Source organism: Pangasianodon hypophthalmus, chromosome 17, assembly GCF_027358585.1.
Source record: "Pangasianodon hypophthalmus isolate fPanHyp1 chromosome 17, fPanHyp1.pri, whole genome shotgun sequence".
Classification (NCBI taxonomy): Eukaryota; Metazoa; Chordata; class Actinopteri; order Siluriformes; family Pangasiidae; genus Pangasianodon; species Pangasianodon hypophthalmus.
The window spans coordinates 12,389,851-12,614,280 of NC_069726.1; the positions used below are offsets into that span (position 1 = coordinate 12,389,851).

A 224,430-nucleotide genomic window follows, 5' to 3' on the forward strand; every position below is an offset into this window, starting at 1 on the left:
GGGGTCGATAGGGAGACAAGACAACATGAGTTAGGGCCATGAAGTGCAAACGTTTTTAAACAATTTTTAAAAGCTGCAATATTTAAGACCACAGTTTATTTTCTAGAAACAAAGGAATACAGCAAACAAAGAAACATAAGATTCATGCTCATAAACTGCCCTTTGGCTTCTGCCAGATGTGATGTTAGCTTCATAACGCATTAGAATGCATTGGAATATGATCTTTAGCTCTGTCAAACAGCAAACGTCAAAACGGATTTTGAGAACATACACATTAGCCACATGCTACACATGGTACAACCGGGGTCCGAAATTTACCTTTTTTGCTCTACTGCCAAAGGACTAGTAGATAGTAAAAATCCACCTTCCAATTTTTTTTACCCTTCAAAACCAGCATTGGTTCTAGACATGTGTTAATTTCAGATCGTGGTTACAAATATGACAGAATTGGGATAATTCGTTTACATGAACCAATGACCTTGCCTGTCCAGGATCTTATAGCAATGTTTCTTCAAGTCTCTACCTACTATTCGGTTGAACTCAGCAAAAACCTAGAAAAAACACATATAGAGATACAAACATTTTAAGCACAGAGAAAGCCACAATAAAAAGTAGTAACATGCAGAGAAATAAATCTAAAAGAAGTACACTTACTACTAAAATACATTCTCTTAGGGTGAGATGATGCATAAGAGGGTTAAAGAACAACAACAACAACAAAAAGTCTTGCTAAAACATACTTGATTTTCAGTCAAGAGTGCAGGCCAATGATGTACAGTTTCAGCCACAGCAAGTTCAGTCTCCAACACTTCTTTCCTTCTTAATGCAAATGTTTTATCCATCTTTTCCTTGACAATTTGAACATTTGGATGCCTTTTCTTCATTTCCTCAACTAAATCATTTCGGATGGCCTCAAGACTACATTGATCATCTCCTTCATTTAAGAATTTGTGCTCTTTTTCACAACTAAAAGTGCAATATTTACATTTCTACTGCATTTTACCAGCACATCTTATTACCAACGTCATACAAGAGACAACATACAGTATAAGATGTAAAATCAACCATTACAATTGCATAACATTTACTCTGAATGCTTTAAACACAAATTGCCTTGTAATGCCAATAAAACCAAAAATTGCAAAAGAATATATAAGGACCAGCTGGTAATTAGGTTGATTTTAAATTTGGACATGGAGAATAAGGCTTAATTATGATTTATGGAATAAATGAAATTTGTCAAAAATATGAGCATTGTATTACTCATTGACTTCAATGAGTAAACTGCTTAATTCAAGCAAAGCCATGGCATTTCTGTAATAGACCAATGCCTTAATGTCAGTCAGCCAAGTTACATTTTTCTTGCTAAACTTTTTAATACCTGTGTTTTTCATGACAAATGATTGTAAAATATAGATACTAAATTATAAATTATGTACAACATCTAACCTTAAAAGTGACCCCAGAGCAGCATTAGCTAAATGTCTCTGTAAATTAGCACAAATACATAGCACTAGTTTTGCTAATATTTAATCAACTTAGCTGTCTGATATTAGTATATAATTAAGCAATATCAGTTATACTGAACAATAGTTATACTGAATATCATCACGGCTGTGATTAGGCATATACAAAGTGTTGTTTATACAACAGTTACACAAACAAGAAATTAATAGTGAGTAAGTGACAAAGGGAGTGATACACAGTGAAATGTCCCAGTGTGGTTATAATAAACGTAACCGTGCTAGGAATGCTTTTATCATCCAAATTTAGAAGGACTTCCTAGCATGATATGAAACTAAAAGGCCAGACGATGCTCAAACATTGTGCTGAGAGTTACTAATAATGCTAAGATGCCACATATTAATAATAATCTATAATGTTATGATTTTTTTTTTTTATGGTCTGAATCAGGCAGAGAAACCTCATTGCTAAACTTGACATTGAAGGACAAATTGCACAACTTGGCTAGCTATTAACCAACTAGATAAAAAAAATCTGGGCTAGAAAAATAATGTCCTATAAATAATTAAAAATTTTGACCAAACATTGAAAGGATACTGAAATCATACAATCTAAAAATGTAAATCTAATTAAATCTAATTTACTCCAAACTTGGGTAATAAAAATTAATTAAACAATACACCCAGGTTAAGCATGAGGGCGAATAAGATATTTTTAAAAATGCCTTATAGATAAAAAAGAATGCTTTTAAACAAGGCATTTTATTTGGCATGTGTGTCTGTAGGTGTAATGCTCTGCCCTGGAGCATTATACAAGGGTAGCTTATTAAGTTTTAGATTCATCATGTAGAAGTCTTTTGCTACACATATTATCTCAGCAACATACAAACTGAAGTGATATGAATAAGTCCTTCTAACGAATAAAAAACAATACTATAAATTATTGTTTTGACAAAAACTGGACTGTTGAACGTTGGAAAAACTTTGCCTCGTCTTTATCTTCAACTGCCTACTTTTGGTGAGCCTGTGTCTGCACTGTAGCCTTAGATTCACGTTCTTTGCTGACAGGAGTGGAACCTGATGTGGTCCTCTGCTGTTGTAGACCATCTACATCAAGGTTCAACGTGTTGTGCACTCTGAGATACTCACCATGGTTATAAAGAGAGGTCACTTGATTTCCTGTCAGCTCGACAAGTCTGGCCATTCTCCTTTCACCTCTCATCAACAAGGAATTTTTGTCTGCAGAAATGTTGCTCACTGGATGTTTTTTGGTTTTTTTGTACCATTCTGTGTAAACTCTAGAAACCCCTGTGTGTGAAAATCCCAGGAGATCAACAGTTTCTGAAATACTTAAACCAACCCCTCTGGCACCAACAATCATGCCACGGTCAAGTCACTGAGATCACACTTTTCTCTATTCTGATGTTTGATGTGAAAATTACCTGAAGCTGTTGACCTGTACCTGCATGGTTTTATGCATTGTGTTGCCACCACATGATTGGATAATTGCATGAATAAGCATGTGTACTAATAATGTACTAATAAAGTGGCCAGTGCATGTACCCTTAATATGTTTTTCCTTGTTAGTTCCTTTATGGTGGGTCTGGTGCATTGTGGAATGGGTGGCAGTTGAAGGCAGAGGCTTTGGTGGACTGATCCCTGGCTACCAAAAGTGGCTTTAGGAACATGGAACATGACCTCTCTGGTGCTGGAGCTGGAGTTGGAGTATATAGTTGGGCTCACCTCAACGCACAGCACGCGCTCTGGAACCAAACTTCTGGAGAGGGGCGTACTCATAATCCCCCAGTTCGGTGCTAGTATGTTGGAATTTACCCCAGTGAACGAGAGGGTCTCTTCTCTTTGGCTTCATGTCAGGGGACAGACTCTAACTGTTGTTTTGCTTATGCACCGAACATCAGTTCAGAGTATTCAGCCTTCTTGGAGTCTTTGGGTAGGGTGCTGGAAGGTGCCACCACAGGAGACTACATAGTTTTACTGGGGGACTCTAACACTCACATGTAACAACAGTGAAACCTGGAGGTGAGTGAGTGAGCTTGGTTAGCTTGTGGGACTGCAGAAGCAGCTGACAGATACCGGCAGGCCTAGCAGACTGTGGCAATGACAGTGACGGAAGCAAAAACTCAGGTATGGGAATTCAGTGAGTCCATGGAAAATGACTTTCATTATAGCCATGAAGAGGTTCTGGCAAACGAAGAGATTGGCAACTCAGGAGGGGAAGCACGGCCTTGCCCATGCTGTTTACAGTGGGGATGGAGAACTGTTGACCTCAACTGCGGACATAGTCAGATGGTAGAAGGAGTACTTTGAGGACCTCCTGAATCCCATTGACACACCTTCCATCGAGAAAGTAGAGTTGGTGGACTCAGAGGAGGACTTTCCCAGTACTAGGGCTGAGTTAAACAACTCCTTAGTGGCAGGGCTCTTGGTGTGGTTGAGATTCACCCTGAGTTTCTGAAGTCTCTTGATGTTGTTGGGATGTCCTTGCTTACATGCCTTTTCAACATTGCGTGTAGGTCGGGGACAGTACCCCTGGATTGGCAGATTGGGGTGGTCATCCCTATCTTTAAGAAGGGGGACTGGAGTGTGTGTTCCAACTTTAGGGGGATCACGCTCCTCAGCCTCCCTGGGAAAGTCTATGCCAGGGTACTGGCATAACCTTGGATTCAGGAGAAGCAATACGGATTCCTTCCAGGTCATGGAACAATGGACTAGCTCTTTACCCTCAAAAAGATCATGGAGGGCTCGTGGTAGTTTGCCAACCAGTCTAAATGTGTTTTGTGGACTTGGAAAAGGCATATGACCGTGTTCCTCGTGGGATCCTGTGGAGGGTGCCTCGGGTGTATGGGGTGTCAGACTTGTTATTACGGGCCATTAGGTACCTGTATAACCACTGCGGGAGTCTGTTCTGTATCACCAACGTCAGGTCAGACTTGTTCCCGGTGCACATTGGGCTCCACCGGGCCTGCCCTTTGTCACCAATTCTGTTCATGATTTTCCTGGAGAGAATCTCTAGGTGCAGCCAAGGGGCGGAGGGGGTCCAGTTTGGTGAACTTAGGATCACATCTTTGTTATGTGCAGATGATGTGGTCCTGTTGGATTCATCGAGCAGTAACCTTCAGCATGCTCTACGGCAGTCTGTAGCTGAGTGCGAAGTGGCTGGGATGAGGGTCAGCACCTCCAAATCTGAGACCATTGTTCTCAGCTGGAAAAGGGTGGGTTGTTCCCTTCAGTTTGGGAATGAGATACTGCCTCAAGCAGAGGAGTTTAAGTGTCTCGGGGTCTTGTTCACGAGTGAGGGTAGATTGGAGCAAGATTGACAGATGGATCGGTGCAGCAGTTACAGTATGCAGACATTGTAATGGTCTGTCGTGTAGGAACTCAGAGATCATCAAACTGAAGAAATGGACTGTCTCTCCAACCACACACAGGACAAACAAAGACATTCGTTTACAACAAACAGACCTAAGATGGCTCCAGCCCGTCTAGGATAAATGACCGATTGTCAAACATTAAGGGATGCTAATGGTCATCAGAATGCAGGAACACCCCAATAAAAGGGTGTAAATTACCCCTCAGTGGAGCTGACCTCGAGTTGACCAACACTTAAAAGGGCCTTTTGTTTGGATTAAGTGTCTGGCTGAACTTATTCCACTCTACACCACGCTACATTCTGCTGAGTTTGGAATGAACTTTGTTCTCAACTGTGTCAGCAAAAAGAACTCCATACCCAATGCTTCTCAACTGTAAAAGTGTTCCTTCTTTCTTTGTGTTCTGTTTTCTCCTATTTCAATGTCGTCCCTGGTTTGTGTGTAAAGTTTATATAGGGAACGTGCCTTCACTACATGGTGTATCAAACAGGAGGGCAAGGATCTAAGGTTAACGTACAACTCAGTTACGGCAACTTATCCCATAGTGAGAAGCCTGGAACTACCTCTGAAATCATGTATTCGAATCGACATTGTAATGCAACCTTAATGTTAAAGAAATATTATAATATTAGACCTGTGTTACTCTGTAAACACACCATTGTATCCAGAAGCTAATGGTCACACTTATGTATGTCGTGTTTGGTGTCTGCATGTTTGTTTTCATGTACTGAAACTGTTGATGGTTTGCAAATCTCAGTATCTCATATCACATAGTTATTATAAGTATTAAAGACAAATAAGGTCAAGTTACAATGAACATTAAGAAGGATGTGACCCAGGAGGGTCACATGCAAATTAGCCCAAAGCCCAGGCAAACAGAATGCAGCTGGAACAGGAACAGAGCGGAACTGAAGAGAACCTGCACCAGAAGATCCCAAGGCTTTCATCGCCGAACATCGCTTGACTCGACCCTTCACCCAGCCGACCAGACTCCATCCTCCCTCTCCGGCGATGATCAGCAACTTCAACTCCAGTCCAACTAGAACCTGCTGACCACCAACAACTACTTCCATTCACTACCCAAGCAAAGCAAGTATTGATACCTCCCAACTTCCTTAAGCTGGTGCAGTAACATGAAGAACTCTCTAACCAATTCACAAGTTAATGCCGACATATTGATGGTTCACTCAGGTCAGGGTCTAGTGACTTCTCATACTTTTGTCTAAGAACTCAACCTTCTGATTGTTATCAATGGTTCTTCTCATGCCATATTCCTACATGTATGAGTGTGAATGTCTGTGTGTGTGTTGGTTGTGTGTAGTAGTTTAGTCTATGTGTATGGTAGCTTAGTGTAATAAAGTCTCGTCAGTGTTCAAGGTGATGTTGTGCTGTTTCCCTGCTCACCATCTAAGTTCCTAAGGTGCCTGATCTTGGTACCGTGCCCTAGAAAGCTCATCCTCAGAGGAAGTTATTACTGTCGATGGCCGCGATAGTAATGACTTGCCAGAGTTAATAGATGGGACAAAAAGTTTTGCGGGACAAAATGAGCAGTTAATGGTCTAAACTAATTCTGATAAAATTTCCCCAAGATAATCAATATTACTGTTTGCATTAATGACCTTTACTTCTATAATAACTGGAAGATTAAACTAAGTCAATATCCAAATGAGCTAAATTCCTTACAGTTGTGATGAAGAGAGAGTTGAGTTGAAAGGCGAAGCTATCAATTTACCGGTCAATCTACTTCCCAACCCTCATCTATGGTCACAAGTTTTGGGTAGGGACGGAAAGAATGAGGTTGCGAATACAAGTGGCAGAAATGAGCTTCCTTTGCAGGGTGGCTGGGCTCAGTCTTAGAGATAGGGTGTGGAGCTTGTACATTTGGGGGGAGCTCAAAGTAGAGTCACTGCTCCCTGCATTGCAAGGAGCCAGTTGAGGTGGTTCAGGCATCTAGCTAGGATGCCTCCTGGTCGTCCCCCTGGGGAGGTGTTCCGGGCATGTCAACGGGGGGGGAGAAGACCCCGAGGCAGACCAAGGATTAGATAGAGAGATTATCTCGTCTGGTCTGGGAGCGCCTGGGTGTCCCCATGGAGGAGCTGGAGGAGGTGGCTAGGGAGAGAGAGGACTAGGCATCCTTGCTTAGACTGCTGCCCCCGCGACCCAGTCCTGAATAAGCGGAAGATAGATGGATGGAGTTCCTTTATGGTAGAGAATATGTGCATATCAGGCAAACCAATCGCATAACAAATTTGACAGTTGAGTCTGTCACTTGTGCAGATTCTTATAAATTTGCAGTTGTAACAGCAGCTCTAGATATAGATGCTTATATACTGATGAGGTTAGGACAACATATTAACAAACTTCATTAATTAAAATCCAAGTCTGTCACATGATACACCTAAATTTAGAAGCCATCAACAATGATCCTCTTTTTATGATGTCCCTTATAAGTCCCAATTAATCAGAAGTGGACAGAAGTTTTGTAGCTACTCTATCATAAAGACAAGAGTGTAAATGTTGCGACCTGAGTTTTTTTTTATTATGCCATTTGGAGCATATATTAGTGTGGTAAATGACTGTCATTTACAGTTTTTTTCAGCTCTTTATCTATTACCCTGTCTGAAGCTTTCTCTGTGACCTCATTCTTTTTCCATCTGTGTCAAAGTCCTGTGGTGTTTGCTGACAATTATTTACCTCATTGTTCTGACTTAAATGCCAGCCCACTTAGTTACTTTCTTAATGCCATCTGGTTTTTTTTACTCTCCTCACATGGTCAAGCTTCAGAGATGTTTACATGGCCAAATTTCTGAGATTTTTATGCACTGTTTGGTCTGTTAACCATTGCCCATTGAAATGAGTCGCATGACAGCATCACCATTATGGAAAATGAACACTTATACTTCACAAGAGGCCTGCCTTCCAGCACACCCTTTCAAGCTACCACTCATGCAGCATCATCATGCTCAGAGTAGAATGCTATTGGTTTGTGTCTGTCACAGATCCACACAGCACTTAGTGACAGGGTAGGAAAGACTATACCATCCTGCTCTGCACCAATGCAGAAATGGTTAACTGGGTTTCTTGAGAAAAAAAATACAGCACAACTATAAGCCTAACGCCAAGGCTTACAACTGCTAATCAGTGCCTGTATTGAGTAACGTTAGAAAGAGTATAATCTAGTAATGTTATGAAACTGAAAAATCATTACAGTACTTGCAAAAATGTTTTTCATTTGCTGTGACAGGAGCAACAGCTCATTTTCTAATTATTCTGTGTTTATATGCTTTTCCTTCTTTGCTAATGAGAATAGCCTCAATGTGTGTGAACTAGCAGCCTCATTAGCGCCCCATACTGTAAACACATCTGATTTCTGAAAACAGTCTACACGTTATAGGCTTCAGTTTGACATTTTGAAAGTTATGATGAGGAATAATGATAAGGAAAGTGATCCATCTTATCCTCAGAGGAGCTTGGGTAAAAAGGGAGAGGGTGAGACAAAACAAGAAGGGGGAGGAGAGTGGATGGAGTTGGAAAATGAGAGTTAGAAAGTCTGCATTAGCATTACAATTTGAGCTCCTAATGAGCAAGCCTGGGAGAGAAGGATGCTCCAAGTCCCAGTGGGCTACACTACACTCAGCCTCATGACCCAGTGTACATCCCCCGCAACACACACACACTCCCACCCTGGAATATATTACCATAGCCTACACACACAAACACACACACACTGCATGGCAGGATATATATATTTACATGGTTAATAATAATTAAAAAAAAGAGTGTATTTTTCTTTTCAAACAACCCAAGTGAGAAACAGAGTCTTGGGAAATTACAATTGTGCAACCTCCCCTGCAGTTCCTCAATAAGAGTATGCTACTTCATTAACCTCTCTTCAACTCAAGTTTTCACAGTAAACACAAAAGTTAGCCTAGTCAGCTTATGATGGAGCTGAACACAATTAAATACAGGCTGATTAATATTCATTGGCATGACTAATAGCATTACATTTATTAAAGAGCAGGTTACGGAGTTAAAGACAGCTTTAATAAACACTATAAAAAGATAGCTTACAGGTAGAGTCTGTAATCAACATTACTGTGATTACGTAGTAATTATATAATCAGTGAATTAGTTGAGGAAGTGCAAGCCTGTTATATGCTGAAACAGGAAGTGTGCAGCTGTGAGTTTTAGTGCTGACAGGGCAACATGCCTAGACTAGGAATATTTATTTAGTGCAGCTAGAGGCTTATTTCTCAGAAGCTGGGGAAAACTTAGAGGTCTGCAAATATTACCAGGTTGTACTGGTCATGTGACATGACACAAGTTAGATTGCAGTGCCAAAGTGTCTGGGTCAAAACTGTTGTGTGTGTGTGTGTGTGTGTTTTGGACATAGACAAAGGCAGAATTAGTCACAGTGGAGCCCTATGCAATATTAATAAGATTTAAATTGAAGGAGTACCTTCCGCCTTCTCTCTCTCTCTCTCTCTCTCTCTCTCTCATACTCTTGCTTTCCCTCCCCACACACACTCACACAATGATGCATTGATCCATCATATTAGAGCAGATGCATTAATCACTGACAGAGTACAGTGTGGCAGGATGATGGAGTTAGGGATTGGGCCAGTCTTATAGTGTGTGTGTGTGTGTGTGTGTGTGTGTGTGTGCGCGAGCGAGAGAGAGAGAGAACATTTTAGGGGTGTCACTAACAAGTACAGAGCTGGTTTCATTGAAAGCAGGACTCCAAAACACATTAGCCTTTAAGGAAAGCTTGTTGAAACTGTGTGTGTGTGTGTGTGTATATATATATATATATATATATATATATATATATATAGCTGTGTGTTTGTATTCTCTTGAAGAGTGGTGCCAGCTCTACAGGCTGCATCATGATGTTAAGCATATCACATCATTAAAGCAATGCAGCACACAGAGAACCCATCTGTCTTGCCATAAGACAGTTAAACATGTGGTTCTGAGTAAGCTGCTGGACAGAGGATCTCTCTCTCTCTCTGTCTCTCTCTCTCTCTCTCTCTCTCCTGAGATAATAATGATCTTCGCTTCCTTGAATATGTGTGTGTGTGTCTGTGCGTTTGAGAACTTGCCATGTGTGATGCTAACCGTCTCTCTCTCTCTTTCTTTCTCTCCCTCTCTTCCTCTCTCTCTCTCAGTTTGTTCTGCAGTGTATTTATCATTCATTATCACCTCCACATTCAATTACTCTCACACCAGGAAGCTCTCTGCAGAGTTACTATGGAAGCAGAGACAGGACCAATAAAAAAAAATCTGTAATGGGCTAACAATAGCCCGAGTCCACATCAAAGAATAAACTTTTTACTGAGGAATGAGAAATTGAGATCATGTATGCATGATCTCATCATGTAATTTTATGATGATGTTGTGATTTTGATTACAAATTAAATTAGAAACTACAGAGGTGTTCATTTGACATGGACATTCTCCCAATCTTGAAGCTTGGGTCTCAGTGTGGGCGTGTGAACATCTTTTTTTTCAAGCTGTGAGGCCATTTATGTATCTTCAGTCTTCAGACCTTTTGTTATAGATACAAGTTTAGTTTCCTTCTCTCTGCTTTTGTTTCACTCTCTTAACCAGTTCCACTTAATATACTTTGTGTGCTGACCATCAAGAAGGAAACCAGGTCCCATAGTAGCAATCAGAAAGACTGTGCAAATAGCAAACAGTTTAGCACCACAGTACAACACAGCAGTAAGAATTCCCCACAAAGTCAAATTGAACTCCACTCTTCGTTCTTCTTAATAAGAGCAGCACATGCTGAGAATTTAGAGCTGCTGGAGTAGTCCGATGCCAGATGAGAAGGAGGGGCAGCAGGCAATATACTAATAAAATAATGAAATAGGAGTTTGTATAAATCATTTTCTTTTACTGCTGTCATTTAGAGATTTCTTCTTTAGAGCTGACACTCATGGGTTCTTTCAATCTGTTACTTGATAATCAGAATGGAAGTAGTACTGTGCATGACAGCTGAACATGAAGTTTAGGGCTGCTGAGATTAAACTGACAGGCTCAGTTTCAAATCGGCATACACGTGTATGTGTATGTAGTCATGTATGTAATTCCGTCATTTGTCATATACAATAATGACATCTCTGGAACGTAGACCAGATGTCCAGACTGCCCAACTGAAACTCCAAGCTGTTACTGCCACTGCCAAACTGCTTGAAGTGCTTTGCTTGATCAACCATCCTTTCTGGCAGCATGTGAGCAGAAAAGCACTGAAACTCCTGCCTGGACTAATGGACTTTTTGATGATGCAAGATATGAGTCCAGTGATGTTGTGTTGCTGGAGGTTTGCTGATATATACAGGGTATCCCAAAAGTCTCCATACACAGGGAAAATTAACACTTTTTAGCAAAATGTCCTCCAAAATTTTTCATATTTAGTTTATATTATGTATTTTTTTTTTCAGATAGCCTTTAAGAATGCCTTTGACAAAACAAGAACGCATTGAAATTATTCTCATGGCTGGATCGGGAAGCTGTCACAAGGTTGCAATGGACTTTAAAAGGAAACATGGCAAGCACATCACACATGACACTGTTGCCAAACTTATTAACAATTTCAAAAAGACTGGAAGTGTTGAGGACAAACCAAGAAGTGGACGTCCATGAACATCCACTGATGAAGGCACAACTGACGTGGTGCTGGCATACATAGTCCCCTATATATGGAGACTTTTGGCTTATCTCCTCAAAAGTAATCCCAGTACTCCCTGCTGTCGCTGCCTGTTATTTCCATGCTATATATATCAGTACTATTGGGGCCCCTCATCAGCAATAGAAAATAATCTCCCATGGCTTTTGACTGCTGTAGAAAAGAAATTGACTGCTGTAGAAATCTGACTTAGTCTGACTGAGTCTTTTGTTTGCATCCATAAAAAGTATAAGTTTTAAATAAAAAGGGTTTTCCTGAATTACACAACATGTATTTGTAGTATGATATTATTTATTATTTGTATTATGATAATACAGATAATATATTTATATTATTCATAAATAAATGTTTAAAAATGACTGGCCATTAATATGTAACAAAAGGGTGAATTTATTCCCAGTCACATTTACCTCCATCACACCACATGATATCTGATGTCAAGGATGTTGTGTTTTTGTTTAATTATATGGTAACTTTCTCATACTCAAGGTTGCTTTATTATAATAATAAAAACAAATACACAGATAGCTACAAATAACAATAAATACAGTCATAAGTGGTAATCACTAGGGTCCAAGCACCATAGTGCACTCAATGGTCACTCATGACAATAGCTCATTGCTAAACCTAGCAAATTGCTGAAAGTCGAATGGCTGATGGCATTCATGTTTTCCAATGAATCAAATGATCATTAGAAATCTAGTTAAAGGTTACAAACAATATTTTGTTAAGTATTGACTACCGGAAAAGTGTTGCCTTAATGAAGTTAGATTTAAGTGCAGCCTTCGATACTTTAGATCATGTGATTTTAATAGAACGCCTTAGAGATTATGTTGGGATTAAGGGTGTAGCCCTTAAGTGGTTTTCCTCCTATCTGCAGGACAGGACATGCTCAGTTAAAATTGGGGTCAATTTTTAGGCAATACAATATTAATTATCACTTGTATGCTGATGATCTACAAACAACAAACTACCTGGAAATGACCTGATTGAAAGTTATGGACTGTCGTCCAATAATAGTTATGTGAAGAATCTTGAAGTAATTTTCGATTCTGAAATCCGCTTTGATCATCAAGTTAACAGCGTTGTGAAAACATCTTTTTTTCAGTTAAGAAAATTGTCTAAACTGAAACCTATCCTTTCAAACAAGGACTTGGAGACTGTTTTGCATGCCTTTATTTCCACACGGTTGGATTATTGTAATGCTCTTTATCTAGGCATAAGTGAATCCCTGGTTGCTCGTCTTCAGTACGTCCAAAATGCTGCTGCAAGAATTCTGAACACCAGAAAACGAGATCATATAACACCTGTATTGATATCTCTTCACTGGTTACCTGTAAAATACAGGATACAATACAAGGTGTTAATGTTTGTCTATAAAGCATTGCACAATCAGGCTCCTGAGTATATAAAGGACATGTTAATCTCTTACCAGTCTCAACGTCATCTGCGTTCCTCTCAAACTATGCTCCTAACTGTCCCACAGTCTCCGTTGAGGCATAGTGGAGACCACGCTTTTTCTGTTGCGGCTCCTGCACTCTGGAATGTCTTGTTGTTATTTTATGTTTTCATGAATTTTAGTATTTTTATTATCTATGGACAGCACTTTGGTCCATTTTAATGGTTTTGAAAGTGCTTTATAAATAAAAGTTGAGTTGAGTTGAGTAGTTATAGATTATGACAGTGATGCAACATGGAACTGAGAGTTCCTGCAAAACAGTTATTATGTGTTAATATTAGTCATAGTGTTACAGTGTTATAGTGCCTGTACTGATGAATACATCTCAACCTTTGCACACCTCCCAGAATCTTTCATGTGAATCAATGAAAGAAATCATGAGTTATAGCTGTTTGAGTAAACCAAGCCAGAGCTAAATGGTCCAAATTGCAGATTTGTACCCAAGGAATCAGAAGAACAAAGAATTTTGATATTTGATGAGATGTGCACCAAAACATAAAACACTGTGCCATAGTGCTACCATCAGGCCAGTTGGGCTTATCACCCTAAACTGATTGGTAGACCTTCATGGAGGATCAAGGCCAGAAAATTTTTAATTTAAAACTTAGACCTGGTGGAACTCTGCCACTAGTGAACTCAACCAATGACCAACAACCAAAGAACAAGAAAACAACATAAAAAAGGCAGATCCAAAAAAGGTATGGTAAGAAGAGACAGCAAAAACATGTAGAGTGTACACAGAATTAACATTTTAAAAAGGGCATCCTAAAATATGGCACATTAAATGCTAGGTAGTAAGAAAAAATATGAGTAATTAAAACATAACATATCTTAGATATGTGATATTAAACATTAGTTATTAATTCATAGGTAGTACGTGTGCCTTATGTAGTGAATATAACCATTATCTGGCAGCATGGGAACCTTATTAGTGCTTATTAGTGTTTTTATGTTTTTACCACATATTTTAAGTGTTATCGCCTTAATACATACTGTCTGGAAATATGCTGGTTAATGAATGATTAGTTAAATGAATGTAATGCTCTAATTATGCTCTTAATCCACTGTCTTAACACATATTAAGATATTATTATTCCACCTAAATGGCTGTTATTAATTTGTTCATTACTGAGCTCTGTTTTAGACTGCAAATTCAAAGTACTGAGTAGCTTTATCAGATAAAAAAAATGATAAAAAATGTGTAGTCAGAATATTCAGATTTTTATCTCAAAGGAGTATTAATACCAGATGAAAAGAATGTTTTTAAAAGACAGCATTTCCTTTCAGACTCCTTTGAGAGAGTATGAAATGTTATATGCTCTGGAGCATTACACTACTGCAACTTATTAAGCATTACATTCACCATCTAGAAACATACAAACACAAAGTCTCTTGATTCACATGCTGCAGTATCTTAGCAACAAGTTAACTGAAGTGAACAAGACCTACTATGATGACCATATTAGATGAACTTTATGCATCAGTCTTGTTCCAAACTCACAATTTGCTCAGTATAAGGGGACTATATCAGCTACACTCTCTGGATGCTGAGTTCTGGGAAACTGACATTAGGATTAAGCCATGTTTTATTTAGGCACAAATCCAGATTCCATTATCATCCATTCTCACTACACTGCAAAATCACCAAAATGAAGCAAAAAAAAAAAAAAAACCTATGCATTCTGAACTCTAAATGTATAATACAGCATTTCAACAAAGCTTAGTACCCATTCAAACAGCAATTAATTGATAACTTCCTCAACTATTTTGCATATTATACAAAAAATCCTATTTTGACAGAGCAGCTGCAGCCCTCCACAGAAATGATCCTGTACAATAAACATTCAACTCTGGAACAAACTCCTACGCTGCTTACATTAAAGCAAACAGCTCACAAATAAGAGCACGAATAAGTTCATGTATCACACAAACATCAGGTGATCACTCACATATTTGATGACAACCACACATATAATAAAAGTGCAGGTTGAAATGTGGCCTTGGGTTCATAACTTTTTCCCTGTTTACTGGATTAATGACTTAATGTGTTCTTCAGTAATTTGTTTCTTGCATGATAGGACAAAACTTGTTATTGTGCTTAAGCCTTGCACCTTCATGTATGTAAATTTATGATAATGGATCTATGGGTTGATCTCTTTTTCTGACATGCTCTCTTTTACACTCTCAAGCACAAGATCTTCAACAAACTAGACTTCATGTTAAAACTATAACGAATTTCCTGGTTACACAATTCCACTTTTTGACAATATAGTACACAGTTATAGAAGAGAATTATTTATAATCACACCATCTGGTTTCACCCAGATGAGGATGTGTTCCCTTTTGAGTCTGGTTCCTCTCAAGGTTTCTTCCTCATTTCATTTCAGAGAGTTTTGCCTCGCCACTGTCGCCTCAGGCTTGTTCATTAGGGGTAAATTTAGAGAAAAATTTATCAATTTAAAAGTTATATCCTGAGTTTATATATTTCTGTAAAGCTGCTTTGTGACAATGTCCATTGTTAAAAGCACTATACAAATAAAATTTAATTGAATTGAAGATCTGCAGTATATGTGAAAATGAGTTTGTCATACCAGAATATTAGCAAATTGTGGGTGCCTTAAAAAAAGTTTCTCTTCAGTGCTGTCACTTTCTAAATGTGTTAAAGTTTACACACAGTAGCACACAGATTAATATGGAAAATCCTTAGACTGAATAAAAATACAAAAGTGATCCCCCATGAAGCTAAATGCATACAATGCCACTAAATACATACAATAGAGGTATTCACGTCCTTGAACTTTTTTATTCTTCACATTTTGTAGTTACAACCTGGAATTGAAATTAAATTGGGATTATATGCAGAAGTAGATGGATATTTGAAATTTGTCTGTTTCTATTGTTGAATTCCAAAAAAAAGGAAATAGCATGTACATTCTTCATTTAAATGTGGCTTGATTGAATGTGACCCCCAGTAACATCTCAAAATCCATTTTCATAGTTAGAGTGATATTTCTAATATTAATTTGTAAAATAATTTGATAAAACATAAAAAGGGAGACTGTGAGTTTCTCTCGTGACCCTATTTGTAAATCAAGACCCCTAGTTTGGGAACACCTGAATTAAAGCATCATGCGATCTCAATATTGTTAGAGAACATATCTAAGAAAAATAGGACCAAGGAGCTGGAAAAGGTTTAAAATCAGGGTTGGTTATAAATTAATCCCATAGAGCAGCATTAAATCCATTGCTTAAAAAAGAATAGAAAGAATGGTTTGCTCTATGTATTACACACAGGTGCACACACCCTAGAGCAAACTTTTACTTTTATTACTTTTATTAAAATGCATTCATTTGTCTCTCTGACTCTCACTATACCATAGTCTAGTGCAATTCCCATTTCTTTATAAAATAGGTGACTTCAGATCAATACATATCACACTGCTGGGGCTTTTATTGTTCCACTGCACGCTCAGCTTGCATCCACTTGTGAATTGTGCCTTCAATAGTAGAGCAGTGCACTGAGGCCTATAGACAATAATGCTTGTTAAAGCTTAAAGCTTACAGACACACACATATACTATCACATGCTGTCCAGCAGAGAGCCCTTATTATTGTGTGTTAGCTGAATGCTTGTATCCCTAGAACAGCCAAGTGTGTCAGTCTGTCAGCAGATCATAGGTCTATGTGGAACAGGGAACAAGTTATACCTGCAGGTGTTGCCATTCTGTCTGCTGATTTGGATGAGGTGGCGAACATGATCTTCACGTTACCCTCTATGTAATTTACAGTACAACAACAAAGATGCAGTTTGCCTGGCAGATTTCGACATAGACATGGGCTCTCACTCCAAATTTCACACGTTAATCCCCAGCGCCTGTCTCACTGAAGCCAATCTTGGAAATTTCCACATGCAAAATGAGTGAAAGGAAGAAGGCAATGCCAATGTTGCACCGTCTGTAATGACATTCCAACAGACAGTATGACAAAACAGTGGTGAGAGCAGTGGAGAGACATCCAGCTTCATAAGCAGGTATCACGTGAAATGTGCTGTGGACACATCACGTATATGCTCATCTCCTGTTGGCAGCCTGCCCTGAGTTCTTTCATTAGAGCCACCACACCGTGATGATCTGTTTCCATATATAGAGTAAACATTGGCAGCTTGTAGTGTGTGACCTAAGAAGACACAGAGGTGTGAATTTTACCAGTGACAAGATGCCAACACTTCCTCCTTCCCTCTGCCTTGTTCTGGCATTTGTGAATCTGTCCAAGCAGATTATATGAATATATATATATATATATATATATATATATATATATATATATATATATATATATATATATATTCCAACACCTGTTGAATGTATGTGTTTGTGTGTGTGTATGAGAGGGAGTGAGAGAGAGACATTTCACTCAGGTAGGGTTGAAATAGGCCTGTGCCAATTAGCAACTTGCTTACCCAACCCTAACTACATTCATCAGGGACACCATTAGTGATAGAGGGCGAGAGTGACAAAACTTCGAAGCAGCCAAACATGGTACTATAAGGTGTATGTGACACAGAAGTGATGTTCGTTTGTGCTCCATTCACCATTTAACATGAGGAAAACATTGCAGTCACAAGTGCCAAGCCATGGGGCTCATCAGAATTCTGTACTCACAGACAGCAAATCATATAACAACATATAACAACAGCCAATTATACAGTATAATTGTTTCTATGTGAAGTCTGTGAGGTAATAATGCATAACAACTTAAAAACTTATAAACAGCAATATATCCTGAGGATACACTATATGTATAGTGGCTCCTTCAAGGTACATTGAAGCATGGAAAGTAAGCTGCCATTTGAAAAGATAGTAATTATGCTCTTTGATAAGAGAGGGCTGAATATAAAGGCTACAGAGCTCACTAATTATACACTGCTTTATTCACTTACACACTCTTTGTAATAAAAGCACAGAAATGGAAATGGATCTCTTTCTCTCTCTGTCACTCACTTTTCTGCTATTTGATAGAAGCTCTTTCTCTAAGAATACAGGTAAATGATGTACAATATATGTAATACAGGCAATTATGTTGTGCCCGTCAGTTATACTCTATACCCTGATTACTCCTGATTGGCTAACACTGGCTCTACCTCCATCCTAGCACTCACTACTTATTAAAAGCTACACTGTTCCAGGTTCAGGACTATTAAGAACTCACATATGAGTCACAACCTGTGTCAAAGCACCACATTCATACCCTATGTACAGAACATGTGTATATAATGCCTGGATTTCTATAGGGTACTGTAATCTCAAATTGCATTAAAACATTTTGCACTGAATAAAAAGGGCACATTAACATGCAGTACCTCACCGTTAAACCATTTGCTCCTAATTTGCTTAATGTGTAATGGTCTGCACTTCATTCAACAGTTTTACTACATTATCTGAGTGTTAATAGTACATTTCCACTGTGAACACTACTCACATTAAAAGCATGCCATTTGAGATGCATCTATATTTATTTGACTCATTTTTATAAAGCACTTCCACGTTTCCTTTTATTTTATACCTTGAGGGCTTGAGGAAAGGATGTAACAAAACACAACTGCAAAATAGACAGCCTAGATCACAGAAGTGTCACTTTAAAAAGACATCACTTTAACAATAAAAGTTGCACAGCTTTGGAAACAGAGTTCAAGGGTTCTTTGGATAATTAAGTGTTCTTAGCTTCCTGATTGGATTCTTCTTGAATGTAACTCTTATCTAAATTGAACCTTTAAGGATTTCTGTAGATAACATTGACAGTTTCTAGATTTTCTGGAGTTTAACTACTATTTATTTATATATTCATTTATTTATTTATTTTAATGCAATTTTATTCATTTGTTTGTGGAAGTAGAAAATACAATAAGCTTATGGCACTACAATGGAAAAAAAGAATTGCTCTTAAGAATCTGTGTATCCTCAGGAAGCATCCTGTCATTTCTCTCCTCTTTCTTTAATTCCTCTTAGCAAGTTTATATATATGGTAGATCTTTAATGATGGCTGTCTTTAATAGATTTCCGGGTCACTGGCTAAGATCAAGAAGTAAAGGCTGCTTTTATTAAAATATTGAGAGTCACCCACAGAATTTACTTCAGGTCCTGGTTACTGTGTTTAGCTCTTTGCCACTGGATGCCATGGCAGAGCTTTACCCACAGTCGTCCTCGTTATTTCCACCGCCAAGCGAACAGTGCTGTATTCAAATATCCATGCTGAATTTGGTTACCCTTTTTGCCAAGGTACTATGCAAGAAGATCCAGGACATATGAGTGGAGCTAAAAATAATGCAGACCATCAGTTGATCTGTGCAGTTGCACAGACATGCTGAATCAGGTCTCTTGCAGAACTGCTTTTCTACAGCCGCAAAAATCTTCAGTAGTAGGTTAGCATGGTGTCTGCCAAAGTTTCTCTGTACTATTTACTGTTTAGTCATTCTGATTCATCTTTATTTAATTACTCACAGTAACATTTTCATAATTTCATGTAGCCTAATGGCTTCCTAATCATTTGTTTGTGCCCTACATAGGATATAATATAATGAACCTGAATGCCCTACCTAGTGTCCTCATGAATAGTGTAGAAAGACATTTGAAATTTGTGTGTGTGTCTGTGTGTGTTTGTGTGTGTTGTTTGGGAGTGTGGGCAACCATTAAGTGCAAGTTTGCTCCTCTTTTATTTTCCTCTTCTCTTTTTTATTCTTTAATTTGCGAGTTGCCATTAAAACAAACTCGCTGTGTTTACTTTCGCTCTAGAAGAGCACCACCACAACAATTAACCATTAAATGCGGTTTCATTTTAAAATTATTAATTTGAATTTTGAGTACTATTTTACTACTCATGTATATCAAGTTATCACCCAATAACCTCCAGGGAAACTCCTACATTCACAGGTAGATTTAAGTGATGGGAAAACAACACATGCCCTTGGCTAGGATACGAATAGTCCTGAGTTTGCATTAGTTGTCAAGCTGTGGCGTGCACTGTTCAGTGGAGAAGAGCTATTTGTGTATATCGACCTTGCCAACCTGTTCTTGTGTTTACAATAATGGATTGTTGGCCTGCGATTACTCTCCTGATGTTTTCAACATATCTGCTTATGTAGAGTGCAGCTAATGGAAAACTCCCATAACATGTAAATGCTATTCACACAGCCTGCAGCTACACTGACAGGTTCTTCACTTTACATTTCTCATTACACACTGCCAATTCCTGAGTGTTGCTGATAGTAGTGACTAACAGAGCACAAAAAGAAACAAAAAACCCAGGGCTAGAGCTGCCTGGCAAGGCAGCACTAAGAGCCACAGCAGTATATAATGACTTATTGGTTAAAGTATCCTTAGTGTTCTAAGAAAGGCTTGCTGATGGACATTTAAAGCTACAGTGAATAAGATTTTTAGTTAAAGTTAAAATAAACAAAAATATGATTAATGAATTATGGAAGATAGAAAATACTCTATAATCTGTTCCTGAGCTACAGTGAGTCACCCTGACAATCCTGCAATAGTAATTCACACTCAGTGCTGTGTCAGTGGTGTCAGTCAGAATTGGTGGGAAATTTGTATGCAACGTTGTGCATCTGCTAAGATACATCAGACATCATCATGCACCCAGCTGAAAGAAGTCCAACTACATGGTGACTGGCAGGAGTCACAGCCAATCGAGAGAGAGAGAGAGAGAGAGAGAGAGAGAGAGAAAGAGAGCATATGAGATTGTAAAGAAATTAAACTAAATCCAAAGGAGTGAGAGAGTGAAAGACTATTATATGAGATAAAAATGAATTCAGAGTTGATGGAGTTTTGGCTTTTATCTTGTTGTTTTCTAATTTAGTGGAAAGCTAGTGAATGATAGTCAGCCACTTTGTTCTTGTTGGGACATTTGTATCTTTAGACAGTTGTTTTAGGTAGTTGGCTGGTGGCTAACCAAGTGCAGTTGATGAGCTATATACTTTTTTTTGCATTTCAAACTCAGTCAAATTGGTGAGAGCAAGTTGATAGATACTTCTGTTCATTCTGTTACTTCTGTGCTACTATAGGCAGGCTAGTGGCTAACAGGAGTTTTTGGTGTGTTTGTCTGTACTTTTTTTTTCATTTAAACTCATTTATATCAGGTGAGTCATTCATGGCTTCTTCTTTCTTTATTATATCTACTATGTTGACAGATCTTGAAATGACTTGTTCTGCATTCACGTAATGATGCTAAAGTGTTTTGAATAGACACTTTCATTTCTGCTTCTCTCACTTCTTACTTTTCTTTGTATGTAGGCTGGGTGTACTGTGAAATATACGTCAGTAGTTTTCCCTGTATAAATGAACACATCTACAGTACACTGGGGAAAAAAAACATTGACAAGGGATGACTTTAGTGTGGTGTAAATTAAAGAAATAATCTGTCTGAAAAAGTACTTTACAACTTTCCCCTTACCTCAATCAATAAGACAAGATAGGTTTGCTGTCTGAAATGTGCTTTAGTTTAATGTTGCACCAGATCTACTGTTACGGCCTGTGCCTTGAGTGTGTATTCTCCTTCATGTGACGTCATGTCTCTCCTAATCTTTCTCTCTGAGTCTGATTGTTTAGGTCCACCTTTGTGCACCTGCGTCTCATGGCATGAGTGCTGATTAACTATATTAAGGATGCTGAAGTGGAGCATGTGAGAGAGAAGGACATCCACCAGCAAACAAGTTTTATTACCCTTATTTTTCTTTTTTAATTTTGGTTGATTAATCTTTGTTGTCCTTATATTTTGGAGTTGTTCCGTGGTTTGGTTGTGGTTAGCATCTTTCGAACGTTCTTTTAGGAACATTTTTGTTTTCCTTTTTTTGTCTTGATACGTGTTTCCTTTGTGTTATTTTTAGTTTTGTTGTTTAAATAAATGTTTTTTGCATGATATCTAGGATTCACGCGTCCTTCTTTGTGTTGCGTTCCCCTTTCCGGCTAATTTAAATGGGGGTTCGTAACATCTATGAGGCTAAAAAGTAAGATAATTGCATATTGCATAGATAAAAAAAACAGTACTTGCAGACACCTTGAGTCTAGAAAAGCTGTACCTGTGGCTCACACTTTCATACTTTTAGTGAGAGTAATGTGTTCACGCTTGTGAGATATAGTACAATATTAATACTTGGGTGGTGTACTAAAACCTAAAAAAAATAATGTGGGTCCTTCTTGTGGCCTGTTCTACAAAGTGGAAACGAGGAGCCAACAGAGGGCACTGTAGGTTATATTTCACTGAAAAGCAATGCAAATGAGGGACAAAATTTTTAAACCAGAAGTTTTGTATTTAAATGCTCCCTTGTTGTTTCTTCTGTGTGCATTGTGGTTTAATGTCTTGAGGCAACAAGTGGTAGCATTAGTGTGTTATTTGAGAGATTACAACCTTACAAATGTCTATATACTATATACCATGCACAGTGTACTACACACTCAGGTACATAGTGTATTGTATATAGCGTATAGTGCAGAGTGTGCCGTTTGAGAAACAGGTCTGCTTTCTCAGCAAATAGCATGGTGTCACTCTAGTCTCCATTAGGAGATGTGGCTTTTATATTTCTGAAGTTTGTAGAGGTAATTATACATTATAAATGATAAGCTGGGGTTTACAAATTGCTATCCAGGGAGCCTGGGAAAAGCAGATTATGTATCAGAGCTATTAGTTTTTCATTCACAGTCAACCAGTGGACAAACAGTTTCTGTAGGCTGTTGATATAATTTTTTTCTTTTTTTTTTATGTCACTCATTCAACAACCTGAGAACAAAAAATCTCAACAATGGTTCTCAACCCAAGTGGTTCTCAAATGTCTTACTGGAGCAAAGTATCTTGATACTGTGGCATAAGACTATAGCTACATCCTCTCAGAGATTCAAATACTTGCTTATTTTCCATAGTATTAATGCACATGATTAGCTTGTCTTTTCACCCTAGTTAATTGGGCCTCTGGGCAAGCATTACACGGGACTGGGTAAGCACCATGAGCACCTGTCTGGTATATACAGTAGCTATCAAATTTATGATTTGTCCACCCCTAGATAAGAGTTGAAAATATATATATATTTGAGGCAAGTTTGAGGCAAGTGTTATGATCTAGTCCTGTAGTGCTAAACTGGAGGTTATAAGCTCCTGCTGATTGTTGCAACATTTGCCTTGTGGCTTCAGTGCAAAACTAAATAAGCAAGCTTTGTATAATATGTTCAGCGTAATTTAGGATATGAAATTGTGTAAAATGTGTGTAAAAAGTGTAAATCATCTTCATAGATGGATTGATGGTTTGTTAATTTCTGCATAAAGGTTAAGTTTAAGGCATCAGATTGGCTCAACATCACTATCAGTCTTCTAATAGTGTGGCCAATAACTTTTGAAATTTAATTTTGAAATATGACAGCAGGCATATGTGGGCGATGTGGAAAATTATACTCTAATTTTCTCTGAAATATTGCTTTCTTTTAGCTTGTGTGTTTATGAAGACCTTTTTTCATTTTGGTATGTGCAGTAACAACTACTGTTGGAAATACAGCAAATGCGACAAAGCACGGAGATTTATTTGACTTTAAATGTTGCTCATGATTTTGTAGCTACCCGGATGAAAGACAAATGAAGTGGAAAACTTTTCTGAACAGGTTGTAGGTTGTATAATAGCTGGGTATATGAACTGACCAAGGAAACTCATTATCAAGGCTGGGAGATCTCAGACAGCAGATGGACAGAAAAAGGTTATTGATGTTGTTTCCCACAGAAGTAATGAATATTGCCTGTAAGCAATCTCACATCTGTCCACAGTTAACTTACAGCAAGGGGATTGCACTGAATGGTGCCATTTTTCCTCAATTAATTGGCCAGCTAATTAAATCACTGCAGTAATGAGTGCAGCCTCACTGAAGCAACAACAGACAGGGAACAGAATAAATTTTATTATATCGGACACTTTAATTGGATTTCCCTGCAGGTTGAATGATGCAGAATACAATACGTTGTTATTTTATTTTATCATTACATCGTCATTGATTCAACTGGATTTGAGCATTCTGTGTGTTGGAAGATGAGCTGCTATCAGTCTGACTTTCTGCCTATTATTAGTCTTCATCACTCCTCAGGTAACAGCCAAGGGGCACGTGTAATTGACAGCTACAAATGATATCTTAAGATATGACAGCAAACATAATGCTGGTTCCTTTTCTTTGGAAAATCAATAACACTCCCTCGAGACAGAGAAAATGGAACAGAAAATCCATTCAGCGAGGGTTTCTGTTGTCTTCTTAAGCCCACACACTCAGCATACACTGGAGAGAATTAAAGAAACATCAAGTGTCGTTTAACAGTTATATAATATGCTGACAGCTTGGTCACTTTGTATGGGTGCAGGGCTCAATGTAGTGCTCACCCTGCTAATGGTCCATAAACTGTTCTGTGGAAATCGGAGAGTTTGATCAGTTACATGCACTCCAGAGTTCCAGTCCCAGTGGGATGATCTAATGCTTTTCTCTATCTCACTTTCTGCTATTGGTGTCTTCTTATCTCATATGGCACATCCCTCATTTGATCTCTGAAGATCTCCTCGAATTTCTGCTTCTATAACTCAGCCATTATGGACCCTCTCCTGGCTCAACTGACAACATGCACAGTGGCACAAATTCTGCTGCTGTTCTGCTTAGGAAGATTAGTTTCAGTGAGCTATGCGTGTGTACGTGTCTGTCTTTCTTTGTGCCATTGCTCGATTGGATTGCTGTATGCTCTGTCAAGCTGAGGTGGAGAAGGCTTAGTCATGCATGCAAGTGGCAGCATTCATTTTCTGCAGCTCCCTTGTGCTCTCTTATTTAGAGGCATGAGACGGCCGCTTAACTGCCGCATCGGTGACGGTCTCAATCCCCAGAGCAGTCCTCCATCATATCAGTCAAAGAGAGGAAGAAGCTTCAGGGATGCGGACTTTAAAAAATGTACCATCAGTCAGTTTAGGATGACAATACCAGCTTTTTTATTATTATTTTCCTCTCTCTCTCCCCCTCTCTCTCTCTTTCTGTCTATCTTACTCGCACTCACTCTCTTTAGTGTATCTCAGGGTAAGATGATGAAAAGAAATTCTATTTATTGGAAATACACCAGCCTGTCTGTGATGACTATAATAGCTCTTCTTTTACTGACAGGATAAACTCAATTCAATTTAAAATGGCAGCTAGGTAGGGATTACTAATTGGTGATCATAAGGAGTGCTGGGAGTTGCTAAGAACACATCTCTTGAGAAGGAAATGAATATGTGATTGTGTTTATAGTTGAATCGACATGGTGTGATTGAGTCAGTGGGAGTATACCCTAGGTAGTGCATGTGAATAAGTGAATCAATAACATTGTATTTTCAGTATATTGTATGCATCTGTGTGTCTGTGTGTGTGGTGAGTCAGAGGTGTGCGTGTACTCTTTATGCATTCTATAGAGAAGTCAGGAAGTCTGCTTAGAACTGGAGAGGAAATAAGATCTCTATATGTTCCTGCTCTGCTTCTAATAGTATCTCTTTGCTCAAATGTACGGAACGGTAGTTACATGATAGATTTGTTAGCCACTGAATCTTTATTTCTCATTTCTACTTTCATTTTCTGTAACCACATTATCCTGGTCACAGTCGCAATGGATCTGCAGCCTATCTCAGGAAGACAAGGCACAAGACATGAACATCATATACATCCTGTGAAACACACATGTGAACTTCACATAGAGTAACCAAAGTTCAGGATTTTGGAGTTGTGAGGCATCAACACTACCTGCTGCATCACCCTAATTCACCTCTAATACACAGTCTATACATGTATATTGCTTTAATTGTTCAATAAAATCTTACCTCTGCATAATAATATAGCATTATATAGGGCATTCTGTTAACACTTTAACACTTAAATAAATGTGAAAAAACAGTTAGGTGGTACATATTTGCTTTCTCATGTGCAGTAAGAATTCTTGTAATTTTATTGGGCTGCTTAACTTTCATTATTAGAATTCAGAATCTGGTGATTCTTATTTTTTATATTCTGATATTCTTCCAAAAATACTTCCAAAAATACACTACACCACATCATTATAACAAGCAGCAGTGCAATCTCACTCTCATACTACCTCAGTCACACAGAAACACACGTCTTATCTTTCTCACTGGAACTGCCACTGAATCAGTATGCTGCACCAAACACCTCAGGTGCTGATAAGATTCACTAGATGCTCTTCAGTCATGGTTGCACTGTATGTGATCAAAGGCATTAGAAAACCTTGAATACAGAATACTGATGAAATTTCAGCAGACGGATATATTACGGCTCTTTAGATATGCATGTCGGCTCCCAACTCTCACCTAAAAGAGCCTGCTCAAAGTTGATTCATTTGGGAATGACATCACTAGCGCACAATGATTTTGACATAGTACATAAAAAACAGACAAGACGTAGGAGCGAGTCTCAGTCTGAGCTGCTAACATGGCTACAGAACTCTTTTTCTTTGTCTTTCTCTTTTGCCTGGCTTTCTGTCATACCCTATAATGTATCTTTCTTCTTCATGCTTCAGACTTACAAGACCTGACTCAATTTTTTCACTTCAGCACTTATTTTTTTTAAACGCAGTCTCCCAGAGTCCACTAAACATTGGACACACACTATTTCACTTCAAATGGTCAGCCACTTTAACTTACTCTGCCAGTCAAACATTTTTGAACAGTTTAATCATTATTATCACAAACCAAGCAAAATGACACAGAATAGCAATTAAATAAGGAAGGCTAAATCTTTGTGGAACATATTAACTGCTCACTTTCAGATCCTAATTGGACACTAAATGAGTGCTTTATTAAAGGCAGGCACACTTGGAGAGGAATCCTGTTAAGCCTATAGAAAAGACCTCGTAGATGGTGATAGTATTAACTGTACCTCTGTAACTGTATCTCTCAATTCACTAAAACATTTCTCAATTCACTTATACCTATTCCTTAGTTAGACAAATTTCAATAAATGCAGTTGCAGTTGGCTTGAAGTTGGCCATGATGAAAAATACACAAGTCTAATATACAAATAAATAAACAATCATTAAATTCACAATGTGAAAAAAAAACAGCAAAAAATGTACCGGTGGCCAGAAGCTGCATTCATACTAAGAGTTGAAAATTTTTGTGTTTTCAGAGTTTAAGTGCAAAGGCATCATATCCTATACAGATCACCAAGTACAGACATGTTCCTTCCTTCCCTTTTTACAAATGGCACCTGCTTCGAGATCTATGGTGCAGTCATAGTGATGCTGAGGGGGAGGGATACTGAGGGGGAAGGCCACTTGTTTCAGCCTTGCTAAAAGCTTCTTGAAGTCCTGGTACTCGGGGGGTTTCCACCTTGGAGTTGGTTTCAGGGCTTTAAACTGATGTGCATGCTGCAAGGAGAGCAGGGGCTTAGAGACAGTGAGTGTGACAAGATGAAGAATGATTTCCCTCTCAGCTCTGAAGATCTGTGGGTCATGAGTATACATCCAGGGGAACCCCAGCACAACTGAAAACTTGGTCAAGACCATGATGAGCAGTGAAATGTACTCTTGGTGCAAGGCAAAGATGTGAAGAGTGAGAGGTTCAGTACAGTGGGTTATTTACCCTCCTCCTATGGGTCCACTATCCAGAGCTTGGATGTGGGTGTTGGAGCAGGTATGTAAGTTTTGAGGAGAGAGGAATCTGGAAGGACTCACCGTGTGGGAGTGAGGGGGGGAGCTTGCTCTGGGGTCTGCTGTGGAACTTTGGGTGGTGGTCTAGAGGAGCACTGTGCCACTAGCACTGTGGAGCTGCCACAATAGAAGCAGAGTCTCTCCTTCTGATGCCTTCGGTGTTCCACAGAGTTCAGTTTGGCTTGACTGAGTTGCATGAGCTCTGAAACATTGGGTTCACGAAGTGGATTAAGCTTAGCCTTATGTTCCCCTTAGTTCTTCAGCAGGTGGTCTAGGCGAATCAACAGGTTGATGAGTAAATCTAGGGATATGTGATCATCATGACATGCCAGCTCTGTGAGGATGTCCTGGTTTAATCCCTGACGATAAGCTGCCTTGAGGGCTGGTTCATTCCAGCCGCTTCCAGTGGCTAGGGTGCGGAAGGTGAGTGCAAACTCAGTGGCACTCTGACAACCATGTTGAAAGGACAGGAGTCACTCACCAATCTCTTTGACCTCTGAAAATTGGTCGAGCACACGTTAAAACAGAAGTGGTCATAGGAGGTTGCATGCTCCCCTCCTTGCACCCAAACCATAAGCCAAGGTTAGTGCTTTGTCGGTCAGCAGGTTAATGAATTGAGTGAACTCCTTCTTGGCTTGAGAAACACAATGAACACTGCAGCATTAATCCGTTGCACATGGCTGGATAACCTGAATAATTGTCAGGGCAAGTGATGAGCAGAGGAACAGATTGGGAGTGTGTTACTGGTGGAGCTAGCAGTTGTTTCAGTGTGGTGGTTGGCTGAGCTAGTCTAACATACCTGCTGCCTCCATGTGATGGCAAAGTATTCTCTTAGGCAGCAGAGAGTGCAGCAGTTGCAGGTAGAATGCTTTATTTAAAAACTGGCAAACAAATCCAAAACGTAAGGCAAGGTTATAGTCACAAAAATGGCAAGGGTCAGGTGATGTACAAACAGACTGAATCAAGCAAGGTACAAGAATCAACTTGTGACCAGATCAATAACCAGGATCAAAACCGGGATCAAAAACTGGTTTTGATCAAAATTGAGTTTTTCTGCCAATAAAACACATCTTTACTTTAAGAAAACTAATATGTTTTACTAAACTGATGTGGAAATGTTTTTATTTAGATTACTTTCTAAACTTGCCTTGATATTAGCCTGCAAAGAATACATTCAAACTCAGTAGTAAATGCAGTCAGTCTGTCTTGCTAGCTAAGTGTGATTTCCCCACAGTTTGATCACAGCTTTTGATACTTACACTTTAATTGTGAAATGGACATAAGACTAATAAGTTTTTAATCAGATACCAGCTGTCAAAATGTCAGCAATGCTCCTGCACCATCACAACAGAGCAAAGTGCTTACACACAGTTGACAGCGTACAATGTTTTTAAATGTTTAAATGACCTAAAAAAAGACATTTAAAAAAAGAAATTCAGGCAACAGATCAGAACTGTTTTAATCAGCAATTATTTCCCCAATGATGTTATCATTACCACTGATCAGTCGAGTGAAGAGACGATGATGAGGCTTGTGTTTAAATGCACAAGTGACTTTTACCTCAGGTGATGAGACAGAAACTGATGTGGATGATGCTGATATTTCCAGTGATTCCCATTGTAAGCTTATATTTGTTATGTAAGTAATAGTAAAATTTGGAAGTAATGATAAGTAAAAGTAAATAGATTAGAGGTGGATGGGGTATTGAAATGGAATCTTTAAATGCAATTTTCTCCTTTTTCACTTTTGGGGGTTACCAGACTTTAGCTTTTTAATTTCACGAAAGTCTGTTGTTTATAGACCTATATACCTATAGTAGAAAATGTCAAAAATTGCCCATGTGAAGGGTTTTCTTCAATAATATTTCATATTTAAGTATCAACTGTACAGCAGCGCCTGCATACTGTGCAATCTGGATGCCTATCTGCATCATGCTAAATTACCCTATATGAAGAAGTTTTGTATGAATTCAGAATGCATGTTGGTTCATTAACCGCATTTGAGATCAATGGAAATTCCTGTTCATTATTTTTACAACTGACAGTGATCCCCAGCATTTTTCTATAACCTTTAGCCCAGCCCAGCAAGTTAAGCCTTTAAATGTCACAGAAATCTTTTCACGGGAAGTAAATGCTTTGCACACTACAAAATGCTCTGTTTGATTGATGACTTCAATTTCCCTTCAAGCTAGAAAATACAATATATCCACAACCCAGATACACTATTTATCCCTCTTCTCAAATCTCTCTCATCACAGTACCTCTCTCCTTATCTTTCTCTATTCTGTTTTTTTCTCCAAAGTGCATGTAAGTTTGAGCTGAAATGACTCCTGTGTTTAAGATTTTAGGTCAGCCCTTATATTGTTCTGAATACGCTTACGGTTTAATATTGTTTCCTCAGGATGTGTTCCTGTGTCATCTGCAGTGGTGGAAAGAGTACAAAACTGACTTGAGTAAAAGTAGTGCTATTGTAGAAATAATTCACATAAATAAAAGCATTCATCAAGAAAATTACTTAAGTAAGAGCAGCTAATTTGCCTACTGAAAAACTACATGAGTAAATATATGTATATAAGTATGTAAATAAATATAAGTACATGTTAACTAACCAACTGAGCTATGCTGAAGTGAGCACCACTTTGTTTACCACAGTATATAAAGAAAGTTCAAATTAGCTGGCTAGCTAACTTAGCTGATAGGGTTGTTAGCTAGCTCATGCTAATTCATTACTGCTCTAGCTACAAAGTTTGCTATCTAGAAAATACGCCCTTTACACATTATCCTGAGCATTACCTGTAGGCTGGAACAGCACTTAGATATATTTAAGACAACAGGTAATCGCTAAAGAACATTGAAGTGAAATCTTTAGTTTAATACTGAGCTTTCATAATGTAAAACATCAAAAGATCTGGCTAGTTAGTCTAGCTTACACAGCTAGCTAATGACTTACCTGTACATGTTTCTGCAGTTTGGATGCTGAGCTGTGAAATGACAATATTTCTACGGGTTTTGTATTGGTAGATCATTATCACACCGTTTTCTTTGAAGCATTTAAAACTGATACCTGATAAATTGGACCAGGGATGCTCATCTGCCTCCACTGTCTCAGACATTGCTGCTGCTGACTAATCATTTGGCACCGGAAGTTTAGACATTCGTTAGGAAAATTTGATTTGGTCTTGAGATTGAATTATTTAAAATGTGCACATAATGTCTTTTAATAGGCTTACAGTCTTCCATGGTTAAATGCATTATTATTATTATTATTATTATTTAACAGAAAAAAAGTACTGTTACAGTGAACTATGTACTCAAGTACCATAATGAGAGTTACATTTTAGTGCATATGACCTGAAGCTATGTTAAAAGCTATTAGTAATACATAAATGTCATTTGTTTTACAACACTACAATTTAGTGAATTGTACACTACAATTCCATAAAGCATCTTAGGCGTGTCAGATGTGTACCACCACATTATACAGTGTGAAATGCCGATTTACATGTGTGTGTATATGTCTGTGTGTGGGTGATAGCACATCGTCCTTATTTGCTTCTGTTTACCATAAAAATGTTTCTCTGTGACATGCTTTGAAAGGCCAATTTGACAACCATCCAGGAACACAGGATTCCGGACTGGCTGATGAACAGACTGCATTTCTATCAGACCCCTTTTACATTTTTACATAATGTTTATGCCTATCTGTGTGTGTATTTATGTGTATATGTTTGAATATATTAAAGGAAAGAAAGACATAAATATACCTTACTGTATATTGTAAATTTTGCTTTTTTTTCCTATAGTTTTATAATCATATGAGTTTTATAATCATATGCATAACACATAATAATTTAGATGCTTATGTGTCATTAGCTCATCAAATATTGCCATACATGAGAACAATTTCTTAGTACACAGGTTTGAGATGGAGACAGACTGAGAGGGCCATCTTATAACATTGCCATCTGTGCTACACATACTTTTGTTTTGAGTGACTCAGATATATTATTTATTTTTCTCATTTAGCTGTTATTATATATATATATATATATATATATATATATATATATATATATATATATATATATATGTATGTATAATTTCTTAGTACACAGAAAGGGACAATATATAATAATAGTCTGTTGCAGAGACAATAGTGTGCATAGAAGTTATTCCTTTCAGTGGTCAGTCAATTCCAAAATTATTGACACCCTTCAAAAGAATGGCCCTAAATGATTGTTTAAAATAAATATTAGACATGATTCAAATTTTAAATCTATGTATTTCAGTCTTGAGGAACTAAAGTAAGCTAGCTGCTAGCTCAGTTAATGAGCTTATGGCTTCAATTCAATTCAATTTTATTTGTATAGTGCTTTTAACCGTAGATCTTATCAAAAGAAGCTTTACAGAAATCGATATAGATTTATCACTAATGAGCAAGCCAGAAGTGACAGTGGCAAGAAACATTTCTGAGATGACATGAGGAAGAAAGCTTGAGAGGAACCAGACTCAAAATGGAACACATGCTCTTGTAACATAAATCATTACAGTGTACAGATGTAGAAGAGTAAAGGTAAACAGTGGTAAGTGTGTTGAAAGGATATTTAGTATGAGGACATTGTGTATTCTGGGATTACCTGTGTTTGTGATTACAGCAGCAGTTCTTTGAAGGTACAAATCAAAAGTGTCCAGGTGATTATTCACTGAAGCAAAGGTAGGTCTAGACATAAACTAGGCATTTTCAGTCTCCTGGAACTCTATTGTTGCCTTTCCTATAATCTCAGGATTTTACCAAATGGTATTTGATTCAGGAGGTTTGATGGCTAAAGTGTTGCTTGTCTGCTATTATAATTTCATAACCATTGACAGCTAAAATTCACCAATTTCTGAAAGGGCACTTTACATCCATTTGTCCATAATGAAACAGAATCTTGCACTGAATTGCTGAGACTGTCTATTTCACACCATAATGCCTGTATAAACAGTACTGGATAAAGACCCATACAATATGTATTCTTGTCTGAGTTTGCACACAGTAATTGTTTGCTGTTCCTCAGTTGGACAATTGCATGTGCAAAATTACACTACTTAAGTAAACCTTTTATCTGTGTAATCATTGTGTGTTAAAATAAAACTATACAGCATCTCCATCTGCTTAATCTCAGAATAAGCTTATGTCTGTTTCCTTATTTTCATGAAGTTTAAGAGTTGTCTGTATTTACTGCACATTTTATATTTTCATGTGACATTTTGATTCATAGCAGCTTACAGGCAAGGTAGAACACACTCCAAACATATAGCTAATATATTGAGGGTTACGGGCCTTGCTTAAGGGCACAACAGTTTATTTTTTAGTTTGAACTCACAGATTTCTGGTGTCTAGCACAGAATCACTGAGCTTCACGTGCCAGCCACTAAAATGGAATTAACCATCCTTCGTCTAAGTGGAATCGGCCATCCTTCATTGTGTGTAAGCTTTTTTTTCATAATTTTTTCCCCAGGTTTTTTTATTTGTAGTCACCTGGCAGACACCTGGCTGACGGTAAAACAATTTTAACTAGGTAGATTAATTAGAATGCTTGGATGACATGGATGCTTCTCAAAATCAGAAACTGACAAAATTGAATGAATGAATGAATGAAAGTCTTTATTGTCATTATATATCTCTGTATACAACGAAATTAGGAACAAAATGAAGCTGTAATAAAACTCTTCTGCTTACTACATGCAGACATTTCATGGCTAAACATATTAAGAGAAAATATAGATGTTAACTAGACTCAAATCTTTTACCTGTAAAGCAAGGACAGAACATTACATTTAATAGCCAAAGCATTTAGGCCCAATGACTTGCTGACTATTTTTGGAGGGCAAAAGTGGCATATTCTATGTTAGATTCTTTTTAATGAACAGTATAATAATTAGCTTCACAGAGTTTTCCACAGGAATTCATATACCCCTTCACTTCCCTTAGTCTGTATTAATGTGCTTAACTAGATGTAGCTCGCCATATGTCATTACATTACGTTTGCACTTTTTTTTTTTTTTAGCTTAGTCAGTGAGGTTTCTGGGCAATTAAACATGGGACAGGGCAGCACACTGGAGTTTTTATTTGCTTGAACGGCTTGCTAATGAATTTATAATTTGTCTACCCCTGTATAAACATCAACATTTGAGGCTCTGACCTACCCAGTGAAACTATTCTGGGTCTAGATTCTGTTGTGGACGCCAATAATTCCTGACTGGCACCGAGCATCTGATTGGAAAGTTGTGAGTTCAAATCATCACCTATCTGCTACTGTTGGCTCCTTCATTGTTGAAGTTCACCTGTTTGGGTGTATCCTGTATCAATTACCTTTTACCCTTTGGATAAAGGCATTGACCACATGGGTTAAATGTAAATTTAATTTACAAAGATTGTTGTCCCCATTATTTCCTCTGTTAAATACTTTGTCAGGTCTAGTGCTGTTATTTTTTCCCCTCATACCAGCACTGCACTGTAATTTCTGGATATCAAATGCTAGATTTGGTATAATGGAACACAGCGTGTGTTTAGAGATAAATGCCTGAGCTGAAGCACAAACACGTACTAGTCAGATATCAAACTGTGCTCCTTGATATTTGCATGGCATAAGTAAATTGTTTTGAAAAAACACTTTAACAATTTTTTAATTTAGCTTATCATATGGCAATGATATCATTTCTGAAATGTATTCTTTACTTTAGTCGCTTAAGTAAAATTTGACTCCTCCTCAATGCCACAGTTGGTCTATGTACTTTGGATCGAGCATGCATGGCTGGAGATATCTGTGCAACAGTATTTCGGTTATTCATCTTCAGTAACCACTTTATCCTGGTCGGGGACACTGGATGCAAGGCTAGAATACACCCTGGATGGGACACTAGTCCATCACAGGGCACCATGCACACATACATTCACACCTAGGGGCAATTTGAGATAGCCAATCTATGGAGAACATCCACAGACAGTGACCTGACCTCAGGATCAAAGCCAGTACCCTGTGCACCTTTAAATTACAAAAAAAACATAATAATAATAAGAAAGAACCTCATCTGATGAGCCACTTCTGCCACTTGACAAATTAGTATAGGCTTGTTTATAGATGCAGTATACCTTTAAATCATTGAAGAATTTTCTGTTTTTATGCACTTTCATGGCACGGCTCTGCTCTTTAATTATATTTTTCTTGCCATCTATATTCAGAGACTCGACGGGTGGAATTGATTTGGGACAGCTCCAGACGGAAATGCCATTATGCGTAGAAATTGGATTTACTCAGTGTTGACCACTCATTGCCCATTTGAGTGACTTTCCACTCACTGCCAAGCCTGAGAGGGAGCATTCAAGACGTGGTTCGGATAAAAACACACCATGTGTGCAATCAGACAGTGGAGTATGCATGTGTGTGTGTGTGTGTGTGTGTATCATTGACTGATTTTTTTTTTTGGTCCTACCTTCCATTTAAAAGGTTTATGGTCAATAAACTCACTGCATGCATGTTCTTTGTGTTTTTAATCTAATTTAGAGCCATATAAAATTGTTGATTTACGGCATGTAATTCACTTAACAGCGAGACACATGGGACACGTCTGAAACCTCACAACCCTGATTTACTCAAGGGTTCTTTCTTTGATAATACCTAGGGGAAGATGGGAAGGGCTGCGGCCTTGTGGCTTCTTCTTTTGTTAGACATGTCTTCACATCTAATTCTCTCAGCATAAATAATTTACCTCTTCTGAATTTCAAATGAGCTGTGGCAGAGGTGACAGTCTGGCCTTGCCACCACTCCTCTGAGTGGGCTTGGATGATATCACCCCTCAATGTCAGCAGCTCTTCAGACAACAAGAATACACTCTGGAGCAGATCGTTGGCTGACAAAGTGTTTGTATTAGTGCAAGCATTATTCACAAGGAGAACTGGACAAGGGCACCAGGAAAAACAATGTGAGGGAGAGAGCACAGCTGAGAAGCAGCATTTCAGACAGAGTGAATAAAAGTGTGTTAATTTACTGAGGAGTCACCTTGGTAATAGTGCACAATAAAGCTTTGAATGCTGGATTCATGAGTTTAGCATGTGTATTTTTCGTGTAAGTTTATTGAAAAAAAATCACTGTGCTTTGAAAATGCTTTCTTTATTTTCCTGTAGATTGAAAAAAAGCCCTAAGGAATATGTGTTGCTGAAGAAATGTGGCCATTGTTGTTTTTTAAAATAATTTTCAAACAAGATTTTCAGTGCGTTGTGGGGAAATGGCTTCCTGCTTTCTCTGAATCAGACCTGATAGGGAAATGCCTACAGGTTTGAACTTATTTACTGTGTCTGACTGCACTCTTTCACAAAGACCTTTTTTTGCAGCTTGAAAAAAGGAATTAAAACCTTATCCTGAACATTTTGCCAAATAACTTTTTTGTGCTGTCCATGGCTTTGATCAAGAATGGTCATGGTTAATATCTGCCATGAGTAAATGAAGCACATTGAAAAAACAACAATTGTGTTATTCTAATTATGGCACAGGCATTTGGAATTAGTGTGGTTAATACTTAAAGCTTTGTTGACATCCTGAGAGCTCTCTTTCTCTCTCCTGCTCTTGCTCACTCTAATCCCAGCAGACTGACATCTCCTCTCTTTGCATTAACCTATATAAACACACACATGCAGCCTAGCCCTAGCATACAAGATAGATTTTTGTTCTTTAAATGTCAATGCAATTAGATTTGAGAAAGGTTTCAGGTCAGAGGAAGAGAAAACTTTCTACCAAGAGTACTACTGAATGGCTTCAACAAAGTCTCTGTCCACCAAATAGCATCTAACAACTCAGATTTATTGAACAACAGATTTATTTGTCTCTATGGATAAATGTAGTACAGTAACATAACACAGTGTTGTTGTGGTAGCTTTCTGTTATTGTACTCGATCAGGTTGGAAGGGATGACATTTGTTAAAATGACTGCGGCAATAAAATGCCCCCAGTACCCTTAGGAGAAATCTCTTCCTTCACTGTCCTCTCAGTTGTGAGCCTACTCCTCTCCCTCTTTCCTCTTCGCTTCCATGCCTGAGTACTTGAGCAAATTACCAATTAAAACTGTTATCCCAGACTGCTTATTACACTGCCAGTGGTAAACAGAGAAGTATGTGATAGGTAAATGACTTTATGTGGCCCGCTGGCAGAGATTAATGGGGTGAGTATAAAGGGCCCAGGGCCTTCCAGCCGAGTTCCTGTGGATATGACAGTACAGAGAACAGTGAGGGAGCAGTGGCACTGCGCACACATTGCACAGCTCCACTGTGTTTATTAAAGCTACAGTTATTCACAGACAATTACCCTTTCACTCCGAACAGGTGAAAGTGCTATCCAGGAGTTTCACTCACTCACACACACACACACACATTTGTGTCATTTCTATCCTTGTGAGGACCATCCACTGACATAATTATTTTTTTTGCCTAATTAATGCTATATCTGCACCTAACCAACATCAGTAATCAAAAGAACCTTTTGGCTTTTTAAATTTTTTTAATAAAAGCTGAATTTTTCACTAAAAAAGCTAATTTCCTTATGAGGACCTGCCAAATGTCCCCACCAGGTCAAAACTGTCATATATTCCTATCTTTACAGGGAAATTTGGTCCTCACCAAGATATAAAAAACATGCTCATACACACAGACAGACACACACACACACAATTTGTCCAAAGATCCAGTGATAAGGTGAATAGAATGTGAATGTGACTTCCTATCATTTCCTTCGAGTTGAACTTTGACTCATTTGAACTTGAGACAGATTTTCATTTGAAATTTCTTTGGCACACGCACACACTGTTTTCTGGGCAAAATCATTAAAAGATTTGATTTAATATAATCTTCCAACGGAGGTTGAGAGAGCATCAAGTATAGGAGTATTTTCTTCTCATGGGAATGTAATTCTATTCTCAGTATACGCAGTGCTTATTGTTTTTTTATTATTATTGCAGATACGTTATATAGAAGCGTAATAATCTTGAATCTCTGGAGCATGATGGAGCATGATGTTGCCTTTACACTCTTTGCTACTGTAGCATCTCAGCTGCATAGCAACTATTGCGTTTGATGACGAGCTGGAGGTTAGTTGTTAATGTGCTAACTGTCAGTGTGTTACTGTCAGCTGTACTCTGCTGTAATCTGCCAAAAAGGGGCTTAATTTTCAGAAGTCCATTGCATAAATACAGTTGGAAATGACTTCTAATTATATGTGGGGTTTGTGTATTGAGCTTTTTTACTGAAGAGATTATACAGTACCCGAACTTGTACTAATTATGCATCAACTATTAGCATGTGATTCATCTCTCCTTCTGTCTCTCTCCATCAATTTCTCAGCATCCCACCTTCTTCTGTCATTACATCCCCAGCATTAACCCCCTCTGGCAGTACTGCAGTAGTTCATGACTGGCTCCTACTGGTGAAACAGCAGAACTATTGTAGTAGTTATCAAAAGTCCTTTATTTCAGCCTTTCACTGGCCTTATTCAAGGCCACAAAGATACGTTATTTACATTTTCTCTGTTTGGAAGCCTGCTTGTATCTAACTAAATGAAACATGTTTGGAATAAAATATTTCAGGATGCACTGTTATAGGAAAGAAATCAATGACGAATTTGTGTGAATACCAGCCCGAAGTAGATTATTTTCCAGTAACTTGTCATTGTAAAGTATCTTTGATTTGAATTACAGCTGCCGCTGCTGTCAGAGCTGTACTGTTATAAAAAATGAATCAACACCTTCTGATCAATGAGAATTGAGAATTCAAACATGCCGAAGTATAAATTTTAATAATACATTTTCGTCTGACTTTCACTTAGCACTGATTAATGGTGATGGCTGGAGCTAGCTGCTTTGAAACTCAAAATCCAAGAAAATATTGTACATCCTTTCAAAATCATGCTCCCATAAACAGTGATTACATTGGAACACCTGAGTGAGACAGTTGAGTAGAGACGCCTTGTTGTCCTGATTGCTTGGATGTTAGTGAGCCAGGTAATTTAATTTTATTCTCATTTGCAGACACTGGAGAGCCACAGAGACCGGAGTTTATCCTAGAATGTGGAAAATTTACAAAATGTGTTACAAAAAGTCCCTGGCCCTACACTGAGGTGGAGACTTTGATTCTATATGGTTATAGGATGAAATATACTTTAATTGTCTTCACCTTCAAGCATTTACTGATACACGGATGCCTTTAGAGCGGAATTTCAGAAATACCGCAGGAGATATGTGTATGGTATCATTTTTATAGGAGAGGGAGAGATGTCAAGACAAAGTGCAGGACATAATACTGACCAAGTGTTGTAATAAACTCTCTCACTCACTCTTTCTCTTCAGGTAGAACCCATCTTCTCACACCAAGATTTCTATCCATCCTGCTCTCTGACAAAACTAAATTCCTCTCACGTATGTTCTCTCACTCTGTCTCTCCCTCTCCCTCTTTCTGTTTTTCAACCACACTAGATCTGGGTTGATGAAGCTTTTATTTTCACAATAGACTGACCACAGTGATAAAGCTTCCACCTAGATAAAGAAGTTCCACCTAGAGTAATATCAAACTACCTTTTATTCATTTCCCCTCTCTCTCTCTCTCTCTCTCTCTCTCTTTCTCTCTAATTAATGTAGTGTTTTAGGAAAATTACTATTTATTACTGTTACTCTGAAAAGAATACACTGAAAGCTGGCTAGCTGGCTGGCTACACTGCTGATGTTTATTACATATTGCAGTTCTGCTAAAAGGTCTAGAAAGTCATATTGTGTTACTGAAGAGCCCTTCATGATGCTCAGTGAGTCACCTGTAAAAATGGCCAGCTTTGATGCTTTTACTAGCTTTTACCCTTTATTAGTAATGCTTGCAGTAGTGTTTTTGAGTGAAGTGGCTTTGATCCATCTAAATCAGATTTTTTTGCTCATTGGTGTCACAGACCTTTACAAACATGTGCATGGGGAGGTGGGGGGAGGGGTGTGAGTTAGTGGGTGGTTGGGGTTAAGTGTGTTGTCAGTATTTCCAGACTTTGATTGCCTAATTGGCATGGTTCTGCTTGACACAATGCTGAATCTTCTTTTTAATGAGTAATATGTTTACATATCTCATTATTCAAAATCAAAGTTCTCCTCTTTGAAGCCGCTGGTCACCAAGTGGTGATAAGAGGTAATTACTGCCTTGTGTATTTTCAGCTGAATTCTCAGGGCAACAGCAAATACTGTATGATCTCTGTGACATTATGCTCTCAGTTTAATTACTGTTAAAATAGCTAATTTTTTAATTGAATTTTTATCTGTAGTTAGAACAATGGCCAGTACTTAATGCATTTTTGAGGGCTATCACGAAGACACTGGTAAAATAAATTCTTTTTTGCAATCTCATTGGGTTTATTGCCAGTGAAGAGTTCTACGGGTCTACAGTTCTGATGGGCTCAATTCATTCACTGATCTTCAACTGCTTTATCTTGGTCAGTGTCACAGTGGATCCAGAGCCTATCCCCAGGAACTGGGATGGGATGCAAGTCCATCGCATGGTACCATTCAAATTCACACCTAGGGCCAGTTTAGTGTAACCCATCCACCTACTGTGGATATAAAATGTCTAATAATCCTATAATCCTGTTAAAATGGCCTGTTTTTGTGATGTAAAAAAAATGAAACCAAGATAAATTGTGTCAGAACCATTTCTACCTTTATTGTGAAATTGTAACCTATAAATTAAAGTGAAAAACAATAAGAATCATTTTAGGGGAAAAAAACTGAAAAATAAAAAATGTACAAAAACCTGGTGGCATAAGTGTGCACACCCCCTAACTAATATTTAGTTGAAGTACCTTGTCATGATTATGTCGAAATTGGCACTGAACTACATATCTATCAGCCCCAGCATGTCACATGACCATGTTAAACGTCCCACTGATCACTCAAACCTGTTCTGTGTTACCCCTAATAAGCATCCCTATTTAAGTTCTGGTTTCTATGTGTTTCTTTGTCAAGCTTTTGTCGTTATTGTGTGTATGTGACATTGTGTGTTCCACAGCCTTGATTATAGTCTGCCTGTTTTTGCCTTGAAGCCATTGTTTATGTTTATCATTCTTGTTTTCGCTGTTTTGGTTGTTTGTGTTGCACCTTCTACAATAAAATCTGTACTTGCATCTGCTGCTTCTACATAATTTTGACACGTCTTTAGATTTTATAATTGCATTCAATCTTTTTGGGTAAGAGTCAATCATTTTGGCACATTTTGACTTAGCAATATTTTTCCATTCTTCCTTGCAAAAGCATTCTAACTCTGTTAAATTGGCTGGGCATCACCTGTGCACAACTCTCTTCAGGTCACCCCTCAGATTTTTCTTTGGATTCAGGTCTAGGCTCTGCCTTGACATTCAAAAACATTGTCATTGTCGTGCTGAAAGGTGAAATTCCTATTCATCTTCAGCTTACTAGCAGACACCTGAAGGTTTTGCACTAAAATCGACTGGTATTTGTAGCTATTTATTATTCCTTCCACCTTGATAAAAGCCCCAGTTCCAGCTGAAGAATAGCAACCCTAAAGCATGATGCTGCCACCACCATGCTTCACCATAGGTATGGTGTTCTTTTGGTGATGTGCTTTTTTGTGCTAAACATACCTTTTGGTATTATGGAACTATTATACCTTTGGAATTGGTCTCGTCAGACCATAACACATTTTGCCACATGGTTTGGGATGATTTAGTTGGGCTTGGATGCTTTTTGTGAGGAAGCCCAGACATGTGAAGAATACGAGAGATTGTTGTCACATGCACAAGCACTTGTCAGATATTCCTGCAACACTTTTAATGTTGCTGTAGGTCTCTTGGCAGTCTCCCTGGTAAGTTTTTTTCTTGTCCTTTTGTAAATTTTGGGGGGCGTCCTGTTCTTGGTGAAGTCACTGTAGTTAGTGTAGGGGTGTGTAGAAGCCACACTCCTGAGAGTCAAACTTCAAATTTTATAAATAATTCACAAGCCTGTCTTTTTCTAAATTAAATATTTAGTTGAACCCACCACTTGCTCCTAGACAAATCAAAAGCATTTCAGGAAGCAACCATTTTTATTTTTAGGATTACTGCTTAGGATTAGTGCTATTAAAACATAACTTGTGCTTGGAAAGTGTTTAATAAAGCCTGGGAGAAAAGGTAACACTAAATCCGGCAGGCTGACAAATATTAAGCTGTCCCTGAAGAATTTTGGCCACTGTGATTTTTTTAAACCTTATTTTTAAACGTTTTTGAAATGCAAAAAAAAATGGGGAAAAAAAAGACTTTATTCTTTCTTTGCAATAGACCTGAGAGGGACATGCCTGCAGGGTTGAACTTATTTACTACGTCTGACTGCACTCAAATAAAGAACTCTTTTTTTCACAGTTACAAATGTTCGCTTGAAAAAAGGAATTAAAACCTTATCCTGAGTACTTGTACCAATTGGCTTTTTGTGCTGTGCATGGTTTCTCTCAAGAATGATCATGGTTAATCTCTGCCAGGAGCAAAAGAAACACATGGAGAAACCAACAATAGTGTTATTGTAATGATGACACAGACATTTGAAAATTGAGCACTTTTAGTTTTCATTTTGCAAGCATTATTTGTACATGTTTTGTTTTGCTTGGGGACATCATTACAGTTCTACCTGATTCTCTCTCTTTCTTGCTCTCTCTCTCCTTTCTCTCTCTTGCTCTCTCTCCCACTCTCTCGCTCTCTCTCCCACTCTCTCGCTCTCTCTCCATCACCCTCAGTGGCCTTTTGAATAAGCTTTTCTGGTGCCCTAACTAGGAAATTCCATCCTGTTGTCTTGACCGTCAGGGACACAGTGGCAGAGATTAAAGTATCAAGACTAATGAACTGTATATGTGACCTGCAGTCAGGATAAAGTTACTAACCTGGCCAAGCTCCCAGTCCCATACAGCAGTACAACTCCTCTACTGTATGTGGAATTATTAGGCAGAATTATGTTGCATGGTGCTTTTTAAAAAAAAATTTTTTGTTATATTTAGGCTTTTGGCCAAGTCACTCATGTGTAGTATGTAGATTCGTAGTTTAATAATCAAGTAATTTCACAGGCAACTGTGATGCAAAATGCCACCATACATGTGTTATATGAAATACTGACATACAGGTGTTGCTAGTTTCTCTCACAGTTCAAATTGTAAACATATGTAGTTCTATATGTTTTCTGAGCATACATAACTGTCTAAGGCCTCAATCGTATCTGCAAAGAGCTAATGTCGCTGCAGGTTTTCTTCCCACCCAAATATAAGACAAAACTAATAGTAGTTTAAAGACCAGACCAACTAAACAAGTGGAATCATTCTCGTTCATTTGAAATGAAAACTGGCAGCCACTCCGTCTTTGTGTAGATAAGATTGAGAATCCTGGCTCTAAGGCAATAACAATGAGAAATATGAAAATATGTATTACAGTAAAACAACCTATTTGATGGACAAATGGAAGTGGAATTCAGTGGCCACTTTTTGTGTGAACCTGTCGTATCATGCATCACAAAACAGAAGAGGAGGGACTACCAATGATATTGATAGAGAAGTTGTCTGTAATCTACAATAACCCTATATAAAATTTCTTTGCTCACTGACTGTATGTCAATCAAACAGTCTGAGCCTTATTTGTGCATTCATTGATTTCATCTTCAGTAAGTGCTTGATCAGGTCATGGTGAATCCTGAGCATATCCTGGGATGCCAGTCTATTTGAAAGACACCATGAATACAAAAATTTGCTCAATCACACACATCTAGGGGCAATTTAACATCATCAGTCCACTTCCCACAGACCCGAGTTCAGGATTGAACCGGAGACCCTGGAGCTGTGATGCGGCAACATTACTCGCTGCACAGCTGTGCCACTGGCTGTACTTTGTATAATAGCAAGAAATTTGTTAAATTGGAATTACCATTTAAATTATTCCTCAGTCCAGATGAGTTCTAGTCCTCCTTGCCTGAAGTGAACAGAAGCTGGACTCATTTTTTTATCACTATTATTACTGATATTATTACTACTATTATTAAAATTATTTTTAAGACACAGAAAGAGACTAGTCCTACATATTTAAATCTACATTCAAGTAATGGGTAAAAAAATGGGCTAATACTTTCCTCATTCAGTGTCCAATAAACATGTTCGAGTTTGTATTGCCTAAAGTTAAGTGAGAGTCATTTGAGATCAGACTTTGCCAATAATATGCCAGTACTTTATCAGTGCGCAGCTGAAATCATTAATCTATACTAGCATATGATGTGTCAAACATAGCCTGAAGTCTCTGGCTTAGAGTGAATTTTTTTGGTTTTCAGGGTGACTTGCAGATATTCAGAAACACCTTGTACACACCACAGCAGAAAACCATCTATAAACTGTCAACAACATGTCGATAAACTGTCATCAAACAAACTATCAAAAATGTTAAGTTAATCGCTGTTGATGTTTAGTTTATAATCAACACACACAACAGTGTGTCCAAAATAGATACAAATACAGATACCAATAGGAGGCTTTTGGTCTATCATCAGTAATTTGCTCCAGTAGCCTGACCTAAGCACTGCCTTACTGAGCTCCAAAATTAAACCATATTTATACCATATTTATATACCTATACCATTTGGCCCCAAATTCACAAAAGAAATATGCTTGTATTTATTTATTTTAGACTGCACATTTACTTTAGAGTGCACAGGGCAACAAATCTCTGCTTGTGTCTCCAAAAAGTAATGTTAAAAAATAACTTGCTTTTAATTAATAATTTTAAATGATTGTGCTCCATCACTTTTAAAGGAAAATCATGCAGGAATTAATAGAAATGCTTCCTGAAAATATTATAATGAAAATATTATGAGGTGGCTATTGTTGTGGACTATAATTAATAGATCCCTGATTTGTGAAAGAGATTGTAGTTTTGAAAGATAGTTCCTAGTTTACTCAATCACATTAGATAGAAAGCTTGGCAGAAATGTGTACAGGTTGAGAGCAATGGCTACTTGCACAAACACTTTGGCTTTATAACCAAATGGCACTTCTGCCCATCTATGCCATGTTGCACCCTCCATCTGACAAAATGAATTTTCTAATAAAAAGAAAAAAATGTGCGTTTTGCATTTGTGTTTACATTTGAGATTATACAGATAAAATCTGTTTTGGTGCATAATTTCATTGTGATTTAGCAGCCTAATTTAGACGGAAGACCGTCAAATATCAAATCTCGCAAATAACTACAAGATTAAGGATGACCCACAAGGTTAAAGGTTAAGAGTGCTGCACATAGAATTTTGGGAGCTAGCATTAGCTAGTAATGTATGGTGATGAATGATGGATAAAAGAAAGTGGCTTAATGTTAAATGAAATGCAGCAGACAAAAATAAAGAGACGTCGAGCTTGGAATCGAAAGAAAGACAGGTCGTGGGAGGAGGAGGACAAAGGGACGAAATCACAACAGAAGGCCAAGCTAACATTAACATTAGCCCTTTCTCAGTATTGAGAAACATTGTCACTATTTAGGAAGTCCTAAATACTGACCACCATTGGTCCATGCAGCATGCACATAAGGCGCAGCTGGTTCAGCTGGCCTTCAAAAGAGCCTCACGCGCAAATGCCTGAGTGAATGGAAGGACAAGGTCCTCAGGAGATTCCACATCAAGACACAGCACCTGCAGCTCTTTTAACAGTGAGTTAAAAAACTGTTCACTCTGACTCAAACTGAAAATGTTTGTACTATGATGTGATGTGCTCTGTGTGCTGTGCTCTGTTAAGGTTGGAGTGTGTGATTAGACTTTGTAATGTGTTTTTGTATCAAAGCATGAGTTGTTAAGCATCTTAATACTCATGTGTTATCAGCAATCTACGTTTTCATATATAGTGGCATTTTTACCCTGTAAAAGTATATAGTACGTTTCCAACCATGTTTAAAGTCCAGACCTACTGTGTAAACTGAATGCCCCCTTGTTCAAATTGTTCTGGCTACAGGGCTGGAAATACGACATAGCCCTGAGTACCCATTCACTCAAGTGATTTAGCTGAGGAACTCTAAAAGTTCAGGAGCTGAATAAACATATGTTCTGCAGATTTGCTATTTGCTGTTGTATTTTATGAATGGAAAATATCTTCTTTTTTTTCAGCGTTTTCCAGTGTTTCTGGTAAAGACCACACCCAAATCCAGTTCAGATCTTAATACAGATACAGATACAGGTAAAGATATTCGTAATGTGTTACACCCCTAATACACATACTAGGCTATACACTATTGACTTGTTCTTTTTTTCTTTCACTGTGTTTGGATGGTCCAGTTTATATTATCTTGATGTTTAGTAGTTAATCTACAGACTATCAGCTTGTCCATTTTGCTTTCACATTATTTTGATAGTCCAGTTTATAAATCTTGCAGTTTGATAAATAATCTATAGACACCCAGATCTGGACCAAAAGCAAGTCTTCTCTGGCATCAAACCAACTTCCAACATATGTTTCCAGTTAAATTAAAATTATGTAGAACCTGTTAAAAAGGGGTAATGTATCGAATACTGACCTACCATCAAGACCTACTGCAGTGTATAATTTCATTAGAGTATGACTGCAGAGCATAAACCCACTCATATAAACAGACAAATATCCTATGGTTAGCTATAGGAATAAAAACAACAGAGAGAGTATAAGAGAGGAGGAAATAGTACTGAAAAGCAGAGGTATGTCTGACAGTACTCAGTTTTAAATAAAAAAAAAAAACTTTTGAGCACTGGTAGCTTTTAAAATAAATTGTATTTGTAAGGGATTTAATATGGATTAATTTTTAATCTTACTTGATTAAGTATGTAAAAACATAAATATATTTTTGCTACATAACTTTTGGCAATGTTCTTCTACCACATTTGTCTTTGACTGAATATCAAATTGCATGTAATCTACATTCTGTGAACAAGGCAATTGTTATATTCTAGATTCTAGGCAGTGAGCAAGATTTCAATCAGACTAATAATATCCCACAGGATGTTGGTATATGTTTTAAATACATTTTTATTACACATTAACACATTAAACATAGCATATAGAAACAGTATGGTTTTGTTTTTCTATGAAGCAAAGTGCTGTGAAATAGGACCAAGCTTGATGACTCACAATTCTGTATCATGCAGTGCACCATAATGGCCTATATTACATACAACATAGCTCTATGCTCAGAGAAATGTGTTACATGCATGACTCATTCTTCATAATGGAAGAAAGATGGTGCTTGATATGTTTCACTTCCAATGAGGTGACAGCCATCCACATTTCTATGCATCTTCATCCACAAATGCACATGGCAGTGTGGAGAATCGAAGCAGAGAATTGAATATGAATGGTGTTCATTCATCATGTACATCACATCAGTGTGTTATGCACAGCTTGTCAGATATCCTCTGTCCAATCCATCATGGAAAAGAACTACACACTGCTGACCAGATATGATTTGCATTGGTAGTTTGCATGAGGTTTTAAACACTATGTGAACTTACTGGCCACTTTATTAGGCACACCTGTCTGTTGGTACACTTTGTACAGTTCTAGTTCCAGTTATTTATCTTGTAGCCCTTCATCAGTGTCAGTTTTGTATCACAGGACTGCTGTTATCTGGGTATGTTTGTCGACCAAGCACTGGCACCGAGGTAACCGATACACTTGTATCACCACAACACACCCACATCCACTGCTGCACTAAGAATGGTCTACCAACCAAATATTATCTGGTCAGCAGTGGTCCTATGGTGTTCCTTTATACCACATTAAATGGCTAATTAGTGAAAGAACAAAGTAGATGTGCATAATAAAGTGATCATTAAGTGTAAATGTATATATTGCACCTTCAATAAAATATAATAAATGTTGAATCTTATATGTGAGTGAGTGTTTCTTTTATACACATTGCAAGAAAACTGATTGTTGCCTTAAATAATTAGAGTGAATTATAGTGAGTTGGAGGCATAACACTAGGTACTGCAGCACAATGTAGCTAATTTGAAATTTTGTTCATGTTTCAGAATTCAGCATTTGTAAACACAAGATTATGAAGAACATGTTGGAATAAAAGCAAGACTCACTTTAAAAGAAATTATATTATAACCCATATATTAGAGCCATATTGGGTGGTTAGATAAATGCCAAACCCCTTGCTGATCTCAAACAATGGATAATAAGGAATTTACATCCTTAGAAAAATAGAAGAATGACCAGTTCAAGAAATTATTTTGAATGAACTGACATGGGAAATACACACAATGCTGCTGATGTGAAATAGTCTCAATATAAATCCTGCATTGTGGAATAATAATTAAAAAAGTCTACTTCTGTCCTCCTGTCCAAATATTTCACCAAAAGGCAGAAATAATAGTATACTTGGTTGTGTAATTAGCAATTAGCTGACTGATAGCAGCAGTTGTAGTAGTGCAAACAAAGGGAAGCTGAAGGAACATTTTCCAGCTCTTGGCTGAGCTCTGATCTGTGCATAAGAGTAAGACACTAAGTCAGCATACAATTCAGTTACCACTGCAAAATTCATAAGCATCCAAAAAAAAATCTTATATTAATAGTCAGATCCTGAGTACAAACACACATTAAATATAAAAACATCCTTTATGTTTGGCTTTTTTCATGCTTACTACTTTTTCTTTCTTTTGTATGCTACTTTTGTAAGTGTACGTTGAGCACTGTTACAAAGATGTCCTTCAATAGGACTAGAAAAATAGCATCATTCCATGTTTTAGTGTTGCTTTTCTGTCCAGCATCTCATAATAACCCTTTGAAGGCAAAGAATATGGTGTTTTTCTAAATGCACTCAAAAACTTCACCTCTATCTTTGGGTAATGTTTGTCAATACATTTCCAGACAATCCATAAATAGATTCCTATTTAATCTCTTCATAATCTTTTAATGTGCTTTAAATGGACCACCTTTTACTATACACCATCAGACAGTAAATCCTCTCTCTCTCTCTCTCTCTGTCTGATATACAGTACATTACAGTACATTACTGTTATTATTGTCAGACCTTATTAGCTCTTTTCGCAGCATAGTAATACTTCAGAATAATTTCAGCAAATTTATTTCAGCAAATAAGTACAGAATTATGGATATTTTTAACATTATGTAAGCAATGAAAACTACAGAAATTATTCTTATTTTCTTTATTTTTATGCATGCACCAACAGTTGAAAGGACAGGCAGACAGGGGTGTGTCTGGAGACATCATGAAAAGGCTGTAATTTAAAGGCTGTCAGACAGGGAAAATCAATCAGTTCTGTCACTAAGAACTATTCTATCATTTTGAGAAGGCATTTGAAAGCTATATAGAAGCACAAAGAGAATGACTCTAGGCAGCAGCGTATGTGTATTTGTATGTGCTACTATAGCAGTCAAGAGGTAAGGCACAAGTCTCAAGTAGCTACTTGATGTAGGCACATACCATACATACACTACACCTGATAGAAATTTAGCAGAATTTAGTAGAAGGCCAAAGTCAGGCAAAAGTATCAAGGTACTCAGTTGTTTAAATTTATTTTGTAACCCACCAGCTCAAACAAGTTAGGCATTGCTGCCTGAGAGCTCCAGGGTCTCCGGTCTGATCCTGAGCTCATGTTCAAATGTGGGTTTCCACTGAATTTTCCAGTTCCCTCCCAAAAATATACGAGTAGGTGGACTGGCTACAGTACATTTCCCCCAGGAAATGTATCTGGGTGTATTTCCTCTATGTTTTACTCATAATTCGAAAATTTAACCACAAAATCTCCTGACTTTGCTAATGATCTTAGGTGAATTGGTTAATGATATATAGCCATTATATATATGTTTGTTTGCTTTGTTACTAAGCCTATTTTGTGTTGATTTTTTTTTCTTGAGTATTTTTCATGTTATAACCTTTCTAGTGAACATTACTCAAAGCTGCTGGCCCATATCTGCATGATGGCTGATTATATAATCGCAGGAATTGATAGGTGTACAGGTGTTACTAATAAAGTGAGTGTGTGTGTGTATATATGTATATATATAACCCAAAACCAAGCCAGCACTACTCCCCAGCACCCCACTTACCCTTCCCACACATATCAATAAAAGACACTTGAGCACCTTACCTTCCTCTCCTGTGGTTCATGCTCAGCCATCCGCAAAGCATTACTATAATATATATATATATATATATATATATATGTGTGTGTGTGTGTGTGTGTGTGTGTGTGTGTGTGTGTATAGTTGTACAGTTGTAAGAAGTTCACTAACCTTTTACACCGTAAAACTGTAAAATGTATAAACTGCCAATTACTTAATTCATCTTTAGTAACCCCTTTATCCCAGCCACTAAACCTACTGGCATGTTTTTGGAAGGTGGGAGGAAACCGGAGAAACTGGACTAAACCCAGGTAGGCATGGAGAGAAAATTGCACAAAAACTCCACACAGGTGTAACCCAAGTTCAGGCTCAAACCAAGGAGCATGGACCTGTGTCACAGCAACACTACCTGCTGTAGTCCTTTCTTGCTGCTTCCTTTCCTAAAAATGCTTTTCTAGCATTTCATATGCACATTTTAGTGAAGTAGTTTACATGTGATGTAGTTTACATGATTAGTAGTAGTTAGTTATTTTCTTAAGCTGCAGATGAAACTAACAAAGTGACTGGACTAAAACAAGCTAATCATTTATGACAGTTTTTACCTAGTGCTGTAAAGGGAAGGCCTCCAGTTCATTACTCTATACCTGTGCATTTAAGTGAGTAAGATAGAAGGCAGTAAATGTCCCCAAAGCAATAATTGTGTTGCTTCTGCCCTGTTGCATTATAATGTTAATCACAATAATTTACTATTATATTGTGATCTTTAGTATCACAAATATATTTTAACACTGAAGCCATCCTGACAGCACAATTGAGTCTGTGATTCTTCTTATAATGGGTAGTAGCTTAAAGAAATGCTGAAATTAGCATAGTATTTGTAGTCAGTTGGTAGTATTTTAGAGTCTGGCACTTCTGAAATGAAACATGGCTACGGAATGAAATATGGCTATGACACTGAAGTGCAGATTGTCAACTTTAATTTTGTTATCTGTCCATTGATGCATCCATCCACAATTCTCGGTAGCGCATTATCTCAAGAACAAGTGGTTGAATGTTTTCTAGGATTTATGTGAAATTATCATTGTAACCAGCAGATGAACTGATCAGATTGTGGATCTGATGGTTAAATGTCTGAAATTATTTTTCTTCCATAGCTTCCTTCCTATTTGTCATAGAGATGTTACTTACGTGTTGACATTCAAGGCCTATTTTCAAGCTATCTATAATTGTTGCCATTGGTCTGTAATTCTGTCCATTTGTATGTCTGTCCAAGATTCTCAATAGTGCAATATCTCAAGATCAAGTAGTTTTATGTTTGTAAGGCTTACAGTCATGGGAAAAAAGTACACCCTCCTTCAATTCTATGTTTTTATTTATCAGGGCCTAAATAACAATAGTGAAATAATTGTTCCTCAATAGCTTCCTTCATGTTTGAAGTATACAATCAGGCCCGGAAGTATCTGGACAGTGACAGAGTTTTTGTGATTTTGCCTTTATACACCACCACAATGGATTTGAAATAAAACAATCAAGATGTGATTAAAGTGTAGACTTTCAGCTTAATTTTAAGACGTTCCACAAAAATATGGCATTTACCATTTAGGAATTACAGCCATTTTCAACAAAGTACCTCCATTTTCAGGGGCTCAAAGGTATTTGGACAAAGTGACATAATTGTAAATATAACCATAATTTTAACACTTGGATGAAAATCCTCTGCCTGAAGTCTGGAGCCCATGTTCTCAAAACTCAAATTCTGATTTTCCTCTCTGGAGATGCTTTGCCAGGCCTTTGCTGCAGCCACCTTCAGTTGCTGCTTGTTTGTGGGTCTTTCTGCCTTCAGTCTTGTCTTCAGTAAGTGAAAAGCATGCTCTATTGGGTTGAGATCAGGCGACTGACTTGGCCATTGAAGAAGATTCCATTACTTTGCCTTCAAAAAGTCTTGAGTTGCTTTCCCAGTATGTTTAGGGTCGTTATCCACCTGCACTGTGAAGTGGCATCCAATCAGTTTTGTAGCATTTGGCTGAATGTGAGCAGAGAGTATAGCCCTATACACCTCAGAATTCATCTTGCTACTTCTGTCAGCAGTCACATCATCAATAAACACCAGTGAGCCCGTTCCATTGGCAGCCATACATGCCCATGCCATAACACTGCCTCCACCATGTTTGACACATAATGTGGTATACTTTGGATCATGAGCTTTTCCTTTCTTTCGCCATACTTTTCTCTTCCCATCATTCTGGTACAAGTTAATCTTGGTTTCATCAGTCCAAAGAATCTTATTCCAGAACATGGGAGGCTTTTTTAAATGTTTTCTGGCAAAGTCTAATCTGGCTTTCCTGTTCTTGAATGTTACCAGTGGTTTGCACCTTGTTGTAAACCATCTTTATTTACATTCATGAAGGCGTCTCTTGATTGTAGATTTTGACAATGATACGCCTACCTTCTCCAGAGTATTCTTGATTTCTGTTGATGTTGTGAAGGGGTTGTTCTTCACCAAGGAAAGGATTCTGCGATCATCCACTTTAGTTGTATCCGTGGTCTTCCAGGCCTTTTGATGTTGTTGAGCTCACCAGTGCTGTCTTTCTTTTTAAGAACATACCCAACCGTTGATTTGGCCACACCTAAGGTTTTTGCTACCTCTCTTATAGATTTATGTTGCTTTTTCAGCCTAATGATGGCCTCCATCACTTGCATTGAGTTCTCCTTGGACTTCATATTGGTAGCTCCAGTCGAACAGCTGCCAAATGCCAACTCAATACCTGATATCGACTCCAGACCTTTTATTTACTTCATTTTTGAAGTAACGAGGGAATGGACTGCACATGGTCAATTAACTTCTTGTCAGTCAATTGTCCAAATACCTTTGAGCCCCTGAAAATGGAAGTACTTTGCTTAAAATGGCTGTAATTCCTAAATGGTAAATGCCATATTTTTGTGGAATCTCTTAAAATAAAGCTGAAAGTCTACACTTCGATCACATCTTGATTGTTTTATTTCAAATTCATTGTGGTGGTCCTAATACTTCTGGATTTAACTGTATTTAAGGGCATAGCTAAACTATGCATACACACAGTTGATAAATGAGAATGCAGAATCTGAAGCATTTGCTGTTTTATACCAACACAAAGACAGAAACACTACAAACATTAGTTACAAGTTTTAACCTTGTATTAAACCTGATAGTCTGCACTTTCACATTATAGTCATTGATTCATTTCATTCATGTTCTGGAGGACAGATACAAAAACAACAACAACGACAAAAAAAAAAGCCCAGCTGCTTACAGACTGCACTAATCTGTACATCTAGCTCATAATTGTTGAACTGTTTTTAGTGCATACAAAATTCAGTACAAAATGAGTTGCTTTAGATCATCTTTATTCATGTTGCATGCATCAATTAATGAATCACATATATACATTAACAATTAAGACAACAATGTATAATTAGAAACATAATAAAGATCCTTTACAATGTGCATGTGTATTTTATATAATAAGCCAGAAAAAATAATTCTTTTTGGAAAAAATAAAAAAAATCCCCTCACATAGCTTTGATTTACAATTATATGTGAGTGTTATAATGTGCTGTTTTATATTAGGTATGGTCCATACTTTTTTGAAAATGGATTTGTTTCAATAAATAACACAATTTGTATAACTTGCAATGACTTCTAACTTAGTGTTATGCCACATTACATCCATTGTGCAGACTTATTCTTCTTTTCTCAAAATCTCAAAAAAATGAATGAAAGTCATATTATAGAAACCAAAGACATTTTTGCCCATGTAAGTGTGAGTATGAATAACAGAAGCTACACTTATCATTCTGGAGGATGGTCACTTCAGTCCATTTAACGAAGGATTTTGGAGGCGCCAGAAATAATGAGCTTCTTGTAGAATATAGCACCTATAACAATAATTCCAACACAGGCAAACGCCAGTATGCCCACTGCCACACCCAGGCCTACAGAGGAGTCTGAAGCAGCCTTACTGGTTGAAACAGCTAAGAGAGATGACATACAGAGTATGTTTGTGAAAGTTATTCTGGCAGCTAGAACACGTATTACAAAGAAATATAATTAGAAAAGCATCTTCTTTTATAAAATACAAGCCTTTATCTGATATTTATTATATTCAGCAATGTATGGCTAAATACAGCAGCAGTAGTTGTATGAAATATAAGCAAAGAATCCTGTCTGTTCAATTCATATTGTTGTTCATACAGATGTAGATTACCTTGCTCTTTTGTTCCTGAAGCTGTGCCTGCAAGGAAACAATGAGAAGTTAGATTAATAATCAGATTTTATCAAATAGGTTCGTATTATACGGGCATCTTGTTCCGTTAATGTGTGTGTGTGTGTGTGTGTGTGTGTGTGTGGATATAATTTGAAGTTCATACTGATGTCAGATCTGGTAATGATGAGGGGTGAGGTGAGAGTAGTGGAGTCTGTGATTCCTTCTTCAGGTAAAACGGTAGGCAGCACCTCTCTTTTCCTTCTGCCTGCAGAACATGTCTGATGGAAATAAAAGAAAAAGAAACATAAGGCTATATGTAGACAAGTTTTTGTACACAACTCCCTGTCCAGATCCAAGGACAGCAGTTCTCAAGTTTCCTTTGTGAGTATTGCTGGCCTTCACAAACAGTACATGGATCCATTCTGGCTACTATTTTTAAACACATATCATTCACATATCATATTTTGTCAAAGCAGATTTAATACATTGACAAAACAGACACAACTTCTGCAGCCACACTGACACCCTCTTACAGACCCCCCATTTTTACCTTTGATTGTGAAGTGAAGTGAAGTGACTTGTGGCCAAGTATGGTGACCCATACTCGGAATTTGTGCTCTGCATTTAACCCATCCAAGTGCACACACACAATAGTGAACACACTTACACACACACCCGGAGCAGTGGGCAGCCTTTTTTGCTGCGGCGCCCGGGGAGCAGTTGGGGTTCGGTGCCTTGCTCAAGGGTCTCACCTCAGTCGTGGTATTGAGGGTGGGAGAGAGCGCTGGTCATTCACACCCCCCACCTACAATCCCTGCCGGACCTGAGACTCGAACCCACAACCTTCAGGTTCACCTTCGGGTTGCAAGTCTGACTCGCTATCCATTAGGCCATGCCACGACTGCCCCCCCCCCCCCCCACCCCCCCCCCCCCCCCACCCCCCATGCCACGACTGCCCCCCCCCATGCCACGACTGCCCCCATTGTTTGCATATGCTATTAATAAATACTGCCTGTACTCCCATTTTTTAGTGCTCTCATAAATATTTTATTTATAATTTTAATTTAAGTAATTTATTTGTAATTTATGTCTTATTTACTATAATGTTAAAGCAAGTGTTAGCTAACTTCCTTTTCTTAATAGTATAGGTTGACCAGTATATATGCATGCATATTTGGGCGTGTATTGTTTATGTAAGTTGATACTCACCCTAAAGGTAGCGCAGGCAGAGCTCTCACACAGCCGTGTGATGCAGTGCAGGTAGTAGCTGGAGATAGTTTGGTTTTGTTGCTCTGTAAATCGGAAGGCCGGGAAGGAAAAGCGAGCAGTCTTACTCACACCGTTCTCAGTGATGTTGGTCATCTGATCCCTGACACACCTGGTGAACATTAAGAGTATGTTAATGCAAAATAATGGCTGAAATTACTAATGTCCTCACATTCAAAACTAAATAGCTTACATTACGATTATAGATTACATACTATAGATTGTATGAAATTGCATTTTATGAACGTGCTAATCAGTTTTGGTTATTCATACCCTTACTAATTTAAGAATTAGCTTTGATTACTGTGAGTAATTTAGAGTAATTACCAGGATTACTCCACATTATATGATCATAAATCTATAACAAAATAGAACTAATAAGAGGTGTCAGTATGTTTGTTCATGCTACATTCAGGTATTTGTACAGAGATTTTAGGGTTTTTTTTTTTTGTTTTAGTTTTTAGTCTAGTTTTTAGTTTTAATTTTAGTTCAAAGCTCATCTCTCAGTTTTCCAAAAATGATCAAAGAATGTATTTTAAAACACATTTTAGTAATTCAATAAATACATAAATACTGCAGTTTTACTTTACATCACACAACACAGTAAGCAGCCTAGTTTGCAGCTTTTCTTAAAGCTCTGGGGTCTGTTCTATTTTAATATTGTACATGAGAAATATACAGTGCCTTGCATAATTATTCACACCCTTGAACTTTTCCACATTTTGTAGTGTGGAATCAAAATTAAATGGGATTATATATCATGAATCTACACAAAATAGCCCATAATATCAAAGTATGTCTCTTGGTTACTTCTGTGAATATAATAAATTTCATAAACAAACTCTGATTGATATTTTTCCAGAAATTTGTTCTGAACAGTGTACTCCATTCAACTAATTATGTTACTCCTGACGATAACTGGTTGCATCAGAACTTATTTAGTGAATGCAACTTTGAGTTTTTTATTCGTAAATAATTTATTTGCAAACTATACTGATGCCTCACATACATTATATATATTCATGATACATAATCTCAATTTTATTTCCAGGTTGTAACACTACAAAATGTGGAAAAATTCAAGAGGGTGCATACTTATGCAAGGCAATGCAAAAGATTCTATTCATATTTTGAATTTTGTTGATATATCACAATATATAGAAATCTATTCAAGGACAATACCTACCAAATATAAGGAGAAGTATTTATGCCTAATTGTCAAATTGGTAGAACCTACCCAACAAATAGATTAAAGAAGGTAGAACCGGATGGGTAAGGGGACACAGAAGCATAGCACCTGTCCAGCAGAACGTAGTACCTGTAGTCAAACAGAATCATCTTCACTACTAAATCCTCTGATAACAATAAGGCAACACAAGAGGAGTCAGGAGCAATAGCCAATAGACAAAATGGTTAAAAAAATTCTCTTACTGAATAGTGAGGTTGGTGGCTTGGACCTGAACATACACATCTGACTTTAGTTGAATCCCCTGAGTGGGAATTACAAGAGGTGTGGTGTAGTTTGCATCCTAAAAGAAAAAGAAGATTGTCCGTATTTAAAGTTTTCATAGTTTTATAAATAACCAACAAAGGTTTTGTATATAGAGGTAGGTCACTGTAATGCATTCATTAATTTTCAGCTCTATGTAGCAAACTTGCTGATGTGCAAGATACAGTGTTGCTGAAATGCCTTACGCTGTACAGCCTGAGGCTGAGTGTGCTGATGAAGGTGCCATTTCTGTCTTTCACTGCAATGACAGAAGATGACCTGTGTGTGGAGAGGGTTTGTATTTTATTAGCAAATAAAGATTAAGGCTTAATTAATATACTGACTATAATAATTTGGTGAAGTAGTTTCAGTAGCATTTCAGTATTTTATATCTAAAACAGGTGAGAGGAGGATACTCAGAGATCACCACTATAGCAGTGTTATCTTACAGGAGACATTTATCAGTGTGCCTGTTGTATACTGTATACTAATCTCATAATAGAAGCATTAATACTCAAACCATGTTGCTGTATCTATTAACTATGGGAAATACCTACACATCAAGTCGTGTGTTGTTGATCAGGTACTCCAGAGGATAGGTACAAGAGTAAAAGTACTTCAGGTCAGTGTTGTAGGTTACCACACTCACTGAGGTGTCAATTGATCGCACCAGGCCACTGATGTTTAGTGACTGAATGTTGGAAAAGTCTGAGAATATTCCGGTGCCTGGAGCGCTAGTGGTCTGGGGAGCAGAGCAGATCCACAAACTATAGACATGCTGTAACTTATTAACAATGACTGGTGATATTCTTTGTTAGTATTATTGTAAAATATAAAATACAATAGCAATTTGATTGTTAGTGATTGAAGTGATTACATTGAGCAGGGTAACTCTGTTGTCTCATCTATATCTGTTATCTCATCTATACACGGGGCCACATTACAGAAAATTCCACATTGCAGAAAATGTCCTAAGTCAAGACCTGGTAAGTGCAAGGTTTTTTCATGAATTCATATTACAGAAGGAAATCATATCTTAAGTTTGGAATAGTACCTTTTTTTACACATTAGCGGTATAACTCAATCAGTGTCTGTTAAGCAGTCCAAATAGCAATTCAACAAAAATATTAGTGAAAACTAATAGAAGGTATCTGTACATTTTGTTCATGCCATATAATGTAGTGGAAGGCCCATCTCTCAGTTTCCTAACAATAACCAAAGAATGTATTTTAAGGCACATTTTAATTATTCAGTAACAGTGGCAGCTCATGCATAGGGGCAGATATTGTATCTGTATCTTTGTTCAGATTTAAGCCCAAAGTAGGTATGGCCTAAACTGGGAAGGGAATTTTTTATTTTTACTATTATTATTATTATTATTATTATTTAATGGAGATGTGTGCAGGGCTGATCATGCAGTTATTATTTTTATCTGTATTTGTCTCTGTTTAGAACACATCCAAATAATGTATAACCTGACATTATATCTCAGGTTATGAAATACTAAACTACCAGATAATCAACTGTCATATTGTTACCTAGCAACCAATTATGCATGCACAGCCACAAATTTAAGTTGTGGTTAATCTGAAATGGCTCCTCATTTGCTGTATAGTCCACTATGAATGACATCAAAGCCACTATTTCTCCAGCTGTAATGACTCAGGGAAGCCAGTATCACATAATTTCACATAGGTTTAGTGAGCAATTACAAATTTATGCCTATTTTGTGTGTCTTCTTTACAGCTTGCAATATATATAAATATAACAGCATTATGCTAGTTGATAAGAAAGCTAATGTTGCCTAAGCAAAGAAAACACAATGTCTTCTGCGAAAAGCCACCATTAGGACACTTTTTATCAGATTTTAGCAAGTTTATGTTTATAGTGACAAAATTTTTTTATAAAAATTATATTAAGATTATTAGCTGTTGTGTGTTTTTGCATGATTCATTTATTGATATAGTAAATAAGACATTACACCATATAAAAGCTGTAACTGATGCACTTTTTGTATATTGTGCTGTAGTGCCATATGAAAGAGCCATTTTCTTACATTGAGGTTGCTTCCACAGCTGTTGCTTGTACCAATGGGAAAGTTGAAGCGTAGCACAGGAGGAACGACGGTATTATCCACAGTGCCTTTGCAGTTTGGGTCATTAGTAATGCCATTGACAAAAAGTGACAACTCGTTGTAGCCGGCATAGATAGCAGGGCAGATCTGAATGGCTAGACTAATGTTGTACGTGCCACATTCAACAGAGATGTCATTGTAGTCTAAGGGAGGAAGAGAAGTATGGTTACAAAATGCTGCTACCAGTTTTGCTTACGTTGTCTGAATACTATTGATGTAAAGTCTCTAAAGCAGCTAATTTAAAAAAGAATATGAGTTTGGTACTGTGGTAGAAGTGACAATTTTACAAAGCATTACACATATTCTAAAGCTGTGGATCAAAAATATTGGATAATGTTAATCAAAAAAAAAAGAATGAAAATCAAAAGGAACTTAATTGTAGTGCATTTCATTAAAGAGTACCTGGTAATCTGAGGAAGCCTGCACAATTCAGTATTGTCTGACTGCTAACAGCAGTGACAGCAATGGAGATGAGGTAAACCTGGAGGAACATTTTTCACTTCTTGGTTGCGCTCAAACCTGTGCATAAGGAACACACATTCAAGTCAGACACTGCAACGTCCAGAAGTTTAGTTTAAGCATCCTGAAGAAGATACATCCCAAAATGACAGATCCAGAGCACAAGTACGCACCTTGTATCAGATACTTCAGCTCTGCCCTTTGGTTGGATATTCTCTGGCTTAATGCTTAAATGGGCTTAATGCTGCATTTTTATAAGGCATGTTCTACAGCTGGATTGGCCCAAAATAAGGTCACAGCAATTTTGTGTGTCCCTTGTGTCCAGCATAAGAGAATAGCCTTTATGTGAATCCTTGGAATCATGGAACCTTCTCTGAGTGAAATGACACACCTAAAACTTTCAAAGATACACAACTCTCAATGACCTGTTTCCTTTGTGTGCCTTTTTAGATACAGAATCCCTTCACACAGCAATAGGAAAGTTCATGAAATATGTCGTGAGCCCCCAGGTACTGAAGACAATGCTTTGAAGGGCCTTTTCAGGATAAGTTAACATTGAACAATATGTCAAGAGCCTTTATGTTGACTGATAGAAGATCCTTAGAACACACAATGTACTAATCCAAAAGCTAAAGCACCACAAGAAGTAACATCATCCTTGAGATTAAAAAAAAAAAAAGCCAAAAAAAAAAAAAAAGCCAAAAAAAAGCCAAAAAAGGGTAGCCTGGACATAAGTGATATATTTGCAATAATCATCTTCCACCTGATATCTGCATCATGTGGTTTCCCATGAAACAATAAAAAACCCATTACAAAGGCATTAAAAACAGTCTGTGCAATATGTTCAGAAAAAAATATCAGGTGAACAATACGTCCTGTTTAAATGCTGTATTTTGTTTGTTATTTCTAAGGCAACGAGTTCACACAACATTTCAGATGTTTGAAGGCTAAATTAATTTGCTCATATTTGCTCATATATTTTATGACACTTCTACAAAGTCAAGTTTCATCTTTAAATTACATGAAAATTTATACACCAATTTACCCCAATTATTGGATTCCTTTCTTTTTATCCTCAGGCCTACCACTAGTAAATGATAATTAGTAAATGATATTTCCTCTTGACATACATTCCTCAGTGAGCCTGTTGTGGTAAAAATAAATACAAGTAGAACATTCACTCTCTATATAACTCTCTCTGTATATTATTAAACTCCATTAATGCACTGCTTCAAGCAGGGAACTACTGTAATAAACGTAGGTAACACTTTTTCTTTGTTGAAGCCAAAATTAGATACTTCTATTCATAAAAACTTGTATTGGTTCATAATTGGAGATCTGTTATTTACAAATGACTAATATTTGTAATAATATAATACTAATGTTATTTACGAATGGCAAATGCTTTATTAGTTGTGATAGTAAGCAATTGCTGGTTTAAGACCTTGTCATTTAAACTATTGAGCATGAAAGATTCATCAAAATTCACTGCTTATTACTGCATAATTTGCCGCACATATAAATATAATGAATACTCCGTTTACAAGTATCCATATATACACACACACACACATATAGAACATTCTTCAGTTACAACAGAATTCAATTACATTATATTAAGTTTATAAAAATTTTATATTTCTTATTCTATACTGTTACGTTTTATTTCCTACTGGTCATTATAATATTTATTTTACTACAATCAAGTGTTACCAAATAGATTTACGTACCAGTGTGTGTTATTTCTTACTATTTATAATGATAAAATAAATTAAGAATATTTTGACATCATATTAATAACACCTTGTTCTTCATCATATAAAGACTCCAGAGCAGCAGGTTTCATTGCATCTTTACCAATGACAATACATTTGCACTGTTCAAATGCCTGGCCTGTATCCTCCTGGGGATTATCTTGTCCTTGTTAGAAATATTGTGTATAGAGACTGATGTCAGAGGACTGAGGTTTGTGTAATCTCATAGGAGGGAAGCCCATAGGCGTGGCCCATTCTACAATTTTTACATAAGACACATGAGACTGTGTCTCTAGTAGCAACAGCAAATATTTAGGGTCAGCCCAGGTTTCAATATGTTAGTGTTTCCACAGAAATAAAATAGTCACAATTAACTTACAACAATTGCAATAACTCACTGTTCCTTATTATCAACTGCTTTCCTCTCTGCTAATTATTCACCATCGAATTAATCTTTTATTGTGATGCAAGGGTCGGTAAAAGACAAAATGGCAACATGATCTATGAGCTTTATTTAAGCTAGCAATTTAGTCTATTTTTGATAAATGAGATTTGTTTCTCTTTTTTTTAATCTAAGAACTAAATCCCAGACTCACAGGCTCCATTCTGGCTCAGGTGAATAAACATCGGTATAGGGCTAGTTGTTTCTGACAGTTTCTGTGTGTGGATGCAATGAAGCAACAAAGAATAGCACATCACAGTCAGTCACACTATGATCAATATCTCTTCAGTTCACACAGGGCCATGAAAGCTTCTTCTATAGGCAAATTACAGTGCATTTACTGTCACCCTCCATGATGATATGAAAGATCACCGTAATTATAACAATGCAATACTAATTACTCAGCAGTTCAGGAGCAGGAGACAGATAAGAGCCAGTTCAGAGTAGCTGCCTAAAGATGGATTTTGATGTGATGGCAGGCTGTGGTAAACCTTAGACATTCACTCAGTGGTGTGCATGAGGACTGGAATTTCAACAAAGTGTTGAGTGGAAAAAACATAACATCTAGTTAATAATTAGCAGTTGGTCTATTAATTGCAGTATTCCCATGTCTCTTAGTAGTAACTGTACTTTCCTTGTCAGTAAGGTGGTACCTCAAGGGTGTACCTTTAGTTTGTATTTTTTACATACATATGTATAGTGTACCTTTAAAGTAAAGATACAATATTGATTTTTAAGGGTAAATTATGTATCCCAAATCTTTTTTTTCATCAATAATTTTCATTTGTTGTATTTTTCCACTTTCCCCTTCTGCTGCATTTTCATTTGTCTAAAGACTGCAAGCGGAGGCCATATACGTCAGATCCATCTAAAATAATATCAACTAATCTTCGAGTAAGGTACGTTAAAAACTCAACATGGCAAACATTCAACTTGTTCAGTGTGTTCAGTCATTCTTCCTCTGTCGTTAGTAATAGCTTTATTTGTGATAAATATGTATTAGTTAGGTCTCTGATGGAGAAGATTGCAGCATTAGAGGTGCACATCCAGACTCTAGAGAGGGTTAGTGAGAGTGAGAGCAGCGTAGTTTCTGTAGGGGAAAGTCTGGATGCCTTAGGTGGAGTCAGCAATCCCCCAACTCCTGCATTACAGCCCTCACAGCAGGCGAATAGGTGACAATTCGGCAGCATAATCACAAAGCCAAAGCTAACACTAAGGCTAGCTAGGCCTTTAGGGGCACCATCAGCACTAGTCATGTGTATACCAGGTGCCAGGGGGCCGGACAGATTATCTTAGGTTCTTAGGTAAGCATAGGTTTTCAAAGGTAGTTTTTCATGTAGGAGCTAATGATATATGCCTTCATCAGTGAGATGGTTACTAAGAATATGCAATAGTATGCTCTGGCCCCATCCCAATGTGGCGTGGCAATGTAGCTTACAGCAAGTTATGGTCACTGAACTGCTAGATGTCCAGGTGGTGCTCCAAATACAATGTGGGCTTTATAGATAATTGAAGTAGTTTTGAGGGCAAGGCTGGCCTGTTAGGGCCAGATGGTGTCCATCCCACCCAGGAAGGTGCTGCTCTCATTTCTTATAACATAGCACATAGTCTCAGAAAAGGCTTAGTTAATCAGTAACAACACAGGGCCAAAGCCAGGGAGCAGACAAGCAGGCTAAACCGACCGCCTACTAGCTGAGTCATCAGGCAGATTCCAACATATTCAGACTGTGTCTGTTCCCCGAGCTAAACAAAAATGTAGAAATACTCAGAAAGTTTGTTTTAGTAACCTAACTAAGATAAAATTAAATCATACCAAATGCACAGCCAGCACCTTTGATCTGAAGCTAGGGCTGTTAAATATTAAATCTCTTACATCTAAAGCACTTATTGTTAATGAAACTATTACTGATCAGGAATTTAATACACTGTGTTTAACAGAAACATGGAATAAACCAAATGAATATGTAGAATTAAATTAAGCTAGCTAACTGGCAGAGGAGTAGGTGTAACAGTTATTTATAATGATAATCTAGGCATCATTCATAAACCTAGTCATACATTCAATGTGTTTGAAGTTCTTCATACTAAAATAACACGCATAGCCACAAAAAATAAGTCTAACCAAAAGATTTTACTAATTATTATTTACAGACCCCCAGGGCCATATTCTGAAATCCTTTGTGAATTTGTGGATTTCATCTCAAACCTGGTTGTTTCTTTAGACAAAGCATTAATTGTTGGAGACTTTAATATTCATTTTGAGAACATTGGTTTTGTACATTCTAGATTCAGTAGGGGTTAATCAGAACATAATAGGACCCACTCATAATGGTGGTCACACTCTTGATCTAATACTAACATTCAAATTAAATATAGAAAATATAGTCTCATTTCCACAGTCTGAAGCTATCTCAGATCATTATCACATCTCATTTAAAATTTGTCTTAGTCATAATATATGCTACAGCTACTGCACAGTGTTTTATCAGTAATCTCCCAGAGTTATCAACTATGATTGATCACTGTCTGCTCCCAAAGAACTTGATCAGGCAACTGAGTGCTTAGAGTCAACATTCCACTGCACTCTAGATAATGTAGCTCCATTTAAAAGAAAAATAATTAGAGAGAAAAAAAAATAGCACCCTGGGATCGTATAAAAAAAACTAGCACCCTGGGAAATTAGAATGTAAATGGCATCAAACTAAGTTGGTAGTACTTCAAACAGCATGGAAGGAGAGCGTCTTGAGCAATAGAAAATCTCTTAGTGATGCTTGATCAATGTATCTCTCCACCCTAATAGAAGATAACAAAAATAATCCTAGATTCTTATTTAATAATGTAGCAAAATTAACTAGGAATAAGACCACCACAGAAACATGCACACCATCAAAATATCAGGCAAAAAATTCAGACTATAAATTTAAAACCAGACAGTGTGATAACTATCCTGTAAATAATAATATAACCATATCAGATCAGTGATTAGAATGTTTTACTAGATCCCTTACCTACATGTTTCTTCAAAATTTTTATTTTAAAAATAATCAATTCTTCCCTTAGCACTGGCTATGTACCTAAATCTTTTAAACTAGCAGTTATCAAACCCCTGATTAAAAAAACTTGACCCTGACCCCTGTCAGTCGTCCAACTATAGGCCAATATCAAACCTCCTCTTTATCTCCAAGATCCTAAAAAATGCTGTAGCACAGCAGTTATGCTCATACCTACATAGGAGTAACATTCATGAAATGTATCAGTCAAGATTTAGGCCTCATTGTAACCCAGAGACAGCACTGGTTAAAGTGGTAAATGACCTACTACTGGCCTCTGAACAGGGCTGTGTCTCATTGCTTGTGTTGCTTGACCTTAGTGCAGCTTTTGATACCATATTCTCCTTGATAGACTAGAAAATGTTGTTGGTGTTAAGGGAATGGCCCTCTCCTGGCTCAGGTCTTATTTGACTATCATTATAAGTTTGTAGATGGTGAATTCTTTACAGATACTAAGGTAAATTTTGGTGTTCTGCAATGTTAGATTGTATATACTAGTATTTGTTTTAGATTAAATATACATAGAGACATATTAGCTTGTTAAATCTATAACATTGATTATAAAGTTTGCTGTTTTGAGGAGGTAAATATCTCATCACTCATCACAGTTAGCTGGTTAGATTACTGCTAACAAAAACAGCCATGTTTTTTCCCCCACTTTGTAGCTTGAGGTCGAAAATGACATAATTGCTGAAAATGACATAAACATTTTAATGCTGCATTCAAGTCACCTTGTAATTGGTAATTTCGCAGGTGGGAATGACATTATTTTCAACCTTGGAGTATTTGACACACAAAGTGGAAAGAAAAACATCCATATTTGTCTTTTGGTAGCAACAATCTAGCTAACTGTGATGAGTGATGTATATTTCCTCCACAAATAGCAATCTCTGTAGTCATTGTTATAGATTTAACAAGTGAATATGTCTGTTTGTTGATTGATATTTGCATATACAGTATAACTCATTTAATGATAAGCCTTGTTGATTTGACATCAGTGTGTAAACTGGGAAGGAACCCGTAGACTACCACAAGTTGACAAGCAGGAATTTCAAGTTGACGGGGCATTTTCTTTGGCTTTTCTTGTTTGGAGGTTGGGAATTACAAGTTGCGACCTCAGTTTGAATGCAGCACACACAGCATAATTCCAGTGACTCCAAGACCAATGGCTGCTGTCCAGGGTACTGAAATTACACCCTCAGCCCCACTTCAGCTCCCGTACACATGGCTGAAACTGGGGGAAAAGTAGTTCCCATGTCACAAATGGGAAGGGATGTTGCACTCTAACATCTCTTTCTTGCTCACCGATACACCCCCCCACACACACCTACACACACCTACACACACACACACACACACACACATATATATATATATATATATATATATATATGCTTTTGTATATGCTGAAACTACACCCTCAGCTCCACTTCAGTTCCTGAAACTGGCTGAAACTAGGGAAAAAAACAGTCCCCATGTCGCAAATAGCAAGTGAGTGGTAGATTACCTCTTACACTAGCTCTTACACCTCTACTCTGTGCACATTGCTCCTCTAGCACTCAATTAAAAAACTTTCATGGTAGCACTACTTGTATTGTTCTCTGCTTGATATATCGCTTTGCTTGTATTTCCTCGTTTGTAAGTCACTTTGGATAAAAGCGTCTCCTAAATGAACGAATGTAAACGTAATCATTTAACATCAATTCAATGTCATTTTATACATCATGGGATCACTTAATCATGATCCCATGATGTATACGTGGCTGTCCTTTGTTCACTTATAATGTACACATATCTGTTTTTCTGGGTCACAGTGTTTTTGTCCCTGCTTTTGTTTTTATGCAAGTTAACCTTAACCCTAAACCTGTCTGCACAATATAAAATCTCTTTGACTATACCCTGGGTCTCATTCTTCAGTCATCTTATGCCTGGTGAAACTGCTGTATTTTTGACCATCCAGAATGATTTACGACAGATGTTCCATTCTTTCGTACTTACTGATACATCAACTGAGGTCCAGCTCAGATTATCATTAAAATTACCATCACCAAATAGAGCCTCCACTGAAAATTAGTGACTTTTTATGCTTACCATATATATTATGAAAAATATTTCTTCTTAATCACATACAACAAAAACACACAAGTCCTGACCTGGCACACAGCATGTTCCAAGAAGATTAAACCCTTCTGTTTTTTCTATATTTCTCATTATGATAGGTAAGGATATTTTTCATTCTGAAATGGGAACGCATTAATTTATCACACTACCTTACAGGAGCTCACTGTAGAAAAGTCAACCTAGGTGCCATGACTAAGCAAAATGTAGTTTGTAGTCTGTAATAAAATGCACAAAATCTGTGTCAGTGTGGTATTGCGCAAAAATTTGCTGAGAGCATTAATGCATAAACATTAAATGACCTTTGCTATTTATGTATGCAGTAATATTATAATGTCTGCTTTCACCAAACAGCTTCTTTTTCAGCTTCACTGCAGTGCAACATTCATTGCTGTCCCTGACTTATTACCTATTATTATCTTACTTTAATAATCAGAAAGACAAGGCTTTAGGACTGCTCAAGGTGCAAGGAAATTGCTTTTTTGCCATCTGTCATAGAAGTGCAATCATTTTGTTTCCTTGAAAATTCTGAACATGTGCTTGAACAATCATTATTCATGCATGATTTGAATTAGATGTCACATTGTCCATAGATGAATATGGTAATATTTATGCATTTGCATATATTTTTACTCAAACATTGACTGAGATTTTCATTGTGTTCTATACACCTTTCCCTAACTTTCAACTTTACTGTGGGATAAGCAAATTCTAGACATTTATTGTTTGTAGTTGAAATGCATTAAAAAAAAAAAAAATTCAAATGAACATAGTTTATTGTAACATTGTAGAACCATACATTATAAAACTGATAACAGAAGGGAAGGTGAAAGTGAGAAACATGTTTGTCATTCATTGGCATACAAATAGTAATAAAAGTTCTAGGCACTAAAATTAGAAATGAAACAAAGATAATTATAAAATAAACAGAAAGGTACTAATAAATAAGGAAAGGTACAATTTAATAAAACTATATAGTTATATATAGTAACATTGTTATTCATGGCAACCACATCAATTAGGCTGCAAGTCTCCTTCTGACTTCATAATGTGTTATACTCAGTCTCTCTTTCCCTCTTCCACATATCTTACACCTTGACTTTATTTCAGCCTAATTGTTGTGCTACAATGTGATAACTGAAGTGTACAATAAACTTGTGTCTATGCACGTAAATGTAATAGATCCTACACCCTGCAATCAGATGGTGAGAGACTGAGGTATTGACTTTAAGTTAAGATTCACTCTCACAGATTTGGATCCACGCTGTTACTTAAATACATGTATAAACAGAGCTGTAGGTTTGCTTACTGATTTAAACAAATCTACAACAAATATGTTACGTATTATTCAAATCTATTCTCTAGTTCAGAATGTGTTAAACAATAGAATATGACTAGTTTTATCAATAGAATCCAGGAAGTAAGTGCAGTGTACATTGCTTGCACAGCTGATGAAGGACATTTGTCTGAAATGTCCTGTTTCACTGGAATCTTTGTGTACTATGCTTACATTTTTTACTATATCCACTAGTTTTATAGGTAGATATGTATCCTAATAGTGGTGTAGATATCTCACCTGGAGAGGTATTAGGATTGGATTGCTCTGAGGGTTGAAATTCTGTCAAACTGAATGCATTTGTAGATACCATATGTGACTGTTCAAAGTGCATTGTTTATGTTGGTTCTATATTATATATTCTGTATAATCTCTGTATAATGTTTATGATTGTAGGTAGTGTCAGTTACCTAACAAAAGCCTGACAAGTTTATTTTATTCAAAAATCACGATAGCTATCATGACAAATTTCCATATAAGACTCTTGTTTAATAATATTAACCGAAATGTATCATATTTACCAACTTAAATGCAACATTTCTACATAATGCACCAGTAAGCTGGTGTTGGATGTGAGTGTTTAGCTGAAAGCCGGATTGTGAGCCCCAGACAGCGGCGTTGGAGGTGGACGTTTCCCCTTCAGGAGCGTCAGAGAGAAGATGAAGAAGCACATGCTCATTACAGCCAGAATGATGATGCCAGATATGAGAGCACTCGTTACTGAGGTCATCTTGAATGGACCACTGTTTAGTGGAGCTGAAACACACACACACACACACACACACACACCACTTCTACGATTCTGCCGTTCCTTTCATGCAGACTCTTTCGTTATTAACTTTTATTTTGTTCACTTTATAAAAGACACTTCATATTTCTCATAGGTGCTTCTTAGAACCTCTCATTTACACAGAGAGTGAGTAAAACTAAGCTTATCCTTCATCAGTGCTGTATCTGAGTTAAAAGAGAGATTTAAAAAAAGAGCTTACCCAGCTGAGAGTTGTTGGTTGGAGTTTCATCTAGAGGAGGGAAAGAAAGGATTATATGAGGTGAGAGAAAAGCCATCACAGAGCCCTTTAGGCCTAATGAACATTAGCAATCTATAGTATCTATAGTATTGTCTTTGATGCCTTATTTATATATGCTATATAAAAAACTACTTTCCATAAAGACCCACTTTCTTTGCTCATTACATTTATCTGATTATCTGAATGTGTATAAAAAGGTGTGGTGAGGATTTCTTACCACTCCTAGTGATGATGGGTCCTGCAGTTATAACAGCATTCCCAGATACTGCATGAGACTCCGTACTCTCTGACACATCGCGTTTCTTACGCATTCCACAAATCTGTTTCAGAGCAAGATGTTAATTATTCATCCCTGCACACTTCCAGCTGACATTATATAATACTCTCTTTCATTTCAATTGACTGCAGTTGTTACATTTTAAGGTGATTAGCACATATTGTGCCGAACTAAAAAGTGTCACCGGCACAAGCATGGGACAGTCATCCGCGCGGCACAGCTTGGTCACGCAGTGAAGGAAGACAGTGGACATCTTCTGATTCTTGTGCTTGACGAAGCGGAACACCTCAAAAGAGAAACGACCCATCTGACTCTTTCCGTTTTCAAACACTGTCGTCTGTGGGTCCTTGTCACACCTTCCCCAGAGGACAAGAAGCAGGATACAAGATGTTCGGCTTCAGCTTACATAGACACAAAACCACAAGTACAAATGCTAACAAGCACACTACTGTTCATGAGATGACACATAAGTACACATAAGTACCCAACAAAAAGATCATATCGGAGCTTGTCATTAGGATTCCCAGATGGAGTGGTGTAACAGTAATCCATCAGCACATTCCACCTGTATAGGGTAGTAAGCATGAGATATATTCATTAACACACAAAACTCCATCTTACAGAAGTTAAAAAAAGAAAGACCTGGACATGGAAAGTGACTTTATTTTTAATGAAGAGGCCAATCTTCTCTTTTCAGAGCCAACTTCCCATTTCCAAGAAAAGCCAGTACTAAATCATTTCATATGATTGTCTTCTATTTTTATATGGCTCAGGTATGATAAGAATCAGAACAAAGGCTTAGACATTACACATGTGATATCCAGCTGGCACATACATTGTACCTGTGTACCTGTTATTTTACTCGGCTGAGACAAATGGAGGTTGAAAGGATGAAGGTAGAAAACAAGGTGAATTGATGAGCCCAAAGAAATGCTAGAAAAGATTAGGAAAAAAGGAAAAACAAGGGAGAATGTGAGATGCTATCTTATTGATGGAAAAGTAGAGAAGAAGGAAGAGAGAGAAGAAATCTATCCAAGGTAAAAGAGAATAGAAAAAAGACAACAGATAAAGAGGGGGGAGGAAGAGAGAATTTGAAAGTAATACCTGTAATTCGGTGTTGAAAACTATGCCAATAAGACTTTTGTTGAGAATATTTGAAAATTGTATTTTATTCTGTATTTTTATGAAGTCTGTTTAATTAACCTCCTGTCCAAGTTTGTGGCTTTGACGGCAGCAAACACACGAGTTTTCAGAGTGAGGCCTGCCATTGGGATGGCCAGATGCTGGATGTATGTGGAGTCCTACAGAGCAAAAAAAAAGTGGCTATTCCCATCCATGACTATTTACAAAGCACAAAATAAATTGCTTTTATGGGGCTACCACTTTTATTTAATTCCTTATTCTGAACCTTAGAGACAGTCTATTGTTTATTGTCTATAACATTTTAATAAAGCATATTCAGAAACAGATATTCTACACCAGGAGTCACCAATCTCCACAAAGAGCTGGCACGGCTACAGGTTTTCTTTCTACGCAAGCCGAAGCTACACCTGATTCCACTTCTTTCATCAATTGATCTTCATCTTTAAACAACTATTAGGTGTGGCTCCTATCTGGCTGGAATGAAAACCTGCAGCCACACCGACCCTTTGTGGATAAGGATAGTAACCCCCATTCTAAAGAAACTGCAAAGCTTCAGATCAACACGTTTTGTCAAAAAAAAAGAAAGAAAGAAAAGAAAAGGCAAACAAACAAACAAACTACAAAAAAACCCTATACCTATTTCCTCAAAGTTAAATCACAGCATGAGACAGAGTGGATGGAGCTACTTACATTGTACAGCAGTAAGTTCAGTGTGCTTACAAATGTACCATTGCTGTCCTTTACTGAAATTGCTGCAGCAGACCTTTAACAAAAAAAAATTGCCAGATTTATAATAGCCATAATGGGAACACCCAAAATAGAAATCATTATACTCCTGGTACTCCTGATAACTATTTCCTCTGACTGCCTTATAAAGCCTCTGCTTTACTTCACACAATCTTCTCTCTGCATGTGTAATTGTTTATCGTTTGTCTTGTCAAAATGTTAATCTTTAAAATCTGATAGTTTTACATAATCAGAGGCATCTCAAAAACCACACAAAAGACCTGAAACTGGCCCAAAAATTTCAGGAAAAGCATTATTATACCCAAGCTGGATAAGGATTTTTCTTCTTTTTCTCAGTCATTGAATGGGAAACAAGGTCACTGTGGTTTGCACACATTTCTGCAGTATCTGCAATATGCTTTTATATCATCACCTGGTACAGCCATTGTCCATTCCATAATCCTCCATAAAGGCTCTGTATATTGTAGATACACAGTCTGCTCTTATACTTTATGTTTGTTTACCTACCTTTGTGGAAACTCATTAAATTTAATTCAAATTATTTGCTATAAAACAAGATCATGGTAGCCACTGATTTAAAAAAGCCACCAAAAAATAAAATGGCACCAGTTAACATGCTTTTTCACCTGCAACCTTGCTGCAGAACTAGCCCCATTTGGCATATAAACTGCGACCTGAAGGATGGCCTCCAGGCAGATCAATGAAAAGAAAATACATCAAAAAAGTAAATAAATAATGAGGAGAGAGGGTGGATGGGGAGTATCTGCAGTGTTTAGAATTGACTCTGCACATAATTATCTAGGATTTGCTCAATGTTCATTTGTTCCTTATCATGCTGTGATCAAGGCATGGTGATGTCTAACTGGAAAGATACACAAAGTTAACCATTAGACATATTGACTTTTTTAAGCTGTCTGGATGCTTTAGAAAACTGATCCTCTGGGCCTTTTTTAGTTTAAAAATATATTGGCACCTATATGAAGGCTTGCCAGGACATTATAGGCCACAATGCTGTATCAGAATGTAGTACAAAGACTGTACGAGTAGTTGGTAAAAAGAAACACTTACGACGCCAGCTGCGTGTTGTTCACCAGGTACTCCAGTGGATAGCTGCAGCTGAACTTATAGAGCAGTCCAGGCAGGTAGCTGATGACAGTAGGAGGATCAGGCGTGTCAATGTACCCTGATATATTCCCAATCTGCACCAATGAAAGGTTCCCATATGCATTGGGCCCCTGAGCTGTGGACACCTGCAAACACACACACACACACACACACATCAGCAGCATGCCTTGCTAGCTGATGCTGTGTCCTGATAACATCAGCTTCCCACCTCCTCAGTGGAGCTTTTACACCACACAGCACTAATCTCTGAATCAGAGCTTTTATCAAACATGAGTGTTACTTATCACTTAACTGAGTGCAAAGCAAATCTTCTGGTGCAATGATGTAACCTCAACAGCATTTGTATGGATGCTTTGGTGTCTATTATAAGAACTATGAGACATTTTTGGCAATGTTTAGCAATATATCCAAGCATATTTATGCCTATATGTTCTGTATAGCTTTCATTTCAACCAAAGAACATACATATTTTTATGATTTTCAGTAGATAACCAAAAGCTAGTTGACTCTTACTGTGTTGGCAATGAGAATCAGTTCTGATAAGAACATTATATTCTGCTGTTTACACCATGAGTATTTCCATCAATGTTCTCTAAATCCTCACCCATGCTATCATTTTTGAGAAGCATGTTCAGATCTTGCACACTGACTAAACCTGATCAACACTCCCACACTCTTGCTTCAGTATATCACTATTAGGGAGCATGCACAAGGTTGCTTTTTCTAAGTCAGTAGTCAAAGGAGAGACTAGCAGATTTAGCAGATTCAGACTAGCAGATTCGTATTTGCTGCTGTTGCAAGACCAATGTCCTACCACTAGCAAGTTGCCGCAGGCCTCCAATGTGCTAAGGCTGATGCTGAACAACACCACTGTAGGGAAGGTGTTGTTGTTAATGAAGCCTCGGCAGTGGGCATCACCATGGCGCCCATTCAGGGCCAGGTCAGTGTCAGTGTAGCCAGAAAAAAGCACCGGGCAGAAATTAATCTTCAGAGTGATGGTTTGTACTCCACAGTACACGCTGATGTCCCGCTCAGCTACAGAAAAGAAAAAAAAAAACATGTTCGGTTAATTTCAGTGCAGGTTCATTTCAAGTGTAATTTATTTGTGGGTCAGTGGACTTCATAGAGCAAGATGCAATACATCCTTTAATTATAATATACTTGTGATTCACATATTCAATAACAAAGAGAAATGTTTATGAAAAATGTAACAGTCTGGTGAGCTCATATTTATTTCTTTGACATACTCACCAGGAAAACGGCTATGAAAGTTGGCATCACAGTTGTATCCATTGAACTGTGCATTAACTATTAATAATTTATATAACAGCAAAAGAATCAAACATATACGTTCCATGTCAGCACCTGAGAAAAACAACTTGTTAGCAATTCCTTTTAACTCTCAGAAAACAAAAGACAAGAACAACAAAAGAATATCTTTAACTCCCAAAAGGTATTTCATTATCTCATATTTGTATCAAATTGCGTTTCTGGATTTTGTGAAAAAATATACATGCCAAGAATTCTTATGTTCTCCCTTCAGTCAATCTACCTTATAATAAATAATGTTCATGGAATAAGTGAACCAAATCATTTTTACAGCATTCACAGTCTGTAACTGCATGAAATATGCAGGTATTAAAAGCAGCCTCGCTATTGCCTCATTATTGCAATGCTTAGTATTCTGTTAATTTAAAGAGATATAGTTTGTTTAAAAATATCAACCAGTTTGGTTTAAACCTTCATGGCGGTGCAAGTCCCCCCTGCACTCACCCGATTCCCTGGCAGCCGAGGAGTCAGCGGTACTCCATGTGCTCCCACCTGCTGCATGAAACTGACTGACCTCACAAGGGCCAGCATTGCTGCAAAACAAGCTCACACGTAGCTTTTACTTTTGCAAAAAAAAAAAAGATTAAACATAAGAGAAACTTTATTCGAACACATCCACAAAAAGGGCTGTCCAGGGAAACATGGGAAAGTCCATCAAAAAGTGAATGTGTTATACAAATCCTTTCATGGACCCAGAAATATGAGCGGGTTTTGAAGTTTCCCACTCATATCCTTTCTGCTTGATCTCTCTCTGCCGGGGTTCGCAAACGGGCCCCAGCATTGCATGAGGTCTGCGCGGGGGGAATTATCTTTTCATCGATTGAGTGGACCGCTGACTGAGATGGCCTTTTTGTGTGCCACTATGAGCCAACCCAAGTCCAGGATCGTCTGGCCACTTTGGAGGCTTTGTTTCAGGCTGCCTCAGTCAGCACTTCCCCAGCCACCTCACATGATGGCTGCCGAGGCCGTTATCCCACCTGTTTGTCCATGCCCTCCCACTCTCCCTATTCACCTTCTCCCAGTTCTGCACACCAGCTGAAGGCTTCATGCCAAGCAGACATATGTGCCCTACTCTATTTTAAAGGCCATTATGAAAATAGACCAGATAAAAGATAGATTCAGTGTCTCACATCATCCCTATTTTTAACTAACATATGCACTGCACTGCAAGATCCTCTTTTAAGACAAGGCTGCACTTGCTCCAGGTTTATTTTCCTCCTCTTTCTCTAATATTTTTGCTTAGCAGAATCACCTCTGTCTATAAGAGCACAAAGAAAACATTACTGTTCAATATTTCTTTACTTTTATTGCATTTCAGTTAAGTATGAGTGATGAAGCTTTCAGAGATTTGAACATGACTGCCTGAATGAGTTTATGAAGCAAAAGTAGACAAAAAGTGACTCAGTGACTAAATGAATTAATTAATAAAGGCTGAAAGGTAGAAAAGAAGGAAATTATAATCACATTTTACCTGGAAAATCAATTATATTATATGTTCTGTGAAGCTAGTTCTTGGGCTGAGCTCAAGCCTTAATATTTTCTTTCATAAATTGCAACAATGTGTGAAATATACAGATATCCAAAAGTTCACAGCATGTTATAGGCACTGGCCTCCTTAAATCCTTAATCCATCCCCATTTTAGCTTAGTCACGGAGGACAGATTAGGCTCTATTTCCCTCTGCTTGGACTTAGCTGGTCTTTTCTAGGAGATAACCATCTCCATTTATGCACCTCTAGCAAATGTCATCTTTCATTTTTCACACATTTATCGCACCTAACATTAGGCCACATGTATCATGCTATATGCTTGATGTGCTTTTTATCAGTGCAAAGCAATCATTTTCAACCATGCTATACTAAAGGGCAAGGCCTAGACTCTATTCTGGAGGTCCCCTCAATTTGCCAACCACAAAATACCTTGAGCAGAATTTACAACAAATTGAAAACAGTTTTTCCTGTTGATATTCTGAAATAAATGTATAGAAGTAAACAAAAATTGAAAACTAGATAAACAACAACAAAAATGCTTCTTTCAGGAGACTCGTCTACATCCACACCTACAAATAAGAAATAGGTGTTCATTATTACATAAATAAATTGAATTATTAATAAAGAATGCCTATCAATATTTATTCCTTTTTACACACAATCTCATAGCAAATACAATAACACTAACTAAGCATAAAATAGATGTTGCTAATACTGTATGTGTATATGTTTGCATTAATGTAAATGATTATTGGCTTGCCTCTTATGGTATATAAGCAAAGTTTATTGTTAAAGAAATAACCTGATTTATCAATAACATTCATATCAGATAGTAATGCTGGTTCCAAAGTATCTGTTCCCAGATGAATTTACATTTATGGCATTTTGGCAGACTCCCTTATCCAGAGCAACTTACATACTATATATCTCATTTATACAAATGAACATGTGAGGGTTGAGTCTTGCTCATGGGCCCAGGGGTGGCAGCTTGGAGGTGCTGAGATTTAAACTCATGACCCTCTGATTAGTGGTCCAACACCTTAAATACTGAGCTACCACTACCACTTTAACCTAGAAGAAAGCTGGAACTGCCAGCACTGATTCTACTGACTAATAATAATTATATTTATTAGGCCAATTTAATAGGAACACCTATAGGCTTGCTCATTGGAATCACAAATTGGAATAAAATTGCCTGGTATTTTTCCAATCTTCAGCTGTCCAGGTTTGGTGAGATTGTGCACACTGCAGCTTCAGATTCCTGTTCTTGGCTGACCGGATTGGAACCTGATGTAGTATTCTGCTGTTGTAGCCCATCTGCCAATGTTCGATGTGTTTCCCCTGGCTGTTTGAACAGCTGAGTCACTACTTGACTTCAGATGAAGACTAAAGACCTACCTCTTCACCAAGCACTTAAATTAGCACTTTGTTTTTTTGGAGTTTTTTTTTTAAATCCTTGTCTTGTTTTTTTTCATACGGTACTAACCTCCCTAATAGGGTTTTTAGACTGATGGTATTCTTAGTCCCTAACCTAGTGAATTAGCATGAGGATTATTTTTTTTTTTTGATAAAAGCCATCAAAGCACTTCATGCAAGTCATTCTGGATTCTTCTGTAAGTCGTTCTGCCAAATGCCATAAATTTAAATGTAAATTCTGTGATGCTTTTCTGCCCACATTAGTTGGAAACAGTGGTTATTTGAGTTACTGTAGCCTTCCTGTAAGCTTGAATCAGCCAGGAGGTCATTCTCTTCCAATACATATTGACAAGGGCCAAATTGTGATGGCTAGACGACTGGGTCAGAGCATCTCCAAAACGGCAGATCTTGTGTGATGTTCCTGGTATGCAGTGGTTATTACCTACCAAATGTGGTCCAAAGAAGGACAACCGGTGAACCGGTCATGAGCACCCAAGGCTCAGTGATGCGTGGGGGGGGGAGCGAAGGAACCTCTTAAAATAAAGCTGAAAGTCTACACTTCAATTACATCTTGATTGTTTTATTTCAAATCCATTGTGGTGGTGTATAAAGGCAAAAATCACAAAAACTCTGTCATTGTCCAAATACTTCCAGACCTGACTGTGTGTGTGTGTGTGTGTATACATATATATATATATATATATATATATATATACACATGCTGTCTGCAGAAATGTATCAGCAAATGGCAAGTAGGCACTTCTAAGAGCTAGGTGTATGCGACCAATAATGTAGGCGTTGGATCTCGTAATATTTAAAAGCTTCATAATGTAACCCACACTGCTAAAATCAAATATAGAAAGAGGTGAACTAGGCAGCATGAGGAGAGAGAGAGTTCTTCAGAGAGAAACACTGAATCTAATAACGCTGTGTTCTCAATTCTGCTCACAAAATAATTAAAAAACATATTGCACTGTTCAAGTAATGTGAAAAAAGATCATATGAATGCATTATTACTTGTTCTCAAGCTCAACCTTTTGAAGTCAATACTCAATCTAAAACATCTAGTTACTGAAAGCTTATTTAACCCCAGAAATGCTGAATAACATTAATCCAAATATTTCTCGTACCCTAATAAAATGTCAAGAGAATGCCATTATATTGTATTTGTAACCATGAGATTTGGAAGGAAATAATTAGCACAAGTTTTGAAATTGCTAAGGAAATTCATAAGCTATTTTTAGTCTCCAAGGATAGGTAAACAGGTTGCATAAAGACATATGTGGTGAAATGGACTGATTTCTAATCCCTTTTCCAAGATATGTTATTTGTAATGAGGTAACACTGTCTTGTTACCAGGGAAGCGGTGATGTTGCCTTTCTCTTTCTGGTTCCATGTGCCATAGTTTATTACCTTATCTATTCCTGGGTCTGTAGGCAGACCTACATGTAAAAATTAAAAGAACAACACTGGATGATTGTAGTGTACAATTAGTCATTTTCACATATTTTGTAAATCTCTTATGATATCACCTGATAGAAGATGCAGTACCAGTGAAATGAGAAAGAAAGAAGCACGTTTGCATGATACAATATAATCAGTTGTACTGTAATTAAAGTCCATTCGTGGGTATGTACATAATACTTGACTATTTAAAACTAACAGCTAAGATGCTGCAAAAAAAAAAGTATTTTTAAACTAAATGTGTATTGCTAAATTTGATACTGCATTATTTCCATATTTAACTGTAGGCAATTGAAAGCATTTGTGTGATATGTCAATTAAGCAGAGGTGCCCTAATTGTACTTGTCGCTTGAACTGTACTTGGGGCTACTTCCATTTTTTTTGTTGTGTGCAATCATGCTGAAACCTGTGGTTATGAGACCGCCAAAAGATGGGGAGGGCAGGCCAGTAAAGGTTTCTACCATTTTTTTTTTCTTTTTCTTTTCTTTTCTTTTTGTGTATAATTTAACAATGATAAAATACACCAAGGTTAATAAAGCTATTTTATTTTTTTTTAAATAGTAGAAAGAGGATGTTGGGCTTTAGTAACTTATTAATCATGGAAAACAGGGCTCTAGAGTTACCATAGACATCTTTAATCATTTCAGAACAGTAACACGATCTTAGCTTGACAGTATTATCCATTCTAATGTTGCACATAGAACTGTGCATGAACAATGCAACCTTTTTTATAATGCCCTTAAGGTCTGCAACCTTTTGGTTTACAAAGACAGACATCTTTTGTGGTTATGGAGATTATTTTGAACAGATCACATCATGTTGCTCAATAGAGGCAATCTGATCCAAAGGGCAAGGTTATATTTCTATACTATATAGTACAATTGATGAAGAAGCAAGACACAATACAGTAATGAATTAATACAGGCCATTTCTTAACATTTGGGGGCCCCCCACCCACAACCCAACCAATGATAGTAGTTATATGCAAGAATGAACAGAATGAACTTCATCTTGGATCAGGGGAAAACAGTTTAATAAACAATAAACAGAAATAACAATAAAACGATAAAAAGAAAAATAACTATTACAAATAATCAGCTTATTCTAGCACTAAAATACTTGTTAGCAGTTAACCTTAACTACTTTAAACATGACTGGAGGAAATTATTAGTTATAAAATAATTAAGTTGAATTTGTTCAGCTTAAAAAAAAAAAAAATTTCAGTTGGTTGTAATGCTGAAGACACCCCAAAATATTTCATTATAGACCCTGAAAAATGACCATTAAACCATTAGTCTGCTTAGCATGGTGAAAGTTTTTAAACTCAGGAAAATCATTTCTTTATTGCTTGTGATTGTCTGAGTTGTTAAAGTTCTGAAAAGAACTGTAGGCGACTGACGTTTCAACCACCTGAGCGGTGATTATATTTAATAGGCTAATGTTGGCATAGCTAGTAGCAATGAACTAGCAACTTAACATGTGGGAGCCTAACACTTCTTATTCTATATACTAGCTAGTTAGGCACTAAGGTTTTCCATTTTAAATACATCAACAAATGGAATCAAGAAAACAGACAAATTGACTAAATCCAATTCATTAGGATGAATTTCTTACCTATGTTTTGGGTTTTGGGGTTTCTCCCCTTCTGCTTTTTTCTTTTGGCATTTTTCCAGACCAGACAGATAGGAACCACTTCTTTATGATCTTCCAAAATTAGTTATGCCAGTTATCTAATTTAGTTGAGTAAACTGCGGTTTCTATTCTTTTACAACACAAAGAGGTGCCTGCGACTACCCGATACCAAAACCTTACCCTCAAACGATGTGCTTTTTTGCAAATCTATTTAAAGAATCATGGGGTCCTAAGCATGAGGCTTATACCACTTATAGCAAGAAACAGCCCTGGCAAAAGAGCTTGATTTTGTGTTAAAAGATAAATAAATTTGTCTTAAATAAGTATGTAGAAGTTTTAAAAATGTGTTCTTTTTGTTTTTTTGGAAAAGGTAACGAGTTGGACAAAATCAAAACTGAAACATGTACAGTACTATGCAAAAATCTTAGATACCTCATTTAAAAATAAATAAATAAATAAATAAATAAACAATAAAATAAAATAAAATAAAATAAAAATTTACTCTTAGATGTTTATTTTATGACTTCTGCATTATTGGGTCAGGGGAAAAAAAATTACATTTCCAAACATAATACTCCAAACAGTTAATAAGTTAATAACACAGTCTCTAAATAGAACATGACAGTTAAAATGGAAAATTAAAATGGAAAGACAAAATAACATTTTTCTCAATTTTTTTAATATGAATTGTCTAGCCAGGTTCTAAATACAGATTTAGATTGTGTTCATTATGACATTGTTAGTGAGGATATGTTTGATATATTGAGATTAAATGTAGAATGTAGAAAAGACTGAGAGACTGATAGAGGATAGAGACTGATAGAGAAAAGAGCTCTTTAAATGCCACATCACTGATAGTAGTCAGGACATTTCCCCCATGTCAGAATAAGTAAATGAAGACTTCATTCTAAACTTGGTTTAAGTTTACTACACTGGCAGATGTGAATAACAGTATTACAGCTCATACATCTTTTTCTTCATCCTAAATTTCATAATCTGAAGTTTATTTGCTTCTGTCACTACACTGTTAAAAACGTCATAGACTGTGCTCTGCTATTTCACTTTCTTTATATTCCAAAGGTTAACAAAAATCAAAAAATTCAATAAGGAAAGTAATCCATGGAAGTTATTATGGGCTGTTACAGTAGCATGCCAAGAAACCACAATAGGAGTGAATAGGGTACAGTAATAACAACAGTGTTAGACTTTCATTGATTCCCATATTAGTATAATCCCAGGCAACAATAACTCAGTCACACACTTTTTGTCAGCCAGCTGCTATCACGTATCCAAGATAAAATCAGTCTCGATCTAAAGCTCACAGTACAAACGTGTCTCCTTCGAGAATTTTGTTTGGTTAGTATGGCTAAAAACAGAACAGGACGGTCAAGTGAGGACAGACAAAATTATAATGATGCCTTGCCTCTCTATTTCTCTAGGCAGGGCTTATATATGTGGGTCCTTCTACATTTCTCTCTTTTTCTTCCACTCAGTTGTCCTTGAAATGTATAGAAAGTATGCTGGTGATATTGAATTATAATTTCCTATTAAGCAGAGCAACAGAGAGAGAGAGAGAGAGAGAGAGAGAGAGAGAGACAGCACATTTTATTGTGAGTAAAACCACAGGTTTATTTATTTATGATGATACAGTATATACATCATGTAAGGATAAACAGGTTAAAACACAGTTTGTCTAAGAACCAGAGCATTTACAAGATAGAATTTTCTCCTTCACCTTTATTGACTTATTTATTTTCAGTGCCCAACCTCCAAATGTAATACTTTAATGATATTAGGGGGAATAAAAAGCTCGTTCACGCGAGCATACATCAAGCACGTGTTTCATCATTATTTAGTTCATCCAAAAAATATGAATGTGTGGTTAAAAAATGTGTTGAGTTTGTTATTGGGCAATATTAATGACTATTAGCTTAATCAAAGCCAAACCATTATGTTTTCATGTAATTTACTGCATTGCATTATATGTTTAAACATTATTAGCAACATTGTTATGATTAATGAGGCTCCAACATAACGTGAGCGAGCCTTTGAATACGGATAGGGTTTGTTGAACGTCTCAGTTGTTCTGAGAAGAGTGCTATTGTCTGTGTGTGAGAGAAAGTTCTCAGTCTGAGCTGACAGTGAAGCTGCACTCAACTCCCAAGTGGCAGAAATCAACAGGATGCCTTATTGTTTAAATATGAAACACAAACCACGTGTATTCAGACCACAGGAATACCTCTCTCACACACACACACACACACACACACACACACCACACACACACACACAGCACCCAGTGATCTCTATAATACACAGTTAGGCTTGCAGCAAGTTTTGTATGCAGTCGAGAGCATTATACAGAGAGAATTTGAGTGACATATATTAAATAGGTATTCATGCTATTCATTTTTTATTCATGAACTTCAGTGTCTGAAAATTAAATATGGACAGAGATTCAATTTATTAGAATTCAGTGGACCTGTGGACCTGGCTTTTATCTGATTTGATTAATATTTACCTTCGCCTTTCCTGCATTGCTAAGCAACTCAGCCAAGAATAGTCAATGTCTTTAACTGTCTGACTCACTTCATACTGTTAAAATGTCCATTTTTATTTTCAACCATTTAATAAATATATGAAAAATTGTGTGTGTGTGTATATGTAGGTATATATGTATATACAAACAGATGTGGACAAATTGGTTGGTACCCTTCCACGAAAAAAGGAGAACCCACAATAACTGAAATAACTTGAAACTGACAAAAGTACTTGGCATCCATCATTGTTTATTACATATTTAATAAAAATCAGACTTTGATTTTGGTTTTTGATTTAACAGAGTATTTTAAATAATAAAACAAATGAAAATGGCATGGACAAAAATGATGGGACCCTTAAACTAATATCTTGTTGCACAACCTTTAGAGTATCTGTAGCTCTCAGTGAGAATTCTGCACCTGTCAACAGGTAGTTTGTGCCACTCTTCCTGAGCAAACTGCTCTAGCTGTCTCAGGTTAGAAGTGTGCCTTCTCCAGACTGCATGTTTCAACTCCATAGATTCCATAGATTTTCGATAGGATTCAGATCAGGGCTCATAGAAGGCCACTTCAGATTAGTTCAAAGTTTTGTTCTTAGCCATTCTTGGATGCTTTTAGCTGTGGGTTTTGGCCAGAATACCTTGAGATTCTTGAGATTTCATTGTGCCCTACACAGATTCGAGGCACCCGGTGCTAGACATAGCAAAGTAGATCTAAAACATAACTGAGCCTCCTCCATGTTTCATAGTAGGCATGATGTTCTTTTCTTTGAAAGCTTCATTTTTTGTCTATGAACAAAGAGCTGTGGTGACTTGCCAAAAACATCCAGTTCTGTCTCTTCTGTCCAAAGGACATTCTCCCAGAAGCATTGTGGCTTGTCAAAATAAAATTCCAGTCTGGCTTTTTTATGTTTTTCTTGCAACAGTAGAGTCCTCTTGGGTCTTCTTCTATTGAGCCCACTGTCACTCAAAAAGTGACGGATGGTGCGATCAGACACTGATGTACCTTGACCTTGGAGTTCAGCTTGGCTCTTTGTCTACCTTTTGCAATATCCTTCTGTTTAATCTGGGGATGATTTTCCTCTTGCGGCCATGTCCAGGGACGTTGGCTACAGTCCCACAGACCTTAACCTTCTTAATAATATTTGTAACTGTAGTCACAGGAACATCAAGCTGCTTGGAGATGGTCTTATAGCCTATGCCTTTAACATGCTTGTCTAGAATTTTCTTTCTGATCTCCTCAGACAACAGTCTCCTTTGCTTTCTCTGGTCCATGTTCAGTTTGCACATGATGATACCAAAGAGCAGAGTGACTACTGTTCTCCATTTAAATAGGCTGAATGACTGATTACATTGTTTCAATGCGCTGAAAGGGTACCAACAAATTTCTCCATGTCTGTATGTATATATATATGTATGTATATATATATATATATATATATATATATATATGTACATATATATCATCAGAATGGGGAAAAGTGTTGAGGTCTGGAAAAAGACTTGGTAATTTTTTTTTTCTAATCTTCAGCTGTCCATTTAGGGTGAGCCAGTGCCCATGATAGCCTCAGATTCCTGTTCTTGGCTGAGTGAAACCTGACGCATTCTGAGATGCTTTTCTGCTCAACACAGTTGTAAAGAGTGATTATTTGTGTTACTATAGATTTCCTGTCAGCTTAGACCAGTCTGGTCATTCTCCTCTGATCTCTCTCATCAATAAGGTGTTTCCCACCACAGAACTGTCACTCACTCAATGTTTTTTTGTTTTTCGCAACATTGTGTGTAAATTCTAGAGACTGCATGTGAAAATCCCAAGAGATCAGTAGTTTCTGAAATACTCAAACTTGTCTACCTGGCACCAACAACCATGCCACAGTTAAAGTCACAGAGATCACATCTTTTCCCCATTCTGATGTTTGATGTGAATATTAACTGAAGCCCTTCACCTGTAGCTGCATGATTTTATGCATTGTGCTGCTGCCACATGATTGGATGATTAGAAAACTGCATAAATGTGCAGGTGTATGGGTGTTCCTATTAAAGTGGACAGTGAGTGTATATATATATATATTATATTGTTTATGCTTAGGAATACATACATTTTTGTTTATATTTATAAGTACAATATTAAAAATAAATATGTCTGTTGGATGAAGTGGATGCACATACAGGAACTGTATTAAATAACAAAGTGTCCAAATACTTATTTCCCCTCATAGTATATAACTATAATGATTATAAGTGTTAAATGACCTTTAAAATGGTTTCACTTATAACAGTTCAGACAGCTTTATTTGTATGAAAGTTAAGGGTGTTTTGCACTAATTTCTCTTGAGATCAGGCTACTGCATCAGGAGCAAACGACAAAGCTGTACTATTATTTCAGCACTGATTACAACAAAACATGATATTCTAGTCCATTAATCACAGAAGTCTAATGCATCAAAGTGCATTATGGGTACTCTGTATTCCGTAAGGTACATTATTTGGAAACTAACCCACAGTCCGTTGCATTGCACTGTTCTATTGCATGGGCTCAATGGACATTTTCCACCATGGAATTGGCTCCAAAATGTCAAAACTCCCAAAATAGTTCACAGTAAATAGACGTAGTGTTTCTGACACAGTAGGCACAGACGAAAATAATGATACAGTAGGTTAGTTTTTGTTTTGTTTTGTTTTTTAATTTGGTTTTTGCATGACATTTAGAGGTAGCTATAACTGATACTCTTTGGGGAAATTATCATTGCCTAGTCTGAAAGCAACTACTTTTTTTCACTCTTTAAGAAACTTTATGAAATGAGATATTAGCAAATTTATTTGTCGTTTATTTGTCATTAGCATGATAGTCAGCAACCTAGCAAGGAATTAACATTGAAAATTTCTGAAAAGTAACACACAAACATGAGTCAAATGTTACCATCATGCTAATTTTGAAACAGACACATTTGCTTTATGAATCCGGACAGAATTCAGCTAAGGATTTTGAAAGTGGCTCAGTGGTAAGCTCGATACCACATACTCTATGTGTGAGAGATGGAGATCTGTAATCTCACAGCCAGATGAGTTCATTATTGTCTTTGTTCAGGAGTATGTAGGCGTTATGTATGTTAAAGATAGCACTGATAACCTTGTCTTATTAGTTATTGTAAACATGTAAACTATTATCTCCTTGCTGCCGTTTGTCAGTATTCTCTGATATATGCTAACAGTGCTCTCTAAGCCACCAAGACACAGTATCCAACCAACACCCAAAAAATTACATATTATATTATATATATTATTACATTATAATTAATTATAATTATTGCAATTTATATAATAATAATAATAATAATAATAATAACAACAACAATAATCCATCTATCTATCTATCTATCTATCTACATAATATGGCCAGAAGTACGTGGACACCTGACATACATAAGTGGATCTTCTCCAAAGTTGAAAACACATAATTGTCTAGAATGTCTTTGCATGCTGTAGCTTTTAGATTTCCCTCTACTGGAATTAGCCCTGACCTCAACCTCACTGAACACCTTTGGGATAAATTAGAACGCTGACTGTGCACCAGGTCTTCTGGCCCAACATCAGTGCCCAACCATCCCTACTGCTCTTCTGGCTGAGTGTGCAGAAATTCCCACAGCCATGCTCCAGAATCTAGTGGAAAGCCTTCCCAAAAGAGTGTGTGTGTATGATTTCAGTATGTGCCTAGGATGCCCTTCATACAAAAATCTAGTAGGGTTGTTGCCTTGTCAGTTGTAGGCATCTATCTATCTATCTATCTATCTATCTATCTATCTATCTATCTATCTATCTATCTAGGGTATCTACTTTATTTCCATCATGTACTTTCCATTCCATTTCACTTCAAAATAATAGCTAAGAGATTTATTTCAGCTTTTATTTACTATATCAGATTCTCCGTGGGTCAGAATTTTACATACATTTTGTTATTATTTGGTGGCATTGCCTTTTAATTGGTAGCCTTCCACAAGCTTCTTACAATACTTTTACTGGTGTAACTCAATCAGGTTTGTGAGCCTCCTTGCTCAAATGTGCTTTTTCAGTTCAGTCCTATGAGGTTCCTTTATGATGGCTACTACCAATACTTTCAGGTTGTTGTCTTTAAGCCATTTTGTTAAAACTTTGGAAGTATGCTTAGGATTATTGTCCTGCTTGTCCTTCTGGCTGATGTCTTCAGGTTTTGCTTCAGTATTTCTAGTTAATGCTCTACCTTTTAAAGTGCACCAGTCCCTGTTGCAGCAAATGGTCCCGACACATGGTGCTGCCACCCCCATGCTTCACAGTTCGGACGGTGTTCATCAATTATGACAATTGGTCAACCAGAAGCTTTGAAAAGTCATTACATCAATTTCTGGAATCTTCTAAACAGTTTAAGGAGACAGTCAACTTAGTGTATATAAATCTTTGACCCACTGAAATATATAGTGATATAGTGATTTATGAATTCTGATATAGTGAATTAAAGCTGAAATAAATCTGTCTCTAAATGATTGATTTAAAATTACTTCTGATGTGAACAAAGCAGATGCCCTAATTGACTTGCCAAAAGGATTGTATGGTAACATTAAATGTGTGAAGTTTTGAAAACCTGAGAGAAAATATCTTTAGCATAGGTGGAAGTAAATGCTTTAAAATACATGTATTATTACATTAGTAATAAATAAATAATAATAATAATAATAATAATTATTATTATTATTATTATTATTATTACTTGCTTTTCAGTCTGGCTTATGTGTCTTTTCTGTTTTATTTATTATTGCTATTTTTATTATTAGCATTATTATTTGTATGTTTATTTTTACTTCAACTGTATTTTATTTTGTCTGCTTTTAAAATTTTAGCATCCTTAGAACTAGCTACCTCTGTAAAGGCACTTTGATCAATGAAAGTTGTCTTTAAATGTGCTGTATAAATACATTTGACTCGACTATTAATCAATTACTGCATTTTTAAGCGGTGATTCTGCATTCTGTGGTTTAGAAAGTTTCTCAAAATACCTAAGAACTCTAACTAGATACAGCAAAACCCTCAGCATCAGCCTGTTCCTTAGTCTCATGTTGATATGTATACAAATGAATGGTCTTCCATTATGCCAGCTGTTCGTAAAGCCTTAGTGATATGTGATGGTGGCATATTGCCCCCCAGTGGAGATGTTTAATGTGGCTTTACTCTTTTCTGGAAGTAATCACTCTGCATTGTGCTTTAGTCTCTTACCTCTTCTACTTATGCACTGGTTTTTCCTTCCTGTCATTCTCAGTTACAAAACAAGGTGCCATTGTCGGTGCTCTGTCTCAGCTTGGGTTCTAGCAAATTATGACTTTTTTTAGGTTTACTAGTCTACTTCCTTGATGCTAGCTAGTTAATGTTACAGAAAAGCACTGAATATTCTGTTGCCCTCAGATCAGTCTAATCAAATTACATATGACATGCTGAAATGATCATAAATCAGTAGATAGCCTAAATCATGTCAGAACTTTTTCCACCCTCATTGTGAAATTACAACGTATAAAAATTAAGTGAAAAACAATCAGAAACATTTTAGGGAAAAATAAGAAAAATAAAAAGGTTACAATAACCTGGTTGCATAAGTGTGCTCACCCTTTTATAACTGGGGCTGTGGCTGTGTTCAGAATGAACCAATCACATTCAGTCTCATGTTCAAAAGTAATTATCATACAGCTGTTATCAGTGAAATTATTCTGATTAACCCCAAATAAAGACCAGCTATTTCTGTAGGATTTTCTTGACATCTTGGCTTCATCTGACTGCTGAAGCCATGGTCTGCAAAGAGCTTACAAAGCCTGTACGGTATCTCACTTGTCAAAAGATATCGACCAGGAGAGGGGTATAAAAGAATTTCCAAAATATTAGATGTACCATGGAACACTGTGAACGCCATCATCAACAAGTGGAGAAAATTGTGCACCACAGTGACATCACCAAGAACAGGACGTCCCTCCAACATTTAAGAAAGGACAAGACAAAACCTTACCAGGGAGGCTGCCAAGAGACCTACGGCAACATTAAAGGAGCTGCAGGAATATCTGACAAGTACTGGTTACTCTCTGCATGTGACAACAATCTTTCATATTATTCACATGTCTGAGCTATAGGGTAGGGCGGCTAGATGGAAGCCCTTTCTCACAAAAATACATCCAAGCTCAACTAAATCATCCCAAACTATTTGGCAGAATGTGTTATTATCTGATGAGACCAATTCCAACAGGTATAATAATTCCATAATTCCAAAAGGTATGTTTGGCGCATAAAAAGCGCATCACCAGAAGAACACCAAACCTATGGTGAAGCATGGTGGTGGCAGCATCATGATTTAAGACATGATTTTAGTGCAAAACCTTCAGGTGTCTGCTAGTAAGCTGAAGATGTAAAGGAATTTCCCCTTTTAGCATGACAATGACATAAAGCATACATCCAAATCAACAAAGGAATGGCTTAATAAAAAGAAGATCACTGTTTTTGAGTGGTCTAGCCAGAGCCCAGACCTGAATCCGGCTGAAAATCTGTGGGGTGACCTGAAGTGGGCTGTGCACAGGAGATGCCCTCACAATCTGTCGGATCTAGAATGTTTTTGCAAGAAAGAGGGGGGAAATGTTTCCAAGCCAAGATGTGCCACGCTGATAGACTTTTAACCAAAAAGACTGAGTGGTGTAGTATAATCAAAAGGTGCTTCAACAAAGTATTAGTTTCGGGGTCTGCACAATTATGCAATTAGGTTATTGTAAGTTTTCTTTAATTAAAAAAAAAGTTTCTGATTGTTTTTTTGGTTTTTTTTTACTTTATTTTCAATTTCACATTAAAGGTGTTAAAAGACATGATTTATTTACTGTCATTCCTTTACTTCACAAAAAACTGCCATTTTAACAGGGATGTGTAGACTTTTTATATCCACTGTACAAAAATCCTAAAACATGTAATGTCTCATTAATAATTATATATCATTAGTGTTTCCAAGAAGTGGATGACTAACGACAAATAAATTTTAAATAAGAGTGTAGGTCTGTCATTAGTAAATAAATAATGATTTGTGATTTAAGTTGCACTAACTTTAAACATAGGGTTTATAGTGTAGCTCTCAAGAAATGTCAGGTTTCATCATTGCTTTACAAATTACAGCTGCTCATCTAATGTTTATGTATAACAGTATAGATCAGTGTGTGCAGTTGTCTTTGTCAAGAAATAAGGGTTATGAAAATAAATATTAAAGCTCACACCTGCTATTGAGATAGTGTAATTGTACATCCTGGACAGCAGCCTTCTTGCATGGCTGTTGAATGTACTTCATGTGGTTACCCCAGTGCAGAGGTTCTAAAATTAAGGACCACAAGGGGGCGCCAAAGGACCGCATAAAAATCTCCAAAATTGTCTCTGCTTAGTTAATTTTAATTTCTTAAATCAGGTTGGCCAAATATAAAAGAATGGTATGTTGATATAAATAAATAAATAAATAAATAAATAAATATGCTTTAATTAATATTAAATAATATAATATTTCAATTAATATTTAATATTCTCATGTTATTAAACATTAGCCTATTAAAATTATACACAGTAACCTGTAAAATAATAAGAATGGCATCAGCTGTGCAAAATGGGCTTCAGACTAAAAACATTTAATAACCGCTGCTCTGATGCTGTGCCTGTGATGTGTCATGTAAAGTTTTGTACAAAATGTATCATAAGCCACTAAAGCATGTTTAGTACAAAATAAAATTCAACAGGTAAAGGCTAAATTTTAATGTGCATAGGAAACTCAAATTTCCCTTTAGTTTGATAGCATTTTGTCATGTGGCTTGACGTTTCCTCCTTATTAACATTAAAGTACACTAGGGTGTAGATGTCATTATTTCATACACTAACTGTATTGTGTTGTTGTACTGTATTCATTAATCTAGATTTGAGGAGGTGCATGCAGGGATAGTTAGTTTGAATTATAGAATAAATTCAGCTCACATCATAACCATAAAAGCTGAACTTGACAGATACAGTTCTAATTATAATTATAATATATACTATAATAAAATATGAAGTATAATAAAACTTTTATTTTTCTATTATTCAATCACAGTGTAAAACTACAGTACTATTTTGGCAAACTGAGGATAAATATCTTTGTTTAATCATATTTTATTGAATACCAGCTGCTGTAATGAGAAATATGATTAGCCAATTGGGATGATGTATTTTTTCTGTTTCTGTTTGAAAGCTACTGGCCAGATATCTACACCATAAGCACAGAGATGTGGAGATGAGAGCTGGAGAAGCAGCCTGCTGCAACTGTCATAAATGTATTTTATGGCAATGTTACTAATATGGAAAGATTGTTTGATGGTTGATTTTGCCTTAAATCTAAGGCAATAACAAATTTGTGTCATCACCGCTCCGACTGCTGCCTGAAATCCGCTTGAAATGCATCACACTAACCAATTCAACTGTTCAGATCAGGAAAACAATTGTTTATTTTTTATTTTGTATATTTCCTCATCCCACCAAAATTAATTTCTGGTTACACCACTGGCAGCACAACACACGGCAGGCTTCTGAATCAATTTTAGATGCGAGTGTGACTTACATCAAGTGCAGCACACACATGCACAGCAGTTTGTGGTAACTGCCCTTCAGATGGCTACCCTACAGATCTGCTGTGAACTCTGGATAGTGTGAAAATGGAGAAAATAGAGCAGTAGTATATTATGGGCTGTCTTTTTTTTTTCTTCAAGTTCATGTGGGCCAAATGAAACAAGGGCCTTGTGTGCTTCTTACTGCTTAGCTTAACTTTTTGGACTATTAGGTAAGCAACCTTCAAAACAGTTAGGTTCCATCCTCTGTACCACTGATCCTACACAGGGTTATGGGGTAGCCTGGAGCCTATCCCAGGGGGACTTGGGTGCCTTGGACAGGGTGCCAGCAGTTTGGAAATGCTAATCAGCCTACACATGTCTTTGGACCGGAGGAGAAAACCAGAGCAAAGGAGGAGAACGTGCAAATTCTGTGAAAACAGGGCAGAGGCAGGATTTGAACCCCAATGTGCAAGGCAACAGTGCTAACCACTAAGCCACCGTGCCCCCTAGCAGTTAGGGTCCCATTTGCAAACTTCATGCTCTGTGTGCTACTGCCACTGGTGCTGCCACCTACTGTTTGAGAAAAGGTAGAGCTCATAATGAATACTGAACAGAAATATTGTGATGCACGATATGAGCATCAAATTCATCTCGCCAGTATATGTACTGACTAATCTACGACATCTAGTAATGACCTTGTGTCAAAGTGCATGAACTATACAGTCTAGACTATGCATGTATCATGCATCACTGACAATCGTGATCAACATGATCAACAATGTATATTAACTTGCTAAATGCATCACAGACAAGCCAGTGCTGCATCTAGGTGTTTATACTTATAGGAGATGTGATATGGCAAGAATTGAGCTTGAATTGAGTTGCTAGCTGGATAGCAAACTTTGTTGGTGTAAGTCATACCTTAGTGTAGCGGAGCTGGTTAACATCTAGCACAATCCTACAGGGAGGTGGAAGAGTATGTGCTCTTGCCATAGAGGCTCTTGCACATCACTGGCTCTTGCAAAAATAAAAAAATAAAAAATAGCCCACTCTCCCTATTTACCACCACTCAAGCCCTGTTTAGAGATCCCTGAAATTTATATATGACTTATATGACTTATAACTGATGTTAACTTGGTTGGTAAATAAAATAATAGATTGCTTATATCAAGCAAAATGACGGACCACAAGAACTGGGTTTTTAAAACTGATGCTAGTCAAGCTCAGGCATACAAATTGTAGCATTTATTAAACCATTTTAATGGAGTGGCAGACCCAAGATGTCTACTCTGTTAGGGACATGTGCATAACTTCTTGAAAAACTTAATATGTGTAACATTGGCATTATCTAAGGGCTAATATGGCCCTTTTCTACTTTTTTTTGGTTTTTGCCTATTATTTATTTTGTACAGATATCATATGAATTGTGTGTCTGATATCTCACAGCACATCATTTCATATTTTTCTTTTCAGATAAAATGCATGTGAGTATTATTTAGATTTTGTTTTATGGAGAGTTGGCTCTACTTTATGTAATACTTTACATCAAAAATATTAAAAATTTGTACTGTAGCAATCTAGATGTGATTGAAGTGTAGACTTTCAGCTTTAATTCAAGGAGTTTAACCAAAATATTGCATTAACCATTCAGGAATTACAGCTATTTATTACATAGTCCCTCCATTTTCACAGGCTCAAAAGTAATAGGACAACTGACTGATCGTGATTGCTTCATTTCAGATCCAGTGTGGTCGTGTAAAGAGGCAAAATTACAAAAATTGTGTCACTGTACAAATACTTATGGACCTGACTGTAATGCACATCCCTAGGAACATGGAAAAACCTCTAGAGTCTGATGAATAAAAATGTATAAAATGAATTTTTTTGGTAGACTGCATTATGTTTAACATTTAAAAAGTGTTTATTATTTTTATAAGGCTTTTAAAATGCATATTGCTAAACATTTTGTTCGTGCATAACTTTGGACTGGATTATATAAATGGAGAATGTCTACAGACTGGCCAGTTTAAAATCCATATAAATAGTTATATTAGGAATTAGGAATCTACAATCGGAATTTGTTATCCGTATCTTTGCATGTAAACAGCACAGTGTTCACACATCTTGCGTCAAACGACGCCTGTTAAAGAAGAAATATGGTTGGCTGGCTCTTCTTTCATCCTGTGGAACACGATAGGATCTTGTGTCTATAACACAATGAGTGTGAGTTTGGTTCCAGCTCTCCACCACACCTCAGGTACAAGCAGAAACCTTGAATTTATACCATCTCTGAGTTAAGAAGGATTCTGGCTACTAATCATTCTGGCCCACTTTAACCCATGGGTATGAGTAAGCATATGGTGTTTATTAGCTAAATATTTGGATAAACAGTCAAACTATTGAAGAGTATGTGATAAGTTGCTGGGTGGACACAACAGACCATCTGATATGACATCACAGCAGTCTAATTGCTCTATTCTGATGTCACCATTCTACAACTTATGATGTCACAGTTGTACTGTTCCATTGTAATACTGATTTAACATACACCTCACAGGTTGGTACATTCTGCAATGTTATCATTACAGGTGAGGTGATTTACTGGTAGCACCTTTTTACAATTCGAAAAGTATGTGGTGTTTGTTAGTCAAAAATGTGTTAGCTAGTAATAAGTACGGGGCAAGGAGTTATTTTTTAATATTTAATTGATATATGTATATATGGAGTAAGTAATTCTTTTTAAATAAGTATGGAGTAAGTAGTTTTATGGTAAGTAAGTAGTACTTTTGATTATGTAAGTAGATAGCCAGTGTTAAATAAGTAGGTATGCAACAAAATTTGGCATTTATTGTCTAAATGTGGAATTAGTGAATTGACATTGATATGAACCGAAAGCAGGATGGCGACAACAAACAAGATATATTAAAAATGTACGATGTGTATGCTGAGAGAATTAAACAGTGTAGCATTTGTCAACACTGGATAAGTATGGATAAGTATCTAGAGTTTTAATATCTACATGTGTTTTTGTGTAAGTCACAGGTAGTAATATATATATATATATATATATATATATATATATATATATATATATATATATATATATATGGTGTTAAATATCTACATGTTTTTCTAATTACACTGCAGATAGTAGCAGGCAGGAATGTGGTAAGTAACTGGTGTTTATTGGGTAGGTATTGGTAAGTACCTGGTGTTTAATGAGTAAGTAACTGTAAATATCTTATGTTTAATATCTACATGGTTACCTCTGTAAACTGCAGGTAGCTGCAGGGACGTGGTAAGTAACTGGCGTTTAATGGGTAAGCATAGGTAAATATCTGCTGTGTAATAACTATGTGTTTTTGTTTGCAAACCACAGGTAGTAGCAAGTAAATATATGCTTTTTTAATAAGTATGGAGTAAGTAGTTTTATGGTAAGTAAGTAGTACTTTTGATTATGTAAGTAGATAGCCAGTGTTAAATAAGTAGGTCTGCAACAATATCTGGCATTTATTGTCTAAATGTGGAATTAGTGAATCGATATTAATATGAACCGAAAGCAGGATGGCGACATGATGACTCAACACACAAGATATATTACAAATATACGTTGTGTATGCTGAGAGAATTAAACAGTGTAGCATTTGTCAACACTGGATAAGTATGGATAAGTATCTAGAGTTTTAATATCTACATGTGTTTTTGTGTAAGTCACAGGTAGTAACAGGGGAGTGTATGGGAAGTAGCTGGTGTTCAGTGCGTAAGTATGGGTATATATATATATATATATATATATATATATATATATATATATATATATATATATATATATGGTGTTAAATATCTACATGTTTTTCTAATTACACTGCAGATAGTAGCAGGCAGGAGTGTGGTAAGTAACTGGTGTTTATTGGGTAGGTATTGGTAAGTACCTGGAGTTTAATGAGTAAGTAACTGTAAATATCTTATGTTTAATATCTACATGGTTACCTCTGTAAACTGCTGCAGGGACGTGGTAAGTAACTGGCGTTTAATGGGTAAGCATAGGTAAATATCTGCTGTGTAATAACTATGTGTTTTTGTTTGCAAACCACAGGTAGTAGCAAGTAAATATATGCTTTTTTAATAAGTATGGAGTAAGTAGTTTTATGGTAAGTAAGTAGTACTTATGATTATGTAAGTAGATAGCCAGTGTTAAATAAGTAGGTATGCAACAATATCTGGCATTTATTGTCTAAATGTGAAATTAGCGAATTGACATCGATAGGAACCGAAAGCAGGATGGCGACATGATGACTCAACACACAAGATATATTACAAATATACGTTGTGTATGCTGAGAGAATTAAACAGTGTAGCATTTGTCAACACTGGATAAGTATGGTTAATATCTAGAGTTTTAATATCTACATGTGTTTTTGTGTAAGTCACAGGTAGTAACAGGGGAGTGTATGGTAAGTAGCTGGTGTTCAGTGCGTAAGTATGGGTATATATATATATATATATATATATATATATATATATATATATATATATATATGGTGTTAAATATCTACATGTTTTTCTAATTACACTGCAGATAGTAGCAGGGAGGAGTGTGGTAAGTAACTGGTGTTTATTGGGTAGGTATGGGTAAGTACCTGGTGTTTAATGAGTAAGTAACTGTAAATATCTTATGTTTAATATCTACATGGTTACCTCTGTAAACTGCAGGTAGCTGCAGGGACGTGGTAAGTAACTGGCGTTTAATGGGTAAGCATAGGTAAATATCTGCTGTGTAATAACTATGTGTTTTTGTTTGCAAACCACAGGTAGTAGCAAGTAAATATATGCTTTTTTAATAAGTATGGAGTAAGTAGTTTTATGGTAAGTAAGTAGTACTTTTGATTATGTAAGTAGATAGCCAGTGTTAAATAAGTAGGTATGCAACAATATCTGGCATTTATTGTCTAAATGTGGAATTAGTGAATCGACATTGATATGAACCGAAAGCAGGATGGCGACAACAAACAAGATATATTAAAAATGTACGATGTGTATGCTGAGAGAATTAAACAGTGTAGCATTTGTCAACACTGGATAAGTATGGATAAGTATCTAGAGTTTTAATATCTACATGTGTTTTTGTGTAAGTCACAGGTAGTAATATATATATATATATATATATATATATATATATATATATATATATATATATATATATATATATATGGTGTTAAATATCTACATGTTTTTCTAATTACACTGCAGATAGTAGCAGGCAGGAATGTGGTAAGTAACTGGTGTTTATTGGGTAGGTATTGGTAAGTACCTGGTGTTTAATGAGTAAGTAACTGTAAATATCTTATGTTTAATATCTACATGGTTACCTCTGTAAACTGCAGGTAGCTGCAGGGACGTGGTAAGTAACTGGCGTTTAATGGGTAAGCATAGGTAAATATCTGCTGTGTAATAACTATGTGTTTTTGTTTGCAAACCACAGGTAGTAGCAAGTAAATATATGCTTTTTTAATAAGTATGGAGTAAGTAGTTTTATGGTAAGTAAGTAGTACTTTTGATTATGTAAGTAGATAGCCAGTGTTAAATAAGTAGGTATGCAACAATATCTGGCATTTATTGTCTAAATGTGGAATTAGTGAATCGATATTAATATGAACCGAAAGCAGGTTGGCGACATGATGACTCAACACACAAGATATATTACAAATATACGTTGTGTATGCTGAGAGAATTAAACAGTGTAGCATTTGTCAACACTGGATAAGTATGGATAAGTATCTAGAGTTTTAATATCTACATGTATTTTTGTGTAAGTCACAGGTAGTAACAGGGGAGTGTATGGGAAGTAGCTGGTGTTCAGTGCGTAAGTATGGGTATATATATATATATATATATATATATATATATATATATATATATATATATATATGGTGTTAAATATCTACATGTTTTTCTAATTACACTGCAGATAGTAGCAGGCAGGAATGTGGTAAGTAACTGGTGTTTATTGGGTAGGTATGGGTAAGTACCTGGTGTTTAATGAGTAAGTAAGTGTAAATATCTTATGTTTAATATCTACATGGTTACCTCTGTAAACTGCAGGTAGCTGCAGGGACGTGGTAAGTAACTGGCGTTTAATGGGTAAGCATAGGTAAATATCTGGTGTGTAATAACTACGTGTTTTTGTTTGCAAACCACAGGTAGTAGCAAGGAGGTTTGTGGTGAGTATCTGGGTAGGTATGCTTAAAATATAAGGTGTTTAATATCTGCAAGTGTTTGCATGCAAACTGCAGGTAGAATCAGGGATGCTTGTGGTAAGTAGCTGGTGTCTAATGGGTGAGTATGGGTAAATATCTGGTGTTTAATATCTCGCTTTTTTCTATTTAAACTGTAGGTAGTAGCAGGAAGGCGTGTGGTAAGTAGTCGGTATTTAATGGGTGAGTATGGGTATGTATCTGGTGTATAACATCTAAATTTTTTCTGTGTAAACTGCAGGTAGTAGAAGGGACACATGTCATAAGTAGCTGGTGTTATTGGGTATGAACTGGTAAGTAGCTGGTGTTTATTGTGTAGGTATGGTTAAATATCTGGTGTTTAATATCTGCATGTGTTTGGTGTAAACCACAGGTATGAGCAGGGAAGTGTGGTGAGTACCTGGTGTTTATTGGGTAGGAATTGGTAAGTACCTGGTGTTTATTGTGTAGGTATGGGTAAATATCTGGTGTTTACTATCTACATGTTTTTCTGTGTAAACCACATGTAGTAGCAGTGAAGCGTGTGGTACAGTAAGTAGCTGGTGTTTATTGGGGAGGTATGCGTAAGTATCTGGTGTGTAATTTCTTAAATTGTGTGCATGTGTTTGTGTAAACCTCATGTAGTAGCAGAGAAGTGTGTGGTAAGTAGCTGGTGTTTATTGTGAAGGTATGAGTAAATATCAGGTGTTTTAATATCTATATGTTTTTGTGTGTAAACCTCAGGTATTAACAGAGATGTGTGTTGTATGTAGATGGTGTTTAATGGAGAGGTATGGGTAAGTGTCTGTTGTTTAATGGGTATGATTAAATGTCTGGTGTTTAATATGTACACTCACCATCCACTTTATTAGGAACACCTGCACATTCATGCAGTTATCTTTTCAGCCAATCACGTGGCAGCAGCACAATACATAAAATCATGCAGATGCAGGTAATGTTCACATCAAACATCAGAATGAAGAAAAAGTGTGATCTCGGTGGCTTTAACTGTGGAATGGTTGTTGGTGCCAGGTGAGCTGGTTTGAGTATTTCAGAAACTGCTGATCTCCTCGGATTTTCACACACAGCAGTTTCTAGATTTTCACGTTACACTTTTCCCCTTTCTGATGTTTGATGTGAACATTAACTGAAGCTCTTGACTTGTATCTGCAGCATGATTTTTTGCATTGCGCTGCTGCCACGATTGGCATGCCACATGATGATAACTGCATGAATGTGCAGGTGTACGTCAGGTGTTCCTAATAAAGTGGATGGTGAGTGTGTGTATATAATTTCTTGGGCCTTCTACATGCCGCCTAAGAAATTCACTCCTGGTCACTCCTGGGTGTCTGGAAAAGCTTGGGTGTCTGGAAGCATGCCCCCACTCCAAGACCTGCTGGCCTGCCGTGGTGGGAACATATAACTTGCCCAGGGGGCCACCTACCTCTGTAAACCATACATAGTAGTAGCAGGGGCACATGTGGCAAGTATCTGGTGTTTAATGGGTGAGAAAGACTGTGTAAAAAAACTACCAACCATCATGTATCACATTGCATTTTTATGTATGGTGGAGGAACTGTAACACACTGTAAATCTTTGTAAAAACTAAGGAGCTCAGTGTGTAGTCTGTTTCAGATTTTAATCACTGCTCTGTCATCTATTTCCATACAATAAATGAGGGGAAAAAAAAGAAATTGTTGTTGTAACTTTGTATTGTTGTATTGTATTGTTGTTCTAACTCTGTATTTTTGTAAATGCACTGCAGAGCAAGTCCAGATCAAACATACATTTTTCTGTCATTCAAAACACAACGTACAACTGCAGTACCATTTGTGTGTTAACATTAGGCATGAGACAGAATGTCATTGTCTCAAATATCCCAGTGCAAAATACTGGCAAGACAAATTTTGCTGCTCATATCATGTATCACAATATTTCGGTTTAATATTCATTATACAACAGTTAGTTCCGGTCCACTAATTTGGTTGGACGAGCTGTGTTCCAAGACTGCTTATATTTGCTATAACCACGCTGGGATGTTGCACTGTATGTGTCACTCCGCTTAGACCAAATGGCTCAACTTTAGTCTCATCAGACCACAAAAAATTTTTCAAAATTTCTCAGATTTTCTAAAATGCCCTTTCTCAGAAGTGGCTTCCTTATGGCCATTCTCCCACAGAGACTGGATGTGTGAAGAGCTGATGATGTTGTTGAAGGCTGGACAAGCGCTCCTATTTCAGCCAGTGAGCTCTCTAACCCCTTCAGTGTTGGACCTGGACTCCTGGACACTTCTCTGACAACTGCCCTTCTTGCCCAAGCACTCAGTCTTGGTTGTGTTGGGCTTGTGCCATATTTTTTCCACTTTGTTATAATGGATTTCACAGTGTTCCTAGGAAGGTTCAAAGCTTTGCTGACCTTGCTTTAACCTTCTTCAGGACTGATCAGGACTGATCTGATCTACCATTTGGGACCTCCCAAAGTCAGAGATATTTAAGGTGCAAGCATACAACTTTTAGGTGAAACATACATTATCCATTTCATTCATTTATTTTATTATTGATTTAAATTTTATATCACTTCCACAAAAAACTCTAGCTGCCCTGAAAGTTTTAAAATAGTAGACTCTTATTTTGACTAGCCGGGATACAGAAATATAAGAGCTTGTACAGGTTGACCAATGAGGAGAAATCAGCATTTAAGCCCCACCCACCAATAAACGTCCAAACCAATCATCAATCCGTATGGTTGATTTATTCCTAATAATTAGTAGGTGGCGTTTTGGGTAGAAAACACGTTTCTTCCGCTATAGGCAAAAAACGAGTCGTTTTCCGGTTTTTGTAAGTTTCAGTGTAATGCAAGAAACAAATGGTTAAAATGTACACGGACACCTCTATCGGATTATTATTATTATTATTATTATTATTATTCTCATTACAGCAGCTGGTATCCAGTAAAAAGTGATTAAACAAAGGAAACCTTTTAATATAATCAGTATAATAAATGTTATTACCTAATAAGGCATACACTTTAATAGTTTCAGTTAGCTCTGCTTTTGATTACTCCTGTAGATTATTGATGTTAGTCAATAGGACACACACACACACACACACACACACACACACACACATATATATATATATATATATATATATATATATATATATATATATATATATATATATATATATATATATATATGTATGGCTCGGGCAGAATTTGAGTTTACTCCCCTGTTGTATTGATATTGTAGTGGCTTGATTTGTTAACATTACAGAATAAATGTATTACTATTTAAAATGTAATGTTTTGTGTCAATATCGTCTCGTGAAGCCTGCACAGCGATATGTCTGGTATCGTGGCTTTAGAGTATCGTCTCAGACCTCGTTAACAGAGTAACAGTGCCGGAGGTTTCAGCGCCTAATACCGCCACAAGATGGCGGATCTCACTCAGCCATTGACGTGTTCCGTAAACTCGAGCTAAATACGGAATGCGGCATCTAGGTATTTATATCTATGGTTACATCAAGCATACAAGCCTTGGGATGATCCAGTGAGAAGAGGAAATAGGCCCGCCATTTTCCTGCGAGCCTCCAGTCCTTTTAAAAGCCAGCGAGGGGAGGCGAGGAGAAGAGGAGCCAGTCAGAGAGAGGAAAAGGGGGAAGTTATAAAGAGAGAGGGAGAGAAAGAGAGAGGGAGAGAGAGGGTACATGAGCAGGGGGTTGTGGAGAGGACGGGTTTTTTGTAATAGAAGAGGAAACCTTTGGTATGTAGCTAAGTTCCTATCTCTTGCTCATTTGACTTGTGAAGAACATACAGAACGAGCTACCATTTAAAGCGGTTCAAGCTGTAAGCAGCTACCAGAACGCTTTAGCTAGTTAGCTAGCTACAATTTTTTCCTCAGCCGTCATTCTTTTCTACTTTCCTCTGCTCGTTTTTTATTAGTGAGGTGGAGGAAGAGGGAACACATCCAGGGACGAGAGCATCACCGGTGGATAAAATTAGTCGTTTTGGGTGCTTTTTTTGTATACAACTGCTAAAATGTCTGGCCAAAGCATAACGGACAGGATAACCGCAGCGCAGCACAGTGTCACCGGCTCAGCAGTGTCCAAAACGGTGTGCAAAGCGACCACACATGAAGTCATGGGGCCCAAAAAGAAACACTTGGACTGTAAGTATTACCCTCAAACAGCACACAACCTTACAGTAAGACCGGTGTAGAGGAGTGTGTGTCAGTGTCAGTGTGGTTATAATTGGGGTTTCAGGACCGAGGCCTGATAATCATTGAGCTAACGTTACAGTAATGTCTAAGTAGCTAGCGCTTCTCTGTGTCTAACTTTCCCTTGTCTGTCTCCATGCTAATCCGTGTTTAATGTCCTCCATCTTTGCTCAAAGTTTACGATAAGAGATGACACGTGAACACACGATTAGCCCAGACTCCTGTAAGGACTGTACTTCTCTACAAATAATTAACCACACTCAGATAGAGATCTTCTTCACACACTGCTGCACACACTGAAGACCTGCTTAGGAGAGTTTTCTAGCTAAGAGCCATCAAGCATTACAGTACAGATGACAAGGAGTGGAACTGGTCTATCATCAGAGTACTGGAATGACATGGGGCAGATTATTTCTCCATAAAGCTGTTCAGAGAAGAACAATGCCTATTTTCTAACACCTATTTTATTAGGTTTCCCAGATGGTTTTTCATTATTACAAACATACTCAAATATAGAGTGCTTTAAAGATCGTAATCATTAAATCAAACTGATATCACTTCAGGACTTCTCTCACAGTCTTTCTCTGACTGTGATCTAAGCAAGGAATTAAACATGACAGCCTGTGCAGTTGTAGGAAAATAATCAACGGTAGGTTGGTGGTTGCCGACTAAGTACTCTGTGAGCACTTCTGCAATGCCCGGTCATGTAGCATGCACGGTTCAGCGCTGCAGTTTTCTCAGACTGCGGGCAGACTCAGATATTTTCAAGCTTGTTTAATATTCTCTATGACGAATCACATTAATGTTGCTTTAACACATTATTATTATTATGAACCCCTCTAAAACCCCTCAAGTACAGTGCTGAGGAAATTCCTCTGCTTTCATGCGCAGCAGATCCCTGAATCCAGTTCAGACATGCATTTATTTGTGTAGGAGTGCGAGAGTCAAATGTAAACATACTAATAATGCTTCCATAAGAACTTACTTGGCATGTTATACCTAAATGGTTGTTAGGAACAGCAAAGATAAAATCAAGCATGAGATGATTCCTTTCAGTGCACTGTATAAAAATTGCTACCGCTTTTTGCATTGTACCTCTGATTCTCTTTGCAGAACAGTCAGTCATTGCTGCCTGGTTCTCCTCAACCAATCCTTCCTCCACATTTTTCTCTTAACTTTATTTTTTTGTTTCCAGACAAAATAGTGACAAAGCCACAAAGTCAAATGATAGACAGCTCATATGTTTATTTTCGTGAGAAAGTGGGATTTGGGATGAGGTGAGCCTGGATCTCTCCAGGTGAAAGGTGGTGTAGTGTGTGAGCCTTGTCTTCAAGCACTTGTATAGTGTGCACTTCTCTGCAACACCAAACAACTGACCTCAAGCGATTCAACATGTGTAGCGTGAGTGGATCAGAGATTCTGAACCCAAAAAACATGCAAAGCCCCCCAGCCTGAAGACTTTCCCGTGTCAGAAAACTTAGTTTCAACTTTACCTCTGACTGTTACGAAGTGCTGACGCTGCAGACCAGAAATTCTAAATAAACCTCTTTCTTCCTAATTTAGTCATGGCCAATTCTCACCCATTAGGCAGCTCTCCTCTATCACACGGCAGCTACAAACCAGGGCTGGCAAAGGCTGTCATGTGCTTCCTCCGAGGCATGTGAAGCCAGCCGACTGCATCTTTTCATCAGGGGCAGCATAACACACTCGGAGGAAAGTGCTATCCACCCACTTCCGCATGCATGAGCTCACAGGCGCCCATGATTGGCTAGTGTCATGGAGATTGATAGGAGAGAGAGAGTTTTCACCCCTCCCTCCCTGAGAGCACTTCCAGTTTTGCTCTCTTGGACTCCCGGATATGGATGGCTGTGGCTTCATCCTCTGAATGATAGGGCGAACGCTTTTTGCCACTCGGGAGCTACCAGATCCCCCTCTTATCACAGAAACCTTCACCATTTCAAAGATTACATGTTTGTAATTCGGTTATGTCTGCCATACAAGCCCTGATTAGAAATGATAATATGTTAGAATAAGAATATTAATAAACCTGCAGCCAGAAATACTGTCATGTGCTCTGGAAATGAATAGGAAGTTACTGAACCCCCTCTGACCAATCAGAATCGAGAAGTCGACAGTGATGTAAATATTCTGTAATAACCTGTGCCCCCCAATATCATATTAATGACGATTTAGGTCTACTTTTATGAATATGTAGCGAAATACTCAACATCTACGCTCAGTGAGTGTTTCTAGTGCTTTTAATAGTCTGAGTAGTGTAAGGCACATAAATGGAGCGCTTTACATCTGTGTTATAGTAAAGCTGCCAAGAATAAATGCCTACAGCTATTTAACTACTATCTGTTGTCAGGGATGCTGTATTCACCTTAATTTTCTCTTTAAAGCTTTGGCTTTAGCATTGTCCACTGTCTCTTGTAGTTATTTCATATGTGCTGTCTTTAAAGAGGCTCCCACGCACTCAGGAGTTGTATGAACTGATGTGGGAGGAAATGTGAGGGTTAAGATAGCATAATCCCCCTGTTAAACACACATTAATGTTTGGCTGTTCTTACTCCTGTGTGGTCGGCTGAGTGATTAATTACTGATAATGATTGTTTTCTCTATCTCAGTTTTAAACCTTGCAGGCGAGACACTGAGGATATGTAGGTTGTGTAGGATTGCGTTTGTCGCTACTGTAGCCTGTTTGCAATTTTTGTGCTTGTGAGCAGATATTTGTGGACTCTTGTTGATCTTGTGTCACTCTGGAATGGTTGGGTTACAAGGGTTGTGGTTTTTTTTTTTTTTTATGGGTAATTATAATACCAGCATCAGTGCTTGTGGGCGTTGATTTAATTTCATATGTTGAGGCGCTTCTTTTTGAAGCAGGAAGGCCTCGAACGATTTCCACAATAGCGTATGACACACAGTAAACATCTTACCAAATCTGGACGAACTTAACAGTGGGTTAAATAATGCAGTCAAAAGTTTAAAGAGCGCTTATACCACAGCGTGGTTGAAGTCTCGGACAGTAGTTCCTGCTGTAACGTGAACTAAAGTTTTATTGCACTCGTTCTAATACGTTACTGTTTCTATAGTAACAGTTCATTCACATTTTATGTGTTGTTTTACAAAGAAAAACATATAATTGTTGATGTGGTGAAGTTTTTTTGAGTTAGGTGACATTTATTTAACATTAAAGGAAGGAGTCTCGAGTGTCTGTGCTTTGCAAGAGTTACGGTGCTTTGCAAAGTTTCCCAGCACAGGAAAGTCTTCAGGACAGAGGAGTTTGCACTTCCAGTTTCTCAGTGAAATGACAAGCTGCATTTTTTTGGGGGTTATTTTGAGAGAGAGTAGGTGATACTAGTGAGGGAAGGCCAATTAATCATTGCTATAACATAAGCAATAAAAGGAACTAAGTTGTCTCATGGATTGTCCACAACATTAAATCTAACTGTAAACCATTGCACAAAGTGTGATTCATTAATAAATTCTGTAAACACTGTAAGCGCTGGCAAATTGCTGTATTATAAGCAGAATAACACACTCCAGACTGTGTGGTTGTATGAAAATAATCCACTTCGGGGTGGTCACTTCACGCAACGCCGTGTCACAGCACCTTGACGTGACTTGTTTTCGTATAACCGCACAGTCTGCTTTGTGTTATTTCTTATTTGTATGAACTGTGTAGGATTTCTCACTGTCAGTTTACCTGTTGCCACTTTGTTGTGTTCAGTATCCTAGAGCAGAGACCTGGAGCACAGTTTAGTGATTTTTCTGTTAAACCGGATAATTGCCTGATGAGTTAAATTTAGACAGAGAACTCACCAAACTGTCCTGAACTCTGGCCCTTGCATGGAAATATTGTTTATTTACATCCAGCCTCCTGTTTCAGAGGCTCTGGAGATATGATGTTAAATTGTTGGGCAGAGATTATTTGAGGCCTTTGCCCCATAGTAAGATATGGTATGTATGGTGATTGACTATCATCGAGTATTATGTGCTTCTTAGCTGATAAAGTAAGTGGACTGCATACCAGACGTCCCTGTAGGACTGAACAAACCTTTATATCTCAAGTTAAAGTTCTGTTTCCAGCATGAACTCTATGACCTCCTGATACCAAAAGGCAAACCTGAGTTGTTTCTTAAATCTTATTTTTAGACAAATAGTCCACGTTGCAAATTACAAGTAACCAGCAAAAGCTTTTCTCTCTCTTTTTTTCTGTTGTTTTTTTTTTTTTTCCTTTGTTACACCACCAGTGATTTTAAACAGGTTTTGGACCGCAAGCAGAAGTAACTTGAATCTGATGTATTTTTGTTTTTTTGTTTTGTTATTACTACAGAAAATCCTTCCTTGCTTAAAATTGACATGCCGAAAATCATATTTGACCTGCTTGAACAATTTCAACATTCTTGAATTCCCATGTTCTTTAATCAGCAAACTTTCTAAACAATGCCTGAGCCACACTACTCAGATATACGCCCGTGTTACTATGACAACCAGCATGGATATGCATGTAAACGTGACTACAGTCCAAACAGACAAATCGGATTTGGTTACTTGTAATTTGCAATGCCGACACTCAGTCTAAAAATCAAATTTAAGAAATAAATCAGAAATAAATTACTGCTGTCTGTCTGAACATAGTCAAAGAGGCCAGGTCATGATGGAGGGTTCTGAGAAGCCATATGCTCCTGTGAGTTACTGGTGGTGTTGCAGGAAGGTGACAAGGCACGTAAGTATTTCAAGCGGCTTGTTCTATGCTGGAGTTTCCTTTGGGACAGAAATAGCAATGTGTCTCGCCCCTTCCCTGGTTGATTTGTATGTTAGATATGGCTCTGTCTCCCTCCCCTGGCCCTTTTGATTTGGGTTGGGTTTCCGGGGTAGAAAGAACATTCCTCTCAACTTACCCTTATTCCCTAAATGACTGCACAAAAATGCCCAACAGTTGTTTTGTACTGAAACTCTGTTGCCATTCACGTTATCGTCTCTGCCGTCACCACACAATCTTAGACCGTAAACCTTTATTTAACATGAGCAGCACTTTTTGTTACTTCTGTTAATCACTTCACATAATCGTCTACTACGCTCACTGCCTTTCATTACACATTTAATTAATGAGCTAGGTGAGTCAGTTGAACCAACCGAGACTTCGGACATGATCAGCTGATTTTCCCCCAAAGATTATGTCACTCAGAGGTTGTTCAAGGTGCACCATACATTGGGTGTTGCTAAATTTCATACTGCCCTCACAAGGAATGAGTCCTTTTCTGGTCTAATCTCTGATGCAATTAAATCATATACCTGCTGTTTACTTTTATAATCCGGAAGGCGGTTGGCCTCGTATGCTGTGCACCTATAAATCCTTCCCTTCGTCCACTAATGCGACTGCAAGTGGCAAGTTTACATGCACGCTGACGTTTCAGTAGGGAATAAAGTCCACATGAGCGTCACAGTGGGCTGAAACACAAGACATAGAGTGTATGGCTTTATCTCAGTTCGCTGCAACACCCAAATTTTTCCACAGTGCAATTCTTTGTCCCTTGGTCTGTCCTCTCATCAGATAGGTGGTGTCTGTTTTCAGGAATGTAAGGAATTTTGACAGGGGCTTCACCTGAACAATGACATGAATGTAAATATTTGCTGGATATTATTAGAATGTAATTTTATGGAAAGCCCTCTCAGTTCATCAAAGGAGAGGTAGTTGGTATTCTCTAGGCTTGGTTGGTATTAAAATTTATGCTTTCCTACCTTCCATGAATGTTACCTGGGGATATTATTCATAGCAAATTTTTCTTTCTTTAATGCAATTTGAAATCTGAGTGCCCCGATTATTTGTATAATAATAATCGGGGCACTAATGCAAGAAAAAGACTAAATTGGTTCAATTTGTAAGAGCACCTTGTGTCACTATCACAACAAAATAGAAGTATGTGTATGATGGTTTACTGCTTGTTTGTGACTTGCATTTGCAGCCAGTTGCACATTTCAAACTAAATATAGGCGCACAATCTTTTCAGTTTATCGCACTGAATAAGCTTTATCTAACAGTTTAATATTGACATGACAAACATTTCTCTCATAATCGCAGAAAAAGATAAAATAATATTACAGTATAAATAAAAGTGGCCTGGGTGTGTACGTTTTTATTGTAAGTATACGTTTAATATTATACTGTAATAGTAAATCACAATCAGGAATGTTGGGCCAGAGCTGCGGAGAAAATTTGTAAACATGCTTCATAGGCCAGCTCAGATACGTCAAACATGACCAAACTCCCAGCTTCAGGCACAAAAGAAGTTCAACTGCATGGTGACAGACAGGTACCAGCAACGAGGAGCGGAAGAGTAAGAGAGTATAAGTGTCCAATCAGAGGAGAGAAAGAGAAAGTGTGTGAGAGTGTAAATAAAGAAGATTGGAGTGAGTGTCTGTTATACTGTACAGTGAGATGGAGTGTATGGAGCTTTTTTCTTGCTGAACCGGATGCTCGTATATTATAGTCAGCCTATTTTGCTTCATTGTGGAATTTGTATTGTTAGCCAGTTGGGCAATTGTTAGCTGAAGAACTCCTGATGCCTGTCTAACGTCTAACAGCGTGTGTTTCATGAGTTATGTTTATTTTGGCAATTTGGCAACACACTCTTGGAGTGTGTAATTTTGACAGATCTGTGTCTAATTATACTCTGATCTGTTTTAGCTACAATGCTAACTAGGCCAGTTAGGGACTAATGGGTGGTTTGGTGTGTTTTCCCATACATAAAATTTTGGGTGACAGTAAGATGATGAGAAAGTATAGATCTGTGTCTTTTAAATGCCTAACAAATGTCTTAAAATGGATTATTTTGGAACAGCACCACCCGTGGTCATAAGACAGATACACAGAATGATATGAAAAGATGCGGGGGGATAAATCTTCAAAGTCCACCACAGGAGATTTATGCAGCCTGTCAGTGACAGTCATGTTGGGTGAAGACACTGAGTGACACTCCTCGTAAATTTTTCAGCCCACTTCCCAGACACAGCACGTAGCAGATAATTATATCTGTAGAGCTGTAAATACTTGGGGAGGCTGTGGTTTAGGAGGTATATTAGTTGCAGTTGTCAGATTAAGCCGCATGGTGGACGGCCTAAACCACTTTACAAAAAAGTTTCTTCCATAAGTAGCTCGCAGCAGTGTTTTACGACCAGAGAGGAAGTTTAGTTCCAAAATCCAACTAGCTTTGAAGTAAACTGTAAAGCAAAGTCAGGTTTTAGTTAGCATAATGCAAAAAATTCATTTAATTCATAATGAGATTTGCTTTATCTTAATGGAGAAAATGTACTGCTTCTTGTGGCTTTTTAATGCACAGTAAAGCAAATTCACTACCGGTATGTCCAGATAGTCCAGTATGCAGTATTTCTGCTATATCACCCCAGCCCTATTCTGGGAAACAGAATTAAGTTGAAAAATATCTTCGGCAATGCCTAGTCCTGAAATTCCCTCCCGTAAATTGCTCAAAGTTATTATTGTATCTTTCTTGGCCTTAAAAATGCTCTAGATTACACTGATGTTCCACAGGAGCTGTCAAAGTGGTGATCACAGATCACATGTAATGCTGTGTAAGCAGGCTCTCAGTGGCTAATTGAAGTCTCAGTCACACTGCTCAGTTCTGATGCATGATGGACACTGTTTAGCATTTGCCTGCGCTGATATTAATTTTTCATGTTACAATAATTGCATGATTTACAGTTTCACAATATAGTGTTTATACTGCCTGACAGGTTGCATTACATGAGCTAACAATGTTTAATCATGGGACTTCTGGTAGCCATCACCCATCTGGTATTTTGAGGCATATGAAAAGAAGATTGTGTGTTGATTGTATGTTGTAAAATTGCACCACTGGGACACGCCTAGTTGAGACTAAAACAGGGAAGTCTTGGTGCTGGGCAGTCATGGCTGTTTTCCTAAGAATTCTATATAGTCAACTCTTTGTGCTTCCTGTTAGGTCATTCTGCATGTTACAATTATCATTCATTTGCATGTTCTTTCTGATATTAACAGGAAGGCTGATGTTTGAAGCCTTTGCTTGTTGTGTAGTTTGTGCAAAGCTGCAGTGAGTGGCAGCTTTTCTGAACCACAGATTTGAATAATTCAAACCAGGCAAGAGACTTCAGGCACGGCTGTATGTTTAGTTTTTTTTACATGGTTATACTGGTGCCAGTAGTTGGAGAACATTTACTCGTATAAAAGAAAATTTATTAGCAAACAGGAGTACAATTGAAGCAAATTAAATATTTTATTATTATACAAGGGAAAAATTTATTTTGTCCCAACCCATGTCTGTTATAATTGTGGTCAACTGAAATACAGCTGAACGTTTCTAACACTCACGATTGTCCAATTTTCGTCTCAAAATCCAACATCTCAGTGAGATGGCTTTATAAGTTTTATATACCCTTCACTACAGCTTTATTTAATGAACATAAAGCTTCTTTAAAATGAGTACAGTAATATTTTGAGTATTTATTTGAGACATAGAACTTTATATTCAAACAGATGATATCTGTGTAAACTGTAAAGACTGCTTTGTGTGAAAATCCCAAGAGATCAGCAGTTTCTGAAATACTCAGACAAGTACGTCTGGCACCAATCACCATGCCACAGTCGAAGTCCCTGAGATCACATTTTTTCCCCCATTCTGATGTTTGATGTGAACATTAACAGATTAAGCTCTTGGCCTTTATCTGCATAATTTTCATGCGTTGAGCTGCTGCCACATGATTGGCTGATTAGATCATTGCATGTGCAGGTGTACAGGTGTTCCTGACAACATGGCCGGTGAGTGTATACAGTTTGTCTGTTGTCAGCTCTGCTGTACCTCCACTACTGTGTCAACCAAACAGGGCTGCGTTGGAGAAGTGAAATTTGTTTAGCTCTGCAAATGCATACTGCTGGTAGATTTAACCACCTGTAGAGCAGGATAGTCCCACTTTGTGTGCTTCTCCATGCTCAGTTGCCTGCGCTGCATCTCGTGATCATACTACACTGTGTTTCTCAGTGAGTTTGCTTTCCCGATAATCCTGTGTTACACAGCACAGCTCCTAGTGAGATTTGTATTTTGCCTTCTTAACACAGAGTGATCTCTAGACAACTGTGCTGATCACACAGACTTGAAAAACTGCAGAGATATAAGGTTATGCTGTCCTACTTAACTGCCTCTGCCCAGTGATAACGCTGAGAAATAGGCCATAAATGTGAAGCTATCAACTCATTAGGAGTTGCTCCATGCTTGTGAGAGATCTGCTTAAAGAACGGAGGCAGGCAGACAGAGAGGAAGAAAGCGGAGACCTTGAGCACATGGCACTCATTATATTGGGGGGAAAAAAAAAAGATTTGAGTGTGAACATCTAGCTGAACCTGACTTGTGATTACTATGAAGAACAGGGGTTTAAGGTCACACTTTTTAAAACACGTCTGAGTACAACTGACAATTAGTGATCACCTCCCTCCTATTTACTCTAGCCCTAAAGCATGCTCATTAGGATATGAGGAGTGACTACTCCTTCCTAGATTAGCAGTCTTAGCACTTCTGCTATAAAGTAAAGAACAGAAAATGGGAGTTTGGGATGAACCCAGTGAGTCTGACCAAAAAAAAAAAAGTGCTTCCTGCATTCTTTTATGTTGTCAGCTATTCTAAATGTAAACACCCAAAAGGAAGTTATTACTTAAAACGGGGAAAAAAATGTCGGGACATGATTAAACATGAGATAGTAGTGATTATAGGATGCAGTGTCATTAAGATCAGTCTAGAGCAGGAAAAATCTGCTGTCGGTCTTTAAAATGCAAGCTGTGCCATGCAACATAGTTTTTGCAGGAAACAGAGGAAATGGCAAAGAAATGCCTTAATAAGGAAATGTCCACATGGCTAGGTATTGAATTGTGGTGCGTCACTGATGTGTATGTTTAAACTGGGATAAAAATGGTACAGTAAAAATAATACAGCTAGCATCATTTAGTCATTTACAGCTGCTACAACTGATGCTGAGTTCTGTCCAGACCACCAATCACTGTTTTCTGTCACTGAGAAAATTTGAAGGAAAAAAAAAAGTACTTACTCAAGGGTGGTCTGACGATTTTCTCATCACACATCTGGGAGGACGTCGGTGAATTTACAAGCAGATGTTGCCTCTTGTGCAGGGTACTGCTTCACACCATACTTAGTGTCGCATGTGGAAAATCACGAAATGAATGCTTTAGAAAAGTCTCTCGCATCACTTTGTCTCCTTAGTGTCTGTTAAATTAGCCTATTAAATTCAAAAGAAAATTAAGCCACACAGATGAGTGTGAATCTGCAGTTACATGAGCCATGCAAATATTTTGTACATTTGAGTTCATTCTGGAATCAATCCTATCATTGTGTGTGAGACAAACATTCGAGTTCATAAGAAAACAAACCTGCTAGGTCACTTTAGTTCATAGACATGACGTTGGCAGGCTAATGGAGAATACATCTATTGTGTTCATCTTTTCCTGGGGAAAGAGGCGATGAGAGGTGTTGTGTGGTGGATGAAGGGATGGAGTGGATGTGAGTTTGTGTTTTTATTCGATCAGTCTAATACTTCCATCCAAACACAAACACTACACTGTTTCATTTTCTTAACATATTCTACATGATTTTGAACTGGTGGATAAACTGCATGTAACAAATGAAACAGAGCTTGTCTCTGCTACTCGATTATAAAATCAGTTTAATAAGTCAGTCAGTTGGAGCCACTTTTCTCCTTCAAGTCTACTCTTCGGGGGTCTGTTCATATGTGGAATCAGATGGGCTTTATAATTAGTTTGGCCGTTCAAGTTTAAATTGTAATATGGGACAAGTTGAAGAAGAGTCAAACAAGTGTTCGGCGTTATTCAAACTTTATTCAAAAAAAATCTCAAAAATCTCAAATCATGCTGTCATAAATGTTAATGTAAATGTTTTCCATTAGATGATACACATTCCCAAGAGGCAATCACACTTTCAGCATGCGGAATTTCTTCTGAGACCACTGTGAATATGGGCGGATTCTCTATTTTATTTATTTTTTTTTTTAGCTTTTTTTTTTTTTTTTTTTTTTTTAAACACATCATGGATTCCATCCTGCTTCTCTTTTCATATTGATTTTATATTCTTTTGAAGCTGTGTTGTATAAAATGGTGCGACACTGCTATAATCAGTCCTTCCTCCATCTTGGATTTTCTGAAGAGGTCACGCTGTGACATGTCGATCTTCTATTGGTCACACATCTTCATGTGATAAGAATTCGCAGGTCAGAGTCCACCAAACTTGAACTTTGGAACGCAGCGAACTGCGAAACAACTTCTCACTGAGCTTGCCTTTACAGGCTCCAGCATTCGCGTGCGTATGAATGGAAGTCAATGGAACTGAAAAGTCTAGTGTGACTGCCGCTTCAGATGAGGCACAGCAAAACTGGCAACACCCTGATCTCACTCAATACAGCGTGATGTTTTATTTGAACACAAAATTATTCATGCACTTTGACATATTGTGCGTTGTTATTTATTGCACATTCCGATGTTTAATGGACTGCTGACGTCCTCTGTATGTTCTGAAAGCTCTCTGATGTGTATTTTTGTTGGCTCTCACAAGTAGTTCTGATGAAGTATAAGGATCCCCTTAGTCTTTGACATTGGGCCCCTTTCATCTTGCTAGTAATAAAATTCATTGTGTTTAAAATAATATTGTGCAGAATGTGCTTTAATGTTTATTGAGTTTCCATGGGCAAATTAAAAGGCGACTTCTATAGCAACACACTATTAGCCTGCTGATCTTTGTATATTAAGACAGCTTGTTAACTCTCTGCATTGCCTGAGCACAGCTTTGTTGGTGTAATATTTACAAGTACTACAAAAACATACCTTGGATTCACAAACCATGGCCCAGCAGTTTTTTTTTATTGCATTGAAGCATTTTTAATTCTTTGTGAATCACTGGGAGTCCAGTTGAGACATATAGCTGAGCAATAGGCGCTTATTTATACTCATTGTTTCTTTGGAAAGTTCCTGATTCATTCTGCATTCTAACTCAAATATGCACTCTTCCTGTGGCCTTTTTTGGCAGTATGAATTGCATTTTACCCTATTTTTTCATTACAAGCTTGTATATTTATAGCTTTTCCACCTTACGTCATTGCGCCAGACAGTCACATATTACCCTACACTGAGCCCGAGGTTTAGATCTTGATCGGAAGAATAGTACTCAAATGGGAAAATCATGACTTTTGTCTAGGCTGTATTAAAACAAACATATCCACCACTATCTGCATGACTAGTCTCTTGCTGTTGACCTATTAACGTTCTGCTGACGTTTTGCTGAGGTTAGTTGAGAGTTTTCCTCGTTATCCTCTTTCATCCTCCATGATCTCACTTAGCTCAGGGGATGCATGGGAGTTTTCTCCTTCTCCTTCTAATACTATACTTTTTTTATTTGCCCTCAATAAAAAGCCTACTGCCCAGATTTTCAGGAGGGAGGCTGAAATGCACTGCTGATGCCTGGCACTGACCATCTTTCCATGTCTGCGTAGTACTAAATTTCTCATATAATAGTGCCGCATGGACATCTCACTTTAGGTGGCAACACTCCTCCCTCTTGACTATGATTGGAATATTCTCAGTATGAAACTTTTTGACACTTCAGCCCATGAGCTAAATAAATAAATAAATGCTACCTCCTTTTGCCTGTGACATATGAGCATTTCCTATGTAAAGCCATAAACACTGAGCACAATTTTAGCACCTAAAACATTTTATTTTTTATTTTTTGAATATGTTGAAAACCTCATCAGACAACATTACCAAGATTTTTATTCATGTGGTCATGATAAATGGCGACTAAAAAAAATGCCAGCTGAAACTGAAGGCTTGTGTGTGTAATAATATATAAGCTTATAAGTATAGCTTATAGACAAACAGCACTGCTTAGGGTTGATAGGCTAACAGTAATCCGTCTCTTGTATTTTCAGGGATGTGGGATGTACTTGTATTAGTTTAGGAAATGGCTGTACCCAGACTAACTGTCTTTTTTTTTTTTTTTTTTTTTTTTTTTCTCTTCTTTTTTTCCCCTTTCCTCCTTCATTTGTTTGTTTAGAAGGAGAATGCCAAACAGACTTAGTCACTGTGGTTTCTTTCTTTTTTTTGGTTGCACTACCCTTTTAAACTTATGCTTAAATTTAAAAAAATATGCTTTGGACTCTGTGTGAAGGGTTGTAATACTAAAAGACTACTTGCAAAGATTTCCTGGGGTAATGGAGGCATTAACAGGGTAACAAGCAAAACATTTTGATTGCGAAATATTATATCTGTGTGCAAGCGGAACACATCATGCATGAAAAACATTTCTTGCAATGTTGAAATATATTTGAAAGCAAAGTAACACTGTAACATGAATAATTCATACTGTAGACTATATACATATTGTCTATAATTTCTTATAGATTTGTACAGTAGCTTACTAATGTGAATACAGTGTGTTTCTCACTCTGTCTGTATTCCCTCTGGAGGCATATAACCCAACTCTTCTTATTTTCTATCTCCTTTTTCCAGTTTTTATTTTTATGGACTGTTTTCAGTTTTTATGGACTAATTCAGTTTCCTGTCATGAGCTATAGGAAGCTCGATATTTTCTCTTACTGATGCAGTTTTTTTTTTTCCCCTGCCTTTAATAACAAGGCCTGCAAGAGCACCGCCAAATATGTGTCGTTCCATTTCCTTATAAGTGGCTTTGACAGACCTTTGATCCTGCTCCTGTTCTGGCTTCTCCTTGAAAGAGAGACAAACAGTAATGGTAACAAAAAGCTTATGCTATATTCTGATCCCCTGCCAAAACAGTCTCATAATCAGTTCGGCCTCACCTGCACGTATCACCTCTATTTGTGAGATCAAAGTCAGGGACACAGCGGGAACAGACTAGTAAACCGTGTCTAATGAAGAGCACTGTGCTGTTTTACCCTCGTGCATGTAGTCAGATATACACTGCCAAAGAAATGGGTTCAGGTTTAATACTCTAGAATTAGAAAATCCAAGTAAGGAGAAAATTTTATATATATATATATATATGTATGTATATATGTATATATGTATCCGTACATATATATATATATATATATATATATATGTGTGTGTGTGTGTGTGTGTGTGTGTGTGTGTGTGTGTGTGTGTGTGTGTGTGTGTGTGTGTGTGTGTGTATAATGCTACATCTGTAATCTCTTTTTCTTTCCCAACTGCCATTTCCTAGGCTTGTGCAAGTGATAAATGGAATAATGCCTTAGTAATGATTTAAGAATGGATTTTAGGCTTGTGTGATCTCTACTGATGAAGCCGTGTTGATTCAGTGAAAGTTTACTAAACATTTCATTTGGTTTATCTTTTTTTTCTGGTCAATGGAGAATGGCCAGACTGGTTCAAGCTGACAGAAAGGCTACAATAACTCAGATAACCCCTCTTGTGGTCAGCAGAAAAGCATCTCAGAATGCACAACACGTTGAACCTAGAAGCGGATGGGCTACAACAGTCCGTGTCAGGGTTCCACTTCTGTCAGCCAGGAGCAGAAAGCTGAGGCTGCAGTGGGCACAGGCTCACAAAAACTGGACAGTTGAAGACTGGAAAAACATAGCCTGGTCTGATAAATCTCGATTTCTGCGGAGTCGCACAGATGGTAGAGTCAGAATTTGGTGCCAACAGCATTAATCCATGGGCCCAACCTGCCTCAACAGTCCAGGCTGGTGGAGGTAGTGCAATGGTGTGGGGAATGTTTTCTTGGCACACTTTGGGCCAGTTAATACCAATCAATCATTTCTTGAATGCAACAGCCTATTTGAGTATTGTTGCTGACCATGTGAATCCCTTCATGACCGCAATTTACCCATCTTCTAATGGCCACTTCCAGCATGATAATGCCCCATGTCACAAAGCAATGTCACAATCATCTCAAAATGGTTTTATGAACATGACAGTGAGTTCAGTGTTCTTCAGTGGCCTTCCAAGTCACCGGCTCTGAATCCAATAGAACACCTTTGGGATGGCTAAAGGCCCATTTTTTTCCGGCTAGCTGTGTTTTTTCCGTCAGTCCATGAGTCTAAAGAGTGGGCGAATGTTTGTCAGATTTATGTGGCATTACCATTGTAACCAGCAGATCTCTTAAACTATCCCATGATATTAACTCTTAAACTATCCCATGATATTGCCCACTACTACTCCAGTCTGGTGTTAGATGGTAGACTATAGACCAGCTCTGCAATGATCTGAAGGTCTTTAACATTATAAACATTGATGTTGTGTCTGTGTGCTATAACATCCTTTATGTAGACACATAACAGTTTTTTAAAAATGTAGCCTAGCATCTTTTTGCAATGGACAGGAAAGAATAAAAGAATGAATAACGGGAAAGGTATGCTGTCTGTCTACTGCACTAATGGAGAATTTGGATTCGCCGGGACTGAGAAGTCGATCAATGAAGTCATGTCTCTTGGCTCTGCCAAGTAGTGGGGCTGGTCACCTGACTCAGAAGCAAGCTTAGTCATGTGATGATCACATGGGCAAGCACAGACTGTGTGGCCACTAGATTTCAGTGACCTTAGCGTTGTACATTATGGTCAGGCGGAATATCAGCGCACATCAGATGGATGTGCTAGCATTTCCTACAAGTTTAATCAGCAAACAGGAACATTAGATACACCAGTTTATCATTTCTATTCCTTGTTCTGTAGTAAGTTGTTTGCACATATTAGTACTTTTTTGGAGAAATGGACCCAATGTGAGTGTCTTCAGTCAATTTATTGATTGATTGACAGCCCTCCTTCTAGCTATGGATGCAATTTCTCTCTGTTTTAGACTTTCTTGGTCCTTCCTTGCTTTGATCTATAGTAGAAGTCTGTGGATTTGTGCGTGCTGTGCAGGAGGATCCTGTTGGCTCTCAAAGGCCTTTTGTTTTCATATAGTTACTGCTTTGTGCAGCTTTAAATAGTGAATGTGGCTTATGAAGGAAAAGGTGCTCTATGGCCCACCCTTATCCTCCCATACCAAATAAACACAAATACACTGTTCAGTCACTTGTAAAGGAACTAAACAAACCATTATTGCTAAGCCATCACAGCTCTACTGTAATTATTTTTTGAAATACTTGTTATGGTTTCTAACACTTTGTAAGAACCTCCCCAAAATAGATGCCCTGTGGTGGGAAAGCGCTTTCGCATAGTACAAGTGAATGAAGGATCTGTGGAGGGTGCTGAGCAGGATGAAATTTTCCAGTGCAGGAAAGTGCTGCTCCTAGTGCTGGGCAATTTTTCAAGATTAATTCAGTTAATTCGAATTAATATTTTAACAGGATTTTCAAAATTTCTATTCAAGATTGTGTGTGTGTGTGTGTGTGTGTGTGTATATATGTACATATATAAATATGTATATTTTATATATATAAATATATATTATATATAATATTTTATATATATCTTTATATTTCTGTGTGTGTGTGTATATATGTATGTATATATATATATATGTATATATATATATATATATATATATATATATATATATATATATATATATATATATATATATATAAAATATACATATTTAAATGTTTAATTAAAACATCCATAAATGCTATTTAAAAGTTTAAACCAGTACGAAGGACAAACGCAGCCTTCTTAACCTGATAAATGCCTTCTAGAGCCTGCTACGTTACATCCTAAGCAGTAGTTTGCCTGTTGGAATGACACCCCCGTTTTCGTATTTTGTTAGCAACAAACCAGGCAGCTAACTCGGATGAGTGAAGTATATTTTCTTTCTCAAACAGCAAACTGTATAGTCAGTTAAAGGTAAGAAGTTTTACTTTGTTTATTTCTGAGGTCATGCACAGCCATGTTGATTTGACGTCACTCTGTAAACAGTGAAGGAACTTAGATTTGAGAGGAATACCCCAAGTTGACTTCTCAGTTGTGGTGGCATTTCATGTCATGAAAGACATGGTCCCCATTTACTCTGTCAAGAAAGAAGGGTTCACTAAGCTGTGCAAAAATAGTAACAGTCCCGTCTGTAGCAAATAGTGCAAACAATGTTTTTTTTTTTTTTTAAATATCCTTCCTTTAAATATGCTTTATTTAAAAGAACCATTGTTTGCACTATTTGCTATAGATGGTGCTGTTACTATTACTATGCTGTTACTACATCTACATTTTCCAAAGTCCATTCTAATAAATAAAAAACTTTGAAAAATGATGAAGCTTATTTATAAATACGAACAAAAAAAATTTGAAATCGTATTCGAGAATAGTTCATAAAGTTGAAGTTTTTTTTGGGCAATATCGCCCAGCCCTGGCACCTCCATGTCACTTTTTCACTTTAGTCATGACACAAAGACACACAAAGTCCAACCCAGCACACATCAATCTCTGTCCATCCATCACAAAGGGAGTTTGCAAAATATTTTACAAAAGTAGTTTTGCATGCAAATTCTCATATTAATAAATAAAACAATCTGAATACATCAGTATTTATTCACTCTTAGCTATGAAGCCAAGCCAAATGGTTCTTAAAGCACGGCACATTGCCGTCTCTCTCACAAGCTCGACACAGCACCTCTTTCTCAATGTACACACTAAAAAGCCAGTTACTTCTAACAAATAATCACTTAGAGCTGTCGCTTTCCTTTTCGTATATTGGCTATAGCTTGTCACTGATTATACAAATTGCAGACATCATTGAACTCACAAAGGCTAAGAATTGTCAGTACTTGCTTTCAAGTTGCTTTCAGGGAATTTTTCCCAGAACATGGACTTGTATCTACTTGAGTAAATTCAAATAACCCCTTGCAGTTTTTCCCACAGCTTACAAATAACATCTCTCTCTCTCTCGCTCTCTCTCTCGCTTGCTCTCTCTCTTCTCACTCCTCTCTCTCATCAATTGTATTCCTAGAACTGACAATACCACTGTGGTATTTAGTAAGGTTTGTCTAGCACATAGTCCACAGAGCACAAGCAGAAATCATATAAGCCTCCAAACCATGTTACTATCTACGTGATACTCTAAATCTCTCTCTCTTACGGATGTAAAACTGTTGATAGAAGCAGAAATGAAATTGTATCAATAACTTTTTTTAGAACATGTATTCAACTCCTGATAAAGAAGAGTGTGAGCCACACTCGTTCAAGTGCAGCTCAGTTATAAACAGTCTGAGTCTTAAGAGCGTTCTTAGAGCTTTCAAGAGTGTTGCCATACATCATTGATGACAAGAAATTGATACTTTTTTTGAATGACTTTAATAAAAAATCTATCGGTTACATTTTCCCAGCTTGACAATGAGCTGCATGACTCATAAAGATATACATACAGAGTATAAAGATTACTCTGAGTGGTTGAATGGGGAGCAGGATGCGTTATGTGCAAGATAAATGTGAAGTAGTGAGGCTAAATAGTCAGCAATTATTTTCACACATCAGTTCAGTAGATAAGTCCGTGTAAATTTTTTTTTAAGCAACATTACTGTATTACAGCAGACTGTCTTGTGATGGACATGTGTTGTAGTCACAAAGTACACAGAATACGAGAGCTGAACATGACTGAGTGGAACCGCGCTGTGATCAGATTCTTGACATTGGCAAGTTATAAGCTAGAAGTCACGGGGTAATTAACATCCAACAGTCCAGCTCTGCTGCTGCTGCTCTGCCCTTCCCCTCCTCTCTCTTTCTCTCTCATAGGACAGATTATTATTATTTTTTTTTTTGTAGGACAAAATGTATTTGGGTGCTCATCAATATACCTGGACACCCCTCATATGATTGAGAAACATTGCCTTGAACCTTTACAGTTGTTGCTGTTGTGGACATATGACATACTTGTAAATAAGCAAATCCACTTTTTGACATGTCAGTGTCTTTCTCCTCAGATCTGATTCAGTGCACGAATGAGATGAATGTGAACATCCCTCAACTGGCGGACACGCTGTTCGAACGCACCACCAACACCAGCTGGGTGGTCGTGTTCAAATCCCTCATCACCACACACCACCTCATGGTCTATGGCAACGAGGTCAGTTATATACACACATGCCCTTTATACTCCAGGATATGATCAGTAGGAAAGTTTCAGCATGTACAGCTTTTATAACAGAATTTTGCTTTGCAGCTTCATTCAGTTTTGTTCACTAGTATATGCTGGTATGAATTTACTATTTGGACATTGTTTGTGATGGAAGTCTCTAGAATTTCAGTTGATATTAAAAGGTTACACACTCCTGTTAAAATGGGAGGTTTTTGTGAAGTAAAAGAATGAAGAAGATAAATCATATCAGATCTTTTCCCACCTTTAATGTGAAATTGCAAAGTATACAAATAAAGTGAAAAACTATCAGAAAAATTTTTTAGGAGGGAAAAAAAGGAAAAATGAAAAACTTACAATAACCTAATTGCATAAGTGTGCATATCCCTAAATTAATACTTTGTTGAAGCACATTTTGATTATATTACACCACTCAGTCTTTTTGGGTCTTTTTGGCTTTTGCACTAAAATCGTCTGGTATTTGTAGCTTTGTAGCAATTCATAATTCCCTCCACCTTGATAAAAGCCCCAAGAAAAGCAGCCCTAAAGCATGATGCTGCCACTATCATGCCTCACCGTGGGTATGTTTTTTTTTTTTTTTTTTTTTTTTTTTTTTTTTTTTGCACCAAATCTACCTTTTGGAATTATAAAATTATTATACCTTTTGGAATTGGTCTCATCAGACCATAACACATTTTGCCACATGGTTTGGGGTGATTTAGTTGAGCTTGGATGTTTTTTGTGAGAAAGGGCCTCTGTCTAGCCACCCTACCTCATACCCCAGACGTGCAGAGAGTAATCAACACTTGTCAGATATTCCTGCAGCTCCTTTAATATTGCAGTAGGTCTCTTGGCAGCCCCCCTTTTAAGCTTTTGTCTTTTTGGAGGGATGACCTGTTCTTGGTAATGTCACTGTGGTGCTCCATTTTCTCCAATCTTGTTGATGGCATTTACAGTGTTCCATGGTACATCTAATGTTTCGGAAATTCTTTTATATCCCCCTCCTGATTGATATCTTTCAACAAGTGAAATACCATGCATTTTGGTATTTCACTTGTTGAAAGCTCTTTGCAGACCATGGCTTCAGCAGTCAGATGAAGCCAAGATGTCAAGAAAATCCTACAGAAATAGCTGGTCTTTATTTGGGGTTAATCAGAATAATTTCACTGATAACAGCTGTATGATGACTTTTGAACATGAGGTTGAATGTGATTGGTTCATTCTGAACACAGCCACAGCCCCAGTTATAAAAGGGTGTGCACACTTACGCAACCAGGTTATTGTAACTTTTTTATTTTTCCTATTTTTCCCTAAAATGTTTCTGATTGTTTTTCACTTAATTTTTATATGTTGTAATTTCAACATATGGTGGAAAAAGTTCTGATATGATTTATCTTGGTTTCATTTTTTCATCAAAAAAAACCTGCCATTTTCACAGGAGTGTGTAGACTTTTTATATCCATTGAAGATTAGCTCACAGAATTACAGTAAAAGCTATTTCTTTCCATGTTGGCTGATTCCATAATGTACTGCATTTTTGCCCTTTTAAATAATTTAAATGGCTGTACTTCAGGTCTACTCATACTTCATTTTGAATGCAATTGCCTTTTGTACAATGTATATGACCTTTTTAAAGAATGAATAACTAATTTCTTTCACTTTTATATACACAGAGATTTATTCAGTACCTGGCTTCCAGGAATACATTATTCAACCTCAGTAATTTTTTGGACAAAAGTGGCTTACAGGGTAGGTGCTTCCAAGCTCAGTGTGTGGATCAATAGTGGAGTTTACATCTTATTTTTTTTTAATGCAAATTTGGTATTTGTGCATATGATAACCTCAATCTAAACACTGGAAATTCAGAAAAAATAAAGACTAAAACTAAAGTTAACGAGCAAATGCAACAGAGTGAGATAAACCTGATTTTCTCAGCATGTAGTGAGTGTGTTCCAGAGACAGAAACTGTGGAAATGTGGAAATGCCCAGTGATTGAAACACATTAAATTTTTGCCCATTTTAAAAAGTTTGTGCAAAAAAAAAAAATGGCTGTAAATATGCCTAGTAATGCATTAAGGCAAAGACTGCAGTTTAGTGAAGTAAAGCTAAAGCCACCATGTGCAGTGGTGTGATCTGTTACTATTCTCACTCTGTCACTCTCTCTCTTGCTCTCCCACACTCTTCCTACTTTCTCACTCCATTACGTGGCATGTTGAGCAGCATTGCTGAATTTGAGCTTAAATAAAGCACTCATGGATTTATTTACCCAAGGCTTTTCCCATGTTACTGTGCATCAGCACTCATTCAGGGTGAAAGCTCTAGAGCAGTTCTGGTTCCGCCGTGCATAAATGTCTTGCTTTATGGCTTTAGATGTCATAAAAATGACTGATATACCATCAAAATTAGTTCTAGTAGTAGACTAATAGCCTAGAAATTGATCAGTATATTTGGTGCCTTTTTTGCCTATGCTTGTACTAAGGGTTGTAACTCTTGGGTTCAGTGGGATCACCCTTAAACATTGTCATTGTTTCATTCCTCTCTCTACAGGCTATGACATGTCCACTTTCATCCGACGGTATAGCCGTTATCTTAATGAAAAGGCTGTGTCCTACAGACAGGTTGCTTTTGACTTCACTAAAGTGAAGAGGGGGTAAGTGCATTTTCCCTTTACACCTACATCTAAGCAATAAACTTTTGGATTGTGAAACCCTTGAGCAAGGCCCTGAACCCCCAACTGCTCCCCGGGCGCCGCAGCCAAAAAAAAAAAAAGGCTGCCCACTGCTCCGGGTGTGTGTTCACGGTGTGTGTGTGTGTGTGTGTGTGTGTGTGTGTGTGTGTGTGTGTGTGTGTTCACGGTGTGTGTGTTCACTACTGTGTGTGTGCACTTGGATGGGTTAAATTCAGAGCACAAATTCCGAGTATGGGTCACCATACTTGGCCACAAGTCACTTCACTTCACATTTAAGGAAGCTACCATAATGTTGTCAATATCAGTATATAATGTCAATATCAGAATATAATTCAGGTGATATGTGGATGCTACTGGTGTGTCCTTATGGTATGGAATATTGTGTGTTTATTCACTCCTAGGGCAGATGGTGTTATGAGAACCATGAATACAGAGAAGCTGCTGAAGACCCTCCCCATCGTCCAGAATCAGATGGACTCACTTCTTGACTTCAATGTGAGTTTTTTTTTGTTCGTTTGTTTTTTTAATAGAAATTGAAACATCAGGATTTGGTTTAATAAAGTTTGATGCAAACTGTATGTCCTTCAACAGGTAAATGCAAACGAACTCACAAATGGAGTCATTAATGCCGCCTTCATGCTCTTGTTTAAAGACGCCATCCGGCTATTTGCTGCATACAACGAAGGGATCATCAACTTGCTCGGTGAGCTGTTTCTGCCCTAAAGGAACTTGCGTGTATTGTGCTGGCCTCTGCTTCATGTTGACTTTGCCCTGTTTGCCTGTTTCGTTGTTTCCTGGTAAAGAAACCTTTGAGCTCTGCGTTGACCTGCTCTGGTGCGTCGCAGCCAGTTCATTCGAGCAGTGCACTCTGAGTCATCATACTACTTTGGAGCCTGCGGCAAAGGCATCAGAAAGGCTCCACTTTATGGCAACCACCCATAATTATGCCTCTCTTGAGAGGCATTCACATAATAACAGTTATAACCCTGGGTTATTTAAATAATCTGCAATTACATTACTTTATGGAGTTTTGGATTAGGTATTAATTTTGCGTGAAGCACGTACAGGGTTATAATGCATTAGGAAAATACTTTACAAAGCTTGAGAATTTGGTAGTGTCAACAGCTCTGTCATTTTTGGAGATGTAAGAGCATGTTTATGTTGGCTGAGTAAGACGGGATTACAGAGTGTTTGCTATAAATGAATGTGAATACGTTGGTAGTTTGTGGAGGATAGCAGACGGGTGAGACATGCTTTGGATCGTGGCCAAATGACAAATGTCACAAAATACCTGGGTTGTGTGAAAAACTTGTAGTAGGGGTTATGTCTTCTTAATAGTGTGTATTGCTGCTGTGTGGTTTTCAAACCATAAATAACTTTTATCCACATCCATTTTTCTATATTACACAGAGAAGTACTTTGATATGAAGAAAGCCCAGTGTAAAGAAGGACTTGACATCTACAAGAAATTCCTCACCCGTATGACGAGAATCTCAGAGTTCCTCAAAGTTGCTGAGGTAAGTGTACAGTTTCTATATTCAGAGCTTTATCTAAGATCATGGCAAATTTGGGCTAGTTGATTATTCACCATTGTTTTTTTTTAACTACTAAAATGTGTGTCACTGCTGTTAGTCTTGCTACAGGGAGCTTTTGTACTTGTTCCATCTCTGATACATGCAGAAATTCAGAACACATAATATCTGTTTGGTTGTACCATGCCAACTGCTGACCATGACAAATGCCTCTCTCCCTCTGATCTCAACACACAGCAAGTGGGCATTGATCGAGGCGATATACCAGACTTGTCTCAGGTAAGATTGTCAACACTGCCAACTCTAAACATAGTGATACTGACCTGTTTGTGCTGCCTGTGGTCTTGATTGCAGTATGAGCTCTTGAACCTCCCCATGCTGTCTAAACCAAACACACAACCCTGCTCTCCTCATTCATGCCTGTTAGCCAAACTTTATCAGTCTCTGCATGGCTAAATCATTCATTCATCCACAGTATTATTCTAGTCGTAGAGACTTCAGATTCAATAAATGACTCAAATTAAAATGCAAAGATTTAAAAGTGCCAGAATTACAGTGTGGTTATGAGGCACAACATTAAAAAAGATGCACACTCCCTTATCCCAGCATGGCCCAGCCTCAGCCCGGTGCGTGCAGTGCCTTCTGCATGTTCCTGATGGCAAAATGCCTCGTGCTGTTTGCTCTCTTTCTCCTTTTTTTCCAGCACTATGCAGCCATAAAGGTGTTTTGTTGTTGTAAAAGCAGGGTATATTTTCCACAGCTAACCTGCCTCATTATTTCCCCAAAAACGTTTCTATTTTGAAAGTGTGAAATTCACATAGTTAAAATTCAAAATAACTTCCAGTTCAAGAACACACAGGTCCTGGTGCAGTCTCTACACGAACAGAGAAATGAATGAGCCCAGTGAACATGAGTAGAACCCCTTTTGCAATTTGGTTTGGGTGACTAATTTAGCTTCTCTCAACAGCCATACACATGCAGAGTTACGTTTATATGGTCCAAATTAAGTTTATTGGTTGGTTTAAATAATTTCAATGTCTGCGTCCTCAGTCTATTTTCTGAAATGCATTAAAATACTGTCAAACTACCACCTTTATATTCTGTATCTTTCCTTATCTTTCCGTTTTCAGTTTACGGTCTGCGTAAGTATCTGCACCTCCCTCTATTTTTCCTCTGTGATTGATGCTATCTTGTTCCCTGTGTGGTGATTAAGTATTATGCATGCTCACTGAGGAGTGTGTGTGTGAGAGAGAGTGATGGTATGTACATATTTGAGAGAGAGTATCACTAAAATAATTAATCTTCCTCTTTCCAGGCCCCTAGTAGTCTCCTGGATGCACTGGAGCAGCACTTGGCATCACTAGAGGGAAAAAAGGTGAAGGACTCTACAGCAGCCAGCAGGTACAGTGACCTACATGAGTAACTTTGCGTTTCAGTTCCCCACCAGCCTGTTGTGCCCAGATACCAAATTTAGCATGTGTGTGTGAGATTTTCTGGATTGATGTGGGTGGTGTCAGGGTGGCTAGGAGAGCTTTGAGCCTGGCACAGAGCCAGGTTTTATCGAACTGTTGAATGAGTTCAGATGTAGAAAGCAGATGTCCCTGGTGTGTTTTGGGGCAACTGATAGCCCTCAGTGGTTTTGCATGCTCACACAGAGCAGACTGTCCTATACTGAACTAGGTCACTGCAAAAAAAAAAAAAAAAAAAGGATGGATTTCCGACCTTTTTCTCTGCAAATGACGTCCTCAAAGGTGGAATCTGATGAGTTGCAGTTTGTGCAACAGAATAAACTGTCTAGCTTTGCTAGCTCTGACATTTTGGAGGAAAACTTGGGTCAGAGTTCACTGCTGTGGAGGGAAGCCATTAAAACCTTATCTGCTTATGTGCTATGGGCCAAGGAAGACCATTTCCATAAACACAGCATCTGACACTGATATCTTTCCTAGAATGTTTTCTCACCCTGCCATTGTTTTTTTTTTTTTTTTTTTCTTCTTCTTCTTTTTCTTCTCTGTCACTTTTTATAGGGCCAGCACACTGTCCAACGCCGTGTCCTCTCTGGCAAACACGGGCATATCTTTCACCAAAGTGGATGAGAGGGAAAAACAGGCAGCCCTAGAGGAGGAACAAGCTCGTTTAAGAACACTTAAGGTGGATTATGTCACTTCTGATAGCTGTTCATAACAACTGTTATACTCACAAAGAAATAATACAAGTGCACTCATACACCTAGTGGTAAACTGTTGAAATATACACCTTGTTTGTTTCTTCAGGCCTGGAATTATTTGTGCATGCTGAGAGTGAAGCTTTGTGTTAGGAAGTTTTAACAAGGCTTTTGGCATCATAAAACACATTTGTCTTTGTTTTGTTGTGGGTGTGTTTTTGGGCAGTTACCAAAATTCCCATGTGAAACCAACTTTATTCTCCCTGCAGGAGCAGCGCCTGAAAGAACTCTCCAAAAAGCCTTCCACATCCTCAACCACAGCTGCCTCTCCAGTATCCACAGCATCTGGCAGCATCAGCACCGCTCCAGCAATCGACCTGTTCTCCACACCCAGCTCCACCAACGGGTGAGGGAAATGAAGGGAGTTGTGTTCCATTCCTCCACAGCTCTGCTTAAGAGTTATTTTTTTAAAAAGCATGCATACATAAAGCTTCTTTCACATGTGAGGATTTTTAGCTTATTAGCTCCTTTAGATTTGAAAGTATTAGATGGCTAGCTCAGTAAAATATGCATGCTAGAGGAAGGATAATGTGATGTACACTGTAAGTGCTGTTCAGCATGGCTGTGGTAAGCAGTTCGTTTGGGACAGTGCCAAATTATTTTCGGCAGTGTGTGTGAACAAATATATTGTGTCTGTCTTGGTTTAACTGTAGGGATTGTGGCTTTGTGTAGAATGACATGTTCACCAAATCCAAATAAGTCTGACCTGTATGTAGCATCCTACCATCTGATCTTCCATTATGTCTTCACTTCCACTTACTTCTGCCCACAGCTCATTGAGCAGCATTCACTGCACATGCTAATGAAGGCATTTAGGCAGTAATTATACTATTAAGATTGTTGTGTTGAGAGGCTAAATAAAACTACAGAGCACAGGAAATGCTCACTCGCACTCTTCTAACTTTGAAAACCATTCTGGCTGTGGTATTGTTGCATGACTACCCTCCTAAAAGAGGACTCTCTCCCTGCGTTCTTCCAGCAACAAGGAATTGTGCATGTGACCCTGCTGCATTCTTTGGTCTGAGGCCTGTGCATCTTGAATCAACCTGCAGTGTTTAGATTTGCATGTGCGTGAGAGATACTGGACCTTCCCAGTTGTTAATTTTGTTTTTCTTTACCCTAGTGCTGCAAAGGTGCCAAATGATCTGCTGGATCTCCAGCCAGCATTCCAGCCATCTCTAGCTCTCCCCACTGCTCTGCCTGTAGCTAACACATGGGGAGGTGAGTGCTGACCATATGAGCGTCTGTCACACCAAATACATTTCATTATCACCTGCACATGGATTAGTCATATCCAAGCGAGCATAAAAAAAGATGATGATGCTAATTTTGTTTTTGTAATTGTGTGTACATATGTATATGCTACACTCACATAATGTACTAACATTGCTGAATTTTATTTCAGGTATAATGTTGGCTTAGATGCAATATTTAAATGTTATTTAATATTTGACAAGCAAGAAGCTGTGAATTGGCCATCAGCCTTATAAAAATGGACAGTAGATAACATGGTTATTAGATAGTCCAAAATGCAGACCAGGGCTCATTTTGATTGCGCAGTTGTGCATTTTTATTTGTGAGGTTTATTAATTAAGAAACAAGTGCTATACCAGAGTAACAGAGGTCAGTGCCACTTTTGTGCAAAGTCATTCTTAAACTGTGAATATATGGAAAAGATATAATAATACTTTAGTCTTTGGGCACAGAAAATAATAGTGTTTTTAACTAGGACTTGTTATGAATTACGGGTTGCACATTCACTAAATATACTAGTCAACCAGTTCAACTATTTGGTTTGCAAAAAAATTGTTTCGGGGCATAGCTATTTTAGCCTGTCATACTGTTATTTGTGCAGCAAAGTACACATCAAACAACAGACTACAAATGAAATTTCCAGCTTCTGTGCTTTTTTGTTAGTCTACGGTGTTAATGACGAAAGTACTGTGCAATAAATGTTCAAAAAATAATAAATATGTACATCAAATTACACAATTTCAGGACATACAAAGTCATAAAATGCACTCGTGGACAAACTGGCAGTTCAGCTGAAATCATTGATTTTGAAAATGAAAGCATGCAGCACGGAAGCTCCTTATAGCTTAATGGTGGATGGATGGAGGATGTGATGTCCAAAGCAGTGTCTGCAATGTATTTCTGCCATGTTCAACTCCAGTTTCAGTAGCATCCTAAAACAGCTGATACTGTACAACTGATATGACTGTAAACTAGCTAAGTGGGATTGAATAGTGATATGCAACCCGTGGCTCCAAAAGCTCTCTTTCACACAGCACTGGTCACAGTGGAATTCACTATGCAACAATACAAAATTTTTATTAAAAAATTTATTTAGCTAGGATGAAAAAAAAACTACAGGAGGAATTCCTTTCAGAGTGGGTGAGAGTTTCTCTCAGCAGACTGTAAAGTTGGTTTCATCTAGTCTAAAATATTTTCTGACCACCAAAGTACATTTAGCGGCTGGCTTTACCATCTGCCAGCATCATCTTACTGTCTGCCTCACTGTATTTTTTCCACTGCCCCGACTAGTCGGCAGCTCCTCAAATGCCGGCTTCTGAATCTATTAGTCAACCTGTCTGTGCAATCCCTAACATGAATATCAACCCAGTGAGACTAACAATGTAGATTTTATTTAAGAATGGCTGAAAGAGGTTTAACTTGAACTTGTGTTATAACATTGGTATTACTTAAATGTCTCCATTTCTTCTTTTTATGCAACTGTTTTACATATGTAGAAGGTACAGTCTTATTTTCTAAGTTTTAACACAATATTTTTGCTGTTTCTGCATATATTACAGTGGAGGTACAGTATTAGCTATTCATTACACATTTTATGGTCCTCTACGATACAGTTGATATTGTTTTTTTTTGTTTTTTTTTTTTTTTTTTTTCCTCTTTTTTTTGTTTTGGTGGGGCGTGTACATTATTTTTCTGTCTAAGAATTTAAAGATTGTTGGCCCATGGCAAGTTTCCAGGACTTTAAAATTTAATGTTACTCTGTTTGTTACTATATCTGTATTGACCTTTTCTTCTTATTTTGTATTTAATTGCTGTTCAGGTAAGCGTTACAAAAATTCTACAGAAATACTCCAGGCTATTTAAGAGCCCCATTGCTTCAAAGGAACCCTTATTGCTTCAGAGGTTTAGTACACATTACATGCGAAGTACTTCATATCTGCCATGGTTCATCCTCATTACAACCCACCACTAGATTTCACAATCTTGTTCAATATGAATGTGATTTCAAATGGGACATCTAAGACTATTTTTGGACCCACCAGCTTATGTGGTGTTTGTGGTTTCCTCATTTTTTTTTTTTTTTTTTTTTTTTTTTTTTTTTTTTGTGCACCTGAATCTGCATGCTGTTTCCCATGGTTTCTCTAACATTTCTTTTTGGTGTCTTGTTTTCTGTTTCTGACGGCTGTGTAGATCCTTTCACTTCTTCAGAGAGTGTCGATGACTCCATTCCAAACTTAAATCCTTTCCTTTCCAAACCTGTCGATGCTGTTCCTCCACCTCCTCTGTCTTCAGATGCTGTTAGTTTTCCTTCTAGGACTCCCAGTCATGAAATGTTTAGTGGTAAACGGATTTTATTTTGCCCTTCTCAGCATCACATTTTGTTTGCATTTTGTATGCTGCTCTTTGTGATTTTTTTTCTGCATTGCCTACTTTATGCATGTTCCATTACCCATTATCCTCAACCATTTCACTGTCTAGAACAAAATAGATAGGTACGATTCAGGTGTGTGTGTGTGTGTGTGTGTGTGTGTGTGTGTGTGTGTGTGTGTGTGTGTGTGTGAGAGAGGAAACAAGAAAGAGCATAGCCTCAGTGAGCTGATACTGTAGAGTCTTTCCTTATTGTTGTACAACTGTAACAGAAAGTATTTGCTGAACAGTAACAGACAGATGTTTTTTGCGCTTAAATATGTGCGTGTATTTGCAGCTGTAATGTAGCGAAACTGCTGTGCTACGTTTTGCTCGTTATCCTGGCCAGCCTGCTCTATTTGCATCTAACTGGGGCTGGAACAGGCTGCAGCTTATTTAGGTTCCACTACTGTTGGTTTTCTGCACACCTAATACTCCGACTTAAACTAAGCTGTATACTTAAGTGGAAAAAAACAATATTACAGAGGAATCACTCTAACCCTAACCTTAAAGGAAATGTCTACCCTGAAACAAATTAAATATAATGATATATTAATATATTAACATAAAGTTCATTTTGAGATATTTGCGGTAATTTTAAGGGACATTCATGGTGCACTTACAATGGCATTTATTAGCAGAAAAGTTTCAGCAAAATCAGACATGGGATTAGACGTGGTAATGCTCAGGTTTTAATGTTAGCTCCTAAAAATCAAGCAAGATTTTTTTTTTTTTTTTTTAAAAGCAAGGTTTACCATCATATTAATAAGAAATCAAACTTAGTATAGACAGCAAAAGTTCCAGAATGCAATGCACCTATATAACACAGTTGTGCCAAGTTAGAGGGTGTGGTTGGCAACCAACTCCTACTTAGCGATGTGTGAAACATCAAATACAATGGATTTGATGGAGGACTTGGCCAATTAAAGCCAACACTGATTTTTTGTAACTATATTTTAATCTTAAGCACATGATTTTATACATATCACGCTCTCCATATCAGATACAGTTTGCTTGAACAATGTATTAAGTGGTTCGTTTAAACACTGTAATATTACAGTATAAACTATAATATTAATAGTATATGCTGAAGTCGTTTGTCCTCATTTTGCTTAGGCTCCATACCCCTTACTTTAAGTCTCTAAGTTTTACAGAATTTAAATCTGTATGTTTTGGTTCTCCAGATCATTACAATCCCTTTCTTGATTCAAGCTCTTCTGTTGCCTGCACTCTTGAGCCCTGTACGCGGATAGAGGGCTTTCTCTCAGGTACAGATGCACGTGTGATTTGTTTTCTGGGTTCAGAAAACATGGCTCCACACCACAGGGCCCTGTGTGCTGTTTTTTTTTTTTTTTTGCAGGCTTTGAGCTTCCTGTAGCAACCCTCCTTCCTCTTGGATTAATTTGGTTCCTTGGCTTGCTGTTTGTTGTAAAATAGCTCTTAATTCTGTTCTTGTTGCTTAAAATAGTAACTAAGACTTTTTCAATTCTTTTTGTTTTCTTCTTTACAAGTTGGTTTTCTGGATACAGATATTGAATCAGACCGTCAGTGTTGTTTAAATCCCACTGAAAATTCTCTAAAACGAGATATCTGTGTCTCAGGAAGCCAGTTCTTTTTCTTTCTTTTTGTGTGTTACTTTACTAATATTTCACCTCTGGCTTTCCTTTTCTGCACTCCTCTTGCTGTGGCAGACTCGTTCTGTTCTCCAGCCCCCTACTCTAACACCCCACTGTTCCACTCCGAGCCTTCCGCTGTAGCTGGACTATTTGGAGGTAGGTGATGATTCCTGCTTCCCTTTCCCCAAACCTCTTCTGGTAATTCTCGTTCGTTGTTTTTCCTGTGTCTTAATTTTTTCCTCTTTCAGATCTGGTCTGTATTTTTATGCTCTGTCCTCTTTTAAACAGCAGTTAGAGATGAAATGGAGTGCGTTGGCCATACGTCTAGGTGTCCTATAAGTAGCAGGGCCAAATGAGTTATCATAGATTACAGTGAAATGGTGACTTTTGTGCTTTACTGAGTGGAGTAAGGGTGTGGTTGAAGTCCCAGGAGCTCCTAGAATTAAGGATTATCTAATGCCCCCCAGTCCCACTGAATTTAACACCTATGTTTCTCGGGAAGTGAGAGAAATGGAAGTGAACTGATCCGTTCATGTTAAGAGAACACGACAAACTGTACACAATGATGGATCATGGTTTGATGGCAGATTTACCCCCTGGCTTCAACATCTAACCAGGTCACCTTCTCATTTGTGCTCTTCAGGGTTTACAGCATCTCCCATCCCTCAGCCAGCAAGCTCCTCTGGCCTTAACGTTGACTTTGACTCTGTGTTTGGCAATAAATCCACTGCTAACAGCACAGACGCTGCTGGTAAGAATGTTTATTTCTCTTTCACTACGCTCGTCTTTCACATCCCTCGTGCTTATTGTGATGGTTGCTAGGAAAGCGAGCCTCTCTTGCTTCCCCACTCACAGTTGAAAAATGAGGGCACGGAGTTGCACTGCTGTACCTGATGTCCCATACATGTCTCTGAAAGTGTGAAATGGGGATTTTCAGCATGAATGGTTGTGCTTTTTGCATTTGATTTCAGTGCTTCCCTAGACAAAGCACGAGTAAGTGAGGCACTGTATGCACTCTTCTGCATCCAGTCAGTATGGCAATAAAGTACAGCTTCTAGCATTGCACTGCTCATTTTTGCATACATGCAGGAAATACAGAGACATCACACTAGATTTCCTGACACAACACTTTCTCCACTCTTTGTACATCTGAGGAGTTATTTTAAAGTCAATTTGTGGTATACTCCATCCATGCTAATTTAATCAAGTGTAAAGTGTGTTGGAATGTTATACTGATAGTATGCCCTTTTTCTGTCTCCTCCTGTGCTGTGTGGGTAAACTCTGGGCCTTGGCTTTGCATGGCATGCATGACTTTGGTGAGTTGATGCTGACTGTTGAAGGAGGAAGAAATTGCACTTCTCCAGTTTATTTACATTTTAATAAAGTTTCTCTCCATCTACAATAAATATTGCTTGTCTTGTATCTTCTGCTCTTTACTATCCCCCTCTTTTGCTCTCATTCTTCTCTCTTTCTTTATCCTTGCATTCTTGCAAAGATGATGTTTTAGGTGGTATCCTGAAACCCACAGTAGCTTCTCCGAGCCAGAGCATGCCACCCAGTGCCCAACAGCCTGGTAAACTGGTGTCTGATGACCTGGACTCCTCTCTGGCCAACCTTGTAGGCAGTATGTGTCTGCCATTTGTGTATATCTGAAAAAGTATCACACATTCTGCATGGTACACTATAGAGCCAAAAGTATGTGGACACCTGACCATCACACCCATAAGTGGGCTTTCTCCAAACATTTGCCATGAAGTTGGACACACAGTTGTATAAGATGTCTTTGTATGCTGTAGCATTAAGATTTCCCTTCACTGGAACTAACGGGCCCAAACCTGTTTCATCATGACAGTACCCCTGCGCACAAAGCGAGGTCTATGAAGACTTGCTTTGTCAAAGCAGGTTTGGAAGAACTCAAGAGGCCTGTACAGAGCCCTGATCTCAAACCCACTGAACACCTTTGAAATGAACTGGATCGCTGAATGCGTACCAAGCCTTCTCACTTGACATCACTGTCCGACCTCACTAATGCTCTTGTGGATAAATGAGCACAAATCCCCACAGCCATGTTCCAAAATCTAGTGGAAAGCCTTCCCAGAAGAGTGGAGGTTATTATAACAGCAAAACCAACTCCCTGTTAATTCCCATAGTTTTGGAATGGGCACATATGGATGTGATGAGCAGTTGTCCATATACTTCTGACCATGCAGCTAGTATTGCATTGGATATTGTGATTTGGTTCTAAAGCATTAAATTTAATTTGCATATTCTGTTCTTTGCAGATCTGGGTATTGGAAATGGCACAACAAAAAAGTAAGTCCACATATGAAGTACGTACACAAAGCAGCTTTGAAGTCTGTGCTAACATGAAGTTTGTGCTGACATCTTGGTTTGTTCAAAGTGACATCCACTGGAGTCAGCCTGGTGAGAAGAAGCTAACTGGTGGAACCAACTGGCAACCAAAGACGGCTCCGACCACAACATGGAACCCTGCCAGTATGGTGAGAAGAGATTTTTCAAGTTTTTCAGTCCTTTGCACAATAAGACACATTAAGGCACATCTCTGAGCAAAAAGATACCCTCAGTAAACAGTCCTGTAGTATGCATTTAAAATATTCTTATTGTTTGAGCTACAGTGTCATTTGTATCTTTGTGTCCTCTAACTGTCTGTTGCATTGTGAAATTTTCGTCTGGGGGAATAAACAGAATGGCATGCATTTCCCACAATACGTAAGTCCAATGATTGAACTGTTTTGAGACGCATGAGTATTATTAACCTCACAGCTTCTACTGTGGTCACAGTACCGCGTGTGTGTGTGTGTGTGTGTGTGTGTGTGTGTGTGTGTGTGTGTGTGTGTGTGTGTGTGTGTGTGTGTGTGTGTGTGTGAGAGGGTGTGCGTGCATGTTTGAGCATACTTTATCAGAGTGGGTGTTTGCATACCAATGCACACACAGTGACCAGAGTCACACTGAAGCCTCTGTACTCATTGTGACCAGCTGAACTAACCGAGAGCTTCTCCAGCATGACTGTCACCTATAATATCTCCTACGATTTCCCTTCTTTCTTTTTTTAGTTTGCTGCAATCATGTGACTCAATCAATTTAACCAAGTATGGTGTGATTCCATCGAAATATTTGGCTAATGTGAGACGGGGCTGGTGAATAGATACAAATATATACATATGCTTTAGACTTATTTAGGATTGAGCAACTAGCACAAAACCTTACAAATACATAAGGCTGTCTTTTTTTGTGGATCCTCACTGCAGCAAAATATCGTGATATATAGCACTCTGCATTTAATTATTGTTGTAGTTAATTTAATTATATTAAAAAAAGAGTTTTCAACTATTAAATCCTAAATGGGAATGTGCAGCCATTTGCAATGTATTCTTTTTCTATATATTTTCCCTTTGAACCCCATCCTGTCAGTAAAATGAATAGCCTGATAACGATTAGCTGAGAAGGCCCTTTCACACATTTGAATGGTCCGTAAGTAAAAACAAAAGTGTTTCTGTCATGAGCTCAGCCTCTTTGAGAATCTCACGGCTCTCTCACAAAGAACTCCTCTTTGAACCAAGATCTGCACCTGCTACTAGCCACACTACCATTGAGGACGCGTTTGCTCAAGCACACACAAACGCACACACTCACACACAGACTGACTCTCTCTCAGATATACATGTACTACTTTCTCTATCTGTCTCTCTCTGGTTATACTGCCATTCAGATGCACTGGACAACATTTGCAGTGACTTTAGATTAATAGCTGTTAAATGTTTACCAGGGGTTTAAAGAAAGATCTGCAATCTGTCCATCTGCACAAAGTTTTTATTATGAACTGAAGCGTACGCATGTGTGCGCCTGCACGTGTGTGTAAAGGTGGGAGGTGAAAGACTTGTTGTGGTCTTGGCGTGCTCCTTTGAGTGGAATTTCTGATGCTGGAGGTGTTGAGCTGAATGGTACTCTGTCAGCTTTCCGAGTAGTGCATTCTGTACTGCCAACATTTCTAACTCTTGACTGTGTTCCTCCCAGGCACCGTCCGTCATGGCTTTCCCTGCCACGACACCCACAGGCATGATGGGATATGCAATGGTGAGTGGCATCAAGCATCTTGGACGTAAACAGAATTATATACATGATTTTGATCACTTAATTTATAGTACTGTTCTCCTTTATATTCTCCTTGTTTGCATATAGCGACTACCTAGGATGGAGTATTGCTTACAAAACCGAAAGTTCTGCAAGTGCCATTATGTTCTTTTAGAATGGTGTTTAACCTTGAGGAAACTGGCCATGCTGCTGCCTAATGTAATGGTGGTTTTGGCAAAAGGATCTCTTATAAATGAGAATCCTTGCAAATAACATGTCCTAGAGACTGTAAATAACCTTGTTCTCACTCTCCTTTAATGACTGTTGGTATTGTGCAGTAGGACAGCAACCTACTACAATGTGAAATAAGTAGCTAAATATAAATGGTTAATTAATTAAAAGCATTGCTGGATAATTGCATTGCTCTTCTGCCTGCATATTGATGAGCTGCCGTTCTGCCCTCAGTCCCAGCTATGGCAGCGCGGAGGCATGAAAGGTGCAGAAAACGCTCCGAAACTAAAGCACCTCTTCATACTGACACTCCATCTACTGTTCATACATTTCAGCTTTTGTTCTTAGATTCATTAAACATTAAAAGGTTCCCACTTTCCTTGCAACTCGCTTGTTTGCAATGTTTTCTAGAATGAATTGAATAGGAGTGTGTGGGTGTTTGTGGGAGTCCAATTTGAAGTCAAGAGCCTTGCATTTTGCAAGGTGACATGATGCCATTTTCTCATTCTTGTGTAATTGTACAGTGTTTCTCAGTAAAGATTAAAGATTGAAAGGATTAAAGTTCTGAGTTTTCCAGTATGAGCCACATGTTAAAGCTAATGTTTAACAGAGAGAGTAACGTTGGCAACATGCTGATTTGTGGCTCTGCTTCTTCACTTATGTAACCTCAGCTCTGTGATTCGTTTCTCCATTTTGCACACACACACACACACACACACACACACACACTAATTGTTTAAGGGTCAGTTGTGTTTCTAGTGTCTTCTATTCGTGGCAGGCCAATTCAGTGTTCCTGTTCTTAAAGGAACATTTTTGTATGTTCCTTAGGGGTTTTTCAAGGGGATGGATGGGGTTCTTAGTTTTGTAAATAGTTCTACTTTCTACTAAGCCTTTCTAAAAGAGAAACCCTCTGTTTAAGGGTGCTACATAGAACCTTTTAGGGTTTTCCCCCAGAGGTCAAAAGTGAAGAACCTTAATCTAACATTTTATTTTCTAAGAGTGTAGACTGGTATACAAAGAAGGATGTTTACACAGAAAAGAAACTAATTCTGACCATAAAGTATGGTGGAAAATCTGTGATGGTGTAAGTTGTTTTTCTGCCAAATGCCCTGAGAACCTTGTTGCTATCACAGACTACATGAAGTGCCAAGAGATTTTAAATGAATATCTATCTGGCTGCTTCTGCCAAAAAGCTACAGCTGGGTCATGGTGGGTTCTTCCAGCAGGACAATGATCCAAAACATATGTCCAATCACACAAAAAATGATTCAATAACCATAGAAACAAGCTTTTGACATGACATTTAAACCCCTTTGAAAACATACGCAGTGAGCTACAGAGGTGAGTCCTCAAGAGAGGACCTGGGGCACTAGAGGATCTGGAGATATTCTGTATTGAGGAGTGCTCTCACATAATTTGCTCTATATTTTCTAAATGGAGGCTACACAAAGGCACTACATGCAGGGGTGCCAATAAATGTGACACATTTTCTTAGAATCAGTTTAGTTCAATTAAACGTTATGTTTCTTATATTTTCCAGTGTTAGATAAAGCTAATTAGACACACAGACCGTTTTCATAAACCTTTGCCCTATATCTTTACCATGGGTGTTAATAATTATGGTGCTGGCTATATGTAAAATGCTGACTATCTGATTTTCATCAGTTTCATTGAGTAGATAGGAATCTGTTTTAATTGATGATAAGACTTGGTGCTGATGTAATGGACTGTTTAAGTGGAGAGTTCGGTGATGCCCTTTTGCTTTCTGCACCTGTGTGAGCTGTTTTGAGTGGCACTTAACTAATAACTGGAGGAACATGAAAGCAGAACATTCAACTTCCATGAAACATCTGTTTCTTTTAGCACATACAGGGTAGTGTATGTGAGCATGACGGATGTCGTGTGTTGTAAATGGTGGTTTATATTTGACCCAAGATATGGGGTTTGAGCCAGGGGTGTCTTGTTTAATTATAAAAATAAAAGTTTTATTTCTAATTTCTTTCACATTATAATTCAACAAGTAGGACCAATAACAGAATACAAGTACCCAAGCTCTAGAATGATAATGAGCATCTATACACACTGTATATAGGGGTTATGTCAACCATATGAACATAAAATTTAATAAAACTAGTGAAGTGTTTTGGGAGCAGTTAGCAGGACTTTGGTTTAAGCTGTGTTAGAAAAATAGGAAATGTATTTATTTTCTTCTTGTTTGTTGGTCTAGCCAGCACAGATGGTTCCCGTGACCATGATGACACAACCTACCATGATGTACACGCAGCCTGTGATGAGGCCGGCTAACCCTTTCGGCCCAATCTCAGGAGCACAGGTAGGAACATATGACCTCTTTTGGACTTGCTGCCAAGCTGATAACCATTGCACTATGCCACAGATGTGATGGTAAAATCTTGATATGGTTTCCCAGAGTAGACAGTAGAAATCCAATCATTCACTGTATTTCTCCAGTCGACTCTAGGAAACGTGAGCACACTGTGCTTCTCCTGGATCTCCCTGAAGAAATGCTGCTGTCTGATTAATGGAATTCTGTTCCTTGAGCAAAAGCAGCTCGGAACATTTGAAGCTCTGTTCAGAAAGCTCTTGAATGAATCTCATGCATCTCCATGTTCCATTACAGGGCTTTCCTGAACAAGCCTAGCATGGATGCATTGAAATATGGCTACAGATATACATTCCATTTCAATCTGTAAAAACAAAACAATGCTTATCCTGCTTCTATCACACCACCTTGTCATCTCTGTAGTATGCTAGCTTGCATACTTAAAGAAGCAGACCTTTCTCTGATCTTAAGACTTACAACATCATTTTCTAGCCACTCTAGCACTGTGGTTTTTCTCCTCTGTGTGTGTGTGGCCTCCTTCACACTTTCTCGTTCTCTCTGAACTAGCCCTCGGCTGCCTCTAGTCCCTCCAGTCAGAGTCCTCTCAGACCTCCAGGACAGGACCCCTTTGCACAGCTTTCTCTCAAGGAATTCCTTTAGGGACACTTTTAGGTACAGCATGCCTGGGCCATGTGTGTATGTGCTGCATGTTAATAGCACTGGGTCTGCTTCTATTTACAGCCGCCTTGTCTACACCCTGTTTACTTTTACTTTACAGTTTAAAAACATATAATTTCTGAATATCTCACTTTTTTGTTGCGTTCTATGTTGCTGCTAATTTCATTTTGTTGTGCTTAATTTCACCCCATGTGATTCACTGCATTAGCCATTGCCTACCTTGATGCAAGCATTGTTTTCAACACTTCATGACTGTGGTGTTTGGTGGTCAATTAAATGAAATGTGGCAATCTTATTACCATTATTATTTTTATATTATTATTACCATTAGCTTACACCATTATCATGACTATTGACACATCAGACCAATTTTCCACATTTTGTAGTGTTACAAGCTAGAATGGAAATGGACTTAATTGGATTTTTACTGTTTGTTTTCCCCAGTATGTCCAACATTTGAAGGTGCTTATTTTTATTGTGACTCTCTCACTCACTCACTCTCACAAACCACTTTGTTCTGGTTAAGGTCATACTGAATCCTCAGTACACACTAGATGGGATGCTAGTGCATTACACACATACATTGTCACATACACACACATTCACACCTAGGGGCAATTTATCTTAGCCAGTCCACCTATTGCCATATTTTTGGGAGGTGTGGGGAAACCAGACAGTACAGACCACTACAGATACGTCAAGACAGTAACCATAGCTCAGGACCTGGGATCCTGGAGGCCGTCATTTGGCTTGATCAGCACTTTCCCCTTGTGTAGCCAAAAACAGCTCTTACCATCGACACATGGACTCCACAAGACCTGTGAAGGAGTGCTGTTCCAATTTTTGCAATGTGGCAGGGCACATTATCCTGCTGAAAGAGGCCACTGCCTTTAGGGAATACTGTTGCCATAAAGGGGTGTACTTGGTCTGCAACAATGTTTAGGTAGGTGGTACGTGTCAAAGTAACATCCATATGAATGCCAAGACCTAAAGTTTCCCAGTAGGTTTCCCATTACTCAGAGCATCACACTGCCTCTGCTGGTTTGCCTGGGATTGGGCCAGACGGGCTAGCCTTTGCTCCCCATACGCAGCAATGAGCCTTTGGTGCCCATGACTCTGTCGCCGGTTCACCGGTTGTCCTTCCTTGGTATACCTATACTGCATACTGGGAACACCTCACAAGACCTGCCGTTTTGGAGATGCTCTGACCCAGTCGTCTAGTCATCACAATTTGGCTCTTGTCAAAGTCTCTCAGATCCTTACACTTGCCCATTTTTCCTGATTCCAACACATCTATTTTGTGAACTGACTATTGACTTGCTGTCTAACATATCCCACCCCTTGACCCCTTCAGTTCACCTGTCAGCTGTCAGTGGTTTTAATGTTATGGCTGATCGAGGTGTGTGTGTCTGTGTGTATAGATTCATGACTTATAATCAAAGTTAAGTCCATTTCCAGGATGTAACACTACAAAATGTATGAAAGTTCAATGGGATGAATACTTACACAAGGCGCTGTGAATGTGAGCTGTTTTTTTTTTTTTTTTTGGGGTGCTGTGGTGCTCCACTCAGATTTGGGTAGCCCTGAGCTGAAACTGTAGTAATGCGAGTCTGTCCTGTTCCAGATGCAGTTCATGTGAAGCCGCAGCGAGTGTTGGATGCCTGAGGACGGATCACGCAGTCCCCAATCTCAAACCTTTAATCTGTCCCCAGTTCACTGTTTGACTCTGCGCTAAGCGCGTGGCCCCAGTACTGGCCCGGACAGGAAGCAGGGTGGGTGGGTGGGTTTTGTGGTAAAGGGGTGGCGTATGATAAGAGACATTAGGCAGTCTAGCAAGTCTTTTGTAATTTGTCTAACAGTAACAGCTGCAGGTGTTTTTCCCCTGGACCAGACTGTTCCTGACTGACTAGCATCTGTAAAGCCACACGGGTAATTTCAAGGTAGGGAAGAGGGTGTAAAGAAATAGTGGGAACATTAAACATTTCTAACTTGAATAAGAGACCAGGGTGGGGCTGGCATTATTATTATTATTATTTTTTCTGATCAGCCATCATGATTTCCCTAATTTAACCATCATCCTTTAGAAATGGTGACTTCTGTTTCTAGTATGATTTTTTTTATTCTTTTTTTTTTCCTCCATGTTATTACATTTGCAGTAGACATTCCTTGTGTATTGTTTGTATTTATTTATGATCTACCCACTGAAGACATGACAGAAAAATGATGACCTTATCAATCTCTTCCTTAATGGGAAGTGTGTAGGAATGAATATGCTTTCATGTGTATGATTGAAGAATTAGATTTTGAAAGTGAGTGTGGTAAAGAAATATGGTAAAGAAATGAGAAAAAAAAAAATCAAACCACCTGTAAACTGAATCACAGAGCACTAAGTATTCTTTGAACCCCGTTCCTTCTCTAGTGCAATTATTTGAAGTACACAAACTCACCCCCTGCATTTTGTAAGGGAAATGGGAGGAGAATACACAATTTATTAATTCACATGGTTAATTCTGTGCCTAGGGTATTTTTTTGTTGTTTTTTTTTTCTTCCAAGGGAACATTTATCAGACTGGTATCACTACATTTGTGATTCTGCAGCATTGCGTAGGGGAGGAGCTGTTTTGCTTTATGCTTGGCATGTCATTATTTTACATTGGCAGTTACACAGCTGCCTTTCCAACTTGAATGTGCAAAGTAGCCTTCATGCTTGGGCCATCTTTCTTCCACTGGCACTAGGGGCAGCCTTCACTGACGTAAGAGAACAGGGAAATGGGTGTATATGTCACAGGTTGCCATCATCAGGGTGGGGTTGTTAGTGTCTTTGTAAATTAACAGTAGGAGCAGTAGAACATGGGAAAGAAAAGCGCTGTTGATCGGTGCTTTGTGTAAATAAACCCAAACCCTGTCCAATAGGGGAGGGTGTGAAAGATGGTCCCAATATGAAGTGATTCTTTCCATTGATTTAGCATACTTGCTGCATTGTCCCTGCAGATTCTATTTTTGTTTATAACTATATAAAATGTATGTGAGCAGAACTTGGTTGATTTTCAAATAAAAGAGCAGCTTCCACAAGAGCCGTGAGTTTTATTTACAACACTCTTACATTGGAATATGGGTGTTATTCATTTGCGATTCATACAGTTATAATTGTATGCAGGTATTGTTTTATGTTACAGATTAGGGGAGGAAAATCATAAACCTATTAGCTAGCCCACCAGGCATGTGAGAGCTCTTGTGTGCTCCCCAGGCCCATGATTTATTTTCCTGAATACTTAACTGACTAGGCTAAAAATGGCAAGTGCCATAAGGTGTATAGTGAGACGAATATATAAAGTCCTGGGTAAGGGAAGACTTAGTCTAACCATAATCCTTATCCTCTTTTTTTTTTTATCCTTTTTTTTAAATAGAATTTTATTATGTAGTCATGTTTGTGCCCTTATAACAAAAAATCAGCAAGCCATTGGCCAATATTTTGCACATAAACAATAACATCCAATATTATTGTTTGAATAAAATTAAGTTTGGCCAGCATCTTTAATTTATTTACATCAGCAGCTTGTGATGATTGACATCCAGCCCCACCAAAATCAATCATTAATAACGACATAGCCTCAAACAAAATTAAGTCAAGAGCTTATCATACCTGACTTATGCTATAGGCTGCTATCTAGTGAATTTTCAGAGTACCCTTGCAATAGACAGTTGAGAGTCACTGACATACAATCATCCAGCATACGGTATCATTTTTGTTCAAGTCTGTTTGAGCTAATATCATTAACCAGGGTTGACAGGTTTCAGCAAAATCTCCAGCCCAACTACATCTCAAAAACCATACAAAAAACCTTAAAGTAGCCCAGAAACATTTGGGCATTACAAAAGGGGGAAATTTTTTCTTCTTTTTCTCAGCCTTTGCGAACAAGTATATGCATTTTCTGATGTTTGGACATTACCCACTCTGTAATTCTCTCCTAATTTTTGCAACATATCTTACAATAGAAATGGTTCTGTACATCATAGACACACTGTATGCACTTTCACATTGCCTTTTTTTTTTTTCATAGCAGAAATTTATTCGATTTAATTACATTGAATTGCTGTAAATCTGGTGGCCTCAGAGTATTTTAAACTAGCCCAATCTGGCATCCCCGTCGTTAACTTTCTTCTTCTTATAATAATAATAATAATAATAATAATAATAATAACATAAATAGCATTTTTTTTTAAAATTTGTTTAGATTTGTTGAATGGCTGGTGTAAATGGTCGGGCTTTGCACCACCTGCCCCTATGGACATGGAACCACTGCACATAGCCATGTTTCTGATCTGTGCAATCTTATTAATCCAACTTGTCAGAGTTCTACTGAGAAGCAGATCACACCTCAGCCAGTATGTATAGTGCAACAGGCAGTGGGGTTCAGAACAAGTTGTGATTTGCTACATTTACAGCAACTGAGTTTAAAAGTATATAACATAAAATACTTTCTCTGGTTGCTGAATGAGGGAAAAAAATGCTGGCGATCACTAGTCCTCTGAGCCTACTTGTCCACCAGGCCTAAAACCTAATAGCTCAGGCTGCTGATTTGTCCACCCCTGCAGGTGTATATGCTTTCATAGAGTAAAACCACTTTAAGTCTTAATCTTCAGCATTCAGTCATAGAAATGAAAGATTTTGTTGTCTTTTGTAGCCAAAAATGAAAAGCAGAGTTTAGAGTACAACTGTGTCTTTACTGGAACTTATTGCGAATGATGTTCGTTGTGAGAGTCCCATCTTGTGCCTGAAACAGGCCTAAGTGTGTTAAAGTGTCCAAATCCTCAGGGTCACATGGCAAAGGATAAAGGGGCATGGCCTGGCCAACCACACTCAGCAGCTTCTGCTCCAAAGGGCCCAGGTGCAGCGGTTCCTACACACACACACAAGCACTCACTTTCTGGTCACAGGAACAAGGCGAGTCAGTGTGTCTGAGCAATGCCAGACCCATCTATATTCCTGCCAGGCAATGGGGAAAATTCAGAGTTTCCACACTTCACCTACACATCACACTCTGGGCCACAATGAAGATATGAAGTGTATTAGTACATTTAAGATTTTGCATATATTTGACTAAAGTCAGAATTTCAATTTAATTTCTCAGAATTTTCCAAAAGGTAAAGAATATAATGCGTACAGTGATCTGTTATTCATTAAGCTGCTGAGATCATGTCAGCAGTAGGTCTTGTGAGATCTATAAAACTGATTCTCTAATTAAATAATAAATCTTTGCAAAGAAAATCTTTTGATCATCTGTTCAATCTTTGAGACTCTTATTATAGGTTTCATAAAAGTAATTGCCCTCTTTGTATGTGCAGTAATTGTAGAGGATGTCTGTTAATATATGGTGAACTCATTAAAGTAGTAACCAGACTCCAGCAACCTCTGTTTCTGAAAAGTGCTGTACCTACAAAGCGAATGGTTTAAATTTTACCTGGAAAAAAAAAACAAGCTTCAAGGTAAGAAAGCCTGTTTTCTTATGCAAAAATATTCCTGTTTCAAATGTCTTATATTTAGAAAGGCAAAGAACTCACCCTGAGGTCGCACTGGCTGCCATACAGCAGTGTGCTGAGATGGTGAGTAGGGGAGGAGGGCTTGCAGCTGTGATCCGTTTCATCTTTCTCCAACTCCCCAGACTGCTGGTGCTGTTCCCTCCCAATTTCCGCTGTGTTGTTGGGGAGAGAAAAGAAGTGGGGGGAAAAAAAACATGAACACGGATTGAAGGAGGGGATATTGGTAGAAGATTCCACAATGATGCTTATCCACACTAGGAAGGGTCCAGCGACAACATGCCCAATAATGTCGGCATTCACTGACTCTGTTTCACTGATAAAGTCATTTATCTTAAGCGGAACTGAGTTAGGGGATGTCACTCAGACCTTATCCAAAGAACTGGTCTGACGGCTGTTTCGCTAACTGTACATTCATCTGTAAATTAATACAGTTCCATTAAAAACAGCTCCTGGTAACACATTTCTGGTGCAAGTGTCTTGATCAGCTTGATTCTATTTCACAGGAGTTCCTATAGGGTCTTCAGTAATTATAATTAAGTATCTATAGGTAAGTATATCTGTTGAATAATAGTTGGAATTGCCTGAACACACAAAATAAATTCAAATAAAAGATTTGTGGGTGACAGCCAAAAAATTATGAAAATCAGATTTTGATCAAAATTTAGTTTTGATTAAAAAATATATACACCGATCAGCCATAACATTAAAACCACTGACAGGTAAAGTGAATAACATTGATTAGATTTGGGTTATTCATTCATTACAATGGAACATGTCAAGGGGTGGGATATATTAGGCAGCAAGTGAACAGTCAGTTCTTGAAGTTGATGTGTTTGAAGCAGGAAAAATGGGCAAGCGTAAGGATCTGAGCGACTTTGACAAGGCCAAATTGTGATGGATAGACGACTGGATCAGAGTATTTCCAAAACGGCAGGTCTTGTGGGATGTTCCTGGTATGAAGTGGTTACTACCTACCAAAAGTAGTCAAAGGAAGGACAACCGGTGAATCGGCGACAGGGTCATGGGCACCAAAGGCTCACTGATACGTGTGGGTAGCGAAGGCTAGCCCGTCTGGTCCGATCCCACAGAAGAGCTACTGTAGCACATATTGCTGAAAAAGTTAATGCTGGCTATGATAGAAAGGTGTCAGTGCATCACAGCTTGCTGCGTATGGGGCTGCGTAGCCGCAGACCGGTCAGAGTGCCCCTGCTGACCCTGTCCACCACCGAAAGTGCCTATAATGGGCATGTGAGCATCAGAACTGGACTATGGAGCAATGGAAGAAAGTGGCCTGGTCTGATGAATCACGTTTTCTTTTACAGCATGTGGACACCTGGGTGCGTGTACATCACTTAAATGGAGAAGAGATGGCACCAGGACACATTATGAGAAGAAGGCATGCCAGCGGAGCAGTGTGATGCTCTGGGCAATGTTCTCTTGGGAAACTTTGGAGCCCGCCATTCATATGGATGTTACTTTGACACGTACCACCTACCTAAACACTGTTGCAGACCAAGTACACCCCTTTATGGCAACGGTATTCCCTAAAGGCAGTGGCCCCTTTCAGCAGGATAATGCGCCCTTCCACACTGCAAAAAATTGGAATGGTTTGAGGAACAGGACAAAGAGTTCAAGGTGTTGACTTGGCCTCCAAATTCCCCAGATCTCAATCCGATTGAGCATCTGTGGGATGTGCTGGACAAACAAATCCGATCCATGGAGGCCCCACCCCGTAATTTACAGGACATAAAGAATCCATAAAGGATCTGCTGCTAACATCTTGATGCCAGATACCACAGCACACCTTCAGGGATCTAATGGAGTCCATGCCTCGATGGGTCAGGGCTGTTTCGACAGCACAAGGGGAGCCTACACAATATTAGGCAGGTGGTTTTAATGTTATGGCTGATCAGTGTATATTTAACCAAAACAACATGGAAATAATTTATTTAGGTCATTTTCTTGCCTTGGCTGTCTGCCTGTAGGGATCACCTCAGTTAAGGAACCACTCTGTACAGATGACAGAGGACAAAGTTTTTAATAGTTTAAATGCCCTAATAAAATACAGTACATTAAAAAAAATAAAACACAGTGAACACAACTACACTTACTGAATTAACAGATTATTTCAACAACTTCCTCTTTTCTCACTTTTGGCGGTAACTAGACTTTAAAATGCTGTAACTTTACTTGTGATTGAGATGAAGATAAGGCACAAATTTCAGGTCAGGGAAGCCTGTAATTTTCAGACCTATACATAGTTGAAAATGTCAAGATTTCATCATGTGAATGGATTTTTCCAGGCTGCCACACATCTAGTAGACTTTTAGACTAATGGAGCCATATTTGTTTTGTCAGCTGAATATTCCTTTTAATGAGAACAATAATAATGTTAGTTAAAACAAAGTTTATTTCTCCTGCTAGAATCTGACATGCATTTGTCAAAAAGACTTTTACATTGAAGTGTCAGGCCTTGCTCAGTTATTATACTCTTAGCACCCTCTTGTGGTCTGTAAAGTGTAACACTAGGAAAAGCTATGGGAGATCATATGGAAGGATCACCTGCTCTTTCATCAGGAAGGCTGAGTTTCTGCTCCAAGTCTTCAGCCTGAGTCAGTAACGCATTGCTGTAACAAAATTAGGATGGATTAGAGATCAGACCAGTTTAGTCAGGGCAGTCATTTCCAATCACAATCCTGGGAACCTGATGCTATACACAATCTTCTTCTTTAATACACCTTCTTCTTCCTCTTTAATACACCTGATTCTGTTCATCTATGAACAGAACATTGTGTGAAATGGGTCAGTAGTAAACACTGGGACACTAAGGGGAATATCAATGGCCTAGATCAGCGGTTCCCAAAGTGGGGACCAGCTACACCCAGAGGTCCGTGTGTGTGTGTGTGTGTGTGTGTGTGTGTTTTTTTTTTTTTTTTGTTACAGTGGAAGTCCCAATCCACCATTATCAAAGTAACTAGATTTGTTAATGCATTCTTATAGTTATTAACCTGTTTAATCCAAACCTCAATAACTCAAAACAAGTAGGTCTAATGTGGACATGGCCATAATGTATTCTGTCGATTCAGGAATAAAAGTTCAGGAATAAAAATCTTTATAGCTCAAAAAAAGCAAAATATTATTGTACACATTTGCATGATGCTACTAAAATCAGCACGTCTGTGCTGAGGGGGTCAGTGAAATTTATTTTAAAAGGATCCCTGGCCTAGAAACTATTTCAGAAGGCTTAAACGACCATGATTACAGTCAACAGCACCTAGAGATTTGTACATCACTGAGGCGATGGTCAAACAGTTGCCTCATGTGCTCCAAGTTCTCCTCCTCTAAGTTCTTCACGGCTTCTTCCAGTACTGAGACTTCCTCAAGATAGACAGCAAGCTGGCATGGGAAATCATTGCACACACACGTTAAACATCTGTCACATCTCTATGTCCTATAGAAAATAAAAGCATTTCAAAAGGCCAGAAAGTTTGTCATATGTTTATGTATTTAGACTGAATGATTAGTGCACTAGCAATGCATGAGCACTCTGAAGTGAATTATATAAAAGTCTTACCTCTTTCTTAAGCCAGTCGTTCTTTTTGATCTTCTGAAGACTGTGTTTGTCAACCTGTTTTAATGCCCTCTAAAATAATAGAGGGTGTGAGTGCTGTGGCAATATGCACTCTTATTTAATATACACAAAGCTACGGCTTATATGTTTCTACCTCTCTAGCTAGCAGCTTCTCTCCTTCAATCAGCTGTGAGGTATTCTTGTCAATCTTACAAATGGTTGCTTTCAGAGAGTACTCAATATTTTCTGGGAAAAACAGACTTCCATTTTAACTAGTCAACATTACAGTTTGTCTAATCAAAAAAAAAAAAAAAAAAAAAGGCAGCAATATACACATCATTTCTATGTAGTAGTTCTGAAGCTATGTAGTAGTTATGTTCCCTATGAGAAAAAAAAATGAAACTGTTAATGAATATAGCTCACCTGACATTGCTTGGAAGTTCTTCTGCAAAGAGTTGAGTTCTGACTGTAGTTTTTGGATATGCTGTTGATGCGCAACACTCTCCACGTTCTTATATAGCTGCCAAGTTTGCCTGTGCACCTGCAGCTCCACAGCCTGGGCCTGTACACTCGCCAGCTGCCTGTGCAACTCTTACATACACATACTCATACTCCAGTATCTGAATAAGCTGTTCTCTTTCTAAATAAACACACAGCTTCTGGGGTCAGGAACTGTAGAGCTCCTGCAGCTACTGGCAGACATTTTACATGCATCCATATTACACCCAAGCAATTTAACTTTTTGACAGTATAAAACTCACTAACTCATCACAGATTGATATGATTTGAAGCCAATTAATCAAGGCTTTCATTAGTTAGTCTTTTTATGCATAAATTTACACACACTCGAGATCACTAGTAGGATGCAACCTTTTTTTTTTAATTACGGGAATTTTCATTAATACCAAATTTCTTGTGTAGATGCTCATACAAATGATTCACAAATAACTCCATTCATATCCAGCTGCATAAATGAGGCCCAGTGTGTGAGTACCTGCCAGCTCTTCCTCGTGGATATGTACGAGCTCTAGATTGTGCCGGACAGCCTGTTCTACTTGTGCTTTACTGCCCACTTCTTTCTCCTCGAGCTTCTTCTCCTGCTCCTTTGCTTGCTTGCGTAGCACACTGAGGTGTCCCTGTTGCTCCTCTCGCAGCTGATCTCGCTGGAACATACCATCATTATTATCATCTTCAGCAACATGTGAGTCATTTAATCACCATGACATTAATGATCCTAAGTAAGCAGAATGGCTTCAACACAGGTAGATTACACAGAAGAGCTGTTTTAAATGTTTGGCTGGAGTCTTACCAGTTCAACAAGCTTTTGGTTCTTGGCTTCCAGTTGCTTTATTTCTTCCTTAAATTCTTCAATCTCTTTACTTTTAACTTCAATTCTGAGGGAAGATTTCCAAGCTCAGGTTACTGGTTATGAACTATTAAAGCTTTCTAAAGGTTTCTTTTTGGAGTTAACTTACTGGAACTTGATGAAAGACTCTGCCAGTGTAGCTTTCTTTTCTCCAGTCTTCTTGCCCATTGCGAATTGGCAATTTATTTTTTTTTTTTATTTTGTTTACACGTCAGTTGTGTTAAAGTACAAATAAAAATCAATCAGTATTGTACATAAAAGTGAAACTGCCTCAAACAGCTACTTGGCTCACCTACACACTGATGCTAAATCGTTGTTTGTGCTACCTGGAGGAGTGTTGATTACTTTGTTGTCATGGAAACCACTGTTCACTGAACTCTATGAGTCGGCTCTATGAATCGGTTCTTTTAGGTGAACTCTGAGAGCCAGTGTAAACGAAATGCCTCTGGTAAAACTTTATGAATCTTCAGATAAATGTAGTATAAAGTGAATTGTAGTTGGAGTGAATTCAGGAATATTTAGATATCTGATAAATTAGGACAGTTTAAATTAGTAGCAATTTATTTTCTGGCCTGATAAGTGAAAGTAAAAACGTATGTTACTAATTCCTTCTTCTTCTTTCTTTTTTTTTTTTGCTTTATTTATTCAATGCCACAAGAACAAGAGATATTACATATTCACATGATCATTTAACATTAGCTGCCAGAGAAAAAAGAAAAGAGAAAAAAGAAAGGAAGAAAATTACATAAATTTCAGTGCTTTTTTGTTTTTTGTTTGTTCCAAGAGATTTACATATAATTTAAAGTCATTTATAAAATGTGAAAAATTTGGTTTACACTGAGCCCCCTTCTTCTTATGTATATGGAATTTTCCTAACAAAATAAACAAATGTATAGTATGTTCTTCTTTACAACTCAAATTTTCATTTTCCGTATAAAAAAGTACATCAAATATACAAATTTCTATCATACACTCCATTTTTCTGTTAATATAGAATTCCAAATCCTTCCAAAATAATCTTGAGTAAATACAATGAAAAAAAAGATGCAAAATAGTTTCTTTTTCTTGACCACAAAATTCACAGGTATACGAAATATTAAGCTTAAATCTTTCCAAAACATGCTTAGCAGGATAAATTCTATGAAGTATTTTGTAAGACACTTCCTTAATTTTGTTATTGATACAATAACAGTTAATAAGCAGTTTCCATGCTTTAACCCAAGAGATATTACCAAATAAAGAAGACCAAAAAAATCTTGCTGCAGGTAAAGACACAGAACAAAGAGCACTCCTTATAATCTTATTGCTACACTGTTGTTTTAAAACATCAACATTTTCAATGAAAATGTTTCCACAAGGATTAACCATGCTGATTTCTTCGTATGTTACTAATCCCTTCCTGTGACAGAACTGACAGCGTGTGACGTCATATAAGGGGGTGTGGTCAGCATCAAACCGGAAGTTGACCCTAACAATTTTTGGAAAAATTAGGTATTACGTATTTTTTTTAATATTATTTTTTCATAAGGTGAGAAAACTGACCAATATATATTACGTTTATGATGATTATGAAAGTCTGTCTGAAAAAAAAAAAAAAATTGTCAATTTTGTCATAACAGCAATAACAAAAGCCTGAAAGAAAGCTTTAAAAAAAAAAAGGCTTCATTGCTTTTTAATATGTCTGGAAATAGTAATTTGATAAGATTAGATTAGAAGTATTCTCAAGAGCAGGCTTGTTCAAACATAAAATTATATTGAGCATTTAGAAGTGTTAGAGAAATCCAGAAATTGTGCAGTTTTATTACTAAAAATATCACACAGTTACAGGGGCATGGTGGCTTAGTGGTTAGCACATTTGCACCGCTGGGGTTGGGGGTTCGAATCCTACATCTGCCCCGTGTGTGTGTGTGGAGTTTGCTGTCCTCCCCGTGCTTTGGGGGTTTCCTACCCCAGTCCAAAGACATGTGTTGTAGGCTGATTGGTGTCTCTAAACTGTCTGTAGTGTGTGTTTGTGTGTGTGTGTGATTGTGATTGTGCCCTGTGATGGGTTGGCACCCCCACCTTGTGCACCGAGTCCCCCTGGGATAGGCTCCAGGCTCCCTGTGATACTGTGTAGGATAAGTGGTACAGAACATGGATGGATGGATCACACACTTACTAAATGGAAGTCATTGCTTTGTGAGTGCTTGAATTAATTTTTAAAATCTGCACTCTGGTATATGGCAAAAGTGCCTATGATTTGAACAAGCAGCTTGTACTTTGAGTTACTCTGTTATTTACATTTGTAATTTAAGTGTTAGTATGATGATGTGATAGTGCCATCTCGACCTATTGGCACCCTATCAGAAAAATGATCATATAAAATAAACACTACGCACTCACTCACTTTCAGTAACCGCTTTATCTTGGTCAGGGTCATGGTGGATCTTGAAACCTATCCTGGAAACCCTAGACGTAAATACACCCAGACGAAATACACCCAAAACAACAATTCAAATTTTACACACAAACAATAGGTTAAACAGTCTCTCTTTTTTCTGGCAAAAAAGAAAAAAAAAACTTAATAGAACTACTTTTTTTAATAATTTTATTTTCTCTCAAAAATATGCGATAAATTTTTGATACCTCTAATGTACAGTATATTAAACAAATGCAGACAAATTATCATTCTTGGAAAAACTTTTTTTTTTTTTAATTTCGTTTGCTCCTGAGAACCCTGTTGTTATCTTTAACATTGTCCTGTTTGCCTCTGCCAAGAAATTGATCCAGGAGCCAACTTATTGGTATATTCTAATGTATTTTAATAAAGAAAAATAAATTCACAGAAATAATAACTTCTAAAAAAGCATACATGATCACAATTTATTTATTATTTTATTTACCATTATTTTACCAGGAAGTCCCATTGAGATAAAAGATCTCTTTTACAAGAGAGACCTGGCCAAGGTAGCAGTCATACAAACTTACAGCAGAATTAAATTCCAGCATGTACAACATGATATGCATCCAGAATTAAATAAAAATTTAAAAATAAAAAAACAGCTAATTAAACACAGAGGACTCTCATGAAAAACAATCACACACCACATTCTTAATGATGCAGTGATGCTCTTAAATTCATCAACAGATATAAATGTGTCTAATTTTAAATTGTTCTGGAAATTATTCCATGTTCAAGGTGCATAATAGGAAAATGCAGTTTTCCCCAGATCTGTCAAAACCCAGGGTACATTAAAAAACAGCCACTTGGAGGAGCGCAACTGGTAACTACCAGAGCTGTATAGATAAAGAACCTTTATAGATAAAAATACACCAGTGCTGTTTTCTGCGAGTGCTCAATGATATCCAAACCACCAAATCATAAAGTATGTAATGGTGAGTAAGAGACTTTACATTTATAATAAAACAAACGGATGCATGGTAGTCGTGGCCTAATGGTTAGAGTCTCGGACTTGTAACCTGAAGGTTGTGGGTTTGAATCTCAGGTCTGGCGGGGATTGTAGGTGGGGGGAGTGAATGACCAGCGCTCTCTCCCACCCTCAATACCACGACTGAGGTGAGACCCTTGAGCAAGGCACCGAACCCCCAACTGCTCCCCGGGCGCCGCAGCAAAAAAAAAAAAAAAAAAGGCTACTGTGTGTGTGCACTTGGATGGGTTAAATGCAGAGCACAAATTCCGCGTATGGGTCACCATACTTGGCCACACATCACTTCACTCACACTGAATCATGGTATGCTGAATCACCCTTTCAATGGATTTACCATTAGACGTGAAAATACTACCATGAAGCACCTGTGAGTGAGCTTTTGAGAAGACCATGAACTTTTTCTAAACTTTTTCAATTTTCTAACTAAAATTGGTTTTCTGAGCATTCAAAACCAATTTTAAATTCAACAGGGCAGTTTGTAATGAGTTAAATGCAATCTGAAGCTAACTGCTTGTACTATGGGAGAGTGTATGTTTAAATAACAGTGTCATCTGCATACAGGTGTAATTTTGCTTGAATGTTATTACGCAAGTCATTTATAAAAATAGAAAACAAAATAGGTCCAAAAATGTAACCCTGTGGGACACCTTGAGTTATCTCGAGAAAATCAGATTTGTGACTCTCTGCATAGACACACTGCGTTCGATCTATAAAATAATTTTTGAACCATTTAACAGCCTTAGGACTGAGACCAGCATTCCTAAGTTTGTTCAGCAGCAGTTCATGGTCCACTGAATCAAAGGCCTTAGACAAAACCACAAATAAAGCAGCGCATTGCTGTTTTCTGTCCAAGGCACCAATGAGATCATTTATCACAACCATAGCAGCAGTAATGGCACTGTGACCAGTTCTAAAAACAGACTGAAAATCACTTAAAAATATTATTATCAAGTAAAAACTGTTTTAACTGCAAATTTACCTGAGATTCAAGGATTTTAATTTCCAGAATTCTGAGGGGTTATTTAGAGTCACTGTAACTGACTTGAGATAAAACTGATTTGGAATTTCTGATCATTAAGGTACACTTATTTCTTAAAATTCTAAACGTAGTCCAAAAATCAGAAGAATTTGAAAATCTAGCTTGGGCACGTGATTTATTTCTTAAACGAATTAGCTCTGAAAGACTGTCCGAGAACCAAGGATTGTCCCTACCACTGATCCTAAACTTGTTAATGGGAAAGTTTATTAGAGATAGATAAAAAGATTGAATGAGAATATTCTCATGCCAGTTCAACATCCAGAATCAGAGTAACTCTGATAAGCTCACTGTTGCACAAATCATGCAAAAAAAAGCCTGCCCTTCAAAGCTTTAAAAAAATATCTTTTAAAAATGAAAGAGGGCTTTACATTGGGGATTTCTGTATTCCTGACACAGTTGCATAATGATCACTAACATCGTCGCAAAATATGCCAGTTGAAGTGTATTTATGAGATGTATTCATTATAATTAAATCAAGCAAGGTAGATTTATTTTGTACATTAATATTTGGCCTTGTTGGTGCATTGATGAGTTGAACAAGGTTTAAGGAGTCACACAGTTCTTTAAAATAATCTGAGGTCCCTGAAAGCCAATCCCCCAATTTAGATCATCCATCAGGATGAATTCAGTCATTTAATTCATGTAAAATGTCTGAAATAGATTTGAAAGAATCTTTCGAGGCAGACGGGGGTCTATATCTATATAACCACAGTGATATGAGAATCCTTTCATACACCCACTTTGACGGCCAAGACCCCAAACTGTTTATCTTTAGTGATTGACAGAGTTACAAAACTAATAAACTTGGATTTAAAATACATGGCAACCCCGCCTCCTTTACCAACCCGATCAGTTCTATAGACTTTCTAAAATCAATAAAAATTAAGTCATCAGTTACTGATTTCTTTAGCCAAGTTTTGGATAAAACCATTATAGTGTTTGTTGTATTTGCCAAGATCTTGATCATATCCATTATAGGGACAAGACTTTAACATTTAAATGTATAAAACCAAGTCCTGTTCTACTTTTTCTGAGGGGATAAACATTGCATACAGGTAGTAGGCCCAGGATTGGGCTGAACATTTTCAGACAGCGTCAATAAAAACGTAAGCATACGTCACAATTTTGGTTTGAAAATGATTCATCGTTGGTCAGAAAATGATTTATCAGAACTGCCATCACCTGCAAACTGCGAGAAAGAGTCCTCTGAGACGGTAATATAGCCATTTAACGGCATTAGATTCTGAAGATACAGGATCTCGTTGACTTGCACTTGAGCGTGGTAAATCTTCAACTGATGAATGGACTGATAATATAATGATATAACTCAATAATTTTTATCTGAGAAGTTGAGAGAGGTCAGGAGTATAACAAGGTGAATTCACTCTCCCTGTTGTGCCCATTAAATTCATTTAATCCAGGAATGCACTGAATAAGCGTCAAGAATATAAAAAATGCATGTCATCGTAAATGCCATTTTGTTAAGGACAGACCAGGAAGCAATGTAGAAGTCTTACACTAAGCAGTGGAGATGGTTAAATCTGCAGATCAGGAGAAACATCCAGGTCATCCAGCTCATCCAGGGTCTACAGCTAATTCACAGCCAGTATGCTACAAGGTCGTACTCCAAAAGCAAAAGGGAGTACTTAATTCAGGTTTAAAATAGAGTGGATAAATCTCTAAGGGTGGAATCTGCACAAAAATAGCAGAATAGTGAAAGTCTGGTAACCACTGTACCATGTAGAGGCTCCATGAATTGCTGCTTTATCGCTTCTAGGTAGACCTAGATTTAGAGTTCTGTGCTAATCCAATAACATCTGATAAAAATATATCATCCAGAGATCCTGGACTGAAGGAAAGATATTGTCTTTAGGAGATAAAACCATAACTCAGACCTCAGATACTGACACACACAAACAGTGAGCTGACTTGGCTGCCATCTTGGAAAACAAGACATGACGATGTGGTCTTAAAGGGCTTAAAATGTCTTTCTCTACTGTTAGGCATTTTTACTAGTTATTTAAGAGATTAAGAGATTGCTTGATGAAAAACAGTCAGATAAAATCTTATCAACCAAACAGTATTCCATCTTACAGAATAATGAAGTTCAAACTGTTTGACTGCTGTTTGAAACTTTTACAGTGCTTTCTACATGTCCCAGGATTTGGATAATGTAAATTTGATGGAACCTTGTAACACTGTGTACAAAAACAACACAAAACTCAGGACACCTGAGGTCAAGAGAGAAATCTGTTCTTGTTTAGGCTAAAACACATTGAAGTGTGTTCAATAAGGTTTTAATAAAGAAATGTACATTTAAGAAATGAGATGCCCGCAAATGTATACCCTTTGAAAACTTTTCGAATGTATAAACTTGCATCTCTCATCTAACAGCTCAGTTTGTGTGCTGATGATCAATACAAAAAAATCACAAAACCCAAAATGACTTACTGCTGCTTTCACTGGTTCTCAGAGTGGCATCTGTGAAGCATAGCCAGGGGTCAATGATTGAATTTTTTCACAACACACCATTATCAAAGATATTATATTTACTGTTTATATAAGACTATTTGACCGGGCACTTGAACTGAATTTATTCCAGACCTCAATAACTCATAAATAAATAAATAAATAAATAAATAAATAAATAAGTCATATATCAATACCATACCATCAATACATCAGTATGTCAGTAATGCCTATAATAATGTCAATCTGGTCCTAATGAAAGGTTGCTGTAGTTGTTGTTTTCTTTTTTTTTTTATTAATGAGACTAATATGTCAATAATTTGAATTATATTATAATTCATAAGAATATCATATAAATATGTGGAATTTATTTTATATAGTTTGAGAACAGCTGTATAGCCTTAACCACAAAAGACTTTTATTGAGAAAACAATCACTTCCGGTGGAGCGTATTGTCAGTTTCCTAACGTTCCTCTTTTCACCCTGTTTGTAGCAGCAAAATCTGGTGCTGAGTTGTTGATAGTGCTGCTTAGGCTATATGAGACTATAACTGCGTTAATTATTATCATTTATTTGAAAATTAGTTGGTTAGAAACCTCCATGCTGTCAGAGAGTAAGAGTAAAGAGTAAGAGAAAGAGTAAACACTGAGAGAGAGAGAGAGAGAGAGAGAGAGTGAGAGAAGGTGTTCAGTCGTCAGGACGCGCTGTCTCGATGCGGAGTTGGATCAGGTGTTAATATCGAAACATTTTTCCATCCCCACGGTGCCGGAATGAGCTTTTTCGGTTTTGGTCAAAGTGCTGAAATCGACATAGTTTTGAATGACGCTGAAACGCGGAAGAAAGTGGAACACAAGACAGAAGATGGGAAAAAAGACAAGTACTTCTTATTCTACGACGGCGAGACGGTTTCTGGCAAAGTCAACATCACGCTTAAAAACCCGGGGAAGAGACTGGAACATCAGGGCATTAAGATCGAATTTATCGGGCAGATCGGTGAGCAACACTTCCTAACATTTCTCCTTTCTAAACCCTGGCATACAACAGCAACACAGGCTTTACCCGGGCTGAGACCGCGCTCGAGTCTGGCTGCATGTGCACGGGAGATGACTTGCTCAGTACATGAGCTCTGTGGGGTCTGATGTGTTTGCAGGTGGATTAAAGATGGAGGTTTGCTGAATTCAGTTAGATGTTGTTAAGATGCCTGCTGCTGTCTCGTGACATGTGACATCCGGGGAAAAGAAAGAGCGCGCTATGATTACTCGGCCTTTGGCCTGTGTCACGTGACGACTGGCTTCTTCCTCAGTGTAACAGCATTTCGGCTAATAAATACACCTCACTTGGTAACAGTTAAAAATACATTATATATAATGATATATAATATTAAACACTATAAAATGTGTTTAATATTATAGAGCAAAGTCTTTTAAGTCGAATTACCGTGTGTATTCTACATTTTTTGTATGTAAAGGACACTACTGTTTACTGGAGATAGACTGATAGATATCACATATAGTCATATTTTTATTAGATAAAAACAGCTGTAGCTACACTCATTGGTCTTTTTTTTATCCTAAACTATCCTATAGACACACTGTGTAGGTAGATTTTTATACATTTAGTCACTGTAGCCCAAACATCACAGTCAGAGAACCACCACAGGGCCACCTTCTTCTTCTTCTTCTGGCTGTTCCTGTTAGGGGTCTCCACAGCAGATCAGTAGTCCACATATTTGATTTGGCAGAGTTTATACCCCGGATGCCCTTCCTGACACACCCGTCCCGACACACCCGTCCCCAATTTTATCCAGCCTTGGGACCAGCACTGGGAGTGCACTGTTGTGCAACCCCAGTAGCTGGGCTTGGTTCTCTGACCGGGAATCGAACCCGGTCCATGGTGATGAGAGCGCCGAGGCCTAACCACTAGTCTTCCAGGGACCGACCGCAGGGCCACCTCTGACTAGATAATAACAGGGTGAGGTATCTTCTTCTGCTCAGCAGTGAAAGTGTTGGTATGAGTGTATAAGACATAGCAGTGTTCCTCGGATTTTTTTAAACGCCCCAATATCACTGCCAATTTGCTAATTCCAGCCAACGGCGTCCTCCAATCAGAAACTGACACACTGCATATGGAGAAAGATGAGTGTAGTCTTCAACTGTATGCTAACAGGGAAGGTGTGTGGAATAAAGAGGCTGTAGGTGTGCACAGTGTGTATAAAAGCCTAACAAAGCTGCTTCATCTAACACACGTATACCAGCGCAGCACTCTACCCAAATAATGTCTTAATAAGCCATGGTGTTATGATTGTTTCCACTGATGGTTGACAAAAAGAGGGCTGTCAAATTTAAGAGCCACGTATGGGATACAGTCAGTAATTGTATACCTACAAAGTGTAAGTTAGGTGTACTAATAAAGTGGCCAGTGACTTTGTGTGTCTTTGGAAAGATATAGGGCCAGTGTACACAAAGAATCTTAACTTACCAGGCCCTAAAGTGGCAGTAAAAGTTTTAAAAGAGGAAGAATTCCTAAAATAAGGGCAAGGGCGGGGTCGACCCCATTGCTACGGACAATGGCGTGTTTAATGAATGAATATTTACATTTATTGGCTGATGTGTTAAGGGTCTGTGTGGTCTTCCTAAACCATATCCCAATGCATGTTATAAATAAATACAATTCATACAAAATTTCATATTTGCAGTTTATCTTCGTAGCATTATTTTCATGCTGCTCAAGTAGTGGAGAGTTGTGTAAAATCTGAGCAGTTCTGCATTACTTAATAGAGGTGACTGCCCTTATGACTCCATTGACATATTCCTGCAATCTACACGATAGGTTTTTTCAAGCTTGTTGTCATTAAAAATATCAAACACATAGACTATAGACACTTTATTACTTCATTAAATCGCTTTTAGGGTTGACTGTCATTTTGAGACTTCTGGGAGTACTTCTAAGCTTTGACAGGCTTGTAACCTGCTTTCAGTGTTAATTACACTTAATTAAATTAGGAGGTTTAAGTTTAACAACAAATTCTTAAGAGTTTCTCCTAACTCGGCCAGTTAGGAGGTAGATTTAGCCTTAGCCTAGTATTCTGTGTGGATACAGCTCACTTGGGAGAAGCTTGTCCCTCGTACAACCTCCTTTGAAAAGACAACACATGCATAATTCATTAATTAGTAGTCACACATTTTCCCTTTTTCTCTTGCTCCCTATTTTGTGTTTTCAGAGTTGTACTATGACAGAGGGAACCATCATGAGTTTGTGTCTCTGGTGAAGGACCTGGCTCGGCCGGGTGAGATGAGCCAGTCTCAGACATTTGACTTTGAGTTCACGCATGTGGAGAAACCGTACGAGTCTTACACGGGCCAGAACGTCAAACTCCGGTATGCATCTGCAGTAGTATTTATAGTATAGTATAATTTATAAACACCAGATTCATAAAGGGTTAGTCATGTTGAAGTATTTGCATAGAGTTTAAGTTATGAGATTTCTATCTAACTCTTCAATCTATCATTCTATACTTCAGCTGATTTTTTTTTTTTTTTTTCTTCAAAGCTATTTTCTAAGAGCGACTGTCAGCAGAAGGCTAAATGACATCACTAAAGAGATGGACATCGTTGTGCACACACTCAGCACATATCCAGAGCTGAACTCCTCTATTAAGATGGAAGTTGGGATTGAGGACTGCCTACACATTGAGTTTGAGTACAACAAATCCAAGTAAGTTTCTAAATTTGTGAATCATGGAATCAGAAAAAAGTGGCCTATATACTATTCGGGGAAACAACTTCTCTGTAATATGATCTGATGCAAACGAGTTAGCTTGCTCTGTAGCTGTCACTTACTGTTCCTCAGATGTGGCTTCCCTTAAAGCTAGAGTGAGCCAGTAATTTAAAGGGGCCACGGTACCATCACAACATCTACAGTTTAGCCGCGGCGTTTATGATTTTGGACCCCTTGCTACAGCAGATACATGAAAACTACTTTTCTGCTTAGATCATATGTGAATAAAATTCACCAGAAAGCCAATTTACTGAAGAGGAAATGACACGAGCACTCACGTTACTTAATGTGCTTATTAAATATGTAATGTCTTTAAACTGATCTACAAAAAGACAGTTAATCAACAGTAAATATCTAGACAGTTTATTCTCATATGCAACATTTTTTGTAACAATTGTAAAAAGCAAGGTTGTCAAACTCATTTTAGGGCAACTCTGTGTTAATCAATAACACATCAACAGCTCCTCTTAAATATGTTCATTTATTGCCATTTATCTGAAAGGTACATTCTGAATGCACAACCAGAATAAGCATACATAACTAGCAAAACATAATAGCACACTGGAATTCATTACCTAAAGCCCCTACCAAATATATACAATACCTTGCATAAGTATTCACCCCCCTTTCCCGCATTTTACAGTGATACAGCCTGGAACTGAAATATACTTAATTGGATTTATGTCGTATTCCATGAATCTTAATAAAAATGGACCATAATAATAGAAAAGTGTGTGTGTGTGGTGGGGGGGATCAAGACATTTAGTAAAATCATTAATAAATTAAAAAGTTATGAATGCATAGGGTATTTACCCTCACTGCTGTGAAATCCCTAAATTGGATCTTTTTGGAAAGTGACACAGTTACAGTAAGTTTATGGCCCTGAGTTTATTGCTCTACTTTGCCCCCTAGTGGAATAAGAGAGACTAGCTCTTTTTCAAATATGTATATTCAATTATGTCAACAAGACATAACAAGTTTTAATTTACAGCTCAGTTTCCTAATTCAGTTGATGGTGGGTCAGATTAAAACCATTATCATGCTGTATGTTTAACACCCCTGGTATAATGTAAGCTTATATACTCACGTGTTTGCTTATAAATCCGAAACAATCTGCAGATTACAGTTGAATATCAATCCCAATACATGTTTCATCATTTATGTTCGCAATGTTGCCAGCTCTGCAGTACGATTCGATTCCAGATTATTGGCACAAATCTAGGTATCAGATCGACAGGTGTGATGTCTACACTCGAATATTTACTACTCCTCATTTATGTTATGAAAAGATGAACAGTATGTAAGTAATTACACATGTTCTGAGTAATTATACACATACCCACTTGTCTTTTAGATACCATCTCAAAGATGTGATAGTTGGAAAAATCTACTTCCTTCTGGTTCGGATTAAAATCAAACATATGGAGATAGACATCATTAAGAGGGAGACGACAGGAACTGGGCCCAACGTTTACCATGAAAATGACACCATTGCAAAATACGAAATCATGGATGGAGCACCAGTCAGAGGTACAGAGCAGCGGACGAAGCTGAATCCTTCTCAGATTTAAGAAAAGAAATATTTGTTGCCACTATTGCAGTTGCATTTAATGTTAGAGTAATGTTTTGCGCTTAATGAAGATGTGCGTAATATTTTATTACTTTTCTTAGCTGCATGGGTAGCTGATTGCATGTATTTATTGTTTATATAGTTTCCATATTGCCAACGTACAAATTCTAACTCCTAGTCTTGCTTCAATCATTGAGCAATATGTCAGGTTGTGAGATGATGGACAGCTGGACAGAAAATAATTACAAATCAAAATAATACGAAGGGCTGCATCTGATACTGTCTTGTAACTTATATAAAATAATGTGATAGGTTTATCATATAACATCAGTGTATTTGAATAAACATACCAGTTTGGAATTTAATGCATCAGTATTTGCAACAGTACAGTACTTACACCTTAAAAGTATCTGGCAGGTTCTCTTTCTCACCCTTCCATCTTTTTATGTTCAGGTGAATCAATCCCGATCCGACTCTTCTTGGCTGGCTATGAAATGACTCCCACAATGAGAGACATCAACAAAAAGTTCTCTGTTCGCTATTACCTCAATCTGGTGCTCATTGATGAAGAGGAGAGACGTTACTTCAAACAACAGGTGCAGTTTGTGTTTAAATTTGCACAGTAATTTAAGGAAGGTGGCTTCCAGTATAAAGCTTGATAATTGCCTAAACTTTTCACAATATCACAATATTGTTTTACAAACCAAGGCTTGCTTGGACTAAATAAAATAAATTCTCAGGTACTGAATTCGAAACACTCTCCACTCTCCACCACTTGGAGACAAATCTAGAGCTGCGTCTTAAATGGCTTTGTGTTTTGTATCATTTTAGTGTTTAGTTTGTTCTAATGCACTAAAAATTAAATATAGAATCTTGGACACTTTCTGCACTAAATGTCCCCAGCTTCCTCTACATAGTGGAAGGGGCAGAGAGACAACACACACACGCACACACACACACGCACGCACACAAGAATGACGCTACGTGATATTTTGTCATGTCTATTAGGTGCAAAACATGACTGTTTGATTTTACCGCAGTAAAAAATATGCATACTGCATACTCAAGTTCATGGTGTATATTATTATATTGTGTGTTTATACCACAGTGCTGCTGAGTCGCTAATTCTGATTGGTCAGAATTCTAATAGTAAACTGATATATACTGATTTATTCTAATATATACTCGTTGATATGGTGAAGTTTTCTGTGAGGAGACATTCGTTTATCATTTATGAAAGGAGTCTCCAGTGTCAGCTTAAAGCTTTTGCTTTACGTTTATCATCACTGAAAAGGATGGCGCGACAATGCCCACTGCGATTTATTGGTAACATGACGAACTGCATTTTTTTTTTTGGGCTTATTTTGTCTTAACTTAAAGAGAGATTAAAGAGAGAGGGGCAAAAAAAGAGAGACTGGTGAGTTTATGACTGTTTATAGCTGCTATAATGTAAACATTAACAGGAAGTACCTTGCTCTATAGATGTTCTACAACAGTAAATATAACTATAAACTGGTAAAAAAAAAAATGATGTCATTCTTTAATTTCTAAATGAAAAAGTAGTAAGTTTAGCTGTCGTTAAGCAGTAATAAAATCCTTGGGTATGTGTTCTTACTGGAAAATAATAAACTTCAGGCCACATCACACCACCCTGTTAATTATTTTCCTACAGCAGCACTCGGCATCGTGTTTTATTCCTTATATACACCATAGTAAACAATTTGAGATGCAGTGCGAGCATTTTAAATGTATCCTAGAGCCACTAACACATACACTGCCCATCACGTGATCTTCCTCCTCCTGTATGAAATGCAGGGGTAGTGATGATATTTTGAAGCAGCCAAGATGACAATATTGCATTTTGATCATATAATTAATTATGCACTCATGCCAATAACATCATATGTGTGACATGTGCCACGTAATGGCAGTGCTGTAAAAATCCCATGTGTTGCATTGGCCTTTCACTGAGCATCAATTGTGGTGTAAATTAAACGAATTGATACTGATGAAGTTGATTCCAGACTGGTTAATAAAAAAAATTAATTTACCATGTTTGTACTTGGTTTGACTGTTCACTGATGGATGAAACTGACGTTTACGGTTCTTGTCTTCTGTCTTGGTTGTGCAGGAGATCACGTTATGGAGGAAGGGGGACATTGTGAGGAAGAGCATGTCTCATCAAGCTGCCATCGCCTCGCAGCGCTTTGAGGGCTCTGCTAGTGCAGAGAAGGCCATCGCCCAGTCCAAGGAGGACAACGACTAATAACCTGCAAAAGAAGTCTCTTCTCTGAGTGTAAAATTGTAGGGTTATGGCTGTCTGAGTGACTGTGACCGTGTGTGTGTGCGCGTGTGTGTGTGTTTTCGAACACACCTGTTTTGAATGTATACATGTGGGGGTGCAGCTATGGCATGATGGTCTTTTCCATTCCTAAACATTACATTCTGTGATCGAAAAAAAAGCTTGAAAATAGCATTTTAAGAAGCAGTGTAAATGAGGAAAAGTTAAATGTTTATTCACAGTTACAGAGTCTCATTTGCCAATATATTATCAACATTTTTCATCATTCATTTGAATTTCATTCCACTTCATTTGATCCGGCATTCCAGTCTCTTTTCATTTTACTTTTTGTTTTTATGTTTTGATTTTACATATCATGATATCTCCTATTTAGCAACTGTCCCAGATAAAATATCTTTTAACATTTAATTTTCATAAGATTTTCATGCAATTCGGTCTTTTTTTTAATGTCAGTCAGTCAAGTCCTGTCAGTTGTGTGCTCCTGTAAGGGTTAATGTAGCCATGAGCAGGACCAAACTGAATTTAATAGTGACTTTAGAACATGAGTGCTGGCACATTGAGGCTGCACGTTCAGTGTTGAATTCACCCGAGACGCTCATGATATCCTGAGGATGTTCTTGTTAGACGCCATTATTAGAGCCAGTTTTGTAGACATGCCTCGTCGTCATTCAGTGTTTCATATCGTGCTGTAAATTTGATGCCAGAATTTGTGAGGCTTTAATGGAATCATGTCTTGATTTTTGTGCCTAATTTTTTGATTATACTGATTTTCATTTTCTGCAGTACTGGGAAATATGAGCTCTCTTTACTTAACAAACTCGTAACTGTTGACTAACTCTTAGAGAAATATTTGACTATAACAAGTATAACTTAATGAGCTGTTTAAAATAAAAGGTTATTCAAGTGTTAGTGTGCACAATAGATTAGTATTTCCATTTGAAGACAGTTACGAAATAGTATGGACTTCTTTCCAGTGTAGTACTGTAACTGTTAACATCTTCAACCTTTATAATCATTCCTTAATGTGACACTTTGCAAGCATTTTGAAACAGCAGGGATAACTTACATGTCCCAGGTGTGACAGTCGAGACAGTCTTTTGGTCCCGTATTTCCCTTGTTTTCCGGAAAAAAGGAACTTCGTGTTGAGTATTAGATAATTTACAAGACTAATTGGCGATGTGTGAGTGTGTATGTTTAAATCTATGTGTGCTGTTGCCTTAAAAGAAGTGACATTGGTGTACTTGTTGGCAAAAATGTTTCAACTGAAGTTCCCAAATGCCATCGAAAGCAGTGCTTACTTAAGGTTTTGTGGAAGCTATGATTTGGTAAGCCAGCCATCTACCAGCTGCAGATGATTATTATTGTTTTCAGAGAACAAGAGGAGAAAAAATATCTTTTTATTTGCTTGCAGTTCTAACTTCCTAATCCTTTATCATTATAAGAAAAATGTGCATTAAACAGCATTTCACAGTTATATATTAAATTTAAGTATGTACAAAATTTATTTACAGATATGAAAGTATATATATGTTTTGGAAATGACTTCTTTAGAAATCGCTTATGACAAGCTTTTAAGGTACTCGCAGGATTAGCGCAAAGGGAATTTTAAAGATCTTATACTGTGCAGTACACAAACTGCTGTCACTGCTCGTATTTCATGTTCTGTAAATGAAAATGTGTTTTTACTCAGATTTCCCTGATTAAAAGAGCCCTCTGAAGTTTTCACTGTTTTCTTTTGTGAAATGTTTCTTCTCCACCAGGCGTTCTCAGCTCTTATCCTGGCCACCTGGAGAACCAGGAGAAGACACACTGTCATTATTCGAGGCATCAGCCAATCATATAGGGGGGTAGTAGAGGTGTAATGATACGGCGTATCTTATCGTTCGATATAACGCTCTTGATTCGATATGTCTCTGTATCAAACAGTAAATTCAACAGACTGCATTTGAAGTAGGCAAATCATGAAATACCTCTGGTATAATTCAAGGTGTAATAAACATTTAAACTTAATCAAGCCCACACTTCCTCCTCTGAAAAAATAGCGTCCTCTTTATCTCAAATCAGGAGAGGCTACAAGGATTAAACACACACACTCCTAAGCACACTCTTTTCACCACACTACCAGCTACCTACTACATTAGCATCTCTCTCTCTCTCTCTCTCTCTCTCTCTCTCTCTCTCTGAGCTACAGAGAGCTGCATGACTTCAGACATGCCTCCTTGAACATCACACTCGCAGGGTTCACATAGTTGTGAAGCAAGGTTGCAGGTGAAAAAAAAAAGTGTTAATACGCATTGCCTTTTCCAATGTCTGAACGGTTTGGACTAGTGTCAGGTCTTTTTGTGTAGTTTTGAGATGTAGCTTTTGGTGTAGTTAAATTTTGCTGAGCTTGGCCAGAGAGCTGATGTTTAATTAGCCATGTTTAATTGTGTTATAATCTAATGCACAGCTTTTGTTTCCTTACATGGTGCTAAAAGTCTTAATGGTTCATGAAAAAGCTGTCAATATTAAGTTTCAATTAAAATTGAACTTAAGGCACATATTCAGCCAATGTTTATTTGTGGTGAAAAATATATTGTATCGTAACACCATTGTATGGTATCGAATTTGAGTTTTGTGTATCTTTACACCCCTAAGGGTTATGGTTATCCAATCATTTAACAGATATTGACTATTAATCACAAATTGCATTGGCCAATTGAAAAAATTTAGATATTTTCATACAGTTTTTTTTTTTTTTTTTAGAAGTCAGTCGGTCTTTCTTTGCTATTCTTGAGTCTCGTCAAAGCAGCCTCTGATCTAAACCACCTTATTCAGTCTGACTCTTCAGATTGGCCAGGGCTTTCACATGCTTGAAATTCTTTTGTCGTATTTTTGGTCACATAATGAGAGCACCAGTTTGCCTTTCATTTAATTACAGCCACAAGTATTATTCTGAATATCGCACATATTCTGAATATCGTACAGTGACGCAAGAGCCTCAGACAGAAGTTTTCAGCCAGTTGATGAATGAAAATGTGCAAGGTGGTTATAGTATGAATATATTTTATATTCTTGTCATTTAGAAATGTTCATTAATACAAAACATACATGGACTATATAAAATACTTACAGTTTTTCAGTAATGCATGTAATATCTTTTCACATTTTCAAAATTCTGAAAGCTCGGCCTTGCAGAAGCAGGGATACATGTTCACTATACTGCAGTTTATCATGATAGTCACTAGAGGGCAGAACCACTCTCCTGTGTGGAGCAGGACGTTAGTGGCAACTGTGTTTTCCTTAATTAATCATTTACTGAGGTGTATTCGTCTGGAGTATGTCTCTTACATATACAACAATCATGATACTCTAGTATAGTACCATAAAATAGTCACAATGTTCTATTATTATTATTAGTAGTAGTAGTAGTAGTCATTTATTATTATTATTATTATTATTATTATTATTATTATTGTTGTTTATTTTATTTTATTTTTTTCCTCTGGTGGTGGTGCAGCGGGTAGCATTGCCACCTCACAGCTCCAGGGTCCCCGGATTTATCCTGAGTTTAACCCTGCACATGAGTTTCATCCAGGTTCTCCGGTTTCCTCTCACCTCCCAAAAACATGCCAGTAGGTGGGTTGTTTAAGCTAAATTGCCCAAGGTGTAAACTGAATGAGCTTGTGAGTGTGTGTGTGTGCTGCCCTGTGATGGATTGACATCCCATCCAGGGTGTATTCCTGCCTCATGCACAGTGTTAGGCTCTGAGATAAGCTCTGAGATAGGCTCTGGATCCACCGTAACCCTGACCAGGATCAAGCGGTCACTGAAAATAATTATATGAATGTATTATTATTATTATTATTATTATTATTAGTAGTAGTAGTAGTAGTAGTATTAGTATTATTACTGGTGGTGGTTGTTTACATTTACACCATCACAGGAGTGTGAAGGAGTAAACGCAGTTATTTCTCACTATTGATCTGTAATACTGTATTGTGTGAATCATATTCCATATGTGAAATCTCCTCCAGGCTGGATGGCTAGAGCAGCATGTTTTGAAAGGTATGTAGCTATATGATGTCTTCCTTTCAGCAGTGGGAGAGCAGTATTGATCAGAACGTGAGTGCTGCTGACGGCTCTGTTTTTCAGACTGAAGGCTGAAGTAGCAAGAAGAGCAGCTGTTCTCGGTATTGATCCCAGCCAGGAGAGAGCTGAATGTTGCTGAACGCTCAATGGAAGGCTGACCTGAACCTGCGGTAATGCTGCATGAAAAGTTCAGTTTACTGGTGCGTTCTATACCGCAGAACAGTTTGCTTTGTCCATCTGAAACATCTTCAAAAGTCAGAGTATGCTAGGTGTTAAAGTAGTCAAATCTGTTCGGTGAGGCCAGTTTAACTCAAGCTTAAAGGAAAAAAGATACTTCAAGAAAATGAAATAAAATATTGACTTCCAAAGTATTGTGTACAATACAAATAGGGTAGTACAAATGGACTGCTGTATACGTAAACTAAATGAAATTCTATAAAACAGACATAATGAAATAATGTAAATATATAAAAATAACAATGCACAAGCTGGTGTTAAGACCGGATTTAAAATTGTAAATAGCACAAAAAGTCCCATTCCATATTCTTGGGGCAAGAAAAGACCTGCAAAGAATCTATATAAGCATAACATGTAACACTTAAAAGTAAAAGTTTATGTGGGCTAAGAATTCCATAAAGATGTTGTCACTAACACTTTATGCAAAGCTACGACAGCGTGGAGACGTGCTAAGGAGCTGCTTTTCAATTCTAACCAAAGAAACCGCTCAAGTGCAGTCCTCAGCGTTGCTGTCAGGTTGTTATAGCAACAGCGGCCTCTCCGTCATTCAGGCTCTATTTTGACTGTGTTGTAGAGGGTGTGTGTGTGTGTGTGTGTGTGTGTGTGTGTGTGTGTGTGTGTGTAGGGTGGTGGGGGGCCTGTCCCTATTTAGGAAAAATCAGGTCATCACAGTTTGTCCTTGAGGAGGCTGGCTGATTTCTCCCACTCATTTCCGTATGTAATGAAGGCACTAAACACTTCATCATGTAATGAATGTGGAAATTTAAGCCGACAACATGACAGAAAGATTACTCTATGCATTTTGGCCTCATGCAATCTATCCATTTAGCATTTTGGCATTATTATTTATCAAGATGTCTGTTTCTGGTTTGATAGTTCTGGAAACAGAATTGAAGTGAGTGTGCAAAATGTAAAATGGTTGGTTTATTATTATTTTTTTAAATCTAATATAATCCAAATGTTTAAATAATCCAGAACACATCAGTAGGTGGGTTGATCATGGTGCTTGTGCTTAGAACAAATTTCATTTCATTCCTTACAGCTCTACTGAGTTATTTTCACTTCTTTGAAGCATATTTCAAATTGATTAGGAACATACTAGTTAATTTGTATTTCATAAATCTCTTAACATGAATTTTGCCACAAAGTTACTGTCTAATGATCAAATCATGACATTTAGAGTAGCTTGTTATTATGTTATTCCATGGTTCCATGTGGAAATTACAGTGTAATAGGATAAAACTATATAACAGATAATGACCACATTGTGTGAATTTGTATAGATTTCATTTAGGCCTCTTTCTTTCTCTCTCTCTCTTTCTCTCTCTCTCTCTCTCTCTCTCCACACAGTATTGTGTATAACTGCATTTGTGTGTCAAGGCAAAATACTCATGAAAACTATGCATAAAATAGTGCCTGGAAGTAGGGTAAGACATACAGTAGATGAGGCTACAGTCTGCTTTAGTGCTATAAATGAACCCATTGTTTCTGATCACATTCTCTCCATGGTGAGGATTTGACAGGATTTTGTTTACAGTCTGTTAGATGAGATCCTAATCTAGAACATATGCATGATTGTCAGTTTTCTGCAAACACACAAACATATAGTGAGACACAGAGCTACACAGTTATACTCAGTGAGGGCTGGAGGTGATATTAGATAGGAGGCTATAATCTGTCTTGACACTGAAACTAATAGGGATGAGGATTGCATTATATCACGAGGTCTCATTTATTGCATACACACTTAAGGCCAGATCTTTTTAAGTGTTTCCTTTGAATACCAAACATGATAAACAGAAACGCTACAACCCTTTCATTCAAACTGAAAAAACACTAAAGCTACACTTGTGTAAAATATCAACCCATTTGGAGATCAGGTATAGGTGGCACTTCACTCTGTGTAATGACATGACTGGGACTGATGGGCTTACATGAGTCTACAGTCTAGGTTAGAAAGAAATCAGTCCTTGTTCATGCCATTCTGTGTATTTTGCACTTTGTTCCACAAAAGTCCAAAATAATCCACTTTAAGACATTTGTTAACAGCAAATATACTGATGTGGATGCCAAAAATGAAACCTAATATTGATGGCTTTACAGTATATCTGTGAAAGACAGGGGGATTAGCTCTATTTCTTCAGGCTTGAGATTGTCTGCAGTTTTCCATGTAGTTGTGTATCTGTATGATTGTGCCTGTACTTTTTAAAGCAAAGAGTTCAGATTAAGACCAGTCAAGGGTTAAGAGGAAATACTATGAGAGATAAGCACCATAAATGTGTGTACTCTGTGTGTGTGTGTGTGTGTGTAAATAAAGTGTGGCAGAAGAGAGGAGGGGTTTTGATGTGTCTGAATATACGAGGACTCTATGCTTCATCGCTTCATATTTGCTGCCTAACTCAACTATGCACATGGAGGTTTATTGACTGTATTTATAGCTTGCTTGGAGGTTAACATGGAAATTTCTGACATATTAGGTTATTACATTCTATAGGTCAATATAACAGTCAAAATCAAAATCACATGCATTATTCCCATTGTTGATCCAATCATGAAGAGAAACATAATTTTCTTTAATGATAAGATTAATGCCACTGTAAATTCTTTTCATATGTTAAAATTTCTTACTCCATTTTAAATATTTTACTCCATTTTAAAAATTTAAAAATTTTGTCTATCCTTTTGTGTCTGTTGATGAAATAATTTTGCTTTGGAAGTGAAAATGCCTGTCTACATGGCCCCTGTGTGTGTGTTACACTTCAGTGTTGTAAATCTGAGCCTGTAAGTGGTGCTGAGAATAGCAAAGAAGCAGAAAAAGAAGGATTCTGTCATCACCCTGGCACATGGCAAGTGACAAAAGAGAGGAAGGTGTGAATGAAGCCTTGCAGCATCCCTCCCTCCTTTCTCTCATTCCTCTTTCATGAATATAGAGGCCTTTCTGCCTGGGATAGAAAGAGATAAGGCAGGAAGGGGGAGGAAGGCTGGAGGCGTGGACAAAGTGAGCGAATGAGGTGGATTAAGAGAGCAGCAGATTGAGGAGGGGTGGAGGAGGGGGAATGATGGGATGTCGGTTGCCGTGGCAATGCGCAGGCTCTGTCAGGAGACCAAGGCTACTGCTGCTGCTGCTGCTTGCTGATCAGGAGACGAGCGCCTGTGCTTCTGCTAGCTTACGCTGAACAAACAGTGGAGTGAGAAAGAGAGAGAGACAGCACAGCCATTGTGAGAGCTGCTTTCTCTCGGTGTGAGAGACAGAGAAATGAAAGTGTGCACCATTGCTCATCATGCAGGGGATTTGCTGATGCTAGTGCGGTTCTGACCTGCTTGGACTAGGAGGGGCTTTCTCCAGTCTCCAGCCTGCTACACAACAACTAGAGCTTCGACTGCAGGTAAATACTCTCTCCTACATTTCCAGTCCCTATTGTTTTCCCACCATCTTCCTCTCTAGGGAACATGTAACATTGATCTTCATCCATCCTTCCTATCATTCAGTGTTTTTATCCCTCCTCTTTTTCACCAGCTTCCTTTTTGTGTCATCTTTAGATTCCATTTATTTATTTTTTCCATTTATACACATATGTTCTTCTAACAGCATACACCAAAGTGTACATATATTATCACTGTCTTAGCTCTGATTTCTGGCATGTTATAATTTAATTTTATTCACTCCCTTTAGCATGGTGTTTTGATTGATATGGTGGCTTGGATTTAGTCAGTCATGTTTTTTTCCAGCCGTCTCATGCCGCCATATTTTTTTCTCCGCTTGGTGCTCGTGGCCTGTTATCTTCTTCCTGTACAAGGCAGGTGTATGGAAGCATACAGAATCTGATTACACTGTGTATTGACAAATTAATATACCATATAACACAGTAATAATATATTTATTAACAAGTGAAAGTGTTATATGCATGTGAATAATAATATTCCGTTATATTGCAGCAGGAATTTAAAAATAGAACATGTTTTTAATTTGTAAATCAGAGACAGAAGTGTTGAGTTGATCCCCCCTTCCATAATGTTTCCACTATTGCTCTTTTTTTTTTTTTTAAACATTTTATCTATTATTACACAATGCTTATTCTCTGGCAGAGTGAGTCAGGGTCAGCTACTCGTTACCATGTCACCACAACCTCTGCTTCTGTTCACTGACTTTCATTCGAATGTGGTGGTGTTGTGTTTTGGCTTTAGGCATGGAAATAGAAAGAGACACATCCCAGAGGAGTCTAGACTTGAGTAGATATGAAGGTCAAAGCCTTAGCTTTAATATAACCTTGTACAGTAAAACTGGATGAATCATTTGATGTCCTTTTGCTGAGTAATTGTTTGGAAGGAAAGACATAGGCAATGTATATTAAAACGTATTTTTGTTCCTTCTGCTGTCCATATACACAGATATGATATTCATAACCAAAAAATATTGTGGTTATGAATTATATTAAGTGAAGATGCAAACTGCCTTTCTAATTCATTGCAAAAACGATGTCTTAGCAAGTAAAGATACCTTGAATAAAGAAAAAGTTCTTTAATATCTGTCATTATGAGATCATTATATAACAAATATAAGACCATAAAGCCTATTTTTAGACTTGTTTACTAATTTCATGCTTAAAATTGTCTTAAAATTGGCAGATAATTTTACTTTCTAGAAATAAATGAAATAAGCAAATTTATCTCCCAATATAATCAGACAATTAGTGGCTTGAAATAAGTAAAAAAATAACAAGAGATTAATAGTATTAATCTTAATAATATTAACATTTATTTTAGGCTTAATAATATTATACATATTTCAAAATATTCTATTATAGAGAAATATTAGTTGTCTATATTGTCTATATTGAAGATATTCTTACTACAAAATATTATTTTTTGCAGTGAATGTCTGTAGAATCATATCTAATGTTTCCCAGCATTTATACTGTATTATGTCACCTCATGTTGCCTCACTGGGCCAGAAACCAAGCTGTGTTGAAAAGATGATGTTATCCGGGAGTGTACCTAGCACTTCCTTGACTATCATTCTGACACCTAGAGATTAAACTACGGTGACACACTTCAGAACACATAAATAGCTGTTCTGGTAGCACTTTACAAGGTTTGTCTTATAAAATATAGTCCTGAATCTAAAGGTCCAATCTAGAGGTCCAACTTTTGGGAAGGACATACCTAGAGAATGCTCATCAAAATCAAATAGAACTGTGCATATGTAAGATTGAGGCATTTCCTTTTGTTTAAAGAACATCACTTTAGTTCTGCATAATCACTTTCTGCTGGAGTGTGTCCCTGAGTCCCAGAGTTCATCACTGAGTTTCCCCTGTAGTCCAGATGAATTAACCAAGGTATGAATAAAAACATATATATTTACTACAAAGGGCTCTTTAGAGTAAAATTTAATTTTGCTTTATGCGCTGTACATGTAGAATCATGCAAAACTTGCATTAGTATCTTAACAGAAAAGAAATTACAAATTTACACGTGTGGCTTTTAGATACTTTATATATTTCACACCTTTTTCACTTGTAGTGCTTGTGTTTATATCTTCACGTGATTTTTACACAATTCATTTATTGTCACATGTAAATTTTTGCACATTTTGGGCATGTGGTTTCTTTTTTTCTATGTGAATTTCTCACCTGAGTAATTCTTTTTTAAACATGATTATATATTGGTCATATTTCAAGGCATAAACATTGTACAATGCACCTTCACATGTGTTTAACATATTCACATATTTACAAGATTAGAGATTTTGAACGATACCAGTTTAGGTATAGAAAGTGCTTTGATCGACACAATGGCAATAACTGCAAAGATTTCACGAGCTGTGTTGAATTATTTGGATCTCTTTGTGTGACATTATCTCCTTAGTTTTGTTAGTGGTATGTGAGCGGCTGATAAGGTTTCCCTGTAAACCTAAAGGGCCACATTTCAAGACACAGCTAAAGCCTAGTCCTAGGATTGTAAACATATAATCGATACTGAATTCTCATTCTTGTGAGTTATAGATAAAAGAAGCAATTAGATTGTGTGCATAAATAACGTGTTATATTTGCACTTAAAGTGGCTTCCCATTGAGCACTAATCTTTAAGTGCTTCCGAACTAAAACCTTAATGCAGAGTGTAGAGCTAATTTTTTTTTTTTTGTGGTACAAAAATTAATAAGCCCTATGTTTTGCTTGGTCAGGGCTGTGATCGAACAGATCTTTAAGTGGCCGTGTGACCGTGGGCAGAAGTATGGAGGCACCGCTTGTCTGTCTCGATGAGGAGTTTGAGGATCTCCGGCCATGCAAGATAGAGGAGCTGGAACCGGAACTGGAACCGGAACTGGAACCGGCACCACACCGACCTTACGGGACCATTCCTCTCGCTCCGCTGTGCCGGGAGGACTTCTCCGAACTGGAGAACTTCTCAGAGATGATGAGTTTCAAGTCCATGGAGGACCTGGTGAACGAGTTCGACGAGAAGCTGAATGTGTGCTTCCACAACTACAACACCAAGACAGAGGGCCTGGCTCCGGTACGCAATCAGTCGCACGCAGAGGAGGATGAGGAGCGACTGCAGGATGAAGAGTGAGTGTTTTTTCACTCTCTATTATAGATTTATATATGGCATGACTTTTTCATATAAGATTTTACCCATAGTAATAACATAATATTTAATCAATATTCACAAAATGTATGTAAATGTATATAAATACTCCTGTAATATATTTCCAGAGCATTGGATGTCCCTGATTAACTGTATGCCTTTATAGCAAATTGGTGTCTGTAGTAAACACTGTTGTATTTTACCTAGTTTCAGCAGCTAGCGATATGAGCTCATGTGTGATGTCCAGGTCTCTATCAAACAACATGGAAATGCAGTACATCCCTTGTGTGTATATTTCTATGTGTGTACAGTCCTGAAATATTTAATTCATATTTGTAAATTATGTACACCTGAGAGTTTTTGTTTGTCCAGGCCTGTCTCTGTCACCCAGTTGTTTTCATGCTGCTCTTCATTTGCTAGATCTCAGGGTTTGGAATATAAAAATCTAAATATAGCACATTGGTGTATTGGGTGTGCTATTCAATCCAAACTCACAGAGGGAAAATTTGAATATGTATCAATGCAGTGTATCAATAACAGCTTCATTGAGAACTGAGAAGATGGCTGTTTTCTGAATTACATTTTGTCAGCAAAAAAGGAAAAGGAAAAAATCTATAAAATGATAGATTACCTGTTATTTTTTCATAGTGCAGCAAGCTTCCGAGGCACTGTATCAACACAGCTGCTTACTACACAGCATCTTGTTTCTCTTTTTAGTCAAATGATTGATACTTACATACTTGTGTTACCTCTCAGTAATCTCATGTTATCAATCCTCCTAGTTTATAGTCTCCTCAGAGCTTCGACCATATGTTCGTGTCACTGGGAATTGCAGTTGTTAAGCACAGAAGGCTTGTTTGACGGCTTATTGAGCTCTGAGTCAGTTTTTGGCCCGCATGTACCAGTTTTACTCGGAGGCTCCTGCTGTGATGTGTTGTTCTTCCCTGTGGCTCCTGTTCTTGGCCTGAATCAGTCCCACACAAATCTGTGCCTGTTTACCGAATTCAGCACAAAACACGCCCTCCATCTAGACTAGCGCTGTGTTTAAAACGGCACATTACTCACTTCTCACTAAATTGGAGAATCAGGAGCATGATGTAGGAAATGAATATAGGCAGGCCTGGGAACAGACACCACACCTCTTCCCACCTACACACAAACACACACCAGTCCCTTTCCTTCATAACGGCACACTCTGTTCATATCATGGGCCTTGTTCAAATTCTGCTGATCTACATCGTTCCTCGTGTGCAGTCGGTCACTGTTCAGTTGATTAGATCAATCCAAGAGCATTAGTTTAGTGATTTCTTCAAGATGCAATGCAGAGATCGTACTTTTATTTTTTTGCACTGTACAAAAGTATGTACACTGTCTTATTTTTCATATAGATTTTGCATAAAGGAACAATTTTGTGGTCATTATAAACCTTTATTAGATCCTTGATCAGCAATCCTAATCCAAACACTTGCTATATAGTGTAAGCCTCCTGAATTGTGAATCTTGTGTAGCATTGTGTAGCAGTTATGTAGTAAATTTTAGTATTTTAATTAATATTAGTAGCATGCTTTTGAATACATGAACACTGAAAAGATATTAATCAACCCAGTGAGCACAAACCTGTTTTGTTTATGATTATGGGCTGTCTAGATTTGAGTTTTTAGCACATTTATTTGAAGATATTACATATACAGCAATTGTGGTTATATGCACACTTTAATATGAACCGAGTATATTAATATATTAAGGGGACAAATCAACTGAGATGATGACGAAACTAAAATAGTCCAGCAACAGCATTTTTAATGGGTCGATTTATGTCAGGACATACTAGCCCACTAATGTACATCTATGGGCATGTCTGGTCAGTCGGTGCTCAGTGGGAACACAGTGGGCCATTACAACATCTCCTATCCACACACTTACACACACTTTTATTCAATTAGTTACATCTATGCACATGGCTGAAACACTGATTTGCTACTTTTTTCCTTAGTGTTTTTGACTTTCAGTGTGATATGTTTGTGTATTATAGCAGCAGTCTTATTTACTTCTTAAAATGCTCTTCCCAGTGCATTTTAGCTTTTAGAGCTCAGCTGTAGTGGAAAGAAAATGACCACTGTCGCACTGGGTGGACCATTATCTAATAAAGAGCCAACTAAACAATCTGGCTCTAACATCAAAGGAAGTGACATTAACTAGCCTAATGTTCATTATAATTATCAAGCGAGAGATAAGGTGCTTGTGTATAGACTAGTAATGATGCATTTGTGGCTAATTGGCAACTTAGTCTTGATGAATATAAATGGATACTTCTGTTAATAACACTCATAATTGTTGATTGTAATTTTAATCGTGTAGTGATTTTGTAATTGAATAGTGTAAAAAAAATTATCTGATGATCACTCCAAAACATCCTGAGGTGAAATTTCTCAAATAGCCAATAACTTTAGGAACATGAGCCTAGATATATTTCTGGCGTGAAGCCAAGCCAGCTGTGCCTGCTAAATATAGGGGCTAGAATTAGTGTGATTTTGTACACTTCACAGTTTAATCATCATCCTGCATTACATATTCTGCATCATGGTTTCAGACATAAATGCCATATGTTGAACTCCTAAAATAATGCTCTAGTACCAGTACTCACAATATGGTTTTGTGGCACATGAACACAAAGTTTTGTGCAGTTACTTGAAAACAGAGAGTGAACATTTGTTTGGTCTGGCTGTAGATTAGTCAGCTGCTTTCAGATGCTATGGGCAGACAGTAGATCAGTACCAGTACCAGTTTGTCCCTGTTGTGGTGTCCCAGTGGCCTTTTGTGAGGGTTTTCTGTGAGTTTATGTGATTGTGAATGAGGGCTTGTTCTCTGACTGATTGGACTGCAGTATTGATATGTATGGACAGATGCACGCTCCTGGAAAACTGTGTCATTCATTCTGTTAGGTGAATGTAGTTGATGGAGATGATGAATTTGACAAAAAACACTGTGTATCTTATTATCAATATTAACTTTATCACCAACTGATGTGGACAAATTTCACCAAAAAGCCATATTTCTCTTTAACTAGGCCTAATAGTATGCATGTGGTCTCTGTGTTGTGTGTTTAAAGGTTGATTTGTGTATATAATTGTGTGTGTTTGTGTTTGCAGTGTGTGGGACGCTCTGACTGATAACTATTTGCCGTCCTCTGTGTCCAGCTGGGATGGCCCGAATTCAGAGACACTGAATGGCAACCTTTCAGATGATGAAGTAAGTGAGCTATTTCTCTGGTCATTTCTTCTAACAAAGTATTAGATTAAAACTGTCAGTGGAAATGCATATAATGTCCTGTAACGTTATATATTTGTCTGATGGTATTACTCAAAAAACCTCAAATATCTCTCGGAATACAAGATTATTAACACCATTTGTATTCAAAGGATGTCTCTAAGAAAAGATTGCTTCTTCTACTCTCGCTTTGGAATTGAAACAAAGCCTTGTCTCTTCTTCAACACCTGACTTATTACGTTCTGTACAGATTATAACAAGCAGCAAAATCACTTTAAGTTCGTCAGCCCAGGCATGTGATTTCCAGTAGAATGGCAGCTTGATCGTGTTTTTGCTCTGAAGCCTGGCTTCTTTTTCCCCCACCCACAAATTGTAATTTTTTTTATTATTATATCCAGACAAAAACAAATCATTAAACACTGAAAAAAGCGTAGATGAACAGTTATTTTGACTACATCTGTCACACATTGAGCACTTGGAAAGCTGTCTGTTTATAAAAGTTCAGCAGAATTTAAAAAGACCTTCCATTAGACACCATTCATCAAATGTACACTAGGCTGTAGCAAAAATGTTCAGCAGCACTCAACATATTAGGCAACATAATAATGGAATAATGTAGAGTCATTTGCCCTTCCACTCTGCCATTTGTCACGTGTCAGGATGACGGTAATACTAGCAGACTTGAGCTGAGCGTTGTCATAACAACCATGTTTCTACCCTACTTTTTATAGATACACGAAAAAGAGGAGGAGGAGATGAATGAAAAGAACGAAAATGCCAACTGTCTGACTGAAGAACCTCTCATCACAGCTGACCAGGTGAGATGCTCCCGACTCCTCGGCCTCCACTAAACACTTCCTGATGATGGATTTATGATGGAAAGCCACCAGCTTGATTTATGATGGCAGTGTAGTTCCAACTGATTACTAAGGAGTATAAGTGCTAACTTTATTTCAGAATTGTATCGCTAATAGAGGTGGTTAAGATTAACAACAGCACCTTAGCCTTAATGGTGTGCTTTATTCTGATGTAATGATTTATTTCTCCTAGCTGAGTCAATATAAGCAGTCATTCTGGAAAAGCAACTTACTGTGGAAATTGTGAAGGAGTTAGCCTGATATCAGTTAAGTATAGGAAATGACTCTTAAATAAAGGAGTTGTTTTAACGCATCATGCCCATATTTAACTTATTTAAAGTAATATTTATAACTAGGTTGCCAGTGGTTTTATACCACAGCACTGTCCATCTGATTAGTCAGAAGGTGTTGACTAATTTGCTATAACAATATTTATAATTCAAATTTCAGGTTAATATTACTACAGTAATTCTAACACATTATTGTTTCTATAGTAAGTACTTACAGTATTAACTAGGACTTGTATGGAGGGATGATCTACAAAATCTAAGGCTCATAATAAACTTAACATCTAATAAACATCTAATTGTTGATATGGTGAAGCTTTCTGTAAGGAGACATTTATTTAACATGTATAGAAGGAGTCTCAGGTGTAGGTGCTTTGTAGCAGTCGATAGGTTTCGGAGAGTCTTCAGGACAGAGGACTTGATACTTTTCAGTTTCTCAGTAACATGATAAGCTATGTTTTTTTTTTTTTTTTTGGTCTTACTAACTTCAAGAGAGACCAGTGAGATAATGTTTTTAGCTGTTCTGATGTAAGCAATAACAGGACCTAACTTTTCGCATGGATGTTCTACAACATTAAATGTAACTATAAATGGTTAAAAAGTATGATGTGTCATTCATTGATAAATTATAATTGGCAAATTGGTGTGGTATAATTAGAGGAATAAAATACATTAGGAAGTGTTTTTTTAGGAAAATAATAACTTCAGGTTGGCAACTGATTTGTGTCTGTCCATATCACACCACCCCTTTGTTAATTATTTCTGATAACAGAACACCCCCTTATGTTTTATTCCTTACTTAATCGCAAAGAACGTTCGCATGTGTCAGTATAACGGAGTTAAGTTTTTTTTGTTTTGTTTTGTTTTGTTTTGAATCTGAAAAATCTGAACACTTTTATCAGGTGATAGAGGAGATTGTTGAGATGATGGAGAACTCTCCTGACCCAGGCGAGACGGAAGAAGAGGAGGAGGAAGAAAGCGGAATCTCCTCCCCTAAGACTAACCCCTCTCTCCTGGAGGAGATCCGCATGCTGTCTCAGGCCACCAACAACAACAACTGCTCCTACGAAGGTCACACTTCCTCTTTGATATAATGGCTGTGCACAATCATATCTTCTTGTGCTTTAACTCAAATGAGCTATTTTCACTACAGTTAGCTAGTGTGTTTACTATATTGTTGCTAGTTTCTAACAAAGCTGGATTTGTCAGTTTGCTTTATCAAATAAGATTTGTGTAGCAACAGTGCAGTATTAGCATAAGCATAGGAATCAATACGTAATTATATTCCTGCAACAAATAAATAAAATAAGACTGATGTGGACCAAACAGACAAAAGGTAACATTTTGTCTTAAATTACAATAAGAGTAAAACAATATCTATGTCTTTGTCAGTGTGTAACACAAGATCAGTGTAATAGATACGGTATATTCCATTAGCTGAAAACATCTTTTCTTCAGGGCTTTTTGTAAACCTAATTCAATCACACTTACGGAGCTTCTTGACTGAAAGCAGACATCTGCATCAGCGCTGCACTACATAAAAAATACCACTCTCTTGTTGTGATGTGAAGAACCACAAATAGCCAAATCTCCAGAACTGAGAACCTGCATTAATGCCTAACCTAAGTCTTGTGTTGCACTGAAAAAGAATCATCTTATTCTTAGGATTAAGGCTGATGCCGAGCTCGGATCTGCTGGAGCTGCTGGGTCGTGTGGAGATGGCAGTGAGGGAGTACTCGGAGGAACTGGTGGCTCAGTTGGCACGGAGAGACGAGCTCGAGTTTGAGAAGGAGGTGAAGAATACTTTCATCACGGCCCTCATGGAGGTGCAGAACCGGCAGAAGGAGCAGAGGGAGCTCAGCAAGCGCCGGCGCAGGGACAAGGCCATGAGCCTGCAGGGGTCCGGCCGATCCGAGAAGACCGGCAGCATGCCAATGAAGGTGTGTGTCTGTGAGAGAGGACCAGATAGAGAGAGAAAGAGAGGGAGAACACTATTAAATAGTTTTAAATATAGTATTAAATATTTATATTAAAATACAAGTTACACATGGCTACGCTTGGCCGCCACACAGTAGGTGAATTGTATACACTAAATTGATTGTATTGTTTGTACGTGTGTGAGAGATTGAGTGAAAGTAAACGAGCTGAGGTGCTTTCTGAAGTCAGAGTGCATTGTCTGTATGTCTCTGGTTAATGGACCTCCTCACATCCATTAACTTAAACTGCACTTAGCACTTACAGGAAGAGCAGAGGAAGCTTACACAGACGTTTCTGCCTCATCATGTGTAGGTTCAGCTCACGCTGTCTGCACTGTTGCTGTAAACAAATTCCTAACATGTTCTAGCTATGGTTGTGTATCACACTTCATAAAGCATCACATTACTATCAGTGTTGATTTGGTCTTTTCTTTTCTAACTTCATTTATATGAAATCCAGTAAAATTACTTTTGCTTATTTAAATATTTATGGATGTTGCATGAGATCAGTTTGATGGAAAACTAGTTGCATTTTTTTTCAGTATGACTGTAATCTTGACTATGGGAAGGTTAATGCGATAGTTTCACTTCATCTTAACGTACTTAAAGTCTCAGGTGATATTTAAGGCAAATATTTTAGGTTGAAGGGGTTCAGGTAACAAACAAGTGATCTAAAGCAATGTATATATATAAAAATATCTAAGAGTGAACTGTTTCATGTCTGAATATTTGCAGCGTTTCAGTATGGAGGGTCTGTCTAACATCCTGCAGACGGGGATCAGACAGACATTTGGAAACTCAGGGATGGACAGACAGGTGAGGAAGCATTACAGTGCAATGTAATGGTGTGTGCATTGCAAACATGATAGAATACCCGTTATTCTGTGGATATGAGACAGTGTTAGCTATGTTCCTCTCAGTGTAGTCTTTGTTTTTATCTGCTTTATGCAGTATCTAAACACAGTGATCCCATATGAGAAGAAAGGAGCTGCTCCATCTGTTGAGGAACTTCAAATGCTGACAAAAAGTAAGTGTAAAGGTGATGTGCTTGGTCTTGAACAGTGTGTAGGTACATATCATTTTATACTACTTTAAATGCCTTTAATAAAACTGTGCGTTTACAGGAAACCTCCACCCTGAAACACATTAAACAGGTTTAAATTGAAATATCAGTGGTTCTGGTGCTACTTTGTTGGTTGGTGGTGTATTTTCATTCTTTCCGTGAGAAGTTAGTGGCTGCGTGCCACGCTGATATCGCAGTGGTGTTAAGCAATAACAGTCAGGTTTTGCCATTTTACCTCCTCAGAATTAAAGAACAACAGTTTCTTTTTGCACTCAACATTTTTTTATGTTCAGTGGTGTATTAATGAGAAATCCAGCATAGATGTAGTGGAGCAAAAAATTAAACTCATAGTTCCAGAATGCAGTGCAGTTACAGGAAACGGAGTTGCAATAGAGAATTGGCTTGGCTAGTTAGTGATCTATGAGATGACAAGCACAATGACGTTGATGGTGATATTAACATTAATGTCGATGCTTCGTAACCTGATCTGTTTGAGCAGAATGTACAGATGGGGAGGAGAGAGAGCTGGACAGACTAAAGGACTAAAGACTAAAGCACTTAAAAGTTCACTGGCACCACTAGCAGCATATAACCAAATGGCATTGTGGGTAATGTAGGAAACAGTTGATCAAAGTGATATTAGTTTGTTTACCAACAACAACATAAACAAACAAAAAACAAACTCAGAATTTCATAGTGTTAAAGATCACCTGTTAATTAGAAAGTTTATTAAGATGTTCAGGGTGAATTTTTCCTTTAATATAACTTGAAGTTGATTAGAGACAACTAAATACAATGTAGAAGGTAAATGCAAGGTTTATTTCTCATGCATATAACCACTGACACTGTCATCCTTCTCTTCTTCCTTTCTATCAGTCCTTTATGCCATGAAGGAGGACAGTGAGAAAGTCCCCACCCTGCTCACTGACTACATACTGAAAGGTGAACATCATTCAAACACTTTTCAGATTTTCTTTTTCCTGATACATTTGAGTTCAGTGTAATCTCACCTCTGTAGAAAAGAAAGAATGTTCAGACTTATCACTTCCTAAAGGATTTTTGCTGTACTTTTATACTAACAGTCTGATTTCTGTTTGTTTCCTCAGTTCTGTGTCCCACGTAAGCAGCTGTGTGTGCTGTCCTGTCTGTGGGGCTGTGAGGAAGGCTGGGGTCTGCCTCACACTCTCTCTCTCTGTGCTTCAGTCCCAGCTGCATGAGCTCCTTAACCCTTTCATCAACAAGGGACCCTTAAAATCTAACCATCCTCCCTTTCGCTTAGCTTAATCCAGCTCATCTCACTGTCCTTCCTGCGTGTGCACATATCCACAAGGCCAGTACAGCAGAGCCCGGTGCTTTCCTATTTTTTTTGTATACTTTACAATGGGCCAAAAGCCATATGGAGCATGTTAGGAGGAAACAGACAAATAAGAATCCGTTTCCATCATTGATCAGGTATTCTCTATTCCTCTCTCTTTTTTTTAAGATAAGCCCACAAGAGGGCGCTATGTTTCTTCTTGTCTGTTCAGAGGTGTTCGCAGGTGCATCGAGGGAGGTTTGAGCACATTAGTGACTAATCTGTCCATCAGTCACCTTCTGCTTTTTGCTGTTTCTGTACCGTGGCTTCATCTTAGTAGATAGCATGTTTTAATGTTCGTATTAATGCTAATTTCTAGAAAAACACCCACTGATAACCAGAGGCCACTTATTTTCTTCTGTTATTTTTTTGACCATGAAGAATTTGTTTGAGAATATCATGTTTTTTTTTTTTTTTAAATCACTAATCATGTCAATCATTATCACCAGAGAGTCCACTTTCCACCTTGAGTTAGTGTCATTTAGTGTCATCTATGCCATGATATGAGCATATCCTTAATGTATATATTTCTTGTTTATTACGGGGCATGGAGGAAAGTAAAGTTTGGCTGAGTAAAAGTCCAAATAAATGTCAAACCCTGTGAAAAAAAACCCCTAGTTTATGTTTTTTTCTCTTTCATTCTTCATTCTTTCTCTTTGCTGCTTTAGTTGAATGCCTGTTCTTGTTACTGTAACAAAAAGAAATTACAAACAAGCTATTTAGCATTTCCTAGGAGTTCATGCAAAAAAAAATCTCTTAAAGTCAGTTTTCATTTAATTAAAAATGTCAATACAAAGTATCCTCAGTTCCATGTACAGAAGATGTCCCATATACATAACAGTTCAAGATGCTCTAGAAGACAGTGCACCTTATTAAATGTCTATATATTCAATCTGTGCTATGTACATACACACTATAAGACTGGCAATACACAGTAAATCAATACACTCACACAAGTGCTTGTTAGATCATTGTTTAAAAAAATACAAAAACATCCTGCAGGCAATAATATAATAAAGTACAACATAATATTTGAAGTGGTTTAAAACACTGCAATATAATTATATCATTACAATATAATTGCAAGTTTAAAACACTTCAGTTTTCTTATAGCAAATGGCATAATTATTAGCAGTACAGAATTCTGTAAAGATTTCATGAGGAAAATGGTAAAAGGACCACACTATTTTGGCATGTATATGATATAAAGACCTGCCTCTCTCTCCAGTGGAAAGTTAGATCATTCTAACATCGCTGTTGAGACATTGACACAGTTTGGTTTTTATTATAACCATCTATTAATTTGGGTTGAGTTTGAACAAAAGTCATACTATGCTATCTATCCTAAAGGACTAGTAGTGTGATTTCTGATAACCATGCAGTCAGAACACACTGCAGTTTTTTTTATCTCTCTCTGATATTTCCAAATTAGATTTATGTACTAAACCATGAATGGTAAATGATTATTTTAATTAAAATGCCTGCTATATACTCTCACCAGCCACTGTAAAAGGAACACCAGTACACCTGCCCTTTCATGCAATTAATCAAACAGCCCATCATATGGCAGTATTGCAATGCATGAAATCATATACAGATACTGCTCCTGAGTGGCAGAACAGAAAAGTGGTCCCCCTATCATTGTGAGTTTGAATCTCGATTATGTCACAGCTGGCCTGGAGCAAAGGGAGCCAAATCTGGATGGGTGGGATGGTATATTCTTTCTCCCCTGTCAATCACAGCAACATTAGCCAGTTGTGGTCACCCATGAGCTCATCTATGTTAAGGTGGGTGTTATCCCGCCCTGTGATACAGCATGAGCAGCAGTTCAAAAAGATAGTTGGCTGGTTTTATGTTTCTCAGAGAAGAACTGGTTAGTCTTCACTGTCCCTGGCTGGTAGATGTTGCATAATAGGGGAGAGCTGGCTGGGTGAGAAGTGGATGGTGAACAAATTGGAGGGAAAAAATCAGTATTTGAGAGAACTTCAGTTAATATCCACATAAACATCAGAATGAGGGAAAAATGCAATCTTGGTGACTTTGACTGTGACATTATTGTTACACAGAATGGTGTGAAAAACCAAATACATCCAGTGAGCAGCAGTTCTGTAGACAGAAAGGCCTTGCTGATGAGGGAGGTCAGAGGAGAATAGCCAGACTGGGTTTGAGTCGATAGGAAGACTATGATAACTCAAATAACCACTCTTTACATCCATGGTGAACAGAAAAGCATCTCAGAACACTCAACACGCCAAACCTTGGGGCTGATGGGCGATGACATCAGGTTCTACAACACATCAGGTTCCACTCCTTTCAGCCAAGAACAGGAATCTGTGGTTGGTCTTTTTCCATCCTGGTCTTTTTTCTATCTTCACCTGCCCAATTTTGTGGCATGCGAGTGTATAATAAAAAAGCCTGAGACAAAACCTAAATATTTGGATCAAAAAGAATGTCTTCTCTATGGATCCCCTGCACCTGGCCTGCCCCAGTTATAGTTATTCTCCAAAATATCTGATCCAAACATTTTATCAGTTTAATATACAGTTCAGTGTTTTGAATTAATTCATGTGTGGAAAAGCCCACCATAGTTGAATAGAAACAAATATTTAAAGTTTCAGGTAGAATAGTGTTTCTAATCCATCATTCACATACTATACATCATTACTACTATATCTGCTTGGCAGCATGAAAATAAAGGGCTAAATAACTACATTAATATTTGTATATACAAAATTCAACAGTCTATATTGAAAAACACTACGACAGCTATATTTCTAAAAATGAAATATGTACTTGGGATGTTCTTTTTCCTATATGTATTTTGCCACAGTACACTTAAAGACACATTTTTCTCCACTTAATCCAAAAACAGCCAGTTCAGTTCTTTTATTTTTCCTCTGGTTTTGTTGATGGTTATGTACAAATAAGGAATGTTAATATAAAAAGATTTTACATAAAAATGTAAATAATGTGTACTAGACCTACATTTCTATCTAGATGTTTTAACATATTTAACACATAAATGAAAAAAGTCATTCTAGCTAACAGTGAGGAGTAATGTGTGTGTGTGTGTGTGTCAGTCACTTCACAGCAAGAGCAGACTTTCTGTAACTTTCCTGAAAAACATTGTAAAAAAGATAGTGAATGTATTAAATAATAGAACTGATGTAATTAAAACAATGGTTTTATATCTATATATAAAACATAAAAAATTCATTTCTGTAAATAAGATTACATTATACTGCGCATTTTCAGGACAGTCAGTGAAAAGACTCTCAAAGCTCTTCCCTTTTATAAAACCACCTCCACATTCAGTCATTTCCAGTATGAGTTCCAGCAGGGGGCACTCTAAACAGCTAAACCACTTCAGCCCTAGACGAGAGAACCGGCTTGATTCTGTGCAGGAACCATAATGGGCACGCCTCCCATGCGGGAGAGGTTGGCGGCGCTCACTCCACTCGGGGCAGGAACATAGCGTGAGGTCGGAGGCTGAAGAGCTGCAGTCCTGGGTAGGGAGCCTCCGTTGGAACTGGAGGGTGCTGGGGGATTGCGTGGCGCCATGGCGTTGGTGTTGTAGCCGGGCAGAGCGTGTTCTGGGGTGCTGGAGATGCCTGCAGGTCGGGGCTGGTAGCTTGTGCTGCCTGTGATGATGGAGGCTGTGTCAGAGGTGGGTTGTGTGATAGGGTAATGGTGGCTGTGGTGGTCGTGTGTGTCGTGAGGTAGAGGGCTGGAGCGGACGGATGACAGCGTGCCGTTTTTGGAGATGATGTCAGAGCCTGTGCCACTCTTCGCCCATGAGACACGCTTAGGGGCCTGAGCATCCTCCCTGTTTAAGGCACACGGTTAAATAAGTGTTTCAGTTTACTGAGAACTACAAGCTGAAATATTAGATTTTGATACCACAGCATATACTACAAATTCAAACTTTATTTTCAAAAAGAATAATAGAAAACTAGTAGAATGCACTTTACTTTCAGTAATTTAATTCAGTTCAGTTTTATTTGTATGGTGCATTTATCAATAGACACTGGCACAAAGCAGCTTTACAGAATTCCTAATTTAGATCCCTAATGAGCAAGCAAGTGAGGCAATCTGAGGAAGAAAACTTGAGAGGAACCAGACTCAAAAGAGAACCCATCCTCTCCTGGGTGACACCAGATAGTGGGATTCTAAATCATTACTGTTCTACAACTATATACTATCAAGTCAAACAGGACTTGAAAAGTGTGTTGAAAGGATGAGTATATTGTGCATAAGAGACCTGGGATGAACACAGGACAGTATGTATGATTACAACAGCAGCTCTTATGTACAAATCTCCTATCCAGGTGGGATGAAGGTGTACTGAAGGTAAGTCTTAAAAAAATGTATCAAAACAATTTAATTTATAATCTTCTCTAATATTCATCAAGTACATTTGTTCTTTAAAAAGCTAAACGCTACTATTTTCATAGAACTATCGAGAGCTACCACATTACTCGAGAGCAATCATTTTTACTTATGGCGACCTGCGTGTCATGCCCACTGTGAATAACACCACAGAAAATAGATCTGCATTTAAATATAGGACTAGATATTGATATACCCATATAAGGTGGCATATAAGTAGCAGTGAATCTTACTTAATATCATTGGCCAGATCATCCTCCGTGTCCTTCCTTTTCCGTGTCCACAAGAAAACGATGACAAGGATGATGAGGATGAGGCCCACCAGTGCACCCACCGTGGCGCCAGCTATCACCCCAGCATTAGTTGCTAGTCAAGAGGAACAATACGTATACTGTTTAAGTGGCATTTCTGTCAAATTGTTTTAAACATATCTAATATGGTAACAAATTTTTTTAACATATTTAAAATAAAAAAGTGTGACTGAGTACAAATTTAGGAGAAAAAACAAACAAACTGCAAAAGTGATCCAGTAAGGGAAAAGATTTTTCAAATAAATAATGATGTACTGAGTGTGTGTTCTACTCTTTCCATAACTATGTTTGGTTTGCTCTTTTGATTATGTTACCACGTTACTTGTTTTACAAATATTCACATAATAGTAGTTTATGGGAATGTGGAATGAGTTGCATTTTGTTGATTTTGCTGATTAGTGGAATTTTTATAAAAGAGTGGAAAATTTAAAGACATATCTACAGAAACACACAATTATAAAGAATTGCAGTAGCTGGTCTGAATGTTTTCTAATAGAACAAAATACTATCCATGCATTTAACTGTGTCTGTGAGTATCTGGTGTTTTTTTGTTATCTGCCACTATGGTTTGATGAGAAAGGAGAATGTATAAGACAACATAAAATCCAACACGGAAACACACAGACAGTAAGACTTACAGGTGATGACCTCCAGGTTGATGTAACACTTGGCCTCTCCTGCAGAGTTGGAGGCTGTGCACTCGTACTTCCCCGACATGTTGCTACTCAGGTTATTCAGCTTCAGGGTGCCCGCAGCCTCATCTGAAAGGGAACAAACATTCACGCAATGTCTGGGTGATCTTTCCATCTTGTACATGCTGCGTAAACTGAGTGCATTAGCATTTTTTTCAGATTAATCATTTCAGAACAGTCTGGTCCACAAGTATTCAATGTTATAGCAAACAGTAGCTGCGTTTACATGGACACTAATAATCCGATCGTAATTGGACTAGAAGCACAATCAGATTTAAAAAGTCACATGTAAACACGTCAATCGGAATGAATTGGCCAAAACCGATTAAAGTTTCATTCAGATCGTAAGGGGTGGTTTAAACCTTTTCTAATCCGATGGAGAGGACATGTAAACACTTCATCGGATTGAAAATGAGACCAGATAGCTCTGTGCCTGTGCAATGACGTACAAATCACGTAATGTCGTATGACGCTCCCCGTCTGTGAAGTGGTGCAAGACGACGTTGTCCCACCAGTCCTTGCTTCGGACCCTCTTCCACAGATGCCTTGTTCTGGGCTCGGGAAGGGGCATTTTAATTGCTTGATAACTACACGCAGCACCGCACAAAACATCACACGCTCGTCGTCTTCTAATTAGCAGCTGAAATAGGCAAATGTTAAGTCTGCTTTTTAAAGCGAAAAAAAACAAGCAATGGCAAGAGAGTGGCTGCTAGTATCTGCATGTTGGAACGGCGGGAAACGTGTATTCGTGCACTGTGCGCATGTCAGAAGATCAAATCCGATTCTGTCACGTAAATGCACATATCAACCCTATTACTTTATTCAGCGTTCTTGTAAACACTGCGATCGGTTAATCAATCTGATTGATTTCATTCCGATTGACACAAAAAGTGTCCATGTAATCGTGACTAGTGATGATCTGATCGGTATGAAGCACTTACTGAGCATCGGGGAGAAGAAGAACTCAGAGGTTGGGCTGGTTTTGGACCACTTGTATTTGGGTACAGGTTTGCCAGAGCTGGAGAAGCAGCTGAGTGTGACATTAGCTTTGACTTCTGGCTTTCCCTGCAGCTTACAAATGGGCATGGCAGGAGGAACTGCAAGATACAGGGAGACAAATGATAACACCAAGATAAAAATAGAATTTGAGCACTGAATCATCTTCAGAATATATTATCGGGGTGGACAAATCACTAGCCCAGGCGCACGGACAAGCAGATATTTTTGTCTGGGCTATTAGTTTTTTATTTGTATTTTCTTGGTGGAAAAGTCAGTTCAAGACTTCCTATTGAAAAAATGAATGAAATGAAAAATGAAAAAATTCCTATTCATTAAAGACTTTCACAAAACAAAATCTTTCATTTTGTATGTATGTTTGAACATAACGTGCTTCATGGTGATTTAACACACACTGTTGCTGTAACAATAGCACATGCTTCCAAATCCCACCATCTGCTGCACTACACACATCAGTAGAGGCACAAGAATGGTGGAACGAATTTTAGTTGGCATATTAATTAGCATGCAAAGATAACAGACAACCTTTTCATAATCAGGAACATGCAGGTAATGTGAAAACACTGATCAAATCAAGCAAAATAAAGTGCAGCACTAAGCCACCATATAACTCTTCTGCTAGTGCAACATGCAGTCACATCATCTTCGACAAAAAAATAAAGATGTTAGCCAGATTCAAATTATATATTTTGTGCATTGTGAGGACAGAACCACAATCTCACAATCTACCCAAAACACTGGCCAATGACTTACTGGCAAACATGTCGTGCTACTTTAGAATCTTTGCTAGAAGAGGATAATAATCATACAGTTATTCATTTTCTTTAGTCTAAATTAATGCACGTAACTAGCAAACTAGCTGGCTATACATTATTATATTATGTAAGCTACCATGTTTTTGCCTAGTCAATTAGGTTTCCAGGCAAACAAAAACGTGAGACTGGGTAGCACATTAGAGCTTTCACTTCTCCAGTGGGCTAGCTAATTTATGATTTGTCCACACCTGTATTATGTTCCATGTCTGCATAGGATGACACAAAGTTAAATGCCCTTAATTACCCAAACAACATAAAGGAATATATGTAATTTGAGTTTGAACATATATGTAAATTTAAATGTACTGTATATGTACAGTGCCTTCAGGGGCATTGCTGTTATAGCATTGTACACTCCATGAGCTCTAGACAAAAATAGGAACAGTTCTGTTCTCACAAAGTAAGCTTGTATGTTGCACTGTATGGACATGTTCATTTTCATTTCTCTGTGTCACCTAGGCTCCTTTCAGACATAATATTAAGATCTGTCTGAGGTGATTGGATCACAAGTGCAAGTGGCTCTCTTCACTTGTACTCACCCGTCACATTAAGCGTCAGCTGCTTCACAAATCCAGCAATACCGGAAGATAAAACCTGGCAAATATATACTCCCGAATCCGACTCGGATGTGTTATTGATGTAGATTGACAGATTGTTACTGGGCATTGGATGGACAAAGCCCACTCTGCCTTTATACTGAGTGCCGATTTCGAGCCCATTATTATAGCGAATGATCTACAGAGAGAGAGAGAGAGAGAGAGAGAGAGACAAGAGAGACAAGAGAGACAGGCAAACAAAAAGAAGACAAAAAAATAAGTGAAAATGAAATCTATACAATTCATAAAATGCTGTCATTTTCTGTTATAATTTCTGTGCCATTTCCACATCAACCCAAGGTACACCAAATGTCATGATTTGAAGACTGACAATTACTTGGTGTCAGAATTAATATTGAGAGGTATGAACTACCTAGTGTGTTACAAATCAATTTTAAATATGCATCAAAGGGTTGAAAATCCAAAACCCAAATTTCCTTGCTTATTTTATTTTCTTCCTTTCAGCTGGTCACTTCACTTATGTCCAAGATGATGCATGACTTTCTTCATGACCAAAAAAAAAAGCCACAAGTTACTCACTATTTCAGATTGATCCAAATAGGTCCAGATGATGGTGGCCGAACTGGGGTCACCTCCTATGTATGAGGCCTGAAGGACTGCCGTCTGCCCCTGAATCACCACCACATTTGTCTGGGGCAACTCAAGCTGGGCCAGAAGACCTAAAGAAAGAGACAGGAACAATGAGATATGGGGAGACTGACGGAAAGAGAGACAGAGAATGTAATTTACAGAACACTCTTGCAAAAAAAAAAAAAATGCTGGGCTGCAGCACATTTTTCTTCTTCTCCATTATTTATTATACATTCTTATGATTTTCTGCAAAATAAGATAAACATCAAAATGTATAAACAATGCTGTTGCCATCTTTCATAATGTGCATTAAAAATAAGGTATTGTATTACACATCAATCACCTCATGAGGGCAGAAAAAGTCAACTCATGTCAGCTTTCTAGGCATCATAAGCTCACAATGCTTTCCTGTGACTGTATTGCTAATGTTTTAAAGGTAACTTTCACTCTAGGGACTAGTATCATTTCATCCATATTTTTGTGTGTAGAGATGTGTGTTTATATGTGTGTTTATTGAGTGTGTATTGAATGTGTGAAAACTCTGCCAGAACAGACAATTCTCCCAAAAAGGAGAGAATACGAGTTTTGAATATGTGTAACGTTAACTAGTACAAAATGATGAATCTCTGCATTTTTATCTCTCCACTATATTTATTGTATTTAAATCAAAGCAGCTGCCTTATACATTACCACTTGATTTGAGACACTCTAGGCAAACATACATTCTATACTACTACACACACTATACTAATACTGGGTACAACAGCCTTAATTTTTCATCAAACATATTGGACATGTTCCTTTGAGATTCTGGTCCATGTTGACATGACTGCTTCACATAAATAAGTGGATGTTGATGTGGTTCTGTTGAAGCCCATACACCTCAAGGTTCAACATGTAAGTCTGGACATACTCTTTTGCTTACCACAGTTGTAAAGAATAGTTATCTGAGTTACTGTAGCCTTGCTGTCAGCTCAAACTTGTCTGGCCATTCTCCTCTGACCTCTCTCATCAAAAAGGCGTTTCTGCCTACAGAACCACCTCTTACAAGATTTTTATTTTTTTTTTACGGGAAGGTGACTCACACTGCTGCCTCAGAGGTAGATGTGTCACCTACCACAATGAGACCTGAGTCATAATCCTGGCAATTTTTTTTTAAATGCCAGAGTGTCAAAACAGTAGAGAAAACTCTATATGCGACAAGGAGTAACACTGATTGGACAGTGAAAAGTCAAGTGCAAGACATCCGGCTAATCCTAAAGCTACTAATGATCACCCATTATCACAGCTCTTTAATGATATGTCACATCAGTCTGAGTGCTAATCTAATTTACTCCAGTCTATCACATTAGCTTATCTAATGACCCGCAAAATGACTTTTGGCATTCCAATTTCATTCTTGCTCATAATAATGATTGCCAAACATGCATAACATATACAATATCCATCTGTTACAAGAATCCCAATACACATTTAATGCTTTTCACACTGAGATATAATATATAATGATTCAATGCTCCCCTTGAGGTCTAAACTAAATACAATGGTTGTTTTGTACTTTCTACTGCACAACTTTACTTGTTATCACAAATGGTTATATATTTCACCATTCTGATTCAATTCTAGCAACTCAAACCAGTTCTTTGAAACTGGGCAAATTAAATGTGTATGACAAGTGTGCTTCAATGAGGAGGAAAAATGAACTACTTGCACTACATAAGAGACGTAGATAAACACAGAAAACAGAATAGAATACAGAGAAAAGTATATAAAAAAAAAAAAAAAAAAAAAAAAAAAAAAAAAACCAAACAAAAAGTAGAAGCTCCAAAAGCTCCTGGAGAAAGATAAAGATGGAGATGAAGAAGAATGAGGGTGTTCAGCGGTGAGGATGACATAAAGAGAGATATGGTAATCCATGTGGAACGAAGGACATTTTGTGGCAATCTCTTGTATAATGGAGGACTCATCCTTAGCTATGCTACACGGCAAGAACGCAAGAAGATAAGGATAAAATAAGTCTGCCACTAGGAAAGGAAATGAAAGAAAGAAAGAGAGAGAGAGAGAGAGAGAGAGAGAGAGAGAGAGAGAGAGAGAGAGACTGTTATCTGCCCATTCACCTTTTGGTGTGTAGTTGTTAGTCGACTCACAGCAGCAGGTGGATCAAATCTGTATTACATTAGTGACATGTACAAATTACTTTCAGGGTGGAGGCTAAAACATGTTGTGTTTATTTTATTTCAGTCACTCTTGTCTGGAAGAAATGACACATTGACTGTCAAACAGAAACATTGTGAGATCTATTGTTAATCACTTCCTTATTTAACTGTAATAGAACTACATACAACAAGAAAACAAGGAAATCAATCAACTGTGATGTTTTGCTATATTAATAACCTTTAGGACAGTGGTTCTTAAATTGGCATCTGTGAAGCATAGCCTGGGGCTCCATGTTTACTTACAGTGGTGAAAATCTAAAGTTATGTTTATTATTAAGTTGTTATGGTTATTAGTCTGTTCAAGTGGTCACTTCAATTGAATGGGTTTAAACCAAACCTCAATAAGCAAGTTAGTTAGCCTACAAATAATGTCAAGTTGGACCGAATGGGATCTGCTGGTTGAAGGGTCAGGAATAAAAAACTTTTTGACTTCAATAAATAGCCAATACAGTGTACACATTTAAATAAAGAATCTGATATTTGAATAGATGGCTGCAAAAAACTTTAACAACCCCTGCTTTAGGATACTCTTGGAAAAATAATAAGCACTAGCGTATCAGTTTAGAGCCACAGCTCACAGCTACACATCTGTGTAAATGAAGAACAAACAAATACAAAAGTTTCATGTCTGTTTGATTGTATGGGTGTAAGGTAATGGGTCATGCATAAGATTGATTCACAGTACCACTGACAAAGTGGAAAAACTGTGTATTGATTCACAATTAATTATGAACCTCTCAAAAAGTATCCACTATAGGATGATATTTAAATCATTTAAATATATATACAGCATATATACAGTCAATGCTTCATGAAAATGAGAAAAAGGACCATATAAAACACACCTCACATTTACTGGGTCATGCACACCATCAAAAACGGGAACTGCTATGCAAAAGGAAAGCACCTGATACAAAAATATAAAATACTCTGGTGAATCATTGATCCTTTGAGGCTGTCTTGTGGTCATTAATCCAGGGAAGATTGACATCATTGGGATTTGCCCTACATACCTCCATAATGTATCCTAAAACCTGTATGCCTCTGCAATGAGGTTAAGACTCCAGTTAACTTAGAAATGTTTGTGGATCAAACGTGGGGTCTGAATTGTGGGGTCTGAATTATATAGCTCTATTCTATTCTACAACATCTATTGGTGACAAATTAAAGGAATAAACCTATGGCTGTGTTATGGTGTAGGGAACATTTTGCTGGTAGGATCTGGCCTTACTTGTCATTCCGAATCAATACAAAATTCTTCTGACAGATCATCTTTATCCAACGGTGAAACAATTGTAAATAACATGCTCTGGACTTCACTTTCACCAGATCTTAACCCAATTAAATATTACTTGGTAGTTTTTAGATCAGTGATTAGACAGCACTCTGCACCACAGTGAACAAAAACACCCACTGAAGGAATATCTTGGAAGAGCAGCGTTGATCTCTCCAGCACAATTCCAGAGACATGTAGAAGCTAGACCAAGGTGCACTGAAGCTGTTCTGGCAACACCCAACACCTTGCTGACACATTTTGTGCTAGTTTTTACTGTAGCAGTGGTTTATATATAGTACTGTGATAAAAGAGCATTACAGATACAATACTGACAGTATATCCTGTGGACCAAAGTCCTAATTGTAGGAGCAGTACAGATTAAAGTCATTTACTCTAACAGGAATGCAGTTGTGTATGAGTGGCTAGAGGAGTGCTTTGAGTGTTGGGTGGAGACTAGCAGATTTTATCAAAACAATAAAATAAAAACAATGGATCAAAATTATGTCATCTCCTTCTCCAGACACTTGAGTTCAGAATACAAAGGCCAATCCTTTAAAATCTACTTCACACCCAATATGATAACTGATAGCAGTAGAGAGATATCAGCAAATGCAAAGATACATTTCTATTCTGGATCAAGGTTTAATCATCTTCCCCAGTGTAATGTTTGGGGAGTTGAATGTATACTGCACTTACATCTATGGATCATTTATAGAAAAAAAAACAGTAACTGATATATGGCTCTGCATTGATATTGAAAAGTTTATCCAATTAAATTATTATCTAAACCCACTTATACCACAGTGCTGATGAATTCTCAAATCTGACTGGTTAGAAGGTGTTGATTAATTTTCTCTAACAGCACGGCTCTGACAGTAGTGCCCTTTTATTACTGATTAATGCACTCTAATACCTACCATTTCTACAGTAAAAACTCATTTACATGGACTTGTTTGGCAGACATTCCACATACGCTAAGACTAATAATAAACTGATGTGTTGTTATTTAACAAAGGAAACGATATAATTACTGATTACTGAAATAACGATATAATTACGGCACCCAGTCTAAATAATTAGAAATTTAAATGTACAGAAAAAACATATCTGTGGATTTAGATTTCTTATATCAGAACTATGTCAGTCTAGGAGTCATTTTAACAGCAATCTCAGATTCAAGAACCACTTGCATAGAACTTTACTACCTTTAGTAGTATCTCTGTTCCAGGAAACTCTCTAGGGTGTTTGAGAATGCTGACACATAACCAGAATTATATTATCACATTACACCAGCTCTTATATCACTCATTGGTAACCCTGGCGTTATTGAGACACTTAGCAGAATCACAAAACATTTATTTAAAGTTTATTTCCTGTTTTTCGTATTTGTAAATATTTTTAGTTTCTTAATATTCCCTTCTATTAACTGGAGGATGGTCAGAAAGGCAAGAAGACAAGTTCAGCCAGGCTTGCCTTCCTTCTTTGGTCAAATCCGTTCAAAGAATGAAAAAGCAAAGATGCTAATTATCAGATAAACAGAAAAGACCCATTTGCCACACACATACACACACATCATAATTACAGACATCACAGTGGGACAGTTCTTCTGAGATATATTTATGAGGATTTTGTTTAATTGTAGGGTGAGACTCTTCAGGAGGAAGTGTGTGTGTGTGTGTGTGTGTGCATGCGTGCGTGCGTGTGTGTGTGTGAGTGGCATGCAAGAGAGCTTAGACCTCAGTGTGAGGCTGCAAAGGACTGATTTGTCATTTCAGAGAGCAGATAAGCATCCGATCTGGAGTAGTTGAGGAGTCAGTAGTTAATTGAAGCAGTAATGAGTGTGCAGGGAAATCTGATTACACCAGTCCTGCATGTCACACTAATACGAAAACAGATTTGGCTCTGGGTTACTACCGAGCATCCAAAAACCAGAGCTTATGATATACTGTAGATCACACTGGACTAAAATGCGAAGACAAGGTCAAGCAAATACTTTCAGGAAAAAAGGGAGAAAATAAACACTGATTAATGTAGGAACTTGCTTATGTTGGGACTTGCTCCTTGCTTATGTGTAGAACGCACGGGATTTAGAACTTCAGCCATCAATCCTACTAATACTAGAGTAAATGGTCAAGTCCTGAGATAACAGAACACTGTAAGGCTACAGGTTTGATAAGGGCAATGTCTACATGCAGCTGGAAGTGAGGAACAGCAGGAATGAAGTCTTAACCCCATGTGTTCCTGCCCCTTCCTTGCTTCCTTTGAGACAGGAACGACCTGCACTTAGAGGTAAAAAACAATGCTTGGGATATTAGTTCAAAAATAGCAAGCATCACACATAAACACATATACATACACACAACCATGGACACACCCATGTGGATACAAATCCTTATTATATAACAGAGGTTTTCAGGAATAGCTAGCAAACTAAAAGACTAGCAACACTGGCACTAGCCCAACTAACTTGTTCCACAGATGTTCCACAAAATGAAACATAACTATAAACAGATAAAAAGTATGACATTTCCTTCTTTAATATATAAACATTGCTGTCACTTAAGAGGAATAATGTGCTGTTATAAAAGTGATAATCCACAAGAGGGTGTGCATTACAGTGATTATCCATGATTAAATCACACAGCCTTAGATTGCTTAGCAACATAACGGTCAAAGACAACGGAACAATGTCTTAATGATTAGGATTAGTTTTTATATTAATTTGGAGACTTCATGACTTGCACTTTGCTTGTGTGCTGGAGGTGCTTGTGTTCTCAGCAACTGTGATTTGATAACTCGGTGTGAGAAAGGATGCTGCTCCAGAATCTCTGCTCATCATAGTTTGGGTGCCAGTACGACTGTAGAGATGTTTCACTTCGGTGGCCAGTTACAGCAATGATTTCCCTCGCCTCCATACGTTTCTCAGAACGTTCCTGCACAGCTGCACAGTGGTTGCCAGCTGTCTTGCAGTGAAATAGCAACTACTTCACTGCTCCCTTTTCATTTCTTAGTTTTTCTAATATTTCTGCCTTCTCATGATTAATTTCAGCATGTCTTACTATTTTTGCCTTTTTCTCAGTTCTGTACATCTCTTCACACCAGTTGTTCAAACCAAGTTTAATTTCTAATGTGCTGCAACAGGTCAAACTGCAACTAATAGTGTAATGGCTTTACTGGTTTAAAACCTGGTGCATTAAAACAGAATTCAATTATTGTGATGTCGTGGTCACATGTATTGACTATTTTACAAAATGGCTCAGGCAATCAGGTTTTATTACTGATCTGTTCTTTTTTTTTTTTTTTTTTTTTTAAATGAACTTCAGGGTGGTGACAGCATCATCACACCATCCCATGACTGATTATTTTCCTATAACAGCACATACCATTGTGTTTTATTCCTGACTTAGATCGGTACTCTGTGAGACACCTCAGTACGTGCGTCCATCTCTGTCTAAAAATGACAGCTTTGAGCTCAATCTGTAGAGCACTGGAGAATGGCAGGTGATGCAATCTACTCAGGACACCCAGGATTAAGATGATGAGTTTTGCCAGGATTACAGCATGTATTACATGACCCACCAAAATGTGATCATTTCTGACACACAAACCTTATACCTCACATCTTATAGAGAGGTAAAGGCATTACTTTATAGGCTGGGCTTTTCATTTATAGGTCATGTAAATAAACAAAGATCTCAGATAAGAATACAGTATTTACTATATTTTCACATGGGTGATAAAAGTAACTATGCCAAAATAATCTAAAGTGGTGTAACGTAATGCTTAACAAAAATAGCAAAGCCAAAGCAAAGACATGCTTGGCATGATGAAGATGGATTATATTTGTTCTTATAATCTCACAGCGTGTTTCCCACATGCTGTCAAATCGATTTGGGGACACTTCTGTGTAAAACATCCGTCCCTGAGTAGTCAGTTCTCTGTGAAACCTGTTTCACACAAGCAACTGAACAAACAGATGATAAATTCGCTAACAACAAGCCTAAAAACAGTCCACAGTAGGCTCTTAGAGAGGCTAAAAGGTGAAAGGAAGGAAAGAAATCTTTCAGAGGTTCAATGGTGACGGGAACTGTGAGGTATTGTGTTTGGCTTGAAATAATCAGAGGTCGTTGTGTTTGAAGCTGCTTAGTGTGTGACTTGTGATTAGCTCAAAGGTCAACAGAGACAAACAGAAACAAAAGGATGTAGATACTGTAGCACGCCCAAACTAACACACATACAGTACTGTGCAAAAGTCTTAGGCACATGCAAAGAAATGCTGTAGAGCAAAAATGCCTTCAAAAATGATGAAATTAAATGTTTCTACATTTAAAAAAATACTAATAAAGAGCAGTAAACAGTAATAAATGAAACAAAGTCAATATTTGGTGTGACGATCCTTCGCTTTAAAAAAAAATAGTAGTCTCAGGTACAATATGTGCAGTTTTATAAGGAAATGAGCTGTAAGTGTTACTGAGCATCTTGCAGAACCAGCCACAGTTCTTCTGGAGACTTTGACTTTCACACTTGCTTCTTATTTTTGCAGCAAAACCCAGCAGCCTTCATTATGTTTTTTTGTCCGAACAGTGTCTCTGAAATTAATGTTTGGAAATCTAAAATGTTTTTGTACTGAATCAATAATGTACTTTCCATTTACAGTTTTCCACATTTAGTGAAGCCAAACTCCATTCAGTGGTATGTATTATTGACTATTCTAAACTCGTTTTATTTTGTTCTGGTAAACAGCACATAATGATGAAGTACTGTTTATGGAAGAATATTAATTTGTTGGGTGACACTTTTCTTGGCTGCATTCCTAAAGCATCAACTTTGGACATAACTGACATAACTGACTGATCCCCAGTGACATGAAATAAGGCATTATAGCACCTTATAAGTCCTGACACAATCTAGATTTGGACATGCCAAAACAGGCAGAAATATGCCCATGAGGTACAACAACAAAAATGGTACGATATATTTAGACACCACTAATACAGTTCTTGTTTAAATCACTGATTAAAGTTAATATTGTTGTAGTTATTTCTATCTGTTTCATTTCAAGTGACCCAACCTGACCATGGTATTCAGGGAAGGAGAACTCACTAGCTCTCCATCAGAATCTCCATCAGTGATCAACATCATCCTGTATCACTGCCAGGTGCTCTGAAGGATGAAACTTCATAACACATACATGAACCGTGTTCATAAGCTTGCAAGATTCTTCAGGCATTTGAGCATAATCACTTCGTATGCACCCAGTGCAAACAGAAAACAAAAAAATGAAAGAATCCTGTATTCCTTCATGTCAGAGCTCTAACCTTTAATAGTGAGAAACCGTTCAGCTGAGGTAGATGTGTGTCATGAACACTCATCCATTTTTAATCTCTAGCAATTATATCGAATGAGATGCACCTTTGGTAGAATGTCACGGAATGGAGATGAAGGCAGATCCAACGTACAACAAAAAAACAAAAAACACCGTGAAAACAAGAACCATAAACATGAACTGTGGAACTGGGGCAAGAGATATACAAACAAAAAGCGACAACACACGGTGACAACACACGGCGACAACACACGGCGACAACACACGGCGACAACACAACTACAACAAAAGCTTGCCAGTGAGACGCAGGAAAACTAGAACTTAAACAGTGGAGCTAACAAGGCTTAATGAGACACACATGAGAGTGATTAGTGAGGCACGTGACATGCTGGGGCTGATGGGTAGTGTAGCTCTGCACCGGTTGGCACTACCATGACAAATAATAATTCCGGAAAGCTATTTCCTGCAACGAGCACACTTATTCTGATCATTCTCTTCTCATTCATACATTTCTGTCTTCCTGCTCCTTCAGCCATACTCACGGCTCAAACTGGTCATGTCATAAACAACACTACAAATATCAATTATTTTGATTACTCAACCAAATACTGTCCTGAATATTTGCATATTCTAAGGATTCAAAGGAATCAAAACTTGATTTGTTGTAATAATTGAATAAAACAGTAGTACAAAAAAAATCTTCAAAGTTATTACAGTATAAAATAGCTGATAGAATAAGAGCAGGGCACTAGCAATAAAAATGACCCATGCCAAATGATAGACAAGGCAGAAAGTGCTTAAATGTTAAAATTACACAAAGGTAACAGAAACGCTAATTAAATTATAGATGATTATCAAGATACATTTTAATGAACAACTTTTTCACTGAGTTTTATTCTGCCTTATCAAAGGATAGCTGTTACTTCCACCCTTATGAGGAGACTACCTTTCATGTTAATGCTGTTTTTGTGGTATGAATAATAAACGATGAACAAAAGAACATGGGCATAAACGATATGCTCATATAAGGTTCATATTTGCAGCAGAATGCGCTCTAAACTTTGCAGTCTCTGTAATAGTTATAATAATAGTTATTTACGTGAATTCAATTTCATCAATGAATTCAAACAGACCAGAGCAGTATAAGAAACTTTTTTTTTTTACTGTTACCTCATATTATATATCTAAAACATGGCTCTAAATAGCATCATATTAAATATCTAAAACATGGCTTTAAATATAAGCCATTTTAACACTTACAAATTATGTTTAAATATAATGTCATTAATGGATACATTAACGAGTTCAACTTGTCTTACAGAGCTCTCTCTCATGTAAGTTCTGTTCACTCATGTAAGCTGTTGTTGTTGTTGTTATCGTTGTTGTGGTGCCAGGCTAATTTATGTTTGTATAGACTACACTGAATGTTACCATTTCCCCAAACTTGTTTCTGTTTCCACTGTTTTGCCGACCATCTTTTCAATACACAAGACACTACGCTAACTACAAAAACGTGAGTGCTCTGAGGTAAAAGATTTTACTGGCACCACACAACAGGCTGTGCTATTATTGGAAAATAATCAATGTCAGGGTGGCATGATGCTGCCCCAAAGCACATACTGAAGTGTTTTATTCCTCTTCTACCACAGCAATTTGCCAATATTCTTCTTTGTTACAGAAAAACATGTATATTTTATTCATTTATAGTTATGTTTAATGTTGTGGAATGTCTGTGAGACTTACGCTATAGAAGCTATAAACAGTTGTTCCCTCTCTCTCTGTTGAAAAATAAAATGCAGCTTGTCATGCTGCTGAGAAACTGGAAATGCCAAAGCACACTGTCCATGTCAGAAAACTTAAAGTTACAGCTTAGCTGACACTGCAGACTCCTTCTGTAAATGCTAAATATATGTCTCCTGACAGAAAGGTTCATCACATCAGCAATTTTTTAAATCCATTTCTTTGGAGTTCCTGTTCCTTCGTATATAAAGAATACAATAGAAATGATAACACATTCAAACGAGTGCATTCTTATAGAAGTGTGATCTGTCTTGCTGTGGTCCAAGAAGGTAGAGCACACAGTCTGGCAATAAGGTAAGTCAATGGAAGTTAGAGGATTAATAGTCAATATCAGTCACACACCCACACACACCTCCACACCCACACACGTCATTCAGTCATTCAATGTGTTTTTATGGTTTTTTTTTTTTAGAAATTTTAAAATTGCCAAAACATTAAATATTTGATGTAGCCCTAGTCACAAATTTCCATTAACAGCCCGTGACCTTTGCTAAAACTGCTTGCAGATAAGCAACAGGTTTTCAGGATGCTTTCAACTCTGTGTGCTTTGAAGCAAGGTTTCCTTAGGTGAATTTCCCTCAAAAAGACACGTACACATAGTGCACTTCTGACCTAAACAGAAGTGAATCTGCGCAGAGGAAACTCTGCAACACACACCTGGACAGTATAAATATATATTTCCCTCACTTGAAAGCAACATTAGGGAAAAGGATTATGTATCCGTTAAACCCTGCTAAACACATAAAAGAAATGTGGGTGTGGGTGCATCAGGTTTAAATGTACTGCATACATGCTTTATTTATGTTAAAACTCAAGATTTGTAACATGGGGCAGACGTTGATCCAACTGCAGAGTTATGCAGATGTTAGAAATGTTAGAAAATGCAAACTGGATGAAAAATCAAGGTAAAAAAAAAAAGAAATCAGGGCACAGACCTGTGTAATAGGCAAACAATCCAAAACACATAAAAAAAAAGTACACTTGTGAGCAAAAACAGTCAAAACCCAAGGTAACAGAAATTCTCTAATGATACGGAGAGGCAGGACTTCTGCGATGGACTTCCATAGTGACAGGCAATCACTAGGACTGGAGAAGTCAAACCCTCAGGAGCTGCTGTGACAAGTTTGTGAATTTCACTGCATCAGGTTATTTTAGTCTGGCTGCTTGATTTTTTTTTTCTCTTGGAGAGTGCACTCATTTGCTGGAAACAGTCTACTATTTCCTGTGCAAGTAAGCATGTATGTAGTAATGCTATTCAGTGAGATTGTGTGTGTAATTTAAGGTACACAATGGAAAGGACATGTGGGTCTGAAACATACACACACAACCTGATCTTATCAGATTTCATAATGGTCAACTGTGTGTACACAAAACATGAGGAGAGATGACCAAAAGCATGTGGGATATAACAGTGTCTTTATTGTGTGTTTCAAACACTCCCAGGTTTTTCACTCTTCAGTTGTCAAAAATATTACATTTGCCTAATCACAGTTATTTGAGCTGATCTGGACTTCTTGAGGCAATCAAAATTCTTCTTCTTCTTTAATCTATGAACTATTTGCAAACATATTTTGTTATGGGACACATTAATATACAGTTGAGTGAAGATTTAGTACATTACATTGCTTTAATCCTTAGTTTATTTTCTAGCAATCCATTTCTGTATTTCAGTAATGTGTTTTATATATTTTTAAAAATGTTGTTAATTTTTGTACTCTGTGTGTATATATATATATATATATATATATATATATATATATATATATATATATATATAATGAATAGTGAAGTGACTTGTGGCCAAGTATGGTGACCCATACTAGGAATTTGTGCTCTGCATTTAACCCATCCAAGTGCACACACACAGTAGTGAACACACACACACCGTGAACACACACCAGGAGCAGTGGGCAGCCTTTTTTTGCTGCAGCGCCCGGGGAGCAGTTGGGGGTTCGGTGCCTTGCTCAAGGGTCTCACCTCAGTCGTGGTATTGAGGGTGGGAGAGAGCGCTGCCTATATGTATATATATATATATATATATATATACATATATACACACACACACACACACACACACTCCGATCAGCCATAACATTAAAACCACTGACAGATATATTAGGCAGCAAGTGAACAGTCAGTTCTTGAAGTTAATGTGTTTGAAGCAGGAAAAATGGGCAAGTGTAAGGATCTGAGCGACTTTGACAAGGCCAAATTGTGATGGCTAGACGACTGGGTCAGAGCATCTCCAAAACGGCAGGTCTTGTGGGATGTTTCTGTTATGCAGTGGTTACTACCTACCAAAAGTGGTCCAAGGAAGGACAACCGGTGAATCGGCGACAGGGTCATGGGCACCAAAGGCTCACTGATGTGCACGGAGAGCGAAGGCTAGGCCGTCTCGTCCGATCCCACAGAAGAGCTTCTGTAGCACAAACTGATGAAAAAGTTAATGCTGGCTATGATAGGTATCAGAACACACAGTGCCTCACTGCTTGCTGCGTATGGGGCTGCGTAGCTGCAGACCAGTCACAGTGCCCCTGCTGACCCTGTCCATTGCTGAAAGTGCCCACAATGGGCACGTGACCATCAGAACTGGACCATGGAGCAATGGAAGAAGGTGGCCTGGTCTGATGAATCATATTTTCTTTTACATCATGTGGATGGCTGGGTGCGTGTGCGTCGCTTACCTGGGGAAGGGATGGCACGAGGATGCACTATGGGAAGAAAGCAAGCTGGGGGAGGCAGTGTGATGCTCTGGGCAATGTTCTGCTGGGAAACCTTGGGTCCTGGCATTCATGCGGATGTTACTTTGACACGTACCACCTACCTAAACATTGTTGCAGACCAAGTACACCCCTTCATGGCAACGGTATTCCCTAATGGCAGTGAACCTACACAATATTGGGCAGGTGTTTTTAATGTTATGGCTGATCGGTGTACATATATATATATATATATATATATATACATACATATGTGTGTGTGTGTGTGTGTATGTGTATCACAAGTTGGGAGTAAGTGAGAACAACAAACATGGACTACAAAGCACCAGTGAGTAAAGATAAGGAGATTTATGACACCCTGAATTGAAAATATTTCATTGTCTATATTTCCAAAGAAAACCCACTTACAACTATTTTTGGGACATTCACCCACACACGATGTGACGTCACACTTTAACTGCACACAGTCGAGTCACACAAGCAGATCCCCTTCTGTTCTTACAGTCACAGTGAAGGCTACTTAGTTAGCCAAGGCTAGGTAAGACTGGTAATAGTGTTGTTATGGTTATTGTGTGCATGTTGGGTGTTTTTCTCATACTGGCATAAAAGACACTTTAGTCAGCACTTTTTGTTAAAAAAAAACAACAACAACAACAAAAAGCAAAGTGTGAAACTACCCTTATGCTACATCTAAGATCTAAGATCAGAAACACACACTCACCATGCTCATTACACTACCAGAAAAAAAAAATAACGTGTTTATACAGATATAAACCAAGTTTGGTTTCCACATTTCCAAGCTTGCCAAAACATCTTCCATGCTAATGCCAGTTATTAAATGCCATCTTGGGTCACTATCCTCTCTAACAGGTATTCATGAAACACACACACGCATAGGTGCCACATATTATATGCTGACACTGCAGGCAGACCTTTGAGCTACTTAACATTCTCACATAAACTTAGTACTTACTAAGCATTAGTGTGCGTCTGTCCAACACACACTGTCTCTGACACACACTCATGTTTCTCACGAGTGTCTGCCCTTGCCTCAGTCAGTAACACACCTGTGATAGTTCTGGATCTCCCTCTGGGGGTGTCTTTTGGGTATGGCCTACTTCTTACAGAACTGCTAATGCAATACCGAAGCTTATGCCAGACGTCTGTGTATGAAAGGCAGAGTGTATATATTTTAGCCTATGCCCTATCAAAGATCAGACGTTCACCAGTCACTGACGTCAGAGTCAGTCACTGGGTCACCAATGCCACACTATGCCACAACCCCTCATTTAAATGTCTACAGCTCAAATTCCATCTGTGCTATAATCCCACAACTGTAGACTTTAATTACACTTAAACATCTCCAGTTCTTCCTATACACATTCTCTACAAACAAACTCATCTCTCCTGCCCAAACTCAAACCCCATCTATTCCACAGCCTTTAATCCAATCTGCAATTCCCTTAAACCATCTAGAGCCCTTACCCAGAGTCTTACACCGACAATCCCTACTAGAAATCCTATCTGTTACTGACAACATCATGATTCAGGCTGATCTCTTTCTCTCTCTCTCTCTCTCTCGCTCTCTCTCTCTCTCTCACACACACATTTATACATATATATATATATATATATATATATATATATATATATACATATATTCATCATCACTGTTGTCATCAGCACTGTTCTTCAATACTGGTGTCTTTGGTCTTTCTTTTAGGATATTTCTTGTCGTGTGATGATGACAACACAGTTAGGGTTACAAGAAATATCCTGAAAGATAATACAATATGCCTCCAACCCTATTGGACATCATAGATTCCACACTTTCCGTTATTGTGATGTTCTTTAATTCCTATCATGATAATTCCTGAACTATTGTTCATTCTTTCTTCTTTTTTGAATAGCTCAAGGTCTTTTTTTTTAACCTTGACTGCCTGATTAAAATTGCAACAAACAGCAATTCTGTATTGAGTTTACATATTATCACGCTGGCAGGAAGAAGGCTTGTTAGACATATTTTTGTATTATGCTTTGGACCATGTTCATGTAATGGACCAAGTTAAATAATAGACCATGTTTCTGATAAAAAAAAATGGGATTTCACCTGCAGAGAAAAACTTCACAGACTTCTGCAATATCCACCAGCAAATTTCCTTAAAAACTGCACAAGAGTAAGAACTGAGGCAGTTTTAAATGCAAAGGCAAGTTATGATTTGCCCAATATCGTAAGTATATTGATACATTTTTATATTGCATTATAAGCGTATTACATACGTATTACTGCATAAGCCTTCGAAGTATTTTCTGTTTCTCTGTTATCTGAGCATGAGTTTAAACCCCCCTGCTCATGGTAATATATTTGAGACTATGGAGATGCAAGTCACTGACCCAGGGGATCTGCACTACTGTGACAGTGTGCCTTATCTATGACCACTAACCTCAGTATGTGACAGGATCCACATCCTTCTCTCTCAAAAGAGCCAAAGAAAGTGACTTAAAGCCAGAGGAAGCGAATGAGTCAAGATTGAAGAACTACATTATCATATGCCCAACCTCCTTGTACAATAAAATATTTAGTTTGCTTGTTCTCAGTTATTCTGCAGTAGATAACTGACAACAAATAAATAAACAAAAAGAATAATGTTTAAAAATGATAATGAGGATTGTGTGTGTGTCTAATTAGTGCTAATAATGCTAATTAGTTAGTTAGCAATCTGATAAGCATATTTGGTTACATATTTTTTAAAAGCAAACATGGTACATACTGCACCACAGAAGGGACATACAGTATGATAACTGAAATGATCTTGTTTACACATTAATTTTACTGTTCAGTCTGCTGCATTGTTTAGCATGTAACACTAACAAAAATGCATTAGTCGACTAGCATGGCTTGTCTTTATAACACTGAGTCCCTTGAGACAACAGACAATAGTCCAGGTCTGGTGGACCCTACAAAGCACCTCTTTACCGCTTTGTCTACCCAGGATCCAATAACAGGAAAGATGGGTGGAGGCCAGGCTAAGAGAGTCACATTTCCCCTCTATAACGTGGAGATTAGAGCACAAACTAATCTAACACATACCATAAAAAACGGTGATGCTCTTTTTTCCTGGGACTGCAGGGGTATCATTCTAGTAATCATGCATAACTGATACAGTCATACAATAAATTAAGTGGAAAAAGAAATGTCTAGTATCAGAGATTCCTCTAATGTCCCTCTACATTATGTATTCAACATACTCTCTCTCTCTCTCTCTCTCTCTCTCTCTCTTTCTCTCTCTAGATAATTTCAAAACCCAATCCAAGGACTGGACATTTCCTCTATCTCAATGCTTTGCCTGCATATTTTCTCCCTCCAGATAAATTACCAGGCCTCTGGAAAGACGGGCTAAAATGTATTTATTTATTTTGTGGCATTATCGAGGTGATCTGGGAGCAGTGGAATTGCTGGGCACATGAAGGCTGGAGCTTATCAGGGAGTGGCAGGCAGCTGGGAGAGGAAGTGAAGAGGAAAGGAGAGGAAAGGCACAAACGGACACATTTCCTGGAGATATACAACCCCAGAGATCCTCTGCAGCCTTTAAACATGCTGAGTTTTTCTCTCTCTTTTTTCCCCACTTCGAATTCAAAAGAAAACATACAAACTTGCTGCCAAACTGATGCGACTTAGTGCACAAAAGACAGAAAATGGTGTTATGCTGTCCATCTCATGCCCTGTCAGCAGGTACAATTATACCTTTGCCTATTTCATTTATTTCTTTCAACCTCAACATGATTCCTTACAGCTCTTTCTCTCACACACATACACACAAAATATTTCAGATGAGCTTAATATTATAGCATTTTAAGCAACATGGCTAAGTTCATGAAATGAACAATGAAATAGCAACACAGCACAACACTAATAATATTTCAATTCATTACATTAAACTCACTTTAAAGCAACCCTCAACTGACACAGATTCTGTTTTTTAAACTGAGCTTCCCATATTTTTATACCATTAAAATGCTCACCAATAACTGATAGAATGTCATTTTCAAAAGGTTTACTTGTCCTGCAAAATGGACTCAAACCGATTCTGCAGGAATTCATTGAACACCATAATATCTGTACTGTGCTGGTGTGAAATAAATGATAATGTGCATTAATCATATTGAAATTATTTTGCTCATGAGTGCAAAGAACCAGAAACAATCCCATTTACGCAGCAGCGACAGCAGTGCTTCAAAAAGGGACGCTTTCCAAATATACAGTGATGTCTAATGAGGTAATGTTCACATCCTTACTACAATCATGCAAATAAAAGTAATATACCTACGGTGCTATAAATCTGCAGCATACAGGGTTATACTAGAGCGTGACACAAAGAACTGCAGTGGAGATGACTTTTAATGACACAGTCAGAGATATCAGGTGACACATGACAGAGTTACTGTGTACTGCTGACAGCTCATGAGAAACAGAAAAACTACAAGTAGTGATGGAGGTAAAGGAATATGTGGACATTCACCCCTTCTCTTTAGTAATGTATCTTGACATAATGGAAGTATATTGATTCAAGATTAAATAGATTTATGGATATTTCCCCCAACTGATACCCTATACACTGCATGAATGTTAGATTGGGATTCAGGAAACAAAATCCAATAAATAAAATTGACGGAAAGTTAATAAAATGACTTGTTTTCAATTAGCAGTGTAATATAGTATTGTAAACTAAGACTGCAGTGAGGGTTGTTTAATTAGAAAACACACATCTCTATCAGTAGGGTTTATTTATGGCTTATCGGAAAAAAAAGGGAATTACAGGATAATCATTGAGCAGAGGCAATGCTTCTCTCATTTCTCATTCTCTAATTTCACAACCCTCAATCCCAAAAGACTCAGACACAGACCTGGGTCACATTCGCTACGGTGCTGTATTTTCATTATCTGTAACTAGGACTGATTCTATAACTCTTTTGTATTTCTAATGCACCTTCTGTTCTCATGCTTCTTGTATAAATAATTAATAATTGGGCTTACAGCTTCAGGATGATCAGATGAACCTGTCTATATATAACAAAACTGTTGTCACAACATCGATTTAAGACAATTTCTGAGTCATTACTATTTGAGGACAAAATTGCTTATTTCATGCAAGTCTCAGACTAATGTCTAAAGACTGATATCTGCACTGCTGCTGTTTGTGTTGTACGTAATCCACATAATAAACACTGTGTGACCACACAGATCAAGCCTTTGATCAGTGAGGGTAATTATGGAAGTGACAGGGTGTGTTTGTGTGGATGAGAGAAGTCTATCAGCAACTCTATCCTTCATCTCAAATTCTCACAAACATGCAGCATTCTGAAAAGAAGTCTAAAAAGAAATCCTCAAAAGTGAATAAGGTTGGTGGCAAAATGGAGACATGAATTGGTTGATGCTGGAAAAGGGAAATGTGGAAACTAAGAGAACATAGAACTGAAGTCTGAACAGAAACAACAGAAAATAAATCATTATGTCATTAAAGAATGGGTGCTTGATTTGCAAAGGTGCTATCTGCTATTTCTCTGCTGCAAATTGCAAAACTCTTACAATGAAACAGAACGCTCACTTTGCTTCCTTTGCGATATGCAGTTAAATAACCTTGTCTGAGCCGAAAGGATTTGAAAAGCACTGAAAAAGCTTTTTCCGAACGTTGAGTGCACAAGAACACACAGAACCCTGCAGCCCTGTTGCCTAGAGAAAATACATTGCAGCATCTAAATGCGAAGTGATCACGACAGTCTCCTTACCTCATCCTCCTCCTAGTGACCTGTCTCCAAATTCAACACCTTATTTCCTAATTTCTCAGATCATGCAGATTGGAAAAGACAGCTGAGGAAACCAACTTGGATGCCGTGCTGAAATAACTAGGAAAAACTATTTTCTTACTTGGTGATCCCAATATTTATTCACTTTGTTTTATTTTTTTGCATAATTTCTGAAACTACAGTAAAATAGGTATTGTATATAGCTCATGTAAGCTTAATGATGGAATTGCAAAGCTGTGACTTTACAGGTGGCATTAAAACATTAGCAAACACTTTTTTAAAAGAGATAAGATGCATTTCCATATTACACATGTACTATCTGATAGTTACATTTCAGCTGTTTGCAGTGCACTAGAAATAGCAAGTAATAGGCAGCTCTTCGCACCGAAGCACATTTGGTGTGTATGTGTATGTCAATAAGTCCAACATGAATGTGAAGAACTGGGATTAAAACCCCCTTCCCCAAAACACTCCAACGACTAAAGGATATAGGAAAAGCAGGGGGAAGGGAGGACAAGTCTGTAAAAACACCCAACCAAACAGACCATAGAGACACACAGACACACACTGATGCACACACTCTTCATAATGAACCCCCAGCTGAAACATGCTTCTTTGTCCTCCTTAGATTAAAGCCAAAAGCTAATTTACTGATACTTTGCCATGCCTTCATAATCCCTGAAATAATCCTCACCAGCCTGATTAAGTCGACAAATCTGCAGCTCAGTAGAAAGCAACTAAGTAAGAGAGTAAGTAAGTAGGTGTGATTCATACAGCACATTTAATGACAGATTTCCATAGGTATTTGGACAGTGACACATTTTTTAAATTTTGCCTCTGTACACCACCACAATGGATTTGAAATGAAGCAATCAAGATGTGAAGTGCAGACTTTCAGCTTTAATTCAAGAGGTTTAACAAAAATTGCATTGACAGTTTAGGAATTACAGCCTTTTTTTTTTTTTTTTACAGAGTCTCTCCATTTTCACAGGCTCAAAAGTAATTAGACAATTGACTGATAAGCAGTTTCATGGCCAGGTGTGGCCTGTTTCCTTGTTATTTCATGGCAGATTAAGGAGATAAAAGGTCTAGAGTTGATTCCGAGTGTTGAATTTGCATTTGGTAGCTGTTCATGTGAACTCTCAATATGCCGTCCAAAGAGGTGTTGATGCAAGTGAAGGAGGCCATCATTAGGTTGAAAAAAACAAAATAGACCTATCAGAGAGATAGCACAATCTTTAGGAGTGGCCAAATCAACAATAAGGTACATTCTTAAAAAGAAGGAATGCAATGGTGAGCTCAGCAACACCAAAAGGCCTGGAAGACCATGGAAGACAACTAAAGTGGATGATCGAAGAATTCTTTCCTTGGTGAAGAGAAACCTCTTCACAACATCTAGCCAAGTCAAGAACACTCTGGAGGAGGTAGGCGCATTCATTGTCAAAGTCTACAATCAAGAGACGCCTTCATGAATGTAAATACAGAGGGTTTGTTGCTGTAACAAATACCATGGAAAGTAACTTTACATTTACAGCATGAATAAATCTTAGAAATGACAATGCACAGACCTGTGTAAACCTTTTCCCAGATACGAAGAGTGGAGTTCCAGTAGGGGAGGAACAGTGGTTATATTAGTGGATATACCAAAACCGGACAGTTAAAGATTGGAAAAAATTCCTGTTTTTGGCTGACAGGAGTGAAACCTGATGTGGTCTTCTGCAGTTGCAGAGAGTGGTTATTTGAGTTACCATAGCCTTCCTGTCAGCTCAAACGAGTCTGGCCATTCACCTCTGACATATTAACAAGGTGTTTCCACCCACAGAACTGCCACTCACTGGATGTTTTTTGTTTTTCACACCATTATGTGTAAATGCAATAGGCTTTTTTTTGCACAAAAATCCCAGAAAATCAGCAGTTTCTGAAATACTCAAACTAGTCTGTGTGGTAGCAACAACTATGCTATTATCAAAGTCACTGAGACTTTGACATTTCCCCATTCTGTTGTTTGATGTGAACATTAACTAAAGCTGTATCTACATGATTTTAGACACTGTGCTGCTGCCACATGATTGGCTGATTGGATAACTGCATGAATGAGCAAGTGTACAGGTGTTCCTATGGATGGTGAGTCTAATGTCAAATACAAATTTCAATTGACAAAATTGCACCTCAAACCAATACAGGATTAAAATTGCTGACATTCCACTGGGAGTGATTACCGCTGCAAAGACAATTTTCAGAGACTCATTAACATGCCTCCCCTCACCTTTCCTGCCAGATATCTCAGCTAGAGCAGGTTAAGTGAGAAACTGTTCAAATGAACATTTCACAGATTTTTCATCAAGTGCTCAATTATGTATAACACAGTAATTAAGGCCTGAATTATCGATAGTGTCAGAGGAGAGAGATTGGCCTGATCCTGACAGCCGAGGCTATTTTTAAATGAGACAGGAGAAAATGAGCTCCCTGCTGCAGCTTCCTGCAGATTAGTCCAGATCACAGTGCGGAAATGAACAGCTAGTGACAGGTAGTGACAGCTAGGGAATACTCACCAATCTTACAGCTTTAATGTGGGTCTGTATGAAGTGCTACATCTGGGGACTCGAGGATTATTGTTTTCATGTGTGTCAATAAAAGGGAGGCAGGGATGGGGGGGCGATACTTACTGGTATTCCCACAGTGATGAAATGTTGGAAAGACCCATACAGAGATGGAAAATGACACCAAAGAGATTGCACAGTGGGAGAAAAGCTGGGGGGAAAGATGAATGGAATCAAAGGCACCATTAAAGTGTGAAATATGTGTGTTAGCAAGTGAATTCAATGTGGAATTGCTATGTGGTGCCAGCAATAGCTCCCAAATGAGCGTAAAAGAAGTGGTGTGCTGTGTGAAGGATGTGCTCTTGTAGAACTGCTGGGAAAACGGAGTGAGGAGTGCAAGCAGCTGCTTTAGGCACAAACTAGCATCCAGTGTCACACAAAATCAACTCAAACATTTGCTCATACTACAGCTGACCTGCATGACCATGCATGCCACTTTGGCCCACTTCCACAGAATATTCACTTTGTGCGTAATAAGTGTGTAACAGAGTAAGTGCCTAGATCTTATAAATACAAATGCAATAGTAATAACTATAGGAAGAACATGTACCTGACACAGGTCTTGAATAGTGCAGAAGCTGTAGTATTAGATCATATACAAATACCAGAAAAAAACCTGAAGATAAAAGTTTACTAAAACAACCAAGAATGGATACAGAATATAACTAAAAAGACTGGAAATAAAGAACCCATTTCACATGAGGCACAGCAGCATTGCCGTAATGACTGGATGGCAAAAGTGAGAAAATCAATAAGAGTAATGATCAATCACTAATGAACTAAGCGCCATGTATTCAAAATGTCAATGAGATTTAGAGGAAGGGGACTGATAAGTTATTTAGTGTCAGTTACTAAGTGGAAATAACATCATCCTGCCACAAGCCACAAACAATATATATGAACTCGTATGTAAACAAAAAATCAGAATCAGAGTCTCCAATCACATGCTGCAGACCAACAAAATGCTGGCTGACATTAAGAACGACACAGTGCTGACATGACATTAAGAACGACACGATGCTGACATGACATTAAGAACGACAATTTAACAGAGTAATGTGCAAACCACAAGATCCTGTTTGAAGTTGGATGATATGGTGAGAGGTGGTTTACATTATTTCTCCACCAAAAATATTTCTGAGCTAGACTGCTTCAAATCCAGATATAATCCGCACAGATCCTGCTTTAAATTTACTCTCTCTTGGCACTTGAAGATGTTGTGTGGTCACTAATACTCTTAGAAATGTAGCACACTGGCCTATATATAGAGACACACACTGTACATACACTTACCATCCACTTTATTAGGAACACCTGCACACCTGCTAATTCATGCAGTTATCTAATCAGCCAATCATGCCGTGCAATGCATAAAAATCATGCAGATACAGGTCAAGATGGCAGATGGACTGGTTTATGTATTTTAGAAACTGCTGATCTCCTTGGATCTTGTGCGAACAACAAAAAACATCCAGTAGACGGCAGTTCTGTTGGTGCAAACGCCTTGTTGATGAGAGGGGTCAGAAAAAAATGGCCAGAATGGTTCAAGCTTACAGGAAGGCTACAGTAACTCAAATAACAACTCTTTACAACTGTGGTGAGCAGAAAAGCATCTCAGAACACACAATACGTCAAATCTTGAGGCAGAGGGACTACAGCAATCATGTACAATAACCACCCACAATATTCAAATGTGAAGCAGTAGAATAATCCTAGTTGTCTTTAAAAATGTTGTGTTCTTCTTTTTATTAGGTATTATCATAAGATAAAATCTTGTTGGAGCATTGTTGGAAAATATAATATTGCTATAATATTGTCCATTGGTACTATATTAGCGGCTCTAGGGGCAATTTTGCTGCCTTGTTCCATTGTCCTATCAAAGGAAAACCTACGTGATGTAATATTTATACCCTATGTTAATTTGTGCAGCAAGTACTTCACAAATAAACAAGCCAAAATGTACAATAAACATGATTTTGAGAAGAATACATCAGTTGGGTTTAACCATAGTGATATTTGCAGCATTTAATCCATTCCATTAAAGGGAGAAGGGTGTAAAAAGCGCAGCTCAGTGCCAGAGGCAGGCTTTAAAGATCAATGCTTTTTAGCGCCATTTTTCTCTTACGGGGCATTGTCCACTTAGACACTGACAGAAAGGATTTTGTGTGTTTTGGCAGTGGTAGTGGAAATCACATTTGTACAATAAATGAATCTCTGTGTTTTTAGGGAACAATCTGACCTCCCAAGTCTCTTGATTGAATTATCCTGAGCTCTTTTCCCAAGTCATTCAAAGAAAGAATCATCCTCAATTATTTAAAACTTGTCAGGGGGTCAAGACAATATTACAACATTGAAAAGTATTTATCATCATGTATTTCACCTGGGACTGTGAATCTGCCCGATGCAAGCGTGACATCATCCCACTGCACGCTTCCAAGAGAAATAATGGCATTCTGAGGAGCAGTCAACTCTCAACAACTCTCATGAAACTGAGGCACAGGTCTCATAAACACTAGGGTGTAATATAGAAGTGTCATAGCTGAGATCCAGTAATTACAATGTATAATGAAAATGGGACTCAAATGACTGTTATAAAGACCAGAACACAGACCCAGGTTCATGAAGCTCTAGTCAGTGCTGGCTTGTGTGTATAATTATGTATGAAGCTGTTGGAGGTGGTGTGTGTGTGTGTATGTATTTAGTTTTGGAGACTGGAGCCAGCTCTGTAACTACACATCTCTACTCCACACTGCTTTAACATGCACAGAAATTGACAAGTGAACTAAATCACTCTCTCCATCTCGCTAGTACACAGTGACCCTGTGGGCTGGCCACTTTACCCAGAGTGCCTCATGATTAGTGAAATAGTGGAATGTTGACATTAATGAACATTGCCCTGAGTGGCACTGCAGGCTTCCATCTGAGTGACACAATGTCTTTTTCCACATGACTAACTGTGAAAACCCTTCATACATAACCACTAACTGCAAAGCAAATGGGGGCATTAATAATAGTGTAATAATAGAGTGCATTAAAAATAGTGTAATTCAATGGAAATTAAACATATAACATGTAATGGACACAGATGCACAGTGTATCTTTTCCTGTATTGTTCAGCCCATTCTTATTGAGAGGTTTTCAGTGTGTATATTACATTTGAAGATAAACTATGTATCTGATAAATCTATTAGATTTACTGTAAACATGAGTAGCGCTATAAAGATCTTGCTAACGGCATGGAATACGGTGCACTGCGATATAAGCTCCATGTTTCACCTAAAATCCATCGACAGAGTTGAAGGGAATGCATTCCCGAGTTCACAACATCAAGGCTTTGAATTTCTGTTCAAGCCAGAATTAGATTAATTACTATTAGACAAATATATTAACAAAATTAGGTCTCTAACTGTTAAATAAGTGGAGTTGCAAAAGATTTGATTTATTTTTTTCACTCCTTGAGCCCACCCCCATTCCCGCTCATGCACACAATGCTCTGCCCCCAGAACTTTCAAGTACACTTAACTATTCACCTGCTTGAAAGCCAAGTTATAACACTATAAACATGCAAAATTCTTCTTATAATGATTTATGAGGACATTCACAAGGGAGCTCTTAGAGCTCTTTGGCTCTAAGCTCCAATAATTAGCATGTTAGTGCAGAGTGATATTATTTTCTTTTTGCTTACAGGAGAATTATCAAGCTGCACTGAGTGCTTCCTGGTTTCAGTCTGTGATGGTACTGGAGTGAACGGGCATTGGAGAGTGTCCGTAAAATGACTGAAAAGAAGCAGACCCAAATGCAAACAAGCATCCTGGACCTGAAGGCAAGTTTTCAAAAGGTTTTTATTTATTTATTTATTTATTTCCAGCCACATAATACCCTTGTGATGAGGCCGTGGCTTAAACCATTTTTTAAAAATAATTTCTACATATACATTTCCACATTACTTGTACCAGTAAGACACGAAAATATTGACTATTGCAGCTTTAAGTGTCAGTATATGTTTCTGAGGGTTGACAGTGAGGACAGTGTAAAATCTGTCAGCCCTGTCCTAGATGAAATGACCTGTGGGATGATCCAGCAGTGTGCAGCATTAGCTAGGAAGTTTGTTTCTCTCTCTCTCTCTCCCTTGATACTGTCAACCTCAGATTTCTCAGAAATAGGGGTATGAAAATCACAAAATAGTCAAGTCAAGCACAAATGTGTGTACATGTTCAGGTACTACTATGCCTAATAGCTTTACTATTGATAAAGACATAGACCTTAAAATCACTATTGTCAGGGGCGCTGTTACATCGAGGCAACAAAAAAAACAGCCCTTATGCAAATACTTTTATATTGAACATGATTTTCATTTATTGATCAAATCATTAGTTAGATGCCTAGTTTCATGCAGTAACAAAAAGAAACCATATTTTTATTAAAATGACAGCAATAGTACGAGTCCATAATGACGTCACCAGTTGAAATAAAGACCTCACAGACAGCCATAACTTATAGTTATTTATAGACCTTTATAATAATAACCCTTTAATTACTTTAAGACATATGTTTGCTGTGCCAACAAGAAGGTGCAATGTCGTGTCTTTGGCAAACAACTGCACTGCAACTTTAGTTGTGATAATGAATCTGTCAGTAGCAATAGTGAGATGCAGCAGAAACTCTCTTTGTAACGTTCTCACTTCCTCCTCATAATCACCAAGATAAATACCATGAACATGCACTGATCACCACTGAGTAATTACTGCTTACAAATGGAAGAAGATAATAACTATAACCCAAGTGTGTGTGTGTGTGTGTGTATGTGTGGCAGTCCACTGACCAGGAAGAGTTTTGGGAATGTAGCCCACTGGTTTTCTCATGACCTCTGTCCCATGCTGAGCATGCTCCTCTAGGGACAGAGAGCACAGACGGAGAGGAAGAGAGAAACTTCTCACACACGTCCATAGATGGAACATTCTGTCACTAGATTTAGACACTCCTTTTCACTTATAATGCCTTGAGAAGCGTGGTACATTTAAAACCAAAAGTCAGTTATTAAGGATATAAGGGACAAGAACAGATGTATTTTCTCTATAGGGCAATATTTATAACAAACTATAAAAAGACTAGTTTAATTTTTTTTCTCATTTCATTCTCCTCAACTGAAGTTACCACGATCCCAGTAAGGGCTTTTACTCAAAACCATGTTATGCCATGTAAACACTATCAAAGGAGGAAGATTCAAGGAGGATTAATACAACTGGTGACATGCTTTCTGATAGAGATTTAAAAATACCCAAGCCACCCGGCTGACCAGATCCACTTTTTCTGGTTTTATACAGCAGTAGTACTAATAGAGTCTGCATTTGTGAAACTGCATAGGTACAGAGACCAGCTGTCTTCACTCGTGGCATGGATTCCTGGCAGAAAAGTGCTGGGCAAGAGCCAGCTTGTATTATGTTAAAAAATAAGTAATTATAGATAAGGAGAGGCTGGTACAAGGGAGTGCAGCCTAGGCGCTCCCTTAGCAAGCATTTTGGTATTTCTGGAGATATGAGATTGACAAAAGAACAGTGAGCCACTAAAACGTTCCATAAATGAAATACAGTTCATTGTCTGCAGTCTCAGATGTCTTTTTCATCGTTAATGTGGTATAGCAACCAACAATGTAATAAAATGAAAGGGTTTTTTTTTTTAAATTTAAAAAAAGATTAAAGAAAAACAATAGCGTGTTTGCATAAGCGTGTACACCCTTTTATAATGGGGCATGGGAACTGCGCTCAGAATTAGCCTAACAGTAATTATCACACACTTGTCATCACTGACGTGATTCTGATTAACTCCAAATAAAGATCAGCTTTAGGATTCTGTTGGATTTTTCTGACAGCTTAAGATTTCATTGTTCTGATCAGGAGAGGGATACAAAAGAATTTCTAAAACATAAGATGCACCATGGAACACTGTGAAGGCCATCATCAACAAGTGGACATTACCAAGAACAGGATGTCCCCCCAAAATTGACAAAAGAACAAGAAGAAACTTTATCAGAGAGGCTACCAAGAGACCTACAGCAACATTAAAGGAGCTACAAGAATATCTGGCAAGTACTGATTACTCTCTGCATGTGACAACAATCTCTCATATTCTTTAAATGTCTGGGCTATGGGGTAGGGTGGCTAGATGGAAGGCTACCGTTTTTTTTTTTTTTTTTTTTATGGAAAAAAAAAATAAAAATCAACACCCACCTAAATCACCCCAAACCATCTGGCAAAATGTGTTATGGTCTCATGACACCACGGTAGACCTTTTGGGTCATAACTCTAAAAGATATGTTTGGCACTGAAACAAGGCAGCTTATCACTCAAAGAACACCATACCCATGGTGAAGCATGGTGGTGGCAGCATGATGCTAGGTTGCGAACAGGAGATCCCCTGACAATTTGAAAAATCTGCAAAATTTTACAAGAAAGAGTAGAATAAAACTGGCAAATCAAAATGTGGTAAGTTGGTAAACTCTTACCTGATAAGACTGAGTGCTTACAAGCTAAAGGTGCTTTGACAAAATATTAGTTAAGGAGTGTGCAAACTTATGCAACCAGATTGTTGTAAGTTTTTTCCCCTAAAATATTTCTATTTGTTTTTCACATGAATTTTGTTGGTATATCACATTAAAGGTGAAAAAAAAAGTATGTTGTTTGCCTTTGTTTAATTTTTTTACATCACAAAACACTGATTTTAACAGTGTGTGTAAACCTTTTATATCCACTGTATATTATACCTAGTGGTCAAAAATGGGAACTGCAACAAGTTCTAATAACAGACATGGGGCAGGATTTTCCCTGCCCCAGAGCCGCTCTATGAACAGTTTCAGAGGAGGAGGAGGAGGAGGAGCGGACAGGACACTTAATGACAGGTTTAACAGGGTGACTCTAGTCTAAAACACTCCGCAGCCTTCAAGATCTTGTTTTACAGCAAATAATCTGAATTAAATAATATATTTCCACAAAATGGCAAAGTGTATATGCAGACAGTGTGTCTATGATGCACAAAACCATTTCTATTGTAACATATATTGCAAAGATTGAAAGAGAGAAGGGAGGATGGATTATGTAGTGAATAATCCGTTCATCAGAAATACAAGCGAAATGCTACTTGTTTCCCACATAAAGGCTGAGAAAAAGAAGAAATGTCTACATTTTCCAATGCCCAAATTTTGGGTTAATTTAGGTCTTTTGTGCAGTTTTTGAGATGTAGTTGGGCTGGAAATTTTGCTGCAACCTGTCAATCCTGGTTAATATTACCTCGAACACAGTGGAAGGTATGTCTGAAATGGCTCAAAATGAGCCGCTGGACTGCATGCTGGATGACTGCATGTTGTTGATTCTCAACTGCCTATTACAGTATTACTCTAAATATTCACCAGATAGTAGCCTGTAGCATACGTCATGTGCGATAGCCGCTCAAATTAATTTTGTTTTTGCTCGCACACCATGTATACATCACTGTTCAACTTCTATATGACCACACATTAAATGTTACTTTCATCAATATCAAAATAACTTTAGATTTGCAGCGCATAATTGGATGTCATTCTCAGGATATGTCAACATTCCAATAACCGGATGTATAATTTTGACTCAAGTATTAAAAAGTAAACAGCAGGACAAATTCTAATAAGGAATGTGAAAAGAAGCGAGCTTTTATCACCTCTCTTTGTTACTGAGAAACATTACTTCATATTTCATTCCAAAATAGCCAACCATTATTTCTCCAATTTCCTGCATCCCAACAATCATCATGGTGACGCTGTTCTTCCTTCCTCTCTTTCACGATGCTATTATCCCTGTTTCCGCTCCAAAAAACAGACCAGCTCATGGGAGGACACACCTGCAAGTTAGTGTTTGTGCATTTGTGTGTATAACAGAACCAATAACTGCAGCCAAGGTCACACTTCACAGGTCATTTACTAAAAATAAAAAAGAAAAGAACTACTGTTTGAATAAGTAAGTATTAAGTATTAATAGATAATAATAAATGGCTCATTTAAACCAATTGGGTTGTAAATTCTGTCTGTACTTCAGACTCCGCATTACTTCCCACAGGCTATGGAAATGAGTCCTTAAGTTATTCTTTCCCACCGTTTCATGAAACCAGTGTGATACTGTGGTTATGCGCACATAGAGGTGTTTTGGTAACAGAGTCTCATGAGGGTGTGCACACTGCTACGACTGCCATCATGAGAGTGCCATTTTTTTCTCATGCATGACAATGTTTGAATGTGGGTGCAAATGAACGTCTTGGATTGAACAAATTAGCAACTATAAAGAAAATTATATTTAAAAATTATCTATATGGCTGAATGCCCATTGCATGACGGAGTGAGGGATTTTTATGTGACAGATAAAAATCTCACCTACACTCTCAGTAAAACAGGGTACCAGACTGTACCTTTCCTTGCTGCTAGGGAACTACCCTTATCTTTCATACCTTTCATTTTAAAGATGGCACGATACCACTTTTTCTTTTTCGATACCTTGAGCTGATATCATGTTCCGAAACCTTGAGCTGATATCAATACCCATCCTACAGTTTTATTCTTTAAAAACTAATAAGCTTCAATATAATTTTAAAACTGATGCACTTAAAAAATACAGGCAAAAATACATAGCTAATAACAAGACTTATACAAAACCCACAGCATTTCTTATTCTGTTTCTTATCTTACATATATGTAAAGTATAAATATAATTTTATTATAAAAATATTACAGGAATCCACATCCGATTCCACCAACTTTTGCTGGTATCTGCCAAATAATGATCCTGGGTATCGGATCAGTGCCGTCTCTGTTTAATATGTATGTTTCACTGGGAAATGTGGATAAAGTGTGCCTTTATAAAGATTTCACTGGATTATGATTACCTCTTACAGCTTTAAAGATACATCTAGCTAAAAGGTACATATTAAATGTATGAAAGGTGTGTGCTTCAGGGTACCATGGCAGTGACAAGGAGAGGTACAGATTAGTACCTGTTTCTCATTATAGGCCACTTAAACCCCTTTTTACAGGGTACTAAACAAGATGGTTATTATTTTAATCCTGGTAGATTACTGTTCTGCCTACTCCACATGGCTCACATGAGTGTATTCAGCCTGTGTAGCTATTCACACATATTCATTTTGAAGAAATATTTATTTATTTATTTGGTTAAGGAAACACAGGTTAACACCTACCTGGGCAAAGGCACAGCAGCGTCAGAATGGACAGCAGTGTGTCAAGTTTCTCCCAACTTCGGCTCTCCATTTCTCCGCCTGTCCTTCTTTCCTCCCTCTCCTTCTGCCTCTCTGTCCTCTGAGATAACCGCGTTATCTACAAGTCCTCTGCTTTCGGCGACACTTTGCTCCGAGTGTCTTCCTGCCAACTGCGCGCTGTTAAACAGCTCAGCTCCTGAGTGGACAGAGCGCGAGCTTGGTCTAAATAAATAAATAAATAAATATCTGCCTCCTCAGTGGAAAAGTCAACACCGAGACGACGACTCCAACAGTTGTCCACGCGCTCGGAAACAAACAGACCGTAGCTTTTTTTTTTTAATGCTGTAGTTTTTTCTTCTTATTATTATTATTATTATTTTTTTTACCTTGCACTTCGACCTCTAAACCCTTGCGACACGCTCTAGCAGAGCTGATAACAGCCTCTCTGTGGCAATGAACGTTACTCTGCCTGAGCGGACTAGAGAAAAACTGCACCTGCGTACAATAACCACGCCCCCGGCGCAAGTGACGTCACTAACACCGCCCCTCCTACAGGTAACTCCACCGAGCAGTAGTAGTAGAAGTAATAATAATAATAATAGACTAAATATAACAAACGTCTTTGTATTTTTCCTGCACTTGAGACATTAGGTATTATTATTATTACTACTGCTACTACTATTATTATTATTGTTATTATTATTGTTATTATTATTATTATTATTATTATTATGTGGAGTTACCTGCAGGAGAGGCGATGTTGGTGACGTCACTGGCGCTGAGGTAGTAGTAAT

At 37.7% G+C, this 224,430-nt stretch overlaps 7 protein-coding genes across 39 annotated transcripts; 3 read left to right on the forward strand and 4 right to left on the reverse strand.

The window, feature by feature from the left end:
- Positions 1-53,185: 53,185 nt before the first annotated feature.
- Positions 53,186-59,702, reverse strand: si:ch211-103f14.3 (zona pellucida-like domain-containing protein 1). The gene is made up of 11 exons (XM_034312847.2): positions 59,584-59,702; positions 59,354-59,470; positions 58,874-59,094; positions 57,375-57,559; positions 57,024-57,096; positions 56,760-56,857; positions 56,566-56,646; positions 55,272-55,440; positions 54,226-54,340; positions 54,063-54,089; positions 53,186-53,829 (listed from the first exon to the last, which is right to left on the reverse strand). The coding sequence occupies exons 2-11, from the start codon at positions 59,442-59,444 to the stop codon at positions 53,678-53,680; spliced, it is 1,212 nt and encodes a 403-aa protein (XP_034168738.1). The 5' UTR covers positions 59,445-59,470; positions 59,584-59,702; the 3' UTR covers positions 53,186-53,677.
- Positions 59,703-67,550: 7,848 nt separating this feature from the next.
- On the reverse strand, positions 67,551-74,382 carry zpld1a (zona pellucida-like domain containing 1a). Its single transcript, XM_026941985.3, has 11 exons — positions 74,204-74,382; positions 73,682-73,795; positions 73,245-73,465; positions 72,374-72,555; positions 71,249-71,321; positions 70,619-70,716; positions 69,900-69,980; positions 69,600-69,771; positions 69,356-69,458; positions 69,100-69,129; positions 67,551-68,866 (listed from the first exon to the last, which is right to left on the reverse strand). Exons 2-11 carry the CDS (start codon positions 73,785-73,787, stop codon positions 68,691-68,693), a joined length of 1,242 nt encoding a protein of 413 aa, XP_026797786.1. The 5' UTR covers positions 73,788-73,795; positions 74,204-74,382; the 3' UTR covers positions 67,551-68,690.
- A 26,237-nt stretch (positions 74,383-100,619) lies between these two features.
- picalma (phosphatidylinositol binding clathrin assembly protein a) lies at positions 100,620-142,562 on the forward strand. Of its 33 annotated transcripts, none has more exons than XM_053241171.1 (25): positions 100,620-100,642; positions 101,084-101,309; positions 120,278-120,420; positions 122,103-122,178; positions 122,977-123,079; positions 123,520-123,613; positions 123,710-123,821; positions 124,529-124,635; positions 124,888-124,929; positions 125,966-126,051; positions 126,675-126,798; positions 127,081-127,217; positions 127,995-128,092; positions 130,316-130,465; positions 131,716-131,799; positions 132,223-132,303; positions 132,791-132,898; positions 133,643-133,771; positions 134,430-134,460; positions 134,549-134,648; positions 134,854-134,877; positions 136,183-136,242; positions 138,698-138,802; positions 139,379-139,483; positions 141,114-142,562. In XM_053241171.1, the coding sequence occupies exons 2-24, from the start codon at positions 101,180-101,182 to the stop codon at positions 139,469-139,471; spliced, it is 2,217 nt and encodes a 738-aa protein (XP_053097146.1). In that variant the 5' UTR covers positions 100,620-100,642; positions 101,084-101,179; the 3' UTR covers positions 139,472-139,483; positions 141,114-142,562. The 33 variants fall into 33 exon arrangements, with proteins under 33 accessions (XP_053097146.1, XP_053097166.1, XP_053097145.1 ...); XM_053241191.1 differs by lacking the exon at positions 100,620-100,642 and adding an exon at positions 133,428-133,463 and having other exon boundaries at positions 100,649-101,309; positions 132,791-132,904; XM_053241170.1 differs by lacking the exon at positions 100,620-100,642 and adding an exon at positions 100,649-100,904.
- A 134-nt stretch (positions 142,563-142,696) lies between these two features.
- Positions 142,697-150,386, reverse strand: ccdc83 (coiled-coil domain containing 83). The gene is made up of 10 exons (XM_026941995.3): positions 150,076-150,386; positions 149,910-149,994; positions 149,595-149,763; positions 149,024-149,191; positions 148,755-148,846; positions 148,604-148,672; positions 148,304-148,425; positions 147,592-147,656; positions 145,051-145,181; positions 142,697-144,389 (listed from the first exon to the last, which is right to left on the reverse strand). The coding sequence occupies exons 1-10, from the start codon at positions 150,132-150,134 to the stop codon at positions 144,213-144,215; spliced, it is 1,137 nt and encodes a 378-aa protein (XP_026797796.1). The 5' UTR covers positions 150,135-150,386; the 3' UTR covers positions 142,697-144,212.
- A 6,960-nt stretch (positions 150,387-157,346) lies between these two features.
- vps26bl (vacuolar protein sorting 26 homolog B, like) lies at positions 157,347-166,276 on the forward strand. The gene is made up of 6 exons (XM_026941955.3): positions 157,347-157,895; positions 160,123-160,279; positions 160,452-160,616; positions 162,034-162,209; positions 162,703-162,845; positions 164,381-166,276. The coding sequence occupies exons 1-6, from the start codon at positions 157,673-157,675 to the stop codon at positions 164,513-164,515; spliced, it is 999 nt and encodes a 332-aa protein (XP_026797756.1). The 5' UTR covers positions 157,347-157,672; the 3' UTR covers positions 164,516-166,276.
- A 5,659-nt stretch (positions 166,277-171,935) lies between these two features.
- On the forward strand, positions 171,936-184,859 carry fez1 (fasciculation and elongation protein zeta 1 (zygin I)). The gene is made up of 10 exons (XM_026941823.3): positions 171,936-172,245; positions 175,041-175,425; positions 178,594-178,693; positions 179,443-179,529; positions 180,758-180,926; positions 181,521-181,795; positions 182,567-182,647; positions 182,783-182,858; positions 183,771-183,836; positions 184,001-184,859. Exons 2-10 carry the CDS (start codon positions 175,091-175,093, stop codon positions 184,015-184,017), a joined length of 1,206 nt encoding a protein of 401 aa, XP_026797624.1. The 5' UTR covers positions 171,936-172,245; positions 175,041-175,090; the 3' UTR covers positions 184,018-184,859.
- A 141-nt stretch (positions 184,860-185,000) lies between these two features.
- Positions 185,001-224,110, reverse strand: esama (endothelial cell adhesion molecule a). The gene is made up of 7 exons (XM_026941822.3): positions 223,619-224,110; positions 192,609-192,748; positions 192,012-192,207; positions 190,582-190,737; positions 189,587-189,709; positions 188,871-189,003; positions 185,001-188,074 (listed from the first exon to the last, which is right to left on the reverse strand). The coding sequence occupies exons 1-7, from the start codon at positions 223,686-223,688 to the stop codon at positions 187,621-187,623; spliced, it is 1,272 nt and encodes a 423-aa protein (XP_026797623.3). The 5' UTR covers positions 223,689-224,110; the 3' UTR covers positions 185,001-187,620.
- Between the last annotated feature and the right edge of the window lie 320 nt (positions 224,111-224,430).

What these genes read in the sequence shown, in the direction of transcription:
- esama (XM_026941822.3), bottom strand. Translation starts at nt 223,688, where the DNA reads ATGGAGAGCCGAAGTTGGGAGAAACTTGACACACTGCTGTCCATTCTG. An exon ending in GCTGCTGTGCCTTTGCCCAG is followed by an intron (nt 192,749 to 223,618) that starts GTAGGTGTTAAC and finishes CTCTTTCTTTAG; the next exon opens with GTCTTCTGGCCCAGCTTGAG. An exon ending in CAACCTGGAGGTCATCACCT is followed by an intron (nt 189,004 to 189,586) that starts GTAAGTCTTACT and finishes CCTCTTGACTAG; the next exon opens with CAACTAATGCTGGGGTGATA.
- picalma (XM_053241191.1), top strand. Translation starts at nt 101,180, where the DNA reads ATGTCTGGCCAAAGCATAACGGACAGGATAACCGCAGCGCAGCACAGT. An exon ending in ATATACCAGACTTGTCTCAG is followed by an intron (nt 124,930 to 125,965) that starts GTAAGATTGTCA and finishes TCCTCTTTCCAG; the next exon opens with GCCCCTAGTAGTCTCCTGGA. An exon ending in GCCCAATCTCAGGAGCACAG is followed by an intron (nt 138,803 to 139,378) that starts GTAGGAACATAT and finishes TCTCTGAACTAG; the next exon opens with CCCTCGGCTGCCTCTAGTCC.
- ccdc83 (XM_026941995.3), bottom strand. Translation starts at nt 150,134, where the DNA reads ATGGGCAAGAAGACTGGAGAAAAGAAAGCTACACTGGCAGAGTCTTTC. An exon ending in ACGACTGGCTTAAGAAAGAG is followed by an intron (nt 148,426 to 148,603) that starts GTAAGACTTTTA and finishes TTCCCATGCCAG; the next exon opens with CTTGCTGTCTATCTTGAGGA. An exon ending in CCTTCCTGATGAAAGAGCAG is followed by an intron (nt 145,182 to 147,591) that starts GTGATCCTTCCA and finishes CCAACAACACAG; the next exon opens with CGGAAATTGGGAGGGAACAG.
- vps26bl (XM_026941955.3), top strand. Translation starts at nt 157,673, where the DNA reads ATGAGCTTTTTCGGTTTTGGTCAAAGTGCTGAAATCGACATAGTTTTG. An exon ending in CGAATTTATCGGGCAGATCG is followed by an intron (nt 157,896 to 160,122) that starts GTGAGCAACACT and finishes TTGTGTTTTCAG; the next exon opens with AGTTGTACTATGACAGAGGG. An exon ending in GACGTTACTTCAAACAACAG is followed by an intron (nt 162,846 to 164,380) that starts GTGCAGTTTGTG and finishes TTGGTTGTGCAG; the next exon opens with GAGATCACGTTATGGAGGAA.
- zpld1a (XM_026941985.3), bottom strand. Translation starts at nt 73,787, where the DNA reads ATGGAACGTATATGTTTGATTCTTTTGCTGTTATATAAATTATTAATA. An exon ending in AACAACACGCAGCTGGCGTC is followed by an intron (nt 71,322 to 72,373) that starts GTAAGTGTTTCT and finishes TTTTTGTTAAAG; the next exon opens with GTCTGCTGCAGCAATTTCAG. An exon ending in CGATATGATCTTTTTGTTGG is followed by an intron (nt 69,772 to 69,899) that starts GTACTTATGTGT and finishes CCTCTGGGGAAG; the next exon opens with GTGTGACAAGGACCCACAGA.
- fez1 (XM_026941823.3), top strand. Translation starts at nt 175,091, where the DNA reads ATGGAGGCACCGCTTGTCTGTCTCGATGAGGAGTTTGAGGATCTCCGG. An exon ending in CTCTCATCACAGCTGACCAG is followed by an intron (nt 179,530 to 180,757) that starts GTGAGATGCTCC and finishes CACTTTTATCAG; the next exon opens with GTGATAGAGGAGATTGTTGA. An exon ending in CCGGCAGCATGCCAATGAAG is followed by an intron (nt 181,796 to 182,566) that starts GTGTGTGTCTGT and finishes GAATATTTGCAG; the next exon opens with CGTTTCAGTATGGAGGGTCT.
- si:ch211-103f14.3 (XM_034312847.2), bottom strand. Translation starts at nt 59,444, where the DNA reads ATGTTCCTCCAGGTTTACCTCATCTCCATTGCTGTCACTGCTGTTAGC. An exon ending in CTGCCTGCGCTACCTTTAGG is followed by an intron (nt 54,341 to 55,271) that starts GTGAGTATCAAC and finishes TATTTCCATCAG; the next exon opens with ACATGTTCTGCAGGCAGAAG. An exon ending in CATTACCAGATCTGACATCA is followed by an intron (nt 54,090 to 54,225) that starts GTATGAACTTCA and finishes GTTTCCTTGCAG; the next exon opens with GCACAGCTTCAGGAACAAAA.